Source organism: Macrotis lagotis, chromosome 7, assembly GCF_037893015.1.
Source record: "Macrotis lagotis isolate mMagLag1 chromosome 7, bilby.v1.9.chrom.fasta, whole genome shotgun sequence".
NCBI lineage: Eukaryota > Metazoa > Chordata > Mammalia > Peramelemorphia > Peramelidae > Macrotis > Macrotis lagotis.
Genome location: NC_133664.1, coordinates 53,677,623 through 53,965,980, shown reverse-complemented (window position 1 = coordinate 53,965,980; position 288,358 = coordinate 53,677,623). Strand labels below are relative to the sequence as shown.

At 37.2% G+C, this 288,358-nt stretch overlaps 1 protein-coding gene and 2 non-coding genes across 3 annotated transcripts; 2 read left to right on the top strand and 1 right to left on the bottom strand.

Annotated features, from left to right (window-relative positions):
- The first annotated feature begins 82,984 nt into the window (after nt 1–82,984).
- FAM171A1 (family with sequence similarity 171 member A1) lies at nt 82,985–271,943 on the top strand. Its single transcript, XM_074192920.1, has 8 exons — nt 82,985–83,108; nt 179,544–179,771; nt 190,195–190,287; nt 207,040–207,198; nt 215,984–216,160; nt 263,270–263,386; nt 265,508–265,622; nt 266,414–271,943. Exons 1-8 carry the CDS (start codon nt 83,018–83,020, stop codon nt 268,119–268,121), a joined length of 2,688 nt encoding a protein of 895 aa, XP_074049021.1. The 5' UTR covers nt 82,985–83,017; the 3' UTR covers nt 268,122–271,943.
- TRNAK-CUU (transfer RNA lysine (anticodon CUU)) lies at nt 113,715–113,787 on the top strand. The gene has a single exon. It is a non-coding gene; the product is annotated as a tRNA-Lys (tRNA).
- LOC141494599 (small nucleolar RNA SNORD26) lies at nt 241,082–241,156 on the bottom strand. Its single transcript, XR_012470498.1, has one exon. It is a non-coding gene; the product is annotated as a small nucleolar RNA SNORD26 (small nucleolar RNA).
- Nucleotides 271,944–288,358: the final 16,415 nt, after the last annotated feature.

Genomic DNA, 288,358 nt, shown 5'->3' with positions numbered 1-288,358 from the left:
TAGTGGTCAATTCAGTCAAAGAAACAATGAGGTTGATTTTTGTCCCTCTCTATTATTAATCCATTATCAGACCAAATTGAGTAAGTTGATTAGTAGTTTGAGGTATTGTTTAGATACTTCTTTGAAGGATATGATGATACTAGAGGTTCATCACTCACAACAATGGAGGAGTTCCATCCATTATTTCCAGTTTGAGGGGAAAAAAAGCAAAACTTGGAATGGAATTATCGTCTTCCTCCATAGTCTGTGAGAAGGAGGGGGGAGGAGGAGAAACCTTGTGAAATTGGAAAATCTTTTATCCAAGAGTATGCTGAAACATAAATCCTGCTGATAGTGAGTGATCTGGCTCTGGAAGCAACAGCAGAAACAACAGTTTCTTTTCATTCTGAGGACCATGATTTATCTGCTGAACGTGACCCTGATCTGTGGACTGCCCAAACTTTGTACACCATGAGTCTGTATTCTCACTGAGAAGGACTTTCCTTAAGGTAATGATTCCTTTGGTGATCATTGTCATTCCCGGGTCAGTTTTCTGTGTTCTATGGAAGGTTAAAAAAAATGTGTCTTCTCCCACCCATCTCCTTGAAAACCTGAAGATGATATCTGTGGGCCTGGCAGAAGTTTGCTTCTCCCAGGCCCTGAAGAAGAATGATTAATGTTACAATTTATGGTATGCTTATCACTTATTTCAGCTTCCAGATGACCACTGGCAAATGACTTCATCCTTATCAGGAATGATTCTGGGTTGTTGTCACATTTTTTGGTCTTAGATACCAGGTCCTGGCATGAGAACACAGTCCAACATTTGGAATGAGAAAAACTAACATCCTGAGAACTTCCCTTATTATGATGATCAACTTAAAATGTCTGTTAGGTCGACTCAGTTTTGAAATTTCCATATTTCCCAGAATATATAAAATTTAAACAAGAAGTCTGTAGAATGGAGAAATGACCTGGGTTCTTTTTTGAAAGGCAATCAGAGTTAAGTGACTTACCCAGGGTCACAAACTGGAAGGATCTGAATCTGGATTTAAACTGGAGTCCTCCTGACTCTAGGATGGGTGCTCTATCATATCACCTAACTGCCTCTAGAGATGTTCCTAAAGCACCAGTAATATGGACAAAGGATGAAATTCTTTGAGTTGCCATAAAGTCAAGACATCATGGTGTCATGAGTGGGAAGGCAATCTTAGAAATAGAAAATCCCTTAAAGCACCAACCCTGGAGTCAGGAGAACTTGAGTTCAAATCCAGCCTCAGACACTTAATATTTACTTAGCTGAGTGACCTTGGGCAAGTCACTTAACCCCATTGCTTTACAAAAACCAAAAGAAGAAAAAAGAAAAAGAAATTTAAAGGCCCAGCTTCAAGGCTCTAACTTATACTACTAACTCAGTGTCCATGGCCATATGGGGAAGCACTCTGGTACTAGGTAAACAAAGTTCTTTACAAATATTATCAAATTTTCTTCTCTCAACAACCCCAATGGAGTAACAGAATTCAGAAGACCTGGATTCAAATCCTAGATTTTCCAGTTATTACCTTTGTGAATTTGAATAAGCAACTTAGACTCTCTAAGAGCTGCATTTCCTCATTTGCACTAAGAGACAGTTGGGCTAGACTAGTTGGACTAGATGGTTTCTGAGATTCTTCCAAATCTAAAATTATGATCCCCCAAAATGACAAGCTCTCCATAATTCAAACTACTCTCTAAAACTAGGTGTTAACCGACAGAACTGCTCAGATCTTCATTTGGAGAGAGTATTCCATACAGGGAGTTCCCTATTCCAATGAAGACATGAGTCTGGACAAAAAATAATCATAATGATAGCTCACATTTACTTGGCCCTTTCTGGTTTACCAAGTAATTTTCTTACAACATAATATGAAGTGAGTATTATTATCCAAAGTTAACAAATGGAAAAAATCTCAGAAAGATCAAAAAAAAAAACCTAACCATCATCTGTAAGTGATCAATGGAGCCAGGTTTAAAACCCTCTAATTCTGAATCTAGGGTTTTTTCAAGTACACCAAATTGCCTTCTTATAGAATAACTGACAGCTCTATTGGGGAGTAACATGGTTTCTTAATACCTTTTATCTAGGATAGCTATTTCACACCATGCACAGAGCACCAGCCCTGGAGTCAGAAGGACCTGAGTTCAAATTTGACCTCAAACACTTGAAACATTAGTTGTGTAACCTTAGGCAAGTCACTTAGCTTGATTATCTCACATTTAGGGCCATCTTTAGCTGGCCTGAGTCATATCTGGCCACTGGACCTAGATGGTTCCAGAGGAGAAAATTGACTTTGCAAAGCACCCCCTCATTCCAATCCAATTCACGTACTTGTCATGGAATCATCTCCCTGATGTCATGGTCTTCTTTAAGAACAAAGGACAATGGGGCAGCTAGGTGGCGCAGTAGATAAAGCACCGGCCCTGGAGTCAGGAGTACCTGGGTTCAAATCCAACCTCAGACACTTAATAATTACCTAGCCATGTGTCCTTGGGCAAGCCACTTAACCCCATTGCCTTGAATCTAAATAAAAAAAAAGAGAGAGAGGAAACTGACCATTTTTCAAGTTACTCAGTTTTTACAGAGATTATCTTTATGTCCTTTTTCTTTTCTGTGCTCTCAAAAAAATAATAATCTAACTCTTGGGTTACCCTCTCATATTTTGTTTTTGTGTCTAAGTGGAAGAAAACAACTCTTCCATTTTTAGAAAGATTCGCAATTCTGCCCTCCAGATTTCTAAAGACAAAAGTTGTTCTCCCCACTCAGAATTGAACTTGTTTAGCAGTGGTCCTAGCCAGAACCCTCAGATTCACTAATCATCCCCAGCCCATCCCAGCAGGGACCCAGAGGAATGTGTTATTATAATCACACTGATATATATGTGGACAGAAGCCAACCAGTTTAAACAAAAATTATCATCAAAACCATTCAGAAATAGTTCAGAGGCTGTAGGTAAATAGTTTGTCACCAACTGTTGGCATTGCCTGGAATAATGCTGACAACAACAAAAGAGAAAATTTGGCGATACTAGCAACCTCAGTTACATAGAGGACCAGGATTAATGCTATTGGGAAAACAGAAATAAGGTAAGTGTGGAAAGTAATGAGATTAAGAGAGTTGTTTCTTTTAGGGTTTGTACTTATTAAAAAAACAAACAAACATACCAAATTTATATATCCAAGTGAGAGTTGTCTTTCACAGTAGTCCCCTTGGGAAGCTATACACTTCCTCCAACAATGCTGCCAATGCTCAAAACATTCCTGCAGCCCAGTTCTTAAAATTGCTTCCAGAGACAGTTTATGAACCATGCAAGAGTCAGTCTCATTACTTGATTCCCCTCACTTATTTCACTTCTTTACCCAGCTGCCTTGACCATCTTATTCACAAGTCTAGTTGCAAATGATTTTGGATCATTTCTAGCAATCAAATCTTCCTTCTAAGGATACATTCACAAAAATGTGATAGAAACTTATCATCTGGATAAATGAGATTCTCCTAGGCTTAATTTCATAAAAGTCACACATGATCTCTCACTCTCTCTCTTGTCTTTCTCAAGTTCTTTCATTTTTCTCTTCTCTTTACTATGTCTCTTTTCCCCTCTGTCCACTATCACAATAACGTTACTTCCATCTAGAATTGAAATGAATCAATCTTTTTTTCTATGTTTGAAAATACTTAACCAATTTTTCCATCATCATCATCATCTTTTATTTTCCCATGGTAGCAGTCTCTATAGTTTTAATTGGATATGAAATTATGATTGAACCAATAAAGGTTGAATTTTCTATTTAATGGAAGGACAGCATGATATACAGGATGGAGTAATGGATTTAGAGGCATAGAATGTGTTTGAACCCTGGCACTACCACATATACCTTGGGCAAATAATTTAACCTCTGGTTTCTCATCCACTAGCCAAGGGAATTGGATCATATGGTCTATGTAGCTTCCCTGGCTACCAGTTTCAGCATGGGTTACAAATTCACTCATATTCCTTGACTCATGAGTCATGATGAGAAAATTGGAATAGTCCTGGCTTCCAATCACCACTTCCTGGCTCTCCTTATTCTTCTACAAATCAGTTTCTCTCCTCCTTCAAGGTTCATTCAATTCATATTTATCACCCAATCAAGATTCTAATAGCTCCAAATCACTTTCTTTCCTTTTTCAATAAATTCAGTTCCTTGTTCATAGATTTTCCATCCTCCCCAACTCTTGCTTTCATACTAGAACTTCAACATACATTTTGATATTCCTTTCGATACCATAACCTCTCAATTCCTCAATTTACTCATTTCCCATGACCATTCCTCCTCCGTCTACATCAGTTATACACAGAGATGACCATATACTTGATCTTGCCATCATCCATGTGTTTCATTCCAATATTTATGAACATTGAAATTCCATTATCTCATCACAATCCGTTGGGTTTTCACCTCTTCCTTTACCTGTTCTTTGTTCTTCCTATGATCTCCAATTTCTCCACCCTCAGTACTTTGCCAGACTAATCTTACTTCTTTGGTTAACCAATTCAGCCCTACACTCTTCTCTTCCCCTTGCCTTCTTATCTTATCAAAGTTCTTGCCCTGCCAATCCTCAGGTTTAAATTACCATAACCATCTGCTATGTGCATTCTTTTTAAAAAAAGTTTTGCAAAGCAATGGGGTTAAGTGACTTGCCCAGGGTCACACAGCTAAGTGTTAAGTGTCTAAGGTCAGAGTTGAACTCAGGCCCTCTTGACTCCAGGACTGGTGCTTTATCCACTGCACCACCTACTTTCCCCCTGCTATGTTCATTCTACTCATATGCTGCTGAACAAAGTTGGAGAAAATAATGAAAATATGCTGACAGAACTCACTTAAAAATTTACATTAAACTCAACTATGCCCTCACTAAATCCAGGCAATCCTTTTAATTCTTCCCTATCATTATCTCATTCATCAGAGTAACTTTCAAACCTTTTCATCCTTCCTCAGACTTCCCATGGTTCTTCATCTTCTCATTCTTTCAGCTGAGAACCTTACCTCATATTTCACTGAAAAATTGAGGCCATTTTCAAAAAGATGCCTTTTCTCTGCTCCTTATCTGACATCACTCGGATGCCTTTCATGTTATTCCCTCCTGTACTTATGAGTCACACAATGAGGTAACGCTTCCCTTCTTACCAAAGCAAATCCCAGTGATTCCATTTTATCCCATCTTCTTCAGCAAATTTCTCCCTTTCCTTACTCTCACTTACCTTCAAGCTCTTCCTGTCTATCAGCTGCTTCCTTACTGTTTATAAACTCTCTCATGCCTTCCCTCACCACCAAAAAAAACCCTCATTTGATCCATCAATCCCCACTAACTATGGTCCTATTTCTTTCTTTCTTTTCATGCTCTTTACAAGGCCATGTATACCTTCTTTCCTCTCCCTTTCCTCCCAGTCTCTTCTTAATTCCCTACCATCTGGCTCTCAGAAATTGTTCTTTCTAAAGTCACCAATGAACTCTTCATTGCCAAATCTAGTGGCTTTTTCTCCTTTTTTTGACCTCACTATCCTGATCACCCTCTTCTAGTTAATATTCTTTTCTCTCTAGGTCTTCATGACATGGCATGACCCACTTTCCAGTTCTCCTTGTCCAACCATTCCTCAGTCCCTTTTGTTGCATCTTTCTCCAGGTATTGCCCAATAATCATGAATATCCTCCAAAATTGTATCTTGGGCTTCTCTTTCCTCCCTCCAATTTATTTCACCTGTGATCACATCACTTCCAATAATTTCAGTTATCATCTGTATAAGATAGCTCCCATGTCTATTTTTCTAGCCTTGATCTTTCTGCTGAATCCCAGGGTTGCATCTCCAACTTCATGGGTATTTTAACCATAATATGTCCAAAACTGAACTCATTATCTCTCCCCTCCCTCCACCAAAAAAAAAATATTTTTCTAACTTTCCTATTATTATTAAGGGTACTGCTATCCTCCGAGTCATTCAGGCTATCAATCTTAATGTTATCCTCAACCCTTTACTCTCTCTCTCTCTCCAATCTCCCATTTCCAATTAGTATTTCTTCTATCTTCTTAATATCTCATATATGCCCCCTTCCCTCCTCTGACACTGACCCTATCTTGGTGTAGATCCTCATCACCTCATGCTTTATCTACTGAAATAGCCTGCTGCTAAAGTCTCTCCCTTCTCAAACCTATCCTCCACTCAGCTATCAAATTGATCTTCCTAAACTGCAAGTTTCTCCAGATCACACCCTTATTCAATAAATTCCAATGGCCCTCTCATCGCTCTTGGGTCAAATCTAAAATTCTGTTTGACTTTTAAAACTTTCATAATCTGGCTCTTTCCTACCTTTCCAGTCATACTTTGCTTTACTCTTCTCCATATACTTTGCAATTTAGTGGTATTGGACTCTTGATGGTCCATCTCCCTACTTTGGTCATTTTCACTGGCTGGTCCCCAGGACTGAAATGTTCTCCCTCATTCTCGGTACCTGCTTCCTTGTTTTCCTGGATTCTTTTAAGTCTTCATTAAAATCCTACCTCCTGAAAGGGAATTCAGGGAATCCTGGAAGTATTTGCATGAACTGATGCTGAGCAGGATGAGCAGAACCAGAAGAACATTGTATATCCTAACAGCAACATAGGGGTAATAGTCAGCCTTGACAGACTTGCTCATCTCATCAGTGCAACAAACAGAGACAATTCTGGGCTATCTGTGATGGAGAATACCATCTGTATCCAGAGAAAGAACCATGGAGTTTGAACAAAGACCAAAGACTTACCTTTAATTTTAAAAATTATTATTAAAAAATTATCTTATTATGTAATTTTGCAATCTCTTATGCTTTATATTTCTTCCTTAAGGATATGATTTCTCTCTTATCACATTCTACCTTGATCAATGTATACCATGGAAACATTGTAAAGACTAACAGATTAGGGGCGGCTAGGTGGCACAGTGGATAGAGCACCGGCCTTGGAGTCAGTAGTACCTGAGTTCAAATCCAGCCTCAGACACTTAATAATTACCTAGCTGTGTGGCCTTGGGCAAGCCACTTAACCCCGTTTGCCTTGCAAAAAACTAAAAAAAAAAAAAGATAGAGAGAGACTAACAGACTGCCTTCTGCGGGGGGGGGGGGGGGGGGGGAGGAAGTGAGATTAGGGAAAAATTGTAAAATTCAAAATAAAGAAAGAAAAAAAAAAGAAAACCAAGGACAGAGTCACAGAAAATAAAGTGAATAATTCTGCTTCTTAAAAAAAGTTCTACCTCCTGCAAGATACCTTTCTCTGTACTCTTTAATCTTTTCTTCTGAAATTATCTCCAATTTGCATCTTCTTTGAACATAATTATTTGCATGTTGTGTCCCCCATTAGACTCTGAACTTCTTAAAAACAAGTTCTACCATTTGCCTTTCTTTGAATCCCCAATGCTTAGAATAGTGTCTAATACATGGTAGTTGTTTAATAAATGTTTGCATAGCTAGGTGGCACGGTGGATAGAGCACTGGGCTTGGAACCAGGAAGACCTGAATCCAAATCTGCTCTCAGACATTTACTCACTGTGTGACCCTTGGCAAGTCGCTTAACCCTGTTTACCTCAGTTCCTCATCTGTAAAATAAGCTGGAGAAGAAAATGGCAAATCAATCCAGTATCTCTGCCAAGAAAACCTCCAGTGTGGTCACAAATAGTCAGTCATAACTGAAATGAATAAACACAATATATACTTGCTGACTTGATCTATTTTAACTTTAATGCCTTTCACCCCCTAAATCTATGATCCTATCTATAAAATTGTTCTAAAGCCAAAATCTATGAGCAGAAAACCACAGAGAAGCTTTTGGCTGTAGACTTTAATATAGGAGATTTTTAATATAGGTAAGGCCATATAAAAACAGTTTTGTAAGTGGTAAAACATTCATTTATAACATGAAAATTTTGAGAACCCAAGCTATTTTTCATTTTACCCTTGAATCATCAAAACAGATCAGTGTTTTGCACATGAAAGGCTTTTAATAAATAATTTTTGAATGGCTATAAACCTGAAATCCCATTCTGTAGCACATAGGGGGAAAAAGTGTAAAAACTTAAGTGATATAGCAAAGAATTTTTAGAACTTTCTTTTAGACTTGTTCTATCTTTTCCTCCTAAAAATTCCTTTTCAGTGAATGCTGTGTAGTTCCTAAGAATAGACTGCACACTCCCTAGATGAGAGTTCCTCCTTAGGGAGGGCAGAAACTCCAGGCAAAGGAAGAGAGTTCATAGAATGGGGTTGATCAGTCTAACCCTAGAGTTACTTCTTCCACATCATCTAATTCATCATATGGGAGCAGAAACATCATTCACCATAGGTGGCATACTGCCAAGATTCTGTAGAAAGCTAAGCAAACCAAAACTGTTGTAACATCCAAATCAACCATTTGTGTTGAAAATTACTATGCAGATATTAATTTTTTTTTCTGAAGAAATTTCCCCCAAACACTAATTTAGACAAAACTGTTGCCTCTCTGAAGAGATATCGTGTTAACGTGAAAATACATCATAGATGACAACAAGGAAACAACCCATGGCTCTGGCATGCAGATGTCTGACAGGAAGTAAACAGCCCCACATGCTGTAGAAAAAAAAACTACACCCATCACACAAGGACAATTCCCAGACAGTTGCCTAAAGAGCAGAAAAGCACCAGCATATATTAGAAGAGTAGAGTCTTTTCCAGTGGGATGTGTTTTCATCCACTGATGACTTCATGGAAAGCTCATTGTCTAGACTTGAGGTATCAAATAGGAGTCCACAAGTATAGTCTGAACCAAACCAAAATAGAGTTGGAAAATATTTAACAAAATCAAAGTGCCATCTCTGAGATCCATGAGTGTAGTTTGACCACCCAAGATATGACTCCCCTTTCCCTGCCATGTTGACATTGTTAGTACAAACTGCTCTCATGCTGGTGGAGCAGCAGTAGGATTTGGGGGCTACAACCATCAGGTTAATGTCACTATAAGAGCAACCTATCAATGTAACAGAGATTGCCTCTCCATTTGCCATTAACTTCACCAGAGCCTCCTCTTTGAGTTTGCTCTAACATCACCTAATAATTTTAATGAATAGTTGGAGCAAATGCTGACTCTCTTCATCCTTCTTGAAATAGCATCTAAGGTGCATCCTAATTTATGAAAGAGGTGGACTTTGAAACCCCCCCGTCATAGTTGATTTCCACCTGCCACTAACTGTTCCACCAACACTTTAAATTGAACACATTTCACTATTTCTTCATATGGTATCAATATTCAATGCTCTTGATTTTTCAAAACCTTGACATTATCTTTGACTCATATTTCATAACCAAATGAGTTATCAAGTCTTATCCATTCTACATGCGCGATATCCTTGAATCTGTCCTTTCCTCTTTTCTCTTTCACCCCACCACCCTAAATCAAGTCCCCAGTACTACTCACCCATAATGCAAGTCCTATCACTACCTTGCCAGACTACTTGCTAAATCCACCTTAATACAAGCCCTATTACTGCCCAATTGGAGTTAATATATGGAAAGATAACATGTCTTTCCACATTCACTTTTTAATCCTATTAGCCATTCTTCATATTACTTCCTGAACAACATTTTTTCATTCATAGACCTAGAGGACTATAGCTATCAAGCTAATGCCATAGCAAGCACAATCTCTAGAAGTGACTACAATTGTTCCTCCATTGTCACTTGCTTCAACAGAACCACCCTTCTTGAGTTGCTCCAATATCATCAACTAATTTTAATGAACAATAGGAGTCACTCCTTTGCTAAAAACACAATGCAATAACAAAAAAAATCACTTTCAATGGTTCCTTATTATCTTTTCAATAAAGTTCAAATTTCCTTACCTAGCAATGAATGAATGAAATAAGAAGGTTGGGGTGAGAAGTTAGGCAGATCAAAACAAATTCATTTCTGCTGCCTCTGGAAAAAGAACTCAGAGCCTCCCCTAAGGAGACTAAGGACATATTGATTTTGTTAAATATTTTCCAACTCTATTTTGGTTTGGTTCAGACTATACTTGTGGACTCCTATTTGATACCTCAAGTCTAGACAATGAGCTTTCCATGAAGTCATCAGTGGATGAAAACACATGCCACTGGAAAAGACTCTACTCTTCTAATATTTCCCCTAAGGACAATTGGCCAGCAGAATAATCTTTATTCAAAAGAGTTTGAAATTATATCATTTAATAGACTGAATTTTTATCATATTTTCAAGCTCACAATAACATTGAGGTAACTAATATAAGGGTGATTATTATCTTTGGAGGTGGGGCAAGTATCAAGTGAAATCAGGGGTCACATGGCTAATAACTATCAAAGATGCCCTCTACTGTATTAAGAGGAAACTTCACAATTTGACAAATCTCAGAAACTTGATTACAGAATCATAGACCATAGCTGATCAGAAACTGATTCCTTTATGTGACTTAAAAGACTAGGTCACAATCCTGATTTGTCCCTATGGCACAAGGATAGAAAAGACCAATAGTTTCTAGATGGTCTGATACTCTTGTACCTTGGGTCTTCATTGTATGAAAAGAAGTGGGATTCTACAACTTTACTCCAACTCAAATGTAAGGATGAATTAAAATGGAACATGAATAATGGATATCAAGCCAAAATTCTTGAAAGAATAGCAAACTAGGGGCGGCCAGGTGGCACAGTGGATAGAACACCAGCCCTGGAGTCAGGAGTACCTGGATTCAAATCCAGCCTCAGACACTTAATAATTACCTAGCTGTGTGGCCTTGGGCAAGCCACTCAACCCCATTTGCCCTGGAAAAAAAACAGCAAGGGGCAGCTAGGTGGCGTAATGGATAAAGCACTGGCCCTGGAGTCAGGAGTACCTGGGTTCAAATCCAGCCTCAGACACTTAATAATTACCTAGCTGTGTGGCCTTGGGCAAGCCACTTAACCCTGTTTGCTTTGCAAACACCTAAAAAAAATAACAGACTATTAACAATGGAAAAAAAAAGTTGACTTAGCCTTACCTGATCTAAAATTATATTATAAAGCATCAGTCATCAAAACTGTCTGGTATTGGCTAAGAAATAGAGTGGTGGATCAGTGGAATAGACTAGGTGCAATAGCAGGAAACGATTATAGTAATCTGTTGTTTGATAAACCCAAAGAGTCCATCAATTGGGATAAAAACTCTCTTTGATTAAAAAAAAAACTGTTAGGAAAATTGGAAGTTAATATGGAAGAAACTTAGATTAGACCAACACCTCATACCCTATAACAAGATAAGATCAAAATGGATACAGGATCTAGACATGATAAACAATGTTATAAGCAAACTAGGAGATCAAGGAATAGTTTACCTGTCAGATCTATGGAAAGGGAAGCAGTTTATGACCAAGGAAGAGATGGAAAACACCATTAAAAACAAACTAGATAATTTTGACTACATTAAATTAAAAAGGTTTTTCACAGACCAAACCACTGTAACCAAGATCAAAATAAATGTAGTAAATTGGGAAACAATTTTTGCAACTAGTATTTCTAACAAAGGACTCATTTCTAAAATATACAAAGACCTGAGTCAAATTTTCAAAAACAAAAAAGCCATTCCCCAATTGACAAATGGTCAAAGGATATGCAAAGGCAATTTACAGCTGAGGAAATCAAAGCAATCCATAATCATATGAAAAATTGTTGCAAATCATTACTTATTAGAGAAATGCAAATCAAAGCAACTTTGAGATACCACCTCACACCTCTCAGACTGGCCAATATGACCAGAAAGGACAATGATCAATGCTGGAAGGGATGCAGGAAATCTGGGACACTAATACACTAATACTTTGCTGGTGGTGTTGTGAACTCATTCAACCTTTCTGGAGAGAAATTTGGAATTATGCCCAAAAGACAACAAAAATGTGCATACCCTTTGATTCAGCAATACCACTACTGGGGCTATACGCTGAAGAGATTATGAAAAAGGGTTAAAACATCACCTGTACAAAAATGTTCATAGTAGCTCTGTTTGTGGTGGCAAAGAAATGGAAACTGAGGGAATGTCCACCAACTGGAGAATGGCTTTACAAACTGTGGCATATGTATGTCATGAAACACTATTGTTCTATTAGAAACCAGGAGGGATGGGAATTCAGGGAAGCCCGGAGGGATTTGCATGAACTGATGCTGAGTGGGATGAGCACAACCAGAAGAACATTGTATACCCTAACAGCAACATGGTAGTGATAATCAACCTTAATGGACTTGCTCATGCCAACAGGGAAACCATCAAGCAAAATTTGGGGATATCTGCAATGGAGAATGCCATCTGTTTCCTGAGAAAGAATTGTGGAATTTGAACAAAGACCAAAGATTTTCTATGTACCTTTAATTTAATTTTTTAAAAAGTTGTCTTATTATATAATTCTGCTATATCTCATACTATATGCTTCTTCCTTAAGGATATGATTTCTCTCTCATCATATTCAACTTAGATCAATGAATACTATGGGAATGATGTAATGACTAACAAACTTTCTTCTGTGGGAGGTGGGGGGAGGGAAGCAAGATTGGGGGAAAAATTGTAAAACTCAAAATAAAGAAAACCTTCATAAAATTTTAAAAAATCACATGAAAGGTAGTTTCAAATCACCAATAAAAGGAGGAGTGCAAGTCAAAATAACTCTGAGGATTCAACACACATTCATTAATTTAGCATGGATGAAAAAAAATAATAGCATGGGAATAATTAATGTTGGAAGTGTTGTGGAAATCCAAGTACACTAATATACTATTAGTGGAGCTGCAGACTGGTCAAAGTCTCTTGAAAAAAAAATGTAAAATTAAGAAAGTGACTATATGCCCATTCCTTTTAACCCAGAAATATCACAGCTAGAATGTCAAATACAAAACATTCTACCATATACCAAATTATTTATAGAAACCTCTTGTAGAAGCAAAGAACTAGAAACAAAGTAGATGACCACTTATTGGCAAATGACTAAATAAATTGTGCTACATGCATTACACTAATATAAATATGAAGAATACAGGGAGGCATTAGAAGACTTTTATGAACTAATGCCAAGCATGGGAAGGAAGCAAACTATGCAGTGGTTACTATATAACCACACAGATGAAAAGAATAAATTCAACAAAATTAAAACTGAATGCTGGATAACTATAATGACCACAGATAGCTCAAAAGAGGAATGAATCTTCTGCTCTTCTTTGCAGAGGTAGAGGACAAAAAACTTAAAACAATATATCCAAAGTTTAACTTCATCAATATATTAGTTATTTTTGCTTTTTTGCTAGACTAAGAATGACTTTCTAGGTAAAGAAGGGAAAGGGAGACATTAGGAAATAAGGTGATGTAAAAATAAACAGTATGAACAAATATTTCCCCCTCTCCAAAAACTGGAACATTAAAACCACTATGAATGCTATATCTTCCCTGAATCTTTAACCCCTTCAGATCTTCTGAGTCATAAATACCATTTGTAGTGCAGTATTTTTGCCATGACTCCCCCAGGACTAATTGGACTGGTCTCAAGATCACCCACATCAGCCAATACTTTGATGCTGTTTTATGTAGCTCTGCTCTCAATTAGTGGCACCAGAAAGGTATTTTAATAGCAACAGCCCCTGGTGGATGGATAATCTATTGTTGTTTCAGAAAACTGGCAACCAGCCTCTTAAGACAATAATGCCATAGAAAGTTTATCCTTCTTCACTGCCTTCTTCACTGACCTATATCAACAGGGCATTGCCTTAGTGATACCATATAAATGTAACTGCCAACTTGGAGCAATCTTTCTTTTCCCTAGCTTTGAATGTTTGTTGGTTAACCACTACTCTTTACTGTGCCCCAGATCTTGGGGTTCTAGACACTTACTAGGCTGAGAATATGCTATCAATGTCTTGTCAACAAATCTCAGAGGAATAAAATGTATATTTGACAAATTTTTAAGTTTAATATTCATTATTAACATTTCCATCACTTTATTAAGACTAAAGACAATCACCAAAACAATGAATCAAGCCCTGATTCATTACATTTGGCTAATTTTTAAAAGCATAATTACACTGAAAATTTAATCATCGGCTTTGGTGAGCCAACCCTAACCCTAACTGTGATCTGCAACTATATCTCTTTTCCATCTATCTCCGTTTTTCATCTCCTCATCACTGAGTCACCTCCAGAACCCCTTAGCTCAGATCCAACTCAGTACCCTATTATTCCAAACATTAATTGCACTAAAAGCTCCAAGCCCATTGGCCCTGTCATTTGGGCTAATATGAGATTTAATTAGGAACGTGTTTTATTCACCTGAAGAGGAACTTGTAAGTGAGCTATGGGACATTATCTGTGAATCTCTTTTCATTCTTTCTTGTATTCTAGGAATTTCTATACCCACTAAAAGGAGAGGTATACAGTACTTTGAGCAAATACACAATTTTGACTTTTATAAATATCAAGGTTGACTACAAAGAACATTAAAGAAAGATGCCATCTGCATTCAGAGAAAGAACTGGTAAATAGATGTATAGAATTATTTTATATCTATCTATATATGTGTGTATATATATACAATAATATACATATATATTTATATTAAATGGTGGTCAACTGGGGTGGTGAGGAAAAGAAACAAGGAGAAAAAATTCATTATATGGAAATTTTAAAAATAAATTTATTATATTTGTAAATGGAATAGCAATAATACCTTTTGGCTTCATATGCAATCATTTATATTATACTTTGTTAAATTAAAATTTAATGATATATAAATTGATTATATATATATAAATTAAAAATAAAAATGGTATAGGGGAAAGAGTATAGTGTGAAGAGCAAAAATACCTTAATTTTAGTTTGTGCTCCACACCATCATGTGACCCTGGACAAGTCATTTAACCTATTTGAGCCTTGCTTTTATCATCCAAAAAATAAGATATTTGGGCAACAAGAACTCTCAGGTCCCTTTTTATCGATAACACTTTCCAGTTCTCCAATCATATATTGGCCCTCTTTGCCAGTTTGACTATTTACCTTGAACTGATATCTGAATTCAATTTTTTAAAGGTCACTAGTTGAATTAGTTAAATGTGGTATTATTGATATGATATTAAATACTTGGTTTTGAACAGTTGTTTTGAATAAGTGATAGACGTAATTTCTGAATTTCACTAAATATTGTTTGTTCTACTGTTAGTCAAAAGGAAAGGACAGGAGAGGAGAGAAAGGGAAAAGTTGCATCACCCAACTGCACTGTCCTACAGTTATGCTGATCCGTTTCTTGCCACTGCACCCAGATGACTCTGGAAGAAAAAATGAGGCTAGTGACTTTGCATAGTCCTCCCTCATTTAAATCCAACTCTGGTGCAAGTCATGGCATCACCTTCCTGATATTATGATCCTCTTCAGGAATGAAGGACAAACACTAACAACAACAGCAAGGAAACTAGTAAGAACAGAACAGATGTGCAATTGGCACAGCTTGCTTATTTTGGCCAAGAGTTCCCCAGACACAAAACTTGACATACTATGGCAGCATATTGGGGTAATAACCTGGGGAAACGCTCTCAACTTTTTTATTGCTAAATTATGGGCTCTTGAAAATGGTAAACTGTCCTCAGATCAATTTAGTTTCTAGTAAAAAGAGAGGGGGAAAGTGGAGAATAAGATACTCAGGATTTTCACCTAGGATTTTCACCTTTGATTTAAGTAATATATATATGTATGTATGTATGTATGTATATATATATATGTATATCACAGAAATTAAAGCTTTGATTTTAAAACTACATCATCCCAGAGACTCACTGGGAAGTCTAAGTTTTTTAATTAGCTAATTTGGCTTTCTTTTCTCCCTCTAGAAAAAGAAGAGGGGAGTATGTCAGCTTATGAAAACTTCAGACTGTCTCTAGGTCAAACATATATAGTGAAGTAATAATAAATGAATTTGAGAGGATAAAAATAGCAATGTTAGGGTAATAGTATCTATTAAGGGGCTTGCAAATCTTGGCAGGATCCCTCTGACCTCCCACTCTCCAATTCCACCTGGACTTGTATATATTTAGTTATCCCATACCCCTGGAGTTACTGATGAACTATAACTACCATAGATAAACAGGGATTTACCCCAGGAAACAGACATTTGGGAGTAGGGGGACTTGGTTATTCCCAACAATTCTTATCCCCAAACCTTACCTTACAACCTTCCAATGGTCTAAATGACTGCGGAATACAGCTGTCCTTGGACCACTTTAATACTCTCCCAGATACCACCTTCTCCTGGTTTCCCAGATTGCTTGTCACTACTCAGGTTCCTTGGACTTAGGACAACTTATCTCCTTTTGCAAATCTACCTACAGTTTATCTCCTTCTGCATCCCTTCATCCCAACTCTCTTCGCCCCACCCAGATTTTTTCCCCCAGGTAAGGAAATGCTAGCTATGGTTCCTTCAAACAAAAAAGTAAACCTTCCCCCCAATACACACCTTCCTCTCCCAATCTAACATTTAGTATACCTCTCTGTATATAATAATAACACAGAGACTTAATAAATACTTATTAAAAAGGCTCACTGCCATACTGATACCATTAATGCTTGTATATCCCCCTGGCTTTTCACACTGGTCATCCACCATGTTTAAAATATATTGTTTCCTCTTGCCTGTCTTTGGATTGCTTTATTCCTTCATAAAATCACTCAATATAACCTTCTACATGAAGCCTTTCCTGACTTCCCAATCTGATCATGCCCTTTCTCCCAAACTACCTTCTATTTAACTATTTTGTAATTATTTATATTTATCTTTTTATATTTATTTTATATGCTTATTCAAACAAATGGTCTTCTATGGTAGTAAATGAGCTTTGAAAGCACACAAATTACGTTTTTTTTTTCTGTTGTTTTTCCAAAACCTAGTGGAGGACCTGCAACATAGTGCTTAATAAATACATGTCAATTATTTGATTGATATCATAGGATACTTTGTTCTTTTCCTCCTTTCCCTTGTTCCTTCACTCCCCTTATCGACTCCCATCCTCCTACACAAATGTACACTGTTGTCTCTTTAAGCTCTTTTTTCCGGTGGAAGGGAGGAGACCAATGTCAACCTTAGTATGAAATACATCCCAGTGATCCTATTCCTAGTTAAAAAGTCTGCTTTAAACATTGCCCAGATCACCATCTCCCCATACTCACCAGTGAGGTGGGTGAGTTCACCAAAGGGGGGGGCTGTTGTCTTTCATATGGAGTTTGGCCAAGATGATTGTTGGATTGTGACTTTTTTTCCCCTAGAAATAAGGATGAGAAATTGTGAGTGGAAAAAAATCCTACATACATCCCCAGAGAAAGATAGTCTTTTGACACTTAGTGACAACTAAAGCAAGATTGTATGAGACCTGTCAGGAGGGAGGATTCCTATCCTGCAGATGAAAAGCAGTTCCCTCTGGACAGCAGGAGTGACCTTTCCACCTCTGCCAAGTTGCTGGTTTTTCTTCCTGGGATTCAGTTCTTTATAAATTATCGCCTCCCAGCTCCCTTCCCTCCAACAAAATCCAAACACACATTCACAAAAGTAAGAATAGGTACCATTAGCCAACTGGACAGAGAGCATGCAATTTAATCCAGGGGACATCTTTAAAATAAGTGGTTTTGTTTTTCAAGTGGTTGCGATTTCACTCAAGTATAAACCTTCTAGACGAAGTTTTGCTGAGACCCAGTGGAAAAAAGGCAAAATTTTGACCTTGTGTGGATACAAAAGATGTCACTTTGAGAAAAAGATTGCCAGGATTGTTTTGGAGAAACTTTCCTTGGATCCAGTTATTGGCACTCCAATATGCAAGCACAGTAGGAACTCCTCAGGCCTGAGCCTCAAGAATTGTCCCTCAATTTAGTTAGGATTCCAGATACTACATGAAGTTAAGAATTTAGATGAAGAGAACTTAAGTTAAAAATTCAATAAATTTTATTAGATGTCCATGTATATATATAGAGATGAGATAGAGATAGAGATAGATAGATAGAGATAGAGATAGAGATAGAGATAGAGATAGAGATAGAGATAGAGATAGAGATAGAGAGAGAGAGAGAGAGAGAGATAGAGATAGAGATGAGATAGAGATAGAGATGATAGAGATAGAGATAGAGATAGATAGAGATAGAGATAGAGAGATAGAGATAGAGCTAGAGCTAGAGATAGAGATAGAGATAGAGATAGAGATAGAGATAGAGATAGAGATAGAGATAGAGATAGAGATAGAGATATAAAACCCTGTGGTGACATGAAGACATAAGCAAAATAACTCCTACCCTCTAGTTTCATCTACTAGGGGTTGTACCATGTAAACAATTAAGTCAATGAAGATTACTTTGAGAAAGAGAAAGAATGATAATACATAGGGAAGGATGGGAGAAGAACAGCATCAGAGAAGGCTTTACTAAGGAGGTGCCACCTGAGTCATGCTCTGAAAAAGGAGAATAATTATGAGTAACAGAGGTCAGAAATGTAGTTGAGAGTGAGGACAAATATGATGACTTTCAGATAAGTGTAAGGGCATGTGTGGTGAATTTTCAATGAGTTCCTAGCAAAAGGAACAGCTTTGCCAAGATACAAAGATAGAAGATGGAACATATAGTTCTGGGAACATCTGATAGTTCAATTTGGATAAAACATAGAATCTGGGAAACTGTTAAAAAATGCTAGGAAGAGAAGTTGGAGCCAGATTATAGAGGCCCAAATGAAGAGTTCATATTTGATACAAGACACAATAAGCAACAGCCAAAGATATTTGATATGACAGTATCTGTGTAAAAACAATGTTGTTTCAATTATCTTACTATTTCAGGTAACATTGGCCATTGGGTTTAATCACCCAAACAACTGGGTAATTTTTGAATGGGATCTACTTGCCAAGGAATTCATCTAAATAGCTTCTAATTTGATCATTGTATCTCAAAAATATTATTTGGTTTTGATACAGTATTACAAATGCAAAACTAAACTTTGAATTATATCCAAGTTTCTTGGTATTCTAGATCTTTTGTGTGTGTGTGTGTGTGTGTGTGTGTGTGTGTGTGTGTGTGTGTGTGTATATATGTAAATATTTTCTTAAAATTTCTAAACAAATTTATTTTATTCTTTCTGTATCATTAGATTCATCATGAAACTTCCTATAAAATGAGTTCCTATAAAATGAAATCTTCTTCATTTCAACACTTTTTAATGATACCATAGAGATCATATCAAAAAAAATCATCTTTAAATTGGATCATGTGAATATTCAATAGCTTCACATCCTAATTCAAAATACCTCACATGGGACAGTTTTCATTAGAATGAATCTCCTTTCCCTCCCACCAAAAAAATCTGTGTGAAAATTTGTGGGGGTTTTTCCCCTCAAGCTCTTTTACAACTGAAATTTATTCAGATGTTTCGATGAGTATGACTTTTCCCACAAAACTTAAAGAGATTGGACTGGCCTATGCTTAAAAATTATGAATGGATCATGTTGTATGGTCCCAGATATTTTCTTTATTTCTCGTTTAACTCAAGATACAAATCAAAATAGTTTTAAAGACATGGTTCTAGACATTTCCATTACATATTGACCCTTGGGCAAGTCAATTAACTTCTTTGTGCCTCAGTTTCCTTACCTATAAAATGAGGTTAAATGACATGATTTCTAAGGTCCCTTCTAACTGTAAATTATAGAATCAGGGAATTTCAGAGTTGAAAGGAACCTCAAAAACCATATACCTAAAAGGATTCCTCCCTTTATAACATATATGAAAAATTATCCCCTATTCTTAGAGTTCCTTTCCTTGACCTTGCTACATATCCAGCCATCATCCCATTCTTTTCACATTCAAATCTCAAAAATATTTTCTAGACACACTGATGTTTCACCAATAGTTACTCCTTAAATCTGCAATCTGACTTCTTTCTCCTTTCAACTCAAAGGATATTAATCTCTCCTCTCCCACTACCTCATTAGCTGAGTCCTAAGCAATTTAGGCTTCCCTCAGCTCTCTCTCTTTGTCTCTCTCTCTCTCTCTCTCTCTCTCTCTCTCTCTGTCTGTCTGTCTGTCTATGTCTCAACCAAGGCCACATGAGATCCTCTCCCCACTCTAAGGAATCCTACTCGGGATATACTCTGTAAATCTGCAATATGCATGCAACACACACTGATGGCTCAGGACAAGGGAAGTGATCTCTGTAATCTTGATATTTAGGAATCTTGAGGAAAGAGGACCTGAGAGTAAAGATAACTTTATAGCCAGAATTCAAAATAATTATAGCTATATGTATGGCACACTGAAATCTGAAGACCTGAGTTCAAATCTGTGTGACCATAGGCAGGTTATTGTTTTACATCTCTGGGTTTTGGGTTTCTACACTCATGAAATGAAGGAATAAATTAAATGACATTTAAATCTTGCCTTCCAGTTCTAAATCTAGAATCCTTTGTTTAAATATTTTTCTATTGCTATAATACATGTAAAGCCTAACATAGTTTTCCTGTAAGAGGTGGAATGGCATAGTATGAAAAACCTCGGATTAGTAATTAGAAGACCTGTATGCAACATTCAATAGAATCATAGAATTTCAAAGTTTGAAGGGACCTTAGTGGTCACCAAGTCCAACATCTCTTATAATGTACCAGCATATGGTCACTAGTCTTTATTCCAAAGAGGGGCACTCCAGTACTTTTCAAGAATACCCATTCCAATTTTTGGATATCTCTTATTGTTAATTAAATCAAACTCAACCCACCTCTTTGCAACTTGTCTCCATTGTTCCTGATTCTGCTCCCTCACTCTAAGCAGAATTAAGTTTAATGTTATTTTCATGTGAAAGTGTCTCAAATGGGGCAGCTAGGTGGAGCAGTGGATAGAGCACCAACCCTGGAGTCAGGAGTACATGAGTTCAAATCCAGCCTCAGACACTTAATAATTACCTAACTGTGTGGCCTTGGGCAAGCCACTTAACCCCATTGCCTTGCCAACAAAAAAAAAAAACCTAAAAAAATTTTTTTAAAAAGTGTCTCAAATGCTAGAATACAGTGCAAATACAGTGCACAATAGAAAGAGTCATTTTAGGTCATAAAATGAATCCATGGGACAACCAGAGCTTATTTAACCATATTCTTAAGAGTCCCTTTCCTTGACCTTGCTACAAATTCAGCCATGATCCCATTCTTTTCACATCCAGATCTCAAAAATATAGTCTAGATCCACTGATGTGAACTTTTCTAACTTGGGAGCATCTGATAATATTGGTGTTTCACTAACATTGTTTTCAAGAAGCCCAGGTCATGTGAATTCCACAGTAAGGTATTGTAGGAGGACTTTAATGTCTCAAGGGTCTTAAAGAAGAAGCATCAACCATCAATTCAATTCACTAAACATTTATTAAGTGGCTTCTATATGTTAGGCACTGTAATAAGACAAACAGTCACTGCCCTCAAGGAGCTTACAATCTAGTGTGGAAAGACAATACACAAAAGGAAGATGGAAAGTTTGTGGGAGGAGTACTCCAAACAGGTGTATGATGTTCTGTGGTGTCAGAAAGCAAGCAAAATTGGTAGTGGAAAATGAAAGTTATCATGCCTTTGGAATAATTTAGTCCAAAGTTTGTTATCCTAGATACTAACCCATCTTGAATGACAAGACCAGGGATAGCTGTAGGAAAAATTGTAAAGCTATAAATGTTTGTCATGTATTTTCCCAATTCTCAAGTCATTCTATGAACACCCTTTCCTGACTTCCTGGTATTTAGCCTATCCCAAGCATTTTCCTCTTATCCCATCTCCTCGGGCTATCTTATCTTCTTCCATTTTTGCCCACAGTGAGCTACTTTCTGTTAGTATGCAATCATAGATCTACAAAAGCAGGAGAAACACCTCAAAAATTATCTAATCCAATGTAATTAATGAGCAAACGGAGTCACAGAAAGGTTAAATTTCTGGAACTGCCATATACAAAGACCGTGAACATGTTAATTGAGAAGTTGAAGACCATACATTTGGATATGTGATTTTATTACATGAATATGAAACTATGAAGCTATTACATGAAACAACTACTAAACACAAAAAACATTTTATTTCCATCAAACTGTCCTCTCTACTGAATCAGTTATCTCTATAAATGACAGACAAGGCAATATAAACATGCAGAAGGGCAACAAAGAAAGAGACCAGAGAACAAGGATGTTGTAATATGATCTTGTGGAAATCCTGTCCTTGTGTGTTGACCTCCAATAAGGAGGAGCCCATGAGTTCTTAAGATATATTACTCCTATTCAGTGCTTATAAAGTTTAACAACTAGCTCTTTTGGAGAAAAGTATTGCTCCACAGGTAGATGAGAACCAGCTCAAAATGACTAGAGAAAGTCAATAGTTAAACATTTTACCCCTCAGAAATCAGCAAATGCTACTAATCAGAGCTTGACTTAATTGGTTTCTTGACTATCTAGATATAAGACATATTTTTACATTTGATCTAAAGTATTAGTTTTCTCCATCCTTAGGTCTAGACAATCAACAAAACAAGCAAGCCCTGATTTGCAACTTTGGCTGATTTCTAAAGTTAAATTCTCACACTAAAAATTTAACAGTAGACTTTCTGAAGCCAATTCAAAATGACTCCAACACACCCAAAGATCCCAGTCCACTTTTGTGCAGCTCTATTTGTTAGGAGGTTTCCCTTGAATGAAATACAAAATTATCTCTTTGAGTCCCTACACATTGGTCCAGGTTCTGACTTGTGAAACCAAAGAAAACAAGATAATTCCTTTTCATTGTTAATGAATTTCAAGAAATTCCATTTCATCATCACTATATGATCCCACTTTCCTTCTCTGAGATACCCAAACAATCAAAAGGTTTAACCCTTTCGCTGCTAGAAGAGAATAGTCTTCCTCTAGGCTTCTCTTCAGGCTAACTATCCACAGTTCCTTCAACTCCTTGCAGTTGTTCTCTGAATTCAAACAACTAATTATTTTGACAACAAGCAATTGCCATCCAATTGTGGTAAGGGTCATTAACTCCCACAGTACTTCTTTGCCATTGCCATATAATGGAACCTCATCATATAACAGCTCATTAAGACACAGATTAGGGTAGACTGTGAATCAAATCTTGTTCCTGAAACATAATTAAATACATAAAAAGCCATAAATTATGGTTAGCCTATGAAGAGGGCACATATCTTTCCCCTTAACAGTACACCAAACACATCAAATGGTTACATACCTCAGAGGTATTTTGCTCCACAGGTAGATGAGAACCAGCTCAAAATGACTAGAGAAAGTCAATAGTTAAACATTTTACCCCTCAGAAATCAGCAAATGCTACTAATCAGAGCTTGACTTAATTGGTTTCTTGACTATCTAGATATAAGAAAGTGATGGAGAAAATGTTAATAAATTCAGATTAAATTTTTATTTTTACGGAGACCTGGTTATTAAACATTTACCAATATACCATTGACTACTCCCCAACTCAAGGCTAAGTTTTCCTTGCAAACAGAAAGGTGGTAAGGTTCCCTTTATTACTTTGCTGGCTATAGTATAATTTAAAAGTAAGTTATATATATATATATATATATATATATATATATGTATGTATATAGTTTATTCTTAAGTTCTTAAGTCAATCAGTAAGAAACAAGTCTTCCCCAAAATCATAGTCTTTGTTCCAATCACTATATGATCCCCCTTTCCTTCTCTGAGATACCCAAACAATCAGATTTAGTTATTTTATGCCATTCTTTCATTTAACAAACATTTATTAAACACCTAGTATTTGAAGAGAGCTATTTCTAGGCAATGAAAATTCAACCAAAATTCAAGCTTCAGGAAGAAAGTAGCTAGTAACTGGCAAAACTAGCCTCAGTCTCAATGGTTTGAGATAATGCATTTTGTCACCCTCAATAGGATTTTTAGACAGCAGGACTGCTCTGAGGAAAGTTGGCTCACTCATTTTTGGAGGTTTCTTTAAAGGCAGTTTATTTTTGTTGTATTTATTCTTCAGTCTCCAAATTCAGCCAAATAGCCTGGAAAATCAAAAGGATATCTGGTTTATTTTTAATTAAAGAGAATAATAAAGAAGAAATTCAATTTTCTTGGTTTCCCATCTGAATGCACGGAAAGGGACCAAAAAGAGAATTAATTATAAATGGGGCAGTTAGAGGAGAGGGGAAGGTCAAGAATCAACCAATCCAAAGCAAATGGAAAGTTATCTTTGGCTTATACATTACTAAATGTTTAAATCTGAAAATTCCCATCCAAAATTAACATTGAACATCAGTTAATTTAAAAAAAAGGATGGAGGGAAGGAAAGAGAAGAAATAGAATAGAACATTCATGTTAATAATCTTGGGCACAGTAGATGAGTTCTGTTAATCATCTATAAATATCTGGTTTCCTTCTATCTCAGTTAAAGTTCTATCTTTTGCAAAAAACCTTTTCTAAAATTCCTAGTTGCTAATGCCTTCCTTCTTTCCCCGGGCCCCCAAAAGTTCCCTTTATTTTATTTTGAATAGATCTTGTACTTTTGCTTGTACATATTGAAAGCATATATCCTTAACATCCAGCACAAAGTCTTGTGTATTTGATAAATGCTTTTTTGATTGATTGATTAATTGAATTGGCTAGCAATGAAGTAAAATACAGGATAACCAGGAAAAAAACCATCTTGATCAAACACTAAAGAGAGTTTGAAATTTTCTGTTAGAGTGGTGATAAAATAAGTACACACTATCTGAGAATGAGAAATCTTTCAGGTCTCTCTGGTTCATACCAGTTTGATGTATGAACTTATATAAAAGTATAAATCATCTCTGGGACTCAGTTTTCCAAGTGGAGACTGCAATGAAAATAACCTACTTTATTGAGAAGGAAAGAATGATAAATAAAAGAAATATGGGAAAACACCTGAATATTCTCAAATAAAATCTGCCTCTCAAACACTTTTGAAGACAGTCAATGGGGAGAAAACTCTGATTTACATAAGGTGTTACATTTTAAAATGTTTTGAAACATAATGTTTAGAATAGTAGGCATGGACCTGCTGGGAAGTAGGCAAATGGTCAAGCTTCTCTGCACAATCTCTAGGGAAGTATAATTGTTAGTAAGTTTTGGAGAGAGGCTGAAAAATCAAAAATTGAGAAAGTGAAATAAAGCAAAGTATAGTAGCTCCATCTACTGACCATTGAGGGTTTTTTTAACTTTCAGAATAATAAAACAGTCTTTGGAAACTTCTTATCAATTCATAGTTTTAAAACTGAAAGAAAACCTTGAGATCATCTAAATTCTTCATTTTACATATGAGGAAACTGAGGAAGAACGTGGTTATACTTTGTCCACTGTCACATAGGTTGCTAGTGGCAGAGCTGGTAATGGATCCCTGTCTTCAAATCAAATACTTTTCCATTGTATATTGCTGTTCAATCCCATCATTTTATAGATGAGAAAGCTGAGGTATACAGAGGTTGCCCAATGTCACACAGGTAATAAGTAGCAAAACTGGGAGCAAATCCCTTTGAGTGCAAATCCTATGCCTTTCCATTGTACATGGGGAAGACACTCTTTTTGGGGGGGGCAAATTTGTAAGGCAAATGGGGTTAAGTGGCTTGCCCAAGGCCACACAGCTAGGAAGATGACACTCTTGAACGCTAAGTATTTACCCCAAAAATAAGGAGCAAAGTCATCACAGCAACCCCTTATTCCAGATCCAACATTCTTACATATTGAATTATAACTAAAAGAACCATTAGTAGTCAATTAGTTTATTTCACAGAAAAGGAAACAGGTTCAAAGAAAAGCTAAACAACTTAGATGGAATAAGATTTATCACAGGAAAGCTCCTCAAGAGTTCAATTCATAGCAGAGCCAAGATGGCTACAAAGAAAGGATCGGGTCTTAGGCGCTCTCTCATAAAACTCATAAGCTAAGGACTAACTAAATTTTCAAGAGACAGAACCCACAGAGGGACCCAGTGAGGCTGTTCTCCTACTCAAGGTAACCTGGAAAAGAGCAGAAAGGCTCTGCTTCCCGGGGTCGGAGGGGCGGCCAGCCAGCAGGGAAAGAACTTCAGCCTCCAGGAGGCAGCCCCAGGGCACTGGGAGTCGCAGCTCACAGCAGAAGCAGGGGAAGTCTCCTAAGCTACACCCGGGGGAGCACCGGGCACAAAGTGGGGAAACAGCAGGGGACCTCTGCCAGAGCAAGCACATGGAGCCCAGCCATCAGGGCACACAGCAAGAAACGTGGTCTTTCAGCAGCCCAGATCCAGGAAACAGAAGCAAGCAGAGCCAGTAAGCAGGAGCCTCCAGGGCATGAGCCCATTGGACCTAGGGAGGGGAGTGAAGAGAGAGAGAGACTGCAGAGCTCTGTCCTCTGCCTCTGGAACAGGACTCTGGGGCTCTGACCACATTTAGATCCTGATCACAGTCTAAGGCCCCCCCCATAGAACAGCAGGGCCCCCCCCACCTCAGCCCCATGGCAGAGGGGGGATCATGTGGTCATTCACAGACCAGGAGGGAGGACAGAACCTCACACACTGAGACCCTTGTAGGAGTGTCCCAAAAACTCAGGAAGCACCCCCCAAACAGGCTTAGGCTGGGAAAATGAGCAAGCAGAGAAAAAAGAGGAACACCATTGAGAAATACATTATCTATGATCCCAAGAAGGATCAATATACCCAGTCTGAAGATGAGGAAGTAGAAGCTCCTGCATCTAAAGACTCCAAGAAAAACAGACATTGGGATCAGGCTATGACAGAGCTCAAAAAAAAACCTTTGAAAATCAAATGAGGGAGTTAGAAGAAAAACTGGGAAAAGAAATGAGAGAGATGCAGAAAAAACATGAAAATGAAGTCAGCAGCTTACTTAAAGAAATCCAAAAAAATGATGAAGAAAATAGCATGCTAAAAACCAGCTTAGGTCAAATGGATAAAACAGTTCAAAAAGTTATTGAGGAGAAGAATGCCTTAAAAAGCAAAATTGGCCAGATGAAAAAAGAGATAAGAAAACTCTCTGAGGAAAACAAATCCTTCAGACAAAGAATAGAATTCAGGGAGATTGATGAATTTACCAGAAATCAAGAATCAATACGTCAAAACCAAAAGAATGAAAAATTAGAAGAAAATGTGAAATATCTCATTGAAAAAACAACTGATATGGAAAACAGACTTAGGAAAGATAATTTAAAAATTATTGGAATACCTGAAAGTCATGATCAGGAAAAGAGCCTTGACATCATTTTCAAAGAATTACTACAGGAAAATTGCCCTGATATTCTAGAAGCAGAGGGCAAAATAGAAATGGAGAGAATCCACAGATCCCCCCAAGAAAGCGATCCCAAAAAACCAACCCCTAAGAATATTATAGCCAAGTTCCAGAACTCCCAAGTCAAAGAGAAAATATTACAAGCAGCCAGAAGGACACAGTTCAAATATCGTGGAGCTGCAGTCAGGATCACACAGAACTTAGCAGCAACTATATTGGAAGTTCACAGGGCTTGGAATATAATATACAGGAAGAGTTCAATTCATAGACATTGCTGTTTGACCTTCGTTCTCGGAAGAGGACCATATCAGAAAGGTGATGCCATGACTAACAAGTAAATGGGATTTAAGTGAGAAAAAACTGGGGAAAATCATCAGTCTCACTTTTTCCTTTGGAGCCATCTGGATCCAGTGACCAGAAATGGATCAGAATGACTTCAGATGATCTTGGATGCATTTCACATATGAAAAAGTTGAGGTTCATACAAGTTAAATGATTTGTCCAAGGTCACACTAGTTAGAAAGGGACAAATGGAGACTAGAGTCCATAGTCAGATCCTCAAGACTCTGCATTTTAAAAGGTTTAGAAATTAACCTTAAAATAAAAGCAATAATTGCAAAATTAATTTATTTTCTTCTTTTTAAAATTGGTGAAAAGAAAATATTTTTGTACTTTGTCTTTACTGGGAAAAGTAAATTTTAATATCCAAATTATTCTTTACAAATGACCAAGTCATTTTAATATTGTGTATAAGCTAATTCTTATATTACCAAGTTTCACCATGTGTGCAAACATTGGGTTTTGAAACATGCTACTTCAGGAAAAGAAAGAGACAAAAATTTGACAAACTGAAAGAGTAGAGCCTTATTTAATAACAAGGAATTGTGGACTTTTCAAGGTTTAGATATGAAGCAACTTTCTAGCCTCTAAATGTCTATGATTACAAATTTATGGAATAAATATCCCAACCTGATAAGTGCAGAAATTTCAACAATTTTTTACTGAAGTCATTTGTCCAGTCTCTCTTTAAATAGTACTAGTGATGATAACCTTATCTATTTATAATACAACCATTTAATTTATGGACAACTTTAATTGTTAATAAGTTCTTACTTGAAAAAAAAATTTGCCTGATTAATATTTTTAGAAGGGGGCGGCTAGGTGGCGCAGTGGATAAAGCACTGGCCCTGGAGTCAGCAGTACCTGGGTTCAAAGCATCCAGTCTCAGACAATTACCTAGCTGTGTAGCCTTGGACAAGCCATTTAACCCTGTTTCCCTTGCAAAAACCTAAAAATATATATATATATATTTTAGAAGGAATAGCAAGTTATACTAAATAAATATGCAGTTTCATGTATAATCTTTAGAAACGCTAGTTTTATTACATAAATTAAAATTTAAAAAAAAATACAAGTCCTTACTTAAGATAATATTGCCCTCCTATAACATCCACCTCATGCTCTTCCAAGTGCTACTCTCTGGAGTCCTTCAAGTGGTTGCCTCTTCCCTTTTCAGATTAAGCTTCCACAGTACTGTGACTAATTCTGCATTGAAATGGTTTCTAGCATCTTTATCATTGCAGATATCTCCCCTTTTTAGAATCATCAAATTTAGAGGCGGAAATAACCTCAGTGACTATCCACATCCAAAGACAACTTTCCCAGTTTCTGCTTGAAGACCACCGAGGAAGGAGAACCCACCACTTTTCAAGAAAGTTCCTTCCATTGTCAAGCAGCTCTAAGTATTAGGAAACTTTCCGTAGATCGAGACATTTGCATCATTGGAATTTCCATTTCTGCTTAGCACAGGCCCTTAATAAATATTAGTTGACTGACTGACTACAACTTTGTTCCTAATTTTGTCCTCAGGGGCCAAATGGAGCAAGTCTGTCTCACTCATCTTCATTTGTCCTTCAAATATTTGAACACAGTTTTCACATCTCCCTTTTGGGTTCTTTTCTCCAGGTTAAATCCACCAATTAATTTACATATTATATGAACTCAAAGTCCTTCATTTTGCTAGCTATGTTCCCCTAAACAGGGTCCAATTTATCACTTTCTTTCTTTTTTTTAGGTTTGTTTTTTCTTTTGCAAGGCAAATGGGGTTAAGTGGCTTGCCCAAGGCCACACAGCTAGATAATTATTAAGTGTCTGAGACCAGATTTGAACCCAGGTACTCCTGATTCCAGGGCCGGTGCTTTATCCACTACGCCACCTAGCCGCCCCTATCACTTTCTTTCTTAAACCATTACAATCCCCAGATCTTTTTCAGATAAACTTCCAGACAAATTGTACCCATGTGCCATTTTTCCCTCATGTCTGACTCTCCATGACCCCATTTGGGAATTTCTTGGCAACGATACCTAAGTGGTTTTGCTATTTCCTTCTCCAGCTCACTTTACAACTGAGACAAAGTCATCCAGCTAGTAAACTATTAAGATTTGAACTCAGGAAGATGAGTTTTCTGACTTTTAAGCTCAGTGTTCTATCCATTGTGTCACCTAGCTGTCCCTGTTGTGCCAAATACTTTCATATAAATATTAACAGCCCAGGTACACGTGAGGGAGTTTTCAATTCCCTACTTCACTGAAATCCCCAAAGTAGGAATTTCTCTATCTGGCAGAGCTAGGATATTAAAATTAACTTACCTCACAAATCCATAGTTACAAGGTACAAAGAATGAGCAGACTAAATTGTAAATCAAAGAAAACAAATAAGGTTCACAACAGAGCTCATGAAAAAATAATGATACTTTCTTATGAATATCCTTCCTGGATAAGAAAACCTAGCTTCAGTCCCTTATAGCAATAGTATCATATTTAAATAGAAATGGGTCACTAAACTATGCTTAACAGTCCCTATCAATCACCTTTTGACTTAGAAAACCATGTTATCATTATCTATTTTATGTTTTTATTGAAAAGGTAATTTTGTGGAAATTACATTATGATCTAGCTCTGGCTACATTGGTGTTACAGTGACAATGTGGCCCATAGGTCATGTTTAACATTTATTGCCTACAGTCACGCCTTGGATATTAATTACCCTCCCTTTGAAAATGTTTATTTCTGTGCAAATTAAGAATGACTTTCCAATAGATATAGGGTTCTATTAAGGATTTTCACATCAATGGTTTGATATTTATAGGCACAATTCCTCTGGATGTCTACACAAAGTAATATCTTTGCAAAGTTCATAATTCTCTGCAGCTTCCAAAGAGTGAGGGCTGTCTCTCTGGGTCTTCTCTTTCCATTTGAGTTTCTATGCCATCCTGTGTAATGATATTCTATCTGGAAACTCCAAAATATGAAATCAAGCCTTTGGGTAAAGGTCTCAGTGGAAGTTTGTCACTATTTATCCTGCAGTTCTATATAATGCACAAAAGATGGCAGCCAACACTTGCAATTCTTAACAACTAGCATCCTAATTATCAGGGGCCATTTGGGTGACTGTGGGAGAATCTGAACACCCTTATCATAGCTAGAGATACCTGATATAAGTTCCACCATGTACAAAGTACAATGCTAGACCCTGGGAATACAAAGACAAAAAGAGGCCAATTGGCCTTTTAAAGGGGATACAACATTTATATAGATAAGTGAAATAGGAAATGTCTTTGATGGGGAGAGAACACTAATAGAGGCAATTAGCAAAAACCTCCTTCAAGGAGGAGGTGGCTCCAGAGTTGTACTTTTTGTTATTGTTGTTAAATTTTGAGTTCTAAGTTGTCTCCTGCCCCACCCCACATTGAAGGGGGCCAACATTTTCATATATACATATAGATGTATATATATGTATACACACACACATCTATATACAGGTGAACATATAGCTATATATAACTCTATAGGTATATATGTACATGTGTATTATACACGTGTGTCTCTCTGTATATATTCACACATGTGTGCATTTACATGCAGGCATCCATAGATATAATTATATATTTACATATCCATATAGGTAGGTGTATATGTGTTGTCTATTTTGTATATGCATAGATACACACACAGACAGACTTGAAACTATACAATGCATACTTCCATGAATAGGTTCTTTCTCTAGAGGTAGATAGAATTTTTCTTCTAAGCTCTCTGTCATTGATTTGAACCATCCTCTTATTCAGAATAGCTTAGTCATCCACATTTACTCTTTGTACAATAGCAATGTTATTATACACAATGTTCTCTGATTTTGCTCTCCATTGTTTCATGCAACTCTTTCCATGTCTTTTTTTTCTAAAACCAACCTGCTCATCAATACTTACCACACAGTAGTATTAAATCACAGCCTTGAACTGCACACTAAAGGAGATGATGTCAACAAGGACATATTAAGGCCTTATTTTTCAGGCACTGTCCTAAATGCTGAAGATGCAGAGAAAGGCAAAACCTAGGATCCTACCCTCAGGGAGTTTACATTCTAACAGGGGAGACTATATATAAACAATTAACTAGATACAAGATATATGCAGTAGGGATTAATAGAGGACATTGTATTGGCAATTATGGGGACCCCAAAAGGCCTTCTAGACAAGATAGCTTTTGAGTCAGGGAAAGCAAGAGGTAGAGGTAAATGAGTGGAGTATTCCAGATGTTGGGGATAGCTACTAGAAAAGCAGGGAAATGGGAATTGGAAAGTTCAAAGAAAGCAGGCCAGTGGTCCTGGAACAGAGAGTACATAGAGAAGCCTGGAAATTAGACAAGTCCTGAAGGTAATAAGACATCCAATAGAACTCAGCAAGCAGGGAAATAAAAGTGGTCACACCTACACTTTAGAAACATCACTTTGGCAGCTGAGTGGGAAGGATTGATGTAGGAAGAAATTTGAAGCAGGGAGATTAAATTAGAAAGCTATTATAATAGTGGAGGCAAGAGACTGAACTGCATCTCTCTATGAACGTGTAAGAAGGGAGAAATACATAAGAGATGCTGTGAAGGTACACATGTCAAGGTCTGGCAATGTATTAAATATAAGGAGTGACTTGAGGAGTCCTTCAACTCAATGATCACCTCAATGTAATGACACTGCCTATGTACAAGGTATGTTTGTTTGTTTAAATCAATCTATGGATTGTTAAAAATGTTCAATAGCAGGGGATCAAGTATTCAAGTTTGAATTTATTTTTATCAGCTAGTCAATAAATAGTCATTGACTGTCAAATATTTATGCTGTATCAGACCTTGTGCTATGCACCAGGGATACAAAGAAAGGAAAGGATGGTTCCTACACATGAGGAGCTCACACCGTAATGAAGGAAGATAATGTATAAAAGGAAGTTGAAAAGGATGGAAAGAATGGGAGGATATTGTATATAAGGGGTGGGATGGTGCATGATGAAATCCAGAGGAATATAAGCAAATAGAAAATTAAGAGTTAACTGCCATGGGTACCATCTTGAATGGAGGATCTCATAGGAGTATTTCACTCTTCATCCTCCATCCTCTTCAGTCAGAAGTAGAGAAAGGCACCAGTACAGAGACGAGGTTCTAGGGTTGATGTAGTCGTGAAGGATGATGAAGTTCTAGAAAGCATGGTGAAGTCTAGTTTTTGTTTTTTCATTTTGGTCATGTCTGATTCTTCATCGCTCCATGTAGGGTTTTCTTGGCAAAGATATTAAAGTGGTTTGACAATTCCTCCTCCAAATTCATCTTAGAGATGAGGAAATTGAGGCAAAGAGTGTTTAATGACTTGTCCAGGGTCACAAAGCTATAAATGTCTGGCATGAGATTTGAACTCAGGAAAATGAGCAGTCTATCCACTACCTGCCCTAGCAAAGTCTAGAGGACTTGGATAAAGGCATAAACTGTATCCTCATCAAATTTGCAGATGATGCAAAGCTGAGAGGTTTAATTAACAAAACTGCCTGACTTGTTAGAACACTAAATTGGATACAGCAAGATGAAGTTCAAAGAGGGATAAATGTAAAGTCTTACCTATAAGTTCAAAAAGTCAGCTTCATAAGAACGAGATGATTAAGGTATATTTAGAGAGAGAAGTTGTCTAGAAAAGGTCTGGAGGGGGTTTAGTGAGCTACAAAATTATGACAAGTGAACAGTGTAATGATGTTGCAAAAAGAAACAAACTAATATTAGCTTTTTGCTGAGAGAGGTCATGTTGAGAGATATAACTTTCAGAAAAAAAAAGGTGAGACTCTGGTAGAACTGTGCTCTGCTCAGACCACATCTGGACCTCTTCTGGGCACTTCAGTTCAGAAAGAATACAGATAAACTGGCAGCCATCCAGATAAAGGGGCAACTAGAATGATGATGGACTGAGAGGTCATTAAAGCTCAGTTGAAGGAACAGTAGAGAACAGACTACTCAGTTTGGGGGAATGGGAAGAAATATTAACTGAATCTTCTGTCTCTGAACATATATGTTGTATTCATGAGGAATCAGACAGTCTATTTGACCTCAGAATGCTGACTTAGAAGCAATGAGTGACTACTACAAAGGCCTGAAATAAGGGAAAACTTCTTTAAAATTAGAACAATCAGGAGGCAGCTAGTGGTAGAGCATCAAGCCTAGAGTCAGGAGGACCTGAGTTCAAAATCTGGCCTCAACCATTTAATAATTACCTAGCTGTGTGACCTTGGGCACCTCATTGCCTTGCAAAAAAAGAATTAGAACAATCCAGAAGCAAAATGAGTTAAGCTTAGGAGGTAATGGACTTTTCTCTCATCAGGTACCTTCAAAGAAAAGCTAGATGACTTTTTGGTTGGGTGTCTTTTTGTGGGAATTCTTTTGGGGATTTGAGTTCTACAGGATGAACACTGAGGTCCCTTCCAACTCTGAAATTCGGTGTTTGTATAATTGTTCATTCAAACCCCAGAAGTCTCACTGGGGTCAACTGAATAAAGTTATGCAAATTATAGAGAGCATTGGAAGATAGGGGTGGTGAGGAAGAGAGCAGAGCACTTCTCCAGAATTGATTTGTACTCTGTAGAAAAAACTTTATAGTTACTACACATTAATTTTGGTTTAAACACAATGCCAAGCTAATTTATTTGCTCTAGATCATGTGATCATGTTTTGTAATAAAATTATTCAGTGTGTCAATAACTTTGGGAAAAGTTCAGGCTTTCATTGGGAAATCAAACTTCCTCTGATGGTGGTGGTATTTGGAGAGACAAGCTGAGATCTGAAAAAATTAGAAGGAAATATTTAAGAGTTCTTTCTACGAAGACAAATTCATTTTGAACATGGGGGTTGTCGTTCTTAACCCTTTTAAGCAGCAAAATGGAAAAGAGTCAGCAGAAACTACTTTAAACTGGAATGGAAAGATTATTCTAATGGCAATAAAGGTGGGGACAGCTAGGTGGCATATGGGCCTTGGAGTCAGAACAGATGTGGATTCAAATCCTGACTCAATCATTTTTTTCAACTGGGAAAAACTTTTAGGCTCTATCTCAGTTTTCTTGTCTGTAAAATGGAGAGAGCAACAGTATCCATTTTCCAGGGTTTTTGAGAGGGCTAAATGAGATAACATATATAATGCACTTTGCAACAATACAATTGTTGACTATTGACTATTATCATACAGGTTCCCAAAAATAAGCATAGGAAGCCAACTTCTCTCCATTTATATAAATGAAAATGATTCTTTAAGGACAAAGCAGCTTTAATATGAAGAGTAATGTTATGATCATCAAACTACCAGATGAATCCAGTTTAAGGAGTTAGGTCTTTCTGTTTCAGAGAAACAGGATATGGATGATAACATCCCAATTATAAATTGAGTTTGATGGTGGTCTGGCAACTGTTTGCAAGTACAAGAAAGGATAATGCCAGGGGAACTCCAGGGAGAAACTCAGCCAAATAGGCAAGTGAGAACAGCTCCAGCCAGGATACATTTAGGCATTCTCTAACAAGATATATATTAATTGGGCTGATAGAATGATGAAAAGTTGACAGACTGCTGACTACAAAAAATGGGGGATAAAATGGATGAAAGACTGATTCTATTACTATATAATAAAGGAGTTATTTGACTTATTTTAACAGTCACTAGGAAGGAAGGAAGGAAGGAAGGAAGGAAGGAAGGAAGGAAGGAAGGAAGGAAGGAAGGAAGGAAGGAAAAATGAAGAAAAAGAGAGTGCTCAGGAAGTCAGATTCTTCAATAACTAAGGACACATCCATACTTTTACAAGGTTAAAATGTCATTTAAGAAAACAAAAGAAATTTTAAATGATAGAAATTTTTCCACTATTCCTAATCATTCTCCCTTTGCCCACTAGGAAATAAACACTTAATCATTGAAACTATCTTGCTTGCTTATTTTTGTATACCCAAATCAAGTCAACAAATATTCATATACAAGGCATTATGCTAAACTCTGGGGATACAAAGAAATATTAAAAAAAACCAAAATTTTAAAAAAATTCTTTTTCTCAAGGAGTCCACAGTTTAATAGGTGAGACAACCTACAAAAAAGATATAGACAATGTAAAATGAGAATGGTTTCAGGAGGGGTGGAAGTGAAATCAAGGATAAAGACTTGCAGAAGGTAGGACTTCAGCTGAAACTTGAAAGAAATTTAGTCAAAAATGAGAAGGTAGAATTTTCCAGAGGCAGTCAGTGAAAGCAGCCATCACTTGTCCTCTTGACATGTCTTGCCATTGGACTTTGAAGATTCTGGTGAAGAGAATGAGATTGAAGACTTTAAGCAACTCTGACTCATTTAAATCTAATTCATTTGCAAGTCATTAGTCCTCTTCCAGAATGAAGATGAGCAGCACCAAGCAGTGAAAATACCTGGAGGCTTAACACTTAACAAATTCATTGTCTATTTACCCTAATTCATAGAATCACAGAATTTGAATTGGAAAGGGCCTCTGCAGCCAGTTTGTCCAACCCAATTAGTCTCTGATTATTTTTCTTCCTTCTCACTCCACTCCTACTACCCTCTCCCTTCTCTCTTCAATTTTTGTACTACTGTTTACTAAAAACTACTAGTTTAGAAGGAACCGAGAGGCTGGACAAGACCACTGACCTTCTTTAACACTATAAAAGATCCAGGGGGTTAAGTAGATGGATGATTCTCCATCCACTTTCTCTTCATATCTTGTGATAATGTTTGTCCTTCTCGAAGAAAACCATGCCATCAGGGAGGTGATGCCATGACAAGCATATGAATTGGATTTGAGTAAAGAGGGCTGTGCTAAGTCACCAGCCTCATTTTCTCCTCCAGAGCCTTCTAGGTCCAGTGACCAGATATGAATCAGGATGACTGGAGATGGCCCTGGATGCAGTGCAATCAAGGGTTAATTGACTTGCCCAAGGTCACACAGCTAGTAAATGTCTGAGGCTGGATTTGAAATCAGGTCCTTCTAACTTTGGGGCCAGCACTCTACCCATAGCTGCCATATCATGTATCATAATTCTAGTGATTTTTGACCAACAGTTTTTTTTTTCCCTTGGTTACTAAAGTCATAACCTGCACCCAAAAAAGGCATTTATTAAATATCTGATTTTGTGAAGCACAATGAATATGATTAAAGGGAAATATATAAACCTAATCCCTGCCCTATGGAAATTAAAATCAAAGACAGAGACACTTATTTTAAGAATAATGTTACTAACAATATGCCACTGAAAGCAGATTTGGAACTCATGTTTAATGGATATAACATTCTCAAAGAGGAAATTAAACTAACTAAAAGTAAATCCAGTTAACACCCTAGTTTCTAAAAATGTGCCATCTTTAAATAAATGGAGTATGTTTGGGAAATGAAATGAGACAAGCAGAGGTCTAGTTGGTTAGTACTGATTTTCTAAATCTTTCTGGGATTAGATCATTTATTAAGACACATATGTAACAAACTCCTCTTATTCTTTTCAATAAATCATCAAAATAAGTCTGCTGTAGCCTCAATTGACTCAGAAGATGGAAGTTCAAATATTGACTCTGCTACATCCTAGCTGTGTGACCCCTTAACCTTTGGTGGTCTCAGTTTCCTTGTCTGTGAAAAGAGGAGTAGGGATGTTCTCTAGGGCTAGATTCCAGTTCTAAATTAATAATTGTAGGTGATCTTCTTGTTTTTTAAAGGGGAGAGAAACTGACTGAGAATGAAAAACTATGTCATCTAAGAAACAGGAAAGTTTATTCAAGAAAATAATAGTGAGAGCATTTAGATAGGTTTTATTCTTTGTGAAATTCTTGAGATATCTCACTAATTTAAATCGTTGCAACAACCCTTCAAGGCAGGAACAAAGTTGAAGTGTCAACTCAGGTCTTTCTGACTCCTACTATGCTAACTGCTGGGTCACAAAACACCCTCAAGGGGGAAAGAAGCTTTGGGAGAGAAGGTTATTGGGAGAGGGAGGGGCAGTAGTATGACAACTCTCTTCAAGTGTTTGAAGGATTCTCCTTTGGAAAAGGGATTAGGTTGATTGTTTTGCCCCAAGAGTATCCATGGATAGAGGGTGCTGAAAGACAAACTGTCTCTAGGGAAAAGGAAATTTTTCCCTATAATTTGAGTTATACAAATGTGGGATGGTCTGCCTTGGAAAGTAATAAAGAACATTGTATCTGGAATCAGAAACCATCACTTCAAATTCCACCTCTGTTTTTTACTAGCTTTGTAATCTCACAGATAAAGTGATGGGTCTGAAGTCAGAAGACTCATAGTTCTTAGTTCTACCTGGTTTCAGTCACTTACTAGTAAGTGCCTGACCCTGAGCATGTCATTTCACCTTGTTTGCCTCAGTTTCCTCATCTGTCAAATAAACTAGAGAAGGAAATGGCAAGCCACTCCAGTATCTTTGCCAAGAAAACTCCAAATGGGGTCCTGAAGGGTTGGACGTGATTGAACAACAAGATGTGACCCTGAGCAAACCACTTCCCACCTCCATGGCCTCCATAGAAAGATGGATTGGCTCTGAGGGCTCTCCTGGCTCTAAATCTGAGTCAAACAGAGTCTGTGAGATCCCCTGAAAGGAAGAAGTAGGGAAGATTCTTAGTCCAACTCAATGGCCTCTGGGGAACCTTCCAATACAGAGAGTTGTGATTAAGCAAAGTGATGTAGCACAAATAGACCAAAAATATTAATAAAAACAATGACTCTATGAGCAGTAACCTATTTATTTACACGTCCAGCCTAAGAGCCTCTTCTTTTTTCACTGGGTCAGTGAACGTGGGATTTTATTACTATACTGATCAAGACCAAGGGAGAGAGTAAAGGTTTCTTCAAGCAGAGTCAGTGTCAACTTGGGGGAAATCTCTGCTCTCTGATCATTCTTATCCTGAATCCCCATCCTTGGGGGAGACTCTGAGTTACATGTCTTGTGACCATCACAAGCTCAGATGACCCAAAACTAGTGAGAGGAACTCTGGACTTGGAGTCAGGAGATGGATCCATGGTTCTGGTTTAATTAATAAGTGATTAATAAATCACTTAAACTTAATGCAGTGACCAACCTTGATGCCAGAGGATGAATAATGAGGCATATTACCTTTCTCCTGTCAGAGGTAATAAACTAACTATGCAAGACAAAGCTCATACTTTTTCTGAGATGGCCAGTATGATTATGTCGTCCAATTATGTATATTTGTTAACAAAGATTTTCTTTTTCTTTTTCAGCAGAAAGGAGGAAAGGTGAAAGGGAGGAAAATAGATGTTTGTTATTTTTTAATACAATTTAATTTTAAAAAATAAGTCCCAGCTTCTCTGTGTCTCAGTTCAACTATAAAATGGACATACTTCTCTCACAGCATATTTGATGAAATAATATGAGTTAATGCCTATGAATCCCCCCAACTAAACAGTATTTATTAAGAATTGGCATGCCCTCATCAATATAATAGTAATAACTGGTATATTGTCCTTTAAGGTTTACAAAATGTTTTCTCTCTTTCTTTCTGTTTCTCCCCCCACCCCCGTGTTTGTGTGTGTGTGTGTGTGTGTGTGTGTGTGTGTGTGTGTGTGTGTGTGTGTGTGAAATCTCATTGTATCCTCAAAATAACCATTCTGAGATAAGTGCTATGATCAATCCTCATTTTACAGGCTAGGATTCTAAAACTCATGGATATCAAGTGACTTACTTAGAGTCACTTAGCTATTAAAGAAGTGAGGCTATATTCCAACAACCATCATTCTGATCCCTCACTGTTTATGACTACACACTCTCTTGCCACTGTAATACAAAGCATGGTGGGAAATAAAGGTCCAGGATCTACCTGGAGTTTAATTAAAGAGCCAAAACTAACATATATGAAATAGTAGGCAAAGGAAGGAAACATTATATACCATGGAGTCAAATCATAGTGTAGCTAATGACCAAGTACTGCCCCAGCCCAGGATAGAGAACATCAAAGTATGCTTGAAAAGTAGATAATGCTATAGAGATATGAGTTGTTATTTTATTTTTGGAACTGGATCTGCTATGAATTCATTATCAAAGTAGGGAATTAATCATGTTTTTTATACTATTGTCAGCACCTCATCTTACCCTACAGGTCAACATTATTAACCGTTACCTGAAGAATGTCTTTGTCTCATCCTTCCAACAACCAAAATGGAATAACATGGTTACCTTCTCCTACCCTATCTCCTCCTGACTATCTTACCCAATTTCATAAATACGTCCTAAGTGACTATCTTACCCAATTTCATAAATACGTCCTAAGTGATTACTATATAGAATGCACTGAGCTAGAAAAATCAAAGAAAGAGAGAGGGGAAGGGGGGTAAAAGATGGAAGGGAGGTATGGTTGCTCTGTGCAATCCCATTTGAGGTTTTCTTGGCAGAAGTGCTAGAGCAGTTTACCATTTTCTTCTCCAGATCATTTTATAAATAAAGAAACTGAGGCAAACAGGCACAAATGGTGGAATGCTTTGCCATTTCCTTCTCCAAATCATTTTACAGATAAGGAAACTGAGGCAAATATAGTCCAGCGACTTGCCCAAGGTGCCCTTGCCTTCTCATTGAGTGTAGTATCAGATGTTCTACTTTTAAGAAAGAGGGCTCTGATACTGGGAGAAGTCCTAATGACAAGAATCCTGATGCCCGGACAATTAGTGACTGAGGGCTTATTGTTTTTCTGTTAAAAAGCAAAAAAAAAAAAAAAAAAAAAAAAATGGCCCTGGGCAAGCCCATTTGCCTTGCAAAAAAAAAACCCTAACAAAATAAAAAATAAAAATAAAAGCAAAAAGAACAATGCCTCCACACTTGCTATAAGGTTCAACTTCACTCCTCAGATGTTCAGGCATCCTCTGTACCCCTAAATGATGGCATCTTCTAATATTATCTCCAATTTATTCTTTTTGTTTTTAGGTTTCTACAAGGCCAACAGGGTTAAGTGGCTTGCCCAAGGCCACACAGCTAGGTAATTACTAAGTGTCTGAGACCGGGATTTGAACCCAGGTACTCCTGACTCCAGGGCTGGTGCTTTATCCACTGTGCCACCTAGCCGCCCCTTCCAATTTATTCTTTACATACCTTGTTTGTGTGCAAAGATCTGCCTGTTTTCCACCCCATTAGATTGTCAACTCTTTGAGGATGGGGACTAGTTTCCCCAGTAATTTGCATGGGATCTGGTATACAGCATGTAATAAATGTGTGTTGACTACGGTTGTCTATTCAGTGACATGGGGTATCACTAAAGGCTCCTTGAGGGCTGATGTCATGAATGACAGAATGGCGGGTGACTCCAGAGGAGTACATTCTTTGAGATGGAGCTAAGAGGGGTGGGGTACAAATCAGACAGGGCTGACATCTCTGATCAGAGATGAAAGAGTCAACAATGCTAAAGGACTACAAAAAGCACAAGGCATAGGAAGACTGGGGGAAGGTATTTAGCTTTGACATAAGAGGCTATTGCTGAGGGCGGAGAAGGCAGGGAGGGAGAGGAAAAAGAGGGAGATTAGAATAGGAAGAAATGATCAACAGAGAAAAGTACTGAAAGAGATGGGAGGGGATGAACTCCAGGGTGCTGAAGTGGAGGGAGGAAGGGTTGTTAGCTATCACCTTTTATTCACTTTATTCTACTATTTTATTCATTTTCCTCTTTGGTGACACCTAGATATTAGGAAATCCTTGAGGCCTATAATTTTCTAGACCCCAGAAAGCTAAAAATAATAACCAAGGAACTGAACATCAGAAATCAGTGTAAATTCCTTAGATTGGTATTTTAAAGCCCTACAAAATCATTTCTCACACAATTTCAACTTCATTTACTCTTTGCTTCAGCCAAAACTGCATGTTTCTTATTTCCTCAAATGCTCTACATTTCTCCCACCTCCATGCCCCTCTCTAACTATTGAAATGCTACCCATCTACCATCTCAGTCCCTGGCTCTGGACTTCCCAGAACTCATCTTGGATACCCAGACAGAGGACTCTCCCTTCTTGGCTTTCCCCCTCACCCATTTTCCCAGCAGAACCATCCTGGATGTTCTAAAATGAGAAACCAGCCACCATCACCTGTTGGGGCTTGATTACTCCAATTTCTTGAATGATCTCAGAGCCAACAACTGAATTCCCATGGACATGGAGGATACTAGGTTTTGCCATCTGTCCTGCCAATGCCTACAAAATTCCTCCGTGGCTTACTTTCCTCTGTGTCTTCCAGACCTTACCACTGTTACCTGAATTACTAACATGACCCAGAGCAACTAGGTGGTACAGTGGATAAAGCATTGGGCCTGGAGTCAAGAAGATTCGAGTTCAAATCTAACCTCAGTCATTTATAGCTTGTGAGCCTGGGCAAGTCACTGAACCCTTTTTGCCTCCATTTTCTCATCTGTAAAATGAGAGGAAAATGGAAATGACAAACCACTCTACTATCTTTGCCACGAAAACCCCAAATGAGTCAATGAGAGTCAGACTGACTGAAAAATGACTAAACAACAGTAACAGCATAATCTAAGGACCCCTGGGTCTTGCCATCCTCCTCCTACTGAACCCTTAGAATTTCTAGGACTTTCTATCCTCTCTGAAAGTAAACTTTATTTCAAGAACCTTCTCCCTCAATTCAAGTGTGAGCTCCTTGGGAACGAGGCTGTCTTGATTTTTCTATTTTGACCTTAGTGTTTAGCATAGTGCTTTCATTCATTCATTCATTCATCCTTCAAGATTCAGTTTAAATGCCCCCTCCACCGTGAAGTTTTCCATAGTCTTTCCATTTATTTATCCATTTAACAAATATTTATTAAGAACAAACTATGTAGCAGGCCACACAGCTAGGTCATTATTAAGTGTCTGAGACCAGATTTGAACCCAGGTACTCCTGGCTCCAGGGCTGGTGCTTTAACCACTATACCACCTAGCCACTCCAACATATGATAAATTTAAGGAGGGAGAGGTTATCTTCAGGGGTGGGTGAAGGTCATCAGTGAAAGCTTCCTGGAGAAGGTGACCCCTGAGTTGAATCTGGAAGAAGGTGGGGAAAAAGAAGACAAAGATGAGGAGGAATAAGCCATTTACAGTTAACAGCAAAGTTGGGCAGGGGGAGGGTTTGCAAAAAAATATAATGAGTTAAGTTTCAAACATGTCTATGGGATATCCAATTCAAAATGTCTAAAAGGCAGTTGGAGAGTCAAGGCTGGTGGATTAGGCTAGACAAGAGATCTGAGAGTCATCTACACAGAAATAATGATTGAAATCTTGGGATCTGCTGAGATTGTTTAGAAGTGAAATTAAATGGAGGGAGGAAGATGGGGGATGGGGGATGTCTACTGTAAGTTGACATGTCACAGAGCAAAGGAGACAGGGGAAGGGATATCTAGGTAGGAAGAGATCCAGGAGAGAGCAGTCAACAAAATGCCAAAGACAAAAAGGTGCCAAAAAGAGAATGATCATCAGTGTGAAAAGCTTCAGAAAGATCCAGAAGGATGAGAATTGTGAAAAGACCATTTGATTTGACAGTTATGAGATCATTAATAACTTTGGAGAGAGCGGTTTCAGTTGAGGGATAAGAATGAAAGCCAGAGCGTAAGGAATCAAAAAGAGGCAGAGAGGAAGGGATGTGGAAGCAGCTACTAGAGATAACCTTCTCAAAATGCTAAGCCACAAAAGGGATGCAACTTATAAGATGATAATTAATGAGGCTAGATAGATCAAGTGAGGAGACTTTTAAGCATAAGGGAGATGTGGGCATCTTGGTAGGAAGTAGGGAAACAGTCTAGTAGATAGGAAATAATTGAACTTACATCAAATTGTAGGGATAATAGAGGGGATAACCTACTGAAAAAAGAACATTTATGCATTTAGAGAGGTTTGTCATGGCAAGGAGAAAAGAACTCTCTTCACAGAACAAAGGCTCATGATAGAAGGATGAGTCTTGGCAAGGAAAGATCTTCTATAGAATAAAACGGCAAGAGGACAGTGTGACACATTCAAAAGTTTAAGACCTAGTTTCTGGGTAATTAATTATCATATGAATAATACTAACATCTAATTAATAAAAGGGGTCAAGACACTCTCAAATGCCAAAGACTCCTCATGGAGCCCATTCAACAACTATATGCCCTTGGAAGAGTAGATGTTCCTAAGGGTAGCTAAATCAACTCTGATGGGATAATAAGTAATGAGAGAACAAATATTATAATGAGATGGACTTATTCTCATGAGGGGGGCATCTTGGGGGGGCAGGACTGATCCCAGCCTTGGTCAAAGACACACACCATACGTATGTATATATATATACATATATATATATATATGTATATATATATATGTATGTATATGTATATATATATATATATATATATATATATATATATATATATACCCATATCATCATCCCATCTAGGGGAATTCATTTTTACCCAGACTTGTCTGAATAAAATATAGTGGGCTAGAATCCATCAATTCACATAAACTAAAATTACTTTCCCTTATTAACAGTTCTGAATTTTTCAGTTGGTTCAGTTTCGCCTAAGATTTCATCTCATTATGAGTCCTGAACTTCAAAGGCTGCCTGAATAACCTACAGGGGTTGATTTCTAAATGAGGAAAGCAAGGGAGAAAACCTTAGTCCTAATTCAATAATTAGCTATTAAAATAGGAGAGAAATCATCATTTCTCTCAACAGGCTAGCCAAGCAACTTCACCAGAGGGTCAAGTTGAGGGAGGAAAGAAAGTCTCTAGTACAAGTTCTGGAAAATAACTGAGAGGCAAAGATATTAGAAATCTTAATTATGACAGAAAATAGGACTGAGGGATGCAAGAAAGGAGAGGGGGAAATCAGAACTGACTATGATGAGATAGAGGAGTTCATGAACATAAATGAAGGACACTTATGGGTTATGTTAAATTCAAAAGTATTACCATCTCTGAGTGCAGATAATTATGTTTGTCCTTTGTTCTTAAAGAAGACCGTGCCATCAGGGAGGTGATGCCATGACAAGCAAGTGAATTAGATTGGGGGAGGGGAGGGCTATGCTAAGGCACCAGTTTCACTTTCTTGTCCAGAGCCATCTGGTCCAGTGGCCAGATATGAATCAGGACAACTGGACATGGCCCTGGATGTGAGGCAAGCAGGGTTAAGTGACTTTCCAAGGTTCCACAGTTACTAAATGTCTGAGGTTGGATTTGAACTTCCATCATCCTGACTCCAAGGCCAGTGCTCTATCCACTACGCCACCTAAATGGAGTAGAGTGGAAAAATAGGTAATAGGAAATTAATAAATTGAAGAATTGGGAGGGTTGGATTAGAAGTATCAATAAGTAAGTTATTGTTCCCCAGAAGGAGAGTGGAAGTCAAGGAGAAAAAAGACTGTGAGCCAAGGCAAGCATGGAAGAAAGGATAGTGTCCTGGAGATTGGTAGACAATAGATAATGGGTGTTACCTGTATATTGAATGAACTTCAAAAGAAAGATTGCTGAGTAATTGAAGTAGAGGAATTGACCATTAAATGGATGTAAGAGTGAAGAGTCTTATGATTTAGGCATTTATTTTACTATTCTTTGCATTCTATTTCATGATGCCAAGTCTTTATTTTGCTTCAAGGCTGTTAATTCTTTAAAGACAGAGACTATATATTACCCAAATTTGTGTTTTTCTTCAGTACCTAACAGGTTCTTTGCAGGTAGTATACTCACTCAAGTTTGTTGAATCATGAAAGAGGAAAAAAATGAAAATAAAATTAAAAATTAAAATTTTAAAAATTAAAAGCTAGGTGGCGCAGTAGATAGAGCTGTAAGTTCTACATGTTGTTTTCAAAGCAACCCAGTTTTTCCTGTGCTTTAGGTTGTATTCTCTGCTTTAAATTTTTTTTAGGTTTTTGCAAGGCAAATGGGGTTAAGTGGCTTGCCCAAGGCCACACAGCTAGGTAATCATTAGTGTCTGAGGCCAGATTTGATAAACCAGCTACTCCTGACTCCAGAGATCTAGGACAGCCGTATTTGACAAATTATGGACTATATTATCCCCAATCAGAGGAAGAAAAACAAAACAAAACAAGATACACAGGAAAAAAAACCCCTACTGAATCTGATGAACACTTTATAAAAATTCTCTCTTTCTCTTAATCCTAATTCCTCATGCCAAAAACTACTAATCTGTAAATATGTTTAACAAAATATGTATATAAAAATGCTAACCTGACCATTCCCAACTGACGGTAGGAGGATGGGAAGGGAGGGTGGAGGGAAACTTTGTAACTTGGAAAGATACATGTACAAATGGATGAAAATAAATTTGAAAAAAAATTACTTATTTTCTGAGGGGGGGAGAAGGGATGCAGGAAGGAGAAAAAACTTTTGTAAAAAATGAAAAACTATCTTTAAATGTAGATGAAAAATAAATTAAAATTAAAATTTTTTAAAAAATCATAAATAGATAGATGACAGTCACTTATCCTGTAACAATAAAATGAATAATACCTAGTTTAAAAATATCCCTAACGAACTGAAAACAAGTAAATGAAGTAAAAGAAGTTCTTGATAAAAGCATATGCCTGTCTACAATAATTGTTATTGATTTTATTCCTTTCCCCAGGAGTTCAAATTTGTTGAATTCAACTAGAGGCATAAGTAGAGGACACAGTCACAGTCACTTAAATAATCCTTAAAAAAGTATAGAATCTTCATGCTATTCCTCCTAAACTAGGGAGAAGAATTCAATCAGATGTCATTCAAGGACTCTCAGATTACTAAGGACAAGAAAAGATCAAAGAACAATCATCTAAGTCCAGTTCACCATTCCCCAGGGAAGGCCCTTCAGAACTTGACCTTTTCCCCATCTGTCTATGAAGACATGCCCTGCTAATTCAGAAGACACTGAGAATAAGAGAGCAAAAGAAATGGCCCCCTAGTTCTGTTCCATATATCTCAGTAGATGAGAATTTGTTGGATGATTAGGCACACAGGGCTAGTCAACAATAGCCAAGGATGTGTCTCACCAACTTTGCTGAATTTGACCTTCCTTCCTCCTTTTTTGCTTTATTAGCTCTCTGATTCTCTGACCCTGACCTGGCCAGGTCTTGATCATTTCCACAGGCTGCTGTCTACTCTTGCTGGACAAAATCACCAATTACTGAGACACTTAGAGAAATCTCTAGCTTCCTTTCCTTCCATTCACATCATTATGCCCTCCACCAGTATCACTCAGACATATTTTCTCATTCCATATGATTCTTGAACATATCTTTTTGTAAATGTGCCATGAAGAACTATCTAGTGTGAAAGAGGTCTTCCTTTGGCCTCTTTTCATATAGTGAACATATAATTTTAACAGAGTGTCTATACATTATCTCATGTTCTTACTACATAATCACTCCTATTTGGGGCCATACATGTCCTCAGTGAAGCCCTTTATGTCATTTCTCACAATTAAATCACGATTGGGAATATGCACCATTCTATTTTTATCCACCTTGTTTGTATGTTTGTGTTTTTCCAATCCCTTTTGGTTACTTGGAATTTTGTTCAGTTTGATTCAAATTTGTAATGTACTTATTTTGTGCTAAACTCTGAGGATACAAAATAAGAAAAAGACAAGGGTGAAGCCAAGATGGTGTCATGAGAACAGTCTTTCCTAGGAGCTCTCTCCAAAATATTTCAAAAACTTTAAAATTATGATTCTAAATTTTTGAGACAGAAAGAGAGAGAGAGAGAGAGAGAGAGAGAGAGAGAGAGAGAACCCACAGAATGAGAAAAAGAATCCCTTATCCTCAAAGAGTTTACAATCTAATGGAATAAGATAGTGCACAAAAAGAAACTAAAAAGCAGGGGTGAGGAGGGGTACCAGGGAATATCTGGCCAGGGGAAGGGGAGGATATTTCAAGGAGTCCAAACCAGACAGAGATATTGATGGAAAATGGAGAGCTACCTCTGCCTTTCAAGACCATCACTTTAGAATCACCAGAAAGTTACTGGTGTTAAGAAAATGATCTTTTATAGTAGCGAGCAGTTTGGAGTGATGAAAAACATCATTCAGTTTCCCAAAGGTAATTCTTCCCAATATCATGCTCCTCCTTAAATATGTATGGGTTCATTTTATTGTCCATATGTAAGCCTGTCCTTGGAGTCCATGATACAGTGATCACTCGACAGACTGCCCTCCATCAGGTACACACAAGAACACAGACCATATACTTATTTCTTTCACTTTTTATTTAGACAACCTAAATTTAATCTAGAACACTAGATTTGATGCAAAAGTAGTTAAGATCTGAATTTTAATTCTATATAAGATGTTAACTAACTGACTGACTTTGAACAAGTCACTTAACTTCTCTCCACCTTAGTTTCCTCATCTATAAAATGCTATTAAAAAGCACCCCCATCTCTCAAAGTTGTAGTGAAGAACAAATGAGATAATATTGATTAAATGTTTCTTTGTGGAGTTAGATTTTATTATTGTTGTTTTCTTAGCATGGAGAGTTAGAAAGTTCTTTCTTCACTTATTATAGATTTCACTGAGGAGCTTTCATGAATATTTCAGAACTTAATACAATGAGTACAATGTCATCCATAAAAGGAAAAAACTGGAGAACCTTTGTCAGGTTCTCTTTTGGTTTGGCTCCATGAAGGGTATTTTCCATGGAGTGAGCAACTAGGTGGTACAGTGGATAGAGCACTGGTCTTGGAGTCAGGAGAACAGAAGTTCAAATCCAGTCTCAGACATTTGACAGTTACTAGCTGTGTGACCTAGGACAAGTCACTTACCCTTGATTGCCTCACATCCAGGGTCATCTCCAGTCATCCTGATTCATACCCGGCCACTGGACCCAGATGGTTCTGGAGGAGAAAGTGAGACTGGTGACTTAGCACAGCGCCCCCTCACTCAAATCCAATTCATGTGCTTGTCATGGCATCACCTTCCTGATGTCATGATCTTCTTCCAAAATGAAGGACAAACATCAATCCCCTCTGGACTCTTTCTGCTCACTGAACCCCTACCTCACCCCACTCAAGTCACCTTGCTCCCTGACTGAATAACAATTAGCATCATCTGCATATCTACCATCCAATTTCAGGTCATGGCATTAGTTTTGGAATTTGACAGTCAATGAAATGGAGAAAGTATAGATAAGGATACTACATCACACAACAAGCAAAGCTTTTCTTATAGATTTATAATGAGGAAAGCAATATTTAACTGCTCAGAAAGCATTGAAGTTGGTAACAGCAATGATGGTGCCATTCTCCTTGGCACTAACTCTCCGTACATAATTCTTATAACTCTCATTCTCCTTTCTGCCCCCCTATTAAAATTTCATTCATTGAATTCATCTCATATGTAGCTTTAGTTCTTTCCTTCCCAGAAAATATTTAATGAGCATATAACTGCCTTACAATTCCCTAACTCCCATTCCTTCCATCTTCAGTGATAACCCCCACATACACACACATACAGACACCCTCCTTAAATTTTTGCTTTTGTCTACTTTTTGAGGATAACCACAGCTACAAGATAATTCCAAAGAGCCAATTTCATAGTAAATTCCAAAGTCATCACCCTCACTTTGTGTTACACAGATTAAAACAAACATAGATTGAGTCAAACATCAGACAGAATAGTATCAATTCTTATGGATTGCCCAAAACATGTCTCAACCAAACAAGCCAGATGTCAAGACTAATTAATGCTTCCTAGCCTGCAATTTGTCATGCTTCAGTTCATCAAGGGTTCCATACACTACAAACTGGTGAGACATATTGCAATACCCAAAGGAAACTTATCTGGGCAAACCTAGATAACCTTGTGGAAATTCAAGGAACAGGAAATTAGGAGTTACTGTGATTTTAGCTCTTTGAATCCCTAATGAATTTTTTAAATATGTTCCAGGAAATATGCCAAAAATGATCCTAAAATGTCACTCTAAGAAAACAAAGCATGTGTAGAGACATGGAGTGAGATTTTGGTTCTGCAACTAGGAAAAGAATAACATATGGTGCACAGATAAATACACCAAGTTGTAAACCTTTGCAGAGATCCACTGTGGGCATCACCATCATCATCATCATCATAACTAGCATTGATATAGCACATTAAAGTTTATAAGGTGTTTTACATATGTGATCTCATTTGATTATATATCTTGTATTATGGTTACTTTTGTGAGTTGCCACGGTCACATATTGGACAGAATATTAGTAAAGAGCCTCTGCACCTATCTAGACTGGTTCTGGGAAAGCAGACACAGTGTATCACTGGAATTATAGATTTAACCTTTCTACCATCATTGACTCTCCCAGGGCTTAAACTCTACCATCAGCATATCAACTTTTGGGGGCAGCTAAGTGGCACAGTGGGTAAAGCACTGGCCCTGGAATCAGGAGATCCTGAGCTCAAATCTGGTCTCAGATTTGATATTACCTAGCTGTGTGACCTTAGGCAAGTCACTTAATCTCATTGCCTTGCCAAAAAAAAAGTTTGTCAATGTACCATACTCCTACCAAGCTAAGTTTGGAGGACTTCTTCACCAGCACAGATGGATTGACCACAGATGGGGAATTTTTTTTTAAATTACAATTACTCACTGAAGCATCTGCTAAGGAGAGATGGAAGCACCCACACTGAGGAAATTGGGGCTTTTTTAAGTATCTAAGCATTTTTTTTAACTTGATAATTTGTTGGATCTATGACATCATCATCATCATCACTGAACTGTCATCATCATTAAAACTAAAGTTGAGCTTCAAACACCATAACTGACACTGAGACCACCAATGGCAGTTAAGATTTTTTTAGGTGTTTTTTTGCAAGGCAATGGGGTTAAGGGGCTTGCCCAAGGCCACACAGCTAGGTAATTATTAAGTGTCTGAAGTCATAATTGAACCCAGGTACGCCTGACTCCAGAGCTGGTGCTCTATCCACTGTGCCACCTAGCTGCCCTTTGCAGTTAAGATTTGATGCAAAAGGTATATCTTTAAGGAGATGTTCAGTTATTAGTAAGTTTTTTCTTTTTATTTTATTTCAGGCAATGGAGTTAAGTGACTTGCCCAAGGTCACACATCTAGCCAATTATTAAGTGTCTGAAGTCATATTTGAACTCAGGTCCTCCTGATTCCAGAGCCAGTGGGTTCTATCCACCTAGCTGCCTGATGTTCAGTTATTAAATATGGACAGACAAACACAAATATCCAAGTATGCAAGTGCATTCATTTGTGTCCTTTAAAATAGACTCCTTAAATTTCTTAGTACATTGAGGTGCATACTTCCTCCAAAATGGTACCCTTTGGAAGGCATTTAGGTTTAACCATGACCCGCATAGGCAGTCTATTTAAAATAAAACCAAACAGGACAAATATACAGGAAATACAGCAGCCAGTCTAGGAAAAATGTAAATACTCCACCTCACCTCTTCATGCTTCTCGTTTTCCCAAAGAACAAAACTTGATAAAGAAAATGAATATGAAATCAGTAACCTAACAAAAGTTCACACAAACTGGTCCCCATCCTGGGGTTTGATTCCAAAGGAATCATTTCCTTCCTCTGACCAGAGGTAGGGAACCTTCTTTCCTAGGGTCACACAGCTAGTAAATATCTAAGACTGGTTTTGAACTCAGGTCTTCCTAACTCTAGGCCCACCCCTCCATCCTCTATATTAGAGACTCGAGACCATTGTCCATAAACTTCCCACTCTGGCTATGTGAGAATCACATAGTTATTGCTTTCCAGGGTGGTTGAGAAGTTTACAGATCCATCTACAACACATTAAAGTATCTGATTTCCCACATCCTCTCCAACATTTATAATTTTCCTTTTCTGTTATCTTAGCTAATCTGATAGGTGTACAGTGGTATCCCAGAGTTTTTAAAGTTACATTTCTCTAATTATTATCAATTTAGAGAATTTTTTTCACAATTCTTGGTGGTTTTGATTTCTTCCCCTGAAAATTGCCTATTCATTTCCTTTGATCATTTAGCAATCAGAAAATGTCTTTTTATTTTGCTTATTATTTTATTTTTCTTTTCTATTCTATTTTATTTATAAATTTGACTCAATTCTCTAAATATGTGAGAAATGAGACTTAGAGTTAATTGCTGCAAAGAGTTTTTTCCCAAATTTCCTGCTTTTCTTCTAATTTTGGCCACACTGGTTTTGTTTGTACCAAAATCTTTTTAATTTTATATAAGCAAGGGGCAGCTAGGTGGCATTGGGGCGGCTAGGTGGCATAGTGGATAAAACACCGGCCCTGGAGTCAGGAGTACCTGGGTTTAAATCCGGTCTCAAACACCTAATAATTACCTAGCTGTGTGGCCTTGGGCAAGCCACTTAACCCCATTTGCCTTATAAAAAATTTATATAAGCAAAATTATCCATTTTAAGTTCTCTAAATCTTTTTTTCTTATTCATGAACCCTTCCCTTATCTGTAGATCTATTAGGTAATTTCTTTCGTATACCTCTAATTTGTTTATGATGTCACCCTTCATGTCTAAAAGCATGTACCCATCTGAAGCCTGTTTTTGTATTCAATTTTTTTCTTTAAAAGGTGCCAATTCACACATCCAAACTCCATAAGAGAAGAGCTATGCACATGTTGTTCCAAAGCAATCTTTCTTGCAGATATATCTATCTATCTATAGATAGATAGATAGATATAAGTATATACATATGCTACAGAATCATAGTAACTAACATTTAGGGGAAAAGTATTTATATAGCACCTATTCATAACAAACTTGGGAGATAGTATTATTATCCCCATTTTACAGTTGAGGAAACTGAGATATACCACGGCCCAGGGTCACACAGCTAAGAAATATCTGAAACCAACTTTGAACTCAGGTCTTCTTGAGCCTAGCACTTTACAGTATCACCAGCTGTCTCTATTTATATAGCACTTTCAGTGCTATGGAATTATAACAAATCAGTGCTATCCCAAAGAAGATACATGAGTTCCTGGAACTCCTTTGTTAGAGTTTGGGGAATGGCATGTGGTTGTAGAACAATGGGTGTATCGGGGTTTTTTTTCAATGTATTAATTAGTTTTTCTGATTTTTTTAAAAAGTATTTTCTTCCTTTTTCTTTTAGATAATGCCAAAAACAAAATGTATCAATCAATAACATCTATTTTTAAAATTAGTACTTTCAATTTTGCAAAACAGTCTATGAACATGATCTTATTGAAGCTTCCCAACAATCCTGTGAGATAAAGAAGTACCTCCTTTCTACAGATAAGAAAACAGAGGCAGGAGGGTTGGGGGACTGACTTGCCTAAGCTAGTATGCCTCTGAGGTGGCAGAACTAGAAGCCATGTCTTCTCTCTCTCTCTCTCCCATAAATCATATTCCCCACCTCCTTAAATTCCATTCCCTTCCCTCAGTTTCTTCTCTTTCCATTGAGAAATAGCTATCAAAACCTTAAGAAATTGACAAAAAATGTTGCTTTAACATAGAATTCTACCTTTGATAAAAGGCTTTATTTACAGGAAAACTGATTTAATCGGACTAAGAGTATGTGGGGGGAGGGAGGGGGGAGGGCTAGATAATTCAGTGAATATAAAACACTGATTTTGGAACCAGAAAGATCCATCTTCATGAGTTCAAGTTCAATTCGAGACACTTCCTGCAGTGTCACCTTGGGAAAGTCACTTAACCCTGTTTGTCTCAGATTCTTCAACTGTAAAAATAAGCTCTGGAGAAGAAAATAGTAAACCACTCCCAGTATCTTTGCCAAGAAAACCCCAAATGGAGTCACAAAGAGTGATAATAAGGAGGATTCAGATCCTATACTGGGTTGGCTGATTTAAAGAGTGAATGGAATGAGGAACCATATGTTACCTGGGCTGAAGGTTAGCTTCAATTCAAGAACCTTGTTATTAGATACATATATATATATATATATATATATATATATATATATATATATATATATATATATACACACACACATACACAGGAGCCTTAAGGCTAAGATTGTTAATGTTTTTATTATTTTTTCCCAGCAATAAAAAAGCACAATTTCAAAAACACAATTAGAAGCTCGTTAGTCAAGAAGCCAAGAAACATGTCTACACAATGTTAGCATTCTTGTAGTGGTCACACAATAGGAAGACCCAATAGAGCAAGTGTCCACTATGGTCCTCTTTCATTTGCAAACTTAATAATGTGTTAAGCAGGTTTAAACATGTGACAGTTTGATCAAATTAATTTCCTTAGCATATTCCCTCTTCTTACTTTTTCTGCCAGTGTGGGGATAGCCCATCAGAAATCACAGTATATCAGAATTGTAACCCTGAAATTCTCTTTCTTGGAATCACTTTCATGTTTTTGAAAAGGGTTCCTTTAGGAGATTGTCTGCTAGGCAAAAATGCAGTTTCCTCTTTTTCATCTACACCTCTGACTTTCCCAGAATGAAAAATCTGGGAGCCAACATTCAAAGTCATGGAAATTAGCCATGACCCTCTCCTGTTGCGGAAGGAAGGGATTGGGTTCACTGAGTACAGTGAGGTAGAGTAAGTATCCTGCCTTTCCCCATGAATACAGTTCAAAAGACACAGAGAATAGCAATTCAATGTATGAATTCTTAGTATAGGGAGACCAGGGAGCTAGCATGCAAAGGAGAGTGACTTCTGGATCCAGATAATATGAAGAAGCTCTTTGTTAACAATGAAGTGAGATATTGGAATGGGAGCATCTAAGTAAGAGAATGGCATCTGTGAGTGGCTTTGGGTTTATGAACCTTAAAATGAAGGCATGGTTAATTCATGGCCAGGGACAGAGTATCTCTAACATGAGCTGGTCAAACTATATTTGCCCCTAATTCAATGACATTTAAACTGAAAAAGAAGTGGTAGAGAGAAAACTGCCTCCAGATGAGATTCTTTATCTGAGGTCCATGAACTTGATATGGCGATATATATATATATATATATATATAGATATATATATATATATATATATATATACACATACATATGTATATATATACATACACACACACACACACAAACACTCACAAATAGATGACACAAGGAAGAATAGCATGAAGGACAGTCAGACAAATTATAATTAGAGTTTTGAGATGGGAACATAAAGGTCACGCCCCATAGAAACAGCAATAAATTTAAGGTCCTCATTGGAGATTGGGGCAGCTAGGTGATTCAATGCATGGAATGAGGAATTTTTCTTGAATTCAATTCTGGCTTCAGACATTTACTAGCTGTGTGACCATGGACAAGTCACTTAACCCTGTTTGCCTCAGTTTCCTCATCTGTAAAATGATAATAAAGTTTGTCTTTCATTCTCAAAGAAGACCATGACCTGGTTATCCATGACAAGCACGTAAATTGGATTTGAGTAAGAGGGTGCTGTGCTAAGCCCCCAGACTCACTTTCTCCTCCAGAACCACCTGGGGTGACTAGAGATGAATCAGGATGACTGGAGATGGCCCTAGATGCAAGGCAATCAGGGTCAAGTGACTTGCCCAAAGTCACACAGCTAAGAAGAGTCAAGTATCTGAGGCCAAATTCGAACTCCCTGACTCCAAGGCCACTGAGCTACCTAAATGAGCTAGAGAAGGAAATGACTAACCACTCCGGTACCTTTGTCAAGGAAACCCTAAATGGAACTGGAAAGAATCAGATAAGATTGAAAAACAACTAATCAACAATAATCTTTTACAGGTTGGATTTTGCCAGAAAAAAAATTATAATTCGCTAGATATAAAAAAATAGCAACTGCTACACTGATTATGGTCAAGTGAGCTTCAAGAGTTTCATAAGGAAACTTCCTCTCCCTTTGGGAGAAATTAGTCTCTTTGTCCTAATTATCTTATGTCTTGACAATTGGGTATCCTTTCCTGAAGCAGTAGTTCAAAGATGCTTCTTTCATTCTCTCTTTTCTACTCTGTGTAACAAAGTGTGGTATATAATGGAATGAACCCTAGAAATGGAATAAGAGGCTCTGTCTCTAGATTCTTGCTCCTCAAATTTCATGAGTTCCAGACATGCTCCCTATGTATCCTATGTCTCAGGATACTAGTGGGGCTTGGGGTTCAACAACAAGCATGGGTTTGAAGTCATATCTCTTCTCTACAAATCAGATCCTAAAGGGTCAAATGTTGAGCATTTTCTCACTTTACTTATTAATCCGATATTAAATTGTCTGTTTTCTTTTTTTTCATCTTTTTAATTAGCCACGACGAAGGGTGAGCCACTATTTTTTCACTAGTCAATCAGATACAGGATTGGGATAAATTTTTCCTCTCTCAAAGACTAGTTTCTAGATTCCAGATTTGTCTCTTCCCTTCTTTAGCCTTATTTTAGCCAGGGAACTGGCTGTTTCAGGAAATTTCAAGAAGAATATTGTCCCTTAGAACCCAGCAAAGAAAGAAATAGAGAAGAAAAGTTACCATTTGTTGATGTATCAATATATACACAAAGACAACTTGGTGACACAGCAGGCAGAGCACTAGACCCTGAGTCAAGAAGACCTGAGTTCAAATCCTACTTCAGATACCTGCATCCAGTGACCTTGCACAAATTACCGAATCTCTGTAATCCTTATTTTCCTCATCTATAAAAGAATGGAGTTGTATCTAATGGCCTCTAAGCTCCTTCCCAACTTTAAATCTATGATCCTATGAGAATATGCAGTCTCTAGATCTTGATTAAACTTCCCTAGGGTCAGAAATATATGGACAAATCGACTGCCAATCTTAGTTGCAAATAATAAATACAAACAAAGGTTGTGTTGTTGGTAATTTAAAATTTACTTTCTTCTGTATTCCTCACTGCCCACAACCAAAGACATCAAAGTGATATCTATGTTCTGATGTCAGAAGTATGGGGAAGATGATCAGAGTGTAGACAGCATTGTTTGAACGTGAGGTTCATCTAATATGACTTGTTCTTGTCAAAGTTATGATGGTTCTTTGTAAACGCTTTTCATTCTTTTCACTGGGCAGTGAGATGGCATGGAGGATAGAATAGTACACCTGGAGCTACAAATACCTGAGTTCAAATCTGGTCTGGTCTCAGACTTTTATTAGCTATATAACCCTAGGCAAATTAGTTAGCCTCTGTCTGATTCAGTTTCCTCATCTGTGAAAAGGGAAAAAATAATAGCATCTATTTTCAGGGTTGTTATAAAGAGCAAATGAATAATAATTTTAAAGTACATAGTACAGTGTCTTGCAGATAGTAAATTCCATATAAATGTTAGCTATCATTACTATTATCACCACCACCACCACCATCATCATCATCATCATTAGTGTTCATAAATCATTTTTCTAAAAATCTATTATAGAAAGTCCCCAGTTAACTGACCTATGTATCAGGCTCTGTTTTCCTCACCTTTTTTAAAAATCCTCTAAAATCATGATACTTTTTCCAGTTTCCATGGTCTTTCTAATTATTATCACTGATTTGGCAATTTAGTCAACAAGAATTCATTAAGAACTTTGCATTTTTTTTATCTTTCATGTAAGTAAATGCATAAAAAATTATATCAAGAAATGCAATAGTTACTGGTCTCATTTCATTCCAAAATATAAATTTTCTTTTGTTCTCTTCAGGATCACCACATTCCAACCCAAAAGCTACAGTCTATCCAACTAGGGACCATCTTTGAGGTATAAGGTGCTCTTTCCATTCTCGAAGTCCAATTTCAAAATTCACCTTGAAAGTGATGAGGACAAGAAGGATTTTCCTTCTTCTGTTTTCACCCCATTTCCACAAGAATGAATATTATAGGCTAAGGAGTTTTTCCCAGAGTTTCCTTGTAATAATCTGGAACCCAGAGTCTCTTGTGTGACTTTGCTCTTGGGAGCTCCTTAAACATGATGCTGAAAATCTTTTTCACAGGAAACAGATGGGATTCTCAGTGGGGGAGTAACTGAGCAGCTGTGGGAAACTATCTTCAAGTTGAGGAGGAGAAACTTGATGCAGCCTGGTGCTCCAGTCTAGGGAAACATAAGGCTACCTGTTTCCCTTACTTCCTCTTTTTCCCTGCTTCCTCCCCCACTTCCCTAATCTCAACCAAAAAAAAAAAAAAAAACCAATTATTTTCTTAGTGTAGCAACAGCTCCCTACAATTCTGGAATCCCTCATTATCCAGCCTCATTGTTAGGTGTCTTGATTAAATATAGTCATGTAAACACAACTCAAACCCCCATCTAGTGTAATTTCTGTCAACAAATCATACAGAAACTTAGAAAAGTATTTAATTAGATCAAAATACTCAAATAAATAATGGGGAAAATAAAGCACTGCAACCATCCTCAAATAATTTCCCCACACACAAATGGGAGGAAATTTTCTTATGGACTCCAACACTGGTTGGGTCAAGGGAGTCAAGGGAATATATCTTACAAGACTTGTGTGCTAGCTTAAGGGCATGATAGACATAGAAGGCTATTTATTTATGCTAAACTAGATGTAATTCTGACCAAGGTACTTTATATTATCAAGGTTGAGGGAGGTGGGGAGGACTTAATTGAAGAAGAGGACAATTGACGCATCAAAGTATTTTCATCATTGCATATCTCTATCTTGTAGTGACCTTCTCTATCTCAGTGGTCCTGGGATCTGTCCTTTACAGTTCCCTTGAGGTAGTCCTAGAACTCACTTAGAGTTTGTCATGCTTCTCCATCTCTATAACCATGATTCAGTGAAGAACCTCCCCTATAACATTCCAAAAAGACTCTTTGCTACTTTTTATGCCATCTAATGCTATGGTTTTCTCTTTTTTCTTTAATTGGCAAAAGAGAGGAAAGTGCCATTGTTCATTATGAGAGACTGACCAATATATTTCCATAATTTGTTAGAAAAGACCTCATTTTATCTGGCTGACATACAGAAGGGTTGTTCAGATATCAATTCTAAACTTTTTTTCCCTCTTCAACTTATTACCCCACTTCCCAATCCTGACCATATAAAGCCCTTTAGTTATCATTTTCAGTTGGATTCTTGTTTCAGTCTTTTCTGATTCTTCATGACCCCATTTTGGATTTTCTTGGCAAAGATACTGGAATGGCTTATCATTTTCTTCTCCAGTTCATTTGACAGATGAAGATCCTGAGGCATACAGGAATAAGTGACTTAACCAGGGTCACACAGCTAGTAAGTATCTGAGGCCGGATTTGAACTCAGGAAGACAAACCTTTCTGACTCAACCTAGCACCCTACCTACTATTACATCTAGCTGTCCTTCAGTTGGGATATGCCTATCATGACCCTGGTAGATGGTATTCAGTAAAATTTGATGCTTCAAGGAGATCCTTAACAATATAGAGGTAGCAATGGAAATAGCAACCTTTACTTTGCATTTCTGCCATTATACAAAAGGTTCTTTTCTTCTTTATGCTGTCTCCTCACCAAATGTATATGAGAAAATATCATTCCCTCTTCTTTATGCTTTATTGTTCCTCTCTTGGGAGTATAACAGATCTTGTTTAAATCTCATAAAACTTTCTATTTTTATCCTGTCTCAGAATGATTTTTTTTAAAAAAAATCATAACATCATTTAACATCTTTTGAGGTTGAAATGTTTTCCTTTTGACTCCTCCCACTTTAGTAATAACATGATAAATCTTTTTGCTTGTCCACTCTCAAGTCATATTGAGAATCTAGCTCATATACTCTTCTTCCTAATCTTCATCATCACTATTGGTATTACCATCACCACTACCATTCTCCTTTACTTTTCAAAGCTAGTGCACTGTCATTATCTAATGATCATACCCATTAAATATTATTTAGCACACTAACTGCATTATTAGGAAGTAAACAATTTAATTAATCTTCCATAAAAAGATAAATGAAAGTTACTAGAAATGCTGACACACAGATGTGTTTCCTTTATTCATGACCTTTCCATTACAGATGGACTGTAACCACCATTGAGGATTTTTTTTGTGACTTTCCCCTTTTTGAATAGCAATGTGCTTTTTGGTCTTTATTAAAGCCAAAGCAGCGTTCCCCGTTTTCCTTACTCCTTCCTCTCTGTGCTGATTAGCCCTTCCTTCCTTTGTAATAAGAACTTTATAGACAGGAAAGATGGTGGCTTCCTGTTCCTGTTGAAGTATTTATTATGTTTAATTAACTCCTCAGAGTGGTGATTTCTCTGTTTTTATTAGCCAAAGCAATATAGAGCAAAACTCAGCTGTGGTCTTCCTTTAGCGGCCGTGAAGTTTGGAAAGCCTTGCCAGATCTATGCTGAGGTTTGTGGTATAGGCCCCTGTCCAAAAGAAAAAATGAATGGAGACCACCGACATATTTCCCACAAACCACCCCACAGGTGCTTGTGGGCTTATGAATGATCAAATATTGAGAAGAGAGTCATTCAAATCCCCAAGGTGGAAGTACAAATCGAGGTAAGTAAGCTGCTGCCAGTTTCTTTGCTGTCTTTAAACATTTGATGTTTAAAATAAAAAGAAGACAGCTGTGTTTGTTCTGGAGGCAACATGGTGTGTTGTAAAGTGCTCTGGATTGAGAGTCAGAATACCTGGTTCCAATCCTAAATAAGCTCCTTGCTACCTGTCTGATCATAGGCAAATCCATTGCCCCCTTCTGAGCTCCAGTTTCCATTTTGGCAAAATGAGAGACTTAGACTAGATGATCTCTAGGGTCTCTTCCAGATATAACTCCATGATCCTGTGAATAGATTTTAAAAATTAATAACTGTGGTATCATAGCTGCTAATACTAAGTCCAGAACAGATATGGTCTTTTATTTGAGGAGTGTCTACTCTATGTTGTGCAAATACAATTTTTTGAGAAGATAAGTAGGCATCTCTAGATGGCCCTGTTCCATCTCCTTGTGTCTCTCAAGAGCTTTCCTACATGTAGAATATGTAGAAGTGCTCTCATTGAATCTTATCCAATCTAGCAAATACTTAAGTGGGTACTATGTTAGGTTTTATTGATAGAAAGTCAAAATGAAAAGTAATCCCTACCCTCAGGAAGGTATTCTTCTGACTCTTGGCCTATTTGCAATTGGCAGGATAAAATGCTATTAGGAAATGAAACTCACTCCCAAAGGTGTGCTGGTAAATGTTTAAAAGCTTACTCTCCAGGAAAAAAAAATGAATGTACCCATGACACACTTCTAAGTTTAATCTGCACTATTAACATTTTCTCCATCTCTTCAGTCTAAACAACCAATCATTCCTTGATTTTTAGCATTTATGGATTTTTGAACTATAAATGCTCTCAATGAAAAGTGAACAATCATCTCTCTTGAGTCAGCTAATTCTGGTACATTCATAGGACCACTCCTTCATTGGCAATTTACACGAAGAGAACTTTCTCACACACACCACCCCCCCACCCCAGTCATCCTTCACCTTCAGTCTCTGGAGACCACTCTTGATCATCTGAGCTACTTCTCTGGAGCTTGGGGGTTCTGCCTAGATAGAATGAAACTTGTACAACTTTTTTTAGATTTAAAAATAAGAAAGAGAGGCACTGTGACCTGACCTAGATTAGTCTCTTTCTCATCATTCTTCAAATGGGTCTGTGAACCAGAAATGATTCTTTAGGTTCAATCTGATCCAACTTGCCTCAGATCATATCTCAACTTAGCAATTTCACAATTCCATTTATGACTTCTATTCATATGATTTCTCTGTCACTACCTTTTCTCCTGTTTTTTTCCAATTTCAGTGATGACTTCTTCATTATGGCCTCTTCATGGTGTAATAGAAATATTAGAAATGTTATCTGAAGTCTACAGTTGAGGTCTATGGGTCAGAATGTTGTTATTTTCCTGATTAATTATTCTTCTTAATGTAATCCAATAAGAAGTTGTCTCTCACTTTAAGAGTCTGCTACCAAATCTCTCTATAAGCAAAACCTTACAAAAACAGGGTATTTTTTCCTTTACAAAGAAAACATAAATTTTGTATCTTGATCCCTTGATTATTTTGGCATGAATAAGATTTACATATAAGTTCATATATTAGCAAGTATTTATATATAAGTTTACATCTTTACAAGTATTTGCATATGAATTCATCTCTATGAAAACCTCTTTTAAGGATCATGAAAAGATTTAAAATGTTGATTTTATACACATGCATGAATTTTCTTTATGAATGTACTACAAATTCAGGCTTTTCTCAACCGTTTGTTGTTTTAGAGTTATCAAGAAATTTGTAGGGGCGGCTAGGTGGCACAGTGGATAAAGCACGGGTCCTGGAGTCAGGAGTACCTGGGTTCAAATCCAGTCTCAGACACTTAGTAATTACCTAGCTGTGTGGCCTTGGGCAAGCTACTTAACCCCATTTGCCTTGCAAAAACCTAAAAGAACAAACAAAAAAAAGAAATTTGTACCAATCAATAAACTGATTAGTATTGGAGTACTGATCATATGTGCAAGAAATATAATTTCAAGGAACTTAAAAACTAGGCTCACAGCATCTAGAGTTAAGCCATATTTGAAATTGCATAGCCCATATATAGATAAGGAAACTAAAACCTAGAGTAGTTGTCCCTTGCTTAGCGGCATACAAGTTACTGGAATTTGAACTCAGATCTTCTGAGTCCAGAGCTGATATTCTTGCTATCATAATACACTATCACACTATGCCTATTAATGATTGATAAATATATCTATATATTTATCTATACATATACATGTTTATGTAAGTATACATATATACACTCACATTGAGCAGCACATACAGCTACTTAATACATTTCTTGAAATGTTGATGAGAAAATAACCATTATAGAATGAATTATGGCCAAGAGACTTTGAGGATGAAATGGGATTTGAGCTAGAGCTGGAAGCTAACATTGAGTCGGACTCAGCTACTGTTCAGATAATAAGAGAGGAGAGAAAGGAGGCATTCTAGGTAGGATATCGGTACTACCAAAGAAGCAGGGGATAGTGAGCCAAACCAGTTAAACCAGTCCATTTTGAGAACCATATTCTTGAATAAGGATATCATACTTCTCTGTTATTCTAAGGGAAACAAAGAAAACTGGTATTTTGTTTTGCTTCATATTGGGCAATATGTACATATATGTGTGTGTATATATACATATATATATATGTATATATATATACATATATATAAAATCAAGGAGTGTGACCCAGATAATCTCAATATCTGACTCTTTGGTTCTTGTCCTAAATTCATTTGTATACCAAGGAAAAGGGATCGTGGAATTGGGATTGCTTTTAAAACATCAGTCTCCACTCACCTGAATTTTTTTAGACAGAATTCCAAAAATAGAACACATTTTTTGGGGAAATCATAGTTTAAATAGGAATCTCAAGGACCTTTGGTTCTAGTTATTTGGGACTAATGGTTCTCAATCAGTGGCAGAAATAAATTAATTAAAAAGAAAAGGTTTTGTGTTAGCCTAGGTATTCTGTTGACCTTTATGGATTTCCCAATTAGATATCCTAAGTCTTCAGGCATACACTAAAATATGATCAGCCTGCCCTTGTCAGACACAAATTTTCTAGGCTTTACCGCTTAGAAAATGAAAGCAACTACCCAGCAGATGGTAGCAAAGAGTAGCTCAATTACCACAAAACCCACAGAGATGCCCAGCAGTGGTAGTAGAATTACCAGCAGAAATGAGGAATCAGCATATGATTAAATGGTGGCATCTCTACAGTGCTGAAGGTCTCAGTTGCTTGAATCATGTGTACAAGTGAATTAGTGGAAGATTTTGACTAAAATCAAAACTCTCCAGAGGAAAAATTTTAAAAATTCCTTAACTCAATGGAAATGTTCGTGAAAGAATTAATCATCAAAAGGAGGAAAGTGTAAAAATGACTTATTGGAGAAAAAGAATAGCAGATGGTGAAAAAAAATTTAGTTCAGGATGTTACTGAAATAAAAAGAAAACAGAAGGCAAAATGGGAAAATTCATCTACCTCAAAGATAGACCCTCAAAATAGTTATCTACCTCAAGGATAGAAGAAAAAAATATCTCAAAACAACAAACAGTGTCAGAGTCTTCAAAAGATAAAGGGCCTAGACACTTTATTACAAGAAATAATTGAGACAGGAACCAAGATGGCAGAGTAAAGGCACAGGCTTGGTAAAGGTCTCCCAAATTCCCCTTTAAACAACTATAAAATTATGCTTCAAAATTAATTCTGGAGTGGCAAAACCAACAGAAAGTTGGGGGTGAAATAATTTTCCAGGCCAAGACAACTTAAGAAAGATCTGTCCCACTGAAATGAGAGTGGAACCAATGGAAGGCCTTTGGAGGAATATGTTAGCTATATCATCTTGAGGTTCCAGCCCTCAGATGGTAAAGGAGATCACAAGGAACTCTTTCTTGGTGATGGATGCAGGACCCTGTTGCATTGCCCATATACTGTGAGGAAAAAGACTAGCACTTGTTACCCTTAGTAATACTTCCAATGTAGAAAAGCGTGCTTATGGTCACTCAGCAAGATATAGCACAGGCCAGGAGAGCAATAACTGTACCTTGAAAGATCATACCATCTTGAAAGAACTGAAAAGTTATAAGCCCCCAGATCTAGCTTTGAAAACATAGCACAGGGGCAGCTAGGTGGTGCAATGAATAGATCACTGGCCCTGGAGTAAGAAGGATCTGAGTTCAAATCTGAACTCAGACACTTGATAATTGCCTAGCTGTATGATCTTGGGCAAGTCACTTAACCCCATTGCCTTAATTTTTTTTAAAAAAACAAAACATAGCACAAAATATCTGAATATGGGACAGTGTACCCCAACATCTCAGGCAGAGCTCAACTTTAATGTAAAGTTAAAAGTCAAGAAATAAGAGAAAAATTAGCCAAAAAAAACCCCCACAACAATAAAAAAGAAAGAGCCTGATCATAGAAAGTAACAATGGAAACAAGGAAGATCAACCCCAGACTCAGAAAAAGGCAAAAAAATCAAAGCAACTACATGTAAAACCCCAAAGAAAAATTATTCTATATTATTTTTCTCACTGCAGGGACTTTGAAAATGAACCAGATTCTGATGTTGCCAAGGGAAATGTTTGCATGAGGGTAATAAGCCATAGAGATAATGATAACTAAAGTTGTAATATGACTATACTTCAGAAACATCAAATAGCCTTTTAAGGGATGACCTAGGTAACAAACCAGTATCTACATCATTATTTCTTAGGGGCAAATGGATTCCTTATTCAAAATATCTAATTTGTAAAAAACTTTCAAATCAACAGATTGATCATAAGTTCAAGACTACTCACATTTGGATATATGACACTATTTTTCTCTTCTTTCATTAGAAAATGTCAGATTTTACAACTTTAATTCCAATTCAATGCAACAAACAATGGGCTTACAATATGCTTATAATTTTATGTGAGAATTCAAAGTGACCCAGAGGGAAGTGAATATAAACTTTAAAAATAATAATAATAATAATAATAATAATAATAATAATAATAATTAAGTGAAAAGGTCATAATAAACTGGGGGACGAGGGAAGACTTTGTGTAAGGGCAATATCTGAATTGTGTTTCATATGAAGCCATGGATTAAATGAGAAAAAAAGGTAAAGGAGGGAGTGCATTCTAGAGATGAGAGATGAAAGACATGTATGAGAAGTAGGGAGCAGAGTAGTTGTACTGGAAGAGAAGATGGGGAATAAGGGAATAAGATCTAAAGTTTTTAACAATCTAGATTTAGAGTTTGACAAGTCCTTAGACTTTATTTAGTTTAATCATCTTACTTTGCAGATGGGGAAACTGGGGTCCACAGAGATGAATTGTCTTACCTTTCTCATATAGTAAATGGCAAAGATAGAATTTGAACCAGGTCCACTGAATACAAATTTAGTCTTTCCATTGTGAAAGTAGGGGAATAGTAAGATTTTAGAAGACTTTAATAGCAATTCAAGGACTTTATATGTACTGAGCTACTAGTACCAAATCCTCATAAGCAGTGTGCTCATTATGAGTATGCACAATTGGTGAGCAAAATCTTTTCAAACTACAACTGAGGAAGCATATAAGCATGTAAGTGGCCCCCAAATGTTTGCCTTTGTCTTTCCTATATTTAAGTGAGGAGAGAAGGAATGCTGTAGGCTCTGGATGGGGTGAGAAAGCTACTGTTCCTCCCCCAAATCACCTTAGTGAGAGGTCAGTGAATATAGATTTTTAACTCCAATGCAATAACTGTGTTTTGAAAATGTTTATTTTGAGAAAGCTACTCAATATGGTCAGATCTGTATTTCAGGAATATTAGTTTTGTTGCCTGGAGGGTGAATTGCAGAAGGAAAAAAAACTGGAAGCAGGAAGAATGATTAGTAGTCTTTGTTGTATAAAGTCAAGGCAAAAAGTGATGAAGGCTTGATCCTGAGTGAAGCTATATGATATAAGAAAAGAGTAGGGGATAAGGCAAGAGAAGTTGTGGAGACTGGATTGCTAAAACTTGGTATCTGATTGGAAATCACTAAGAAGTGGTGAGGGGGGGAGGAAGAGTCAAGGTTGACTCAAATTGAGAACCTAGATTACTGGAAGGTTGATGAGCTGTATCAACAGAATTGGGGAAGTTTAGAAGAGGGGTGGGTGAGATAGAATATAATGCAATACATGCGTCCGAGACATCCAAATAGGAATACACAGTAATATGGGAATGAAGTTAAGGAGAGAAATTGGAATATAATATATATATATATATATATATATATATATATATATATATATATATCTGGCAGTCAGTTGTATAAAACTGATCATTGACCTATGGCAGCTTGCATAAATTGACAAAGGAAAGAGTATGAAGAAAGAAGTAAAGAGGGTCCAGAATAGAATTTATGGGAGGTAGACATAATTAATAGACATGAGCAAGTTTTTGGTCCTGCAAAAGAGTGTGAGAATGAGTGGTTGGACAAATAGAGGAAGAAGCAAGAGAAAACAATATTTATGAAGTGTTTAAAGAAAGGATATGGAAATGAAAAGTAATGAAATGGAAATAAAAGTATAGCTAACATTTATATAGGGCTTACCATTTGCTAGTCTTAGTAAATTTTATAATTAAACCAAACACTTTATAATTAAAATAGCATTTGATACTCAAAAAAATAAAAACTCTGTGGGGGTAGATGCTATCTTTGGGGGAGTTTGACTGTGAAACTGAGAAGAGTTATCAGACAACGCTTGTAGATAATATATGGTCAATTGGAGCTTTTTTAAAGAAGGGGAGACCTGGGCGTGACTATCAGTGGCAGAGAAGGAGTCAGAGAGGAAGGATAAATAGGAAAGTAAGACAGAAGATTTTATCAAATGGGCAAAGTCCTAGAGGAGATAGGAAAAATGAGACCAAGACTCAATTAGGGAGAATAGCCTTCACAAGAAGGGAGTGAGAGAGGGGCGTAGAAGAAGTGGGAATATGGGTAGGAAGTGAATATTCCCTCAACAGAAAATGTTGCAGGTGAAAGTTTAAGGGTTTTTTGGTCGGGGGCGGGGTTGTCTCTGTTATTTGAACATCTGGAAATTTTGGAAGTTATTATAAAAGGTATTACTAAAACTTTCTTTTTTCTGCTAGTTTTTGAAATGCAGAAATGATTTAAACATTTATCCTCCTTTTTCCCCAAAGAAGTTTTTGTCTCTTCAGAAGAAAAATGTTCACTTTTCTTTCCTGAAAATACTCAGGGTTATACAAAGCAAACGTATCCAAGTAGATCATTTTCTGACCAAAGAAATATTTTTTCCATTTCATTTGGAGTGTCTCCATGGCCTGTACTGAAATGGAACATGAGCAGAAGTTTGGAGGCGGGATGGGTTTGAAGGGAATATAATGAGTTCCATTATGGAAATATTGAGCTGGAGATGCCTCTTGACCTAGCTGACTTAGAAAATGAGTTTTGCTGGAAGAAGAAATAAGAAAAAGATGGGAAATTTTTGCAGCAGGGAGGGGGGTAGCTAGGTGGCACAGTGGACAGAGGAGACCTGAGTTCAAATCCAGCTTCAGACACTCAACAATTACCTAAGTGTGTGACCTTGGACAAGTCACTTAACCCCATTACTTTAAATAAAGAAAAAAATAATTTTGTAGCATGGAATATTACCACTTTGGCAAGTTGTATACAGATGTGTCATTCTGATGGATCAGTTGATTGAGTTCTCAAAGACATACCTGGCACTTTCCAGTAGTGTGGTTTGGATGGATATATTTGTTTTAACCATCTATTAGTTAGGATTGTATCTTTTTGGAAAAAAACAGTCTGGCAGTTAGCAATTTGAGGACAAAAGTTTTCATTTAAGATCTTTCAGAAAAAAGTCACATAAAACGATGGTTTATGATTGGCATCAGTGGAGGAAGTATCCGCACTGAGAAGGTCTCAACATATCAGAGCATGACCTTAAAGAGAAGGAAGAGGAAATCATCATAATCAGGAAAACTAAAAATGGGCATATGCCTCAAGGTGATCAAAGGCAGAAAGAAAGGTATCATATGGACCTAGATACTGGTAGCTGCATTTTTTGTGATGTAAAAAATTGGAAGCAAAGTGGAAGCCTAGTAACTGAGTAAGGGCTGAACACTTGTGACTTACAAATGCTACAACATATTGATTTACCATAAGAAACAGAAGACACAAGGAATTCAGAGGAATTTGGGAAGACTTGTGAACTGAGGCAGCATAAAGAAAAACAAAGCCAAGAGAATAATGCATGCTACAATAATATAAATGAAAACAATATCAAAAGGCAGTCTAATTCTGATTAATTTAAATGATCAATTTTGAAATTAGGAAATAAGGAAACGAGATCACTTTCCTGTCCTACATAAAGAAACTGAGAAGGGGTGAGACAGGAATAACTATGAGTACGTGCACTCATATCTGGTCATACTCTACACATCCTACTGCTTCTGAACATCTATTGGTCATCTTTCAAATCCCATTGCCCATCACCTACCATTCAGATCCTTACCTCCCTCAACCCTCCCACTCCATAGTCCCTACCAAACACTACCCACTCCTTCCAATAAGCTCTGTGGAATGCTTGTTCCTAAGACAACAAATTTGCCTTCCTTTTAAATCTTTTGTTCTCTCATTCCTTCCATCTTCTAGCACTCACTGAAATCTGGTTCTCCTCTTCACCCACCCTGAGCACATTTTCCAGTACTGACTGCATCTTTTTCTCAATTCACTGGTTAAGATGAGGGAGTTGAAATATTCCTTGATTTCCATTTCCACTTCCTAATTCTATCACTCAAGAACTTTTATTCTTTTGAGAACCAGACAATCCACATCTACCACCCAACCAAAATCCTGACCACTGCTATCTATGAGTTTAGTGTCTGGTCTCAAATAGGGAACTTCAGTTTAGATATCAACCTTCCCTCAAACACCCCCCCAGTCATGAAATTCTTCAAACTACTTTCTTCTCATAACCTATTCTTCCATCCCACCTCAGCCACTCCCAAGGATGGTCATACATTTGGTCCTGTCATTATTCACAAACACACCACTTCTAAATTCAAGAATTCTGAAATCCCCTTAACTGAACTTATTGGCTTTCTGTCTCTCCCTGTGCCCTACTTGAAGTTAGCTCGGTGGCACAGTGGATAGAGCACTGGCCTTGGAGTCAGGAAGACGGGAGTTCAAATCCAGCCTCAGACACTTGACTCCTACTAGCTATGTGACATTGGGCAAGTCACTGAACCCTGATTGCCTCACATCCAGGGCTATCTCCATTTGTCCTGGAGGAGAAAGTGAGGCTGGTGAGTTAGCACAACATCCTCCTCACTCAAATCCGATTCTGTGCTTGTCATGGTATCACCTCCCTGATGTTGTCATCTTCTTCAAAAATGAAGGATAAACATTATTATGCCTCCCTTACCTAAAGCTGTTACACCTCGACCACTCCAGGTCCTCTCATCCCACAACCTTTCAGTTGTCTCCTGGGCCATCACCACTGTGTTAGTCACTCTCTTTTCTTGACCCCTTGGTAAACCAATTTAACTCTGCACTGCTCGGTTTTTTTTTTTTTTGGCAAGGCAGTGGGGTTAAGTGACTTGCCCAAAGTCACACAGCTAGGTAATTATTAAGTGTCTGAGGCCGGATCTGAACTTAGGTCCTCCTGACTCCAGGGCCGGTGCTCTATCCACTGTGCCACCTGGTTGCCTCCACACTGCCCCCTTTTCTTCAATCCCTGGGTCCTCTTATCATTTCAATGACAGTCAGCCAAGCTTGAGCCTAAAATCACTCACGCTATCCTCTGACTTCTGCCTTTGTTCCTACACATATATAACTGAAAAAAAGGTGAAAAAAAATTAAGCAACTATTCTGATTGGGTCCACTACAAATTGTCCTCTATGAATTATTTCCTATTTATTCTGCATAAATTAGTTTATACATATTTGTTTCAACCACTAGATTGGAAGCTCCTTGAGAGCAGTGACCATACTTTGCCTCTTTTCCCATTTTGTGCAAACAAAGATGACTAAATGCTTGCTACTTAAAAGCTTACTTATTAAATACAACAAGCATGCTGCATATGCTGTTAAATGTGGCATCTTTGTCAATTGGTTTTCCTTAAGTGTTTTTCTTTGTTACAAGGCTGGGTTGTAACTGTGAAAGGGAAAAGTAATAAATGGTTTTAAAAAATGGAAGGAAAGGGGCGGCTAGGTGGCGTAGTGGGGGGCGGCTAGGTAGCAGTGGATAAAGCACCGGCCTTGGAGTCAGGAGTACCTGCGTTCAAATCCGGCCTCAGACACTTAATAATTACCTAGCTGTGTGGCCTCGGGCAAGCCACTTAACCCCATTTGCCTTGCAAAAACCTAAAAAAATGGAATGAATCAATAAAGCAAAAAGAAAAAAAAGGAGAGAAATTTATTTTAAAAACAAAACCACTCCTTTACAGTTAGAAAGAAACAGCTCAAGGCAACACTAACACTTTTACTGCTATTTCCTTTCCTGGTCCTCAATCCTCAATTAGCCATGAATCTTTTCTAAAAAATGCTCTGGTCTCCCCTGCTTATTGATTGAGTTCTCCAGGAGAATTGAAACTGTTAACAAAAGGCATTCCCAGAGTCTTTATTATTGTTTTGATGATTATTGTTACTGTTGTCGTTCAGTTGTGTCTGATTCTGTGTGACCCTATGGAACATAACATTCCAGTTCTTTCTTTTTTTGTTTTTTCATTTTTTTAAGGTTATTTTTTTTTTTGCAAGGCAACAGGGTTAAGTGGCTTGTCCGAGGCCACACAGTTAGGTAATTATTAAGTGTCTGAGGCCGGATTTGAACTCAAGTACTCCTGGTTCCAGGACCGGTGCTCTAGCCACCACACCACCTAGCTGACCCTTTTCATTTGTTTTTGTTTTTTTTAGTTTTTTTCAAGGTAAATGGGGTTAAATGGCTTGCCCGAGGCCACACAGCTAGGTAATTATCAAGTGTCTGAAGTCGGATTTGAACTCAGGTACTCCTGACTCCAGAGCTGGTGCTCTATCCACTCTATCCACTGTGTCACCTAGCTGCCCCCTTTTCATTTGTTTTTGCAAAGCAATGGGGTTAAGTGACTTGCCCAATGTCAAATTAGAACTCAGGTCCTCCTGATTCAAGGGCTGGTCCTCTATCACTGCACCACCTAGCTACCCCCATTCCCATTCTATGCCTTTCTGTCCTCCACCACTTCTCAAAATCTGTCTACACTCATGGTTATTCCTTTAATGACTTTATTTCTCCATCTCATCCTCTGTTGACCCCTTTTATTTTTGCTTTTGATCTTTCCTAATATCAGGATCTTTTCCAATGAGTCCTGTCTTCTCAGTAGGTAAAAAAGTATTTAAGTTTCAGCTTCAGAGTTTATCCATAAGAAGTCTTTACTTGTATAATAAATACAGTTTTCTTCTCTTAAGGTCTTTCTATTGTTTAATATGGTGATAGTCCAGTGGATAAGCCAAGGGTTCCCCATGAGAGAAGTTAACTCTTTTCTCGGATTGAGTAGGCTGTCTCAAGTCAAAATTTTTCTAAAAACTATTGCCAGGCTAAGCTCAGATTAAATGCAATGACTAATAATGGTCTCAGAAGATAGATGATGAAACCCTCTTCTCAATAGAGAATAGGGAGACTTACAGGTATGGCATGTGGCATACATTATTAGATGAGGTCTCTGTGTTTGGTTTTATTTAACTTATTATTATCATTATTATTGTATTATATTTTTATTTATTTTATACTTTGGTTATATAATTGTATTATTTTCATTATATTACTATTTTTATTATTTTTATTATTATTATTACAAGGAAGGATTCTATGGAGGAATGAAGTATATCAGGAAATGACTGTGATTAAAAAACAGAAATCATCAACCAAACTTTGAAAATAAAATATATTGGGAGTCTTTCATGGAGCATAATTGGGAATGGATCAGGGCTCTGGTTCCTTCTAGTGGTATAAGTGTACTGACCCCTTGATAAAAGAACATGCTGGGGTTGTATTCAAACAAAGAAGTTTATTCTATATAGACCATTTCTCTTTCTTTATTATATAGTCCACAAAGGGAGAGGCATTTCCTTGTTTAGTGGTAATCACTGTTTACACAGTCACAAGCACAGGGGACCAGAGTAACAACCAAACATTTCTGGTCACACGTGTCCTTCCTTAAGCAACGATCTAGACAAGGGTTCTTAACTTGGTCTCCATGAACTAGATTTCTAAATATTTTGATAACTATGTGTGACTGATGAATTTGATTTTTAGTATTTTGATAATTTAATTTAATTATTTCTTTTATGACCCTATATATTTTATTTTGTGTTTTTAAAAACATTCAGAGGAGGGGCTCTATAACATTAAAACTATTGACTATTAAAAATAAAAGAAGCCTTAATCTAGGTCATATTTGCTCCAAGAAATGACCCTTCCTCAGTCATGTTCCATGGAATAACCCCTCCACTAAAAAGAGGAATGAATAAATGAAAGAAAAAGCTTTTATTGAGCAAGCCCCAAGGATACAAATTCAAAAGCAAAGCCTTCTTTGCTCCCAAGAAACCCATATTCTCCTGAAGGAGATAATGCACTAAAGGCAAATAGTAGTCAAGGAGGGGCTCGGTGGTTTGGAAAGTTAAGGGGAAGATGAGTAGGGCCCCAGAAGAGCAAAATGAAAGGCATTTTCAAGTTGTCTGATTCTACAGTGTTCACTGGAATAAGCTCATTCTCATTCATTGAAATCAATTAATAAAAAAGTATTTACTGAGCATCTCTTATGCCACTAGACTGGTCACTGTGGGAGATACAATGTATTATAAAATATCTCTTATCAGTGTTTGAAATATTATCATTATAAATGCATTCATTTGTCTTAAAAGCATAGTCCATAAAAATTATGTGATCCATGTCAGAGATAACATATTAAACTATCAGTCATTCATCAAATAATATACATTACATCTTCCCTCCTTGATTTGACCTAGCTTAGACTGGGACACCTAGAAAATGAATATTGGTGAGAGGAGATGAAAGTGTGGAACATTATTTTTCGACAAAGCTGTATTCCGAGGTTTCATCTCGAGGGGGAATTGACCCTAAGTTCTAAAAGGCTTTGCTGGGTAGATAGGCTCTGGTACTTTCCAACAGTCTGGAAAGGGTTAGAATAAAGGTTTACACAGGTTATAGCTTCTTGGAGCCACTGGTAAGAAGTAGATCAAAGGTGAATGGGCAGTCCTAAAAAAGGTCTTGGAAGCCCCCACACCAGAGGTAGTAAGTCTTCTCTGAACTCATCCTATACTCAGTACCCTATATCTGATATGTTTACCTCCTTAGTCCTGTTTCATAGAATCACCCTCTTCTTTTAAGACACTGGTCAAGTGCTGACATCTATATGAAGCCTTTTCTGACACTGTTTCCCAACAATTGCTACCCTCTCAGCCAAAATATTTTGCATTTATTTTCATTTATTTTCTTCATACTTATTCTGCATATGTTTCTTTCTGTACTTCATATTTCTTATGTGTTTATTGTCTTTGCATAGTACCTTGATAGTGTTTAATGGATGCTTTTTGACCCATTGACTTCAAGATGCCAAGCTAAGCCCTTACATTCTTCCAATAGTGACATTTTAATCTAAACTTCAACAGTCTCCTGAACAAACAGAGCCAGAAATACTCATGACACACTTCCTTAACTGTAAAAGTCCTTTTTTAAACAAAGTGTGTGTTTACCACTAGGCACTTAAATGGGTAAGCAGAGTCTCCAGAGGTTATTTCAGACAATTAAAATTCCACCAAGTTGGCATCAGCTTCAGGAAAGATTTCAATAGAGGAAATCATCTTTGGCTGAGAAATCACGACCTGAAGCCTCTGAAATCAAGGTCTCTGGAAAACTGCAGACAGGAAAGTTCTTGTGTATGGCATCACTCCTCTTGGCAAGTCCTCTAAAATTAAAATCAAATGCTGCCTCATCAGGCAATTTCCAAGCAATTTCATAAAAGTACAGTCATAACTCAACTTCAGTCAAACAATGTAAAATTTAATGGGGCCCCAGGAAAAGTTCTAGAAAGAATGAGAAGTTTCCCTTCCCTTTGTTACTCAGAACACCCCCTCTCAAGCACAGATTATTATTTTTTTCCTCCTTTAGTTACTGAGTAGGAGTTGAATGTTGGAGCATGAAGAAAGGTACAGGACAATTTTGTGTTCCAGAAAAGGAATAAAAGAAATAATCCTGAGTTCATGATATGCAATTGTATTTATTTCTGTGACTTCATTCCTTAGTAATGGAGCTTTTGAGGCAAAGAGAAAATTCATACAGTGAAAAAATATGGAACAATGGAAAGAATGTTGAATTTGGACCACAAAACCTGGTCTCAAATCCCTGCTCTGCCTCTTACTACCTCTGTAACTTTGAGTGTCTCATGAAACCTCAATTTCCTCATTTGTAAAAAAACAGGGTAGGACCAGTTGACCTCCAAAATCCTAAAATCTATGAATGCTATGGTAAATAAAATAAAGATAAACTTCTTTTCTACTATGTATGGGCAAATATCCATTTTACTTACTGTTTAAGTCCAGAATAAAAATTTAATATGGAAATATCTTTTACATCAAATTGCTTACCATTTTAGGGAATATGGAGGGAAGGAAGAAAGGGAGAAAAATTTAGAGGTCAAAATTTTTTTAAATGAACCTGTTATTGGAAAAAATAAAATGCTATTAAAAGTTTAAATTAATATCATTTGGAATATGATAAAATAAAAAGATAAAAATATAAAATAAACAGAAATAATTTTGAGGGAGCATGTATAATAAAGAGATAAAAAATTAAAATAATAAAAAATAAACAGTTATAGTTCACAGGGAACCTGGGTACTAAAGAGTGCCCAGCCTCACCACTACTCTATTGTGCATCTAGATAAATCATTTCCTCTCTCCAGTTGCAAAATGGGGCCATATTTTTTGACATTGTGTCACATTGATATTATAGAGAGAAGACTGCTCAGAGATCCATAAGAGATATGGATATATATCTCAAAACTATAGATATATATCATAAAAATGAATATATACCATAAATAGATACAAAGTAATAAAAATAACCATAGACTCTCCATTTTGGGGTATGTGACTGAGGAAAATTGACCTGTGACCCAAACATACCTAGGTTACTGAATGCTCTTCACCTTGGAAAGTTCTCAACCTTTAAGGCTACAATTTTTCAGCAGATGTCACCTGCCTGACTTTCATAGGCAAGTGTAATTGTGGTATGGACTAAATTATAGTGTAGTGTAGATTAGGTTATAATGCAGATTTTTAAAAAGGCTTTACTACAATGTCTTTTTAAACCTTAGTTAGAAATAACAAGATTGTTTTTAATGAAGATGATGTTTGTTGGTAGCCGAAAGTAGCCAGGAAGAATGAGGCTTCAGTTGTTTTAGCCATGTCTAACTCTTCATAACTTGCTCCTCTGATGTTAGGGATTATTAAGTCATTTCTTTTTTTTTTTTAATTTTTCAAGGCAATGGGATTAAGTGGCTTGCCCAAGACCATGCAGCTAGGTAATTATTAAGTGTCTGAGGTCGGATTTGAACCCAGGTACTCCTGACTTCCAAGGCCGGTGCTCTATTCACTGTGCCACCTAGCCACCCCTATTAAGTCATTTCTGGGGCTGCTCATTCACCTTTGGTGTCCACCTTTACCCAACTCTCACCTATGCCTCCAAGAAGTTGTAATATACACAGTGGCCATTCCCCAATAACCTGTCTTGGCAGATATACTAAACCAAGTTGAGTGTAACCAAAGGGCCTCAAACCGGTTAATAAATTAAGATACCTAGTCTGAGCTTAGGAAGATTTTCTCAATAGATTGGGTGAATGACAACAATTTTTTTCAAGAACAAATTGTTCATTGTTCCATAAAGGCAGATGAAGCAGGCAACATAGAGTTCTTAGAGTTGTCAGACATAGAAGACTCCAGGGTCATCTACTGCATCCCAGACCATCAATCTCCTGCCACCACTGGACTTTGATGACTCTAGAAAAGAGATTTTGACAGCTTTGTGCAGCTCTACCTTACTTAAATTCAATTCATCCACTAGTCAAGACATCATTCCAAAATGCCACTGGTCCTCTTCAAAAATGAAAGACAAACAGGAGGAGGACAATGGAGCATTTGATGTATACTGGAAATCATCCCTTTTCCCAGTGGTAAAATGTGAAGTAAATCATAAAAACAAGACTTGGAAGAGACCCCAGAGATTCTCTAATCCCCACAATATACATAATGAGAAGGAAGCTAAAACACAGAGAAATGGATGTTGTGAATAAGTAGTCTATAGGTAGTAATTAACACAGTCAGGATTTGAACCCAGATTCCAACTCTAGAGACATACATACTTCCTGAAAAAAATAATGCAGTGGATATCAGGATAGTTCTTTTCTAGGTCTAGCTCTTCCACTTGTTAGCTGTCTGACCTGGGTTGATTGACAAACATTTTGCATTTTCAGTTCCTTATAAGCAACTCAGAAAACTTGACTGACTAAATTATGTTTTATTAAAGAGATGGGTATGGAATGATTAGAAAGGGAAGCAACAGGCATAAATAGTCAGCTTGATTAAATCACGAACAGGTCTTACCAGACTAATTTTCTTTCTGGTTTTTTTTTTGAGAATATGGATAAGTCAATTGACCTTTGGTATAATTTTTGTTTGTTGGGGTTTTTTTTAATTTTTGCAAGGCAATAGGTTAAGTGACTTGCCAAAGGTCACATAGCTAGGTAATGATTAAGTGTCTGAGGTCGAATTTGAACTCAAATCCTCCTGACTCCAGGGCCAGTGTTCTATCCACTACACCACCTAGCTGCCCATTTGGTATAATTTTTAAAAGGAAGGGACTTTTATGACTACAATAATGTGAATGTGAACTAATGTTGACTGGAGAAGAGATGAAGAAAAGAGATGAAGAAAAAGTTCCTTTTATTTTTACAGAGAGTTTAGAGATCACTGATACAGAGTGTTATAAAAATTGTTGGATACAGTCATTGGTTTGGTTGGTTGCTTTTGCTTAATCATTTTTGTAATAAAGAGGGACTTTTTTGAATGGAGGAGATATAACTGGAAAAGATTGTGATGCAAAAACAAAAGTCATCAATAAAATTTTTAAAGTGTTTCTCAAGATTTTGACTCCTGATATTTTCTAATATTGATCTGCCATCTTTCCTGTTTAATTGCTTTTTGAACCTTGAGAATGCCAGTTTTTATTTTATGGTGTATTTCTTAGTAAGTCGCACCACCTGAAAAGTTGGTATACTATATATAGTCTGTGGGCTAGGGTGCAGGGAATCCTGTACATGAATGCAGAGATTCTAGTTTTGAATCCCAGTGCTAACACTTATTAGCTGTGTGCCAATAGGTAAGACTGAGTCTCAGTCTTCCTCTTCACAAGGAAAAAGTCTATATTTGCACGACATATCACAAATTTGTTGTGAGGAAAGTACAATCAACACATATTTCTTTTATATCTTTACAGACACAAAATTATTTGCTAGTTTATAAACATAAAAATGTATCAATTGGTTTGTTCATAAAATTGTTAGGCATATAATAATTGCCATTTTTAATTAAATTGCCATATATTAAAAGGCCATTAAAGGACCATTTTTTAAAGTATCACTTTCAAAAATTGTCTATGTCCTTTTTGAAGAGTGTGCTGGGAGGCAGAGTAAGGTTTTAATAATAGACTAATAAATTTTTGAAATTCACTCTATTGGCAATAGAGAGCCACTGAGGAGTTTTGAGCATAATCATAGTTATATGGTAACATAACCAAGTATATACAGAAGGAAGAATTGAGTGACAGGGCTAGGAATGAGTGACTGAACCTGACAGAGACAAAGGTGACAAAACCTCATGGGAGACTGTCACAACAAATTCAGCTGGATTCTAGTGAAATGCTATATTAGGGTGGTGGTAATGGAGATGGAGAGGAAATGACAGATTCAAAAGAAAGCTTATAGAGTTAAGAACTAATTGGAGATTAAACAACCTCATCTTAAAGAATAAATGAGTTAAAGAACAAAAATCATACAAGTAATCAATAATTCCATTAAGGAGAATGACAAAAAAATAATCAAATATCAAAGCCTGTGATCAAAAGTTGTGATCAGAGAGAAATTTTATCTCTGAATTTTTACATCAATAAAACAGAGGAAGAATAGACTAATGAATTGGGTATGTTTAAAAAAACACTAGAAAAAGAACAAACTAAAAATTCTCAATTAAACACTAAATCTTTCCTCTCTTAACCAAAGGGTTGCTTTTCCAAACATTTGCAGTCTGGAGTTTTCATTAAGAGCTATTTCAGGGACAGCTAGGTGACACAGTAAATAGAGAACCATCCCTGGAGTCAGGAGGACTTGAGTTCAAATCTGACCTCAGACACTTACTAATTACCTAGCTGTGTGAACTTGGGCAAGTCACTTAACCCCATTGCCTTGCAAAACCTAGAAAAAAAATAAGAGCTATTTCAGAATATCCATATATATATATATATATACATATATACATATATATATATATATATATGAATGAGAACATTTCAAAAAGGGAGAGGGTTATTAGAATATTAGAAAGAGATCTTTTTTCTAGTGGAGAGAGAATTTTAGATTGGTCCCTATTGAGTGAGTAGGGAATTTGACTTTTCCCTTGAATGATGCTAGGAAATCAAATAATCAAGTATGTGTATGTTATAAAATGGGCCACAACCAAAAGTTATTACATTCCTAGCATGGAGTAAGACCTTAAATGTTTGTTCAGCAAATAAAATAAACCTTTGATTTTTAGTAAATACATATGTACCCAAGGTGATAAACATCAGCCTTGAATATTAGTGGCTAAATATATGCTGTTTATAAGGATAGGCAGGCAAGACTGATGAAGTTAGGGCAAAGTAACCTTTTCTACAGTATGAATAGGCAAAACCATTTTATTCCATGCCGTCTATCTACCTTAACTTTTAATTACCTTTGGGAACAGTTGCTTAAATGGTCACAGGTTCAGCTATTGTACAATCATTCTTTCTACATTTTTCCACTTCTCCTTTCAGATCAAAATCTAAGATCCTAGTTATAAGTATTTCATATTATTATAATACCACTTTACAGATGAGGAAATTGAGATTTGGAGAGGTTATGTGACTTGCTTTAAGTTGCATAATAAGTTTCAAGTTAGAGGTGGGGAGGAGGAAGAAGGATTTTAACCTGGATCTCTCTTGCTCTTTATATTATATCCTTGTCCCCAAAATGTTCCTCTTTATTCCTGTCTGAGAAGTGTAAAATGAGAAGACACCACCTTTTTCATTATTTCTTTCAAAATTTCTACTGGACCTTAAAAAAAATAGAAGAGATGCTTAGGGGTATATTCTCTCAAGAATAGAATTTCACTTCAGCAAACCCTGTCAAAATTCATTTCTCTCATAAAGTTTTTGAGAAACCAAGAGGTAGATGAGGCAGTGATGACCTGATAGAAGGATTTGTCCTATAGAAATTCTGTGTCAGTTGAGATAGGATAGTCTAATAGTTAGAGTGATGGACTATGGCATAGCAGGAGAACTTAGTTTCAAACTGTACCTCTGATACCTAACTCCCCTGAGCCTCAATTTCCTCATCTGTAAAACAAGTTAGCGGGACCTGTAGTGCGCTTAAGATAGGTAGGCTAAGGATCCAGGAAATATCCACTTTTTGCTTTTATTTCACCACCTAGCTGAGGCTCAACACTGTCCCTCAATGGTACGGGTGAACAATTTTCAATCATTATAGCTTTAGTGATGATAGTAACTAATGTTAGGTGGGTCCCTCCACTGTCTAGTTTTATTGCATTATGCTGCCTTTAGAATTAATCTACTGTAAGTCAACTGGGCAAGGGTCATGCTCCATCCTCTGCCTGCTGAGGTGACTCTAATGAATGCTCTTTCTTAGTTAATAAAATAGTCTCTTCCAGTTCTTAATCTAGGATCCTATGACCCATCCCACTGACCGAGGATTCTTGAAAGAAGGTTGGCTATACGTAGGGCTAATCTAGTTTGTAATAAATTGTTACTACTTTAAATCATGTGAATTGCTCCCAAAGCTTAGAAATGTTAAGTCAGAGGAGCTCCTCCAGTTATTTGTGAAACCTTGGGTAAGTTCTTCACCTTTCTGTGCCTCGATTTCCTTATTTGTAAAATAAAATGGGTGGACTAAATGACTTTTAAGTTCCATTCCCAAGTTTCAGTCTAAGAGTTTAAATCTAGTAACTGTTAGTCTTGGAAATACCTCTTAACAGCTCCATCAAGAGACATTCAGGGATGCATTTAAAGTCCGGTGAAGAAAGGATTAGAAGTAGAATTAGAAATCTATTGCCCATTTTAATTTAACTCCAAGTCTCTAATCTCTCTGGAGGATATTATAAAGGTGCCTAAGGAAATGCAAAACAATCTAGATTAACAGGATGTGTGTGTGTATATGTGGGGGTGTGGGGGGAGAGAGAGAGAGAGAGAGAGAGAGAGAGAGAGAGAGAGAGAGAGAGAGAGAGAGAGACTTGGAAATATGGATGGATTAAGGGTGTACGTGTGTGCATATGATGAACTCTTATGGAAATATGGTGATTAAAATGTGTGTGTGTAAGTGTGAGTGTGATGGACTTATGGAAATATGGTGATTATGGTGAGTGTGTGTAAAATGTACTCTTATGGAAATATGGTGATTAAAGGGTGTGTATGTGTGTATATGTGTGTCATGAACTCTTACAAAAATATGGTGATTAAAGTATGTTGTAGAAGTGTGTGTGATGGACTTATGGAAATATGGTGATTATGATGTGTGTGCTTGTATAAAATGGACTCATAGAAATGTGGTTAAGATGTGTGTGTTTGTGTGTGTGTGTGCATGATGACTTTTGGAAATATGGTGATCAAGGTATTGTGTTGGACTCAGAAATATGGTGGCTATGGTGTGTGTTTATGCATGATGGATGTGTGTGGAAACATGGTGATTAAGGGGTATGTTTGTGTGTGTATGTGTTTGATGGACTCTATTGAAAACAGTGATTAAAGGTCTATATGTGTGTATGATGAACTCTTATGGAAATATAGTGATTAAGGTGTGTGTGGAAGTGTGTGCTGGATTTATGGAAATATGGTGATTATGATGTATGTATGTGCTTGTGTAAGATAGACTCATGGAAATGTGGTGATTAAGGTGTGTGTGCATGTATGATGGATGCTTATGGAAATATGGTGATTAAGGGGTGTGTTTGTGTGTGTATGTATTTGTGTGTGATGAATTCTGTGGGAAATATGATGATTAAGGTCTCTATGTGTGTATGATAAACTCTTAAGGAAATATGATGATTAAAGTGTGTATGTGGTGGACTTATGAAAATATGGTGATTAAAGTGTGTGTAATTGTGTGTGTTTGATGGACTTTTGGAATTATGGTAATTAAGATATTGTGCTTGTGTTGGACTCATGGAAATATGGTGATTAATGTGTGTGTGTGTGTGTGTGCATGCTGGATGCTTATGGAAATAAGATAATTAAGGTGTGTGTGTGTGTATGAGTGTGTGTGTGTATGTTTGATGTACTTTTGGAATTATGGTAATTAAGGTATTGTGCTTATGTTAGACTCATGGAAATATGGTGATTAAGGTGTGTATATGCTGGATGCTTATGGAAATATGGTGATTAAAGGGTGTGTTTGTATGTATGTGCATATGTGTTTGTGTATGATGGATTCTATTGGAAATATGGTGACAATGGGTGTGTGTATGTGTGTGTGAGATGAACTCTTATGGAAATATGGTGATTAAAATGTAAGTGTGAGTATGATGGATTTATGGAAATATGGTGATTGTGGCGAGTGTAAGATGTACTCTTATGAAAATGTGTGTGTCTGTGTGTATGCATAATGGACTTTTGGAATTATGGTGATTAAGGTATTGTGTGTGTGTGTGTGTGTGTGTGTGTGTGTGTGTTGGACTCATGGAAATATGGTGATTAAGGGTTATGTTTGTATGTTGGTGTGTGATGAACTCAGTTGGAAAAATGGTGATTAGGGGTGCGTGTGTGTGTGTCTAATGGACTCTCTTATGGAAATATGGTGATGGGGGTCCGTTTGTGTGCCGGTGTGTATGATGGACTCTGATGGCAATATGACGAATCCCATGTACCACTTCTCAGAAAACCGGTTTCCACTGCATGAACTAAAAACAAATGGCTACAGAGGAGACAAGTGCGACTGAAATCAATACAGCGAAGATCTAAAAACCGGTTCCGGATCCAGGTTGAAACCCGCGGGGGCTGAGCAGAGATGGCAAGCTGGAGCACGGAGGCCCGGAGGCAGGCTTCCCGGCTTCGGGTGCGCCCCGCTCCTTTCCCGGGCTGCTTCCCCCGGCCAAGCGGCCTCCGGCCCGGGTCCGGGTCCTTCTGCCGGGGCCCGCCGGGTCAGGGTCCGGAGCGGCTGGGGGCGCCGGGAGCCCCCCGCGCCCGCTGGCCGGCAGGTGGCGTCCCGAGTCCGGCTCCGGGGCCGGCGGGGCCCGAGGCCGAGCCAAGCCGCGTGCGCGCCCGGAGCGCGGAGCGGGCAGACGCGGGGCAGGAAGGGGTTAAGTGGTCGGCGGCGCCTCCCGGGCCGCGGCGGCGGCGGCAGTGAGCGGCGGCGCGGGGCGCGGGCGGCGGGCGGGCGGGCCCGGGGGATGCGGAGCCGGGGGCCCGCGGCGGCGGCAGGAGGCGGCGGCGGCGGCGCGGGCGGGGGGCCGCGGGGAGCCGGGCCAGGCGGCGGCGGCGCAGGCGGCGGCGGAGGCAGCGTCCCGGGCCCCCGGCGCCCGATGCGGGCGGCCGCCCCAGCCGCAGCCGCAGCCGCCTGCACCCCCGGGGCCTCTGGCCGGCCCGGAGCCCGCGGCCGCGGCGGGCGGCGATGAGCGCGGCGGCGCTGCTGCTGCTCTGGCTGCTGGGCTGCGGCGCCTGGAGAGCCGCGACCAAGACCCTGCGGGAGCCCCGGCCTCAAGGTCGGTGCGGGCCGGGCCGGGGGCCGGGCCGGGGAGGGGGCGCTTTGTGGCGGCGGCGGCGGCGAGGCGGTGGCCGCCCGCAGGGGGAGGGCCGGGGGCTTCATTGTGCCGGGGCCGGGGCGCCCGGGGGCAGATGCTCGGGCGGGGAGGGGGCCGGGGCAGCCAGCTGCTCCGCGGACTGGGTGGGGGGCTGTGCCCGCCCCCAGCGCACCCCCATCCCTTCCCTCGGCTCGGGCGAGGACGCGGGATCTCGGGGTCCTCGCTCCCCCAAAGGTGGCCGGGCCGGGGCGGCCTGGGGCTCTTTTGTTGGGGGCAGGCGCCGGGAAGACCCCCAGCCCGAGCCCCCCAGGGTGCCCCCTTTCTATTTCCTGGGGAGAGCTTCGGCCCCTGCCCCTCCCGGGATCAGCTCTGCTCCCCTCCCGGGCACCCCCCCCCCATTCCCGGCTGCTGCTGCTGCCGTGGGTCCCCCCGCTCTCCTGCACGGAATAAGACGATCTGGCAGCTCGGGGAAGTTTCTAGGGTTTTTCCTTCCCCTGCTCCTGATCTGGCATCTTCTCTGGACCCTTCGTGCCTCCCTGGCAAATGAAAGATTCGGTCACCTTCCTCATCCCCCTCTCCCTTGGGGGGGAGGGGGGAGAGGGAGCCTCTACCAACTTTGAAAATAATTGGCCTTTTGCAATTCTTGCCCGTTTCTGGGTTCAAGGGGTCGCCCCGGCCAAATGACAAGCCCATCTTTTGTTTTTAAGGTCGGGGTTCGTTTGGGGCAATCGGGCTGCGTCCATTTCCCAGCCCTCATTGGGAGGAGGCTCCCCCAGCTCTCCCCCGCTGCCCTTTGAAAAGAAAGTGTGGCTGGTGGCTCTGGCTGGAGCCCTCGGCGAGGGTATGCCCAGCCGAAACCCCTGGGCCCCTTTCAGCCTGGTGAAGCACTTGAACTGGACAGGCCACCCAGTCACCCCTCGTTGTGACTAGGGAGACACCCCCACCCTCGTGATTCCTGCTGGACGGTCACCTTTCTCTGCCTTTCCTGTGTGGGACAGATCTGGGGTGGGGAGGGGGGCTATAGGGAAGGGAGAGGAAAAAGGAGAGAGACAGCTTGAGAGATAGAGAAAGAGAAAAAGAAGAGAGGAGAGACAGAAGTGAGAAGAATGATAAGAAGAGACAAGAGACGAAGAAAGACAGGAGGGAGAAGAAGAAAAGAAGGGAGGAGAGAGAGAGACAGAGAGAGACAGAGAACACTAGAGCACACCAGTTTTATTCAGTATTGCCTGGACTTAATGTCTGAGAGCTTGTCTCTCCAATTTGTCACAGTGAGGCCCTGGGTACAATCTGCTGGTGTTACGTTGTTATTGAAAGTGTATAACAGAGGCTGGCAATCTGAGCATGCTCTGTGGTACTTAGAGCAGCCTTTCATTCTTATCCACAGGTTATCAAATTCGGTTTCCAGTATAAATAGGTTAGGAATGTATGGGTGCAGGTAATTTGTTGGCAGAACAGAGGCTCGTAATTTTAGAGCTGAAAGGAGTCCCAGAGATTATCTAGTTGACCCTATTCAGCTTACAGCTGAGAAAATTGAGGCCAGAGAATGGATGCCAAGTGGCTGGGCCAAGGTTACCCTGATAGCCACAGAGCCCTTTCACTTTAGGTTCTCCAAGCTCAAAAACCCTTCACCCTACACTTGTAATGACAGGACACTGATCTATCAAGGATTCTGTTAACTCTAGCTGTCTTTCATTGTGACTTCATTATTTTTTTAAGGACTGAGACACATTTATACTAATTGATGTTTTAGAAATTGCCCAGGATCCTCCATCTTAAAGGACAAATGACATATTCTCTTTGACATTTGAAAACAAGTGGATGTAGAGGAAACAAATAGGTATATAGTTTATAACAGCTCATTAAAGAATGATGACTGTTTTGTTGTTTTATGAAGAATCCATTGTGAAGTTCATACTGGGTTGAGTCCTAAGAGCACATGTCTGCTTTCCAGGAAACAAATTCCAAATGTAACAAGTGCTCAGTGATGACATGATAATGTAAAGTTCCTTTATAAACAATAACTTTGTAGATCTTTTGTATGTATGAACAGATATATTGGAATCCCAGTGACTGAAAAGATCATGCTAGATAGGAGTGTATTTTCATTTCTGTTTCCCTGCCCTTCTGTATTTAGAATAAATTCTTAAAGAGATGGTTGAACACATCAGTTATACCAGGAACTAGTGTGAAGAATTATGTGGTGGCATGTTAAGCCATATTGTGATTCTTTAAGGAATGGGAAATTTCCAGTTTCTCATCTTTTAGCTTATTCTTAAATATACCAAACAAAGTGAAATGCTGTGATGGTAATAGTAGTATATTTTAATGAAAGGAGCACTAGATTTGGAGTCAGGAAGACAAAGAGTCAAATCCTAGTTCTTCTGATTACCACCTGTCTCATCTTGGTCAATACACTTAACCTTCAATAGCTGTTCATCAGTAAAATGAAAGAATTAAATCAGAGAAATTTCCCAGTTCTAAATTCATGATCTTTAAAAAAAAATTTTAAACTTAATTCTTTTTTTGTTTATTTTATATTATTACAATAATCTTGTGAGAGTAAACAGTAAATCCTCCCCCCCCCAAAAAAAGATGAGAAATCTCAAGAATAGTGAGAGAGAGAAAAAAAAAATGTACTTCAGTCTGTGTTCAGATTCCAATGGTTCTGTCTCTGGGATGAGTTGCCTTCTTTATCATGAGTCAACCAAAGAAGTTGCTTCATTTTTTTCCCTACAGTTGCTATTACTAGCTGTATTTCCTTCCACTCTACTCTTTCCCACCCTCATTTATTCTATTCTCTCTCCTTTCACCCTGTCCCTGTTCAAAAGTGTGTTGTACCTGAGTACCCTCTCCCACATCTTCCCTCTCTTCTGTCACCTATCCCCCTTCCCTCCCCCCATTCCCCCTTATCATATTCCTTTCTTCTCATTTTTTTTCTCTAGGGTAAGATGGATTTCTATACCCTATTAAGTGTGTATGTTATTTCCTCTCTGAGCCATTTCTGATGAGAATGAAGCCTCATTCATTCCCCCTCATCTTTCCCCATTCCACTCCATTGAAACAGCTTTTTCTTGACTCTTATGTGAAATATACTAGCCCCTTCCTCTCTCTTCCTCCCAGTACTTTCCTTTATCACCCATTGACTCCATCTTTTCACTATATTATACCATTATATTTAGCTCCTTCCTGTGCCTTGTCTATATATGCGCCTTCTAACTGCTCTTTTGAATGAGAAAGTTCTTATGAGTTATTGATATCTTCTTCCCCTGCAGGAATACAAACAGTTCAACATCATTAAGTTCCTCATAGTTAGTCCTTCTGGTTTACCCCCTCTATGATTCACCTGAGTCCTGTACATGGAGATCAAACTTTCTGTTCAGCTCTGGTTGTTTCAATAGGAAAGTTTGAAAGTCCCCCATTTCATTGAAAGTCCCTCTCTTCCCCTGAAAGAGGATGTTCAGTTTTGCTGGGTAGTTGATTCTCATTGTAAACCAAGATCTTTTGCCTTCTGGAATAGTTGTTTTTCCAGTGAGATATTTCATATTTTCTTCAATTGGGGGGGGGGATTGTTGGAATGATTTTATTTCTTCCTGATTTCTCATCTTCTGTTAGTTTCATTCTGCATTTGAAGGAGTTATTTTCTTTAGAGAGTTTTTTTTAATCTCAATTTCTAGATGGCCAATTCTGCTTTTTTAAGGCATTCTCCTCATTTGCCTTTTGTGTTGCTTTTTCCATTTGGCCTAAACTGGGTTTTAGCATATTATTTTCTTCAGTATTTTTTTGTATTTCTTTCACTAAGCTACTGATTTGGTTTTCATGATTTATCTGCATCTTTTTCATTTCTCCTCTCAATTTTTCCTCTACCTCTCTTAATTGTTTTCCAGTCTTTTTTGAGCTCATCCACAGCCTACCCATTTTCTATTTCTCTTGGAGGTTTTGGATTCAGAAGCTTCAATTTTGTCATTTTCTGAATCTTCCATGGGACCAAAGTAATTTTCTGTGGTCAGATTCTTCTTTTTCTTTTGTTTGCTCATTTCCTCAGCCTATGACTGATTTACTGCACAAGGCTTTGGGGTCTTTTAGGGACAATCCACAGGGACCTTAATTCCTCCAAGTCTTATGAGAGGCTCTGACAGCTATCTTGTGTGTGTCTGTCGATGACCACAGGCCTTCCCCTCTACCCTGGAGCTGTGAGGAGAGTCCCTGCTCAGCTATGGTGGTATGAGGGCCTAGACTGTAACCTGGATCTGAGTGTGGGCAAATAGCTGAGTCCTGCCCCAGGGAGAGCAGAGAGACCTCTGCAGTCTCCCCCAGCCCTGTTACCGTCTATGTGCTGTGCTCTGGAGGGGCAGGCTGGCTTCCCCTGATTCCTGCTGCAGGTTCTCACCACAGGGCTACTCTGAGTCAGCACTTACTCTGCACTCACTCTGGTGCAACAGAGTTCTCTCACCATCCCCTTCAAGCTGTTCTGGTGATCCCGGAGCTAGGAGGTCTGGAAATCACCCCCTCTGCCATGGACCCAGGTGCCCCCAGGGATCTAGGCACCCAGCCCAACTGCATTGTGCTGAGGCTTTTTCCAATCCCCAGTTTGGTGGAACAGAGTTTCCTGCAGAACTTCTAAGTTGTCTTGGATTGGAAAATTGCATTACTCAGTCTTTCTTTGGGTTCTGCCCCTCTAAATTTTGTCTGGAGTCACAATTTAATGACTTTTGGAGTTTGGGGGTAACAAATGTCTGGGAATTCTTGCCTTCACACCATCATTTTGGCTCCACCCCTCTTGAACTTAAATTTTTAAAAAGAAACAAATTCATTTTAAGTGGGAAAATTGAACCTAGCTTTTTCTGTAATTGAATTGTAATAGTATTGCTTTTATCACTAAAACTAGTGTTTCATTTACAGTTATCATATACTTTTGCTTGAGCTTCCAGAATGTATTGAGAATTTTAATGAAAAGCTATTTAAAGCTACCTTTAAATCTTCAGAAATTCTTGATTCTTTGTGTGTGTGTGTGTGTGTGTGTGTGTGTGTGTGTGTGTGTGTGTGTCCATAAAGAGAGACAGAGACAAAGAAAGACAGAGGTAAGAGTTAGAAAGAGCCAACTGAGATAGGGCCCTGAGACAGAGTCAGAGATGGAAAGATAGATTGATGATGAATGGTTGAGTTAGGTGGGTGGATGGATATCTGGGCTCTTTAGGCATAAAACTACATTATAAGTAGATCCGTACAAACTGATTCTGATCTGACAAAATACAATATAATGTCAAGAAATGTTTTGGCAGAAGTCATTTTGAGAATTATTTATCAGTTTTTGTGATGATAATTCAGTTCGTTGATCCCCAGGTATGATGTTGCTACAGAAATGGAGTCCAATTTTGTTTTATTTTGTGTAGATAGCATAGATTTGGGAAAGAACCTTAGGAGTGCTTTAGTCTAACTTCATGTCATAAAGTCCTATGGCAGTGTCTCCCATATCTCACGATTGATACCAAAGTTCTTCAGACAAAGTGTCTTTGTTTCAGTTCTTCTGACCTCCATGTGAGCACTTGTTTTGTGTGAGTTTTCCATAAAATAGTCTTTTACCTTAAGAGGTGGATTCAAACGAAGTGGCCAACTCCATCAGAGATACACTTTGCAAATAGAATTTGAATGCTTGACAGTTCAGATCAAGAAAGGACCTCACCTAGTCTCATGTTCTAAGGCTTTTTTTCTAGACCTTCTCACTCAAATGCCAAATGCCAAAGTTGGGCATCTTTGAATGTACTTGGATGTGATGTAAAATAGGTTTGTGTATTTGTTCCTGAAAATAGTCATTCTCTGAAGATCACAGAACTAGGTGCCTCTGGAGGAGAGGCCGATAGACTGTACAAATACATACTGGATAATCTTGAAGCCAAACTGTTCAATTTGACAACTGGAGGATCAGAACTAAGTCTTAAGAACTATCGGCAAGATCTGTATGATCTGATTATTTAATGGTGATGTAATTGGAGACAGAATGTACTGACTGCTTTGTCATGTAAGTAAAGTGAGGGAATTACACAAAATCTGGCATTTTGGACTATATTTTGGGATTTTTTCCAAGATCATTCATTCTTAAGCTGAGGTTTGGGCTAGCCAAGTGAACATTGTGGAATCACTTTATAAGCAATGTGTCAAGTAGCTTAAGATGCTGTGGGAATTACCCAGTCTGCTTTATTTGTATTGCAATTGTGTTAGAAATAGCTAACTAAATAAAACACCTGGTATTACACTGTAGGAAGGTGCAAGATTTTGAATTAACAGAGATCTGCTGGGATTCCTTGTCAGTCAGGTGAAAGAATTCCTCCCAGAGAAAGTCAAGGTGTCTGGGAATTTGGAAGCAAAGACCCTTGCATGGTTTTAGGAATTAATTTTGTGTTTTGTTTCCTTCTTTTAGATTGATTTTCTGTAATCAGGGAATCAAATAAAACTAAAAATCATTACTAATTACAAGACCATGTCTTCTAAAGAATAGCCTCTATATAGACATTCAGAGTCAGCATTGACAACCTTGAACTTGTCTTGTGACGGAATTCTCTGTTTCTAAATTTTTGTTATTAGTGAATGAGTATTTGCTTTTCCCCTAGAAGGTGGGAGTACTAATCAAAGGGCAAAATTAAATGACAGTGAGCTTTGGGTTGCCAGAGTATGAACCCACACATATATACATACATTGTCCAAGGAAAATTGGGTAAGTAGTATAATCCAGAGCCTAAAATGGGAGCAAACTTGAACCAAAGATTCATAGATCTAGAAGGAATCTTTTATGATAAAATCTATGATACCTTCATAGATTTAGAACTGGAAGGGATTTTAGAAGCTTATCTAAGCAAATCTGTTCATTTTACAACTGAGGAAATGAAGACCCTGAGAAATCCATCTCTTTATGAGTTTATCCTCCACGTGTAGGATTTTCCTTAGAACCTGTTCTAGACCCTGTTCTCTTCTCCCTCTACAATCTCGCTTGGAATCCTCATCATCTCTATGCAGATGATTCTCAGATCTATTCATCAGCCCAGGTTTCTCCCCTCAGCTTGAGTCCCTACATCACTAATCCCTATTGAAATTTTCAAAATAGATTTCCAGAGATAATTTAAATTCATGTGTTCAAAACCAAACCCATTGTCTTTTCCCCAAAACTTTCCTCTCTTCCAAATTTAGCTGCTCTTTCCTTGTTTGCACACTTTCCTACAAGGCACATTCAGCCACGAAATATTGTCATTTTTACCTTGTAATATCTCATCTCTTATCCATTCTCCTTCATAAGCAGATCAAGCCCTCATCAAGTCTCCCCTAGATTATTATGTATCCTAAATGTTTTTTTGCTTCATCTTTACCCCTTCCAGGCCTTTTTATACTTTGTTTTTGTCCACTTGTGTATTTGTGACTTGGGGACCATACCATCCATAGGGGGGGTTTTGGACAAAAATACTGAAGTGGTTTGCCATTTCCCTCTTTGTGAACACTGCTACTTTATTTTCCTTAAGCACAGATCTGACCATGTTTTATGAAAGGACCACATGCCACACGTGGTGACCTTAGTATCAAGAAAATGTGACTCTAGAAGACAACAGTCCTTGCTATAGTTTTTTTAAGCTAAGCAATTTGTGAATACAGAATCAGCAGCCTTAATTTTTTTTGTAAAGAAAATGTTATCTTTTGATAAAATAGCCACACCATAAGAACAAGTGTTTTTTTCTCTAAAAATTTTACAGTATAACATTCAGTTATGTGTTGTATACAGAGGATGCTTCATAAATGTTGAATAACATAATTGAACAAAGGATATACAAGAATTTTAATCATGCAGTGTAGGTATATTTGTTTTTAATAAAATTGATGAGTTTAAAAAAAGTTCCCTTTTAAAAAGATAATTTCCCCCCATCTTTCCCTGAATTAACTGACTCACCTTTTACATTTAGAATCTTTCTACCACCCTCTATGATTGTCCATCTCCTCTGCTCACTCTTCTTCCTTCTCCTTCTTGCTGAAATGTTCCCCAAGATTCAGTCCTCTTGTTAATTTTTTTCACTTGTAATGTCTAATTGAACTCAAAAGTTTCTTTCAGTTTCATCTTTTCTCTGAATGAATGCCAAGTGTATATAGAACCATGGCATTTCTGAGGAGCTTTGAAGGGGCTTTTAAGATCATGGAGGCCCAGAAAAAGGAGGGGAAGTGGTGATATAATCAAGGTTAGTGAGTTAACTGCTGACCCAAAACTAGGTCTCTTGATAACCAACAAAGGTAGTGTTCTTTTTCTATTACCTGAGTTTCCAGTCAGAGCTAAGTGAGTCTTGTCATCCAAATCAGAATTATCTTCATATTATCTGAGTTTCCAGGCATGCTCTATTTCCTGAATACTGGTTTCTTATCTCTTTAAATCAATGAGATAACTAACAAAGGTCCTCCAGTATTACCTCAAACTTAACCCATACAAAACTTAACTCCATAATCTCTAATCACTGTATCCCACCAGATGATGTCCCATTCTTGACTTCCTTTTTTTTGTCATTGACTTTATCTCTCTTTCCAGACCTCTACAACTCATGTCTGAGTCATCTGAGCACCTGTACTAGGATTGGATCTGATTCTCATGCAAACACTCTATGAGCTAGATTTGAGACCTTGAGCAATTAATAAGAAACACAACTAGTATTTATTAAATGCCTACTATGTACTTAGCACTGGGGATAAAAGAGAAAACAGAGACCTGGCCATCCATTCATTCTATAGAGTAGATTTCTAAGTTTCCTCTCAAATGAAGGGTTTAAGCTGGAAAAAAAAATTATGGTTCCTCCAAACAACATGATTCTGTGATCTTGCTGGTGTTCAGTTGTTTCAGTTATGTCCAACTCTTCACAACCCCATTTGTTGTTTAAGTTTCCTCAATTTACAAATGAGGAAATTGAGGCAAACAGTATAAAGTGACTTGTCCAGAGTCATATAACTAGTAAGTGTCTGAGGCCAGATTTGAACTCATGATGTCTTCCTAACCCCAGACGTGGCCCTCTATCCACTGTGATACTGTGATCTTGAAGTATTCACAAATCTATATCTAGATATATGTGTGTATATTTATAATTTATGTATATATGTTATATTTGTATTTCATACAAATATATTTGTATATATGTTTATACAGGTATGTTGCGTGTGTCCCCAATGCACACACTTAATTGATGAAAGAAATATCTATGTCTTCAGAACTATTAAACATTCCAAACAATATGTCCAAAACAGAGTTATTTCCCCTCCCAAATCCACCCTTCTTCTGGCCTTTCCATTTTCTTTGAAGGGTTCCACCATTCTTTCTTTTGCTCATTTTTTGCAACCTCAGAATCATTTCAGACTCCTCTCTTCCATCTGTTAATTCACATGGTCAGACTCCCCACAACTTTTACCAGACTTCTTCAATAGCTTCCTGGAAAGAGTTGCAGTGGATAGAGCATTAAAACTGAAGATATCATCCCCAGTCTTGGGGCACTCACCAGCTAGGTATCCCTGGGAAAATCACTTGACTTCTTTTGCCTCAATTTCTTCATCTGTAAAATATAGCTAATAATAACACCTCACTTTCATGCTTGTTGTGAAGATAAAATGGAATAATAGTTGTAAAGCATCATGTAAATCTTAAGTGCTATTAGCTAATATTATTATTATTATATATGCTGGGACACCTAAGAAGGCCCAGTAGACCCGAAGTCAGAAAGTTTTATCTTCCTAAATTGAAACTGGCCTCTATGACCCTGAACAAGTCATTTAACCCTGTTTGCCTTAGTTTCTTCATCTGTTAAATGTGCTGGAGAAGGAAAAGACAAGTCACTCCAGTATCTTTACTAAGAAAATCCCAGATGGAGTCACAGAGTCAGACATGACTCCTCTATCATTCTCAGTCAAAAAAGCAATTTTTTTCAAAGCTTATTAGTATTTGGCAAATGTGTTTATTTTCACTGTGGAAAAACTTGCTGAAACCCAGTTAAAGGGATGGAAAAATGAGAGAAATGAGGTCTTGTGTCTAAGATATAGAATAACACAAAATACAGATTAAAAAGTCAAAACTTGGAAATAATTTAGTGGGAGTCCCTTGTCTTTCCATGGGAGAATTTTGTATTGAATAAAGTTCTTTTTATTCTCATCTAGTAAGATATGTGTACTTGATCTTTGATTTCAAAAAATTCTTTTTTATCCCTTCTTTTTTCTCTTCCATAGTTCATTCCTATCCCCTTCCCCCTGCCATTTTTCTCTTGAAACTTAGGCTGGTTTACTCTCTTAGGCAGCCAAGAATCTGGCATAGGTGACTGTAGCTCAGAGCCCTGGAGCTCCAGAGATCTCTCATTTTCAGCCTCCCTTGTTGCTGGGATTACAGGTGTGGGCCATCCCACCTGTCTGCCATCTTTTGTTTCTTAACAGTAGCTGTGGTTGGGTGTGCAAGTAATCTGATATAGGTTATTCATGTACAATCATGTTTAATATAGAAAATGTATATGTTTTAAAATATGAAGCCATATTTTTTATAAGATAATGAAAATACAGAAAATGAAATTCAATAAAATGACATCATCATTTTATTCTTTGAAATACAAATAGGAACTATTGCTTTAAAATCATTTTGATGTTAAGACAAAGCAAGCTCCCTGAAACTTTGTTGTCAAAATAAATGTTATGTGTCTTCAGAAAAGATGTTTTATTTGTTAGTAACTTACTAAAGTTTTTTAATATGTATATACATATGTAAATACATATAAATATATACACACATACATATGTTAGGCTAAAAACAGTTTTCATAAAGTATTGTCTTTTACAGAAATAGATGTCTCCCAGAAGTGCTAGCTTTAGAAAGATAATCATTTTACTTGTAGAATGAGAAGGAATTCGGCCCATCTGTGGAAAGGATATAAAGCAGGATGATGCAGTCTAGACAGTGGGGAGATTCCCTTGGTGATTCAACTGTTCTTTGAAGGTTTTTCACTATCTTAGAAGATCACCTTGCCCTTGCGTGTTTTCCCTAGGAATACATTGTTGAATTTTGGACCTGTCTCAAGAGACATCCTGACACATAAACTGTAAGAGTAGTTATGTTCTTTTAACTGAATTAAACCTACTGCAATTCACATTGATCATTTAACTGACAGATTTATGTTATCTGGAACCTGCCATGAAATATAGGAAAGAAAAAGCATATTGAGGCAACTAGGTAGTACAATTACCTCAGATACTCACTTGCTGTGTGACCCTGGAGAAATAACCTTTTTCTGCCTCATTTTTCTCATCTGTAAAATGAGAAAATGTGTGTGTGTGTGTGTGTGTGTGTGTGTGTGTGTGTGATTGCAAAGCATTGAGTTTTTTAAAAAAATATTATCTAGGGGAAGCTAGGTGGCACAGTGGATAGAGCACAAACCCTGGAGTTAGGAGTATCTGAGTTCAAATCCGGCCTCAGACACTTTATAATTACCTAGCTGTGTGGCCTTGGACAAGCCACTTAACCCCATTGCCTTGTAAAAATGTAAAAAAATGTTATCTAAATTTTAGTTCTCTTGGGAGATTTTACTCATAATGCTATGATTCTGCATTTATTAGTGATATTTTCAAAACTTCTAAGACTAAGTTGTTTATTTTAATAGCCTTAATGGTAGCAAGCTATTATTCCTTGAGGGGGAGTTTTAGTTTAGCAATAGCTAAAAGTAACTCAGAACTCCTACTAGTAAATAAAATGAGTGATCAGAAAGAAGAATTTTGATTTTGGTCAGAAGAACCCACCAAGCTTATGTCATTGTGTTGTCTCAAGAAGGAAGCTAATATTTGTCATTTATGTTGGTCATTTCAGTCATGTTCAACTATGATAGTGGAGTAACTTTCCATTTCCTTCTTTATCTTATTTTGCTGATAAGAAACTGAGGCAAAGAAGATTAAATGACTTGTCCAGGATCACATAGCTAGTAAGTATCTGAGGCCAGATATGAACTCGGGATTTTATGACTCTGGGACAGCTAGGTGGTGAAGTAGATAAGAGTATTTACTACCTCTGGAATCAGGAAGACAGAACAACAGCTTCCTGAATCCAGGCCACCTAGCTAGTATTTGGTTCCTTATTATTTAATTTTCATTACATAGAAATTCTCAAATACTTTACAAGACAAATAGACCTTATGGGATGAGTTCTCAATAAACCATGTTTATGATATCAAAGGAATAAATAGACATTATCTTCATTTGAGATTTTATCATTCAGGCTTTGAAGACTGATGGACTTTATGGTTTTTCATAATGGACTTCAACACTAAGTTTGATGCCAAACTAGAAATAGCGGTTACATAATAATTTCCTAACTGTGAGCTTGGGCAAGTCACTTAATCCCCACTACCTTGTAAAAAAAAAAAGTACATGATCTGGACTTCAGAAAGATACTATTGTTGCTTGAGTTTTCTTTCAGGATTGACTTTAATTTCTTTACCTAAATTTAATTCTTATCATTATTATCATATGGAATTTTCTCTGGGAATAAACCACATCACTGCAACAAGCTTGTTGATTCTGGGTTGTGGGTGGTTACTTTGTCCATCATTATGGACTCCTCTTTATACCTTTCGTGCTGATTGGAAATCCTCTATCTTAGGAAAATCATTTAAAAACTCTTTGATTTCAATGGTAATCATAGAGGAAGGGTGAGGAGAAAAAAGAAATTTACATGATAATTTTGTTATATAATTAAAAGGAATTGCAAGATGTACATAATATATTTGCAATTTCACATGCAATCCTTTTTATTATATTTATCGAGGTGCTTTTTTCCATGAATTAAAAATAAAAATAATTAAAAAGCTCTCTGATCCTTAGTTTCCTTATTTATGAGATGGGGATGATACCTGTATTATGTACCAACTCTTAAAGTCTGTTGCAAGGATCAAATCAGATACTTTTGTAAATCACAATTCTTTTTTTTACAATGATACAACACAATGGGTATTCCATATTACAACAGTTACCATTACAAGATTAATTGACTTATCTTTATTATTTTTTCTTCATCATTCACATTTGCCTTTTTTTTTCTGTATCCAATCTGCTCCCCAATTGAATCTTCCATTGTAACAAAGAAAGATATTTAAGCACACTTCTCTAACCATGGGCCTCATCCTAGTAGCCTCCCCCCCATAATGAGTGTTTTTCATCATCATTTCTCTAGGACTTGAGATGGGTCATTATGTTAGACCAAGTCTGACAACCTTTTAGAGATATATTTATTTACATTACCATAACACTTCTGTATCTTGTTCTTACTGGTCTCAGAGACAGTGGATTCAAGCCCAGGCTGATATTAAATGTTAGCCTCAATTTCCTCATCTTTAAAAGAAGGGTGTTGATCAGCACTCATTGTCCTTTGAGGGTCCTTCTAGCTCCAAATCTGGGTTCCCATGTTTTCCCGATCCTATTTTAACCAGCACATGTTAATATTCCTTTGAATTTCTCATATTTTTAAATTTCTTATGGAGCACTAATATTTCATTACTTCCATAAACCAAATATGCTTTAGTCATTCTTCACCCATCCATTGGCTACTTTTATACAGTTTTTCCTAGAAACACAAAAAACTATTGCTATGATGACTTTTATATATATTATGGGATCTTTCTCTCTTTGATCTCCTTGATCAGATGCCCAGGAATGGGAAAAAGGATGTAATCAGTTTAGTAACATTTTTCAAATAATTCCAAATTGTTTTCTGGATTCACTGGATTAATTTACTATTCTACCACCTGAGAACGAGGAGAACGAGTAATCTGTTTTCATAAAGCAGGCCAGACATTGTTGATTTTCTTTGAAGGGTGTGTGATAAAACCTTAGAAACTTATCTTCAAAGTACTAGGCATACTGAAAATGTTACAACTTGTCCCTGTTCAAATCAATCCTCATTTGCTTCCAAGGGCCACACAAGAAAGCTCTTCTCACTCTTTTTAGTCAAAGCCCTCTTCCAGTCATTACTGCTCCAATTTCTACTTCAAGATACTTCAATTTTTAATTATCCTAACAAGGTAGGGGCTAGAGCCCTGGGCAGGGAAAGATGGACCTAGGCCAGGCAAAGAACCATGTTCAAAAGTCTTCAGTGGGCATCTGTCTCTGAACATCTCAGGAAGAGATAGAGATCAAAGTTGCTCTTTATATTTTTTCAAACATATCATTTACCAATCACAAACAGGTAAAATAGAGGTTATCTCAGGATTTAAGCAGAATAAGCCTAGGGGGAAAAATTAAATATGGACCACAAAATTCACCTAATAATAGCTTTTAGCTAGCAGTTAAATGATTTTGCAAAGTGGCTTCTCATTTGATGTAAGCAGAAAGCTTCATAATTAGAGAAAAAATAGACATCCTATTTCAAAATGGTTTTCTTTATTAATAACAATGGCATGCGAATAGATTTTTAAGATCTGTAAAGCAGTTTATAGACATTATCTCATTTGAGCCTATTATCAACCCTTGGAGTGATCAAAATTAGCATTATCCCCCATTTAATATATGAGGAAGTTGAGGCTCTGTAAGTTTGAGTACTTGCCCAAGATCACATAGTTACTGCTAGAAGCAGAATTTGAGACCAGCATCTCTAAAGATGTCAAATCTAGCAGCATTCCACTTTCTACCACTACCTCCTTTCTGTCTATTGGAGGAAAAGCAAAGGGAAGACAAGGAAAGGAAATCCAGAAGTGGTTTTGAAAATATTATAAGGAATTTGCTTTTCTTTTTTCAATATTTTTAAAAGAGATCCCTATGTGTGTGGAATGCTATATTAGCTTTTAGATGAGGTCATTGTATTATTAATTTTGATTGTTTTATTTTGTTATCAAAGACCTCTCAATAATATGTTGGTAAAGTAGAAACAGACTCACACATAAAACTTTTTTTAAAGGACTATTTTTTAAAAAAAGAAAACAAATGGTACCAGAATGCTTTTTTCTAAATTCATTTATGACTTCAAAAAGTAAAATAATTTCTCCACAAACTGTAAAGTGAACTGAAAAGAAGACCTCAGACATCTAGATTTTGTGGGGGAAGACTGAGGCTTTGTTTCTCCTCAATAGCTTAAAATTGGATACTTGGATTTAACCTAGGAAACTAGAAAGTACCAGGTTGTCTTAGGGTTCACCCAGATCCATCCAGAAAGCTTAGGTCAAGAATGCAAAGAAGATGATATATCAAAGTAGTAAGTTTTACCTTGCCCTTGCTACTCTGGGAAATTGTGATGTTTGGGCATGGGGGAAGAAAGGGAATGCAGAGGAGGAAATTGAAACATGGGGCCCTAATGAAGTTGGGGAATTTTCTGTGTTTTTTTGGTTGATTCTCGTTATCTTTACCCATCAGATATAGTGCCACTAGTTGAGTTGACAATGGGAAAATTCACATACCTGTGGTTATACAGAATTGGCTGCTGGGAGATACCTTGAACTAATTATTAATCAGGTTCTAGTTATCGACCTCCCTGAGTATTTAGAGCTGAAAAGAACCTAGCCTCCTTTGAATAGTTTCATACTATTTGATAACAAGTTACAATGAGAATGTTATTTTCAAAGTAGTATATACATATATATATATATTTATTTAAAATCTCCTCCCCTCAAATTCTGATTGTTTCTTTTATCTGCTACATAACTTAGAATTGATATTTTGTTGTTTTAGTGCAGCATGGCCTGATGAAGTAGGAATTGATGGTTCCAAAATCTATGAAAGTCTATAGCAATCCAGGTAGGAACAAAGAAAAACATTTAAACAAAACCAACAGGAACATGGTGTCTTTGACCATGGATATACTGCATTCCTCTTCCATAGTATATGTTTATATGTGTATATAAACATGTGTGTTTATATAAAATGCATACATATAAACACAGGTAATAGTCATAAATAATACTCTTAGGGGTTTAGAGTGTGTGTGTGAGTATTGTGTGTAAACACAGGTGTTTATATGCAAAACACAAATATAAACACATGTGTTTATATATAGTGCATAACTGTAAATACACACACACTTAGAGGGCTTACAGTTTATATGTATGCATGTGTAGATGTGTGTATATATAAATACAGGTGTGTAATATACAGTATATTCTTTATAAATACATATACTTAGAGGGTTTAGTATATATAAATGTACAATATATAACATACACATGTGTATGCACAAATATACAGAAAGGATTTAGAATGCACACACACACACACACACACACACACACACCCATACCCCTTACTTAGGGGGCTGACCTTGGATTCACGAAGACCAGGATTTTATTTCTGCCTCTGTTGACTCAATTTTCTGGGCTTAGGCTGAATTAATTCTGATCTAGGGGGTAAAAGTAGGTAGATCTAAGTACTTGACTTCATAGTCATAAGTGGCTGGTTGCTTTAGTCTTTCCATTATGCCTGGAGGGCAGTGAAATCTGGTTTCCCAATCTAGGTTGCTATTATTTAATCCTAGTTTTCGGTAAAGTTTTTCTTGCCAAGACATTCAGACTTCACTTTTTGCTGGCTGCCCCAACTTTGCTTGGATTACTCTCCCTGCTCACCTGCTGGCTTCTGTGACTTACTTAAGGACTCATGTCAGATCCTTTCCCCAGTCTGCCAATCCCTTCATCCCTCCCCCCCTCCCCCCTCCCCAGGGCCTTCTATTGAGATCACCTCCCATTTAGATTGGCTTTCTCTTGTAGACCCATCATTGTGCATGTGGTCCACCATTAGATCTAAGCTCATTGAGGGCAGGGACTGTGTTATTGTTTTTCTTTGGAGCCTCAATGCTTTTTCACAATAAACATGTAATAAATGCTTATCAGGAAGAGCCTGTTGATTTTTATCAGATGACTCTCAGTAATCCAAGACGAGTGCTCGGAAAATGAAGGACATTTTCACTGAGATTGGTTGCTGTTTCCTCAGATTTAATTTGCTTCATATCCATGTCATCTTCTCCTCTCCCTCCCTTCACTAAGACTAAGATTGCTGACGAAGTGATTTCTATTAACGGTATCATTCTCTATTCTGTGAGCACTAGGAGGATCAGAATTTAACCCTACCTTGCATAAGAACTAGAAATAGTAGGATGAAAATTTTTATTTCAAACTAAAATATAATATCTTCTTGTAATTATTTATATTGAAAGGGAATCCGCACAGGTAGCAGAAATTAGATAAAAATAATTTTTTAAAATGGTACTCCAGATCCTTCTATTGTTAATCAATGAAGTTCAAAATGTCCACATCATCTTTGATTCATTCTTTTCTCCCCACCCTCATATTTAATTAAACAAATGTTGAATAAATGCCCGCTGTGTCAGAATACCAGGTTAGGCACTGGCAGATGCAGACATTTTATAGCTACAGCCAATTAGTCCTTAAGACCTTGATGATTTCAGCCTCAGGAGGTGTTTCATCTGTCCCTTTGCTGCCGCCACCCAGTTCAGACCCTTGTCTTTTGTCTAGTTTCTTTAATACCTTAATAACTGGTCTCCTGCAGCTTCTGCTCCAATCCATGCTACACCAAACCTGCCAATAAATCTTAAAAGATTTCACTTTAATCACATTGTCTACTTCTCCTAAAACCTTCAGTCATCTCCCATTACCTTTAGGAAAATACCCAAATTCTTTGCCTGGTACTCAAGATCCTTCTCATCTGTTTTTCCACTACAAGAACTCTTCCCACTCCCAACCCAGCAAAATGGAACGAAAAACAAACAGGGGTGGCCAGGTGGTACAGTGGATAGAGCACTGTCCCTGGAGTCAGGAGTACCTGAGTTCAAATCCGGCCTCAGACACTTAATTACCTAGCTGTGTGGCCTTGGGCAAGTCACTTAAACCCATTGCCTTGCAAAAACCTAAAAACAAACAAAAAGGCAACCATAAAAACTATTCTTTCCACTGCTTTCAATTCAATAAACGTTTATTAATAGCCTGCTTTGCATTGGCACTGGGCTAAGCTGCTTGCCCTCAAAGAACTTAAAATTTAACAAGGGAGACAATGAGTAAACAACTAAGTAGTAACGGTACCTTATATGTATTTAAGCATCTAGTAGATCCTCTGCATTTAGTTATATAAATAGAAGTGTAAGAGTCATGAGACAACCCTTTTTTATATTTCATTCTTCTACAAATCTAACTGCAGCCCAGTCCATCTCAGTCTTGGTCTCCAGAACTAACAATGTGGAGGTCTTGGCAAGAGTTCAGAGAAGACCCACAAAGATGATTAAAGGGTTTGAAAATAGGACCCAAGAGGAAAATTAAAGGGAACTCAAGAGTCTAGAAAAGAAAAGAATAAGGAAAATTTTAATGTCATACCCACAATAATCTGTTCTTTGTACAAAGGAATGAAATTTTAATTCATAATATGAAAAACTTGCGATAGACAGTTTCAATGTATTTGTAGCTTTGAAAATGTATTGGCTTTTCTGAAATTTTGCTTAGCTACAGTGAAAAATGAAATTGGAGCAAGTAATGATGAAAGATAGAAAACATTAAGGTTGGAAGAGTTACAAAAAGATATGGAAAATAATACTGTTTATTTAGTTGTGATTTATTTCATTCATTCTGCACAACAGTGCTATACATACACCTCAACAAAGTCAAGGACAGAAAGATCTCTCCCTTTCCTTCTTCTTTCTCTTCCTTCTCCCTACACTACTCTTTTCCCCAGTCACTTTAATGTTACAATCCTATATATTATTTCATTTGGTCCTCATAGTAACTGTGTGAAGATATTATTGTTCTCACTTAAATATGAGGAAGGTGAGACCATGTGAGTTTTAAGGGACTTGCTAGGATCACCCAGCTAGTAACTGAGAAGAATTTGAACTCAGGTCTTCCTGACCTAAAAGTTCAATGTCCATCTAACTCCCTAAATATAGCAAAATAATCAGAGCAGCATATTTTGTAGTAGTGAAGAACTAGAAATAACATGGATGTTCATAGATTGAGGAATAACTAAAGAAAATATAGTACCTGAATGGTCTCGGAGGTGTCCTGTCAAAAAAGAACTATGTACAATATACTCAGAAGTTTTAACTTCATTGTTAATATTTTCTCTGGCACTTTCTTGATTTCCAGTGTTTCAATAGTCATAATGAAAATTTAACAATTGGTTTTAACTAGTCAGTGGGTAGAGAGCCTTCAGCACACTCCTGAGTGTAATACAATATTCCTCTTCCTTTAGAAGGAATATTAAGATTGCAGAGAATTAGGGTTAGACTCAAATGGACTGATGTAGATTGAAGTGAGTTGAACCAGAAAAACAGCACAACCTGGTCCCATTAGTGTGAATAATGAATCCCAGAAAGTGACTGCATTATTCTAATTAGACCATAATTTACATAATTGTAATTTCAAATAGTTGGAATTCAAATAAATGCCACCATTAAAGGGGATTCATTGTTTGCACTAATTGGGACCTAGTTGTTTACACAACAGCTACAGCAGTGTAAAAGGAAAGACTAACAGCAACAACAACAACAAAAAAAAAACACCTGAAAATTGCATAATTAGAATGACCAAATGATTGGAGAAAAATTGAGAAACTGTGTGTCCTTTTCAGACAGGGAACATGGCATTGCTCTATGGTTTATGAATTCATTAGTTGTGCTTTTCCTTTTTAATCTTTGTTACCAGGGTGGCTTGCAAGATGGGGATGCTTATATCGAAAATGATTATGATGTAGAAACAAAAGGGCACCAATAGAAATAAGAATTTTTTAAAATTATAAATGGTGGCATTGTCTCTTTAGAAATACTTCAGGTAATTTTTTTACTTATATAGTTTAAAGCTTTTAAAAAAATTTAGGGCTGTGTTCAAATTATATTTTGACCTTTTGTATAAGCTATTATAGATATGCCTTTTCTAATTTATCATTCTAATGAAGATCTTTTAAAAAGAGCTTCTGATTGAGTGTCCTCAATGTTAAATGTTGACCTTCACCCTTTTTAAAGAAATCTTAAATGTATATAGTTGTTAGAGAGAATAAGTGTTGATGGACTCTTTGGACCTAAGCCAGATTTTTCCAATATGTAAGCCATTCCTTTCCCAAGGCTTCATTAACCCTTCATGTATACCATTGAAAATGCTGAGATAAGTACTTGAAGCAATGTAAATTATGAAATGAAAAGGGTTCATTACATTTTAGATTTACTTGCTTTCTGGAAGTCAAAAAATCAGAATCTATATAAGAATTAAAAATTTTAAGACTACAGCTCCAGAGTTTCAGTCATTGAATGTTACCCACTTTTTACTGGGCCTTTTAGCAGATTTAGGAGACATACATTTTTGGACGCAGCCTATATGGGTATTAGGTTTACTGCACTATTTATATTTGTGATAAGGGATTTTATTTCAAATGGGAGGGGCAGGAGAGAGAGGAAAAAATAAATACTTTTTAATTGAAGGAAATTTATAAAGAAAATATTTTTATGGAGCTCTAAAAGAAATTCTGAAACATTAAGGCATGAGATCATGCCAGATGATCTGATGATTATTAGTTGGTTCAATACTTGAAAAGACCCAAGATCTCTTTGGTAAGTAAAAAAGGAAGGATTTATTCCTTAGGTAAAATTTATATCTCTCCAGGAGACAGTTATTTGATTGAAAGTTGAATCTTTTTTTTATACTCCCCCACTCCCACTTGCATGTCATGTATATATAGATATATGCTATCTGTAGTCATATGTATGTCTGTGAGTGGGTGTGTAGGTATTGGTGGGTGTGGATGAGTGCGTATAGATAGCAAATCTAGACTTCTGATTTTACCCATCCATTTGGTCCTAGATAACTCACTTGAAACTCAATTTCCTCATCTGTAAAATAGACAGTAATAGCACCTATCTCATAGAGTTGTGAGATCAAATGAAATCTCATCTATAGATATTTGTGTGTGTGTGTGTGTGTGTGTGTGTGTGTTTAAATACCACATCAATCTTAGCAGTTATTATTATTATTGGTCTAGGAGCTCTTGGTGTGGAATCTCTATCAAATATAAAATTGTAAATTATTTTCTGGGGTATTAAGAAATTAAACAATGTACACTTACTTTACAGATCATGCTGATTCCAAGGCTAGCTCTCTATTATATTATATTTTTTATAGAACTGTCTATGGATCCAAGGGACAGGGACTTTTGTTCTGCCTAATAGACCATTTGTATATATAACATAATTATTACTTCTGCCTCAAGAGAGGTGTTAGTCCTATAGCCTTTGTTTAGTGTGTGTATATATATATATATATATATATATATATATATATATATGTATATGATTCTAATTAGAAGCATTTAAAATTATTCACTTGAATGTCCTTTCTGTTACCTCTGTCTCTTTCTTGGTTTTATATTTGAATGGATTTAAAAATTTTCTTTGTAGTCTTTTCTTACATGATTGCTCTTAAGATCCATATATATCAATTTTGTCTAATTTTATCATGAGGATGTTGGATATACAAGTAGCGTTTAATGTTTCATTTTTCCAAATCCTGGGGATTATGTGCCATAGGGAATGTTGGTTCATTAAGAATCTTATTTCATGACCCATTAGAAAATCATTTTCCTGTCTAAGGAAACTAGAGCAATTTGATTAATACATTTATATAATCCCAAGTATACCTTTTCCTTTTGTGCGTGTGTGTGTGTGTGTGTGTGTGTGTGTGTGTGTGTGTGTGTGTGTAGATAATATTAAGCTCTGATTTCATGCATCCCTATGACCAGGAACAGCTCACTTAGAAGTTCAGATTCTTAGCATCCAACACAGGGAATTTTGTTTTGTTCTCTATCTGTGGTCACTATTTAAAATCTTCCCATCTCATTGGAAGAAACAGGTCATTGGTTGGTTCTAGCCATGTTTCTGGAGGTGTTTTCTTTAGAGCAGGATCTCTTGGTCTTTGCATGGTTGACAGATCTCGCCTCCCTCTTTGTTGCCATCTGCTATAATTCTTTTATGCCTGTGTGGTAAGGCATATGGGAAAAGGGTTAGAATAGTTAGAATATTCAACTGGTGGGGGGTGGAGGACACAATGTCTTAGCAATCTGGTCCAGTTCACAGCCCATCTGGTGGAGCACAGAAAGCCCCTTCAAAATGTGGCTTTGAAGGGCCATGCTTGACAAGAAGAGACCTGTCCATCATCCTCTGGTTTAAATGTTATTTTTATCATGCTAGAAAATTTATGCTTCTTTGCTCCCAGGTTACAGTGGACAGACTCACTTGACTCACATCTTATATTTGAAAGGTGACACATCAGGTATCTGGGTTTAAAATATAGAAAGTAAAATATCCTTTTTCTGTAGACCCTGGAATATATTCATGCTGGAGAAATTGTAAGTACCATTCTCCTCCCCTCCCCTCCAACAGCTCCCTTTCTAGACCATGCACCCCTTTTGACAAAAAGCAAGCTGTTAAAGTACCCTCCAAACAAATACACATTTAGTGCCATCTTTGAAAATTCACTCTAATGCTCATAGAGAGTATTTAGTTTTTCAAACCAATAAAAAGCCCTTTTGGTCACATTAGTTCCCTTCACTACTCCTCACCCTTTTCACTTCAAAAAAAAATTTCTATACTAAATGAATACATAGACTATGATACTATTTTTCCATAACTGGATTGAAATCAAGTTTACTTCAAATGAAATATGAAACTGATGTGAAGTCTAAATCAATACACATTTAAGGGCTTTCTGAGTGTTAAGTGATTTTGAAATAAGACCTTGCTTGCCTTTTAGATTCCAGGAAAATGGTTTTATATTCACTAGTGAATATTTTTAATTCAGGTAATAATGATAGCTTATTTGTACAACACTTTTAGGCTAACAGACTTTGTTCATGAATAGTCTGTGAGGAGAAGCCAGCAAGCATTAGCTAACTGTTTCCAGGTGATATTCAGAGAATTGATGAGAGAATTTGTTTGGGGTCACACAGATAGTGAATGTTCAATGTTCAAAGGGATGGGAACCCGATCAGAGCTTTGCAACTGAGCACCCTTTCCTCTCCAGTTTGTGTCTCTTGAGATATTTATGGTGTTTCAAATTTCTAATTGCTTAATTTACATATTTAAGTCCTTGGGGTTGGAGATTTGATTGAAGTGACTTTTGAAAGTAGTTTATTCTAACTTTTCACTGTTTAATTTCCCTTTTTCCCTTTCCTTCATACTAAGAGAAGAAAAAGGAAAGGGGGAGAGGTCTAAAGCTCCCATTTCATTTCCATTAGTAAGATTGTTGTACTTCTATGAGATAAAGTCTTTTGAGAATTCATTTCTATAATGTAGGATCATAAATTTAAAGCTGGAAAGAAATTAAGAGGTCATCTCATCCAAAGCCTCATTTTATAGTAAATGAAACTGAGGCCCCGTTTGGTTAAGTGATTTGCCCAGTGTCACTGAAGTAGCAGAATTCTTAGAGAGGCAGGATTTGAACCAAGGTCATCTGGCTCCAAATCAGTAGGATAATCTACTTCCCAGGAATGCCATAGCCTACATAGCACCTGATGAAGCAGTTTGGTGCCTCAGTGAATAGAGCACTACTGGACTTGGAGACAGGGAGATCTCAGGAAGATCTGAGTTCAAATTCAGCTCTAGACATTTATTAACTGTGTTACCCTGAGCAAGTCTCTTAACTTCTGCTGCCTCAGTCAGTTTCTTTATCTATAGAATGAAGATAATAGCAGAGGAGAGGAATAAGATAAAGAGTATTTGAAAAGTACTTTCCAAATCTCAAAACCCCATATACATACATATATACATACATATATATATATCTATATATATGTATATACTAATTATTTGGTGCTGTGACTTGTTGTTGGGGTTTATTGACTGTTACTGTCCTTGACATAAGGCAAGCTATTATTCTAGTAGGAAATAAAAAACTTTTTTTCTATTTATATGAGAATCATGCTTTAGAGTTGAGGGAGTGGACTAAGTGGTCTCTGAGATCCTTTCCAATTTCAACTCTTATCCTATTATCAAAATACAGTGTTTGTTTTCATTATAATTCAGAGAAGAAAATATGATCCTTAGGGTTAGATTGTTAAGTTCCTGAATACTTAGGTAGCTGAACTTAGAGGAATAATATGTTGCTGATTACAGAAATATGTTGGATATAATAAGGTGATTTATAATTATAATTATTTTATAAATGAACTTTGGAGGGGTAAACAGAGTCATGCTAGGACAGTATCCTCCTGTCTGGCATAGAATTCCATATGTAGTCTCACAGCAGAGTTTATATAGGTGAGGACCAGTGGGTGGGGGTTACAAACAGGCAGATTGCTCCTAAATTTAAATAACTTCTAACCAGGCAATCTGCCTCAGAAGAATGTTCCTTTTCTCTCTGAACCACTAAGCAAATAAAGACTGGGGTGGATGACCCTTTGTAAGAGATCCTATGGAAAAGGATTCATGACTCAAGGAAGAAGTTGGATTTGCTGACCCCTGAGATTCCTTCCAACTGAGATTTTACTGTCAGAGGTTGCTGACAACCCATGTCTCTTAGCATTCTAATAAATATACTTTCCACCTCAAAGCCCAACATGTGAATCTAACCAACACCTCTCTCAAACTGTAAGTAAAGAAGAGAAGTGCTTTTCAGTAGAATATCTTGGTTTGTAAAGTGAACCTCCATTTTTATGGAAACTTAAGTGATCTCTCCATTTGCCAGTTCTTCTTCCCTTTCATGCCCCAAAATGCCTTTTGGCAAAGTTTTGCTAACCTTAAAGTATTATATAACCTTTAGCTGTCATCATCAGCATCATTTTCACTTTTGTACACATTGTCTCTTCAGATAAAATGTAAGTTCGTTGAGGGCAGGAACTGTTTCATTTTGTCTTTGTGTGAATAGCTCAGTGCATTGAATGATGGAAAGAAGGAACTGAAGAAAAGTTGTCTTCAACCAAACACCTAGAGAGAAATCTTCTTTTACCAGTGGAATTTCCAATTAGAGCAAGAATTCTGCCTATAGGGGGAGGAGGTAGGTGTATAATGTTTTGTCCATATGGAAATATCTGAGAGTTGTTCCTCACAGTGGGGTTGCTATGGAGGCTTCCAGTAATAGTGACTAGAGTGGGGTACCCCTACTGAGTTTAAATATGTATAGAAAAAAAGACAGCTTTTTTTTTATAAATGGACTTTGGAGGGGAAAATGGAGTCATGCTAGGGCAGTATCCTCCTGTCTAGTATAGAACATCTTTGATTTTTACTAGTGCTGAACAATTTTGTTGCATTTTCCTCAAACTTAATTTCCTTTTCCCCTTGTTATATTCTCTGTTTTATGGCCAGGGGAATAACTTAGCCATAACTTAGCTGAGAATGCTGAGTGCAGTAATAAAGCCCTTGAAAAAAAAGGCCTAGAGCAAAATCACCAGTGGTATTTATAAGCTTTGTAATAAATCTATTTCTCACACCAAGGGGCAGGATGGGCAGGAGGGGGCTTTCATTCCCAACCTGTGACCTGAGTTCCTGTGTCTTGATTTGTCATCCTGTCTCAACTAATTTCAAAGCCTGTTTTGCCTTATTATCCTTCTTGCTTGGTTAATCTTCAACCACCTCCTCCTTGACATCAAAGAAACCTTATTATATCCAACATAACTTTCTCCAGTTCTTCTGTTTCTTCTCCCCCCACCTTCATCTAATGGCTTGCATACCTCTATTTAACATGTGATTTGTTGTCTTTTGTTTTCTTCCTTCCCAACTGCCTCTATCAGTGAAACAAGTTGGCCAAGTGAGCTTGCCTTCCCAAAATGGAAAAGTAGACTGGAAATTCAACCTCAGTAAAGATTTTTTTTTGTTGGGAGAAGGGAGGAAGGAAGGGACTATGAAAATAGTTGCAAATACCCAATTATTCCAAGAGCTCACTCATATGTTTATTAATTTATTTGGGGATAAGTGAATGTGCTGTTCTAGGAACTAAAGGGTGAAACAGAGAAAGAGGAAAGAGGAAGATGCTTTATGCTGGAATTTTTAGTGAAAGAAATCATTCAAAAAATAAACCATTCAGAAATGGATCCTTATGAAATCCTCATTCAAAAAACTACATGTCAGTTCAATGAATGATTGCTTGGAAATAATGAGATGACTAGAAGCTGCTTGATTCTACTTAAGGCTTTCCAGAATTAAAAAAGTGAGATTTTTAGAAAGAACTTTACTACTAGTAGTCTTCTGATATCAAAGAGGACCACACCAACCAACCAAGTGTCTAGGGGTGTGACGTGATCAATTATGTTCATTATATAGTGAGGGGTATGCTGTGCAAAGCATCCTTCTCACTTTTCTTTACCAGAATCGTTCCACCCGTTGGCCTGATTGATAGGAAACAGAACTATTGGAGATGGTCTGACTATTGCAGGAGTCTCTTGGCCTTAAATTGGTTTTGCTTCCTTCTGTACCAGTGAGGTATCGATGCTAGGCAAACACCAGCATGTGAAATTTGGTAAAGGAAAAGAATGTAGACTCCTTGAGGTAAGACTTCACTTTGGTCTTTGTTATCCCTGTGATTGGTATAGTTCTTCATCACTGTTTTTGGATTTGAACTCTTTAATTCAAAAAGACACCATTCATCAGTTGAAACAGAAAAGATATTCCAGAGCTAGTTTGAGATTGTTGAGTAGGGAATCTATATATAAACTATTTTCAGTCTTCCTCCCTGTTTTTCATATGTATCCAATTTAGACCCTTGAATTCTAGGCCATTTATAGCTTTGGCTTTTAACAACTCCTAGATAACTAATGTTCATATCATTCTGTACAATAGATCAAGAGTCTTCTCATTTTGTTTGTAGACTGGGATTTGCTAATGAACCATTATCTGGAGGTAAGGAGGAGGGAATTTAATACTTAGTTCTGTCCAGAGCCAAATATAAATAATTTGCTGGCCTCCTCCCACCCAGTTAGTGTGGGTAATTGAGAGCCCTTCAGAGAGAAGACCAAATACCTTTTAAAGCTAAAATCTGTATGAATAAAGAGGAAATCATTTATTTTATTGGTAAGGGGACCTTATTGAAAGGTTAATTTGGAGTATCAGTAATTCATTGAAATCATCTGGAGTATAACCTCTCAGACTCTTTACATTGATAATCTCCTTACAGTTCATACAGTGCCATTTAATTCAGGAAGCATTTATTGATTACCCTCTTTTTTGTCAGATAGAATAGAATGCCAAAATCTGCAGTCCCTGCCTTCCAAGAGTTTCTATTCTTATTTTCTAAAACTAATCTACTTATCTCTTACCTGCCTACATATCACTCAGCTACCAAAAATAAAGACCATAGTATCTCTTGACACAATGTTTAATTTTTAAGTCTTGAAGGAGAGAGATCATAAAGAATCCAGTAAATGGAGAGAGAATATGAATATGGTCCTTTTACTTTATCTCCAGATTGGTACTGCCTCCACTAGTTCTTCATTCTCTTTAATGTGTGGGATGGAATCTATAATCCCATCCTTCCCCCTGCCCTTATTCCCTGCTCCAGAAGTCTCCTTTCATTTTGAAAAAAGTAATCTTAAAGAGTATGAGCAATCCTTATCCAAAATCTAACTTAAAAAGAGGGAATTAGTTTTTAATGGTGACTAAGTGCTAGCTAAACAAACTCAATACACTCAAAGTTTCATCTGAATAGGGGTAATGGTAGCTCAGCAGGAAGCTTAGCATCATTTCCTTGAGAACATCACTGATTCAGCAATATTAATTGAGCACATATTATGGGAGATGGCACCAAACCCCCAAAGTAATGAATTGTAGTTCAGGGTCAGGTGGGTGAGCATCTAATCAGTCACATTTTTTTTTTATCTAATAACTTCTTTTCCAGGGTAGCAGAAGTTCCCTAGTTCTGATTGACACATCTTGGTCCTGAGCATGGAGCATAACTATTTTTTGTTTTATTTTTGTTTTATTTTTTCTACTTACATGCAAAGATACTTTTCTGCATTCTTCCTTTTATACTTTTGAGTTCCACACTTTTTATCACCATCCCTTCCCCATGGAAGCAATCTTCTGTAGATAGTACAAGTATAATGTGTTTAACATATTTCCATGTTAGTCATGTTGGGAAAGAGGAATTAGAACTAAGAAAAAAAACATAAAAGAAATTTTACAAACTGAATATAATAGAATATGACTGTTTTTAGTCCCAAAGTGTTTATTTTACTATTCTGGTATTTTTAATAACCTGGCCTTATTAATAAAATGATGAATTGACCTAGAAACTATGTCTTTCAAAACTTTTTAATCATCACAGTGAGGTAGCTCAGTGAATAGAGTTGGATCTGGAATCAGGAAGTTGGGCCTGGAATTGGGAAGACCTGAGTTCTAATCTGTCCTCAGACACTCGTTGTATGACCCTGGGCAAGTCACTTAACCTTGTTTACCTCACTTTCTCCATCTGTCAAATGATCTGGAAAAGGAAACAGCAAACCATTCCAGTATCTTTTTAAAGAAAACTTCAATTTGGGACAGAAAGAGTCAGCCATGGTGGAAATGACTGACCAATCACAAGACTAGGAGACAAATAACTAATACCAAATGGAAAATGATACATAGGTAAAGAAAAATTTGAACAAGGTGTTGGGAAAGCTCATAAAAGCAGCAGATTACTTTTGTTTAATTCAGTCCACTGAGGTTGCCAGGAAGAGCAGTAGAGAATGCTGCCAAATACAGTCTTAGAACTTTACTAGCTCTGTGACCTTGAACCAGTTATCTGACTCAGTTTCCTCATCTGTAAAAAGAGGATGATAATAATAGCAACATTTCCTCCATTAGACTGTGAGCTATCTTGAGGGCAGGGACTGGCTTTTGCCTCTTTTTGTATCGCCAGTCTTAGCAGAGTGCCTCATATATAATAGGTGATTACTAAATGTTTGTTCTTTGATGCAGGTGTCTTAGCTTAGAAGCATAAGCAGGAGTAAAAGCTACTTATCTAGTTGCTTTGGGAGGCAAGATTTAAATTCATATTTCTTTTCCTTATTCAATGTCTGATGCTTTTATTGTTTAATCATTGGCCTATTAATACTATATAATAAATGTTTTTCCAGTTTTACCATGATTTTAGAAATACAGTCCAGTTGATGAAGCACCTCATTTTTGTTGAAAAAAAATCACTAAAACATAGGAGACACTTTAATATATCTGTTGTCTAAACAGAAGCATTCATTGATTGAACATTTCATATATTAAAGCAAACTAAAACAGTTTGAGGTTTTTTTAATCTTGAAATATCTGTGCTGAGGAAGAAAAAAAAACCTTTGTAGAGACTTTGCTAGCCAATAGTAATGCATGTTTATATAGTGATAGAAAGTTTACAGAATACAACAACTCTGTTAGACAACCAGGGCAGATGTTAATATTTTCATTTTATAGATGAGAACATTGAGGAAACTCAGAGATTAAGTGATGTGTCATTGTCACACAGTTAATAAATGTTGGAGGCAGTCTTCAAACCTAGATCGCCAATTTTATATGAAGGTAATTTGCACAACATGATACTTTGAAATAACAGGGAAAAAATCCAGAAAGCAGATCAAGGAAAATCTGTTTACAGATGTTAATAAGTTATATCAGAGCATTCAAAAACATGTTAGTTTGGCTTTTTTTGTTTTTAAATTTTTTTCTTGAATTAATTGATACCTTTTGCTTTGACACAGTAAACATTTCCCTACAAACACACAAAAACCATTTTCCAAAGTTCATACCTTAAAACAGTCACCTTTAGATTCCTAACTGAAAGAATGGGGTGAACATTGACTCTCGTGTTTGATTAGATGTGGAGGGAGTGGTGTAAGGAGCCAAGGATGACCTAGAAATTATGGAACTGTTAGTCTTGAGGGATGGTGATGCCCACAGAAAAATTCAGTAGAGGGGAAGTTTGACGAGGAGCGGAGTGAAGAGTTCTACTTTGGACATGCTTAGGTTTCAGATGTCTATGGGATAGTTTTTGGCAATATCCACAAGACAATTGGTGATGTAGACCTGGAGCTCAAGAGAGAGGCTAGGGCTTCATATATAGATCTGGTGATCATTTGCCTAGAGGGGTTAATTAAATTATGGGAGTTGATAAGATCACCAAGTGAGATAGTACAAACTGAAAAGAGGGCCTAGGGTAGAATTTTGGGGACACTGACATGGATGAAGAACCAGCCGAGAAGCCTGGGAAGGAGGAAAAACAAAGTACTGACATGAAAACCTAGAGAGGAGGAATTCTCAAGAAGGAGAATATGAAGGTCAGAAAACCAAAAAAGATGACTGCTTAGCCATAACTTCGTTTTTACTCAATGCAGTTAATTTATTTAACTACTTTCCAGTCTTAGGGACACAAGTGTTTTCCATGCAGCTCTCTGATAACCCAGTGCTTCCATGAATACTTTGTACATCTAGGTCCTTTGTGACTATTAATAAAGTCCTTGAGGTTAGACTCAGAATAGGAATCTTTGATAGAAGGGCACATATACTTTATTAAGTTTTCTTAAGATATCTTGACATATTCATGTTTTATAAAATTCATTTGTGAATTCATCTGTATTGGTGATTTTTTTTTCCTTCAAGAGTTTATGGGGGTTGCCCAGCTAGCTCAGTCGGTAGAGCATGCGACTCTTAATCTCAGGGTCGTGGGTTTGAGCCCCACGTTGGGCGCGCTAAATTCCTTTGGGGGTGGCTTGGTGGCGTAGTGGATAAAGCACGGGCCTTGGAGTCAGGAGTACCTGGGTTCAAATCCGGTCTCAGACACTTAATAATTACCTAGCTGTGTGGCCTTGGGCAAGCCACCTAACCCCATTGCCTTGCAAAAACCTTAAAAAAAAAAAGAGTTTATTTATGACTTGTTCAGTGTTTTTTTCAAATATAGTGTTATTTTAGTATCCTATTTCCTCTTCTCTTAATCTAAGCAATTTGTATTTTGTAAATATCCATCTATTTCACTAAAATTGTCAGGCTTCCTAACACATGATTGGACAAAATAACTTCTAATAATTACTTTAATTTCATATTCATTGGTAATGCATTCTCCCTTTTCCCCTTTGATGCGAGTTGTTTTTAACCAAAGTATGAAATGGCTTATTTTTTCTCATAAAACCAGCTCCTAGTTTTAGTCATTTACCTAATTGTTATTGATTGATTAATTCAATGGTTCTTTTACTTTAAATTTTATTATTCTCTCCTTTAATTATCAGGATTTCCTTTTGGCATCTAATTAGAGATTTTTAAGTTGTTCTTTTTCTATTTTTTTTTAATTGCATGCCCAATTCATCGATCTGCTCTTTCTCTATTTTATTGGGGTAAACATTTAATATATAATTTTTTTTCTCTAAGTATTGCTTTGGTTGCATTCCTTAAATTTTGATGTGTTTTCTCATCGTTATTCTCTTTAATGTAATTATTGATGGTTTCTTTGATATATTCTTTGAACTATCATTTGTATTAGATTAGTTTTCTTTTTTTAAAATTTAAGGCAATGGGGTTAAATGACTTGTCCAAGGTCACACAGCTAGGTGTGCCACCTAGCTGCCCTATCAATTTTTAATCTGGCTTTCTTCGAACCTTTCTTGAATATAATTTTTATTGTATTATGATCTGAAAAGGACATATTTAATATTTATGCTTTTCAGGGTGGCTAGGTGGCACAGTGGATAGAGCACCAGCCCTGGAGTCAGGAGTACCTGAATTCAAATATTTCTGCTTTTCTGTATGTGTTTGTGAGGTTTTTATACCCCAATTCCTGATCATCATTTGTGAAGATACCATGTACAACTGAGAAAAAGATATACTCCTTTTTATTCCCATTCAGTTTTCACCAAGGGTTTATCATATCCAACTTTTCTAAAATTCTACTTATCTCCTTAACTTCTTTCTTATTTGATTTATAAGTAAATTTATTTATCTAGATTTCTCTAACTCTAAAAAGTTTCTTAAACATTAGATATTTTATAGAGGATTTATATAGTTTATGCATTGCTATATACAGCATCTACTTTACTTTTCAAATTGAGTATGAATTTCGATAGAACTGTTTTGGATTACAACTTGAAATCTCTTTATACCAAACATCATATTCTGACTTTTTATTTTTTGCACTTCATGTCTTGATATTCTTGGAAATTTCTTTCTTCAAATGAATTTTGTTGTCACTTTTACTAATTCAATATAGTATGCCTTTGGCAATTTATTTGATTTAGCATGAAATCTATAGATAATTTGAGTAATACTACCATTTTTTTACAATACTTATACAACCCAATGATGAGCATTGTCCTTCAGTCTAATTTCTTAAAGATTTATGTTTCTGTAAGAAATATTACAATCGGGGGGTCGGCTAGGTGGCGCAGTGGATAAAGCACCGGCCTTGGAGTCAGGAGTACCTGGGTTCAAATCCGGTCTCAAACACTTAATAATTACCTAGCTGTGTGGCCTTGCGCAAGCCACTTAACCCCATTTGCCTTGCAAAAACCAAAAAAAAAAAAGAAATTACAATCCCATATTTGTATTGACACATTAATTTCAAGATATTAATATATTTCAGTTTACCAGAAATGAAATTCCCTTTCTCTTGGGTTTTTTTTTTAATAATATACAGAAAACTTGATAATTATATGGATTTATTTTTTATTTTGCTACTTCAGTGAATCTATTCATTGATTTGCTGAATTTCTGTAGTTGGATGTCTTTGGACTTGGGGAAGAACATGGCCTATGTATCATTTTTACATAATGAAATTTATTTTGTATGATTAATATGTTTAATAGTAACTGTTTTTTCCATTTACTTTTTTTGTGATTTAAAACAAATAACTCTCTGTACCATTCTTGTAATTTGCATATTACACTGAATTGTTACTGGAAAACAAAGTCGACTTTGTTCTTTTGATTTTAAAAATAGAGTTTGAATTCTGGGAAATAAAAATACAACATACATCCTTAAATTTCATCTTGCTTTAGTCAGTATATGTTATGTATAAAAAATATTCGTAATTGCTCAATCCATTTCCCCCATTATTTATCAACCCATGTCCCTTCATTTCCACAACTACTATCTTCTTTGACTTCTTTGAAGTCCTCAATTTATTTCACTATGGTGATTCCCTTCCCCCTTCTCTCCCTCTTTTCTCTTCCTTTCTCCACCCTTTCCCCATCATTTTGACATGCTAAAACCAGATTTGTCTTCCTGAAGCTCAGTCTCAATCTGATCATGTTAACCTCCTAACCTCTGTCATGTTATAATCCTTGACTTCCTTCCAAGGGCCGATCAAGTACCACCTCCTAGTGAGACTTCTTGATTTTTCTTAGTTGTTAGTGTTCTGTCTCTTGAAATTCTTTTTCATTACTGCATATTTCATATTACATATTGGGATTCTCTTTATATCACCAGAGTCTTACTCTGGAACTTGTATATATTAAGTGCCTAAACATTTGATCAAGGAAACTGAAAATTGTCTGCATTCTCAAAACCTTCAGTAAAAGACTTGTGCTTTAGGCTAGAAGGAGGAGTTCCCTCACCATAGTGATAAAAATTACTTATCCAACAAAGAGTGTCAATGCATCTTGCTTATTCCCACTCTTTCATTCTTTATTTAAATAGTTTGCCCAATTTAAATGATTAATTGACCATTTTATACCAGAGTAGAAATAGGGAAGTATTGGGATAGGAGTAGTTTTCTGGAAAGGGCACAAGGGAGGTAATATGTATCTGTGGCAGAATTTGAACTTAAGTCTTTCAAACTCCAAGTCCAATACATTCCCTAGCTTCACAAGGAAGTCAGAGTCAAATCAGTGCATTCCAACCAAAGCCATCATACTCTTCTGTTTAAATTTCATTTTCAAGCTGGTTCATCCACTTGGCAAAGTACTGGTGCTTAGTGGGTCTTATACTTTAATCACATTCTAATTATTTTTATTTACAATATATTAATAGAAAGACTATGGCATATTGGAGTCCTGTGTTTAGGGTTAAAAAGACCTGAGTTCTAACCTCTCATACTTGGGTAGGTGAGTGAACCTGCACAAATCACTTAAAATACCTATACTGGGATAACCATATATAGGCATATGTACACACACACACACACACACACACACACACACACACACACACACACACATAACACACAAACAATCTTATTTCCCCTCCTGGATGACAGATTCTTTGACAGCTACCTTCTTGTCTCCCCACAGCCTACGTTAGAGTCCTTTCCACATGCCTATTTCAAGGATCTGTAGTTCCATTGATTTCAGTAACAATCCCTGCCCTGATACAGATAGCACTCCTTCTGAGACTTAGTAGGTAGCCTTTGAGAGTTATTGTGCCCAAAATATTTACTACCCTGAGGTCATCCTTGTGATTACACATAGTAGTAGTTTATTAAATATGAATCAAATGGAAATGAATTGACAAATCATGATGCTGCACCATCTCACTGCAACTTCAGTAAAATTTTTATGAAGAGGGATGGGAAGAATAGCAGGAATTCAAGTACATTGAACAGATGTAGTCCAGATGGATTCCCTAGAGTCCAGTACAAATCCATGAAATAAATAAGACCTTATATTTTGACTCGTAATGATAGCTTGTTTATTTAATTTGGGGGCTGGGTGATGAGATAAGTTCAGTGATTCACCGGGACGTTACTCTTGTACCATACCTTACAACAGAATCCTAAAACCCTTTTAAATCCTTAGGCCCAAAGAAGCTATTTTTTTTCAACCACTTATAGTGGATTAACCTCTAACAGTAAGGAATGCAGTCACCTCTTAACTAGAACACAGACAGGATCCAGAAGTAGTATAATGCTCAACAACAGTTTGACCCTACTGAAATAATGTGGGACACTTAAGTTGATAAGATATTCCTTTTCATGTCCTGGTAAGAAGAAAAAGAGACTCTGGACTGATGCTTAGGGTCATATCAGCTGAGAAGTGGTATTTGGTACAATGGGCTTAAAGTTGAAACATTTGAAAATCCAAATGCTACTTTCTGTATTGATCTTTAGGTCTTTGTTAAATGACGAAATTAGTTTTAAAATTAGCTAACATACACTTAAGAGCTTTGGATGTCTGTTCTGCTCAGTATTATAGAAGGAATCTTAGAAAGTTCCATCTTCAATAGGCCTTTAAGATCATCTGAACTAGAGGTTCTTATTCTTAGGTTCATGGACCCCAAAGATTTCAGGGGTGGACTTGGATAAAACAAATTACACATATTTTCTTGTACTTCTAACTAGAATTTAGCATTTCCTATAATTGTTTGAAAACAGGATTCCGAGAAGGGCTTCATTGGCTTCACAATGTTTCAAGAGGAAAGATTAAGACTCCCTGATCTAGAACCACCTTCTCAGTTTACAGGTATGAATAGTGATGCCCAGAAAGATTAAATAATTAATTTGTTCATAATCCATGGGAGAGCCTGGATAAGAGCAGAGTGGGTTTTCCCCCTTTATTCATTCTTGATGTTCTAGTTTATGACCTTTGAGAGAAAGCGAGGGAGGTAGGAACTAAAAAAATATGAGACAACTCCTTAGAGCATAGATTTCAAACTAGAAAAGTAATCATCAAGACCAATGCCTCCAATGCCCTCACTATGCAGGTGAAGGCCTAGAGTACAAAAGTGGTTTCTTGATGTTCCTTCTAGTTCTAGATAAATGATTCAAAGACAGATTTCAGGCAGTAACCAGAACAGGATCTAAGTCAAAATCAAAATGTAGGGTTCTTTCCACTATAGCATGTTATGACTCCCAGTGCTTTTAGAATCAATTTTAATTTGGGCAGTTCCTGTTATTCCATTTGTGTATTTTCCCAGACCTCTCTTATTTTTCATGTTCCTCTTTCACATGCCTTTGAGGAATGTGTGTGTGTGTACATATATACATATATATGTATATGTGTGTGTGTGTGTGTGTGTGTGTGTGTATACACACACATACATTGATTAGCAAGTATTTAAGGACCAATCACATGCTAGTCAATTGTCCTGGATGCTAGGAGTATAAAGACATAAGAAGAACAATCCTTGCCCTCAAGGAGCTTACATTCTATTGGGGAGACAATTGTACATGTGTAATTAGATATAGAATATACATAAAGTAGTTGGGAGGAAGGCATTAGCAGCTGGAGGGAATTAGAAAATGGGAAATTGTATTTAAGGGACAATAAGAAGGTCAATTTAGCCGAACCACAGTGTGGAAGAAGAAATAGGATGCATAATAAGGCTAGACATATGAGTTAAGAACAAGTTTTGAAGAGATTTGAAATTTGGATACAACTGAACATGACAGTTTAATATAGGTATTCCACCACTTGTGGGACTTGTGATTTGATCCATATGGTTTCTCCATCCTTAGATTGCTTTGACAGAAATCCATTACTCAATAGTCAATCTGATAGAGACTCTTCAGACTTAGCCAGATTTTGAGTCTAAGCTTGTTGAAAATAGGCATAACTTTTTTTTTTATATTTTTTTATTCCCAGTGTTGAATACAGTGTCTGGCAAATAGTAAATGTTTAATAAATGTTTGTTGATTAATTGAAAGGATGGTTTTCCAGTGAGAGTGAAAAAGTTCATTTTAGCTTAGTAAAATATTTGCCAAAACTTGGACTATTTAACCTATATTGAAGACCCTAGGCTTCTTTCCTCTCTAAAATGAGGCACCATTTTAGGTGTATTTTCAAGAGAGGAGATTCCGTAGATAATTATGGAAAAACTTAAAATGGCATAACAATTTGATGTTCTTGGCAGAAATAAAATATAAGAATTATCTGTCAATGTCAATAATAATCTCTGAACATTACATGGTTAAAGGAAACCTGACCTTTCTGCCATTTGTCTTATCTGTTTGTCTGTTCTATAGCCTCCAGAGGAATGAAAACAAGAAAAAAGGTGGTTGGTGTATTTGAGAGAGAGTGGGATATGAGGATGGTGGAATGAATTCTCATAATCTCCATTCATCCAGGACTGATTTACCTATTGAATCTCATCTATTTTTTTTAAAATGGATTTACTGAGCCCATCCATTCATCATAATTGTTGCTTAATAAATGTTTGAATAAAATAATGCTTACTAGGGTAGTCAGATTTATGGAAGAGAATGATAACCTACTTGAAAGAAAAGATTACTCTGAACTAACCAACTGTCTATGAAAACTAAAGTGCAATCTTTATTCTCTTCATTAAGGCAGGAATCTGAAAGGATCCCTACTTGGAAATGTTTCTGTTTGACATTATTTTGTGAGTTTTATAAATTCTGAGAAGTGATAAGGCATTGTTTGACATGCCCTGATATCACTTTGAGAACAAAAAACAAAACATCATTATCATCATAAATGTTAAAACTAATTTAACCTTAGTATTCTCATCCGCAAAATGGAGATAACTACAACTGTAAAACCTGCATCACAGTAGGTGACTCAAATGAGATTTTTTTTTGACTTGCCCAGGTCTCACAGCTAGTAAGTGTCAAGTGTCTGAAATCCTCCTGACTCCAGGACTAGAGTTCTAGCTTCTGTTCCGCCTAGCTAATCCTCCAAATATAATACATATACCAAACTTTAAAGTTCTTAACCTGGTTTCTCTTAATTTGTTTATTTTTTAAAATTTATTTGAATTTGTTTTGATAAATCAATATCAATTATTTATTTAATAATTCTTTGTATTTTATTGTATGAACTTAATAAGATTATTTTGACAGAGATCTGTAGGCTTCACTAAACTGCAAAAGGGACACATTAAATACTTTGTTTTAATTTTTGGTTTGTTTTTTTGCAAGGCAGTGGGGTTAAGTAACTTGCCCAAGATCACACAGCTAGGTAATTATTAAGTATGTGAGGCCTCATTTGTACTGACGTCCTCCTGACTCTAGGGCCAGTATCTATCCACTGTACCACCTAGCTGCCCCAAGGTATATATTTTAAAGGGTAAAGGACTGCACCTGTGATTTCATTAGTAAAGAAAACTTTTAGGGAAGGGAATTCCTTCCACCAATGCAGACAGTGACATCTTATCAGCAGCTTCAGGTTTTAGAATTGCCTTTTGAGGTATGATTAGTCTTGTCCAGGGTCACCCAACCAACCAGTCAAACACAGATCCCTAGTTGAAAGCCCAGCTCTTGATCCAGGATGCCATACAAAAATTCCAGTGGTAAAAAAAATGTCTGTTGTAGTATTTAATACTTCATAGGAAAAAAAATAATTCATAGGCACTTAATAAATGTTGATTGGATTATTAATAACTTGCATTACCCTTTTCCGCCAACCAGAGTCAATCAATAAAGTTTGACAATAATATCTTGTAGATAACCTAATTTCCATAATCAGAGTCAGAACAGATAGATAGTTGGTCCTAGGTATTTTATGACTTATTTGAAAATTTGTGACCTAAGAGGCAGCTAAGTGGTTCAGTGGATAGAGCACCGGCCCTGGACTCAGGAGGACCTGAGTTCAAATCTGGCCTCATTCACTTAATAATTACCTAGCTGTGTGGCCTTGGGCTAGCCACTTAACTCCATTTGTCTTGCAAAAATCTAAAAAAAATTGTGACCTAAAATGTCTGTTAGAACCCAGAACCCAGTTTTTGCTTTGGTTCAGTGGAAGGAATATTGGATTTGAAGTCAGGAAACTTGGTTCAGATTCTGTTTCTTATTAACTGTATCATTGATTAATAATTCTCAGACTATTTTCTCATCTGTAAATTAAAGATTATTTTTGCCTTGTATTCTGCACAGGATCATTGTGAGGAAAGTACTGTATAAACCTTATAAATATGAAATATTATTAATCTAATTTTGGCAATACCTAGGCAACCACAGATTAATCAAACCACCAAATTTTATTCCCACTCAATGTACATATATTTATAAAATATATATATATGCATATCTATATGAGTATACGTGTTTGTATGCATATATTGAGTAATGTATACATGTATCTTGCATATATGTCAGTATTGTTTGAAAAAAGTTCGATAGATTTGTGTAATCTGACAGGTTATGTTTCATAAAGCTGACTTAATAATGTTTCTATGGAATAATCCACTCTATCTTTCTTGTGCTATAATAACTTATCACATGACTGGTCTAAAATATATTTAATATTAAATGTAATGTGTTAGCAGGCATAATTCCTTTTCCTTATTATTTTACAGTGAAATTTCTTGCATTATTTTGTCCAACTATATAATTAATAGCTTCCTGGCATTAATTTAAAACCCTAATTTGAAAAAAAAAGATTTAGCATATTAAAAGTATATTTGACTGCAGTTGGAAGATTTAGAATAGAGGAGAGGAAACAGAAAAGAGATTTTGGTTTTCAAGTCATATATTATTGAACAAGATTAATAAAGTCCCTCACATGCTTCATGGTGTACAGAAACTGAGGCCTTATATCTCACACATTAGCTTGAACTTTTCTGGGGGAGGAGACTGAACTGATGATGGGAACTCTACCCATGCAAAATATGACTGTTTATAATTTATAGTTCTAGAGCATTCTCGGGAGTGTTAAATGACTTGATCAAGGTCATGCAGTATTTAGAGATGGGGCTTAAATCCAGGTCTTGATCTTATGGTTGGATCTCTCAGAATTTTTAACTTGAACTCCAAGAACTTAGATTTCGTTTTCTTTTAAAAAATTTTTATAAATATATATTTATAATATATATATAAATATAAAATATACTTATATATGATGTATAAATATATAATAAAATATATTTTATAAATACATTTATTTATAAAATATATAAGAGAAATCAATTTTATTTATAAAATTCCTCTTATACTCCTATGTAGTTTATTTTATGCATTTAAAAACATTCTAAAAAGGAATCCAAAGACTTTGACAGACTACCAAAGGAACCCATAATGCACTATGGTTAAGAACCATGCTTCCTCTTGACTTGACATTGTAAGCCCTTCATGTTTGAACTTATTTGAATTGCCAACTGCATCTGCTATTACTCACAAGAGAAGAGCAATTAGAGAGGTGAAGGAAATGAAAGGAAGGATGTCTGTAGGGCAGATTCAGAGATTTTGAATATATTGTATGAGGAATTATAATCTCACTCTATAAAATAATGGTGAGTATAGCTAGAGCAAATCTGCGATGCTTAATCAAATCTTCAAAGCATAAAATGTAAGAGCACCAGTTGAAACTTATTAATAAATAAAAGTGTGTGACAAATAGAAGGAATAAGAAGGTTCTCTTTTTCATGCTAGTCTTACTTTAAAGAAATTTTTTTGAGGGGGTTTATTCTGAGCTTGACAAACAACAAGGAACATGAATATTTTCTAGAAGCTTACCTTCTTATTTAAAATTGGGGTTTTTTTGTAGTATGTACTCTCTTTATCACTTCACTTTCAAAGCTATCTGACTTGTTTCCCTCTGAACTTTTCTCTGTGTATTTTCTTTAAATGCTTTATCAATGCTATTTTCTTTTTTCCTTTTAAAAAAATGGAGGGTAGATGAGAAGGTTATCACTATTTTCTCTTGCAATAAGTAAGCATAGTCAAGTAAACAAATTCATGGTATTGACCATGTCTGAAAATCTATTTCATTCTGAACCTGTAGTCCAGCACCACCCCCATCACCCCTGACACACACTCTCTCTCTCTCTCTCTCTCTCTCTCTCTCTCTCTCTCTCTCTCTCTCTCTCTCTCTGTGTGTGTGTGTGTGTGTGTGTGTTTAGGTTGCTTTATCATCAGCATTCTGAGAACATAATCACTGCATCAAGTAGAGTTCTTAGATATGTCAAAACTGTTTTCTTTTTAATGTTTTAGCTATTTCATAAATTGTTCTCATTTTGTTCACCTTACCCTGTCTCAGTTCCTACATACCTTTCCAGGTTTCCTTATTTCCTATGGTGCAGTCATCTCAGTGGTACTTTGGTGTAGTAGATAGAGTAAGTCTTGAAGCCATGAAGAACTAAGTTCAATCCCTTCTCTGACACACTTCTTTGTGATCACGGACATGTTGTTGTGCCCCACCTTAGTTTCCCAAGTACATCTCTAAGACTGTATGTTATAGGGGGTGGCTAGGTGGTGCAGTGAATGGAGTCAGGAGTACCTGAGTTCAAATCCAGTCTCAGACACTTAATAATTACCTAGCTTTGTGGCCTTGGGCAAGCCACTTAACCTCATTGCCTTGCAAAAAAAATCCTTAAAAAAAGGACTGTGTGTTATAGATAAAATGGCATTCTACATTGGTAGAAGGGATTTACTTCTTAGTGCTCTACACAATCCTGTATTGCTGTCCTTTGCAGAGAAGGTGCTGATCTCCTTTGCTAGCAGGATTTTCTCACCTGGGAGTTTCCTATATATTAATAAAATTACCTTAGCCCTAACCATTCCTATATTTATATTTGTCCCCCCAGTTAATGAGCACCCCTTTTATTTTGAGTTCTTTTTTGCTATGCATTGCTATTGTTATTGTATTTGCTATGTATTGCTATGAATACTTTAGTATTCATCATCTAAGATGACCACGACCTTTGGCAAGATGTCCCTTTGTGAAACTATTAAAGATGCAACCTGGACTGAATAAACAATGAGTCAGTATAACAGTTCTTATGTTCTTATAATTGATGCTCAGAATACTGCAAGATCATCAAAGGAAGACTGCGTGACATCAAGTATACTCCGATTTTTAAGGCAGCAATATTAATCACCTGGATATAGCAAGAAAGATATTAGACTTCAGATACTGGATTTGAACTTAGATCATCCTCACTCTAGGGCCAGTGTGGGCTTACTCCCCCATCTCTCTCTCTCTCTCTCTCTCTCTCTCTCTCTCTCTCTCTCTCTCTCTCTCTCTCTCTCTCTCTCTCTCTCCTTCCTCTCCCTCCTTCTGTCTGTCTCTGAGCATCTGTCTTTCTCTTTCTCTAAGTCCTGTGATCTTTTATTCCTCTACCCTCAATGTATTCTAAGACCTGCCACCAGAATATTTTGTCATGTATCCTAGCTCTGTTCATGTTAGTCCCCAACTCAGGACCTTCAACAGCTCCCGATTACTTTCATGATGAAGTCTAACTTCTGAATCTTGCATTCAAGGCCTCCAATTTACCTTAGCAGTTTTAACTCTTCATATGCATCTTCATGCTTTCTAGAGCCAGAGCCAGCTGGACTGCTCCCTCTGAAACTTCCCACACTTTCCAAAATTGCTCACTCTGCTTGGAATTCTCTCCCTCCAATATGGTGTCTGAAAAGCTTTACTCTTAAGATTTCATCCCATCAACAAACTTAACTTCCCCCAAACTTCTCTGCGCTTCCAAAAGACTTTGTCTGTAGCTCCCTCTAGCACTTCTCATGTTCTGCTTTGTATTATGGTGATTCTGGATCTATCTTATCTCCCCAATTAGATCTTAAGCTCCTTGGGGTTAGGAATTAGATGTTACTCAACTTGGCTGGTAGTGATGCTTGTGGAATCGAATCACTAACCTAGGATTTAGGGGTGTTGGGTGGGTGTTTTAAACTTCTTATTTTCTTAATGCCTTATAATTTTTCATTAACTTTTCATTGATAGAGTAGAAGGACTTTGGGCATGAGACAGAACTGATATGAAAAGAGTCAGTACAGATGTTTTTACTCAGAAAGTGATTGGAAGTGCAAAAGCCTATCTTTAACCACAGTTTGGTCTGCCTGTAACTTGTTTATTCCATCTGTTACTGAGCTGTGGCTCTGGTCCTGACAGACCAGAGTATTGATGGGCTGCTGCTGCTTATGTTTTGGTTTATTTTTTTTCCCTCACAGAATCCACTTTTAATGTTCACCATTGTAGCTGACCCTGGGATAGTCACCAGTGGTGGAGGTAGATTTTCTTAATTTGTTAATAGGAAACCTCTTAGCTGGTGGATGTACGTGACCCTGAGCTGTTCTCACTAATTAAAACTAAGCAATAAACTTCAACTGACTGCATGAGAAAGCTACTCATGCACGTCCCTAGGGCTTTCCATAGAGTCAGCCCAAGGTCGAGAGGTACCATTTTCAGAGAGCTTTGAAGCATACTCAGAGGCAGTTGATTGCTAATATATTAAAATTAAAGTTAATGGATTAAGAATGTCAGCAACAGGTATGTTAGCAAAAAACAGTATATCTGATTGTATTCTTTTTTTTAAAAGAGAAGAAATCAAATGAGCCTTTTAAAGAAATATTATTTGAAGCCCAGCAGGAGTACCTGAATTGCATTGAAATAAAAGCCAGATGGATCATTGTCATCTATTTTATGTTCTAATGGCTCCTTATCTAGAGTGGTATTTTCTACTTCCTTTCTGGGTATTAGTTTTGTTTTTTTCTCCCCAGGATGATTGGGAAGTATGGAAATTGACTATGGATAATTTTGAAAACTCCTAAGTCTTACCTAGGTTTCTTTCCTGGTGTGCATAATCTCCATTATCCTTAATGAGGCCAAATTTGATGGAGTGTGAGCCACTTCTCTTGCTATGACTTTGATGCTAGAATCTCAAGAAATGAGAACTGGAAGTAACAAAATGACACTGACATGAGTCATCCACCACATTTCAATCAGTGCAGCATTGGCTGGTGATCAGTCATATTCTATGTGTACTTTTTTTCTTTCAAATAAAACTGAAAGAGGGAATGATTTACTCTTGGTAATCAAAGATATTGTTGTTCAAGAGAGTGATGGTTATAGAATTTTGTACTGATAGGATTGGAATGTCTAAGGATTATATTATTCTATTGCCTTTATCACTTCCTGCTCTCCAAAAAAACCCCACATTTTCCATATTTTAAATTCAAGTGGATTGTATGCCACATTTATATAAGTTAGCTAGCATTTATTAAGCACCTACTATATGATGGGCACTATGCAAAGTTCACACAGAAAGACCAAAGTCTTGATACTATGTTCTCTCCTACATATCTGACCCCCTCCTTTTCCATTTCCTTTGCTGAATTTTCCTCCAGATCATACCCTCTTTCTGTAGGTGTGCCTTAAGGTTGTGTCCTAGGTAGCCCTACTGCCTTCTCTCTATTTTATTTGGTGATCTCATCACCTTCATGAATTTAACTATCTTTTATGCTGATGATTCCCAGTTCTACTTGTCCCACACCAATCTCTCTATTGACTTTCAATCTTGCTTCTTCCATCTGCCTTTCAAACATATCAGACTGGATGTCCATCTATTTAAATGAAATATTTTATTTTTTTCCAATTACATTCCAATTACTTAAATATAATTTTTAGCATTATTTTAAAATAATTCCAACTTCCCTCACATTGAGAAGGCAAGCAATATGTGCAGTCGTGCAAAACGTATTTCCTTAGTACTTAGGTTGTGACACAGGGAAAAAAAACCCCAAATATAGGTTTTTTTTTAAAGGGAGGCTTCAAAATCTAAATTCAAATTCTACCAGTTCTTTCTCTAGAGGTGGACAGTATTTTTCATCCTGAGTACTTTGAAATTGTCTTGGATCATTATATTGCTGAGAATAGCCATTCACAAATGATCATTATATAATATTGCCATTATATATATGTACATACTATTCTGGTTCTTCTCACTTCATTTTGTGTCAGTTGGGGTAAGTCCAGATTTTTCTGAAAGCAATTTGCTCATCATTTCTTATAACATAATAGTGTCATATTGCATTGTATCATATTTAATCTGATAATTTATTCAGCCATTTCTCAATTGATAAGCATTCCCTCAAATTCCAATTCTTTGTTACCACAAAAAGAGCAGTTATAAATATTTTTGTACATATAGTCCTTTTCCTTTTTTTTCAAAAGTTCTTTGGGATACAGACCTATTGCTTGGTCAAAGAATTTTCATGGTTTTATAATCCTTTGGTAATAGTTCCAAATTGTTCAACAGAATGATTTAATCCCTTCACAGTTCTACCAAGCATTTATTAGTGTCTCTATTTTCCCATATCTCCTCCAACATTTGTCATTTTCTTTTTTCTGTCATATTAGTCAACCTATTAGGGTGACTTGCTATGACTTTGATGGGATCTCTGAGCTGTTTTAATTTGTGCTTCTCTAAACAATAGTGACTTTGAGCATTTTTTTTCATGACTATTGATAGTTTTGACTTCCTATCGCCTGTTCATATCTTTTGATATTGATGGAGGAATAACTGGAATTTCTATAAATTTAACATTTACATATATATATATTTGAGAAATGAGACCCTTATTATAGAAAATATAAAAATATTTTCACAGTTACAATTACTGTATTTCCCTTCAGTAGTGGTTTGGGACTCAGCAAAGACTTTATGTCAAAGGTGCTGTTGGAGTTGAATCTTGATCTCAGAAAATACCATGATGTAGCAGTTAGAGGACCCAACCTTAATGTTAAAAAAAAAACCTAAATTCAAGACAGCCCTCCAACACTTCCTAGCTGTTTGACTCTGGACATGTACATTCCCCTTTCATGCTACAGTCAAGTCTACCAAATTGTAGATTGGGGAAAGGCACAAAGATGCTGCCATGCTCTCCTCCCTTTCAAAACTGCAAACTGATTTACATAGTTAGTTCATGATTTTGGACATTTGGAAATATCCTAATGGAGACAAGACTTTTTCCTGTAAACAGTAAGCACCAAAAACTGCAAAAAAAAGACAAATATTTGAACCTTAGCACAGATGAGTGATCCCATATCCATCAAAGACATTAAATATCTGAAGAGAAAGAGAGGTAGATGCTAGCCAAGATGAGTTTGGACTTTGAGTGCTCACTCCCTCAAGGAAATCACAGGTCTGGATGATAGTAAATAAACTGAAGCTGAAAATTTACCATCAAATGTTTGTTTAGTAGCAATTGATGATGTTGGCTTTCAAGCATTACAACTGAATATTTTCCAAGACATAGTAATTTAAAATTAATCAGATGAGTTTACACAGATGCACATCTGAAAAATATGGTGAAATGAAACATTTTCAATGTCATCTTTTTCACAATCTAGAGGACATGATCCAACATGAGAAAACTTGGGGAAAGACATGGAAAGTAAAAGTTCACAATCTCTTTTTAAAAGCACTTGAAAATAAATGAGTCGTTTGAGTCTTGGAAAGCATTTCAATAAACAAACCCTGGTAATGAACCAAATTCGAATCCCTTGGCAGCTGATTTTCATCCAGCTGTATTCCGTTATTGAACATCTGTCAAAGAAAGCAATGCATCATTTGTCCATTTTGAACAATGGCAGAAAGCTGCTTTTAACCCTCAGTGGTATTTTCTACAAGCTCCTAATCTCCACAAAGTTGTTAATATGCAATAAACCAGGCTTTTATCAGTCCAGGAGTGGCTGCTGGAAGTATAAAGAGACTCCAGTTGACATTCATATGAAAGAAATTATAACAATCCAGAGTTTTTATCACTCATTAAAATGGGTAGCATACTGCTCAATCTCATCTTGGTGTGTTAACATAGAGTCAAGAATAATGTGGAATAATATCTAGGGGGCGGAGCCAAGATGGTGACAAGAGAGGATCCTCTCTTAGGTGCTCTCTCAGAAAACTTACAAACTAAGGACTCTAACTAAATTTTCGAGAGACAGAACACACAGAGGGACCCAGTGAGGCAGTTCTCCTACTCAAGGTAACCTGGAAAAGAGCAGAAAGGCTCTGCTCCCCGGGATTGGAGGGGCGGCCTGCCAGGGGTGGCCCACCAGAGCGAAAGAACTTCGGCCTCCCAGAGGCAGCCCCGGGGTGCTGGGAGCTGAGGCTTACAGCAGCAGGGGAGTTTCCTGACCTATGCCTTGGGGAGCACCAGATACAAATTTGGGGAACAGAGGGGGTACCTCTGCCAGAGTGACCACGTGAAGCCCAGCCCTCAGGGAACACAGCAAGCAGTGTGGCCACAGCAACCTAGATCCAGTAAACAGAAGCAGGCAGAGCCGTAAGCAGGAGCCCCCAGGGCATGAGCCCATTGAACCTAGGGAGGGGAATGGAGAGAGACTGCTGAGCTCTGTTCTCTGCCCCTGGAACAGGACTCTGGGGTTCTGACGACATTCAGATCCTGATCGCAGTCTAGGCACCCCCATAGAACAGCAGGGCCCCCCCACCTCAGCCCCATGGCAGAGAGGGGCACTTATGGTCATTCACAGACCAGGAGGGAGGACAGAGGCTCACACACTGAGATCCTTGTGGGAGTGTCTCAAAAGCTCAGGAAGCACCCAAAAAATAGGCTTAGGCTGGGAAAATGAGCAAGCAGAGAAACAAGAGGAACACCATTGAGAAATGTCTTGCCTGTGAGCCCAAGAAGGATCAAAACACTCAGTCTGAAGATGAGGGAGCACAAGCTCCTGCATCTAAAGACTCGAAGAAAAAGAGAAATTGGACTCAGGCTATGATAGAGCTCAAAAAAGACTTTGAAAAACAAATCAGGGAGTTAGAAGAAAAACTGGGAAATGAAGTGAGAGAGATGCAGGAAAAACATGAAAATGAAGTCAGCAGCCTAGTCAAGGAAATCCAAAAAAATGCTGAAGAAAATAGCATCCTAAAAACCAGCTTAGGTCAAATGGATAAAACAGTTCAAAAAGTTATTGAGGAGAAGAATGCTTTAAAAAGCAGAATTGGCCATATGGAAAAAGAGATAAGAAAACTCTCTGAGGAAAACAAATTTTTTCAGACAACAGAACACAGGGAGATTGCTGAATTTACAAGAAATCAGGACTCAATACTTCAAAACCAAAAGAATGAAAAATTAGAAGAAAATGTGAAACATCTCATTGAAAAAACAACTGATATGGAAAACAGATTTAGGAAAGATAATTTAAAAATTATTGGAATACCTGAAAGTCATGATCAGGAAAAGAGCCTTGACATCATTTTCAAAGAATTACAGGAAAATTGCCCTGATATCCTAGAAGCAGAGGGCAAAATAGAAACGGAAAGAATCCACTGATCCCCCTGAGAAAGAAATCCCAAAAAACCAACCCCCAGGAATATTATAGACAAGTTCCAGACTCCCAAGTTCAAGAGAAAATATTACAAGCAGCCAGAAGGACACAATTCAAATACCATGGAGCCGCAATCAGGATCTCACAGCACTTAGCAGTAACTACATTAAAAGCTCGTAGGGCTTGGAATATACTGGAAGGCAAAAGAGCTCAGAATGCAACTGAGAATCAACTACCCAGCAAAACTGAATGTCCTCTTCCAGGGAACAAGATGGACTTTCAATGAACCAGGGGAATTTCAAATGTTCCTGTTGGAATAGCCAGAGCTGAACAGGTTTGATCTTCAAATACAGGACTCAGGTGAAGCATAGAGAATGGAGGAGAGGGGGAAAATATGAGGGACTTAATGATGATGAACTGCATGTATTCCTGTATAGAAAAATGACACTGATAATACTCATATGAACCTTCTCAATTAACAGAGCATGTAGAAGGAGATTCTATAGATGAAGCACAGGAGAAAGCTGAATTTGAATATAAAATATGGTATAAAATGGAGTCAGTAGAAAAAAAGGGAAATGTAATGGGAGAAAGAAAAAGGAGAGGGGGGAATAGGCCAAGATATTTCATATAATAAGATTTTTCTTTATTCCAATGAGATATTGCAATGATATGGAAGAGGGGAAGGCAAGGGGGCATGAGAGAATCTTCGCTCTCATCAGAGGTGGCTAGGAGAGGAAACAGCATATATACTCAATGGGGTATAGACATCTAGACTAAGAAGGAGGGGGGCAGGGGGAAGGGGTGGGGATGTGAACGAAGGAGGAGAGGATGGACCATGGGGGGAGAGTGGTCAGATATAATGCATTTTCTTTTTTACTCCTTGCAAGGGCCTGGGATTGGATGGCCTGTCCGGAACTATAGGGCCAGGTGGATGCTGGGCCTAAGGGGTGGTATGGGGGCTCGGGCCCTCTTGGCCCCAGAGCCAGGGATCTGTCTGCTGCACCACTCAGCTACCCTACAGCATAGTCAGATTGAAAGGAGAGAGAAAAATATAGTACATGGTAGTGGAGAAATATGAAAGCAGGGGCAGCTAGGTGGCACAGTGGATAAAGCACCGGCCTTGGAGTCAGGAGTACCTGCGTTCAAATCCAGTCTCAAACACTTAATAATTACCTAGCTGTGTGGCCTTGGGCAAGCCACTTAACTCCATTTGCCTTGCAAAAACCTAAAAAAAAATACGAAAGGAGGGAGTTGCAATCAGCATTGGCAACGGTGGAAAATATGGAAGTAACTTTTGTGATGGACTTATCATAAAGAATGTGATCCACCCACGACAGAGTGGGTGGTGTTGGAACACAGATTGAAGCACATTTATTGTTTTTATTATTATTATTATTATTTATTTATCATTATTATTATTATTGTTTTGGGGGGGTGCTGGTCAGATGGGTGGCCTGCCTGGGGCCGCGTAGCAGGGTGATCGTTGGGTGTCTGAGGCCGGATTTGGACCTGGGTGCTCCTGGTTCAAGGGCCAGTGCTCTGTCCACCCAGCCACCCCTACTATTATTACTATTTTATTTTATTTTGGATCTTTTTTTTTCTTTTTTATGTTTTTTGCAGGGCAGTGGGGTTGGGCTGGCTTGCATGTCACACAGCTGGGTGATTGTTGGGTGAACAGGGCCGTATGTGGGCTTGGGTGCTCCTGGCTCTAGGGCTGGTGTTCCGTCCACTGCACCACCTGACCATATCTACAATTATTACTATTGTTTTTTTTATTTTAATTTTAATTTTTTTCCTCTCCCTTTTACTTTATCACTCAAATAAGTCTATATTTTTGGGGGGAGGGGTATTTTGTTTACTCTTAAACAAGAATATTTTATTAATGTATAAAAAACATTTGTATAAAATAAGAATAAATAAATATTAAATTTTTAAAAAGTAGTGTGAATGGCATGTTTCCTGGCTACATGAAAAATGACATAAGATGAAAATCAATGTTCTCTTTTGTATACATTTTGCAGAAGAGCTGGGGTAGGCTGAATTAAATAATTCTAAATACTTCATCCTTTGAATGTTTTTTTTAGTAATGCCAACCATATATTAGTATATGTATGTATTGTGACATGAACCAGAGTTACCATGATCTTACTATGTAGTGTGGGGAACCATTTTATTTTTTAAAGCCATCAGTTTTCCCCCCTCTCTTTCTTCATATATTTAATGTCTTTGATAAGGGATTGCTCAGCTGTGTTAGGGCTCAAATATTTGACTTGTTTGCAGTTTTTAGTGCTTACTTTTCATAGGAAAAAGTCTTTCTCCATGAGGACATTTCCATATGTCCAAAATCATGAATTGAATATGTAAATAAATTTGCTGTTTTGGAAGGGAGGAGAGCATGGCAGCATCTTGGTATCTTTCTCCCAACCAAGCCCCTAAGTTGTTTCAAATTCAGATCCTCGGAGGAGGTGATTGAGTGGTTTTTCTTAAACTATGAGCATGAAGAGCATGATAGAAGGGGAAAAAGAGAGCCCATTTTCTAAAATCTCCTGGGATCAAGCAAATAGAAATTCTTAGTAATATGTTCCTTAATTCTGCATGTGGATTATTTCATTTTCTTTTCTTCCCTCCCTCTCTTCCTTCCTTTCTTTCTCCCTGTCTCTTTACTCTTTCTCTCTTTCTCCCTCTTTGCTCTTTCTTTCTTCCCTCCTTCCTTCCTTTCTTCCTATTTTTCTCTTTCCCTCCCCTTCTTTCCTTTCTTCTTTTCTTTTTTATTTGCATTTGGTTTTTTAAGCCAAAAATATTCCTGAATGGAAATAGTAGCAAGTATTTGAAATTTTATTTCATTATTAAACCTCTGCCTTCTTTGTTTCCTATATTTGAAACATTGTACCAGGTGTAAATTCAATTGATTAGCAGTAAGAACTTAGAACTTTCAAAGAAATGCCTTCATAACCTTTTTGAGTCAAGACAGCTAAATGATCAAATAAAAATATATCACTATGATTTTGACAGCAATCCTTGCTTTAATTGCCAAAATCAGCACAGTATCTGCCTACATTACATCACTCTTCATCTGTTTTCCAAATACAGTATCCAGTTATCCTTCAAGTTTGGCCAGCTTTGAAGTTGGCTGAGTTTCCCACTGTATCTTTTAGCCTTTTAGCTTTTGGCCTTAAGTGTGTCAAATGTTACTGTGATAGCAGAGTCTCTGTATTGACTATACATGTTTACAAAAACTATTACTATTTGGAATTATATAAGAATAACATCTCTTCTGCATGATCATAAGATTGGTATAAAAATGATCTCTCTGCTTTTTAGAATTTTTTTCATATTTCTGTTTATGCAAAATAGATTTTTGTTTGCATGGAACAATAAATAGAGAGGAGATTTCTTTAGAAAACATTTTCTCATATATTCTTTACTTTCTGAGTTATTTGGAAATTGATGGTGGAGGAGGGAGAGATCCAGAACATTTCTTTTAATGTATTTGATTTGTGAGAGAAGAGATTATAACATCTCCTGTGCTCAATCATTTCCCCCTATTAATTGGGAAAGGAATTATTGTATTAGTGTTTCTCTTTTCTACTGAGCAGGAGATATATCTAAGGATGAATTTCTAGAAGGCAAAAAATAAATCCATAAAGTAACTCAATATATATCAGTTACAAATTTACTTATTAAAGTAATACAGATCACAGACGCCCAGAACTTGACAAGACCTTAAAATTAGTGAGTTCAACCCCTTTTTTTCATAGATTAGGGGAAGTGACTTGCCTAGGATTGTTCAGGTAGTTCATGGCACAATCAGGATAAGACCTCATCTTCTCATTCCAAATCTATTGTTTTTTCCCCAGTGTTCACTGGACCTCCTAACACCATTTTTGCTAATAATTTGAGTTATAGTACTGCCTCTACCTTCACATATTGCTTCCATGTCAGATTCTGCCTGTGCTTCCTTCTGCAAACATCCTGGAAAACAGAAACCAAATTTGGGATGGAGAGAATTGAAACATGGCTTTTGTTCCCCCTACACTTCTTTCTCCCTTTGTTTCCCTACTGAAGAACACCAGGGAGACTACAGAATTTTTTCTTTCAACTTCTCAGGCTTAGAATCCCTGCTACTTCATCGGGACTTATTTTGGTTTGGGATCCACTGCCCTATTTCACTGTATGTGAGAAAGAAAAAAGCAACACTTCTATCAGAGTATGGACTTGTGAGTGTGAAGCACCAAGTAAACAGTTTTATTTCTTGAATATTTCATTTTGCTCACTTCCAAAAGGATTTGAGGCAGCTTGCAAAATTAAACATGGTATATGAAAGGAGCATTTTTAAAGACAAAAACACAAACAACCAAATAAAAATGCAGAGAAAAGAGGAGACAATATTGTCATGTTAAATATTTCTATGTGTATTAACATATGACAGTATTGTGTATATGCACATACATAAAGAACATTCAAAATCATTTTAGGTGGGGGCAGCTAGGTGGCGCAGTGGATAGAGCACTGGCCCTGGAGTCAGGAGTACCTGAGTTCAAATCAGGCCTAAGACACTTAATAATGACCTAGCTGTGTGGCCTTGGGAAAGACACTTAACCCCGTTTGCCTTGCAAAAACCTAAAAAAGAGAGAGAAAGCCTTTCTTATGTAGGGAGAGATGTTTAAATGGGGCTTTGAAAGAAACTAGGGTTTTTAAGGGGTGAAGGTAAGGAGGGAATGCATTCCAGTCTTTGTAAAGGAATGGAGTTGGGAGAAGAGTTGCTTTGTACCAGCAAAAACACCAGTTAGGCAGAATCATGAGAGTGTAAGCATTACAGTAAGGTACACTTAGTTACCCTTAGGTAAGTTTTGAAGGTCATGAAGTGCCAATCAGTGTTTTAATTTGATCCTGAAGGTAACAAGGAATCACTGGAGTTTTTTGAGCAAGAGAATAAAATGATAATGGTTTTCATTCTGTGAAAATCACTGGCAGCTGTGTTGAGGGCATGAGGTAAGCTCATTATTATGGCTATGCACTGAATTTCATTCTGTTTCCTGGCAGCTAAGGCAAGAGGCTACATCATTTTCATTGTCTGATATAAGAAGGCACATTCATCCCTATGCATCCCTAATTCTCCTATCACTTTTTCCTTACTTTGAATTCTTATACCTCTCAAGGATGCCATCTTCCTTCCATTCTCCCAGATTCTCAACTTTGGTGTCTAGAGTCCTCACTCTCTTTTATCCCATCATTTGCCAAATCTTATCATTTGTCTTTGACACTATCTCTCCTAGACAGCTTCTCTGCAACGCCCACTTCTATTTCCTCTTGCCTTGATTTTTTCAAGAGCTTTCTTCTGGTTCTGCCTGCCAAAAGTCTCTCCCCACTCCAATCTATCCTCGCTTCAGTCTAATGATGTTGCCTCCCCTATTCAGTAAACTTCACTGGCTCCCTCTGACCCCAGGATGGAATATAACAACCTTTGTTTACAGTTGTTCACAACCCAACCCCTTCCTCTCTTTTTAGTCTTCTCTCACATTTCTCCCCATCTAGTTACCCTGTGGCCTAGAGATATGGATCATCTTGCTGTTCCCCATGCATAATGCTCTAACTCCTATTCTTTGCATTGATTTTCCCGTATACCTAAAATGTTCTCCCTCTTCACTACTGCTTCAAGATACCACTCAAATGAGACCTTGATTTTCCCAACTACTTCAGATTTTACTTCCAAGTTATCTTCCATCCTACTCTACTCATAGCTTATGTACCTAGGATTTTATATGTGGTCTTGCCAATTAGCAAAGTAAGATTTTTAAGAGTACAAGAGTTGTTTTGGGTTTTTTTAATATTCTAGATATTTAACATATATTAATAAGTGTTTTTTAATTGATCAATATTATTTCAATTAGTTTTGATTACAGTTTCCTGGTCCTTTTTATCTGTTATCCTTTCTATTCCCTCCCTCCCATGGAGTAGCCATATGTTCTAGGCAGGCAGCTGGCATCGACCCCAGAAAGGGTCACAGTGAGGACATCAGTCTTAATAAGAGAATCTCCCTAAGTATTTTTATCGTCCTTCATCCTGAGAGAAACCCAGAGCCGCAAGTTAGGCTATGGGAGAGGAGGGACCTCTGGTTTCCCTCTTATTATAAGGGACTTTGTCACTGGCATACATCTCTTGTGTGATTCATTATATCCAAAAATACTGTCTTGAGAAAGTTTTTCATCTGGAGCCTCCTTCCAGTAGCTCCCCATGATTTGGGAACTCTCCTTTTCAAATCTTCATCTCTTAGTTAGACCTGGGGCAAAGCTACTGTTCCAACTGCCTTCCCATGTGACTCTATTCAGGGTTTGTTATTGGGGGCCAGGATGCTACCAGCATCATTGGGAACTATTTCTGATCATTTGAAATGCTTGTCCAGGAACCTACCAACTAGTAAGTCTAAATGTAGGTATCCTTTCTCTTTAAGATCTCCTAAGGATGAGGAATCCAAGGGAGTGTCTTACCATGGTTACAGTATTAAGCAAATACACCTTTGCTTTAATCGGTTAGACAAATGTCTTTTTTTTTTAACTTGGCAGATAGAAACTTGTTTGTTCAACTTTGACTTTGAAGTATGTTTGCCAGGCTGTCAGAGTGGAGATGCTGGCTCTTTGTTAGGGTTTTTCAAGGTTTTTCCCCCATCTAAGATCTTACATTCTTCCACTTCATAAAATGCTTCAGATTCAGGGTAGTCCCCCCTTTAGCATCCTTGGGTTTGGTCAGAGGGGGGGAAAGAAGGGCATATTGCCTATAGAAACTCAGGGATGCACATTGTTGATAGGAAATATCTTCCCAGGAAACAGAAATGGCTTTGGAAAAGATACTGAGGTTATGGGCTTGAGATTTCAGAGAGACCTGTCTGGTTTTCCTGCTTGAAGAGGAAGTCAGGAGGGAGTGTTACTTTTATAGTATATGGACTCAGAAGTGGGAACCACCCTTGGGGAAATTCTACCTCACAAAGGTGGGGAGTGGGGGGGAGAGACTTTTTAAAGAAATGAAAGTTCTTTTCTCTCCCTTTCCTTTGATTATATAGTCACACAAATTGTGAAATGGTTTCCTCAGCTAAAATGTCAGCTTCTCTGATTAGATCTGCCACAAGAAACAGGTGAGAGGAACATCCACCAAGGATGTTCACAGCTTCACTTCAAGTATCAGCTTACATTTGACTCTTAACGATGGCTTTGCTCTGTACTGAATTAATGGAGTTCCTATATAGTAAAATGGTCATTAAGTGGTGCAGAATAGAGAATGCTAGGCCTGGAGTCAGGAAGACCAGAGTTTGCATCCTGCTTCAGGCACTTACTAGCTGTGTGATCTTGGCCTAGTTACTTAACCTCTGTCTGCTTAAGATTCCTTATCCACAAAATGAGGTTGATGATAATAATACCTAGTTCCCAAGATTCTTGTTTGGAAGAAATGAGATATTATTTATATAGTGATTTAGAAGCTTTAAAATACTTTTAAATAGTAGCCATAATATTAATTTGTAGTAGGCCTCTGGTTTACAAAATTTGCAAATTTGTAAAAACTTATAAATTCAAATTTATAAAACTGGTCCAATTTGTACATGGGGACTGTAGTAGAACAAAAATTCTTTGAGGGCAGGAACTTATCTCTTTCCAGGCCACATGCCTCTTGGAACAGCTAAAATGTCCTTCTCACCTGCCCAAGAGAGGATTGGGATCTCCTTCCCCTTCCTTTTTCCCTACCTGCTGTCACTGGCACCTCAGAAACATCATTCTTCCTCCTATGACCTGACAGGAAGAACACCCGTCCCCCCAATCTGGCATCAGAAGTTGAAATCCAGAGCCTGTGTTTTCCCTAGAAGCAGTATTGCTTCAGGTTCTTGAATTTTCTAAATATAATTTCATTACATTTGAATTAATGGCTTTTTGTGGGCAATTCTAGGGTCCTAACCACCATTTACAACATTTTTTTCTGAGGGAAAATCCTACCCATTTGCTATTCTGGCTTCCAAACAAACTTGGAGCACAAACCCAGCAGTGTGGTAAGCTCCCTGTGTTTGCTAAGGGAATAAGGGCTCTGTGATGCCCCTATTCATGGAATACTTATTAAATATCTACTATGTTCAGGACATTGTTCTGGGAACTGGGGTAACAGAGACCAAAATAAAAAGTTTTCAAGGAGTTTCCATTCTGCTTCCTGCAATAAGGATGAAACTCTTCTATTTGGTTCTTATAGCATTCTGTGATAAGGAACCACTCAATTGTTTCTCCCATCTACACAATCCATGTTCCCATCGAACTGAACAACTTATGGTTTCCTGAAAATTCTTCTACTTTCTGATCCCTTTGTTTTAACCCACATTGTACCAAAAAGTGGGAATACCTTGATTCCATTTCACCCTCTTCCAGGCCTCTGCCCCTCCTCTTTTCCTTTCAAATATTTACCCATCTTGTCTTGAAAAGGCATAATACAATCACAACCCCTTCTGAGAAGCCTTGCCTAATCTGAGAGGCTTTGTGGCATAGTATAAAGACTGTTGCTCTTAAAGACATAGGTTCAAATCTTGCCTTTGACACAAGCAGACTGTTTGACCCTGAGAAAATTCACTTAATCTTTCTGTGGTCCAGGAAATTCTCTAAGACTATATAAATTATAAAACAAGTACCGATTTTGTTGTTCTTGTTTTTCAGTTCTGCTTCTTCATTTCAGGTTTTCTTGGCAATGTTACTGAAATGGTTTCTCATTTCCTTCTCCAGCTCATTTTACAGATGAGAAAAGTGAGGCAAACAGGGTTAAGTGACATGCCCTCAGTCACCCAGCTAGCAAGTCTCTTGAGGCCAGATTCAAATTTAGGAAAATGAGTCTTCCTGACTCCAGGCACCACCTAACTGTCCATTAAGTCCTGAATTGCTAGAATTTCCTCATAGGATATTCCCTATAATATGAAAATCAAAAGTCTAGAAAATCACAAGTCTAGTCCCATCCTCATCCCATTTCCCCAGGCAGAAGAGGCCTTCATAGATTTATGTTGTAATAAAATCTTTGTGGAACAGTAGAACTAGTAGGAAATGAATTTGATGTTAGGTAATAGAATTCAGATTAGATCAACAGCAAATGATTGATCTCCTGCTCTGTGTGTGGTCTGTCACAGATCAGACAGAACCAAATCAGATTTATTGAAAATGGAGACCTACCTGCCAGTTAACAAGCATGTATTAAGTATATGCTGAGAATATAAAGAAAGACAAAAATCAGTTCCTGCCCTCAAGAATGATTCATTCTAATGGGAGAAACATCCTGCATCAAGGACACATACAGATTAGATGAAGAGGATTGGGGAGGTGAAGGGAGCTACTGGGGCTGACAAGAGTCCCCGGTAGGAGGTGGGAGTGAAAGAAGCCACAGAAGCTGGGGCAGAGGTATGAGGTGAGGCAGCAGAGCATCCTGGTGTTAGGGAACAGTATGGAGATAGGAGATGGAAGAAGGTGTTCAGGGAACTGTGACCAGACCAGATTAGTTGGATTGAGTCATGCTTGGAAGAGAGTAAGGTGGAAGAAGTCTGGATAGGGCTATCCTTTTGGATAGAAGCCAAGTTTCTTACACTAGGAAGGCAGAGTTGAAAGCCCAAATCAAAGAAAGTTTTTCATCATAAGGCAGAGACTGGTTCCTATTTCCTCTGTGAAATGAAAGACGCATTTCTTAAATAGATACTCTTCATTTTGTAGATAATAAAGAATAAAAGGAAAATAACATTCCTGAATCTAAACATAAATCACTTAGGGAGCTGATTGATATTATTGTTCATCAACTGAACTCAAAGCGGTGAAAAATTCATTGTTAAGGATATTTTCTAGCTGAGAAAGGCTGGAAAGTTTACTCCATGGATTTTGCAGAAAGGATTCCTTTTGAGAAAAGGATCTAGATTAGATGGACTATTCTCTGATACAGTACTTGTGTTCACATAGCATAATTGTAAAGTTTATTAATTCAGACCTTCATATTTGAGAAATAAACTGTGCTATGAGATCTAGAGGTGCATCTATGGTAGAAAGAGCTTTGGGCTTGGAGACATGATTGCTGTTGTGCATTTGGTTCATTCATATCCAACCCTTTGTGAACCCACCTGGCAAAGACACTGGAGTGGGTTTGCTATTTTCTTCTCCAGCTCATTTTACAGATGAGGAAACTGAGGCAAACAGCTAAGTGACTTGCCCAGAGTCACTCAGCTAGTAACTGTATAAAGCTAGATTTGAGCTCATGTTTTTCTGATTCCAGGGCTGGAGCTCTATCCACCTAGCTGCCCCTGGAGTTCAGGATACCTGACTTTGAATTTTCTTGCTGCTATTTACTAACAGGGCAGCTGAGTAGCATAGTAGATGGAGCAATGGACATTGAGTCAGGAAGATCTGATGTCTTCTTGCTAAATGTGTGACCCTAGGCAAATCAATGCTGTCTACCTCAGTTTTCTCATCTATAAAATGGAGGTGACAATAATGGTACCCACTGCAAAATGAGATAATTGTACTTTACAAATCTTAAAGCACTTTATAAATGCTAAGAAGCTGTAAATAACTATAATCTCATTGAATCTCTTAATCCAGCTTTACAATGAGGATAATGATACTTATCTGAGTAGTTGTAGGAAAAGTTGCAAAGCTTTTAGAAAGGCAAGAAAGTGAGTCAATAGTTGAAAGAGGGTTTTTGTTATTTTTGAGTGTGTATTTTTTTACTATATGTATTTGCCTTCATCTTTCTGTTCCAGTGAATTTAAATGCCATGCTTAAATTTAAAATATTCTGAAAGACTTTAGGATGACAGGTTGGCATATGCCAACTCACTTTCCTCACTTTATGAATTTCCCCACAAACAAGAATATAGAAAGGCTTCTGTCTTCTGCAAACAAATTGCTTGCTACTCCAGTACAGTGCAAGACAAGCGATTCATTTTTTAGAATTGTAGAAAATTATAATTATATGTATATACATGTATATGTGTGTGTGTGTATACACACATATATTTACACACATACACACATACACACCACTATGGTTGTTGGGGTCAAGGGAAGATGATGTAGGCTTGTCTTAAGGTGACAGGCTAGTCAAGATATGGAGCAATGGCAGTCAGCCTCCAGTGGAAATACACTTATAGCTTTAGACCACAGAATAACCCTCGGCAGATCCAAGCTTAGCTCCCTGTCTGCCTAGGAAGTCTCGGGAGTGGTAGATATTTGAAAAGTTCTAAGAAACTCAGAAAATATTGAATATCATCCTGCACTGCATCTGAAATGTACCCTTCCTCAGATTCTGTACCAGAAGACCTTGTTCTTTCCTCTCTCTCTCCATTGTCCTTTCCATAAGAATTAAACTATCCTGTGTACATGGGTATCCAGAATAATTATGTAGAAGTCTTGATGCTAGATGCTAGACTCATAAAGACAAAGTGAAAATCTAACTCTGTATTCAAGGAACTTTATCTTCAATTTATCTGGGAAATAGGCTTTTGCCAAACTACTTTGTCCATGGAACACTTTAGAACTTGACATGGAATGATTGATTTGGAGTCAGAAAGGACTTTTAGGGGTCACCTAGTTGAACCTCCCAGATGAGGAAATAGTCAAAGAAAGGTGATTGGATGAAGAGTCAGAATTCAAACTTAGAATCTCTGATTTCAGAACCACAGAAATCACTCTGACATAGATTAACAGAATCAAGAAATGCTGGGACCTCAAGGGGATAAGAGACCCCTAAAATAAGGTAACAACAAGGAGGGGACATTTGGGAACAAAAATGAGGGAATTAAGCTTATTTTTGAACCAAGAAATTCAATAAATCAGAAGTAATTTTGCTGAAAAAAATAATTTCAAGTCTAATATTAGAGAAGGAAATATAAACCAAATCAAAAATATGGACCTATACTTTTGGAACACCTATTCATTGCAAAGTACCATCAGAGTTCCATAGAAGAACTCATGGTAATAAATGTGTTGACTTAATTATATTAATGCTTCAAATGTTATTTTTGCCAAGAGAGGTGACATAATGCTCTGAACAGGCTGAGTGGTTCAAATATTAGAAATTTCAGAAATTTTAGTTAAGACAGGTTGGGCAGACTGTTTTGGATAGGTGAGCCTTGAACTTCTCAAATTTTTATCACTCATGGGTCAGTCTATTCTCTACATATGATCAGCCCTGTCCTGAGTCACTGTCTTCTCAGTCTTTAATTTTTAAAAAGTATTGATACATATGATTATGACAAAACCAGTAGTTTCTAATCAGGATCCATAAATAGCAAGATATTGCCTGAAACAACGTAGAAAAACCTAAAGAGTACATATCAATTTCTTCCCCTTTCATAGTTTCCACAACAGAGGGGAAAAAAGAATGGGGTCTTCTCTTCTTCCTATATTTATTTACAAATATATATTTTTTAATTTCTTGTTTAAAAATGATATCTTCTGGGGCGGCTAGGTGTCGTAGTGGAAGGGGTGGCTAGGTGTCGTAGTGGATAAAGCACTGGCCTTGGAGTCAGGAGTACCTGGGTTCAAATCCGGTCTCAAACACTTAATAATTACCTAGCTGTGTGGCCTTGGGCAAGCCACTTAACCCCATTTGCCTTGCAAAAACCTAAAAAAAAAAAAAATAATGCCTTCCCATGGTGGTGGAAAATCAGTCAGCAGATTCAAGATCCCCTGTAGAGAAATTTAGACAGTATTTGCAACAATCAAAAATGATTTCCAATTGTATACATTAAAGATTGTTTGGGTGTGAAAGTTTTAGAGGTGAAGAATTTTTACAGCCATTTGTGAAATTGCTGCACAAAACAGATTTTGCAGAGTCAATTGACCTTAAGAGTAATTTTTTGATTTAAAAACTAAGTATTAGCAGATGTGCTACATATTTACAAGATAGAAGATTGTTTCTTTAGAAGCTTCTCTGTAGTTTTCTTAACTTCTACAATGAGGTAACAATTTTGTTTTCTGGCAAACACTCATCTAAAAGTCCCAAATAAATTCCTGTGTGCTTAGATTATGATGTATTGGGAAATAGGGCCTAAATGAACTTCTCTTGAGATATATGTATAATTTCAACCTAATCAAGGGTCTTGTATACAGACTTAGAGTTTTCTGTACATCTGTTAAAAAAAAATAAAATGGAACTTTAAAGCCGCTACTTAGTACCTTGTAAGCACTGAGGATTCAAAGTCAAAGCTTAGTCCCTGCCCTAAAAGACCTTACATTCTGCTGGGGGAAAAGACTTGTATACTTACAAATATATACATTGGGATAGAAAGAAATATGTTTATTTTTTTATTTTCATATTATCACGAACTTTTTCTGTGTTTATGGAGATAGGATTGTCTATTTGTAATAGTTTACTTGATTATCGTGTGTTACTTAACTGTTTTGCTTGGATTATAAACTTGAAGGTACATACTAGTCTTTTTTAAAATAGCTGCATTTTTTATTACATTCAGTGAGTACCAATAAAAATAAGCATTCAAATAAATTTTTAAAAAGGAGTGTGAATAAAATTCTAGACTCTAAATTAATTTTAAAAGTGTATAGTAATTTTTACAATATTCTAACAAAAGAGCACTTGCCCTTATATCCTTTTTTCTTATTTATAATTTTTTCCAGTTACATGTAAAAACAATTTTTAATACCCATTTTTAAAACTTTGAGTTCCAAATTCTCTTCCTTCCTCTCTCCAGCCCCCCTCATTGAAACGTGTAGTCATGCAAAATATTTTCAAAATAGTCACATTGTAAAAGAAGAAATAGACAAAAAATATCCTCAAGAAAAAAAGGTTTTTAAAAAAGTATGCCTCAATGGGGGTGATGGTCGACTTTAATGGACTTGCTCATTCCGTCAGTGCAACAGTCAGACACAATTTGGGGGTATCTGTGATGGAGAATATCATCTGTATCCAGAGAAAGAATTGTGGAGTTTGAACAAAGACCACAGACTATTATTTTTAATTTTTAAAAAACAGTTTTCTTATTATATAATTTTGCTCTCTTATATTTTATGTTTCTTCCTTAAGGATGTGATTTCTCTCTCATCACATTCAACTTAGATCAATGCATACTATGGAAACAATGTACAAGACTAATAGAATACCTTCTGTGGGGGTGGGGAAGGGAAGCAAGATTAGGAAAAATTGTAAAATTAAAAATAAATAAAATCTTTCTGTAAAAAAAAAGAAAAAAATTTTTAAGTATGCTTCAGTCTGTATTCAGATACCATTAGTTCTTTCTCTGGAGATGGATACATTTTTCATCATTAGTCTTTGAGAATTGGCCTGGAGCACTGTATTGCTGAGAATAGCTAAATCATCATCTGTGGCTCTTTTGGCTTCTTTTCTATGACTCCCCCAAATTTTGTTTCTATTGTCATTGCTATTATTTTTACAGCTGTATTGGGTTTATTGTTATGGTTAGGTATAGTGGATCTATTGGCATTGTGGTTTTCTTCATTTCATCATTTTGTTTCTTGGTTGTTGTTTTGTTTTTTCTTTTGTGCTTTTTTCTTTTTTTATTTCATTTTGAGATGGAGTGTTCCAAATCTCCCAGAGTCTGGAAGTGAATGGTCACTCAGGCAGATTATATGACTGATTGGTCCAAGAGCTTTGACTGGCTCCATTTTCAATCTACATTGGTTATCCCCTTTTAGGTAGCCTAATGTGGAACCCTTGTTCCTGGAAACTCACAGGATTTTGTCAGATTAGTAAGGGTTCTTGATTGGAACTGAAAATTCCTGAGCTCACAGGATCCAGTCTCAGCCTCCCTGGTTGCAGGAATGCCAGACCTTAGTTTTCTTTTTTTTTAAGTTGATCTGATATGACACATTTTTGTTCAACTGGTTTCCAGTTGTTTAGGTTGTTTTCAGATTTCACAATTAAGAATAAAGCTGCTATTCAATTTAATTCAACATGCACATTTATCAAATTTTTACTAGGTGTCAGACATTGTTCTTGAGCACTGGAGATCAAAAGACAAAAATGAAACAATCTTGGCCTTAAAAGAACTCACAGCCTACTGAAGGAAAACAACATATGTACAGATAAACATGTATAGATTATATAAGGAGTGAATTTCAGTGGGAGCATTTCAAAAAGTTCTCCTGCTATGACTACTTTGTATGGATTCATTTTTTTCTTCCTTTTAATACCAATCTTAGACTAATAACAACCTCAGGGTCTAATATTAGGATTGCTGGCTCAGAGGATTTGCATTTCCAATTCTTTTTACTTTAGATTTTCTTAGCCTCCCCACTCCATGTTTTTTCCTGGGCTGGGCAAGTCAGCAATGAATAAGTACTATCTAGGTGATCTGTTTGAGAGATTAGAAAGAAAAGCATCTGTACAGAAAAGGTCTAAATTCAGAGTCTTCTCTGAAGTCTTTATTCTTTCACTCAGAAAGATTCTTCCTCTCCAAGCCATTTCTTTAGGATAAAAAGCTATTTCTGTAATAATGCAATCTTGCATTTATCTAGTTTTTGACAGTTAACCAACACTTTCGTATGAGTGATCCTATTAGAGCCTTGCAGGAAGACTAGAAAGTCTGTAGGGAGGTAGAAAGTCAGTACACATTTTATGGAATCAAATTAGCAAGCATTTATTAATCACCTACTATATGCAGGCACTGTGCCAACTGTTGTCAATATAAAGAAAGGCAAAAGATAGTCCCTATTCTAAGGGAGCTTCATGCAAATAGCTATGTCCAAATAAGACAGAGATAGGAGGAATTGGAGATAACCAGCAGAAAGAAGACCCTAGAATTAGAGGGGATGGGGGGATGGTTTCTTGTAGAAGAAAGTAGAATTTTAGCTGATATTTGAAGGAAGCTCATGGGAGGCAGAGATGAGAAGGAAATTATAGAACCCAGATAATAAGAATGAACAGAGTTGGGAGATCGAGTTTCCTGAAAGAGAAACAATGACGTAACCAAGAAGCAAACCCAGCCATTGGACACCAAATCCAACATTCTTTTTGTTTCTTCATGATTTCTCAAAGGCCAAAACATCATGTGGCCAGTTGACTGAGGCCATTAGAGTATCCTGCCAAAATGAGGCTGAGGTCATGGATTTGGTCCATATGTGTGGGGACAGTTCGCTTTGCTGTTCCCTGGCTGCCAAAACCACTTTTCCCAGGCCAGTCATTTGTCATGAGGAGAAGAAAGTGAGAGTATATGCTGTATGGGTATATGGTGGTAAAACTATCACTGTTGCCCCCAAAATAACTAAAAAATATATACCTTATTGATGGTGGGTCATATATCAAAGACCATTGCGAATATGATCTTCCTAAAGCACAGGTCTGACCATGTCATTCCACTTCCTCAGCAAAATCCAGTGACTCCTCATCACCTTTCATATCAAATCCTTTTCACATGAGGAAATATGGAAATATGTTTGATGTAGTAGTACATGTATGATCTATATCAGATTACTTGCTGTCAAGGGAAAAAGGAAGGGAGGTAGGAAAGTGGGGAGCTCAAAAGTTTAGAAAAAGATGAATGTTGAAAACTATCTTTACATGTAATTGGAAAAAATAAAAAACAAATAAATTAAAACCCTCTGTTTGGCATATTAAAGCTCTTCATAATCTACCCCCACCCTGCCTTCCAATCTTCCTACACCTTCCTTGCTCATGTCCTCTGGGATCCAGGAATGCTGAATTCTCTGCTGTTCTTGAACAAGATATTTCAGCTCCTGTTTCTAGGCATTTTTCCAGGCTGTCCTCCATGCTTAGACTTCTCACACCCTCTTCTCTGCCTTCTTTCAAGTCTCAATTAAAATTCTACTTTTTTGCAGGAAACTTTTCTTGGTCCCACTTAATTCTAGTGTCTTCCTCTGTTGATCTCCTCAATTAATCCTGTCTATAGCTTGTTTATACATAGTTGTTTGCATTTCTCAACTCCATTAGACTATGAGCTCTTGGAAAACAGAGACTGTCTTTTGCCTTTCTTTGTTTTCCAACTCTTAGACCTGGTCCATATTAGGAACTTAATAAATTGACTAAATTGACTAACCGAAAAAATCTTTATTTTGACATTCAAGGACATCTGTAGTTTTAAAAATCTTTTTGTAAGAAAGTCAAGTCAATACCAAAGGTCTCATTGAGTAATGATGGCATGTAATATGTGAATTATTCAAAAGAGAAAATGGTCAGTATTGTGTAATAAAAAGACACATTTGTGAAGTGATCTATGAAGAATAAAAAAAACATTTGAGTAAGGATGATTGGGGAGAATCAGAAATCATATTGTGAGACTGTGTTATGAAAATTTGTGACCCAGAAGGAAATAAATGTGGAGTTATAAAATCAATAAAAAATTTGGTGTGCAAATATAATACAATAGTGAAGGTAGAACATCTGAACATCAACTAGAGCTCTGTCTCTACTAAAAGGCAGTTAGGTGACCCAGTGGATTGAACGTTAGACTTGTAATCAGGAAAATTTAAGTTAAAATCCTACCACACAAAGAATTGGAAACAGGGGATGCCTATCAATTGGGGAATGACTGAACTAATTGTGGTATATGAATGTGATGGAGAACTATTGTTCTGTAAAAAATCATGTGCAGGTGAATTTAAAAAAAAACCTGGAAAGACTTAGATGAACTGATAATGAAGTAAATAGAGTCAGGAGAATACTGTACATATTAACAGCAATATTGTGTAATAATTAACTATGATAGATTTAGCTTGTCTCAGCAGTTTAATGAGCAAAGACAATTCTAAAAGACATGTAATGGATAATGCTATCTATATCCAGAGAAAGAATTATAGAATTTGAATGCAGATCAAAGTATATTATTTTCATTTTATTGTTTTTCTTTCTCATTTTTCACCCTTTGTTCTGATTCTTCTTTTATAACAACTAATATAGAAATATGTTAAACATAGTTTACAAGTATAACCTATATCAGATTATTCATGGACAGGGGGGAGGGAGGAGCTAAAAATCTTACATGAAATGAATGTTGAAAACTATTTTTACATGTAATTGGGAAAAAATAAAATTAAAAGAACTCCTTCCAGAGTTAGTTACTCATTAGGTGACCCTGGCCAAGTCACTTAACATTCATTTGCCTTAGTTCCTTCATCCATAAAATAACATTTACCTCTCAGAGTTGCAATGATAATATTTGTAAAACACTTCTCAACCCTTACATTTATCATATAAATATTATATATTTATAATATATAAATGACTAGCATATAAATGCTAGTTTTTTATTCTTAGCAATAATAAAAGTATTTAATAAATTCATGACTTCCATTAATGGAAATTTGATTCTTGAGAAGGCAGAAGAAACAATGAAGAAAATTGACATTCTGTCCTGATTCTGATCAATAGAGTGAAACTGGCCCTTGAAGGAGCAATCATGGAAAACTCTACAGAAAGTGACTTCTGCATGGTAGAGTTTGGGACAGAGAACAAAAGGGGTGACCAACATAGTCTACCATATTGCTGTTGTGGTGGTGGTTATTGTTACTTGTCCATCATTCTTAAAGAGCCACTTGGCATAGTCACTAGCCTCACTGTGTCCTCCAGAGGCACCTGGATTCAGTGACCAGATATGGATCAGCACAACTGTAAAAATTTGAAATCAGATTTCAAAAAGCATTAGGGAAAGGTAAATAAGTCCCAACCCAAGAGGGACAGGTGCTCTCAAAGAAAATTTTGATAGCAAAAACAAATTCTTCTATCAAAATTTAAGCACATCACCAGTACAGGAAACTCATCAATTAATTTGGATTTCAAAATGGATCTATGAACAGATTACTGAAGATGAATGGAAAAGATAAGCAGGATCTACCCTGAAGCAGGTGATAAAAGATAAGAGTATATTAGGGTAAGAGGAAAATCCAAAGAGATGACTCCATTTGAATAGGTCAAGAATATTGGATGCCTGAGAAAAGGCAAGTCTCCCCAATTCTTAATTAGTTTCTATTTCCTCTTCAAAGCTTAATAATATTCAGAATCAGAAGGATAGTTCTCAGTGATTGAAATCCTGGATAAATGAAAAGATTAAAAAAAAGTCCCTTAACTGATGAATTGAGGCATCAAGATGAGCTCCATCCTAGTGTATGAAAAGAATTGACAGATAAAATTTTTCAATTGCTGTTGATGATCTTTGGAAAAATCATGGAAAAGGAAACTGGAAATGTCAAACTTCTTGATTTAAAAAAAGGAGAAAGTGATGTTTTCTTCAAAGTCTAGATCAGTAAGCTTGATGTGACTAATTCTTGAAAAAATTCTAGGGTGTGTTAATAAATGGATGTTTCATGAGTTCTTGGAAGAAAACTTTCTTCATTTAATAGGTTACGCCACCTGAACCTCCTTTCTTTTTCTCACTTACAGACATTAGACTTATTAGATTAGAAGAATTTTTTAGACAACTATAATTGGATTGCAGCAAAACATTTCACAGAGACTCTTATTTTGTCCTTATGGATAAAGATAAAGAAATATGGAGAAGATACTGCAGTGCATTTGTGATCTTATCATTTCAAGATTTCCCTCTGGCAATGCAAATCACGACCCATCTGCACAGTTCTGGTCAGTGTTCTCCCAGAAATTACTACATTGGGTCCACATTAGGCTGTTGTATAGGAGGTCCTTTTTATTTTCTTCCAGTATCACAAAGGTACTAGTGACATACTTGACCCCTTTAACTATCATTCCTTATGACCAACCTAGTTTCTTTTTCTGTCATATAATTCCATAATAACAGCCTATAATATTCTTTCTTCAAAGTTCCTTTTTGGCTTTAGATTGTAGTATGTTCACTTTTACCCTATATATTTACATTGCTTTCTGTGGGAGAACTCATCTTTAGTCCTTTGCAGGCAGGGTCTTGCTACCATACAGAATATCAATAAAATGTTTTTGGACATCTAGATGTCATAGTGGATAGAGCACCACCCCTGAAGACTGGAGGACCTGAGTTTAGATCCAGCTTCTGACACTTAATTCATTACCTGGTTGTGTGACCTTGGGCAAATCACTTAACCCCGTTGCCCTGCCCCCCCCCCAAAAAAAAGTTTGTATTATATGAAGATTGTTTGAAGTTAGTAAAAGTGCTTTGTTTTCCCCCTTTGTTTTCCCCCAAATAATCTAATCTTTCCTATTTTTAAACTCTGAGGAAAACTGTTACTTAAATTGTTTGTTTTTTTTTTAGATTCATGCTGAAATCTGGACAATAGATATTCTTCATCTATTTGGTCTTTCTTGTGTGGATGAGTTGGACAAATGCCTTTGAATGATTGCATATCTCTTCTAGGAAGCTCTATAATGTTTTGATTTAATTAGCAGTTCATTGGCAAACCAGAATGTCCCAATCCACAGGGAATCCTTCCTTGATTTAGACTTTGTGCTGAATCTCCTTCTTCACAGAGGTGAATACTTTCAGCAATCACACATCTTCATTTTACTCCCTTTCTGATGTTTCTTATGAGAGCTATTGAACTGGATTGTTTCTATTGTTATATGTTCCAAGGAATTTTGAATGACCTGAATATGTAGGTGGGAAGCACTTTGTTGTAAAAGTGGTTTTTAAAACCACTTTTTGTTTCAATGAGACATTTTTTCATAATAAAAAAATAAACACAACAGGATTTTATGTTATCTTTCAGTCACTTAGGAGAAGGACTGGATGTGGTCCATTGTTCACAATTTCTTGTGAAAGTTTATTTCCTACTAATTGAGAATGGCTTCAGTTCGTGTATTATAGGTGATCTATGTAAAGCTTTTGCACATATAGGAGAGTAGGAATATAGATCAGTAGTTATTAATGTTCTTTTATATTTTATTTTATTTTTGGATATTAACAAGGTTTGACACTTTTCCCCACATTTTTGGTATCTTATCTTGCTTCAGGTTAACACTAAATGATGAGTATAAATCAGTGAAGAGGTGATTTGACAATCAGAAATCAACAAAAGAGGGACGGCTAGTTGTCACATTGGATAGAGCACTGACCCTGGAGTTGGAGGACCTGAGTTCAAATCTGCCCTCAGACACTGAATAATTACCTATCTGTGTGACCTTGGACAAGTCACTTATCCCCATTGCCCTGCAAAAACCAAAAAAAAAAGAAAGAAAAATAAATCAACAAAAGTTAAAAAGTCATTATCATCTTGGTGAAATATATGAGGCAGTGTGCTGTAGGAAAGAACATTAAACCTAGAGTGTTCACTATGAGTTCTAATCCTGACTCTGCCACTTATTATTTAAGTGTCCTGGATCTCTCCAAACTTCAGTTTGGAACTAGAACAGATAACCTTTGAGATCCATTACAGCTCTACATCTGTGATCTTATCCAGGTCTCCTGAGCAACATGCCCTGGACTGTATGCTGTTAAATAGTAAAAGATGACATACTTGGAAGGATGTCTGACTTGTAGACTGAGGCATGCAATCCAAAAAGATCTCAATCAACTAGGACAATGGACTTAATCTACTAAGAAATTTAATAGGGACTGATATAAATTTCAAACTAGCATATTAAAAAAATTCAAGTACGGGATAGGGGAAACATCAATAGATGACAATTTTTGTGAAAAATATTAGGGGGGTTTAGTGAATGGCAAAATCGGTAGTGGGACAAAACAACCAAATAAGATTGGTTGCAGTGAGTAACCTGCCATATGCTCTGTGCTATTACAGATCATATCTGGGATAATGTTTCCAATCTTAGAGAACACATTTTAGAAAGAATATTGATGAACTAGAGAGTATCCATGAGAAGTCTGATAAGTTGATGAGGAAACTAGAAAGTTTGGCATGTTTCTTCTATTAGAGAAACTAGGAATATTTATCCTGGAAAAGAGAAGATGGCATTAGGGCTATCTGTAGGTATTTAAATGTTTGTAGTCTAGAAGTGAGATTGAATTGTTCTGTGTTCCTTAGACAACAGAGCAAGGAGCCATGAATGAAACTAAGAGAAGGCTTTGACTCAATGGAAATGTAGCAAGATGACTTACGTTTACACACTCTCATGTTTAGGTAACTTCTCAACTGGCTATTTGACTGGATCTCATGTTTCATTTTATCATTCTGATATCTAAGGAAACCTCAAGGTGTATTTGGCTATTTCATTATTACTAAAATGTCAACATATCTCTTCATCAACTAAGCTTCAAGCCCCGATCAAAAGTTATTTATTGGGGTGGCTAGGTGGTGCAGTGGATAAAGCACCGGCCCTGGAGTCAGGAGTACCTGGGTTCAAATGCGGTCTCAGACACTTAATAATTACCTAGCTGTGTGGCCTTGGGCAAGCCACTTAACCCCATTTGCCTTGCAAAAACCTAAAAAAAAGTTATTTATTTAATAGACTAGAGAAAACTCCTTCCCTCAGGCATAATTTTTCATATTAAAGTCACTTATTTCCTAATATTAAATATCAAAATTACTGAAAATAATATATTAACAATGAAATAATGAGACAAATATTTTAAGCAGTTTAGTTATGAAAAAGAACACAACCATTAACCTCTAATCATTACTAATAATTCCTTCTTACTGATGAAAATATAATTCTACCAATCATGTCACTTAAGGGAACAAGTGAAGTCTCTTCTCAAAAGGCTTCATCCTCTTCACAAGGAAAAAATTATAAAATTATCTCCATCTTCTTTCTCAGTCTCCTGTAGTAACTTTTCAAGGTATCATTTTCCTCACTTCTAAAATGAAAGAGACCAGTATATAAATGCTAGGATTCCTTCTAACTCCAACCCATATTCTTTCTAAGACTACACTGGAGTGGAGGCAGAAGAGGGACACCCAATCAATTAATCAACATTTATTAAGTGCCTACTTTGTTTCTTCTTGAGTGCTGGTACAGTACAGATGTTTGTCATTTGGTACTAGACTCTGTGTTCCATACTGAGAAATATAAAAAGGCATAAGAGATGTCTCTCGCCCTCCAGGAACTTAGAGACAGAATGAACTTTTCAGTCATTTTCTTCCCCAAAGCATGATGACACCAGAAACCTTATCTATTCTTTGTTTCTATCAAGCTAGTATTGCTTATGAGGGTTTAATCTAAAAACTCTGGAAGGAACTGGTTGTTGCTCACTTCATTTTAAGCTCTTTGCTGTGTCCATATTTTTGCCTAGTGGTTTTTTTTTTTTCCGGTCTTCCCTATTTGGGACCTGGCCAGTGTTTCTGCCACTGGAATAGGAAGTGAGTTCCCATTAAAAAACAGCCAAATGGTGCCAGAGACACACACATCTGTGATTTATTTTACACCTGTTACTAAACAGCTGCCTTTTTGAGAGTTAAATGTAACAACATTGCAGTATAAATTAATAGCAAATTATAGCTAACTTCCTCAGACTCCAACTCAGAAAGGGCAATATTAAGATTTTTTTAAATCCACATATTTTCAGTAGAGTTAATAATTAGGTTTGCAGTGAGAGATGGGTATGGATTTGAATTTCAGCGTGGGAGAGAAAAAAATAAATTTCAAGATTATACCACAACACATTGAACCAAAGGTTATAAAAGCAAAAAACATAAATCTGTTTGATTTTAATACAAGTGTTTCATAAACTTGAACTGTGTAGATTCATTATGACAAAAATCACAAGAAAGAAGATTCCTTAGAATGTTTTCCCCTTTTTTTATTAGTGTGAGAAATTTAATTCCTATGATAGGAAGAACTTCCTGATATTCTTAAGAAAAACTTTTTGACTAGGTTTTGTAGATGTCTGTGTTAACCACTGATTGGAACATTTTGGAACTGAAGCAAAACTGGGGCATGTTAGGGCAGCTAGGTGGCACAGTGGATAGAGCACTGGCCCTGGAGTCAGGAGGACCTGAGTTCAAATTCGACCTCGGACACTTAATAATTACCTAGCTATGTGATCTTGGGCAAATCACTTAACCCCACTGCCTTGCAAAAACTAAAAACAAAAAAAAAAAACCTTGAGCACGTCGTGCTAGTTATTTTTTCCCCCTGGCTAAGTAGAGGAACCATAATCATCATGTCTTTCTCGTTTTTTAAAGAATAATTCAATCAGACAGAACAATTAGATAGGGTATTTTTATTTGGAATGTTGATTTGGAAGCTCCAAAAGTATACTATGACGCAGCCTGGCATAGTGGATAGAGAGATTTGACTTGGAATCAGCTCCTGCCTCTAATTCATATTAGTTGGGTGGTCTCAGGCAAGTTATCAAATCTTTCAGTGCCCGAAGCAGCTATATAAAATATTATGTTGTAGATGAATTTGCCAGTCTGCATCAAGTGAAAATTATTTCTATACTGGGACAGCCCTACACTGAAATCATGAATCTGGGCTACACATGTTTGAAACTAAATAATCATTTTTATGATTATTTTGTAACTCAGTGACCAAATATTTTATGCTTCAGAAGCTAACCACTGATGATACAGTAACCATCCTGTCTTCTGAAAGTATCACCCTCTTCCTGGACACCCATACTTGTGCCAACTCGGTGTCATCCTTGACTCCTTGCTCACTCTCCTTAAGTTAAGACTTAATTTCTACCTCCATAGCAACTCTTTCCACCTGCATGGCTGCTACTTTGATGTAGGCTTGCATCATTTTACACCTGGACTATTGAAATAGCCTTCCAGTTGGTCTCCTACTTTCAGTTGACAGAGGGAACTTCCTTTAACTCACATCTTGACGTTCCCCCACAAAAAAATACAGAATCCTGACCCCTTGTTACCTCCAACATAAGATAAAAAAAATCTTCTGTTTAACTTTTTTTTTAATTTGCCTAAGGCAGTAGGGTTAATTGACTTGTCCAAGGTCACACAGCTAGGCAATTATTGTGTATCTGAGGCTGGATTTGAACTCGGGTACTCCTGACTCCAGGGCCTCTATCCACTACACCACCTAGCTGCCCCTTCTGTTTAACTTTTAAAGTTCTGCACAAACTTGCTCCTTCCTACTATTCCAGACATACATTATTCCCCTCTACATGCCCTTCAATCCAATATCCATGGCCTTACTAGTTCTCAGATAAGACACTCCATATTCTAAACTCATGCCTTTGTACTGACTATCCCCCATAGTGGTTCCCTCTTCATTTCTGCCTGTTAGCTTCCATGGTTTCTTTCAGCATTCAGTTCAACTCGAACCTTCTGGGAGAGTCCTTTCCCAGTCCATCCCCACAATTAGTGCCTTCTGTCTAAGATGAGTACCTATTTACATTTAGTCTTTCTTTAGGAATCCATCATCAGTGGAACTTTTGTATCCTACCCATTGTGTCCTGCAAGGAAGTAGTAGTGTTACTATTAGGAGGAGCATCTGAGTCTGACCAAAAATCCCAGAAACTCTTGCACAGCCATACTGGTCCTCCATCTTGTGTTTGAAGACCTCCATGATGGAGGAATCCACAATTCTCTCTAGGTAATCTAATCCAACATGAGGCAGACCTTATTTAGAAAGTTTTTCTTTGCAAGTCTAAATCTCTCTCAGTCCCACCAGTCCTTCTAGTTCAAACTAATATTGATAAAGGTACCTGCAGAAGAGATTGTTTGCTGCCATGGGGAAGGGGGAAGGAAGGAAGAGTGGTAGAAAAATGTGGAGCTCATAAGCTTTCAAGTGAATGAATGCTGAAAATTATGTTTGCATGTAATTAGGGGGGGAAAAAAAAGAAAATGCCTGCAGAAGAAATCTGTACATTAGAGTAACACAATTTTTGAGGCACTTGGAAAAGAATTCAGGATATCTCACAAGGAGAGAGTTACCAGGAAAATGGAAAAATTCATACTATTCTATTTTCTGGGTACCTCCCCAAAAGGTGACAAAGGGAAAATATCAATTTAACCCACATGCCTCTATTTCCATATCTTATAAAATCTTTATTACAGTGGTCTCTGCATACCTCCAAGGAATTCCTAATGAGAATATGACAAAGGAGCAGCAAATCTAAAGGCTTTCCCCCCTCCTGCTAACTATATTTTTATGGTCATATAACCAATGAAGATAAAATAAAAAGCTTTAAGCTTTAACAGCTTAAAATAGGTCTAAGACATTTGGGACACCTTTTATAAGATCCCCACTATTCAGTTTCACAAAGGCTTGTGACTTGATTTAGCAAAATACAGCTTTAAAGTCTTTTCTTAAACAAGAGATATCCTAATTCATATGTTTAAACAATTTAAGATTTTGATATGTAATCCTCCTCAATGAAAATAATAATAATAATAATAATAGCTAGTATTTGTGTAGCAATTGTTTCATGCCAGACACTTTGGTAAGTTGTAACTCATTTCATTTACTCTTCACAACAAGCATGGTGTGTGGGGGGGTGTTATTTTTACTCCTATTTTACAGTTGAGGCACTCTGAATTTAGGCACTCTGAATAAGTGACTTGTCCAGGGTTGCACGGCTAGTAATTGTCTCAGCCCGGAATAAACTCCAATCTTCCTGACTGCAAACCTGACCCTCTATCTTCTGGGTCACCTGGCTTAGAGTTTTCTCCTTAGAACTTTGTTGAGTCATTGCCTTAAGGAAGGATAATAAAGCAAGGAAAACTTATGGTCATTCAACATAGTTATGGATCATGTTATGACCTCATGGTGTCCAAAAAGAAGGTTTTTCTGTTGATAGTGAAGTCTGACAGATTCTATTATTTCTAAGACTTTCAAACATCACCACCCCTGATTAAAATGAAATCCTATTTTAAAGCCCTTAACTAGTGCCTGGTATATAGTAGACAGTTCATAAATGCTTGTCATTCCCCCACCCTGCTTCCTTTTCAGGGTCCATGAGGAGCTCCTCTGATAGAGCAATCCAGGAACTCTCAGCCTTTGTCATAATCTCACCACTACTGGAGGATTGATGAATCAGCCAATGGGGAAGTCTCAAGTGTGGCCAAAGAGCCCAGGGATGCCAATGGGGAGAGAAAAGAGAGACACCACTGAATTCTTCCAGACCACTCCCCAAGGCATGCACTGTGGTCACACAAACATATACTCTCTCCATCTCTCTCTTTCCAAAGAAGGCTCTGAATAATGTAGCCACTCCCTTCCAAACCTACTTGGGGCTGAGCTACTCTCCACCAGCCACCAGATTTACTGGGAGGTTCCATCTTTGTGGCTCCTCTCCCTTCTCTGTCTACCCCTCCTTGCTTCTTCCTCAAGTTCCTAATGGCACTGCAATGCAGCTTAGCTCATCTCTTCACTTGGCCATGCTGCTGACCCTCGTTCACTGCTTCAGGCTTTGCCACAGCCCCCAGCCACGAGCCTGACAGATGCTCCCATTTGTGCGTGCTATTGTGTTGATTGCATTGAGCCCTGGAACACTACAGGGCCTCCTTAGTCATTAAAAAGCCATCAGCCTGGCCATTCTTACTGGAAAAACACATTGCCCTGATTTTAACATTCAGTTGGGCAAACTGCCTATTGAATTAGGCCATCGCTATATGTATCTTGCATGTTTTACATATCATTGAGAGGCAGTGTGGTGTAGTGAATAAACCTGGACTCAAAGGCAGGACAACCTAGGTTCCAGCTCCACTTTTCATATATATTAACTCTACGACCCAGGCTAAATCACTTACCCTTTCAGTGCTCTAAGGCAGAATAGAATAATGGATAATAGAAACAGATCCCCTCCAGGCTGCATGTAGACTTAGAAAATCACAAATTCACATTTTCTCTGTTGTACTGTATTTTTATTTTTTTAATTAAACATTTTCCCAATTATATTTTAATCTGGTTTTGACTACATTTGGGAGTTGACTGCTTGAGTCACCCAGGCCAAGAGTTTGACATTTTAGCTCCAAGCAGTTCTATGTGTCCAGGAGTTGAAGGAAAGGTGCCAATCTGAGGACACTCCCAATCTGGAAGTTTTCTCACCTGAAATTTCCCTATATGGATGAAAAATACAGTTCTTATCCCTTCATGTAACAAATGTGATACTAAATGTCCCAGAAGTAGATAGGAAGAAAAGATTCATTTAGAGCTTACTTGAGAAATTGTATGATGATCTCCACTTGTTTGTTTCCATAAAAAGCAAGGGCTGCTACATGACTAGGAATCATGGTATGCTACCATTTCAGAAGAATCAAAATTGTAGGCAGCTGAGAGTGACCAGAAGAAAGAGTGAGATCAGAGTCTGCTGCCAGGTCCCTTCCTTGCTTAATGGGTTGGCTAAGTCAGCAGTGGGTACCAAAGTCAGCAGTGGGTGCCAAAGTCCGCCTGGTACTATAAAGAGTTTCTTCATCTTCTAGGGATGAACAAAAATACTTACAGCAAGCAGCTTTGGTTTTGGGGAAAATTCACTTCCCTGGAGCTCACTGCAATGCTGTTCCCCCAATTTATGTAGACATCCTTACCTTAGAACACCAATTAATAAAACTTCCTTCACTACTCTCTCAGCCACACCTCCCACCCCCAGTCACCTTGGTGACAGACCAGTCTGCAGATTATGTCTGAGTTCCTTCCTTGATTCTTACTTTTCTCTGCCCCAGCAGGGATTGCCCTATTCCCCTGCCTAGGGATTTCCCTAATTATGGCCTTGTACTGTTCTGCCTTGGGCAGATCCCAGTGTTAAGCATCTGAATTCCTAATCCAGATGGCTTGCAGCTGCACTGTTGGGGAAGGGTACCTGCTGTCCTGTCATTCTCTAAGCTTGGAGCACTGGAGACTATGGAACTGTGACAGCAGTTGGTTCAGACAGCTGAACAGCTAGACAGGCAGCAAGGGGGCATTTGGGAGGGAGGCTACCGGCAGCTGGGAAAAGCAAAAAAGGTCTTGTATGAAGGTGCTTGAACAGAGACATAAAATAAGGCATTCCATGAGATAGATCTAAGGAGGCAGTACATCCCAGACAAGGGAGATAACTAGTACAAAGACAAGGTGGCAGGAGATGGAATTTGGTTTGTGAATAATAGAGAGGAAGCCAATTTGGCTGGACTGGAGAGTGAGGGAAGGAAAGATTTTATAATGGGTCTGGAAAGGGAGTCAGGCTATGAAGGATCTTCAAAGCCAATTACAGCTGTTTCTGTGTGACCCCTAGAATCAGTTAGGAACTACTCAAATTTATTAGGTAGAGGAGTGACATGTTGAAGGAAAATAACAATGGCAACCTTGTGGGGGATCAATTGGAGAGGAGAGAGACATTAGAAATAGTTTTTGAAGCATCTCATCTAGTAGGAAAGGCTGCCTCCTACCTAAGAAATAATGGGAGTTAAGAGCTTTCTCCAGGAGCTTCAGGAATCTTTTTATTTTTTTTTACACTGCTTTGCCCACACACTTGAATCTGAACTAAAAAGCAGATTTTCCAGATTCAAAAGAGAAAAGTGACTGATCAATTATACCATCTGCTTCCAGAACCCAAGTCAGGGTTTGGCATGGTATACCTCAGCTCTGGTAGACTGGTTTCTGGAGGGCTTGGCAGCATCCACTGAGGATAAATTAGCCTGGTGGGACTTACAGAAAGTCACTGGATTCATTGCTTAGCCCAGTTATAGCCTGCTTCCAGCCACATCCTCTAGTTATATTTCTCCTCACTCATAGAACTAATGAATCTGTTCAGTACAGTTGATTTTCAGAAGATTGTCTGCACCAAGATTAGTCATCCAATCATTATGGTATGGGGAGCTCCCTATTTCAGATAGCTCAATCTACTTGGCTAAGCCAGAGACAGCAATTCAGTGAGAATTCTTGCAAATGAAGCAGAAGAAGGGATCTTTGATCGCTCCATCTCCTCAGACATAATTTGGTACTTCTCATTAAAAAAATAATCACAAGGAGATGAGATTGTGCCACATCCATGGAGTCCTAATTGTCATCATCATGTGGATTTGGCATATCCTGTCCTTGATACTCAGTACAATGAACACATTAGCAGGGGCAATGATAATTACCAGATTGAACCTTCCAAATCCATGGAAGATTCCAGTCTGAATATGGAGTAAATGGAAGACGAGTTCCAAACCCTGGCATGACTTTTATAAATAGACTCCTATCTTGTTTATTTTCTTGCAACTAATTTTCCTTGTGTCCTTGAACTAATTTCATTTTCAGACTATCAGGATTCAATTCAGTGAGGTTAAGAGATAATCCATGCCCACAATAAATGAAGAAAAGAAATCAAAAAAAGTTCATAGCTTTAAATAAGTTCAAGTTTCTTTGCCAGATACTTCCTCTTCCTGGTACTGAAATATTATGGAATCAGAATTTGAGAGTCATCCATTACAACTCATAAGTGGTCATCTAGCTTCTGCTTGAAGACCTTTGAGGAAAAGGAGTTCGCTACCTACCAAAGGGGTTCCTTCCATTTTTGACATTGTTAGGAACTTTTTCCTTACAATTTAGACTATATTTTCCTGTGCAACTTTCATTCAGTGTTCTGGCTCTATCTTCTGAAGTCACACAGGACTTAAACATGTCTAGAGTCTTCTCTTCCACAGACCAAAGGTGTACATCTATTTCATTCAACCAGTCATTATCTCATATGCATTTCATCATTATCACTCTTTTCTGTTTATAAATTTCTTTCTTAGTTCATAGAGCCCAAAACTGAACTCAGTACTTCATATGTGACCCAATGAGAACAGTATATAATTTTTGTAAATTTATTTTTATTAAAGATATTATTTGAGTTTTACAATTTTCCCCCAATCTTGCTTCCCTCCCCCCACCCCCACCCCACAGATAGCACTCTGTCAGTCTTTACTTTGTTTTCATGTTGTACCTTGATCCAAATTTGGTGTGATGAGAGAGAAATCATACCCTTAAAGAGAACAGAATTCTCAGAGGTAACAAGATTAGACAATAAGATATCTGGGGGTTTTTTTTCTAAATTAAAGGGAATAGTCCTGGTACTTTGTTCCAACTCCACAGCTCCTTATCTGGATACAGATGGCACTCTCCTTTGCAGACAGCCCAAAATTGTTCCCGATTGTTGCACTGATGGAATGAGCAAGTCCTTCAAGGTTGAACATCACTCCCATGTTGCTGTTAGGGTGTACAGTGTTTTTCTGGTTCTGCTTATCTCACTCAGCATCAGTTCATGCAAATCCCTCCAGGTTTCCGTGAAATCCCGTCCCTCCTGGTTTCTAATAGAACAATAGTGAGAACAGTATACAATTAGATGATCATTTTCCCATTCCTGGAAACTATCCCTCCTCTAATGCAGCCCAAAATGATCCTTACCTTTTTTTTTATCTGCCTCATCACTCACACTTCTAAATCATTTCTGATCCTTTTCATCTGCTGTTTTACCATGCTTTCCCCATCCCAAGCTTATAAAGTTGATTTGGTTAGTAGGTGTGATTAGAACTTCTTTAGTAAGTACAGACTTCATCTTGCTAGTTCTAATCCTATGCTCAAGCTTGTCGATCCTTTTGAATTGTTGACCTTATCATCCATTGTGCTCACTAGCCCTCCTAGCTTTGGATTGTCTGCAAAAATTGATACCATAAGAGATCACTAAAATCTTAGGTGAAAATTGGAGATGGACAAATGTCCTGACATGAATTCTCAAAACTCGTCAATTTGATGTGAATCAGCAGCAAAGTTCGAGAACCAATAATAAAATAAATGGTTTGTGTCTATTTAGAAGAGGAAGTGATGATTGCTGGTGGCTATTACAAGTTCACCAAAAATAAGTCATATCAGTCTAACCTCATTTCCTTTTGTGACAGTAGGTAGACATAACAGGGAAATGTTGTAGACAGAGCATATCTGAATTTCAGCACAGCTTTTAACAAAGTCCTCTAACTTTGTGGGTAAGATAGAGAAATGTGGGTTGACTAAAAGTTTGGTTAAGTGGACCCCAAACTGATTAATTTTGTAAGGAGAAGCCTGATGGAAAGCTATAGGTTCAGGTTTTTGGTCATGTTCTGTTTAAGATGTTTATTAATAATATGGAAGAAGTCATTGAGAATAGGCTTATCATGTTTACAAATACCATGGAACTGGAAAGAATGACTAATTTTTAACTAATTCCTATAATGAAAAGCTGAGATCCACAAAGGTCTCTGCAGGTAGGAAGTGAATATAATAAGATTATATAACATAGGTTAGGAAAAAAATCAATTGTACAGTTATCACTGCAGGGAGAGGGTGTATTTTAATAATAACTTATACATAATATGAAAAACACCTGGGGGATTTTCATGACTGTCAGCTCAGTATGAGCCAATTCTATGGTTGACCTGGTTGCCAGAAAAGATAATGTAATAATATCAGGTGGTGATCATAAGAGTCTAGTATCCAGAACAAAGCAGTGTGGTCCTACTGTCCTCAGCATCTGGAGTATGATCACATTCAGGGCCAGGGATTGTACGTTAAGGATGCTGACAAGCTGGACTCCTTCCAATGGAAGGGAATGCTTGAAAGAAAGGGGGAGGGTAAGCTTAATGAAAAGAAGGCATAGAGAGAGATTTGACACTCTCCTCAGACTGGTAAATGTAGAAGACTAATCAGAGAAGACTCAATTTATCCTCTATGGACCCAGGAGGCAGAAATCAAACCAGTGATTAAAGTGCTGAGCCTGGGAGCCAGGAAGACTCAGGTTCAAATGTTGGCCTCAAATACTTGTGCATTTTTTTGTGTGACACTGAGCAAATCATTTAACTTCTTTCTGCCTCTGTTTCCTCAACTGTAAATTGAGGATAAAAATAGCACCTCCAGAGTTGTGAAGATTAAGTGAGATGATAATTACAACCATCAGTCCAGAATGGTAGCATTAAAGCTTAGTAGGCACTTAGCAAATGATTATTTTTTTCAAAAATAATTGATATTTTTTAAACATCAACTACTGAGTGCAGTAGGTGTTGTGTTGAACTCTGGAAATAAAAAGAGAAAAACATTATGTTCTAATAGTCCTTATGCTAGAGGAAAGTATATTCTATTGGAGGATACAGTATATAACAATTCAGTCAGAATACAAAGTATGTACAGAGTAATTTTTAAAAAGAGAAAGCACTAACAGTTACAAGAAGAACCTTCTTCAGGGGGAAGTGTCCAGATTGTATTTTGAAGGATTCTTTGAGGTAGAGGTGAGAAGAGAGTCAATTCAATTTTAGACATTTTAGTCAAATTTAGACATGTTTCCTTAGACATGGAAGATGCCCCCTTCAAAGACAGGGAAGTGGGAAATGAAGAAATTAGAGGGAGGTCAATTCTATCTGACTATAAGAATTTGCTAATAATTTAAAGCTGCATGAATTGGGAATAGATTGTCTTGTGAGACAGTCTTCATGCAGAGGCTTGCTACTTGCCAGGGATGCCAGAGAGGAATATTACATTAGGAGGCTGAGCTGCATTATTTCAGGGATATCTTCCAAATCATAAGATTCTGATTTCAGCACATGTCCTAAAAATGGTAGGTTGAGAATACTACTTAAATATGTAAAGATTATGTAAAGAGTAGGTACTTTTCATGTTCAGAAATCTATTTTCCCTCCTCCAGATTGAAGCCTTGATTAAGGGAGGAGTCTGTCACATCTTATGGCAAAGTGTAGATTATGACTCAGTTCCCAGAGATAGGGAAAGAAAAAGCACAGAATGACATTCTCATTTCTCAGGGACTCCCACAGCAACATAATCACTTAACGTTAAAAAAAAATCAGTGAGAATATCAAAAATGATTCAAAGAAATATATATAGGTCAAAAACTATAGTTGAAAAATCACAGAAAATACATACAGTAACCCAAGCTTTAATTCAGTTTTAGGCTACACTAAGAATTTGGGGACATTCAGTATTTAAAAGCTGGAGAGAAAAATTCTTGAGAAAAACTCTATATCCGAGTGCATTATTACAATGGGTACTAAGATGGAAGGTGTATGTGAGTGGAGGAAAACTGCTGGGAGTCAGCGGGAAACAAAGATTATGCCAGAATCTGACATATTTGTTGCTGTCAGCATCAAAGAGAGACTGTACACTCCAGCACACTAACTATATTCTTGGTCTTTGCAGAAAAAAAATAAAACATACCACCAAAGTGGACTTTAAAAAATTAAGCACATAGAAGGATTGTCAAACAGTTAGTTCCACTGAGAATTGTCTGAAAGTCATGAAATAGGGGCGGCTAGGTGGCACAGTGGATGGAGCACCAGCCCAAGAGTCAGGAGTACCTGAGTTCAAATCTGGCCTCAGACACTTAATAATTACCTAGCTGTGTGGTCTTGGGCAAGTAACCCCATTGCCTTGCAAACACTAAAAAAATATTAAAAAATCATGAAATATTGGAAGAGTAGCAGTTAGCTGCCGAGTTATTGAATTATATATCTGTCTCTTCATTTCTGGGGTCTTTTCAAGTGCAGTTTAGCTAAAGTGAATATGAGGACATTATGATCTCTGAACAAATGGAATAAACATCAAAATTGAATGTTTCAAGTGTTGTCTGAGTTTGTATAGAGGGGAGGAAAAGAAAGAAAAAGTCAGATGACTGAAAATATGTGCTAATTAAACCACATTGCAAGAAAAAAACTAAATCATTGTCTTTTATAAGATAAAAGAGGGAATTAGAAGCCATTTATTGACATCAATGTGTATCTGCTTATGACTATGTTTGAAGATGCTTGCAGATGACATTTGAAATCTTAATAACCAATAAAATAGAAATAAAATATTGCATCGCAAGATCTTTACTCTGTTGGTAAAATAGTTTAAATAAGCCCTTACTTAATAAATGTTTTAGGAAAGTCAAGGAATTTTTACCATTTGGTTTTAAGACAGTGGTGGGGAACATCCTGCCTGCAGCCTATGAAATCATTTGATCTGGTGTTGCCAGGGCAACCACAGACAGGACTCAAAAATTCAATAAAATCTAGAAGCATTTTAGGGATGAATTAATTAAATGTTTGACCATATATAGCAAGTGAATGATATAATAAGTATCCAAATAAACCTAGGCAAAAAACAAGTTCCCCACTCCTGGTTTAAGGGATAGAGAGTCATGTGTAACTATGTGCTATTGGTGTTAAATTTAGCAAATCACAATATTTAGTGATAAGTATTGTAACATCCTTTTCAGCTGCTTTTCCAATGCTAAACAGAAGTATCAGGAAACGTGGAATGAACTTTTTTCTTTAATCTGTTTGGCCAAAATGGTCTGGCCAAAATGGTCTTACTTTAGAGTGTCTCTTATTACCCACTGTACAATTATTGGGTTTTTATTTATTGGAGTTTTTTTCCCTGAGCACAATGAATTGCTCTGAAAACTGACATCTCTGAAAATTTAAAAAAAAAAGTAAGTTTCTTTAAATCCTAGAACAAGTTCAATAACACCTGAAAACTTGGAGAACCAAAGAGGAACAAAAATAAGGGAAAATAATCCAAAGATTTCATGAGGGAAAAATAGCAGACCTGATACCTTAATTTTTTTCCCATCCAGGATAGAGGTTATGGTTTATTGAACTGGATTTAACAGCAAATTAAAATGGTGTGCTCAAGGGGCAGCTGAAAGTTGTGTTGTAAAAGTCTGATCTTAGAAATGTCTCCAGATCCTTCTAGATGAGAAATAACAAACTAAGAGCTGGACTTCTATATATGCTCTCTGTTACAAGGACTAAGGAGATGCTTTGGAGATTTGGATATAAAATATAAATTGAGTGTAACATTCAGTTTCTGTTAAAGGTATTTTGTTCACTGTAGGACACTAACAGAAAGAACAGTTTGAGATATTGTATGAGAATGAGAAAAGGAAAATAAAAAATAAAATAAAGTAAGACTGGTATAATCTTCCCACCATTTAAATAAATTTTGCTAAATATCTGGATGATGGGGGTGGCTAGGTGGCGTAGTAGATAAAGCACCAGCCTTGGAGTCAGGAGTACCTGGGTTCAAATCCAGTCTCAGACACTTAATAATTACCTAGCTGTGTGGCCTTGGGCAAGCCACTTAACCCCATTTGCCTTGCAAAAATAAAAAAAGACAAAAGACAAAAAAAAAATATCTGGATGATGGAGAGAGTATTTTGCTTAAATTTGTAACCTGCGTGCCAGTCTCATTTCCTCTTGTCTCCATCTTGTATGCCCATTACTGCTTGGCAGTACATCCACCTAAGCCAGCAATTTCAAACAACCTTGTTCCATTTTAAATCTGAATTTGTGGGAGATGGAAAGGAAATGACTAAAAGATGATGTTTGACCAAAAGATAATGTCTAGCTTTCTGCCCACAAAACAGATGCTCTCTGCACTACTGAACATGGGGTAGTCTGTGCCAACATAACTAACCTTGTCTAAGTTTGCACAAAAGGAAAGGGCTACAAGTGAAGAATTCCTATGTTCTTTTCATGGTTCCATGGCTGCATGGTTGGTTTTATTGTGTCTTTGGAAAGGATTTATGTCTTCAGTTTTTATACTTATTCCCATTAAAATTATTAGATCATTAATTTAGAACTGGAAAGAACCTTAAGAAACCACCCAGTCCATCAAGGGATCCGGTAGTTTTTGCACAAACTCACAAATGACAAAAATAATTTCTATCAGTTATGGAATTACAGAGAATGAAGGATCTCCCTTCCTTCAGAGAAGTTCCTGATTTGTAGGAGGGAAAATAGGATCTCCATCATTCTCTTTCTTTCTTTTCTTCTTTTTCCTTTCCTTCTTTCTTTTCTTTTCTTTCTTCCTTCCTCTCTCCCTCCCTTCTTCCCTCTTTTTTTTCTCCTTTCCTAAAATTGTAGTACTACTGCTAATGACCTCCCTCACCTTACTGAACATCATCTTGTGAATGCCTAGCCAGAAAATGACATTCAGAGGTATTTTATGTTACTATTCATACTTCTTGAGGGTGGCTAGGTAGCACAGTGGATAAAGCACCGGCCCTGGAGTCAGGAGTACCTGGGTTCAAATCCGGTCTCAGACACTTAATAATTAACTAGCTGTGTGGCCTTGTGCAAGCCACTTAACCCCATTTGCCTTGCAAAAAAAAAACCTTAAAAAAAATATTCATACTTCTTTATTTGTCCTTGCCTGAATCATAATGGGTATAGAGTGTGTATTAAATATAGTGTCTTATTTTAGTTCCAACTTTCCTTCTAGGTAATGGTGTGAGATTCAGTAAATCACTTAACCTCTCTGCCCCTCAATTTCTTTATCTATAAAAATTTTGAAGTATGAGCTCAGAGAGGTTTTTTTAAATGCTTCCTTGATGTACATATCCACAAGGAGTTGTCCTGCTTAAATACTTTGAGTGCAAGGAATTCACTTCCTCATGAGATATCCCATTCTATTTTCAGACTGTTGAAAAAATTAACAAATGCAAAAACATTTAAGTTCTTTCTTTGTGACAAATGCTAGAAATACAGATATAAAAATGAAAAGTTCATGCCCTCAAGAAGCTTCTAATTCTCACAGGAGACTAAATGGGGAGTCAGAGATGAGTATTTTGGTTTGGAAATTACAGAGATGGCATATGAAGTCACAAAAGAATAAATTAACACACACCTCCCTGAAACAGCAACAGAGTTGATTTGATTTTGGTTCCCGAAATAGAAAAGAGAATGGGAACATGATAGAGGATAGGCAATGACATGGCAACTGGAAATAAGTCTGAGAATGATGTGGGTACAGGTCAAGATGTGAGAGATGTCCCAGATAAAGAGGTCACCAGGTAGTAATCCTGGACATGAAAGGGTTAAGGTCTCTAGGACTTGGTTTCTAGGCTTCATAGGAGCAGCTAGTAGAAGTGAAGTGAATTCTGGCTAGAGCTAGGGTCTAGAATAGATGTAATAAGATACTGACTGAGGAAGCCACCAGTCAGAGCAGTAGGACCCCAGAATGGAACTTCTAATTATTAGAAAGTCCCTCTTTGACTTCTGTGACATCTGTCTCCCAGTTACTTCTGACCTTCAGATAGGACAAAGAGAATCTTGGCCATTCCATCTTCTCTGGAGTTCCACAGTAATCCTTAGGAGCTTAGGAACTTACTTAGGATAATTTGTTGTTTTCCTTCCTAACCTTTTTTCCTATCATCCTCAATAGGAAGATCATTCTCCTTTGATAGAGAAAACTGAACGTTGATTGCTTTCAACTTTGCATTAGCAGCAGTCCATCCTCTCTGAAGAGTGGGCTATCTATCCCTTCATTCTTTTTTTTAGGTTATCCCTTCATTCTTAAACTTAGTTTTAAAAGTATTTGCCTTCTTGACATTATATTAGAAAATTTTGACTTTTGTTTTGATATTTCACTCACTTATAAGTCTTATAAGTCTTTGCTTCCATCATTTATACTTGTCTTTCAGAGAGCTTCTTATGTGGCAACTATAAATCATCTGCTATTTTCTTTTCCCTATTTTCATGATCAGAATTTCATTCCTGAGGGTTTCTTAATTGGTCTTTCTCTTTAGATTCTTAGGCTATGGAATCAAAGTTCTGTTTTCTCAGAACATCTTAAAATATATTTTCTTAAAGTCTGGGGTAAATGTCAGACCATATCCTATGAGGCCATAAAGGAATAAATTGGCACACACCTCCCTGAAACAGTGACAGGGTTGATTTGATTTTGGTTCCATTAAGTAGAGAGAGAAGAGAATTCAATTATAATATTACACCTTTCTTCCAAGGTTTGTCCCACTTTGTTGTTTTTTGTTCAAAATCATATCTCGAAGATCATCTGCCCTTGTCATTTCCTTTATCTACTAAAAGATTTCATTTGTTAGTAAGCACAGCTGGAAAGTATAGAATATTCAGTTTTTAGGAAAAGTACACCTCCAACAAATAATTAGAAAAGTTCTCCTCAACCACTACATTATATCTTACTTTAGGCCATGTTTTATAATCTATGTCCAAAACTAATTATTTCTTTTCAGCATTTGGCCAGGTGAACTATAATATGTGGCACAGCAGAATGCTATGCCTAGAGGAGTCAAGAAAATGCAGTTTCCTGAAAACAAAAAACTGTGCTCAGTCACTTAGTAGCTGGGTGAACTAAGCCAAGTCACTTAACCCTGTTTGCTTCCATTTCTTCATCTGTAAAATTAACTGAAGAAGGAACAACAAACCACTTCAATGTCCTTGCCAAAAAAAAAAAAAATCTAAATGGGGTCATGAAGAGCCAGAAACAACTGAAAAAAATGGCAGAATAACATTAATATATGTCCACAAAGATCTTACATGTGTTTCGCCCTTTTTTGATATTCATTCAAATGGCCTCCATCAGTCTTCTCTCAGTTTATCAGATTTTTACAGAGCTGTTTCTTTTAATAGATGTGCTATCATATCTTCTAGTTACTATTTCTTTTGAACAAGATTGCCATAATCCAAAATTCATCCCACAAAGTATCAGCTATGTCCATGAAGTTATATCTACCTTCTTATGTAGAGATCTCAGGTTCACTCTGACTTGTATGAAATTCATTAGTATAAACTTTGAGGCCATGAGTATTTGTTCATCTCTTGCACTGTTCCTTCCAAAGACTGGGTGGAAGTTGTTCATGGATATTAAGGGATTCATTGGAAAGTTCCCCAAGCAGAGCAATCAAGAATCAGTATCCAAAAGGAACAATGACTCAGGAAAAGACTTGCAGTGTTTGATGTGAGTGTTTAAAGCTGGATTCATTTGATAAGGATAGAGGCTGCTAAACTGAGAAATTAGGGGCACAAAGCAATTTCCAGATCAAAGCTAAACTCAGGACCAGTATCAAATCATTTCTCAAGAAGCAGAGTACAGTGAAATGGTCAGAACAACAGACCAGAGGCTGAGTTTTACGAGTGTTTTATGCAGTTTGCCTTTATCTGTTTCCTGCAATCTGATTGTAACTTCCAGCCTCCTCTCAAGTAGTTAGCAACTGGACAGTGTTACTTTCTAATGGCCAGAAGACATTCTTTCCTGGCTACTTTTTCATATGAATTATTGGATATCTCTGCTGCTATCCTTTGGGACATTTCTTTGCATTCAAACCTTTAATTATTTATTATTTATTATTAAGTCAGAAGTTATTTTATTAGCAGTTCGTTCTTTGACTGGTCCTACTTTGCTTATCAAAACTTGCTGTTACTAACACACACACACACACACACACACACACACACACACACACGCATACATAGACATACACACTCTCCTCTTATAGTGTTTGTTATCTTTTACTATCTCTTACAGTTGTCATTTGTCCCTCCCATATTTTGCCTTTAGCAATAGTTTCCTTTCTCTAGAATGTCTTCCCTTATTCTTTTTGTTAGACTTTTATCCATCTGGTTGTTTTTGTTCAGTTGTGTTGACTCTTTGTGACTCTCTGAACGATAATATGCTAGGATTCTCTAAGTCCATGTCCAAATATACCATCTTGGCAAAGATACTAGAGTGGTTTGTCATTACCTTCTCCAGTGCATCAAGGCAAACAGAGGTTAAATGACTTGCCCTGGGTCACATAGCTAGTTATTATCTGAGGCTGAATTTGAATTCAGGTTTCCTGCCTCCAGGCCCAACACTCTATCTGCTGAGCCATTTAGTTTCATCCCAATGGTCAACTAACAATAGGGATTCCCCAAACTCTATCCTGAGTCCTCTTCTTTTCTCTCTATATTGCTCCATTTGGTAATTTCATCAATTTCCATTGATTCATTTAACCTATCTGTGCTAATGATTCTCATTTATCCACCCCCTAGATTATCTCTTGACCTCCTACTTTCCATTAGACTTTTCACAATGGAAGTCCCAAAGATATCATGAACTCAACCTATTTAAAACTGACCTCATTATCTTTTCTCTTATTTCCCCTCTTCCAAACTTTGCTGTTGCCCTCAAGGATACCTCTAATCTTGAAATTTAAGTGTCATCCTCAGTTCATCACTCTCACCCTCCTAAATCTAATGTCTAATCTAAAAATCTAATCTATTGATTCTTCCATTGAAACATTTCTCTTCTGCTTCCCCTTATCCCTTGTGATTTGCCACTAGCTTAATGTAGACCCTCATTACTCCACTCTTGGCATATTATAATAGCCTGGTGACTACTTGCTCTGCCTCATTTCTCCCCATACAATCAATCTCTACTCATCTGTCAATTTAGTCTTCCTAAAGTACAGGTCTGACCATAGCAGCCTTTCTATCTATCCCTATCCTCCACATTCACTAAAGTCTAGTGACTATCATTTCCAAGATCAAATATAAAATCTTCTATTTGGCATTCAGAGTCATTCATATGAATGAATCCATTCTAAGCTTCTTATATCTTACCCCCATGTACTCTGCAATACAGTGCCATTGATCTCCTTATTTTTATTTGTTTCAGTTTTAGTACCACATTTTAAGAAGGACATTGATAAGCTTAAATAGAATATCCAGAAGAGGGTATCCAGGATTTTGAAGGTCCTAGAAATGTCACAGAGTATTCTTTGAAGAAACGAAGGAAGAAAAATCCAAGGACATAAGACATTTTTTTCAAATATTAAAGGGCATCTTTGACACATGTAAAGATAGTAATTGCAGATTTGAAAAGAGCTTACTGTGTAATGGAGGAAGACTATTCTCAAAATGAAGCTAAAGGAGGGGAGAGGGAAAAATGATACTTCTTTTTAAATCCTCTGAGGAAGAGGTACTTGATGAGGCACTATGATGAGGTGCTACAAAGAGGCAAATGTTGGCTTAATATATGTTTAAAACATACCACTAGCACGTCTATTGATTCACTTAACCCCAAGTGGGGTCCTGTGCCTCTGAACATAGCCAGCACTAGAATTCTTTTGTCTTTTTTTGGAGGTAGTCTGGATTAAGTGATTTATCCAAGGTCATATAGTCAGTAAATATCTGAGGCAGAATTTGAATTCAGGCCCTCCAGACTTCAAAGTCAGTGCTCTATCCACTTAACCACTTAGCTGCTCCAGTACTAGAATGCTAATATGTGTAGCATCTTATATGGGAGGGGTTTTTTGTTTGTTGATTGGTTCAGGTGTGGGTTGGACAGGACAGTCTGAAGGCCCTTGTTAATGATTCTGTGACTGGCTAAATTACATTGTCTTTGTGGGCCTCAGTTTCTTCTTTTGTAAAATGACCTCTTTCTAACCTAATAGTCTGTAAAAAGATCCATGAAATTGTCTTTTCAAGCTATATAGATATAGATCTAAAGAGCCTCAGAGAGGTCAAGAACGTACAAATCAGCAAAGTAGAAATTTGCCTTGGTACCTATAAATAAGAATCTATTTTTAGGATTTGGGCAGATTTCTTAGATTTGGTTAAATGAGTAAGATTCTTATTAACAATTTAAAGACATGAAATAAAAATTGATTGGTCCACTTCTTAGGATTCATTTAGTATCCAGGAAGACATTCAAGTACGGAATCTAGGACATTGAACACAATAGAACTCATTCTTTTCATGGCTAATTTCTGAACTCTATGGCTCTTTCCAAATCCTAGCCTCTTTAGCCTATTTCTCAGCAAGTGATGTGATAGCAGAAAGCTTGTAATACTAAGTATTAGTAAATGTTACATTACCATAAAATTTCATAAATCACCAGGGAACCCTTGTAAAAAGCCACCCACCCACTTGCCCCATAAAAGTCACAATCTCTGAAATGTCTGTAGTTACAAAAAGGGAGTTAATTTACATATCTTCCAGGAGGAGGGATGATTGCTTTCTAATATAGAGATGCACATGTAATTTATTTTCAGGTTTGTAATATGGTGGCATTGATATTTTTAGAATAAATTAACAGAGCTTACTTTGTTCATGTCAAATCCTTAATTTTTGTTGCACTTATTTCCTTTATCATTTGTTTTCCTAACTGTCATTGAATTCTAATTTTCAGCATCATTTTGTTTTCTGTTTTAAATTTCTATGTTTTCATATACATGACTACCTACCAGCAAAGGAGGGGTAAAGGATTCTCTCTAAACCTTCATTTTGGTTTTCTTATTAGAAAGGGATGAATGTTATAAGATTCAATATGATTAAAGTAAGGGTATGATATATTTATTGAGATTCATCATTTTATTCCATTGGATCCATTGTCCTTTTTAATGTGGGTATTTCCATGATGAGAGCAAGTCAACAGAAAAAATACTGCATTTGATGCCAGAAAACAGAAGTTTTAATTCCAATTCTGCTATCTACTTTTTAAGCAACCTTGGGCAAGTTACTTGACCTTTCTCTTCCTCAGTTTCCTCACCTCTGAAAGGACAGGGTTGGATTAGATGATTTATGAATTCCTTTCAAAGTTTATAACCCTTTTTTAACCCCTTAATTGTTGTGTATTGCAAACTATTCTATGAATTCTTGCACATTTTTCCAAGCACCCCAGAATATCTTTTTTAACATGGTAGGGACTTTTCTTTAGGTATTTATTTGTTTTCTATTTGCCACACTATCTACCTGTCTTCTCTCAATTTCCCCATAGGATTGACTCACCTGCCATTTCCAATCAGACATTCTATGGGTGATAGATCTCTTAATTCACTTCCCCAGAAGCCATCCATGGGAATAAGATTGCAGTCTCTTTCCACCCATCATGCATCTCTTCATTTCTTCTAGGTTACCTACAACTTTGATTATCCATTGATCAGGATTCCTAACCATATACCATCCCCAGGAAAACAGTTGAGTTAAAAAGATGGTTTTGTATTGTATTTGGTTTGGAATCTTTTGAAGTATGATGCTACTATTTTTATGTGTAATCCAACCGGCTTTCTTCTTCCTCTTCAATTCTGGACCCAGCTTATTGTCCAACTTGAGAGACTTGTTCATGATTTATGAATGAATGTACTTATTTGATGGACAGAGCATCCATCTGTCTATTTTAGGTCTACACAATAGGCATTATTTCATACATCTAGTTTTTCCTGAATGGAGGATTAAGCTGGTATCTTTTGAGTAATCATCGATCTCCTCAATGAGGCTTAATGTTATCAACATAATGTATTCTACAAAGAAGAATGATCAAATAATCTTTCCATTTGTTGAAAATTCCTCCTCCATTCTCACCCTGTTTGAGAGTGGTTAGTATCTTGGATGAGCATACATTTTCCTGTTTTATGCTTCCCTTGATGCATAAAATATTTAGAACATTATTGAATAGATTTCTCTGTGGTTACATTTATCTAGGAATCAGATATGATCTTAACTTGTGCATAAAAGACCCCTTTTTAAAGTAAAAGCCTTTAAAACTAAATTTTGCTCTACCAAATTGAAGTTTTTCAGGTAATCAACATGCAGTAAACACTGGTAAACTGTATTAGTCAGTTTTCTTATTCTAAAGATATGATTTGCTATAGAAATTCATTTGTAAAAAGTCTTTTTCAAGATGTGATTTTAGAGAATTTAGGGAAGGGAGAATTTAGAAATAATTTAGTCTAGCCCTCTCAGGCTGTCTAGATGAGAAAATGAAGAGGCAACTAGGTTGTACAGTGGATAGAGCATGAGACTCTGGAATAAGGGACACTTTTTTTTCCTGATTTCAAATTTGACTCCAGATGCTTACTAGCTAGATGACCCAGAGCAAGTCACTTAACACCATTTGCTTCAGTTTCCTCATCTATAAAATGAGCTTAAGAAGGAAATGACAAACCACTCCAGTATCTTTGCCAAGAAAATCCCAAATGGTGTCATGAAGAGTTGGACGTGATTAAAAAAAATGACTAAAAAAGTGAAAAAGACTCAATGACCTCTAGCATTCATTCTAACTCTCAGTCTATAGTCCTGTGATTTTACATGCCTTGTTTTTTTTAACATTACTGCTCTGTCTCAAGTCTTATGACTCTAAATCCCATGATTTTGTATCTGCCTCTTACAGCTCCATCTCATATTTTTAAGAGTGCATTCAGTAGAGTACTAGTCAGGAAGATGAATTCTATCTAATCCTGCCTCATATATTTACTAAATGTGACCCTGAGCAAGATCTTTAAATCTCTGTTAGCCTCAGTTTATCTCATCTGGAAAACAAGCATGAAAATACCACCTACCTTACAAGGTTACTAAGAGGAGTCAATCAGGATAATATATGTAAATTGCTTTATGAATATTAAAGCTCTATAAAATATTAGCTATTACATGTAGATCATTTAGTAAGACTTTATAAAGATAAGAAAGTAAGCATATGAATCAATCCTCTTGGTCACCTTTTTTGATCATCTTTGATACTCCCTTTGGTAGTTTCCCTTTTCTAAGCTATTTTATATAAACAGACACCTTCTTGCTCTTGGGATTGCTTACCCCTCAGTATAGATGGCCTGCCATGGAGTTGGTCCAATATACGTGTCCTTCCTAACTTCATTTTCTTAAATGCCATTTCTACTTCCTTTTTTAATTCAGAGAAAACGGAGTTGGAGAAACCTAATGAGGTGTTCTCATCACCATTGATGGTGGAAGGAGATTATGATAGAAACAGTTACAAATCTCTTTCATTTTACTTTTGTTTTTTTTTTGCCCTCGAGTGTTTCATCAAGAATGTCTTTGAGATGTGATCTAGCTCTGCTCATGCCAAGCTTTTGATTAACTTGTTTTCCCAAAGTCCTCTAGTACTTTTAAGTATATTAAGAGGCAGCACTACTCATCCTTCACCATATTTGTTTGTCTGTGGTGTTTTATAACTGAGATATGGACTCAATAGAAATGACCCTACTCTGCCCCTTTTAAACCTGAATGCTGCTGGATCCTGACCTCTACATATCAGCCTCTATATCTTGAAGAAAGACATCAAATGAACTTTTTTAACTTTTAGAGAATTGGAGATTGCAATCATGTACTGCCTATAAGTGGCAGAAAGGGGTGAAAGGCATCAGGTGGACCCTGTAAGAGATGATGGCAGCTCAGTTTTCAAAAAAAATTAAGAAGAGATTCTAAGGCACCTGTGTCTTTATATCTGCTTGATGTGGATGTTGCTTCATTACAATTCTGTACTTCCTCCTTCCTTGAACTTCTTAGACTATTCTGTTTGACTTGTTCTTTATATTCATTTGCTATCTAACTTTTCATTAGATCTATATTTAGAGCTGGAAGAGACATTAGGAGGTCATCAAGTCCAGCCTCATCTTATTTTACGAATAGGTAAACTGGAATCACATAGGTAGTTTCTGAGGCAAGATTTGAATCCATCTCTTCCTAATCTCAAATTTAATCTACTATGCCATGCACCTCTGCTAAAATCATTTGTATTATGGATATTTGAACATGAATTGTTGATCATTAGCAGTGTGATTTAAGTGAAAAAAGAAATGTTCTTAGAGTTAGAACCTGGGCTAGAATCTCACTCAGTTCTCACATTTACTAGCTCTGTGAGAGGGGGCAAATCATTTAAAGTCTCGAGCCACTATTTCCTTGTCTGCAAAATAAAAATAATCACTTATGAAATGCTTTATTTTCCCTTCCTGCTTTCAATCAGGGTTACCTTGAGGTGAGAAAATAACTTTTCTAGCTTCAAAGAGTTATATAAATGTGAGCCCATTTTCAGTTCTTGAGAGACTGTTGGGTTCCATGTCTCAAGGTGTTTGCTTTTGCATATGACCCATAGGGAATTTCAAAGAATAGGAGTAAAAGCTTTCCTTAGGAAAATGTATGAGAGGAAGAAAACATACATGGAATGGTCATGTGATGAGGGAAAGGGATAAAAAAATTGGTTTCCTTGAGATGTCTGGAGATGGTGAAGAAGAAGATGACTATTACTTGGGTGCCCAAATACCTACCCCGCTCCCTTTTTAAAATTTGTATTTCTCGGGGCGGCTAGGTGGCACAGTGGATGAAGCACCAGCCCTGGAGTCAGAAGTACCTGGGTTCAAATCTGGTCTCAGACACTTAATAATTACCTAGCCGTGTGGCCTTGGGCAAGCCACTTAACCCCATTTGCCTTGTAAAAACCTTAAAAAAAATTGTATTTCTTTTTAGAGATTTGGAGCAATCTTTCATATGGATGCTGTTGTATTGTTTCAGTCATGTCTGACTCTCCACAGCACCATTTGGGGTGTTGGCTGGATTTGAACTTATGAGGAAAGTGTTCTTTATTCCCGGCCTCATCCATTGTTGTCTTTATGGCTATTAGTTTGCAGTTCTTATGTTGAGAACCCTTTATTCATTAAAGGCAACTAGTTGACATAGTAAATTGAGTCCCCTGGTTTAGAGTCAGAAAAACCTGAATTCAAATCCAATCTCAGACCTTCCTAGCTTTGTGACCCTGGGCAAGTCATTTAACTCCTGTCTACCTCAGTTTCCTTAAGTGAAAATGGAGATAATAATGCCACTTACCTGCCAGGGTTATTATGAGGATCAAATGAAATGATATTTGTAAAGCATTTAGCATGATATTTACCATATAGGAGACTTTTAATAATTCTTTTCCCTCCCATGTTTTGACCACTTATCTTGGAAAATGGCTCTTGATCACATATTTATATTTGTTTCCTATATATCTTGAATATTATATTTGATGCTAAGATTCCCCCCCCCCAAATTATTGACAGCTTCTCTTCTTATCCTGGTTGCATTGTTTTTTGTTCATGTAAAAGAGTTTTAATTTCATATAATCTGAGCTACTTATTTTATCTTTTGTGATCAACATTTTCTCTTAGATATTTAAGAATTCTCCCCCAATCACTGTCTGATCTTATCCAACTTTTAATATTCAGGCAATATATCCATTTGGAGCCTATTAGGGTATATGGCAAGAATCTATTCTTGTTCTCCAACAGGTTCTTTTCAAACAAAAAATTCATCACTAAGAAATTCACGTTTTCATGTTCCTTGAACACTGAGTAGTTTAGTTCATGTGATTTTTATTCTTTTTTTCTGGTTTATTTTATTAATCTGTTTTTTTTAACCAGTACCAAGGAGTTTTACAGTATAATCTAAGGTCTGAAAGTAAAATTTCCCCTTTATTTCTATAATTTTTCATTCTTTTTCTTGAAATTTTAGACCTTTCATTCCTCCAAAATTAATTTTGTGTTTATTTTGTCAAGCTTTATAAAGCTAGTACTTGATAATCTTGGGTTGTACTGTCTATAAATTTATTTGGTAATAATGCATTTTTATTTTATTTTATTTTATTTAGAAGTTCCCATAATGAATACTATCCCCTATAAGTCCTTTATTTATTTGAGAAATCTCTGCCCTGGAAAACATATTTTAGCTGGTTTTTTTTAGTGTTGTCTTCAAGTTTATTAAAGTCAGGGCCCTGACTCCCTTACATCTTTCCTTACCAAGACTATCAAAGAAAGTGACTTAGAATCTAATAACCTGCTCTGGATCCTTCTGTAGCAGAATGTGTTTTGGCTAATGCTCCTAACCAGGTTTCCCCTGTTGGCAATATATTGGAGGCACTGAAATACCAGCTGGAAAGTACAGCAGATGGTGTGTGGTATACAGACTCTTAAAACGATCACTTTTTCCCCTCTGGCTTTTGGTGGGAGTGGAAAGGGTGATATTAATAAAGAAGATAACTTCTGACAATAAAAGAGACCATGGGAAGGCCATGTTGACTTTGCGGGAAGAAAATTGGCAGAGGGGAAAAGTTGGCAGAGGAAAGGGAAGCTACAGAAGGAAACAATTTACTAGCTTACATTTCCTAGGTTGGTTGCAAAATCTTCTTCCCAGTGTTGTTTTCAACATGGTGTATTATGTCATTATCACCATTCAAGTTTCCTCAAGAATAACACACATGTTTTCTCTTCCAGAAGTGACATTGAAGGTCCACATCAGTGACGCCAGTACCCATCAACCAGTCAACGAAGCCTTCATTGAAATATTTACCAACCAGGTCTCTATTGCTTCTGGAACATCAGGGGCAGATGGGACAGCTTTCATCAAGTTTCAATATCAGTTGGGCAGTCAGCTGATCGTCACGGCCAGTAAGCCTGCATATGTACCAAATTCTGCTCCATGGAAACCTATACGGTTGCCTGGTAAGTACGGTTTCACTTTGTTTTGTTTTGTCGAACATCTAATTTATTGCATTTGAATTCAAAAAGAAAATGACCTCTAATCAACCAATATTTATCCATTCCTATTTACCATGAGTCCCCTGTCCTCCACTAAAGTCCTTTGCTAATTTAAATTTCATCATTGTGTGGAGATGACAGTGGTTTCTCTTGACCCCACCAATAAAATGGAAGTGTTTCAAGAAGAGGTAACTAAGTCTGTGTCCATTGCCTGAGAACCATTCCTGAAAACTGTTTCAACTTGATTTAGAAACTCATCACCAGGTACATCATGAGTAATTAATTTTTTGTGAATTCTCAAAGACCATCTTCTAAATTAACAGAAGGGGATACAATCTGTACTGGTAGAGGGGAATACAAATATTAGTGAAATTACAAATCATTGCCTTCACTGCTTTATATTTGTAGATATCATGTACCCTCAGAAGGAGAAAATTATAAACTGATAACCATACCTGTCATGTATCAGTTATCACTGAACTCAAAACTGCATTTGGGCTATATTTCTTCATCAAAAGACCTTTGAGTACCTTAGCATACTTTATAAATGTTATCTGTTCTTAAGAACAAAAATGAGGTTAAGATTCTTATTTTGCTCAGAAATGAAGTGGTTTTAGAATTGCTACTCCATACCCTTCCTCTGATGATTTTCCCCCATTTTCTATGAAGTCTCCTCTCTGGATTCTTTTTTTTTTTTTTTAGTTTTTTGCAAGGCAAATGGGGTTAAGTGGCTTGCCCAAGGCCACACAGCTAGGTAATTATTAAGTGTCTGAGACCGGATTTGAACCCAGGTACTCCTGACTCCAAGGCCGGTGCTTTATCCACTACACCACCTAGCCGCCCCTTCCTCTCTGGATTCTTACTCTTCCAATCTTATAGAAATCAATTACTTCTAAAATCTCTAATTCCCCTTCTCTGTACAAAGAGACATTCTAAGAGGAACAAATCCCAGATGATGATACTCATTCTAAGGTCCCCATCTGCCACTGCATAGTCTTTCTCTCTCCCCACAAGATTATTATTCAACAGAACCCTCTTCCTTCACTGAATCTGCAATCCCACCCCCCATTTTCTTTCCTTTCCTTTCCCTTCTTGCCCATTCTCTCAATGCCCCACTTCCTCCTGTGAGACTGTAGAACTTGAGGGGCAGCTAGGTGGCGTAGTGGATAAAGCACCGGCCTTGGAGTCAGGAGTACCTGGGTTCAAATCCGGTCTCAGACACTTAATAATTACCTAGCTGTGTGGCCTTGGGCAAAGTCACTTAACCCTATTTGCCTTGCAAAAACTTTAAAAAAAAAAAAGAAAGAGACTATAGAACTTATTTTCCATTCACTGTTTAACATTGACTTAGTATATCAAGGTATATCATACCTATCTTGTTATTCCCCTCTTCCTTTTTATTCCCTCCAATTCAGTGACAATGGCCTCCTTGCTATTACTTGCACAAAATAATCCATCTCTCAACTCCATGCATTTTTCTTTTTTTCTTTTTAAATATTTATTTTTCCCAATTACATCTAAAAACAATTTTTAGTATTTTGGGTTTTTTTTTTAATTTTGAGTTCCCAATTCTCTCCCTTCTTCCTTTCTCTCCCTCCCCCACTAAGAAGACAAGAAATTTGTTATATATTATACAGTCATGTAAAACACTTGCATATTAGCAATGTTGTGAAAGAAAAGAGGTCAAAAAAGAAGAAAGTATTAAATAGTATGCTTTGACCTGCATTCAGATACTTCAGCTCCTCCTCTGGAGATAGATAGCAATTTTCATCATAGTCCTTTGGAATTATCTTAGATCATTGTATTGCTGAGTGGAGCTAAATCATTCATAGTTGCTTATCATACAGTATTGCTATTACTGTGTACAGTGTTCTCCTGGTTCAGTTCATTTCACTTTCCATCAGTTCATATATGTCATTCTATGTTTTTTCCTCTTTTTTTCTTTCTGTTTTTAAGAATATTCTGTTTGCTATTTCTTATAATAAAAATAGTATTCCATCGCAATTATATACCACAGCTTGTTCAACCTTTCCCCAAATTGAACATCCCCTCAATTTTCAATTCTTTGTTACCCCTAAAAAAATTGTTATAAATATTTGTGTTTATATAAGTCCCTTTCCTTTTTTGTTGTTTATCTCTTTGGGAGGCAGACCTAGTAGTGGTGTTGTTAGTTCAAAGGGAATGCATGATTTTATAACCCTTTGGGCAGAGTTCCAAACTGGTCTCCAGAATGGTTGACTCAGATCACAAGTTCACTAAAAATACATTAATGTCTCAGTCTTCTCGTATCCCCTCTAGCATTCCTTATTTTTCTTTTTTGTCATATAAACCAGTTTGTTTGATAGATGGGGATGGTATCTCAGAGTTGGTTTGACTTGCATTTCTCTAATCAATAGTGATTTAGAACATTTTTTCATATGACTATAGATAGCTTTGATTACTTCATCTGAAAACTGCCTCTTCATATCCTTAGACCATTTAGCAATTGGTGAATGACTCTTATTTTTATAAATTTACTCAGTTCTCTATATATTTGAGAAATGAAACTTTATCAAAGAAATTTGCTGTGAAAAAATTTTTTCAATTATGATTACTAACTGTGCATTTTCTTCTATCCTGTTTTCCTCTTTGTTTATACTACTCTCTTTATCCTATCTTTCCTCCCTTTCTATCAACCCCCCCCCCCCTTCTCTTTTCCCTTCCATTCCTACTTTTCCTGTTTGGTAAGATAGCTTTATGGGTATGTTAATCCCTCTATGAGCCAATTCCATTAAGAATAAGGTCCAAGCACTGTGTCTCACCTCCCCCATCTTCCCCTTCACTGTAAATGCTCTTTTACTCCTCTTTTATGTGAGATACTTTATCTCATTCTACCTCTCCCTTCCCCCTTCTCATCCCTTAATTTTATTTTTTTGATATCCTTCTTCATTTTTAACTCATATCTGTCCCCTCTGTCTATGTATACTTCTACCTTCCCTAATAATGATAAAATGCTTAAGAGTTAGAATTATCATCTTCCTATGTAGGAATGTAAACAGTTTAACTTTTTTGAATCCCTTATGATTTCTTTCATGTTTACCTTTTGATGCATCTCTTGAGTCTTTTATTTGAAGGTCAGATTTTCTATTCAGTTCTAGTCTTTTCGGAATGCTTAAAAGTCCTGTATTTCAATAAATATCTATTTTTCCCCCTGAAGGATTTTATATACAGTTTTGCTGTATAAGTATTTCTTGGTTATAATTCTAGCTCCTTTGCCCTCTACAATATCATATTCCAAGTCCTTCAACCCTTTAATTTAGAATCTGCTAAATATTATGCTATCCTGATTGTAGCACCATAGTATTGGAATTATTTCTTTGTGAGTGCTTGTAGTATTTTCTCTTTGATCTTTGATCTCTGGAATTTCATTACAAAATTCCCAGGAGTTTTCATGTAAGGATCTCTTTTTGGAGATTATCAGTGGATTGTTTCAATTTTTATTTTTTTCTCAGGTCCTAGAATATCAGGTCAATTTTCCCTTAATAATTTCTTGAACTATGATATCAAGGTTCCTTTTTTTAAAAAAAAGTCATCATCTTCAGGTAGTCTAATAATACTTAAATAATCCCTTCTTGCTCTATTTTCCAGGTCAGTTTTGTTCCAAAAGGATATTTCACATTTTCTTCCAGTTTTTCATTCTTTTGATTTTTTTATTGTTTCTAGTTGTCTCATAGAATCAATAGCTTGCCTTAGCCCAACTCTAATTTTTAATCAATTTTTTAAATTTAGCTCTTATACCTCCTTTTTTCCATTTTACAAATTGTGTTTTTTATGGAGGTTTTTCCTTAAGTGTATTTTTACGTAACTCTTTCTCCATTTGATCAGTCCTGGTTTTTAAGGCGTTATTCCCTTTAGTGAATTTTTGTATTTCTTTTTCCATTTGTCCTATTCCATTTTTAAGGTATTTTTATTTTATTTTAAAGGTATTATTTTCTTCAGTATTTTCTTCAGTGCCTCCTTTATCAAATTATTAATCTTTTTCCCCCAATTTTCTTAGATTGCTGTTTCTTTTCCCAATTTTTCCTCTACCTCGCTTAATTGATTTTTATAATTACTTTTGAGTTTTTTCCAGAAATTCTTTTTTTAACCTGAGACCAATTCACACTTTTTGTATGAGCCTTTGTACTATCAGCTTTGAGTTTGTGTTTTGGTTTTCCCTCTGACCACAGGAACTTTCTGTGGTCAGGTTATTTTTTTGTCATTTATCCATTTCCCCAGCCTGTTTCTTGACTTTTAATTCTATGTTAAAGTAGGTCTCTGCTCCCAGAGTGGAAAAATAGATAAAGACAGAACTCTGCCTAACTCTTTCTATTACAACAATATGGTGCTAATACCTAAACCAGGAAGAGTTAAAACAGAGAAAGAAAATTATAGACCTATCTCCCTGATGAATATAGATGCAAAAATCTTAAATAAAATCTTACCAAAACATCACTAGAATAATACACTATGACCAAGCAGGATTTATCCCAGGAATGCGGAACTGGTTCAATATTAAGAAAACTATCAGTATAATTAATTATATCAATAGCAAACCTATCAGAAATCATATGATTATATCAATAGATACTGAAAAAGCTTTTTTTATTTGCAAGGCAAATGGGGTTAAGTGGCTTGCCCAAGGCCACACTGCTAGGTAATTATTAAGTGAGGCTGGATTTGAACTTAGGTACTCCCGACTCCAGGGCTGATGCTCTACCCACTGTACCACCTAGATGCCCCCTGAAAAAGCTTTTGACAAAATACAGCACCCATTCCTACTAAAAACGCTATAGAGAGCATAGGAATAAATGGACTGTTCCTTAGAATAATAAACAGTATCTATCTGAAACCATCAACAAGAAAAGAAAGAAGTGAGGTCTAGATAAATGGTCAGAAGATTTATAGGAATCATTTGCTGGAACTAGGTACAAGACTTTACTACATTATCCATACTTGGATCAGGGTCACAGTCCAAGAGCAAGTAAGAGCACTAAAATGCCAGAACTTGGGACCCCAGGGGAGCAGGGACCTGGGTCATACTTACTTACAGGATTGGTTTTATTTCTTAATTCAACAGTTTTCTTGCTTTCAATTTCATTAATTTCTTCTTTAATTTTTAGGAGTTATAATTTGGTATTTAACGGGGGGGGTTAATTCGTTCTTCAATTTTTTTTAGTTGCATATTTGGTTCATTAATTTCTTTCTCTAATTTATTCATACCTCACTTCCGTATGAGCTCTGTCTTTGCCCTTGTCTCCTTGTACTTTGAGAAAATCTTTTAGCAGTCCCTCTTTTGTATTTTGTTGTGATCATTATTTTTATTTTTATTAATTTTTTTATTTTGGTTTTTGCAAGACAATGGGATTAAGTGTCTTGCCCAAGCTAGGTAATTATTAGTCTGAGGCTGAATTTGAACCCAAGTCCTCCTGACTCCAGGACTAGTCCTCTGTCCACTGCCACTGAGCTGCCCTATGTGATCATTATTTTTAACTCACAAGTGTCTTTCTCCTTGTAGATTTAATTTTCCCTTTTTGCTGGGGTAATTAATTTCATTACTTGTCCTTTTTTGGATGCTACTTTTATTTGTCTTTTTTATTTCTATTATCTGGGTTGCTTTAAAGTCAGTCAGTCTTTTTTGTGGAAATGCTTCAAATGCTTCTCTTAGTGAATTTCCAACTTTTTTTCATTGATTCTATCACATCTTCTCTAGCAGAGTGCCTCTTCTATCATCCACCTCTCTCATTTATTGTTGGTATCTCCTTCTCCATTTGCTACTTCTCTGCTTCCTACAAACATGCTCATATCTCTCTAATCCTTCACTCCTCCATAATTGTTACTAAACTCCTTGTAGTCAGATTACAGAGAGGCCAAGAAAGATGGAGATTTAAAAAACATCATTGGATCTGGCAATTAAGAGATCATTGGTAATATTGGAAAGAATGGTTTCAGTGGAATTATGAAATTGAAAGTCAGACAGCAGAGAGTTTAAAAGATAGGGAGAGGCAAAGAAATGGAGACCCTAATTGGAGTCTCAAGGAGGGTCCTCAAGGGAGGTGAGATATAAGGCAATAGCAGAAAAAGAAATGAAGACAAAAAATAATCTTCCCAAGGAGTTTAGTCACACACAAAAAGGAAGAGTAGTTTGAAAGGTAAGCAATCATCTAGAGAGAAGAGAGTTTTAAGAGTAATTTAAAGTCAACATATCCAAAACTATACTTACCTTTCTCCAAAAACCTTCCCTCCACTTCTGAATTTCCTTATTACTGTTGAGATTACCTCTCTCCTCCCAATCCCTCAGCTTGCATTCCTATGCTCATTCTCTTTCACCCTGTCATATCCAGTCTTCTGGGAAGTTTTGTCCATTTTACCTTTGAAACATCTCTGTATATATATGCTACTTTCTTCCCCTGACATTGCTTCCACCTGGTGCAGGGTCTTATCACCTCACACCTATACTAATTATAGCCTGTTGCTGCATCTCCCTGCCTCTTAACTCTCCCTATCACAATCCGTCCTCCTTTCAACTGTCAAATTAATCTTCCTAAAATGTTACAGATTTGATTATATATATACATCTGCCTTCAGTAAAATTCTTTCATTCCTCATAACCTCCAGAATTAAATATAAAATCAGAGTTTGAAATCTAAAGTTCTTAACTTTATCCTCTCTATCCTTTCAGTCTTCTTCTAGTCTGTCCCCACATACTTTGTGATCCAGTGACACTGGCCTCCTTGTGGTTGCTCACACAAGATCCATCTCCTGACTCTATATCTTTTTACTAAATGTTCCTCAAGCCTGGAATTTCCTCCCTCTTCATCACCACCTCCTGGTTTCCCATGTTTCCTACAAGTCCTAGTGAAAAATCCCATCTTAATGTTGGTGCCTTCACTCTTTTGAGTTTCTCTCATTTAGTCTTCATGTTCTTCAGTCATTTTAGTCATGTTTGACTCTTTGGGGTTCCATTTGGGCCTATTTGGGGTTTTCTTGGCAAAGATACTGAAGTAGTTTGCCATTTACTTCTCTAGCTTATTTTGTAGATGAGGAAACTGAGGCAAACAGATTTGAGTGACTTGCCCAGGGTCATATCACTGGTAAGTTTTTGAGGCCAAATTTGAGCTCAATCAGGGTACTCCAAACCAGGCTAAGCCACCTAGATTCCTATCTTGTATTTAATTAATGTTCTTTATTTAGTTTTTATCCTATATCTGTCTGTTCTATCCTTAAATATGTTGTCTCCCTTAACACCAGTTAGAGATGATTTTTATGGGGCTTGGCACAGAGTTTTTCATTGATTCATTCATTGCTGAATTCCAATAAAATAAAAATCCTTAAGGAAAAGTATTGTTACATTTTTGTCTGTGACCACCCTAGTGCCCACCATGGAGTAGGCACTTCAGAAATGCTTTTTGATTGAGTGCATGATGAAGGTCAAGGAACAGGGCTCTAGAGTGAGAACTCTGGAAGGGAACAAGTAGAGGCTGTGGGCAGTCTTGAGGAACTGCTGTGGGTTTCTCCTCCTCTTGTTTCTTTCCTACTTTCTTCTCTTTTCCTTGGCCAGAGTAGAATGAGAAACTAAGGCAAATGTGAGGGAAGGGGGGGGGGGCTTCCACTTCTTTTCTTCTTACCTCTCACTCATCCTATCACTGTGGCTTCTATAGTCCAGAGCAGAATGGGTCAAGGCTTAGGGAAGGGTGGTGGCAACAGACAATGTGTGGCCAAGGTGGCAGCCAACATCTAAAGGGTTCAAGAGAAAGAAGGAAAGGAGGAGAGAAGTTTGCAGTTGGAGGGATAGGGATGCTGCCAGGGTGCTTGTATATAAGGGACATCTGTTATTTGGGAACTGCCAGATGCTTAGAGTCACATTCCCTTTAGTCCTGGCCTCTCAAAGACCTAAAAGAATTTGGTTTTATACTCAGTCATCAAATTGGATTTTGTCTTAAGAGAACAAAATCTCAGCCCTCCATCTTTTTTTTGCCAGAAAATAACTGTGGAAGCAACTCAAGGGAAGCTCCAAGGTGATTTGGGCACCCTGCTCAGCTTGTGGTGGGAAGCCAGTAGCGTGGGCTATTTGCATTGCATTCCCTTTGGGTGCAGTCCTCACAGATGCCAGAAGTAAAAGGAAACTATTTCCCTAATCTCCTTTCTCCAGAGTGAATCAGACAATAGTCACATTACATTTTTTTTTCCCAGCTTGCTCCTTCACAATAGTCAACTCTTTGTTTGGAATATTAACAAGAGCTGCTGGTGCTAAAATGGCTTGATTGAAATTCAATCAGTAACTTACTGTTTGTCATACAGCAAGCATTTAATAAATGCTTGTGGCCTTGCCTATTACACAGATTCATTAGAACTGTAGAATTCACAGCACTTTTCACTATTTGGAATTCCATGTGTCCTTCCTAAAGGGCTGGTTTTCTCTATTTATAATTTTAAAAGAGCTCTTTCCAGCATGTATACCAAAGAAGGCATTCTTTCCTCACTCCATACTTAGCACCAGTCCATAGAGCTTTTCCTTCCTGGGGATAGAAGATGTGGAAGGAGAGACATCATAAAGAGCTTTATCTTTGCCAAAGACAGGGGCAGACTTAGCTAGATCATGTTTTAGGCTGACTGTCTCAGATAGTGTAATCTGAACTTGGAAAACTGTGGTCTGGAATCTGTCTTCAAAGGAAAACTTTCTTCTTTTGTTTAAATTGTTTTTTAAAAAACTCTGAATATGTGGCTCTTCCACATATAGTTGATTTCAATCAGAAATATCTTCTCCCTTTTCAGGGGTCCTTTATTCATTTATGTATATCATATTATTTTTTCCTGGTTTATATGGTATCTCTGAGTTGGACAAGTCAAAGACAAATTTAAAAATACTAGGGTTTTTTTTTAAATTTGTTTCAATAATTAGTATTCCTAAAACTGAAAGAAACAGTAGAAAATAGATTAAGTCCTTCCTTGAGAGATCAGGGAACTCTGAGCCAAAGGGAGAAGAAGTCACTTAAGCCAGAGCACAACCCTACTTAGAGCTTGAACCTAGATCTGCTACCTGGGTTAGCGTTTGTTCCACTGGGCTATATTTACCCATTATGCTTATTATAATGATTTGATGGTTTGTTTGGTCATTGTATAGACACAGTCAGTCTCCAAGTCAAAAGACCAGGGTTCATGGACTTTACCTGATACATCTTAGCTGTAAAATCCTGGGCAAGTCAGTTTACCTCTTCAGGGACTAAGACCATGCATCAGTAGAGGGAGTTTTCAGTAGGAGTTCCTTACGTCAGTGAATTTTCAAGTCCAATTTCCTTCCTCCACTCTCCACCATAAAAAGTACATATGTATATCTATATGATATATCTCTATATATACTAGTTTTTAATGTAAATTTTAAAAATATTAGTAAACTAAAGTTGTACTCTATAATTGGCTTTTTTTAACCGAGAGATGGAACGAGAGAGAGAGAGAGAGAGAGATGTCATACTGTACAAAGACTACTCAGCCACAAAGAAAATGTTCAGTCCAGAATCTCAAGAGGGTCCAGGTACACAACTAAGTGAACTGATTTCAGGTGGTAGAACTTGCATTCAAAGATGAAATGTCCTTTGTCAGGGAAAAAAATCAAATAGTGATGTTGCTGCTCAGTTGTTTAAGACTCTGTGGGTCCTATTTGGGGTTTTCTTGGCAGAGACACCAGAGGGTCATTTCTTTCCCCAGCTCATTTACTATAATAAACTGAGGCATACAGGGTTAAGTGACTTGTCCAGACTCATATTACTAGAAAGTATCTGAGGCCATATTTGAACCCAAGAAGATGAATCTTCCTGATTTCAAGCCCAACACTTTATCCACTGTGCCACCTAGCTGCCCCTCTCCAATTAGTGATGAGAGACCTCTAATATTAGAGAGAAAGAGAGAACTATCTCCTGAGGGTTTCATCTGGGTGTGACTAGGGGGTCTGCCTTTTCCATGTCACTGCTCCTCTGGTCTCTGTGGTTCTCACAGTCAACTTCCTTGGACCTCTTCCTCATCTTTCTCCACTTGAATTCTGGCACACACACACACACACATTTATTTCTTGAGATAACTTCCAAATAGAAGAGCACCAAAAATACTCTGCCATTAGATGGTGAGATTCTTGAAAACAAGAACTATCTTTTACCTTCCTCTGTATCCTCAGCACTCACCATAGTGGTTCACAGGAGTTGCTTAATTAACATTTATTGACAGACCTGTAAGCCTTTGGCAAGTCTAGATTGTATGTCTTTGTATTCTCAGTTCCTATAATATAGTAGGCACTATTAGGCTAATTGACTGACTTCTCTGTGGTTTACTTTAGATGCTAAAATTTAGTCATCTGTCTTTTTTTTTCCTTCCACAGTATTTTCTTCTCTAAGCCTTGGCCTGCTCCCCGAGCGATCGGCTACTCTAATGGTGTATGAAGATGTCGTCCAGATAGTCTCAGGATTTCAAGGTATATTTAGTATTTTAAAGAGGCTGATGGCAACTTGCAAACTCAGCTCAACCTTGCCAGTGGCATGTCATAATGTGTCTGCTGACAGGAAACATCACTAGCTAGAAAGAATATGTTAGACCATTAGATCGTTAGTTGACCTTGAATGAACTTCTTTTAGGCCCAACTGGTTTTTCTAGGGCTTGTGGACCTCTTGACTAGCCTGACTGCTTAAATTCTATCTAAATGTGAAAGGTCCTCTTATTAAAGCTTAGAACTCTAAATGAGGATTTTTATTGCTTACATCATTTAATATCCTTCCCTCTGTTAATCATGCCCGGCTTTTCATATTCTTGTTGTTGTTCAGTCATTTCAGCTATGTCCAACTCTGTGACCCTATTTGGGGTTTTCTTGCAGTTTGTCACTTCATCTCTAAATTATATGCACACATATACATATCAATAGATAACCTTTCATTTTGTATATAGTTGCTTTCATGTTTTTCTCCCTATTAGACTGGAAGCTCCTTGAGGGCAGGGATGGTTTTTTTACCTTTCTTTATATTTCCAGTGATTAGCTAGTATCTGACATGTAGTAGAGACTTTATAAATGCTTGTTGATTGACTGACTTCAGTAAAGAAACACCATTTCCAAGAGTTTCAAAACCTTTTTGACTAAACTCTTATGTTTGCAAATATTTAACCTATCCTATTTCATTCCTTACTTCAGACATGGAAACTAAACTACAGAGCTTAATTGCCTTGTCCTTGTTGCAGGAAATCCTCCCCAAAGGTGGGAGGGGTAAACATATCTCTGATGAGATGAAGGAGGAAGGATACCTCTGAACTGAAGAGTTTTATTTCACATGTACCTTGCAGACAGAGATTAAAAAAGTCACATTTTCTGAATCCTCATTTCCAGTCAAAAGACATTCCATTTTATGTCACATTAGCCAGTGTTGTTATTATTGTGGACATGATTTCTGTTGTTTTATACAGAAAACATCTGGATGTGGCATTGTGCTCCTTCAAATGTGATGAACATTTCTACCACAAATCTTTGTTATCACAGAATGACAAAGTCTCAGAGCTGGAAGGAACCCCAGAGGCTATATAGTCTAACTCCTTTTTAACCCTTTACAATAAGTGATAAAAGGTCATCAAAGTTTGACTTGAAGATCTCCAATGAAAGAGAATCCGTTCACTTCTAAGGCAGATCATTCCCCATTGACAGAACTTCAGTTATTCAAAAATGTTTCCTAAAATTGTTGTTCACAGTTTCCATCCCTTTACCTCTGGTTCTGTTCACTAGGACTAGAATTCTTAACCTAGCATACTTTAAAACACGGATAGATGGATGGGATGGATGGAGGGATGGAGGGATGGAGGGAGGGATGGATGGAGGGATGGATGGGATGGATGGGGGATGGAGGGAGGGATGGATGGAGCAATGGATGGATGGAGGGAGGGATGGATGGAGGGAAGGATGGATGGGATGGATGGATGGAGGGAGGGATGGATGGAGGGATGGATGGGATGGATGGATGGATGGATGGATGGAGGGATGGATGGGATGGATGGATGGAGGGAGGGATGGATGGGGGATGGAGGGATGGATGGATGGATGGAGGGATGGGATGGAGGGATGGTTGGAGGGATGGATGGGATGGATGGATGGAGGGAGGGATGGATGGGATGGATGGAGGGAGGGATGGATGGGATGGATGGATGGATGGATGGATGGATGGAGGGATGGGATGGAGGGATGGATGGGATGGAGGGATGGATGGAGGGATGGATGGAGGGATGGATGGATGGAGGGATGGATGGGATGGAGGGATGGATGGAGGGATGGATGGATGGAGGGAGGGATGGAGGGAGGGATGGATGGAGGGAAGGATGGAGGGATGGATGGATGGATGGGATGGATGGATGGATGGATGGGATGGATGGATGGATGGATGGATGGGATGGATGGAGGGAGGGATGGATGGATGGAGGGATGGATGGAGGGATGGATGGATGGATGGGATGGATGGGATGGATGGGATGGATGGATGGATGGGATGGATGGATGGACAAATAGTTGTCTTGGAATATAGCTGATTTTTTTATAATCCTTTGTACTTTATATCACATTTTTAAAAACATTATTTGGAGAAGGGTTGGCCAGCTTGCCAAAAGGTCCCTGATCTCCCCCCCAAAAAAAAAAGTTGAGGAACCCTCCTCTAGGGTGGAGTAGAGAAGTTTGTTCCTCTTCCCATATGACAGCCCTTCAGATACTTTATGACAATAATCTTAAAGATGAGAGTGAGAGGAAATGATTGAAGGGAGAAGCTCCTGAAGGATGCAGGAGACTTGGGATCATCATCACATAGAGGGGTTAGCCTCAATAAAAAGAAACTACCTTTTCTCAGGAGTGGATGGAGACAGGGAACAAAATAAAAGAGAATATTTTGAGTGAGAAAAGGGAGCCCAATAGAGTAGTGTACAAAGTTCCCTGCTGCTGAGAGGGAGGGGTTTGGGGCTTGAGGAGAAGAAATTTTGGAACTATCTTTATCCACTATGCTTCAGTGATCCACTTCTGCTATTTTTTATTCATCACCAAAAGAGATGGTTTCTCTTGGCAACTGCAATAGAGCATTAGACCTGGAGTGAGGAAGATGTGAATCAAAATCCAGCTTCAGATACTTTCTATCTGTGTGACCCTGGGCAAGTCACTTGACTTTGTTTGTTCATCTGTAAAATGGGGATAATACATCCTAGGATAGTTGTGAAGGATAAAAGATAATATTTGTAAATCACTTTACCAACCTGAAAGTTATTGTTGCTGTTATCTGAGCCTATTAACATGAACTCATCAAGCACAGCAAGATGCTCTCTTAATATGTCCCTGTTCGTCTTGGGCATCAACTTCCAAAGAACCAATTTTGTCCAGCACAAAGATAATAATAATAAATATAATAATGACCGATAATAACAAACGTTAATGTTTCTATAGTACTTATATATCCCAGTCAATATTCTTTGCACCTCCCAGTTATTATCTCATTTGATTCCCACAACAACCCTGGAAGGTAGGTAGCTACTGTTGTTCTCCTCATTTTACAGATGAGAAAACAGAGTGTTGAGTGTCTTGCCGTGGATCACACATCTAGGAAGTGTCTGAGGAAGAATCTGAACTCAGGTCTTCCTGGAGCTCTCTCCACTGTGCCACTGAGATCATTTTCCTTGGCACAGACATCAGAAGCAAAGAAATAGTTGGGTAGCATTGTCTTCTCTCTGTCATTGGTTATCATGAACCCATCTACCCTGCCCCATCTTTGAAACTCCTCTTTTCTCCAGTATAGTTAAAGACAATAATGATACCATTTTCATGGATTGTAGATTTCTTAACTCCTTTTGATTCTTTTTGGATATTATTACTCCTCATGTTATCCTCACACAATGCCAAGCTTTTGTGTTCATTCCCCATCTCCTGCCGTTGCTTCCTCCTTCTGTACCTCTCCTTTCTAGTCTTAGTGGAAGAGTTGCCCGTTTCTTTTTCATTTCTCCCTCTAAATAATTCTCCTCCTCCCCATCACAACTGAATTGTTACCTCTTGAAAGCTTTCTACCCCTTTTTTAAGCCATGGAGTCCTGCCTATTTTTCCTCTGAGTCTTTTAGATTCTCTTCTTCCCAAATCTAGTCTTTATGTCAAACTATGACTAGTTTTCCTCTCAGATTATAGGATGATGAGTTTGCTGCTGCAGAGTTCCTATTTTTTTCATGTCAGGAACTAGTTCATCCCTCTTCTAAATAAAGCACAAGGCTAGTCAGGAAATTGTTAACTGATGTATTTTGGGCAAAGAGAGGGCAGATGTCCAGCTAATTGAAGACCCTGTCCCCTCCCCTCCCCATCCTTACTATCTCACGCCTTCAGGCCTCCAGTGACAACATCACCTTCCTCTTTGCATTTATCTCCACCATGCTTCCCCTCTCTGGGGTTCCTAGATTTCCTCACAGGAGTAGTTTCTTAATTATACAGTGCAACCCTGCCCCCTCTTTTAATTAGCCTGTCTCTTTTGAGGAGGGCATACCTTTTCAGAACTGGACTCATTCCAGTCAGGAAGCTCATCCCATTGTATCTGAGGGATGACAATGCCAGTAAGAGCCAGGCTGCTTCCTGGCTTTGACATGGGCCACCCACATCTCTTTTTCCCTGGATTTTTACATTCTCAGGCCATAGTTATGTACCTCTACAAATGTATGTATATAATATATATACACACACACAAAAACTTACAGAGAAAATTAAGAAATTCCAGGTGAGGACTGAATGGGTTTGGATGGAGAATCAAGAAAGGCTTGGTATGCTAGCCCTGGAGTCAGAAGGGACGTGAGTTCGAATTTGGCTTCAAACACTTGATACTAGCTGTAATAGGGGCAAATCACTTAACTCCATTGCCCTACCAAAAAAAAAAGACTTTGTGTAGGAGGTAACATTTTAGCTGTCTTAAAAAGGGAACCAGGAATTCTGAGAGGTGTAAGTGAGGAAGATCATTGTAGGCATAGAAAAAGAGGACAGCAAATAAGCTACTGACTAAAGTTCAGAGTACATGAGGGAAAGTAATGTGAAATCAGCCTGGGAAGGGAAGCTGGAACCAGATTATGGAAGACTTGAAATGTCCAACAGAGGAGTTTGTACTTTATCCTCAAGGAAAAGGTAGTGATGCCAGATGCGTGCTCATTGTTACCACCCTTTGAAAGGGTGTCCAGAGGATGACTAGTAGAGAGGAGAGGTTGTATGCAGGGATCAGAATCTGGACAGGGAGTGATGCTAACTTGGGCTTGGATGATGACTGTAGGAGTATAGAGAAAAGAATGAATGTAAGCACTGTCTAGAGGAGGAAAGACTTCCATGGAAGACACTGAGGATGCTTCACCTGCAGAACAGAAGACTCAGACATGATGATCATGACCAAGTTCTTAAGGGCTATCATGGAAAAGGGATCAGATTTCTCTAACTGTTCCTAAAGGTGGCAATAAGCATATAAGGTGAGAAGAGGCAAATGAAATGACATTTGTAAAGGCTCTTGCTGGAAAAGCATTCTAATCAAGGGAAAATATGCTGGATTTGGAGTCAGGAGGGAGGGGAGTGTGGGTTTAGTGCTCTACTATTAACTGAGCTATTGTATAACTTATCTGAATGTCTGTTGTATAACTTCTCTGAATATCAGTTTCCTTATCTGTAAAATGAGAGGATTAAACTAGATAACCTCTGAAATTCCTCTAAACCAATGATTCTTTGATTTTAAAACTTAAGGTATTGTGCCAACTATTGCACCCAAGGAACTCTTTGTGGGAAAGGGGAGTTTTGAGCTGGAACTCTAAGGATGGCTAGAACTTGGATAGGCAGAGAATGGAATGGCATTTGAGGTGAAGGAAATACTGTGGGAGTGCTAGGGAAGAATAGGAATAGATATCAAAGGTCTCAAGCTTGAACCAGATCAAAAGATAAAATACAATTAACAAAATAAGTAAAAATATGATACAACATGATGCTAATTTGGGTTTTCCAAGTCAAAATGTCATTCATAGAGATCTCTTCCTATTTGAGTTGACTACCACTGAGGTATGTGGCATAGTCAGATTGCAACATATAGTTCAGATAGGAATATAATTGGCAATGTTTGTGGAGGCAATTTGGGGTTATATTGTAGAGAATCTTGACTACCACAAGCCCAAAGACTCTGGACATTTTCCTGTCAGCATTGGGTAACCAGTGATGGTTTGTGAGCAGTAGAGTAACATTATGGAGCCAGAATTTTAGGAAGATTAATTTTGTGTGCAGAATGGATTGAAAAGAAAAGGAGATCAATCATTTGGGAGACAGCCTGAGTTAAGGATGTGGAAGGGGGGATGTAATGGAACTAGCAGATATGAGATAGATCACAAAGGAAGAGCCGCCAAGACTTGATGACAGATCAGATATGGGCAAACAGGAAGGAGTGAAAGATGACTCAGGTTTCCAGCCTGGCTGACTGGGAGAATGATGCTCCTAATGACAGAAATAGCAGAGTCAAGAGTGCGAGTCGGTTTTCAGAGAGAAGAGTTCACTTTTCAGCATATTAGGTTTCAGATGACTTCAGACCATCCAAATGGAAATGTCTAGCCAGCAGAAGGTGATAGGCAAATAGAGCTTAGAAAACAAGTGGTCCTGAAGATGCAGATTTGTGAGTCATTCACTGAGAGACGAGCATTGAAACCATGAGAATTGATGAACTCTCTGAGCTTGGGAACTGGCCCAGAGCTTAGTCATTAAAATCTCTTTGTCTTAGAACCTTTCAGAGTATTAAGTACATACAGGTCCTGTCTGCTCAGCTGACTTAAAAAAAATTAAACTATTATTAGCCTTTCTGTCTCTGTACTATCAACAAGATTTGGTGAATGTCTTGAAATGAAACAGCACTTCAACATAGGGTTTGGAAATGGCATAAACTCTGAGGGGTCTCTGGTACATTTCTTTGTTTTTCCCAAGTAGAAATCTGAAGCCCACAAAAGTGAAGAGATTTAGTGAAGATTGTACAGATGTGTGCCAGAAAACCCATTGATCAGTTCTTAAGTTTGTCTATTAGTAGCAACTCTATTTCCAGAATCAAAAATAATTCTGTATGACTGCCAGAAAGACACTATTAGTCAGTTACATGAATAAATGATGCTAACCATTTGGATTTTTTCAGACTCCTTAAATTTTTTCAATTTGTTTTATTGATGTTTTTGTTTTTTATATCACCTTAGATTTCCTATCATCTCCCTTTTCCTTCTCTCAAAGACCTATTTCTGATAGCAAAGAATTTCTTTATAAAAAATGAATAAGAGAAAAATTTCAGCAAAATTGATCAAGGCAGAAAATATCTGATTTTTATATGCAGTGTTTTAAACTTGGGATCTTTTTAAACCATAAAAATAATTCTGTAACTTCAACTTCAGTAAATAAAACTCAAAGAGCTAAAAATTTTCCCTAAAATATAAAGGATTATGGTCACCCTTTTCTCATGGGTACATATTGTGATATTCAGGAGTGAGCTGGAACTCTGGGTGAGTTCACCCCTATGCCATCTGTTTAGAAAGCAAATGGAGCTTGCAAATTATGTGGGTCAGGGCATGGTATCCTGTGTATTCACAATTTGGTACCATCAGCTTTGCATTTCTGGGGAAGTGGAGGGAAGATTTTGTAGCCTGCCAGACCACCAGACAGATCCCTGTTAGACTTCCATTTAATAGGTCAGATCAGATCTGTCAGTGCCCATGCCCAGGGGCTGGTTTGACTCAAGTGAATTGTAGCTACAAATAGGCCAACTCCCCAAAGTAAGGGTCATAGAATTATAGATGAAGAGAGATCATTGAGCCCAATGCCCTTATTTTACAAATAACCAACCTAAGATATGGCTATAAGTGACCTGCCTGGGGTCACATAACTAGCAAGATTTGAATTCTGGTCTTCCTGATTCTAAGTCCACAATTCTATCTATTTACACTACTTGATTTCTAGTGGATAGACATATCTTCAGAACATGCATAAGAAGTTCATTGTTTTTGCTTTGTACCTCTCTCTACTTCCAACTTTGAAGATTGAGTGGTAAAATCCCCCATATTTTTATTTAATGAAGCTAATTTCTTTGTGCCACAGGTATTGTCTCTCCTCAACCAGAAAACTTAGTAAAATGAATTAATTTCATAATAAAACTGTTCAAGTATTGCTTGATTGGAAAACCAACAAATAAAAAAATGGCTCCAATTTTTCTGTGTTCTTGAAGAAAAAGAAACATGAAATTTTACATTTAAAGAAATCCTAAATACAAAAACTGTTCCATAGCTGTCTCCCTATAGAATTTTCTTTTGTTCTTCATTGGAAGCATTGTAGTATAGCTGTGGATTTTTTTTTAAATTCCTCACTCTGCACAGGATGCCATTTTTTGTATCCTCAGAATTTAACACTTGGGACCTGGCCCATAGTGATTAATGCTTGACTGTCATATGCTTGAGGCCCCATCTATATCATGTAGTCTCAGGTGCCAACTGTACTGGCACCCAATGCAACAGATGAATATCAAGAGACTGGGATCCTGGCCTCAGCAAATCCCTTTGTCTCTCTGACCCTCCTTGATTTCACCTATAAAATGAAATGCTTAGATTAGAGATTACATAATCTCTAGGATTCCTAGAGGGAAAAAAATCACTTTTAAAAACTTCACAATTCCCTTTCCTAGCCTGTCCCATCAATTTGCTCCTCCTTTTCCCAATTATCAGACAATCATTCATTCTCCCATCCCAGACTTTTTTTTCTCTTCATTCCTGTCTTTCATCTTGTAGCCAATTCACCCTTTTCTCTCCTGCTGATTTAGCATGTCTGGAGCAGCTGAGAAACTGGGACTGTGTGATATCCACCAAATTTCAATGATAAGGCAATCTATTCAGTGTCCAGAATTTAAAATAAAAAATCCAGGAATATCCGGCTCTCTTCAAGTGTTATAAATGGATGTGGGCCAGACAAGGTTGTAATACTCCCTAAGGAGAGAGAATGGAGAGTATCCAAAGGTAGTCTTGGCAGTGATACAGTCGAATTAGTTAGCTGTGGTCAGCCCTGGTAATCACAGGAGCTGGACACCACTTTATTGTTTAATCACCAGAGTTGACTTGCTGTTCACAAAGCTAAGTAGCCACCTTCTGCCCAAGACTGTTTCCATTCCCCACCTAGGATTTAATGTTTGTCCCTTCCTCCAAAAAAGACACGTATGTATTTTATATGTAACTTTAGAGAGGTAGTAAAGTAGACAAAAGAGGTAGTTCTGATACCTATTGCAAAAGGTACTGTCCAGTGTTCTCCAGAGGAGTCAAACTCAATAGGCAGTCAGCAAAACCCCTAATTGAAGCTAGAACCAGATAAAAATGCAATTGGAAAATGCTTAACAAAATCAATAAAAATGCAACACAGCATAGATAATGTTAATTTGTGGTTTTTTGAAGTCAGTGTACACAGACATTACCACTGCTTAGTATGCCTTGTTGGCAATGAGCAGCCCATAGGTAGGCTTTGCTAAATGACAAAAATATTCATAAGATCCTCATAGTCATAGATTAGAGGAGGGCCTCAGACTAACCATCACCCCCCCAATCTTACAGGTGAGGAAACTTAGAGCCAGGAAGGTGGAAAGGGGTCAAAGTCTCACAGCTAAGCATTTGAATCCTGGATTTCTGACTCCAGAGCTAGCCTCATTTCTACATATTCAGTAAATCTTTATTAAAGAGTTACTATATGCCATGCCTTAGGGATCCTAAAAGAGGCAAAAGACAATTCTTACCGTCAAGGAGTTTAGATCTAATATCTTATATAACAGTTTTCAATTGCTTGTAGAAAAAGCATTGTTGAAAAACCCTTTTCACTGAAAAATTCTCTAATTATGTGGCTGAATTTTTGCTCTCATGGCTTAATAAACACGGCTTCTGTTCCTTCTCACAGCTCCATCTTAGCTGTGTTCAGTGACGAGTTCCCATCACAACTCTATTCTTCACTTTAAGGTGTGATCTTGGAAAAGTCACTTCCACTATGTGCCTCTGTTTTTTTCATCATTAAAATGAAAGGATTGGAATAGTTTGTCTCAAAAGACCCTTCCAGCTACAAATCTTATGAAAAAGCTGCACTTTATAGGTTTCTGTCCTTGAGAAGTCTAATCCCAAGCCACTTCTTCTTTGTGTGACTTGTGGTTGCAAACATGTGGATGCTAGAACCACAAACAGTGTTGGAGTGGGGCTTTCCCTGAGGATCCAGAAGCATGCTTCTATTAAACCACACAAGGGAATAAGCCATCCTTGTAATTTGGATAGTTCATTTATTTAGACTATAAAGTCACTGTTTCCCATTTATAACTGGAACCTAGCTGAAAGCAATTTCTTCTTTTTATAATATCTCATTTGTATGCTAACTTTAAAAAAACATACATTATCCATAATTAATTGGCCTACCTCCTGATTTTGATTATGTTTAGCTTCAATTCTCATCCCCCCCAGCCCCAAATAGGGATATAATATTTATAATACTCCATTATTGCACTCTTTTAAAAAGAAGAATTCATTTTAATGGAAAGGTAAATGACCATAAAGCTCAATTTTGGCTGCTTCTACTTATTGGAATTACGATGCTCTATAAAATTTCATAATGAAAAAAAGTCCTTGGAGAGAATTTTAAATTGTTAAATTTATTGTCATTGCTATTATTTAGCATACTCTGCTGTGTCTCATGAGATTTCCATTGTTTTAAGGAGAGGGAAAAGAATTAAAATCCCTTCTTATTCAGCCCCATAAAATTATTTTTAACCTATACCCAGGTCTTTTGTTTAGACAAGGACCCAAATTATGTGTCTGATCTTTAGTGTAGCTCATCAAACCTAGTCCCAGGAAAGGATTCTTTGGGGAGTTGGAGGGGACTGCGATGACAGCTCACTTAAAAGACTTGAGGTGATGTGTGCAAATTCACAGATGATACCTTCTTGTCTAGTTCACCACCATGTTAGTGGTTATAGATTTAAAAGAGTTGAGACTATTAGGGAGGACAGGGGAAGCCATTGTTCATTCCAGTTGTTTAATGCCTCAGTGGAAATTTTGTCTTTTGAAATCTTTATAAGCTTCAACAATAAGTAAATTCTCCAAAGCTAATAGGAATTTTCATTTCTGGGGCAGGAAAAAAATAAAGATTTCTTTTGTATGGGTTTTTGTCCCCCTGCCCATCACACATGCACACAGTTACAGAATACATTTTAAAATGTAATTAAGCCTGATACAATGGAATGAACCTGATCTGAGTATCAAAGACCTACATTCTAGGTCCAGCCCCAGAACTAATTAGGTATTTGACAGATCACTGAATTTCTCAGTTTACGCATCCACAAGTGAATGAAATTATATGGGATGAGCTGGAATCACTATGTTGGTTGTGTCTTACTCGTGACCTCATTTGAGGTTTTCTTGGCAAAGATAGCCAGAAATGGTTTTTCCCCATTTCTTCCTTCATCTCATTTTTACAGTTAAGAAATTAAGGCAAATGGGGTTAAATGACTTCCCCAGGGTCACAAAACTAGTAAGTGACTGAGGCTGGATTTGAACTTATGAAGATTAGTCTACCTGATTCCACATCTAATGCTCTATCTACTGTATCACCTAGCTGCCAAAAATCACCATGAGATCATAGATCTAAAACCTTGATTTTAAGTTGTATAGCAGACACCCAGTAAGAGTAAAAGCAGCATATAAAGGGGCTGGAACCTCAAGGACATTCCATATTTCCAGGAGGTTGCCCTAAAGACCAGGGAATTTTCCCTTGGATGAGATTGATTGACTCTCTCACTGATTCTTTTTCTTATATATTATTCCTAGTGAGTGAGCTCATTCTCTTTGTATATTGTTTGATAAATTTTAATCTTTGGACCTTTACTGGTTTCTATTTGTTATCAACTTGAATAAATGTGTTTATTCACTATTCACAGTGTATGATTTGCTATTCACCATTTGTTCTTTGTTTAACTGATATTTTGGGGGGAAAGGTATCAGATTTTCAGATATAGCTTAGACCATTCCCTCCCTTTTAAGGGATAAGTACTTGAATCTTTTTTTATTTTTTATTCTTTTTTTAGATTTTTGCAAGGCAAACGGGGTTAAGTGGCTTGCCCAAGGCCACACAGCTAGGTAATTATTAAGTGTCTGAGACTGGATTTGAACCCAGGTACTCCTGACTCCAGGGCTGGTGCTTTATCCACTACGCCACCTAGCCGCCCTTGAATGTTATTTTATCTTATTTTTTCAGTTACATGCAAAGTTAGTTTTCAACATTCTTCTTTTTTAAGTTTTTGATTTCTACTTTTTTCTGCCACCCTCCTTTCTCTCCCCCTTCCCATGATGACAAGTAATCTAAAATTATACATGCACAATAATCATGTTTAACATATTTTCATATTAGTCATGTTGTAAAAGAAGAATCAGAACTAAAGGGGGGGAAATTAGAAAAAGAAAAAACATAAAACAAGTTTTAAAAAGTGAAAATATTATACTTTGGTCTGCATTCAGAATCCATAGTTTTTTCCCCTCTGGATGTGGATGGCATTTTCCGTCACAAGTTCTTTGGAATTGTCCTTGATCACTGAACTGCCTAGAATCTTGAACCTTATACTGGGGGGGGGGGTTGGGGGGCAGGGAAATATAGACTTTATTCTAATCTGGCATCCCCTCTATGAAAAGAGCAAAGTGACTGCATTCCTGGCCCCCTCAGGGCAGAAGTGCAGGTCTCCCTTCAGAGAGGGCTTAGTAAGATTGGAAACATATCTATTCATGTTTCACTCTGAGCCTCATTTTGGTGAATCTGTGCAGATATACATGGAACCTGCCTGGAAACATGTGCACATATGCTCTCCTTCAGTCCCTTTAATTTTACAACTGAGGGAGCTAATTCCATATTTGTTGAGTGGCTTTGACACCATCATATGACCTTGGGCAAGTCACTAAAATTCAATGGGCTTGATTTTCCTTATTTGTAAAATAAGTTCACTTGAACTAGGTGACCTCTCAGTTTTCTTCCTGATGTAAATCTGATAGTGATGTAGCTTTTGTCATTCCTCTGAAAAGAATGCTGAGAGAACCTTTCCAAGGGCTTGACAAGTGAACATATCCTCTTCTCATGCTCAATATTTGTCCACCATAGGGATTTTCCCTTTAGCAGTCCTTGGTTTTTCTCTCTAAAGACTTGCTAATTGTTTTCAAACAACTGAGTGGAGTCAGGAAAGGGTGGAAGAACAGAAGGAGATGAGAGTTCATTTTTGTGAATTGTTAGCCCCCCAAAATGTCTTTTTTTTTTCATGAAAACTGGAGGGTTTAGTACAACTCCAAGTTTGCTTTTGTACACTTCCCTCATTCATAGGAAAGATTTCAATTTGTTCTCTGTTTTTGAAAGCAAAAAAAATTTTCACTACTTAACTCCAAAATTAAAATTTTTTGAAGGTTAAATAGAGAGATTGGATAGGAATATGTTTTGAATTGTTTGGTTTTGAGGACAAGTTCTGACTCATCTCCTAAACTTTTGATGAACCTAAAGGGATCTCAGTGTTTTAACCACCCAGGCACATTGTGATAAAGTTAAATAGGAAGAGTAAACTTTAGTAATTCTCTAACCTGTTTGTGCTTCCACTCTGTTCCTGCCAATGTAGCCCATGGGATTAAGGCGGGACCATTAGCATTTGGGTACCAGTACCTCCTATAGTTGTGAATAGTTGAGAATATAACAGAAAAAACATGAGGATTAGAATTAGAAGATATACAGCTGTGAATTCCACCCTCTTTATTTATGAGGGCTTATTCAGTGAACCTCAGTTTCCTCATCTGCAAAATAAGTTGGAGGTCAAATGAGACAATATATGAAGCATTTTACAAAGCTTAAAAGTATTATATAATTATCAATTATAACAATACTTCTGCATACCCTTATTTTCCAAATCAGACCACTTTGGGAAATTTAGTAATCTGAATGCTGAGGTAGATGTAAGAGCATGACTGTTTGTCATTGTAAAGTTCCATTAAACTAAATAAAAGGTTCCATTAAGCTGGCAGATTAGAATCATTTATGAACATTTTTCCCCCAGATATTGGTATTCTGTTAAGTTTCTTTAAGTCACTGCTTTTCTCTCTGTTTAGTAGTCCCCAACCAAGGGTATATGTATAAGAGAGACAGAGACAAAGACACACACACACACACACACACACACACACACACACACAAACACAAACACAAAGATGCAGAGAGAAAGTCAGAAACCATCTTTCTGAACGGGGTTCCCAGCCCAAGCATCTTATTGTGAATTTTTCTTAATGGAATATAAGGTCTCTGGGATAAGTGGTATAAATAGCGTTGACATGGACAGATGTTTAACCCCACTACACACTGCTTTTATTTAGCCTTCTACTTTGGCCTGAAAGAGGACAAGATAAGTCTGTCCTATTACTCTTTTTTTTAAAAGCGCCTTGGGCTTTATTTCCCAAATGTTAGGAATGTTCTCTAAAACTCCCTGGTATATATTTCACACAGCCCTTGCCCTCAGGGTTTATGGAGTGGGTAACACAGACTGTACTGTTTCCACTGAAGTACTTTGGAGGAAAGTGATTCAAACCTCAACAAATTCAGTGTCACTGAAAAGACTCATAGAAGAAATAAATACTTGAGTAGGTTTTTGGGGAGGGGAAACAGAAGCCAATGGTTGATTACGAAATAAAGAGAGACTCAGTCTCAGAAGGCAGTATGGAAAAAAAAAGAAACAAAGGAAACAGGCAACATATGTAGGCAGAGAGAAGGAAGCATAGAAAGGGTGTGGGGGAAGCCGCCAGCTAATTGGGAGGGCAAAGAGCCTTGATGGTGAGTACAAGAAGCTTGAACTTTATACAGACTAAAACTAAAGGGATTTGAAGGGAGCTGCAGAAATTTGATTTTTGTCCTCCGGATTTTGCAAAAAATCTTAGAAGACTCAAAAGGCAGAGTGGAACAAAACCAAGGTTGACCAGTTGACCAAGGTTGACCAAAGTTGTCCAAAATTTTGTAGTGGAATTTCATGAACGCATCAAGTGGGAGTTGACCTATGCTGGTTAAGCTCCCTTAAGATCTAAGATGATGAGGTTTTGTAATTCCTGAATTCAAACTTAGTATAATCCAGATGACTATTTGGAGAAGTGTTAGTTTTGGGGACAGAGGATAGAGAAAGTTCTTTAATGATCTGAGACAGGACTAACATGATGACCTAGTTAATCTTGGTTAATGCTAGCCAGATATTTGAGGACATAGACTTGATTTTAGACTAACTTATGTTCCATGAATCAGAATGCCAGATTTATTCCATACTGAAATTGCCTGGTGGGATTTGACACTTTCCCTGAGGGTGTGGTTAAGGAACCCTGCCCCCAACCCAGAAGTTTAACCTCTAGACCTTACTTCCCCAGCTTTAAGATGTAGACTTTGAGATCAAAGCCTTCTTAGAGTTTTTGATATTCCATGATTCTGTCAGAAGACCACCTAGTTCCTTCCCTTCTTATGTTCATTCTCCTGCCCTTCTCCTGAAGTTATGAGGATCCTCAAGAGCTGGGAAGGACCTTGGGTGGCCAGGTGTAGGGTCATCTAATCCAATTCTGTCATTGTGCAGGTCAAGAAACTGAGGGCTAGAGAGGTAAAGATCATGGCTGTGTCCCAAATGCTTTCTAATCTATCTTCCTCTTTTCTTATCACACTCAGCCCAGCTCAGATTCTACATTTTAGAGCTAAAAGAAAACTCAAAGCCCATCCAACCCACACCTCTCTTTTTACAGATGAGGAAATTGCTATCCTGGAAGATGTAAATGACTTTTTAAAGTCACAAAGATTGTAAGCATTAAAGAAAGAATTGGAATCTCCCACTAGTGCTCTTTACCCTGGACCATTCTTCATCAGAGTTTATCTTTGGCAGGTGCTGAAGCTTCAGAGGGAAACTCAGTGGCACAATGCAATAGATGCTCTGGGCTTGGAATCAGGAAGACTTATCTTAGTGAGTTCAAATCTGGCCTCAGATACTTATCTGTGTGACCCTGGCAAGTCACATAACCTTGTTTGCCCCAGTTTCCTCATCTGTAAAATGAGCTGAAGAAGAAAATGACAAACCTCTCCAAGATCTTTGCCAAGAAAGTCTCAAATGGCATCTTGGAGAATCACACACAATTGAAATGACTCAACATGACAAAGTCTCAGAACATTCATGGGGCAAAAGGAAACAGTCCCTCATTTAATAACACCCACAAATCTAAGGAGGTAATAAAAAAGTACATATTTGAAACCTTTGGTGCCTTCCCAAGAATGACTGGACATATTTGAGTGTGAATTATGAATCTCTAACTTTGCAATATGGTTCTAATCATTTTGAATTATAATAGTGGCAAATTAAGTATTGTTACTTCTAGTTACTGTCATTACAGCATTAGATAAAAACAGGTTAAGGTCTTACAATCAAAGCACCACCTGGAGTAAAGCTAGGGCTACAGATGGTCATCCAAAGTGATTGTTCAACCAGGAGAGCTTTAGTTAAGCTCCATCCTTCTCCTTTAGGGGAAACACATGTGATAAAAGATGCACAGTCTGAAATTTCATCATAAACTTTGTAATATAATCTATTCCAATTAGAATGGGCTTGCTCTCTAGATAGATCTGATGACAAACAGGCACTCTTTCCTAATAATCAGCTAGTAAGTGGCAAGGGTTCTTTTCAGGCAGCATCTCAATTTTTTCTGTTTTTCCAACTTGGCTCAGAATAAACTAGATTTTAATCAGGAGGTTTGTTTAGAATGTTCCTTCTAGTATTAAATCTTGCATAGTTGTTTTTTTTAATAGATCAGTCATCTATTCCATGCATTTGAATACATTTTTAATTTTACTCACATCTATCATCATGTATTTATACAAGAAGAAAATTCACAAATAAAGCCTAGAAAGCATTTTGTTTAAAAAAAAAAAGAAAGAAAAAGCAAATAACATCCTGTGAGAAAACAACCATGACAATGGGCTATTATTTCTAGCCACATAATAGTATGTTGTCACATCTTTGTGTCCGATGATGGGGAAGAGGAATTGGGGGGAGGGGAAGGGAGGTACTGAAACCTTCTAAAAGGCACTGACTTGCTAGTTTCCGTTTTCTAAAAATGGAAGCTGCTCCTTTAATAAGTCATTGGTTCATTTTTGCAGGTGCTCGGCCACAGCCAAGGGTTCACTTCCAGAGACGAGCCCTGAAGCTGCCGGAGAATACCAGCTACAGTGATCTAACTCCCTTTCTCACAGCTTCCAGTGCCCCGGCAGAAGTGGACAGTTTCCCATATTTACGAGGATTAGATGGGAATGGAACAGGTAATTTAAATCTCTTCTCTTCCCTTTCAAACCAAGATTTTCCACATTGGTCCTTGGATATGTTGGGTCATTGTAAACCAGAAAAACTATAGGTTAAAGAGGGGAAAGCTTTCTAGAAATAGGTAGATATTTAAACTGAAAGGAAACAAATTGAAACTCTGCGTTTCAGTGTCTCTTGTCATTTTTTCTTTAGAGACATTTATTGGCTTCCTTTTTATCCATCATTCTATGCTGATTAATACCAAGAACTGAAGAAATAGAATCCATACTATTTGTATAAAAACCTAAACTAATTCAAAGGAATTATTTTTTTATATTTTAAAATATTGAATAAACTAACAGTTTTAAAACTTTTAAAAAACAGAACCTTGAAAACAACTGGAAAAAATAAAATATCAAAATAAATTTTAAAAAAAATTCAGGTTTCTTTACTTCTTTACCTTCTTTCTCCTACTGAAACCTTTATTCCCACTTCCTGGATTATTGTGCTTAAAAGGACCACCTGACTTGATTCAAATATAGTGAAATCCATCCTTACCCATTCAGAAATATGGGAGTGGAAAGGGGGTGTGTTTGTTCTACTTGGGAGAAAAGCAGCCCAAGGTTCTAATGGGTAGTGAGGAATCTATCACCTTTCCTCTTTTTCATTCCTTCTCTCCCTACTACCTTTGCCTTAAATGAGGGGTAATGGTCCTCTAATTGGTCAGTCATTATCTACTACTTAATTTCAAAGACATATGCTGTAGGCTCTCTGGTTGAAGTCCAAGGAACTGAATCGAATCCCTGGTTATAGTTGGCATTCTGACTTACTTCACTTGAAGAGGTCTTTTTTAAGCAGTTTCTTTGTGCCAGCCACTATGCGTACTGTTGAGAATCAGAAAAAAAAAAAGATATAGTTCCTATTTGAGCTGGAGCTGCTCACATTTTGTCTGGGGAGATAAGAAGTGGGTATATATTTGTGCATGTGCACACACATATTTATGCACTTGTATAAGTAAATATTTCTACATACACACACACACACACACACACACACACACATATATGATAAGTTCACAAAATATATACATTGTAGTATTGGATATGAGGGTGGATTGACCAATTGAGAGTGAGGAGTGACTCCAAGATTAAGAAGGGACTCTTAAGATTAAAAACACAAATGATTAGAATGCTGGTAATAGAAGTAGGAAATTTATCAGTAGTGTTTAGGAGGAAAGATAATGAGTTTTGTTTTGAACAAATCCTGGTTCCTAAGTAGGAATCACTAAAGATCATAGGAATTTGAAAGCATTTTCATTGTGAGGAAAAGATGAGAGATTTTTGACCTCAGATCCTATATTGGGGTCTTATATCACATCTTGAACTATCCAGATGCACTTAGTTACTTATTCCTAACTAGTGAACCAAAAGCCCAGAAAATCAGAAAACCTGATTTCTAGATAGCCAGGCAATCAGAGCTTTGGGTTCTTTTTAATTTTCCTCCTTTTTGCCAGGACTGGGAGTAACAGAAAACTCTTTAGACTAGTTAAAATCGAAAAGGGGAATGTTGATTCAGATCCAGTCAGGTGAGTTTTTATAGTTTTCTTTGGATGAAATTTTATTTACCTTCAGGAGAACTAAGTGCAGTTTAGCAAATTATTGCCCCTGTATGTTAAATGAAAACTGAACATGCTTAAAGGAAATTATCGTTGTTTTTTTTTTGGTTCCTTTATTCTCAAAGAAGACCATGCCCTCAGGGAGGTGATGTCATGACAAATATATGGATTGGATTTGGGTGAGTGGGAGCTATGCTAAGCCACCAGCCTCACTTTCTCCACCAGAGCCGTCTGGGTCCAGTGTCCAGATATGAATCAAGATGACTGGAGATGACCCTGAATGTGAGGCAATCAGGGTTAAGTGACTTGCCCAAGGTCACACAGGTAGTATCAAATTCGAACTCCAGTCCTCCTGATTCTTAGGTCACTGCTCTATCCACTGCATCACCTATAATGTAGTATTGGAGATGAGGGTCGATTGGGCAACTAAGAGTGAAGAGTGATTCCAAGATTAAAAAAGTGACTCTTACATCTTGCTTAAAGGAAACTTTTGGATTGAAACCAAGGTGATGTGATGATTTTGTTGCTCTGCTTTTTTTTCTACTCTTTAGGGATACTCCCCTTTTAAAATGTTTCTTTCCTTTTTAATTTTTATTTTATCAATGCCTTTATTACATAGTACTTTGCTGTCAGACATGTGATTGGTCTTGAGGAAGCATGCCACCACAAAATATTCTTTTCTTTCTGACAGTGGGGTTTAGAAGGCAAGACTCTAACTTTATTATAACAAAATTACAAAAAAGTCAGGGAATCATCAAAAATTGTCCTTTAAAAAACAGTATCAATATTATAATACCCTGAACTTAGAGAGATTCCCAAATTACAGCTCATTAATTAGAATTTTTGGATAGGCTTCATTTCCAGTAGTTATTAAATAAATTATGAAATCTAGACAATTGGGAGGAGAAAATAAAGGGAAGCTATTAATTATTTTTTTTAGTTTGCTTTATTTCAGTCTTCTATTATTTGAGAGATGAGAGAGAAAATGTCTTTTGAAGGTTAAATTTAACCCCTGTTTCCTACTAAAATAACTGAGATGCTTACTTGAAAACAATAGTTTTATTTAAAACCTCTACCTGAGAGAGGTATAACTGACTTTTTTCATACATATATGTGTGTGTGTGTGTATGGATGTACATATATGGATATTGATATGCACATACAAACATATATATGTATGTATGTATGTATACACACACACACAGTCACTCTGATTCTTTGTTTTGTATTCCTACAGGTTGGGATTGGGGGAGATGGGGGTGGGGGAAGGACAGAATCGTCTGAGCAAATGTATTGGGGCTCTTAACTACCACTTTTGGTGTAGCCATTGAACTCTGTATTTTATTTGTTCATAGCTTCTCTATTTTGTCACCAAATTTTGAGCCCTTAGCTTGTAAGTTTTATGAGAGAGCGCCTAAGAGAGACAGTCCTCTCATGTCTCCATCTTGGCTCCATCCCCCAGCATTTCTTTCATTTATAATTGTAGGTAGCAAACATATTTGGAAGGGATCCTCAGGTTTGACTCCATGCCCTGCCAGAGGGGTCCAAGACACAAACAAAAGGTTAAGAACTCTGCTATAAAAGAGAGACCAGGGAAGGTACCACCCACATCATCACTTAAAGGGAAGTTCTGTATCTGGAAATTCTCTATTCCATTGAATTCTCAGACTTAAGCCTCATAACAAACCATTCTCTTTGGTGAATGGTTTGTTTGATGGGTTAATTGACATCCCTGTTAGAATATAAGCTCCTGGGCAAGATGGCGACAAGAGAGGATCTTGTCTTAGGCGCTCTCTCATAAAACTTCTAAACTAAGAACTCTAACCAAATTTTCAAGAGACAGAACACACAAAGGGACGCAGTGAGGCAGTTCTACTCAAGGTAACCTGGAAAAGAGCAGAAAGGCTCTGCTCCCCAGGGTTGGAGGGCCAGCCCACCACAGGGGCGGCCAGCCAGAGCAAAAGAATTACAGCCTCCTGGAGGTAGCCCTGGGGCACTGAGAGCCTGGGCTCACAGCAGCAGGGGACTTTGCTGACCTACTCCCCGGGGAGCATCAAGCACAAATTTGGGGAACAGGGGGAGGGAACCTCTGCCAGAGTGAGCATGTGAAGCCCAGCCCTCAGGGCACACAGTGAGCAGCATGGCCAAGGCAGTCCAGATCCAGGAAACAGAAGCAGGTGGAACCTGTAAGCAGGAGCCCCCAGGGCATGAGCCCATTGAACCTAGGAAGGGGAGTGAAGAGAGACACTGCTGAGTCCTGCCCTTGGAACAGGACTCTGGGGTTCTGACCACATTCAAGTCCTGTTCGCAGTCTAGGCCCCCCAATAGAACAGCAGCCTCCCCCCACATCAGCCCCATGTTACTTATGGTCATTCACAGACCAGAAGAGAGGACAGAACCTCACACACTGAGATCCTTGTGGGAGTGTCCCAAAAGCTCAGGAAGCACCCCAAAAACAGGCTTAGACTGGGAAAATGAGCAAACAGAGAAACAAGAGGAACACCATTGAGAAATATTTTGCCTGTGAGCACAAGAAGGATCAAAACACTCAATCTGAAGATGAGTAAGCACAAGCTCCTGCATCTAAAGACTCCAGGAAAAACAGAAATTGGGCTCAGGCTATGACAGAGCTCAAAAAAGACTTTGAAAAACAAATGAGGGAGTTAGAAGAAAACCTGGGAAAAGAAATGAGAGAGATGCAGGAAAAACATGAAAATGAAGTCAGCAGCCTAGTCAAGGAAATCCAAAAAAATGCTGAAGAAAATAGCATGCTAAAAACCAGCTTAGGTCAAATGGATAAAACAGTTCAAAAAGTTATTGAGGAGAAGAATGCTTTAAAAACCAGAATTGGTCTGATGGAAAAAAGAGATAAGAAAGCTCTCTGAGGAAAACAAATCCTTCAAACAAAGAATAGAACTCAAGGAGATCGCTGAATTTATGAGAAATCAGGACTCAGTACTTCAAAAGAATGAAAAATTAGAAGAAAATGTGAAACATCTCATCGAAAAAACATCTGATATGGAAAACAGATTTAGGAAAGATAATTTAAAAATTGTTGGAATACCTGAAAGTCATGATCCGGAAAAGAGCCTTAACATCATTTTCAAAGAATTACTACAGGAAAATTGCCCCAATATCCTAGAATCAGAGGGCAAAATAGAAACGGAGAGAATCCATAGATCCCCCCAAGAAAGAGATCCCAAAAAACGAACCCCCAGGAATATTATAGCCAAGTTCCAGAACTCCCAAGTCAAAGAGAAAATATTACAACCAGCCAGAAGAACACAATTCAAACACCATGGAGCTGCAATCAGGATCTCACGGGATTTAGCAGTAACTACATTAAAAGCTTGTAGGGCTTGGAATATAATATACTGGAAGGCAAAAAAGCTTAGAATGCAACTGAGAATCAACTGCCCAGAAAACTGGATGTCCTCTTCCAGGGAAAAAGATGGACATTCAATGAACCAGGGGAATTTCAAATGTTCCTGTTGGAATGGCCAGAGCTGAACAGAAGGTTTGATCTTCAAATATAGGACTCAGGTGAAGCATGGAGATTGGAGGAGAAGGGGAAAATATGAGGGACTTAATGATGATGAACTGCATGTATTCCTGTATAGAAAAATGACACTGATAATACTCATATGAACCTTCTCAGTTAACAGAGCATGTAGAAGGAGTTTCTATAGATGAAGCACAGGAGAAAGCTGAATTTGAAGATAAAATATGGTGTAAAAATGGAGTCAATAGAAAAAAGGGAAATATAATGGGAGAAAGAAAAAAGGAGAGGGGGGGGAATAGGCCAAGATATTTCATATAATATTTTTCTTTATTCCAATGAGCTATTGCAATGATATGGAAGGGGGGAAGGCAAGGGGGAATGAGGGAATCTTTGCTCTCAGCAGAGGTGGCTAGGAGAGGAAACAACATATATATACTCAATGGAGTATAGACGTAGAGTAAGAAGGAGAAGGGGGTGCAGGGGGAAGGGTTGGGGATGTGAATGAAGGAGGAGAGAATGGACCATGGCGGGAGAGTGGTCAGATATAACACATTTTCTTTTTTACTTCTTGCAAGGGGCTGGGATTGGATAGCCTGTCCAGGACCATAGGGCCAGGTGGATGCTGGGCCTAAGGGGTGGTATGGGGGCTTGGGGCCTCTTGGCCCAAGGGCCAGGGATCTGTCTGCTGCACCACTAAGCTACCGTACAGCAGAGACAGAGTGAAAGGAGAGAGTAAATATAGTACATGGTAGTGAAGAAATATGAAAGGAGGGAGTTGCGATCAGTAATGGCAACAGTGGAAAAATATAGAAGTAACTTTTGTGATGGACTTATTATAAAGAATATGATCCACCCAAGACAGAACTGGTGGTGTTGGAACACATACTGAAGCACATTTTTTATTATTTTTATTTTGGGGGGGGAGGTGCAGGGCAGATGGGGCTGGGTGGCCTGCCTGGGGCCGCATAGCAGGGTGATCGTTGGGTGTCTGAGGCTGGATTTGGACCCGGGTGCTCCTGGCTCTAGGGCCAGTGCTCTGTCCGCCACCCAGCTGCCCCTACTATTATTACTATTTTATTTTAGGTCTTTTTTTTTCTTTTTTTTTTGGTTTTTGCAGGGCAGTGGGGTTGGGGTGGCTTGCATGTCACACAGCTGGGTAATTGTTGGGTGTACGGGGCCAGATATGACCTTGGGTGCTCCTGGCTCCAGGGCTGGTGCTCCATCCACTGCGCCACCTGGCCATACCTACAATTATTACTATTTTTTATTGTAATTTTAATTTTTTTCTCTCCCTTTTACTTTATCACTCAAGTGAATCTATACTTTTTGGGGGAGGGGGTATTTTGTTTACTCTTAAACAATAATATTTTATTAATGTATAAAAAACATTGTACAAAATGAGAATAAATAAATATTAAATAAATAAAAAAATTAAAAAAGAATATAATCTCCTTGAGGGCAGGGACTGTTTCTCTTCTCTCTTTGCATCCCCAGTTTAGCTCAGTGCTTTAACCTCAATAGAAGCTAAATAAAATGCTTGTTGATTAATTGAATGTCATCTAATCTCACTCCCTTCAAGAAAAGTGATTTGCTAGGACCACATGGATAATAAATGCTAGACCCAAGCCCTTGTACTGTTTGTGTTATTGTGCATATTTAGAGGCAGATGGTAAGGAGCCAGTATAGAGTAAATTGGTGGTATAGAGACTAAAAGTGAATGAGGAACAAGGAGGGGTGACTATTGGAGCTGGGTCTTGTAGGAGCCAAGAGGGAAGAAAGGGAGGAAGAATTCAAATAGGATTGGCCTCAGTGAGTGGGAGGCATAACCAATCTTCCTGTGATGCTCTGAATTATTCATAATTACCATTTCTTATGGCATCATGATTATATTTATGTACCACGACTTATTTAGCTATTCTCCAACTAATGGGCACTCACTTTATTTCCATTTCATGGCTATCACAAAAAGTGTTGCTATGAACCATTCTGTTCTATACCTTTGAGTCAAAGGTATGAGATACTATAGCAAATTGTTTTCCAGAGGGGTTGGACTGACATGAATTCATTTTATACCATTTAAATTCAATTCTAACTACATTTATAAGAGACAAACAATGATATGCTTGCAAAAAAAGCTAGTGATCATATATGTTGGTAGAAATCTTTTCACTGTAGTTTCTCTGATGTATTCACAATTGTGGGAGAAAAGATGAGCAATTATGAAATAATGTATTTATTCGCATGTTACATTTCACAGAAGAATGGAATCTAAAGTGGCTTGCTTAATTCTTAAAAGTGTATTAATATTCTATCTCAAAACATCTAATTTGGCTGTAGACTAGAAAATCATTAAAGTTGATTTTTGTGAATGTGTTCTAATGTAGAAAAATGGGTACATTCAGTACATTTGAAAAAGATAAAAAATAACAGGGCCTAAAAGATGTTATAAATGTTTCACTTCAGGGCAGCTAGGTGGCGTAGTGGATAAAGCACCGGCCTTGAAGTGTGGAGTACCTGGGTTCAAATTCGGTCTCAGACACTTAGTCATTACCTAGCTGTGTGGCCTTGGGCAAGCCACTTAACCCCATTTGCCTTGCAAAAAAAAAAAAAATGTTTCACTTCCAAAGTTTCACTACTTTGAGTAGAAATACCATGATTTAGAAATAATTCTTGTTTATTTAAATATTTCTACTAAACTTAATTTAATTTTTAAAGCCCTATTTTTTGCACATGGAGTTCAAGTATAGGACTTAATTTCTGCAAGAATTTGAGAGAGATTTTAGTACTTGTCCAAGGGTAGTAGAAAGCCAATACAATCTTGTCATCCAATTTTGCAGGATATTGATGATGATGATGATGGTGACAGTTAAGAATTAAGAAAACCAGAACTCAAATCCATTCTTAGATACTCACTAGTAATATGACTCTGGGCAACTCACTTAACCTCTGTTTGCCTCAGTTTCCTTATTTTCAAAATGAAGATGACCAGCAAAAGAATAACACATTAACTTACTCTATAAATGCTGACTAGCTACTATTCATATAGTTCCAAAGTGCTTTCCCCTCAACAACCCTGGGAGATAAATAATACAAATATTATTATTGCATTTTTATAAATAAATAATAATAATAATAGTTTGCGTTTATATAAAAGCTCTATATAATACAATCTCATTTGATTCTTATGACTACAGTGTGTAAGAGGTACCATTATTATCCTCATTTTGCAGATGAAACTAAGGTCACTTGGAGAGGTTAAGTAACTTGTCCAAGATCACAAAACCATTAAGTTGTCTGAAGGGGTATTTGAACTGCATCTCTTTTGCTTCCCCAGTTTGTTGCTCTATACTTTCCAGGTTTATACTAGTTGAGCTCTAAAGTCCTTTCTAACTCTCAGAGTCTGTGTGTTACTCTCCCCTATTGGTACTGCATACCCTACATTACTCCATAACTCCCACCCCCATAACTAGAGTTTGTATGGACATAATACAATATGGGGGCAGCTAGGTGGCACAGTGGATAAAGCACCGGCTCTGGAATCAGGAGTACCTGGGTTCAAATCCGACCTCAGACACTTAATAATTACCTAGCTGTGTGGCCTTGGGCAAGCCACTTAACCCCATTTGCCTTGCAAAAACCTAAAAAGAAAAAAAAAAGACATAATACAATATGACTACTTTTTTTTTAGGGAATAGTACCAGGTATGACTTGACTCCTGTTACAGCAGTCAGCGTTCATCTGCTCAGCAGTGATGGAACCCCAGTTGTGGTGGATGGACCCATTTATGTCACAGTTCCTCTGTCCCCCCAAAGCAACCTGAGACATAATGCACACATTACTGCATGGCGATTTGACCAAAAACTTGGTGAGTAATATTTGTATACTGATTTTCTTATGACAGTTCATTTGATTATGATTCCCTTTCTCGATCCAGTTTCCAAAAGCGAATGTTGATTGTTATTCCATTCATATTCTGGTATGTGTGTACATGGATACATACCACATACACACACACATACATACACAACAGAACACACTAATTCCTTTAAATGGGACCCTTCAGACTTGCAATGTCTAAAAATTGGATATCCTACTCTTTATCTTTTTTCTAAAAAAATTCTTAATGAAAGTCAATCTGATATATTAATTATTTGGTATGGAGTTTTTGTTTTTTCTATGGTATATTCTAAAGTCTATTTTTAACCAATAAGAATTTAATTTTTATCCTTCCCTTCCACTGAAAAAAGAAAAGCACAACCTTTATAACATAAGTATAGACAAGTCATACAGATCCCTGGATTGTCCATATCCATGGTTGTATATTTTATTCAACATCCTGAGTCAGTCATCAGTTTCTCAAAAAGTGGGTTTTCCCTGAAAAAGAAAGCAAGTTGGTTGTAAGGATAATTGCATTGGAGGATTTCTACTTTGTTTTATTTTTTAATCCATTAAATTTGTTGAACATGCATTTATCTTGATCTCTCTGTGGCCTGTTACTGCACTGTTTGAATTCTGTACCTTACCTGTCACAAACTGTATCCATTCATTTGTTTGAAATCAGTCATTGGTTAAAATCTTCCACAAATGAAGATTTTGAAAAGATCTTACAAAAGAAAAACTAACCCTTGCATTCTGAATTTTCCCTGAATTTATCAACCTGGAAAGTAGAATCCTAGCTGTTCCTGCTACCTCAGATGGGTATTTTTTTATTTGGTTCCCTTTCAAGATCAGTTAATTTGTAATTCATAAACCATAACTGAAGAAGATTTTTGGACATATTTGATAAAGAATATGTTTGATTACCTAAACTTTAATGGACTAATCTGATTTAAGCATAAATACTAGGGATTTTCCCTATGCATGTTGATTTCTAGGCCCTCTTTAGTTGCTAAGTCCCATTGGGTTCTGTAGTATAAGCAAGTTTAAACTCCCATTTTTAAGGCAAAATAGCTCTATAGCTAAAAGTTGTAGTTCCTAAAAATGTGTTCCTTTTGACCGACACTGAGCACTTTGTTCAAATTTTAGTTCAACTTCAGTGGCTGATCTACTAGTCTATAACACCATGATTCAATTTTGAAATCAAAAGCCCCTATCTTACTGTATTCCTCAGCAGCAACCAATAGCATTCTATATAATTATGCCACCTTTATTGTGCAAGACTGATCTTTGCTAAGTGTGCTAAAACATATTTGATGAAATATTATACTACCATAAACTTTCTGTACTCAACCATGTTTCATGTTTTCCAAAACTTGTATTTTATCAGCTTTATAATAAAATACATCCAAATATCAATAACTAAACTCTAACCCTTCCTCAAACTATTAATTATAGAAACATACTTTTGTATTGATCAAAATTATGTATATATTGTGGTAAATTCTGTTTTCTTTTACTTAACATTCGCCTTTCTCCATTCCTGACTATTTCTCATATTTATCATCTCTATTGGAATATAATCTTTCATTGCATCAGTCTACAGCAGTGTTTAGCCCTTCCTCCAAATCTTGCTTTTTGCTATTATATCTAACACAACTACAAATTGTGTGTCTAATCTGCATTTCCTTTGTATTAATTCATTTGCAGATTACCCCAATGCTATGATTTACTAGGTTAAGTGGTACCATTTTTACAACTCTTTCTGTCTCTATGCCAAATTTTGTTCTTACAAAAAAGCTTTGCTTATTTGCATCACCAACAATAGAGTAGCACTGTTTACCCATGACCCTGCCAATGCTGGACTTCATAATTATTTATTCTTGCTAATTTAATGAGTGTGATGTAGCATCTCACAGTATGTTTTCTTTTGCATTTCTTCAACCATTTTGAGGCTGAGCATATTCCTAGATGTTTATTTACAGTATTTCCCCATTATAATCTTTTGTTCTTATATTTTGACCTCTTATAAAGATGAATGTATTAAATGTATGTATACATTTGTATACATATATATGTGGGTGTTTATACATTTTTATGGTGTGATTCCTGAGTTATAAATTACAGTGGAATTCTAAAAAAAAAAGCTATATAAGACTTTATCTCAGAGCCTAGGAAGAGTACAGGAAGATTTAAAGGCAATCTTAAATGGGAAACACTAAGAGAACTAGTTTGTTACTTATTCATTGTCATAATTTAATAGAATGTGCTTGGATAATTTGTCAGTCTCCTTGAGAACTTCGGGAACTCTAATTCTACCTCCTTCACCCTCCACTGTTCCTATTCCTAGTATCACTGTATCCCTGTCTAACTTGGCCTTTCTTACCTTTACTTTGGATGGAATAGGTTGAAATTTGATAATTAGACTAGAAAGTAGGCAGCATTCTATTTCTTACATTCCTGTGATCACTTTATGTTGTCTAATATGTCATTCCATTAATGAAGCATATTGTATGACTAAAAAGGCAGTAAAGTATAATACAAAGAATGTTAGATTTAGATTCAGATTCTGAGTGATGCTTACTAACTGTGTAAGATTAAAAGACAATTTCTTCAGACCCTCAGGTTCTTTATCTGCAAAATGTGAGAATTGGTCTAAATGATGTCTGAGGTCATTTCTAGCTCTATACCAAAGGGATGATATGTAGCATGATAACTTAAACAAAGTTTACAGAAATGTTTATCATTTTTATTGATCACACACTTTTTAAATAATATCCTTTGATACATCAGTCATGGAAGCAAATAAGTATGAAATGTTATTAAATCTCTAATCTGTTAGAGATGATTCTCCTATGATTGGCCGCATTCTGAATTTCCAGCATTGGAATAACTTCCATCTAGCTGAACCTTCTGCTGGGAATTTCCATTGTATATTTGCTTTATTCTAGTTTAATTAAGGTCTTTTAATGCAGTACTTTGCCATGAAAGTCAGACTGCCAAGTTCCTGTCTTGCTTATTAACTCTAACAGATGATTATGTAGATGTAAAGCAAATCAAAACTTTTGGATGACGCTTTAAAACCAGGTCTAAACATTTAGAGTATATATTTAGAAAATTTTAAATAAAGAGATTTTTCAAAAAAGTACATTTTTGAAATAACATTCCCTGACTTAACAGAAATTCAAGAAAAGTTAGTGTTATAGGCAATGATGATGGTATGTTGGATTTTACTTTGTTTTCCCAGTGATCTCTACATAGAATCCAAAAAATGTCCAATTTGGTGTCTAAAGTGACAGAACTGAGTTAAATCAGGCAATAAAATTCCAGGCATGTTTTTTTACTCAGGCAAGAAAATCAGTAAAGAGTCTCAAAAAACTGAAGTCAGTTTGTGAGAGAACCATTTCTGATTATTTGGAAGCCAGAGTACTATTTTTATATGTACAACTTAAAAAGTAATAGCTTCCTTAATTAAAGACAAAAGGTCTATAACAGTCATTTATTAATTCCCCCAGAATTCTTAATCCAAATGCTTTGGTATAGGGTTTGAATGGTATGTGGCTTGGCTTGGGTAAATTGGAATGATTTGTTTTGAAGAGTTTATGCCAGGAAATAATATATGTTCTGTGTTTCATTGCTCATCTGGGCTTTCCTTCTTCATTCCCCATTAGAAGATATTTCTAGGTCTACCTAGTTTCTTTTGTTTGTTGAAAAAAAGGCAAATTAGGCTTGTTGTAAGGAAAACCTTCCTTACAGTTAGAACTATCCGGATTTGGAATGGGCTATGTGGAAAGGTAATGATTTCCCAGTTCTGGAGGTCTTTCGTTGAATGACAGCTTGTTTCATGTGCTTTGCAAGGATGATGCCCTCCTAAGTTCCTTCTAATTAGAAGATTCTATATGTGTGAAAATCAGCACAATAGTTGTCTATCTTTAGTTTCATTGCATTCATCCCAATCATCTTGGTTATTCAAAGATCATCAACATTTATTTTTGCTAGTCTAGGATGATAACCCCCTTCATCAGGACTGGGTGATTTGAATTTAAGAAAACTAGATATTTTCTTACAGTCTTTCATTTATCTTGGTTTCAGTGTTTGTTTTTAATCTCCAATTAACCATCATGTTCTGGAACTGGGAAGGCCCACTCTAAAGATCATTTTCCTTAATTTTTTTTAAAAGCAAAAGGTGAGGGGCAGCTAGGTGGCACAGTAGATAGAGCACCAGCCCTGGAGTCAGGAGGACCTGAGTTCAAATCCAACCTCAGACACTTAATAATTGTCTAGCTGTGTGACCTTCAACAAATCACTTAACCCCATTGCCTTATAAAAACTTTAAAAAAAGCAAAAAAGGAAATGAATAGTCATTTTTCCCCCTGTAGTCCCATAATTATCCTCCATTCCATTCTAAGATGCAGTTCTGCCATCTTGGTTCTTCCTTTTACTCTCTCATGCTATTTTTAATATACTTTCTGTTGTCTAATACAGTAATTGCAACCCTCAGCTCATTCTACAAGTTTGCCTTCTTAACACATTACCACTCTGTCTTCTTCGATCCCAGTTTTCTGCTATTCCTACCATCTTTTTGTACACTTCTTTCTCTTTCCTAAACTGGTCCAGTGTGACCACATTGATCTCTTTAGACACCTCCTTTTTTCCTTCAATGAAATAATTTGTGATTATATCATCAATCATGTTCTTTCTCATATACTTTACTGACTTGTTTTCCCTTTTAGAAACTTTTTTAGAGACCTTGAAACTAGTAGGCTTAAATCCGTCTTTTTTTCCCTAAAATTTTGAAATCTACTCTTCTAAACTCAGGAAATATACTATACATAGGCTGTCATAACTCTACATAATTGTTTCTAGTTCTATCCCCTGTGCTATGGAAGAGAGATGGAAAGAATGAGGAAATAGGTGGTGAAGTGCATAGAGGACCCAGCCTAGAGTCAGAAAGATCTGAGTTCAAATGAAATACCTGATACTTGCTTAGCTTAGTCATTTGACAAATCACTTACCTGTTTGCCTCAGTTTCCTCAACTATAAAATGAGGATAAGAATAAAACCTACCTGCAAGGGTTATTGTGAGAATCAAATGAAATAATATCAGTAAAGTACTTGGCACATGGTAAAAGCCATATAAATATCAGCAAATATAATTTTTCATCATCTCATGCCTGAATTATTGTACTATCCTATTAGTGGGTTTGCCTGCCTTAAGTTTCTCCCCATCCTGTCCAACCTCTATTTGGCCACCAAAGCAATTTTCCTAAAGTCCTTATTAAGCTTAAATCTTCCTCTTGGGTACTTGCCCAGGTTACTTATGTGTCCTCTTTTGGCCAAGCAAAACAAGTCCAGTCTTATGAAAGCCTTCCAGCTACTTGAAGATTCTTCTCATGTTCCTGTTATCTTCTCTTCTACAAGCTCAACATCCTCTCATTCTGTCAACTTAGCTACCTGATGGTATATTTTTCAATTCTCCCATAAACCTAAATACACTCTAGCTTTTCTTTATTTTTCTTCACTTATGATGCTAAATCAAGTATTACAGAAATAGCTTGGCCAAGAAAGAACAGAATTATCACCTCCTATTTTCTGATCTGACTCTAAATGTCTTTTTTTGGCTCTCAGCTCAAACTGTTGGCTCATATTAAAGAGATAATCTATTAAAATCCTCAAATATTTTCACATGAATATAGCCTAACCACACCTCTACAAACTTGTTTTCATTAAATTGAATTTTTGAGCCTTATTCTAAACTTTACATTTTTCCTCATTAAATTTTAAACATTCAATGTAGCTCATTCTTTTTTATCCTGTTTAGAATCTTTCTGTACATAAGACTTATCATTTAAAATGACAGCTACTATCCAGTTTTGTACCAACTGTTTGATAAACATTTCATCTATGTCATCCATTCAAGTAATTGATAAAAATATTAAATGACCAAGGATAAGTCCTTGTGGCTTTCTACTAACCACATCTTGACAAATTAATGTGGTTCCATTAAATGACTAAAAAAATGCTTGGTCATTTAACCAACTCTGAATTCATCTAACAGTAATATCATCTGGCATTTATCACTGCATATTTTTTCAATGAGTATAACATTGAGAAATTTAACTGAAATCTGACTGAAACTTAACTGAAATCCTTAAAACTCCTTCTAGATTACTCTCCCAATTTGTATCCATATTCACAAATTGGCTTTCCAGAGGATCATATTGCTAACTCAAGTTCTAGAAGTAATTCTTTGGGACTATAAAATTAACACTAGAGATCACAAGACCCTAACAAAAAGCTTCCCTTTAAGAATCAGTCAGTAGACACAATTAGCCCCTAGGAAATGCTTTTACTAGGACAGCATAGTTAAAAAACTGTTGCTACAAAAAATCCCCCTCACATGCTGAGCAAAATGAGCAGAACCAGAAAAACTGTATACTCTAACAGCAACATGGGAGTGGTGATCAACTTTGATGGACTTGCTCATTCCATCAGTGCAACAACCAGGAACAATTTTGGGCTATCTGTGATGGAGAATAACATCTGTATCCAGAGAAAGAGTTTGAACAAAGACCAAAGACTATTACCTTTAATTTAGGGGAAAAAACCCTATTATTTTATGTAATTTTGCTATCTCTTATACTTTATTTTTCTTCCCAAAGGATATGGTTTCTCTCTCATCACATTCAACTTAGATCATTGTATATCATGGAAACAATGTAAAGACTAACAGATTGCTTTCTGGGGGGGAGGGAAGCAATATTAGGGGGAAAATTGTGAAACTCAAAATAAACAAAATCTTTCTTTAAAAAAAATTCCCTTCACCAATCCTGTGGTGCACTCTGTCACAGGAAAAGGCACAGACTATAGGAATAGTAATAAAAGCCTCATATTGAGGTCATGTGTAGCCAAGACAACTCAAACTCTAGAACCACAGAGTTTTGGTTCATTTTTCCTCAGTGTATAGACCTCACAATCCCCAGCTACTCTACTGCTGTGTTTTTTCATAAAGAACAGAGACCCTTAGCCCAAGCCTGGAAGTAATCTCTCCAATTCTCCTCTCTCAGAACTTCAACTACAAGACTTGCTTTCTTCCAGCAGAAGAGCAGAGATTTTCAGTTTTCCTTTTGGCAACTCAGTCTAATTTTAGGGCCAGGTACCCTTTGTGAGGGACCTCACCCTAACCAGCAACCATCCAGTATATTTTCCAGATCTTTATTCTGTCAATAGGCCATAACCAGGAAAGAATGACCATCTGTCCAGTTACCAAAAAGCTCTAGAGCTTAGCATTCCTCACTTTTTTTTTTGCAAGGCAATGGGGTTAAGTGGCTTGGCCAAGGCCACACGGCTAGTTAATTATTAAGTGTCTGAGGCCAGATTTGAACCCAGGTACTCCTGACTCCAGGGCTGGTGCTCTATCCACTGCGCCACCTAGCTGCCCCCCTCACTTTTTCTTTAACTTAATGTTCTATTGCTGTCTATGTGTTAAATGGCTATGTAGAAGAAGTTAGTATCTTGGGGACCAGTTCTTCATCTCTGCTGGTCTGTAATATTCAGATAAGCTGCTCAAATCCTCATAGCCTTAAAAATGATCCATTCCCATCTGAGAAAGGGATTATTCTCTATGAAATACTGTATTTTACTCTCTTTACAATTTGCCCATTAAGAACCACAAATAAGGGGCAGCTAGGTGGCGTAATGGATAGAGCACCAGCCCTGGAGTCAGGAGTACCTGGGTTCAAATCTGGCCTCAGACACTTAATAATTACCTAGCCGTGTGGCCTTGGGCAAGCCACTTAACCCCATTTAGCTTGCAAAAAAAAAAAAAAAAGAACCACAAATGAGCTGAAATCTGAAAGGGACATATTCATTGTATCTGTCTTTAGCATTCTTTTGATTGACCAAATGATTTGATCCCATCAAAATTGTAAATGAGGTTAGTCCCCAAGAACTACTTTTGATAAGACCATGCTAACTTATAATTATTGCTGCTTCCCTTTTTTAAGTGTTTACATACTATTCCCTTAATTACATGGTTTAGAATTTTTCCAGGAATAGAAGTTAAGGTCATAAATATATAGTTTTCAGACTCATGCTTTTTCCATTTTTGGAAAATTGGTCTAGCCTTTGTTCTTCTCCTCTGTAGCATCTCTTCTGCACTGTGAGATCTTTCGAAGATCACCAAAGTGACTCACCAAGCATGTTGGCTTGTTCTTTTGGTATCAGTGGATAAAGATCAACCAGTTCTAGAGGAATGACCTCCTTGGGAGAAGTATGATGCTACATGACTGACGCTTTACTTATTGAGTTTACACCTAGTGTTAACAAACTTTATTTTATCTTGCCCAGTTCATTCTCTTTGGAAGAGGGAAAAATAGAAAGCAAAATGAGATTTGAGCAAGTTACAGTTCTCATTGCCCTCCATTATCATCACCCCATCCACTTCAGCCTCCTTTGAACCATCTCATGCTTTCAATAGATCTAAATAAATCTTTTTTTTAATTCTCAATGACAGTGTACTTAAAAACAAGAAAAAATAACTTGATATACTGGTGAAATCAGTGTTAGAATTCTCACCGCCTACAATACAAAATATTTTAATATTGTACATCTCATATTTGTGGGTGAAAAATGACATGCTAAAAAATTAAGTGGTGCTTATTTAAAAAAAAAAAAGAATGCTGCCATAAAATCTTAGTCATTTTCTTTATTTTCTGGGTTCTGCTCTTTCTTGTGGAATTTAGAGGATTAATTGTTTTTTTAAAATAAAAACCTCTTTATTCAATATCATTGGAGAATATAGCATTCTACATGAGCTATCTTGACTCATTTAGTTTTCTAAGCTACCCCTTAACTGGTTAAAAGTTTTTGTTACCTTATGGGTATTTTATATAATCTTTCTACAACTCATTGCAGAATATTTTAACTTCTTAAGGGAAACAAAATAATTTGAAAGCTAATACAATTTTGAACATTAAAAAAGTATCAAAGAGGAATCACCTTTATGAATCAATCTCCAGTATTACCATCACTTGTAGAATTAAAAGGCTCAGAGTCAGTGTTGGCAGAGTTCTCTTAGAGTAAAAAGTCTGAGATTTACAGATTGGGAACTTAGTGATGTTGTCATCTGCTCTGAGATCATGGTTGGCTTCCCTGGTTAATGCTTCAGGTAATAATAGCTAAAGTGTTAGCTGGGATAGTTTTTTTAAATTCCTTTCATTGCTTTTTATTCCCCTTTATTCTTTGTGGATTTCTAATATTGTTATTGTTAATACATTGTAGGAACTTCATAAATGTTCTCAATATGATTATAATTTAGGAACTTAAGTAGCAGTCCCATTCAAATTATTTCAAAGTAGTTTTACTAGAATTAGAAACCATCATGAAATAAGTACTGTATCTTTGTTAGACTAAGAGACTCAGGGATCCTGATGAAGCAATTTACCATAAATTCCAGCAGATTCATAGTTGGGCACTGCCACCAAGTGATTTCTAAGAGGTATCATGGTGTAATGAATAAAATGTAGTCCTTGAAAATGAGATCAAGAAACCTGAATTCAAACACTGCCTTGCTAACCATGATCACAAACAAATCTCCTTGCCTGTTAGAAATGTAAAATAACTATAATAATATTTTTACTACCCGTCTCATAAAGGTATGAGGGACGTGCTTTGGAAACCTAAAAGTACTACAGAAATGTGCTGTCATTTATATTTCAGCTACATAATATGTTTAAAAGAAGCTTATAATTTAATTGTGTTGGGTATTCCCATGCTTTTTTGACTTTTTAGAATCCCAGGGATCATCAGATCCTCAAATACATGAGTCCACAAGACCCCAGTGCTTTTTCCTGCTAAAGAGTTATGGGCAGGACTACCTCCTTTATTCATAAAGAGTTCTTAATCAGCCATCCCAACTGCTGCATGGTATATCCCAGCTCAGAGCTGACCTCAGTGTTGGTAAATAGCTTGAAGATCTTGGAACAAAAAGCTTTTGCAAACCAGTGGACATTCTTTGTGTACCCACAGTGTGTGGGGGGGAAACCACTGGGCCTTTCAACATACTTCAACATGAATATCACAACCCAGTCAGAAGAGGTAACTTTGAACATAAAAAAGCTACTATTTATTTACCATTCTAAATTATCTGCATCAATGAAAGAGGATAGTGGTTGAATAATCGAAAAGACTGGGAAATCCAAAACAACTGAGAAAGAGCTGAAAACATGCCTCATTTTTCAGCCTTGCCACTTTCCAGTAGCTTAACTCTGGTTGCTATGTCTCTCTAAACTTACTGACTGCTGTAGTCTCTACTGCCCTCAGAAATCATTTGAAATACTTTTTTCTTTTAAAAGTCTTTCTCGATGGCTGACCCAATTTAGCAGTAGGGTGGCACTTGAATTACCTTTGACCACCTACATTTCCTACCTGAATATCAGACCTGATGCTATGTAACTCAGGGGAGGAACTGAAGAGAATGTGAACAGAATAAAAAGCAAAAGACAACCTAGATAATGGCATGAGAATGATTGTAAGAGCAAGACTGGCCTGGTGTAGGTTATAAGAAAGCAAAATTTAAGTCAGAAAGACCTGAGTTCAAATCAGTACTCAGACAATTATTAGCTGTGTTATCCTAGTCAAGTCATTTAACTTATGTTTGCCTCAGTTTCCTTCATTGTAAAATAGAGATAATAATAATAGTAAGTGTTACCTCTGACATTTAAGGATGTATACATAAAGTGAATAAAGAGCTGGACCTAGAATCAGGAAGACCCAAGTTCAAAGGTGATCTCAGAGAATTTCAGGCTGGGTGACCCTGGGCAAGTCATTTAACTCAGTTTCCTCAACTGTAAAATAAGGACCATAATAGCACCTACCTCCTCCCACGGTAATTATAAGGATCAAATGAGTTAATTTCTATACTTATCTGAATATTTGGCACTTAATAAATACACACACACACACACACAGCATCATCTCCTTATCCTCCCTTGTGATCCTGGACAAGGTATTTAATCTTGCTGTTAGACTGAAGACTCTTTATGTTGCCAAGCATGTGCTGATTTCCATGGGTAGGGATCTATCTTGCTGGGAATTACCTAAAGCCATGAGGCTTAAATAGCCAAGATCAAATGATCAAATTCGCCAGCAAGTGCTACCCTGAGTGGCCCAAGAATTGGGCTCACTCCTGCTAGCTCAACCTTCTGTCTCACTGCAGCCACTTCTCCACCAGAGCAGTGTGAAGGGGGCTGCAGTTATTGTTCCCAGGAGTCTTGTCCATCCTAGATGATTTTTTTGTGAAGCAGCTACTCATGATGTTTTATTTAGTTTTTTTGAACAATGAAAATTTAGAGATTTGTGAACACATTATTTCATTACAGACTCCAGTCATGTTCAGTTCAGGAAGGTTTGATCTATGTCACTCATTTTTCCCTATTAGAATATAATAAGTTTCTTGAGATTAAAGATTGTTTCCCTTTTCTCTTTTGTATTGTTGGCACTACCTGGAATGTACTTAGAAAATGCTCCATCAGTTGATTAATTTAGTCACAATTTCATCCAGAACATACAAATTCAAAAACTTTCTGCTTGCTTCTCTTAATATTAGGTAGTACCATAAAGTGCTAAATAATTCAAAACTATTTTCATTTTTTTATTATTATATATTACATTATTATTATTATAGCTGGAATTCAAATAATACTTTAAGGCTTATTAAAATACCTTACATACATTCTCTGAAAAATGACCCCTTGAAATGAATATTATTTCTCTATTATACATATGAGTAAACTGAGACAGACCTGGGCTAAATGGCTTACCCAGGATTACCAGCTAGTTGTCTGAGGGCAGCTTTGAACTCAGGTCTTCTTGACTCTGAGTTCAATATCCTGTGCTTGCATCACCAAGCTACCTTCTAGAGCCCTGCTTTGAGAGTCAGGATTTGCCACTAACTCATCCTTGACCTTACATAAGTGAACTTGATCCCTGAATCTCTCTCTCTCCTCATCTGTAAAATGAGGGGTTTTAACTCACTGCTTTCGCCTCCAACATTGACCCTCTTTATTAGGATTCCATAATTCTAAATTCATCATCTTCGTGCCATATTTGTTCCCCAACAAAATTAGCATTTTTTGTGCCCCTGCTTCTTCTATAATGTGTTTGTGTTAAAACCTTGATTAGAGGTTTTCTTTCCAGCTTGGGGTGGAGAACTGAAGTTTAGGATTTACAGCCCAAGCATCCCTTCCCCCACTGCTGAAAATATACCCAGTCCAAGCAGATTGGAGTCACTGGGCTGCCTGCCAGTAGCAGGGCTAGCTCCCCTCCCAGTTCCTGGATGGAGTTGAGAATACATTCCATTGTGAAAAAGCCAAGTCAATTCCCCTTTGTTAATTGGAAGCAAACAAGCATAGGGATTTTTACCCCTGCGGACAAACTGTCAGCATCTGTGTTGCAAAGCCAAGAAATCCAGATGAATAGAAAAGCAGTAGGCAAACCTGAGAAGCCGGATGCAGGACAGGTGCTGTTTGAATATAAAGCCCTGGACTCCCACACAGACCCCTCTTAATAAAGATCAAGAACCAGAACATCCATGATCCAAAGGCAAGAAGAGCTAAGCATTGAGAGCTTGCAGGCGTATTGCTTGGTTGGTTCATATTTGTGATTAGATAAAAGGCAGAGGCCAAGTCTAACAAAAATAGCCCTTTCCCTTTTTTATTAGAAGAATACAATACTGTTGAACCATGTGGAACCATGACAGGTAGAGCTGCAGTTAATACTGTTTCTATTGGAACTGGATATATCATTTCAGTGATAGAAGGATCTTGTTCTATCAGTGTAGATCAACATATTTTAGACTTGGGTTTGGGGCTTCTGAGAGACTTGAACCAAGGCTCTAAGGGCAGCTCTATCTATTACAGACAAGGATAAGGTGCATTTATTTTCCTTGACTGTGTTACACCTTTAGCTGGCAAAGTAGTATGCACTGTGAATCTATGAACTCCCTAAGGATCTAACATTATCATCATCATTCTCGTGACCATCAATATGGGCTTCAGTTTGTACAAGAAGCAATAGTAATTCACTGGATAGTACTCTGGAACTAGAGTCAAGGAAGACCTGAGTTCAAATCAGTACTCAGACATTTATTAGCCGTGTTATCCTAGTCAAATCATTTAACTTATGTTTGCCTCAGTTTCCTTCATTGGAAAAATGGAGATAATAATGGCCCCTATCTCCCAGGGTTATTATGAGGATTAAATGATTTCATTTATAAAACTGCTTAACATGATATCTAAACATGATAGGTTCTAAAAAAAATGCTTTTCCCACTTCTCTCACATAGTACTTTTAGGTTTGAGGAGTGTTTTATACACATTTGATTCTCATCACAGTCCTGTGAGCCAACTGCTAGGGATAGTTATCATCATTTTACCAAAAACAAACAAACAAAACGAAACTGAGATTCAAAGATGTTAAGAGAGTTGCCCAAGGTCATTCATCTAATAAACACCTGAGACCTCTCTATCTTAGGTCTTCCTAATTTCCAAGGCAAACATTCTGTCCACTGCACCACTCTACTTCTGGAGCAAACTGAGATCTACAGGGCTAAAGGACTCTCCCAAAGCCACACAGCTAATGATTTCTGTCACTACTGTCATTTATTTGTTTCCAAAAGCAAAGTGATAGAACCTGCCCTATGATGCTTTTCTTTTACCTTGCATACAGTTCCCTTTACAGATTTCACAGATTAAAAATACCTTGGAAAATAAAGTTGGATTTTACCTATCACAACAAATGACCTCAAGAATTGACAGATTGGTACTGCACATGTGCCAGCAAGTAGAATTCATTATTTTTTTAAAGTGAGACTACATAGAATCATTGTTTGGGAATCAGAATAGAATTTTCACTGCTAAACAAATATCTTACTGTGGGGAAGTGGGAAAAACCTAGGTCGCATGTTTGAGTCAATATATCTCATGCTTTATTACAGTTTATCAGGAATAGGCTCTCTCTTTGGATGCTATAGAGACTTTCTTGAGAGTATGTATGTGTTCAGGGGTAGCATTTGATAAAACTGGAAAAATTCAGTGAATAAATTGAATGAACAGTTCAACATCAGTTACGTGAGAAGACACAGTTACATTCTGAAAAGCAAATGTTTATCTTCATTGGGTCTCACAAGATTCAAATGATCTTGCTCATCTCTAGTTGATGAGTACACTATAACCAAGGAACCCCAGGCAGTGAGTGAGAATTCCTTCAGCTTGCTTTAGGAGAGGATCAGGTTTACGCTCTTTAAACTGTTAGTTGATGATCAAGTTCCAACAGGATAGGGAACAAGCAGATGGTTATTCTTGCATGTGTAATAGCTTTTCAGACAGCATGTTGCCTTGTTGCCTCTGGGAATGGTCACTTGCTGGTAGAGAACTAGGTCAGTGGGTTTGAAGTCAGAATGCTATTGGGATAGACCTAATTAAAAGAGATAAGGAAGGAAACTACATCTTGCTAAAAGGTACTATAGACAATGAAGTCAAAGTAATGCCATATATATATATATATATATATATATATATATATATATATATATATATATGTATATACATATATATATATACACACACACACACACACACACACACACACACACAAAGTGGTACAGCACCCAAATTCTTTTTTTTTGCAAGGCAGATGGGGTTAAGTGGCTTGCCCAAGGCCACACAGCTAGGTAATTATTAAGTGTCTGAGACCAGATTTGAACCCAGGTACTCCTGACTCCAAGGCCAGTGCTTTATCCACTATGCCACCTAGCTGCCCCATGCACATCATATTGGTTAATACAACAAAGAAAAATGATAAATGGTGGAGAGGATGTAGGGAAAACTGGGACACCAATGCACTATTGGTGGAGTATGAACTGAATTGATCCAACAATTCTGGAGTGCAATTGGAACTATAATTAAAGGGAAATCCAAACTGTGCAAACTCTTTGCTCTAGCAATACCATTTTTAAGTCTGTATCCCAAAGAGATCATAAAAAGACACATTTGCAAAAATATTTTAGCAGTCCTTTTCATGCTGACAGAATATTGAAAATTGAGAGGATGCCCATCAATTGGGGAGTTATTCAACAAGTTGTTGGTATAAGAATATAATAGAATACTATTGAGCAATAAGAAATGATAAACAGGTAGCTTTCAGAAAAACTTGGAAAGACTTAAATGAACTATTGCAAAGTAAAATGAGCAGAACCAGAAAACATGTTATACAATATGAACAAGATTGTGTGATGATCAACTATGAATGTCTCTGTTCTCCTCAACAACACAATGATCCAAGGCAAGAACAAAGGATTCACAAGGTGTTATTCACATCCAGATAAGAAACTGATAGACTCAGAGTGCAAGTCAAAGCATAGTTTTTCAGTGACTTTATTCTTTTTCATGGTTTTTTTTAATGTTTCTTCTTTCACAACTGTGACTAATTTGGAAATATGTTTTATATATTAGATTATAACCTATATCAAATTAACTACCATTTTTGGAAGAGGGCAGGAGAAGGGAAAAAATTTGGAACTAAAAATCTTGTAAAAGTGTACTAAAAATTGTCCTGACATGTAATTGGAGAAAAAATAAAATACTATTAAAAAAAGAAAATAGAAAAGAAATGCTCCATTTGAAAAAAACAAAACAAAAAGAATGCCTGTCTGGAAATTACCAAGAAAGCTAACTCAATAAAGTTCATGGGCTTCCTTGTTTGTAGATTCCTGTTTTAACAATCTTGATTTCTCTAATCACCTGATTTGTATCATCTTATTCTAATTTTCCAAATATAATTAATATCTGTCCACATTTAGAATGAAGCTACATTGTAGGATCCAATTTTAATTGCTCCCACCCCCTTTCCCCTCTCAAAAAAAATAACAAACAAAAAAAGCTACCATGTTGAGGGTGTGTTTCTATAGAAATAGCAGTTATTCAAAACCTGCCTTTTTATCTATCACATTTGGGCATCCATATCATGCATTCAGGAATATTCTGTCATAATTGCACCAGAGTAGATTTGTCTCTGCTTCAACTGTTCAACAATTCTGTTGCTGCTGCCCATATTTAATTAGCCCTTTAGGTAAGTTGTGGCTAGAAGAGCCTTGCCTGTGGAAGATGATTTAAAATGTAGATCACAGCTTTTTTTTTTAATTTCCATGGGGGTGGGTGGAAAATGAGGCATGGTGTTCAGAAATAGAGGCTATGGCTTTTAAGAGAATGCAGCTGGAAATGACTTGTGTGTATATATATATCTTTTTATATACATATATATATATATATATATATAATACCATAAATCTTGTGGATTCAATGTGACATTTGTATACAAAAGGTGCAGTGCCTAAATTAGAGGTGTGAGATGTATTGGATTTTGTATCATAGTGTTGAGTGAGAAAGGAGGGGGTCCTTTGCTTGTGTAATTGGGAGAAGGGTATTTGCATCTATGACATCAGTTAAATGTGTGTGTGTGTATTTTAGATAGGTAGACTGTGTTTCTTTTGTCATTGGAAGCAGTACAAAGGGAAATAAGCAGAGAGACAGTTTTATAATTTAATATAATTCTGATCTATCTATAATTAGAAAAATTACCCAATGTAGAGTTTTTGGTGCTTTCTCCCTAACACATTGAAACATTCCTTAGAAATTTTTTCCTGTGAACATCAGTTATTTCTTCCCTGATATTAAAATTGCCCATAAAATGGTCATTGGTTTAAATCACACAATTATCCCCCCTGCAAGAAAAATGGGGGGGGGGGGCAATTTACCTGTGAAGACAGCAGAGAGAGAGAAAAAAAGATATCAGAAATAACAAGGGAACTCCCAAACTCTATGCATGTATTTCAATAAGAGATGTAATCGGTCCATCAAGAGAGTGCACCCTGCCAAAGAACTCCGATTCCACCTGTCAAATATGATTCATTATTCAAAAGTATCAATTGCTTTTTTTTTTGCCACCACAGGTAAAGTAAAACAGTAGCTGGGGTTCAGCTAACTGTATTTGTCCAAATGGCCCAAGGCCAGGTAACAAAATGCACTCAAGAGTGGGAATAATGAAAATACCCAGTGATCTCAGAACATGGACATTTATTTTTTGGTGTTCCTTGTAGCTTAAAAACAATCTTGAAATATTAATCCATTCCTAAGAATTGTTCAATCCTGGGATGTTTAAGACCAAAAGAAGAGGAATTTTCCTGAAAATAATGACATTATATAAACAATTATAGTTTAATTCAGGTGGGCCCTTTAAAAAATAACAAACACCTTATCTTTACTTTCCCAATATATTACTTTCTGGGCCTAAAACTTCCCAGGTTATTTGGTTGACAAATTCTATGAAAGCTGTTTCACTGGCTTTCTATGATCCTAGAACTTGCAAATTGATATGTTTGGAATATTCAGAGAGAGCATATCTTATTTCACAGTGATCCCTTGGCCCAATTATGGATTGTCCATTTTGTTGGATAATCTGTAGCAAATGTTTAATCCCAATCTGACTTTGGATAAATCACTTTCTGACTCTGAAATTGATTCCTTTAATGAAGGAGAAAGTGTATTATCTCTAAAATCCTTCCTTATTCCAACAGTTTATATTTCTTCCTGCAAATGAGGTGCTTCAGGGTCTTCTTGTCATTATGGCATTGCAGACATCACAGCAATTTTTAAACCCAACCTAAGCATTTATTTTATTGTTAGGAATGTAGATCTCCTGGAGCAGTTAGGTGGCTCCGTGGAAAGAGCATGGCCCTTGAGTCAAAATAATCTGAGTTCAAATCCTGACTCAGACATTTAATAATTTCCTAGCTGCAAAAAAAAACAACCAAAAAAAGACCATAGATCTACTTTTTTTAAAGCTTGTATACATTCAGAATGTAGAAAGGTTATGTATTTGCTTTTTTAACTATTTTTAATTTATCTTTTCCATATAGTCTGAATAATAAAAAAAAGTTACAATATTTTCAATGTAATTGAGTTTATGTTAGTTTTTTTGTTGTTGTTTAGTCAATTTCATTAGTATCTGATTACTCAAGATTCCATTTGGGGTTTTCTTGGCAAATATAACAGAGTGGTTTGCCTTTCCTTCTCTAGTTCATGTTACAGTTGAGGAAACTGAGGCCAAAAGAATTAAGTGATTTGCCTAGAGTCACACAACTAATGAGTCTCCGAGGCCAGATTTAAATTCAGGAAGATGTGTCTTCATGACTTCAGATCTAGCACTCTATCTACTCTACTAGCTGCCCTCTATTTCATACACTTGATTTTTCAAATATATAGACAGATATAATAAATTATAGGCATTATTTTCAAAATCATTCTCCTTGTCTATGCTTCCTTTGAAACTTTCTTCCATTCTCCTACATGCATTTTGAGAAATATTACAATGGCCCTTTGGGGGTATCATTTTTACTGAGGTCTTTACCTCCTCTGGCCCTCTCCCCAAATACTCTAAAGAAATAAAAAAAACCTATAACAAATAAACATAATCAACTAAAATTAATCCACAGAGTGGTCATGTCCAAAACTGTTTCTGTATTTTTTTCCTATGTCAGGAGGTGATGATGACCTTTAGACTTCATCATGAGTCCTCCAGAGCCTTGATTAGTCATTGCTTTGAAAGTTGTTTTTCTTTATAATATGATCTCAAGATAAATTGCCCTGTTGATTCTACTCACTTCACTCTGTGTCGATTCATACCCAGAATTCTCAGGTTCATTGCTAGGTGTGTCATCTGCTCAGCTAGAGTAGCTCCTTGACAGGTGTGGTGTCATGGTTTCTCAGCTGTGTTGAATCACTACACTGGTGAACTGGGTTAAAGGAAGATACTCAACTACTGTGTTTAAAGAAAATCCTGGTTGTTCAATTAAAGGCAAACTCAGGAAATAAACCAAAAGGAGTCTACTGGTACCCCCAAGGCATTGGACAATAACCCCCAAATTCTAACTTTGTTAGTACATATAGCATGTCTAAATATTCATTTGATAAATTCTTTGGAATATCTACTATGTATAAGTCACAGTGTAAGCATTTGAGAGACTATAGATGCAGGGAAGGATAGTGTGATCATATTTATTTATTAATATTGTTAATTAAGCACCTAGTAGGAATAAAGCATAAGACTGGAAAGGCAAGAGGAGGTTAATTTTTGAAGTGCTTTGAATACCAGAGATTTTTGTATGTGATCCCATAAATATTGGGGGGGGGGGACTGTTGGGGAATAACACAGTCTGGTCTGCATTTTAGGGGGGAAAATCACTTTAGTAACTGAATGGAGGATAGATCAGAATAGAGAAAGAGACTTTAGGTGGGCAGGCTATTGGAAAGAATGCAGGAATTCAAATCCCATGATTGGGTGTGAAGTTCAACTCTGCTGTTTATGACCTGTGCATCCTTGGAAAGATCTTTTAACATCTCTGGACCTCAATCTTTCCATCAAAAAAAAAAAAAGGTTGGAGTAGATAGATCACTTTCAGCTCCATAATCAATCTTCCTATGAGCCTTTAAAATACTCTTTGGCTATTGGGAACTTAGGGAGGAAGGTGAGGATCCAAAGATGATTTTAAATAGCATGTTCTCACCAATTTTAATGCCAACCTAAGTAAAATAAGAATATAAATCTGCTTTTTAAAAATTTTACACTGTGGGATCTTTTTATTTTAACATATAGGGAAACGTGAGCTGAAATGTGATCCTTACATTCATTTTGTCTGTTAATCTTCAAAAGGCACATTCTCTGCCTGGTTGTAGTGGGGTTTTTCTCAAGGTCTAATATAAAAGCCTGCTTCTAATACAGACCTCCTAAATTTAGAGCCGAAGAGTACTTCATAGGCCAATAGCAACAGGTAGATATGTAAGTAGAGATAGAGATAGAGATAGATAGATATAGATAGATATACAGAGAGAGAATTTTTAATAATTCATTTCAGCAGGGATTAAATACCCACTATGCCCCAGAGATTAGGGGAGATTCACAGATAAATAAAATATGCCCTCAAAGAAATGGCATCCTAATAAAAATAAAACCACAAAAATTAAGCATTTACCCTAGGAAACATGACAGGGTGAAGGTATGTTACAGACATTTATGAATAGTACAGGAAAAATGAAAATTCACCTTTCTTACTAATTTGACTTTTGTATTTTATACTTATTGTACAAATATTGATGGAACATTCTTAACAGTTTCATAGGATCATAGATTTAAAACTGTCAGGGACTTTAGAGTTCATTTAATTCAATCCCCCCCCCCTCCATTTTAAAAATAAGGAGCTGAGACCTGGAGAGGCAGAAGGACTGGCCCGAAGCACACAGGCATGAAGTGGCAAAGCGAGAATTTGAACTCAGATCCTCTTACTCCAAGCCCCACATTTTCCACTGTATTATTATATTGACTTTCTTCTTGAGCATTTAAATTACATCAGTCACTAGCCTTTTTATATTTTACCCAATGCTTGCAGCTCCTATCTCTGACTGTATAAACCCCATATGTAGCTGTGCATAATATCAATAAGTTTTGTGAAAGATATATAATATATATATATATACATATCCCTTAATAAAGATTTCCAAAGTAATTGTCAATTAGGTGAAAATTAATTTTAGGAATTTATTTGTTTAAAAGCATCCCAAATATATCCAGAGAACATATATAAATGCACTCTGACAATTAAACATGGGTATCATTGCTCATTTTTTCCCTTGATGAAAATTTAATGCAACTCAGGTCTTATGCAGTGAACATAAGGTAGTTGGTTTTAGCAAGTTGTCCTTAATTTGATTCCTGATGAAATCATCCAGGAAACTAACTTGCCCAAAGCTATCAGAATTCAGCCATTTTCTCAGAATACTTGCTCCTTTTTTTGATTGCTTTCAGCAAGAATGATTGGATAATAGACATCAGGAAAACCCATTGCCTTATGATTAATAAGAGCTGTTTACCACTCAAAGATTTCATGGAAAAATTGTTGCTGGGGAGGAAACTAAACTATTAAAAGGAGAAAGCCCCCAATTTAGTTGGAGAGGGGAAGACTGGGGTAAAACAACAAAATAGAATGTCTTCCTCTTTAAGAGATAGGATGGAAAATCTTTGGTAGTAGTATAGTTTTGTGTTTGTTGTTCTTATATTTGAAGTTCTTTTGAGATGACTTCTAGCCTTCATTAATTTTAGTTGATTAAAAATTGAGTTTGAGATTGTTGTTTAAAAGCATACAGATGTTGGCCTGGAAAAGTATCCCAAAGGACCAGATGCAGCAGGATATTATTATGGATTTGAGGTTAGATAACCCCGACCAAATATTTTTTTTTCTCCTTGAGCTTCAGTTTCCCCATCTATAAAATGGAAATATTATAAACTCAAATTGTATACCTTGTGGTATTGTTATCAGAAAAGAGCATTTTAAATTCTAACATGTTATGTTAATCTGAGCTATGAATGGAGTTGTCACATGGACTGGAGTTGAAGATAGAAATACCTCATTGCACTTCACAGATACTGCATGTTTTACAAATTGAAATTTTGAGGCAACCTCCCCCCATCAAGCAGGTTTGTTGGTACCATTTTTCTAATATCATGTGTTTACATCATGTCTCTGTGTCACATTTTAGTATTTCTTGAAATATTTCAAACTTTTTCCATTATTTTTTTATCTGTTATGGTGATCTGTGATCAGTAATCTAGTTGTTACTATAGTAATTATCTTGAGGCACCACAAACCACACCCACATAAGACAGTAAAAATTGATGTTTTGTGTGTGTTCTAACTGTTCCCAACTTGCTGTTATCCTGTGTCTCTCCCTCTGCTCAAGCCTTCTCTATTGCCTGAGACACAACAATATTGAAATAGGCCAATTAATACAATGACTTCTACAGTGACCTCTAAGTGTTCAAGTGAAAGGGAAGAGTCGATACATTTGACAAATTTCATTGTTGTTTTATCTTAAGAAATTTTTACAACCACTTCAACCTTTGGCAACCACCATCCTGATAGGTCAGCAACCATCAACAAGGCAAGACCCTCCACCAGTAAAAAGATTATGACTCATTGAAGGCTCAGATGATGGTTAGCAGTTTTTAGCAGTAAGGTATTTTTAATAAAGTATGCATATATATATAAAATATAATTCTATTGCATATTTAATCAACTAAAATACAGTGTAAACATAATTTTATATGCACAAGAAGCCAAAAAAAATTTATGTGACTCACTTTGTTGAAATATTCACATGATTGCAGAAGTCTGGAACCAAACCTGCAGCATCTCTGAGGTATACCTCTAATTTTAATCTTACAAAGACAGTTTGAGATGAAAGGCAAAGTCTGAAGCTTCCTACCAAGTCTGAGAGCTGTCTATTCACAGTTTGTATGAACGTTGTCTACAAACAGCCAGCCCACAGTTCAGAAACTTTAGGTTGGATTTGGTGATTAAAAATTTTAGGTGGGATTTGGTGGTCTACCCAGATTGATAGCTATCAATAAATGGAGCCAAGGTTCACCATAGAGTAAGTCAAGGAACTGTATCGTTTATCTTGTCAAGTCAAGGGAAAGTTTTTCCCCTTACCTTTGATTTGCCCCCAACCTCCCTGAATATCTGTCATTTGGTATAGAAAAATTGATCTGTGGAATAAGAACAATATCTTTTTTATCTGATTTTTTTTCTTTTTTAAATTTATTTAATTCTATCTCGCTTCCCTCCCCCCAATCCCCTCAGAAGGCAATCTGTTAGGCTTTACTTTGTTTCCATGTTATACAATGATCTAAGTTGAATGTGATGAGAGAGAAATCATATCCTTAAGAAAAAAAAATAAAGTATAAGAGATAGCAAAATTACAAATAAGATAACAGTTTTTTTTTTTTAATTAAAGGTAATAGTCTTTGGTCTTTGTTTAAACTCCACAACTCTTTCTCTGAGAACAATATCTTCTTATGCACATTCTGCTAAAACAGATCAGCCAGGACCAATAGCTACCAGAAAACTGAATGTAGTTCTAATATGTGTCCACTCAATCATATAAGGCAATGCAGGTATCTCTCCCTTTCTGCAGTAGAATCATTTTGCTATTTTAATGAACTAACAATTTCTGCATTGTGGAAACAGTTTCCAACAGTCTATCTGCACGTTCTCATTCTTGTCCATAGCATTCAATACTCAACAGGTGTTCACCCAGTCTGTAAGGAACCCTTCTTCCATTTGGTCTCTGCCATGAGAGTAACAAATATTTTGACCAAATATATTGTGTTATACTTTGTTTTATATTATTATTGTTCATGAATGGTCTTTTTTCAGACTATTTTTGCATTTACTAAGCATCTACTGTGTTTCAATTACTGTGCCAAAGATGTGTATGATATAGGATATGATTGGAGAAAGCCTGGCTACGTTGTCTCGTGCCATTTTCAAAAATGTTCTTTGTGTTATTCTTGTAAAGATTCTATCGTCACATAAAGTAGTGTATAAATATTTGCTGAGTTGAACTTATTTATTATCCCAGAGTTTACAAAAGTGATGATGATCTCACTGTGCTTCCTGTTGACTATAATTAAGCATCCAATTGGAACAAGAGATCATCTTAAAAGTTCTCCTCAAGCAAGGAGATTCCCATGGATGTGTCAAAATCATGCAAAAATAGACTGGTTTTCTTTATTGCTTTTTTTGTAATAATAATGTTCAAGTTTTTCCCAAAGCATTTAAAATCATTCCCCTCTCCTTCATTTTTAAGTAGTTTGAGAATCCATCCCTCAATGTCCCAAAATTAGCTGCCTTGATCATGGGTTTCTTCTGTGTGGACTTGACCTAGTCTAGCTCACTTTTGCGGTCTTTGTTTTCTGTAGTTCCATGTCTATTTTCTCATTCACTACTTCAGGAACTATGACATTAGAGTGCACATGTGGTGGTTCCATGGTTATTGAAGGGAAAGAATAGTTTGTTATAATAATGTTCACAGATTTTTTCCATTTTTCATCTGTTGTTGTCTTCCTTCAAATTTCATACTCTGAGGATCTGGTTTAATTCAATCTCTTGCCAAGTTTTCTGTGAACTTCCCCCCACTCTGCTTCTTGTTTTATGAGATAATTCTTTTTCTTTTCAAGAGAAATAAAAAACTTTATTTGCAAAAAAATCAAGAAAAACTTAATTTTCTTCTGACAGAATGACTGGATACAATGTATAGTGTACTGTGTTCTAGCACAATCTTCTGGTGTTCCAGTTCCTAATTTCCGGACTCAATCCAGGAGGAGATTGATTAAGACTGCCTCCCCTAACTAAAAGTTTCTTTGCCATGTCAAGCACCAGGAAAAGCCAGAGTCACCTGTGTCTTTGGACCAGACTTCCCTGGAGAGTTGTCCTGCTAGCCCATGTCAGATGGTCAGAGCCTGCAAAAAACAGTAAATGGCCTAGCTAATCTCCTTCAGAGTCTTTGAAAAGGACCTTTTCCTTGATGAGCTGCTACTTAAGGAGAGCAAGGAAGCTGTAGTGAACCCATGATCTTCTTAGCCTGGTACAGCAGGACTGGCCAGCAATTCCTTTATTTAGGAGAAAGGTGAAGAGAGCATGGATCAAGAAGGTCGGTGGTCAGTTCAGATCAGGTCACATCCATTGTGCCAGAACCTACAGCCTTGGGCTAAGCTGAAGAACAGTCCAAGGCTTGTGGCATCAGCCTTGGCAGGCAGGGCTGGTCTGGGTGGCATGGTGGGCAGCCTCAACCTGCAGGGCAGAGGGGCCACACTCTGGAGAAGCCGGCGGCCTCCTGGTGTCTCCCCCACCCCCAGTATCACTGAGCTCGGAGTGTGGGGAAGCCTCTCACAGGAAAGGGAACAGACTATCTCACAGGGGAGAACGAGGGCCCCCCAGGCTCCTGGGACCCTGGTCAAGGCTACTCAGGCCATGATGAGCTTTCTCCACTGACCCATCAGAAAGAGAGAATTCAAGTCCAGATCATCCTCATAGTTATGAGATAATTCTAATACTTTTTCTACCCTCTTCCTCTGTGAGGAATGTATTAAAAGAAAAATCTTCAAAACCATAGGATACTTTTGTTTTATATCAAATTATTTAACATATATATATAGTACCTTTTCTGGTCTATGGCAGAGTGAGTGAATTGGCCATTCTGAAAACTAGAGTTTAAAATAGTTAATGATAGGATTACTAATGCAAAATAATTAGATCATGTAAAATTATTACAAATGGCACAAAATAATATGCTACTTTAAAGTATGATCAGTATAACAGAATAAGTAGATGACATTTAAATATCACTTTGTTGCTCATCAGTTATAACATTTAATAAAAAGAATCCCACATAGAATACATTTTAATACTTCAAGGACCTGTTCATGTGCATACTTCTTCCACTTATGGATGCTATAGACTACAACTTCTCTCCTATTAATAGATGGTTCTTGAGAGCTGCTGAAAAATTCTTCACTCTGTGGCCGACTTGAGTGTGAAACTCTCTCATTTTTTCTAGGCTTGTCCTTAGACAAAAGGTGTGTGGTCCATCACCCAGCCTTCCAACTTAGCAGGATCTACCAGCATGTGTATTCTGCTGATGAAGACTCAAGAATCAATCTATCGAATGTTGTTGGCATTATACAAATTATTTCTGGTTCTGGTCATTCTACATCCATTCTCATCAACTGAAACTTATACTTCCCTGAGATCCCTCCCTCTCTCTGATTAGAGAGGATAGAGTATGGACATCAAAGATGTCCCAAGTCCCCCTTTTAGGGGACATACCTAGGACAGCCATCTCAAAATTTTCCATGAATTATACTCTAGATTTCATCCCAAACCCTACACTAGGTACCCTCTCTTCCTTCCTATTCTTTTCCTCCCATTCCCTACTACCATTTTTGTCTGTGTGTGTGTGTGTGTCTGTGTGTGTGTCTGTGTCTTTGTCTTTGTGTCTGTGTCTGTGGGTAGGTGTCGTCTCCCCCATTAGATTATAAGCTCCTTGGCGCAGCTAGGTGGCGCAGTGGATAGAGCACCGGCCCTGGAGTCAGGAATCTCTGAGTTCAAATCCGGCCTCAGACACTTAATAATTACCTAGCTGTGTGGCCTTGGGCAAGCCACTTAACCCCATTTGCCTTGCAAAAACCTAAAAAAATTTTTTTTTAATTTAAAAAAAAGATTTATATAAACTCCTTGAGGCTAGTGACCATCTTTTGTCTCTGATTCTCTAGCATCTAGCACAGTGTCTAATACATAGTAGTCATTTAATGAATGTTTGCTGATTGATTGACAGTCATCATCAGGTTTTCTAACAATTACTGTGACTTTCAAAAACTAATTTGGCTCTCACTGTATATAGATACAACTTTTGCTTCCTTTTTCCGTTTCCTGGAGCATCAATTAAGAATATTTAAGAAATACTTGTGGGGGGAAAAAATCATCTGGCACTTACCAATAACTATTGAATTAAAATTATTAGGATTTCATTAATTATTTTTTTAGTTGGCATTTCCCTGACACTGGTTCATTTCTGTACTATTGATAGAGAAGACATTGGTGACATCTCCAGAAAAGGAATTAAGCTCCTGATGAGATTTATTTGTAGTCCCACCTATTCAAATTCATTGATGCTACTTGGTTCCATAATTTACACAACATAACCAATTAAAAAATGAACATTTAGTTAAAGGTTTAAAGTAGCACTATAAAACATAAGTGCTGTTAAGATGGTTAGACAGCCTTTATTTCAGATCTGACCCTGGATTACATAACATAGCTGAGACTATGAATGCATGTGTGAGACCTATACAAACTACTACCTTTTAGATAATCTTCATTATTTAAGTAATTTAAAATGCATAATTAACAATGTGTTTAGTTTTTACCTACAGGATAACATTTGAAAGCATAATATTTGCTTATTCTTTGGGACCTTCTTGTCTTTTTCCTGTTCTAAAAATACTAAATATTCAAATTTGGAAAGTATTAAAAAAAAAACTTCCTGCTATCCCCCGCCCATCATCACCCCTAACTGCTTATTTGATCTAATTTGCTAGTCTCTGATTTTAAGGTTGATTTGGAAGAGTAGCATTTCTTTCTCTCTCTCTTTTTTGGAAAAAAAATATAAAATGAGTGGCAGCTAGGTGGCACAGTGGATAGAGCACCGGCCTTGGAGTCAGGAGTACCTGGGTTCAAATCCTACTTCAGACACTTAATAATTACCTAGCCATGTGGCCTTGGGCAAGCCACTTAACTCCATTGCCTTGAAAAATCTAATATATATATATATAAAATGAATCATGAATTTATTTTTTCAAATTTTCTCTCACATCATTAGCCTGCAATTTTAATTTTGCTCCTCTGTTTAGGTTTAATTTTTTCCTAATCTGCAGAGGTGCAGCTGCAATGATTGAAGATAATTTTTAAGAGCCAAAGAGCAAGACCATTAAGAGGACTCTAACCTTTCAAAAATCAACAAAAAAGTGTCTTCATATCTTTGATTCCTGCTAACCTTCTATGTATGCATCAATCATCACTTACTCTGAAATTTTACAACTATATTATTTATTTTATTCTGTTTTGCTTGTTTATTCTAGGAAATCATATGGCATTATTGTTTTACTTAGCAGAATTATTTAGGCTGGCTTTAGTTTACTCTGATTTACTATACCTTGACTTCCCAGTCACACATGGGATACTTTTGGAACATCCCATTTTCCACAAGGCTGCAGGCCAAGTCTTCTTTCCAATAAAATGTATTTTTGGAAAACTTAAGTCGTCTTTCAAAGGGAATAATTCTACTTTTAAGGAAATTTTTGAAATCTTCTGAAAGGGGGGTGTTCCACTCCATCAATCCCAATTAATGGAACTTAAAAGATACTTTATATCCTGGTATTATTATCAGGTGAGAATGCCTTAATTATACAGTTACTGAATCAAAGGTGGAATCTAGATACAACTGAGTGAAAACAGATGATTCAATATAGGAAATGTATTGTGATTTCTTAAAGAGAATTAGTTGTGCCCTCTAGAGTTTGGCCTAAGCCATTTAGTTCATAACAATAAGCCACTTTGGAATCTATATTATTCCAAGGAGCCTAATGGTAAAGAACCAATTGAGCCTCTGAGAAGGAATCATTGGATGGTGTAGCAAGAAAATTCATTTCCTTCCCCTTGTGACCATAGAGAGCCAGAAATTTTAGATTTCTAAAGAGAGCAGTAACAGTGTCCTAAGAATATCAGTGGTTGATGGTAACATCTGCATAAGAGCAAGGAACATATTAGATCTATCAAGGAAAAGCAAGTCAAGACTCTACAGTAGCACCAATCTTCTGATCCCAAAGAGGGTTACACACACCAAAGAAAAATTCTGAAAGAACTCCATAAAGAGAGGAAAAGGATTTCTAGATACCATAAGTTGACTTACCTAACCCTTTGGTATATGTACCAAAGAATTTCCCCTGCAATATGGTTGTACTTATGGGAGAGTATGATTCAGATCAGGAAGAGTCAGGATGGGTGGGAGTAAGGGGGAGCAATGGTGTATGTTTTCTTTACCAATAGTAAAAATCACATTAGCTTTCTAAAAATTGACTAAATCTGACTGACTGACTGATAATCAGTAGGGGGGTCCCTAGCCGGGGCTTCTGAGCAACAGCTCCAGATACCACCCCTAAACCTAGAACCCCAAGGAGAGAGGAAATTAGCCAAATCTAGGAGGAAATTAGCCAAAATTAGGGAACTAAGCTGCCAATTCAAGGGGAAATTTGGAGAGTGAGCCCAAAGGAATATTGTGCTAGAATATATTAAAATCAGAATTATCATGAACATGTGATGAAATTTGAAACTTAATCTTACAATAAATAACTGATGGTTTTGTCCTGTTATCTTCTATAATATAGCACTTGGTTATACATATATATATATATATGCTCATTGGAATTTCATATTATATATATATATATATATATGTGTGTATATATATATATATATATATATATATATATATATACACACGCTCATTTGAATTGTCCTCAAATTGTTTCAGGTAAAGAAACTTGTCTCCCCTACTCCTGAGGACAAAATTTTTGTAGTTTCTTAAGACCCTATCACACCATCAGAATGTCTAACCCCTAGTAGGCTATCAGTAGGAACTGAGAAGAGAGTATTTATACCATCTCTTATTTTGCTAAGGGTCACTTTGCATAGTTTATTTGAAGTATAACTATCAGAAAGTTGATGTTAGTTGCATCTTGGGATTCTTAGATCCTTGGGGTAACTGTTGTCCCCCAAAGTATCTTTGGCCCATGTTCTGCGTGTTGAATGAGGACCATTGTTCCAAAGTTCCAGATTGTTCTGTGTTGATTTAAAAAGTAGTCTAACTATATCTCACTTCCCCAGAGACTTTTAGTTCCCTATGTTGTTATTTAGTCATTTTGACCCCATTGTGACCCCATTTGGGATTTTCTTGGCAAAGATACTTGGTTTGCCATTTCTTTCTCTAGCTTATTTTTATAGGGGCATCTAGGTGGCACAGTGCATAGAGCACTGGACGTGGAATCAGGAGGACCTGAATTCAAGTTCAGCCTCAGACACCTAATAATTTCCTAGCTGAGTGACCTTGGGCAAGCCACTTAACCCCATTGCTTGCAAAAAACAAAACAAAAGGAAAAGAAACTGAGGCAGAGTTAAGTGACCAGAGCTAAATGACTTAGTCACACAGTTATTAAATGTCTAAGATCAGATTTGAACTTAGGAAAATGTCATCTGCCTCTAGGTCCAGCACTCTGTCCACTGTGTCCGCCTAGTTGCTCTGTACAAGACTTCCCACAATTTTGAACTTTAGTAGATTATATATGTGTATATATTTATGTATGTATACACACACACAAGATATACTAGGGGAAAAAAGACAACTGTTACTCGCTTAGACCTGCTCCCTATTTATCAAATATTTAAGACTTTTTTTGGTCATCAAATCTAAATGTTAGCTATTGTTGCCCTGTACATGTCGACTAATGGGAAATGTTTAAATTTAGATTTATAAGCTGTGAATGTGTGAGTCCTTTGGTCACTGTTTCCTCTGTCAGTATAAACAGTGCTAATAATATCAACCTTCTTTTCTTGTTACCAAACCTTCAGCAGAGGTATCCCAGCTGCTAAAATACACCCTGGTAAGAGGAATTGTTGCCAGGCAATAGGAATCAAATGAATCTTTATAGATTGAGCTCAAAATAAACATTCTGTCTCTTGTTCTTTCTGTCTTCAGTAAGTTTTCATTGCTATCATTTTTTAACATCTTTGAATGTCCCTTTCCCTAAATGCTTATTTTTCTTATCTGTGTTTTTAAAATAAAAGTTAATTACAGCGGAGATCTCTTTGGTCCTTTTAACCAAGATATTAGATAATATCTTCAGATTTTTGCCTATCAGATTTTTAAAAGTAAACATAAAACCATGGTTATTCTGCCCTTTTGTTTTCTTGTATAATAATGATAATGCTAGTGCAAAGCCTTCAGATGAAAAATCTTATATTATTTGTTGCACATTGAATCTTCCTAGGAGAATAAGCTGGGCATTGGTTTGGGGAGATGCATTTTTCTCAAGTGACATTTTAAAAAGTTATTTCTACTTGAATGAATTTTTATGTTTTTCTGTGTGGTAATGCTCAAATTATATAACTGAAGTGACTTAGAAATTGAAGAAAAGGAAAATGGATATAGGCTCTCATCCCTCTTTTGACACTAACTAGCTGGACTGCTTTTGGTTAAGCCACCCATTCAATCAATCTACAAACATTTAAGTGTCTATTGAGCTAAATCCTGGGAAGATAAACTTATCGGAGCCTCTTATTTTCATCTGTAAAATTAAAGAATCATAAGACCCCCTTCCAACTCTGATATTTTTTTATTTGTTGCTTAAGGAAGTATAGTGCAGAGCAATCTCCTGGGGCTGTCCCATTCTTGAGTCACTTAACTATCCTAAAGCATCTTCTGAGCCTTATAGGATGCTAGGGTCAATTTCTAGATACCACAGACTTAACCTTTTCTTCTAAATAAAATCTTAGGGGGCAGCTAGGTGGCACAATGGATAGCATACCAGCCCTGGAGTTAGGAGGACCTGAGTTCAATCCAATCTCAGACACATAATAATCACCTAGCTGTGTAACCTTGAGCAAGTCACTTAATCCCAATGCCTTGCTGAAAAAAAAAACCTTCTGAAAAGTTAGTTATGAAATAAAATCTTAACAAAATTATAAATCAGTTCAAGTTGAGTCTGGATATCTTCCATCGTTAGTTACAATTGTGACTTTGATTTTAGTGAAGAGGGACCAAATTTATGTTCCTTGAAAGCAGGGACAATTTCATTGCTATCTTTATATTCTTAGCCTAGCCTATAACTAGCCTAATTAGTACTTTAAAAATCCTTGTAGACTGACTGATTGATTCCAAGACTGAGACTCACCAAACACATGAAAACTCACAATGAGCATGGAGACTAATGATCATTTATTATTTTTCAACCTTATAAATCATTTAATAAAAAGTTGGCACATAGCAGGTCCTATATAAATTCTAGCTATTTGTTATCATTATCAATCACCATCATCATCACAATATGACCCTAAGCTGATTTTTATTTATTTAATTGGGTTTACATTTCATAGTCTCTGTTTCTCCCTGCCCAAATATCACAAATATATTTTCTCCCAGACACTTAATACTTACTTAGCTGTGTAACCTTGTACAAGTCACTTAATCCTATTCCTTTGCAAAAATTAAAATTAAAAAAAAAAAATAGGGGCAGCTAGATGGATAGAATACCAGCCCTGGAGTCAGGAGGACCTGAGTCCAAATCCAGATTCAGATACTTAATAATCACCTAGCTGTATGACCTTGGGCAAGTCATTTAACTCCCCTATTGCCTTGTAATTATATATGTGTATATGTGTGTGTGTATACATATAGGTATATAGATATATAAACTGATTTGCTAGGTGAATTTTTTAGGTGGCCTTTTCAGATTTTCATTCACAAACAACTTATTCTTATTTTAGGCACATTTCAAATAAACATAGATATTAGGAGGAGAAAGAGGAGGAAAGGATGCTAAAGTGAAATGTAAAGTCAGCAAAGAGAAGCCCACTGTCCACAGAGGCAGAGAGAAAATATAGACATAAAAGCTCACAGAGCATAACATCTGAGGCCAAAAGAAGCAAAGCTAAATAACACAGCTCAATATTCCCTCTAATTATGTTCATGTTGTTGATTCTGAGTCAACCCAAGTATTAAATTATCTTCATGATAGGTCAAGATGGCAGGAAAAGTCATTTCGGAATTGTCTCCAGCTGCCTATTGGACATCTAAAACTGGATAGCTCTTTGACATCTTAAATTCAACATCTCCAAAACTGAACTCATTATCTTCTCCTCTCAACCTCCCTCCAAACCCTCCACTACTCCTAACTTCCCCATTACTAGAGAGTGCCACATCTTTCCAGTTCCCTAGGCTCCAAACCTTGATATCATGATTGACTCCTCACTCCCGTTAGACCAGTTTGTCTCATTGATGACATTGCCACCATCTTATTGCAGGTCCTTATCAACTTGACTACTGTGGTACCCTACTGGTTGATCTTCCTGCCTCGTCTCACCCCACCCCAAGCCATCCTCCATTCACCTAGCAAGTCAGTCTTCCACAAATTCAAGCCTATGTCAGATCCTCCCCTGTTCCCTTCCCAATCCCCCTTAATGTTTGTGCCTACCCTCTGTTGATTATCTCCAGTTGATTCTTTCTATAGTTTGTCTGAACATAGCTATTTGCATGTTGTCTCCCTGATGCTGTAACTTCCTTGAAAATAGGGAAAGTCTTCTGACTTTCTTTGTATTCCTAGTTATTTAGAAAACTCATCCATATCAGATGACTTAGCTTGATGTGGTATAAAAAGCACTGTATTCAGCCATAAGATCTTACGGGTCATCTAGTTCAACCCCCCCCCCCATTTTTACAAATGAGGAAATTGAGGTCTAGACCAAGTATTAATTACAGAGATAGGTTTTAAACCCAGGATCTCTAGTTCTCTCTATTGAATGAGTCAGAAGACATGGCTTCAATCTCTGCTCTGCTGATTCCACCCTGTGTGACCTTGGTCAAGTAATTTGAATTCTATTAGGATACAGCTTCTTCATCAGTAGTATCTGAGGGTTGGACCAGATAACTTTTAAGCTCTATCCAAGTCTAAATTCTGAGATCCTATAGATTCATTTTGTCATAGCAAATAAATAAAACATTTCTGTGTTCTCTTTAAAGAAATGAAAGGTGGTATGGCATCCTGAAAAGTGGGGTGGACTTTGATTCAGAAAGACCTGAGTTTGATTCTTCCCCTGACACTTAGTAGCACTGTAAAATTGAGTAAATGATATTGTCCTATCTGAACCTCATTTTCATCTCATTCTTACAGGGTTGCTTTTAAGGCACAAGTGGAGATATAGAATAAACTTTATATAAAGCACTTAATAGTGCTTTATACACAATAATAATAGTAATCAATGAGTCCCTAACACATCTATTTCTAAAGTTCTTTCTTAACAGAAGAAACCACACATCACCCACCCTTGTTCCTCAGATTCCCAGAGTTAACAGATGTCCCACCTACCCAGTGAATCTTGGAAACTGGATCAGAGTAAGCTGAGTGTCAACCTCCACTAACCCCTTCCCTCTAGATAGCTATTTGCTGGTTCTATAGCTTGTTGCTGCCTCAGGTGAGTAAGTCACTGTAGGCAAGTGGTGGAAAGAGGAATTTGTTGGGGTTAATAAGGAAAAAAACAGTCACGGGAAGGAGATAGACATGAGGAAGAAACAGAAAGTATCGATCGGTCTCTTATGATCTAAACTCTTATGTATGTCACAAAGGGGACAAAGGAAAAAGAATATTGGACTCAAAAGACAAGAAGTCAGATCTTGGAACTACCATGAACTGTTGGATTAGTTTGATCTCTGGTTTCCCTTCCAGAAAGATTCTGGAACTTTCTGCCTTTGGAGAAGTCACATTTCTTTGCTTGGCTTTGTTTTCCCCCCTCTATGAAATGACTGATTAACTTTTAAAGTCCCTTTTAACTTGAAAATCTATTCGTTTCAATGAAAAGACTGTGGTTGCTAAAGTTTAGTAGACACCTAAGCATCCAGAGGTTATCTCCATGAGCAGACAGGTGTGAAAGCTGAATGAGAACAAGTGAATAGGAAACTAGCTTTCAGATGTTGCTAGGACAGAGAAGTAATCTGAGCCATTGCTTGCTTTTCAGTTCCATCCCTGCAAGCATGATGAGAGGGTGGCCTCTGTTAGTTTCTTGATCTCAACTTAATTATTAAGTAGAGGAGGCTTTACAAGGATTTTATTTGTTCCACTTGAGAGGAGAAGGCAGCTGGACTCAAGTTCCCCCTAGTGAATAAATGGAATGATCTCTTTTGCTGCACACCCTCACTCTGGGTAGTGAAAAATTCTTCATCCTGGAACATTATGATTTCAGTAATGAGAAGCATATGCTTTTAATGCACAATTCATTAATTCCTTTGTTCCCCATAGAGTTGTTTTCTTCTACAAGAGCTTAGAAAGTTTGCAAATGCCTCATCTAGTAACCAGAAGATTCTTATGTACCAAAGCTGGGCAGAGCTTTCTTCTTTGAGTGCATGTGCATTTTACAGATGACTTGTGCCAGAATAAATGATTGTGTCCACTAACTGACTTTCTTCTCTCAAGCCCTAAAGGGTGGGTGCCTTAATTACACTTCCATTAGAACATCACTTCATTCCAACCCTGCCTTCCTTATGACCAAAGGTTGTCTGATCTGATTAGCTCCATGGTTCCACCTTTGGCTTTCCTACATTCTTTCATTATATCCCATCCTGACCTATGATTTCATTACTATAGGGAAACTGCATTGACTTTGATTACCAACTTCTTTATAAATTATAGTCTTAGAGACTTGCTCAGGCCATTAGTAGGTTGTGACTTGCCTATAGTCATAAAGCATCTCCTCTTCTCTCTTTTTCTGTTTTTTCTCTCTCCATCTATGTTTGTATATGTGTATGTATGTATATACACACACACATATACATGTAAAATATCTCAGAGGTAGTTTGACTCTATAACTGGACCTATAAGCCACTGTGCCAATATGGAGATGTAGAAATAGAACACAAAGCAAATATGATTCTAGGGGAAAATCTTCCCCTTGAAGTGGTTCTCAACCTTTTTTTGTGACATACACCCCTCTGCGAATCTGGTGAAACTTTGTTTTTAAATATATGAAATAAAACACAAAGAAAACAAATTATGTTGATTTATGTTCAACAAAAATACTTTTTTAAAAAAATGAAGTTCACAGACCCCAAGTTAAGAACCCTAATTCTAGAGGTTTATAATCTAGATGGGGAAATAAAATAGGTACATATAAAATAGTTGCATAATAATATCAATACTTTAAGGATCCATGAATTCACAATATGGTTACTCTTTCTCCCTGCCCCCTTAATAGACATATTTATGAGCTGCTGTGACAAAATAAATCCAGTTCTGCTTGCTATTCTTCTGGTGATGAGCCTCTCCAAATTTAGCTAGACTGGTCCTTGGGTAAGTAGATAAGTACTTGAAGAATTTCCAGCTTGTTGGGACCTCCAAGAAGTTATACTCTACTGGAAGAGACTTTGAGAATCCAGGGTCCCTTTCACTTTGTGATAGATTATCAGATCAGACATTCTATAAAAAAAATAGTATACACTGTTATATCAGACTCTAATAGATTCCCATGGTAAATTACATGAGTTCAGAGAAAGAGGGTGATCATTGAGGCTAATCCACCAGAGAAGACCTCATGAATAGGAGGACTCTGAAAGGTAAATAGAATTGAGAAAAGGGGACTGGTCAAGAAAACATTCTTGACTGTAGTGGTAGCATAGTGTGAGCAAAGGTACCAGACAGTGCATTCCTGAATTTTAAAGCTGGAAGGGGCCTTAGAAGTTGTCCACCCCAAGGTATATCTCAGCATCATGGATTTAGAGCCATAAGAAACCTTGGTGGCCATCAAATCTAACCTTCTTATTTTGCATGACAAAACTGAGGCACATAGGGAATCTATGTGATTTGCCTAGAGCCACGGGAGCTATTTAGATATACCAAGGCAGGATTTGAACTTGGATCATCTTGATTCCAAATACATCACTCTCCCCATTGTGCTAACTACCCATCCAACAAGGAATCCCTTCTATATTAGCACTGTTCACTGGTTAGCTAATGTTTCATTTTGGGGATATCTTATTTTTTAGGAATTTTCCTTATATTAAACCAAAGTTCAGTTTCCATCCATTTTTATCCTATTTCCCTACATTGTCTTACAGTAATATTCTAAACCCTGATATCATATTATGGTAAAACTTGAATATTTTATTGAAAACAAGCTACATACAGTACTTTAGAATTCTTAACCAAAAGCGAAAGGAGATAAAAAAATACAAAATATAATATTGTTACCAATAAAAATATTATTGAAAATAAAAGATAATTGATTAATTCATTTAATCAACAAAGCATATCCTGAGCATCTACTTTGTTCCAAGCACTATTTTAGTTCAAAAATATACTGAGCAACCAAAATAACATATATGCATGGGGAATGTTATTCTAGTATGAAATTCTAAGTATACTTTCATAATGAATGTTGCATTATTAGATGGTAACAGAAGAAATTTCCTTCTCTTGATGAAGTAGATTCTTTCATCTAAAAACTGAACATGAATGTGACCACTCCCCTCACTCTTAAGGTATTTCTTTTACTCCCAGTTTGCACTATAATATTATGAAAGAATCAAAATGTTCTACTAACTAGATACTTTCCATATAAAAGTTACCATAATTTTAAGGTAGGAATACAATTACATTGTATATTAAATATTGGTCTGCATGCTGGGCAAGCATTTAGTCATGTTAAGTAGATGGTATTTCATTAGACATTTTTAAATTGCATTATTCTTTTAAGTGGTGAAATTGGGGCTAAGGAAATTCAGTCTTCCAAGCATGTGATCTCAGGATACAGTATTTTTTCCAAGAAGCTTTCCTTATGCTCTAGTTGGGAGGATTTACATGCCACAACTTACTTACAGGCAATTTTTTTGGTTTCAATTAAAATAAATTCTGCCATTGTTTCTCAGACACAAGTAGAAATGCTAAAGCAATCACAAAATACACCAAAGGCTATATTTCTCTATGTATCATTTTCATGTATTTTTATAATGAAGTTCTTGAAGAGGATAAACTATTTTTTTAAAACAGGAAGTAGAAAGTGTATAACATCCATCATTCTCAGATCCCTGTGAACTGTAGAAATAATATAAACCCAAGAAAAAGAGAATAGGAAAGTTATTTTAAAGGCATCACATTTTAAAAAAGAAATGGATAAACAGGAGAGCATCGAGAAGAGGATGATTCAGAGAGAGGACCTCAACATCCTGCCATATGAAAACTGGTTGAAGAAAATTAGGATAATTATCCTGGAAAAGCAAATAATAGGATGGGGAATGAGAGGAGGGGAAGATAGCTTACTTGATTTATTTGAATATTCATTCTGTGATACAGGGATTAGACTTGTTTCTGCTTCACCCAAGAAGACAATCAAAGATATAAAATGGTACATTTAAATAAGATGTAAAGAAAACTTACTAATGGAGTTCATCAGAAGTGAAATGGTTATCTCTTTCCAATATAAGGTCCTAGGACTGTGGTCTGTTTTCTTTCTCTCCACTGTGATTGTTAACATTCAATTTTAATTTTGTGGAGACTCCAATATGTCATGATTTGCAATGAAATAATAGTACTGGGAAAATATTGTTGTTTAAAAAATGGTGACCATTTGTTTCAGGAAAGAGTCTTGGGTCATTAAGAGCACAGTCGAATTTCCTTAAAGGCAATGTAGCCCATTCTCTCATTCAATTTTATGCCCAACTCATTGACTGTTCACATTGTCTCTCCCTTGTGCATGCAATTAATGGATCAGCTATATATCTTATCCATCCAGTTGCACATTACAGTCTCCACAAATATTCTTCTTCCACTTAGTTTTTCCTATGTGGATAGTTAAAATAATCAAATCAATCAATCAGCCAATAGCATTTCTTAGGAACTCATTGTGTTATTGGTACTATGCTAAGCACTGGGAATTCTTATTACAAAAGGGAAACTCCCAACCCAAGGAAGAAGTTTACTTATATTTTGATAGGAAAAAAATGATACATTTAAAAAATTAGTAGCTAGGGAAGGCTCTTTTGGCCAGGGAAGTCACAAGGATGATGAGTGGAGTTAATCAATTAACACACTTTTTCCAGAAACAATCACAATGTTGATTTGAGTGCTATTCCTAGAGCAAAAGGAAGAAAGGAGAAAAGAGTGACAGAGGAGGAAGATGGCCAGGATATTGGGGGCACTCATTTAGGAAGCTCTTCAGTCTTCTGAGAATTAGAACAATCACCAAAATGTCATCCATGAAGAGCGTTCTTATGATTGTAGCTATGTAACTCCATTTGCATTCTACCCAGGACCTTCCCCACCAACAGGGTTAAATGTTTTTTGGTAAACCAATATAGTTTTGTTTTATACCTGATTTCATGTGAACAGACAGTTGATCAAAATTCTCTCTGCTCTTGCATCTTACAAGGCATCTTGCACAATTTTCACATACACATAAGAGACAACCTTCTTGGAGAAGTCTTGAAAATAGCATTTTGATCTATAAATCCAATTTTTATAGTCAACAAACAATGATAAGTATACCTGGATGTATTCTGACTGTGCATATTTTAATCTCCTAATTCTAAAGGATCCTGATTTCCTTTCTTTTGCTGCACTAATTTGGGGATGAGTTGTGGGAATAGGCAGTAATTAAAAACCTGTGGTAAATACATCTTTATCATCTCTTTCAGACTGTAAGATTCCTTGGGACATAAAATGTCTGTGCTCTTTATAATCCCCAAATCTCTTCACAGATTTTTTTAACTTCATGTTGAGTAGAATGATAAGATGCTTTTGCAGAACTTAGAAGATAGTTGGGATCCTTTGATCATCTGGAAGCCCTTCTGCCATTTTGAAGATGCACTTTACTAAATGAGAGCTCTTGGAATTTTTGTTGTTATCCCAGTCCTGGGAATAAACCTGTTTTTGTGATTAGTCCCTTTGAGGGAGATGCTTGTGAATCAGTCAAGGCCTGAGATTGTCTGTTGAAGCAAGGGATGATTTTAATTTCTTTGAATCAGCTTTGTTTTGCTGATTCGCCTGAATGCTTTCCTTAATTTGATTCTATAAAGAAGGTGTAAATTGGAACTTCTAGGGGGAAATTTCTTGCAAAATTCCATTAACATAAAGTTCTTCTTGGAGTTTTCTATGTATGACATAAGAATGTTTGTTGTGAAGCTGAGACATATATTGCAGTGGAATTTCTAATTTTTGAAGCAATCAAAGACAGCTAGATGGCACAGTAGACAGAGCAAGACCCAGAATCAGGAAGACCTGAGTTCAGATTTGGCCTTGCACATTTCCCAGCTGTGTAACTCTGAGCAAGTCACAGCTTTCTGTTTGTTTTCTCTTTTTAAATGGGAATGATAAAAAATAACATCTACTTGGTCAAGTTTTTGAGGTAATAATGATAAAATACTTAGCACAGTACCTGATAAAATGTTTATTGATGGATTAATTGAGAGTATCTACTCTGGAAAAACGCAATCATGGGAATCATAAGATTTTAGAATTAGAAGGAAAGAAACCCACTATTCCTAGAATCATCAGATTAGTCATAGCTTCATAGAATCATGGATTTAGAAATAGAAAGGACGTTAAAAGTCAAATCATTCAGCTATCTCCTGAGACCCACAGGGGTGAAAGTGCCTTGTAATAGTGTCACTTCATTGTTGCTAAGCAACTGAACCAGAGTTCAACCCAAATAGTTGGTCTCCAAAACCAGTGTTCAGCCCCCTTCCCCCTCATTTTACTGATGAAGAAACTGAAGTCCAGGGAGAAAAAGTGATCCATGGTTGCCCAGATGGTTAAAGGCAGGGTCTCCAAATCAATATATTGTCCCCTATACCAAGGGTTCTTGACTTGGAGTCCATGAACTTTTTTTTTAGTATTTTGATAACTATTATAGTATTATTTATTTTATCTTTTGGATTTTAAAACATTATTCTTTTAAGGGAGCTATAGGGTTTACCAGATGACTAAAGTAGACCATGACAGAACAAAAGTTAAAGTTCCCTACCCTCGAATGTTGTTTGGAGAATCTTCTTCAATTATTCCTTCTCCAATAAGGCATTTCCTCAGAGAATTGTACACCCTAGTGCACTACTGCCCCCTCCTACCTCCAACCCACTTTGACACCACTGCCAGGTTATCCTTCCTCATACCCCATGGTCATGTCTCTGAACAGAGTCTCCAACTTCACTGTGCTATAGAGCTGAGGAAGTTCATTTTTGCTGACAGTTTCCTATAATCACATCAACTAAACATGAGTCTCAGGACAAATCTGTGTGATCACCCTCTGTACTGGAAGAAAAGTAACTATATAAAGAAATGGATTTCCCATCAGTGCGAATTAGTAGTTGTCTTTCAGTCAACCTCCTTCCCATGGGCTGTGACTTATTATTTTTATATCAATATTAAAATATTCTAGTCAGTAGACATTAAATTTCAACTCTGTGCCAGACATTAAACTGAGAATATAAATAAGAAAAAGAATGTCCCTGTCCTCCAGGGGCTTACAATCTAATGGGGGATGACAGTAGCCCCATTAGTGGTAGAAGCTGAAAAGGTCGGGGAGGGTCTCAGAAGAAGCAAAGAAGCCAATGGTAAATGAAGTTTAATTCTAGTTACTTTTTAATTAAATTTATGCTGCTTTATTGAAATTCTGTAAATATTCCTATGTTGAATCACAGGTTCCTCAATTAAGAAGCAACCTCAAGATTGTATAGCACAACTCTTATCCAATGCATAAATTACCTTATTCCCCATAAGGAGACTAGAAGGGAGAACATGTCTTCTCCCCCCATTAGAATGTAAGCTCATTGAAGGTTAAGACAGTGGACTTTTGACTTTAAATCCCCAGCATCTAGTACAATGTCTGGTATGTATTCTTAATAAATACTTGATGGATTTGATAGCTCAATCAATTTCTTTTGGAACCAAATTCTGGGATCATTTGAGTTATAAAAACTGAGCTGATAAAAGTCTTACATCTTTTGTTTTTTCCTCCATTTCCCTTCAGCATTAAGAATAATGCCTGGGGTAGCTTAGTGACACAGTGGATAGAGTACCAGCCCTGGCTGGAGTCAGGAGGACCTAAGTTCAAATCTGGCCTCGGACATTTAATAATTATTACCCAGCTGTGTGACCTTGAGCAAGTCACTCAACCCCATTGCCTTGCAAAAGCCAAAGAAGAAGAAGAAGAAGAAGAAGAAGAAGAAGAAGGGCCAACACATATAGTAATATAAGATTTACACAAGTTTTGAGGTACAGTTTCACTTTAGCCACAAATGAAATACATGAGGTAGGTCCTCTAGGTGTTTATCATTCCCATTTTATAGAGTAGAGGCCTTGAGGTCCAGAGAAATTAAAAAATAATTTGCCTATTATAGACCTGCCACTTAGTTATTATGAGAGGCAAGATTAAAACCCAGGTCTTCCTGACTTCAAGTCCACCAGTCTGTCCACAACATGGCCACTCTGGAATTGAAGAACTTTGAGGATTAGCTTTGTTTATATTCCCAGCACCTAACTCCAATCATGTAAATAGTAAGCACTTAATAAATGTTTATTGAGTTATTTTATGGAGGGAAAAAACCTCTGGAGACATTTTAAACAGGTAACTCAATGTCCAGCAAACATCAAGACTAGGAGGCTTCCCCTAATCACCCACTAGAGTCCTTTTATATCTCACTTAGTGTTGGCTTCATTTGAGGAGCAGTGAATGAAGAATCTCATTTTGGGGAGATTGAAAACCTACATATTCAAGGTATTTCCAGAGACATAATGATCCTAATGGGATTGGAGAATTTCTATGATAATAAAAATGAGTCTGGGAAAATGCTATGCGCTTAGATGATTGAGGGACATTCTGGTCCCAAAGGAAAGAAAAATGGAAGAAATTTGTTGTGTTCCAAGAAACCTGTCAAATTAGGAAACTTCCTTACCTACTGTAGAAACTGGGTGGGTTTCCCTCTGCTTTTAAAGTATCTGCTATTTCTATTTACTGTGTGTGTGTGTGTGTGTGTGTGTGTCTGTGTGTGTGTGTGTGTGAATATCTGCTATTTCTATTGTGTGTGTGTGTGTGTGTGTGTGTGTGTGTGTGTGTGTGTGTGTGTGTGTGTGTGTGTGTGTTGGGGTTAAGTCACTTGCCCAGGATCTCACTTGCCCAGTGTTAGTAAACTCAGGTCCACTTGAATCCAGGGCAGATGGATGCTCTAGCCACTGTGGCATCTAACTGCTCCTATTTCCATTTAGTTTTTTTAGGTTTTTTTTTCCCAAGTCAATGGGTTTAAGTATCTTGGCCAAGGCCACACAGCTAGGCAATTATTAAGTATCTGAGGCCAGATTCGAACTCAGGTACTCCTGACTCCAGGGTCGGTGCTCTATCCACTGCACCACCTAGCCGCCCCCTCCATTTAGTTTTAACAACATTGTAGATTCAAAATGGTGCTCTTTAGATTTTTATTTTCCTAGAAGTAACTGGGTTACTGTTCCTCAGTGAATGAATCCAAATTGGGAACCTGTCCTTTCCTACTCATTTTAGCAGCCATTGGACTTGTATTCTGCCTCTCCCTACTTTCGTCTCCTTCTCCCTCTTGTGGTCTTGATCCTGAGTCTCAAACTCTCTCTCTCTCTCTCTCTCTCTCTCTCTCTCTCTCTCTCTCTCTCTCTCTCTGTTTCTAAGCACAAGAAATCAGCAATTTGGGAGACTGAACAGGAAAGGCAAAAGAAAATGAAGAGGAAGCTCTTGCAAATTTTAGAGGCATCCCTCTCCTTCCCCTTTTGTTCAACAGCTGGTTAGGACTTGGAGGTGCTTTGCAGTAATTGTCAGCAATGCTAGGAGGCACCTTTTTCTGCAGTCTGCATCTGTTGCCATGGCAACAAGCAGACTTACTGAAGCATCCCAAGAGCTACAGGAAAAATCCAATAGGAGCAGCTAAAGAATAGGTTCTGAAAACGCCAAGGTTGAAAGTTTGAGACCCAGGATCAAGACCACATGACCCCCCTGCTCCGGGGGTTATGCAGGAAGCTATTTTAGGCAGCACTTAACCCTGGGAAATTTATGAAGTTCTTTCAAAAAAGAAACAAAAAATAAAGGTTTGATATGTGTCTTTTGTCTCTGTATCACACTTTCCTTTGTCACGCACAGACATAATCATTTATATATAACACTTTCAATGTTTGCTAAGCACTTAATAAATAACATCTCATTTGATCCCTATAACAACTTAGTAAGATGGGTCCTATTATTAGATTCATTTAATAAATGAGGAAGCTGAGGCTTAGAAAAATGCAATGACTTGCCTTGAACCCAGGCCTTCCTAGTACTCTGCCCACTATAGCCAACCAGCTACCTCCATGATAAAAGCAATTCAACAAAAAATGCACTTGATGTATCACCAGATATGACAGTGTATATAATATTCTTTCCTGGTAGCCCACCAGCAGCAGCTGCTGCCTTAAAGGAGAAGGTATGTTTTAAATATTAATAGATTTTGAGATTTAAGGGGGTTTTGACCAATCATTTGACCCTGTCATTTTACAGCTGAGGAAATTAAAACCCAAAGAAGTTTATTTACTACAGCTCATTCATCTTTTTTTCCCAGAATTTCACTGATTTCTTTATTGGCTCAGACTTAGATGTGATTTTAAACCTTTTCATTTCCATTTTTGTACAGATTAAATACTAATAACTAGCATTTACTAGCACTTCAAGATTTACAAAGCACTTTGCAAAAATTATCTCAAAACAACTCTAGGAGGTAACCACTATTATTACCTGTATTTTACATTGGAGGAAGCTGAGGCAAGCAAATTAAATGATTTACTCAAGGTCACAAGTGAATTTCTGAGGCTGCATTTGAACTCAGGTCTTCTGATCTCTAGGTCCAGCACTACATCCAACTATTCATTTCACTCTGCATTCATTCATTCAAGTGTTTACATATTTTTGAATTCCTCACATTTGTCTTTTCTTACTATAGAATAATATCTGATTACATTAACATACCATAGTTGTCCCTGCCATTTTGATTTCCATTTCCTTGCTACCTTAAAACTTATTCCTGTGGATGTTTTGGTTGACGTTGGATCTTTTTTATCTTTGACTTCTTTGTCAAAGAAGTCTACTAATGGGATCACTGGATCCAAGGGTATGGGCAGTTGAGTGAGAAAATAGAGCTGGGCTCTAGGAGGCTCTTTGGTGGCAGAATACTCAGGGTCAAGGATACCTCTTCATGGCCAGTTACTATAATGGTAGCAAGTGAAGCAGATGTGCCAGGGGTGCTGATGAACTCAATCTGCCCTTTTCTTCAGAGTTCAATGGCACCAGTGCCTCCATAGCTGAGCAGGAGTGGCACCTGAGGGAAAGTAAATTGCTAGCTCCCATTCTGGTTTCATGTGATAAACAACCTTGAACAAAAGATCCTCCTTCAATAGATGCATCCCTTCACAATCAAAAAGCATTTCGAAAATTAGGTTTTGCAGAAATGCTTCTTCAAGTAAAAGCCTACAAAGACTGCAAGGCACAACGATAGGGGAGACACAGGCAAACTTCTTTACAAAAACCAATACTTTATGGTACTTTAAGCTTGGCAAAGCACTGCATGTACTTGATCTCATTGGTTCTTCACAGCAGAGTTGTATTTTACAGGTTCAGGGACACTAGGTCATTAGATTCAAAAGGGACCTTTGAGATCTTCAAGTCCAAAGTCTTTATTTTACCCATCATTATTATTATACAGTAAGTATCAGAGGCAGGTTTGAACCCAGGTCTCTCCTGACTCCAATCTAATGCCTTTTCCACTATACCACACTGCTCAGCACATAATTTGGGAAGTCAAGTGACAAATACAATTTAACTTACTCTATCTACTTCTAATATCTACTTGTGCCCAGGTACCATTTTAAGTTCTAAGGTCACAAACAAAACAATACCTAGCCTCAGGGTGCTTATATTCTTCTAGGAATAGGAATGAAACAACTTGTACACATTCCTTCTCCAATTCATTTTACAGATGAGGAAATAGAGGCAAACAGGGTGATATGACTTGTCTAGGGATACTCAGCTAGTAAGTGTTTGAGGCCGGATTTGAACTCAGAAAAATGTCTTCCTGACTCCAGATATGTCACTCTAGCCAATGCTTCACCTAAGTGCCCCAAAAACAATATATCTGTTGTGTGCCTAGGAACCATATTAAGTTCCAGGGTTGCAAATAGAATGATACTTGCCCTCAAGGTTCTTGTATTCTCCTGGAGGTAGAGAGTTGGGAGTAAAACATGTGCAGTTTCCTCTACCACCATTATATTCAAATGAATTCATGGAGATATAGTTCCCTATGAACCTTATCTATTTTTGTCATATCCTATTTTTTATCACCAGAAGTCTAAGGCTTTGAGTGCATAGTCACATGAAAAATTGCTCTAAATCATTACTTATTAGAGAAAAGCAAATTGAAGCTTCTCTGAAATACCACCTCATACCTCTCAGATTGGCCAATATGACCAGAAAGGATAATGATCACTGTTGGAAGGGTTGTGGGAAATCTGGGACACTATTGCATTGCGGGTAGAGCTGTGAACTCATCCAACCCTTCTGAAGAGCAATTTGGAACTACGCCCAAAGGGCAACAAAAATGTCCATACCCTTTGATCTACTACTGGGTCTATACCCTGAAGAGATGATGAAAAAGGGTTAAAACATCACTTGTACAAAAATATTCATAGCAGCCCTGTTTGTGGTGGCAAAGAATTGGAAATCAAGTAAATGTCCTTCAGCTGGGGAATGGCTTAGCAAACTGTGGTCTATGTATGTCATGGAACACTATTGTTCTATTAGGAACCAGGAGGGATGGGAATTCAGGGAAGCCTGGAGGAATTTGCATGAACTGATGCTGAATGAGATGAGCAGAACCAGAAAAACATTGTACACCCTAACAGCAACATGGGGGTGATGATCAACCTTGATGGACTCACTCATTCCATCAGTGCAACAATCAGGGATAATTTGGGGCTGTCTGCCATGGAGAATACCATCTGTATCCAGAGAAAGAACTGTGGAGTTTGAACAAAGACCAAGGACTATTAACTTTAATTTAGGGGAAAAAACTGATATCTTATTGTCTGATCTTGCTGTCTCTTATACTTTATGTTTCTTCCTTAAGGATATGATTTCTCTTTCATCATATTCAATTTGGATCAGTGTATACCATGGAAACAATGTAAAGACTGGTGAATTGCCTTCTGTGGGGGGTGGGAGGAGGGAATAAGATTAGGGGAAAAATTGTAAAACTCAAAATAAATAAAATCTTAAAAGAAGTCTAAGGCTTTGAAGAAAAAAAAAGCTGGTGTTCTCTTCATTAGAAAGAAAGAACCAAAGATATACAGAAGGTGAAACTAGAAGCCCCTTGCTGTCCAGTACCATAATTTGAACTCTTTAATTATAAAACATGGAAGAAATAATTCTGTAAGAATAGTTTTTATCCACTGAAGTCCTACTGTGGTACCAACTCATAGCATGAAGGTATTTACCCTATTCTTGAAATGTGGGTCCAAGCTCTAAGGGTCCCACCTGTCTTCAAGTCCAAGTACAGAATGTCCATTATCTAGGGACAAATGTGATTCATCACTGGCTTGATCACACATTGATGAATTTCTTAGCCATAGTATCTCTCAAAAGATGGTCTTTAAAGTCAAAAAAAAAGGGCTATGATTTGCATCCTAAGAAAACACAAAAACTTGATGTACTTACTAATGGTACTTTAAAAATGTTTTCTTTTTTAAGAACTGGATTTGATTTTATACATTTGAAATTCTGCTCTGAATTCCACAGGAACGTGGCTGAAAAGTGGCTTAGGTCTCGTACAGCAGGAAGGAAATCAACTAACGTGGACCTACATCGCCCCACAGCTGGGGTACTGGGTGGCAGCCATGTCTCCCCCCAACCCAGGTAAAATGGAATAAAACCCTCTGAATGTCTGTCAATATTCTATGTTCAGGTCTGTTATGTGTGCAGACTGTGCAGGCAGTTTTAGATGACTAAAGAAGTTTTGCCAAATGAATGAATGGGTTGGGGGGGAGAATGACTTATTGGATGTTCCCTATGTTCTAAGAGCTGGAGATACAAACAGAAAGGGCAAGAGTTCTTGAGTTCGGGAAGAAAATTCAGCCCCAGGAAAGGGTCAGAAGTCCTAGGAAGTCAGCTATAGGGTGGGTGGCAATGTCCAAGATAATGTCAAGAATCCCGAATGTGTAGAGGAAATCTTAGCAGTATGTTGGGAGGGCAGGTGGTAAGTGCTAGTGGTGTTCCATTCTCCACCCCACTGTCAATTATGACTTTGAAGATTTCTTTTAATTTAACAAGTTGAATTCTGAAAATAGTACTTAAAAACTCCAGGAAAAACCCATTTTGCACCAATATCATGATGTCACTGGAATAAAAGATTTGCAAAAAGCATTATTTCCTCTCTTTTACTATAACAACTCCTATAAGACATTCTTAGGCAAAAGACAGGAAAGGCACAAAAAGCCATGCTGACTTCCAATTTCTGGAAGAATCACTCAAATCATCTCTCCATCAAATCATGCCACTTATATGAACATGTACTCACCAATTGTCTCCCTCTTTTTTGAAAATGCTGACTTCTGCAATGTCAGTGATGTTTACTGACTCATCCCCTTCCTCCAATTAATATTAGCCTTTAGCACTTAAACAAATCCCAATTAAAAAATAAAACTGTTTCCTCTTTGGAAGAATGTAATTAAAAATTTTGGATTTGTTCTCTTAATTTTTTAATTTTAAAAAAATTAATTTTTTAAAAAATTTACTTAATTTTTAAATTTTAAAAATTTTTTTATTTTTTTATTTTTTAAAAAACTTAATATGAGAAATAAGCAGTAAAATCACATCCCCATAGATTTAGCAGTCAGGATCATCTCAACATGTGAAGGAAGGACTAAACATGTTCTCTTTGACCCCAGGGGGCAGAATCAGGAGCAGTGGGAAAGGCACCAATTCTTAAGTTGTAGGTTTGATGTCAGAAAAAGCTTCCTAACAATTCAAGTGGAAGAGGCTGCCTCAAGAGATGGTAGTTACCCCTGCCCAGAGATCTTCAAACAGATTTGAAAACCACTTATTTTTCACTAGATGGGGATTTCTTATATGTTTGACTGACCAGTTGATTGTTGAAGGCCCTTCCAGATCATAAATTCTATGATAGTCAAACATCTTCATGTCACATGAAGAAACCTGAGTTCAAATAAGAAACAGTAATCTGTGATTTTGATGTATCATTTGAGATTTGACACATAGAGTACAATAAATAATTTTTTTAAAATCCCAACATCAGTTTATTTTTATACATTCAGAATAGGTGATTTATTTTCAGGAGAGAGAGAGAGAGAGAGAGAGAGGGAAGAAATGTTATACCAGGGGTCAAATGAGATAATGTACATTTGGCGTTTTTCTAGTCTTAAAACTCTCCCAGGCATAAGTGTCAATTGTTGTTATCATTATTATATATTAATGTTCTTGTCAAAGTGTCCATAAAGGCCAAGGTATTGCAGATCCTAGTTGCTTCATAAATGTTTATTGAATTGACTTTAGATGGATATAAAGGAAAGTGGGAAGTTAAACTAAAATAATCTTGTAACTTTCCCCCCCATTGATAAAATTAATCACTCCTTAATCTTGAATGTTTTTCTTAACTTTTCAATATTGTGCTCACATAGATTCCATTTCTTTCACTGAAAACCAACTCGTGCCCCTGGACCTGATTGTCTAACATTTAAGAAGTCATCTTTCCAGAGGACTTTTGGGGGACAGGAATAAGGGACAGGATGAGAACAGAGTATTTAAGGGAGAAGGAAGGAACTACAGATATCCCAGAAAGATTACCTGTTTTCCCACTGAGCAAAAAAGTCAAGGGATTTTGCCAGTTCATCTAAAGAATTCTCTCACCTGGTTTCATGGTTCAGGAGAGGCAGGAGCTGCCAAGATCTCTTCCAGATGTCTTCCTTTTTGTTTCAATGTTCTTATGTATTTCTAAAATGCCATTTTCTGACCTTTCAGGTCCTGTTGTAACACAAGACATAACTACATATCACACGATATTTCTTTTGGCCATTTTAGGAGGAATGGCCTTCATTCTTTTGATTTTGCTGTGTCTTCTTTTATATTATTGCAGGTAAAGTTCTGTCACTTTGGCATTTTAATTGAATGTTTCTGTGTAAGAATGTTTTATTTTACCATATAATAAAAGTCTATTCCCCCCACCCCCACTCTTGACACAGTAAGGTGGAGGGGACAGGTTAGGGAGGAAGGCAATGGGAAAGAATATAATCAAAATCATAAGAGATAAGAAAGACAAAAAGCAGGACAAAAAGCACTACAAACAAAGAAATATTCAAATAAATACTGGGGTTAAGGGGAGGGGAGGGGGGAGTATCATTAGACAGTTTTGTTATAGATCAATGGATTGGAAAGGATTTTAAAAATCACCTCTGATCCAAAAATTGATAAGCTATATGACAAGACAATTACTATTTCAGTGTTTTGTGTGCATGTGAATATTTATATGTAGTAATATACACATATGTTATATATATCAAACATCAAAAATATGTGTATGTATAAAATATATATTCCATAGGTATAAATAAAATACCAGTAATATATATATTTTATATATGTAGCATATATCAAAAATTCTTATCTTCAATCACATAGTAACCTTTTTTTATAGTAACTAGATGCTGTATTTATGAATGCTTGACGATAATCTCTTCATAGTATGTACTCTGAACTAAATTAGATTGACTGGGGGAGGGGAACAGAATAGCATTAATAATCTCTGTGTATATAGTTTACTAATTTTGTTGCTTTTTAGAAAGAGAAGTAAGATCTCCATCACAATTTGAAATTGTACTTACAGTAGAAAGCATGTAATTTTTGGTTTGGGATTTTATCTTATTACAGGAGGAAATGTTTAAAACCTCGTCAGCACCATAGAAAACTTCAACTTCCTACAACCTTAGACAGTTCCAAAAAAGATCAGTCAACGTCCATGTCCCACATAAATTTACTCTTTTCCCGACGAGAATCAGAATTTCCTGGCACCCTGTCGGTTGCCAGCCATGGGCGCCCAGATCTGTCAGGGAAAAAGGAACTGATTGGTGGTGTTCATATGGAGATGATGTCTTCTAGTGGAGATGCAGATTTGCACACCCCAATGCTCAAACTTTCATATAGCACCTCACAAGAATTCAGCTCACGAGAGGAACTTCTTTCCCACAAAGAAGAGGATAAAAGCCGAATATCCTTTGAAAATCTGACACCAAGTGGGACCTTAGGAAAGGACTACCATAAATCTGTGGAGGTTTTTCCTTTAAAATCAAGAAAATCTGCAGAAAGAGAAGGCTATGAATCCCCCTTCAAAGATGATTACAGGAGGAGTTATAATGCTATGTTGTCTCAGCCTTTATTTGAAAAGCAAGACAGAGAAATCCAAGCCTCCATTAATCATATTTCTGTAGGAAGCAAACTCACCATTCAGGAACAGATGTACCCTTCATCTTCATCCCCTGAAAAAGAGCAACTGCTAGACCGCAGGCCAACGGAGTGCATGATGTCCCGGTCAGTGGATCATCTCGAAAGGCCGACCTCTTTTCCTCAACCAGGCCAATTGATTTGTTGCAGTTCTGTTGACCAGGTCAATGATAGTGTTTATAGGAAAGTCTTGCCTGCCTTGGTCATCCCCGCTCACTATATGAAATTGCCAGGGGACCATTCCTATGTGAGCCAGCCACTGGTTGTCCCAGCAGACCAGCAACTTGAAATAGAAAGACTTCAGGCAGAGTTTTCCAACCCTCATGCTCAACTCTTCCCTCACCCCCCCACCCAGATGCAATCCCAGCAGCTTTCTTCACAAGCAATATCGCAGCAGCACTTACAAGATGCAGGCTCTCGTGAGTGGAGCCCACAGAATGCTTCCATGTCAGAATCTCTGTCCATCCCCGCATCCCTTAATGATGCAGCTTTGGCTCAAATGAATAGTGAAGTACAGCTACTAACTGAGAAGGCTCTCCTGGAACTAGGGGGTGGGAAGCCTCTTCCCCATCCTCGGGCATGGTTTGTGTCTCTGGATGGAAGATCCAATGCTCACGTTAGACATTCATATATTGATCTCCAAAGAGCTGGAAGGAATGGGAGTAATGATGCCAGTTTAGATTCTGGTGTTGATATGAATGAACCAAAATCTGCCCGAAAAGGGAGAGGAGACCATTTAACCCTTCAACAGGGGCATCCCCCTGTGCAGGAACATCAGAAGAGAGAACAGAGTGTCCCAGACAGCACAGCCTACACACAGCTAGTGTACCTGGAAGACATGGATCAAAGTGGCAGCGAATGTGGAACCACCGTATGTACACCAGAGGACAGTGCCCTGCGATGCCTGTTGGATGGGGCTGGTCGGAGGAGTGGTGCCCAATTGCCTAGCCTGCAGGAGGAAACCATAAAGCGAACTGTGGAAGTCCCACCTGAGCCATTAGCCAGTCCCGAACATGGAAGGTCTGCCCATGAGGAAGACGAAGATGAAGATGATGATGAAGATGACCAAGGAGAAGACAAGAAAAGCCCATGGCAAAAACGAGAAGAAAGACCACTAATGGCTTTTAATATAAAGTGAGCTGTTGCAGACCCACCTTTCTGTGGAGTATAAAATTGCCAAATATTCTTTCTATGGAAGCGCTTACTTGTTTGTGGAAAAGAAAAAAAAACACAATGGCAAATGTAGATGGTGGACTTTGGTTGCATTACTGTTTGCTGTGTAAATGTTAGAAAGGAATTAAAGTTATTACTCAGAAAAAAACTGATTTTAATGGATGTCTCCAGTGAGATGGCTGAAAATAGGTTTTGAATGTTATCCCACATACTTGATACTTATGTTCATCACCAAGGACATTGAGGGGAAAACAAACATGTTATTAGGTATCATGACCTCACTTCTCTCTCAGAATATGGGAATGGTTGGGATTTGTTTTTCATTTCTTGAATCAATTTTATCATGATAATGCTACTGTAAAGCATTTATTAAAAATTCTTCTTTTGGCACTTAGTGTCCAAAGTATGGGTTATCTCCAAGGAAGGCTATGCATTGCTGCTGGTTAGTAAAATTTTGCTTAGGTTATGCTTTGGGGTTTATTTGTTTGTTTTTAATGTTTATTTGTTGGGTTTTCTTTTTACACAACTTAGTTGTAAACATTTTATGCCTTTGTTTTAGACATGTTCGTTTTTAAGTGATTGATTTTAATATCTCCCATCAGGAACTCTTATGAGTTGCATCTCTAAACATTAAAGCCTTTTTATGAAACCAAACTAAATTTGGTGTCAGCTAAGAGTCCCTCGATTCTGGTCCCATGAATTCCAAGTGCCTTTTTTACAGTGACAATAGACGGCCCCTTTTTTTGCTAACTTCTTTAATTGTACTGTCTGAATTTTTATAAATTGATGAAATTATATGCTCTTTTTTTTCTTTAAATTGCATGCTTGCCAAGTGGCCATTTGTGCTGAGCATCTCTCATTTCAGTACAGTGTATTCTCTAGTTATCATGTGTAATGTGGATTCTGTTTAGCTAAGATAGACTATAGGACATTTTAAAGACACCTTTTCCTACCTTTCCCTTTGGCTGGGTGGCCAAGATTATGGTTTCATTGACTTTGTATAGATGGTTACTTAACTCTCGAATCCTGTGGGCTGAGCTTGCTTAACATAGAGTATGAACTGAGCAAGTGGAATGAATGTGTTTAAAAGTATATATTAAGAAAAAAAAACCATATGTACTTACTCTCCAAAAGTGCCAGAATGACTCTTCTGTGCATTCTCTTTAAAGAGCTGCTTGGTTATCCAAAAATGATCATTCAAAAATAAACTCTGGAAAAAAAAAACAACCAATGTTGTGGTTATTTTAATTCGTTGGGAGCCTTGAGATTTTCTAAGCTGTGTGATTTTTCATTTTTTGTGTGTGATAAGAATTAGCCATACTATTTTATTATGGACTCCACCCCACCCCCATGAAGATCAGCCGAAGTCACATAGCATAACATGACATCAAAGGTATCTGAAAGTGATCTGATTTAGTCGGCCATTTCCTAAACATTTATTAAGCACCAATTGTTGGATCGTTTTGGTTGTTTCCTACTCTTTATGAATCCATTTGGGGTTTTCTTAGCAAAGACATTTTCATTCTCCAACTCATTTTACAGATGAGGAAACTGAGGCAACCATAGTTAAATGACTTGCTCAGGGTCAGATAGCTAGTGTTTGAGGTCAGATTTGAACTCAGAAAGATGAGTCTATCTGACTTCTGACTCAGCACTCTATTTGCTGTGCTACCTAGCTTTTTGTAAAGATAGAATTTAAAATTGAATAGATTCCTAGGGAGTTTGAATTTTTTCTAGTAAATTTATTATTTCTTTATTGTAAAACTTTAATTTCTTTAAGAACACAGCTCACATGCAGTTTAATAGTTCTCCAATCAACTGATCTGTTACCTATACAAAACTTAGTTTTGCCATATTGTACATAAGAAATGATAAACTATCACTGCCTAAGATCATGACATTTTATATTTGTGGTTCAGTGTTGGACGACATTGTCACTGTTCCAAGGATGATTGTATTGAAATGAACAGGGCTATCCCAGATTTGTGAAGATGCTCATGAAATCATTAATGAAGATGTTAATATGTAGAACAGATTGTTTGGCAAAAATAAATTCAGCTTGCTATGTTTACTGTAACAGCTCCTTTAAAAAAATCTTTTTAGCCTGAATCCCATAGTGACAGGCAGAATTATGATCAAGCTAACTAAATTTTATAATTTTCTGTTTTGAATATCATGATTAATGTTCTATGTTTAAAAGGAAAACTATTGGGAGGATCCATCACAGTGTTTTTCAGCTAAGTGGATTTGAGCCCAAGGCCAAGTGAGTCCCATGTTATTTGGAAGTGGACATTCTCACTTAGAAATGACAGATAAACTTCTTTCCAACCTAACTAGATTCATAAGCTGCCACCTTAGTTTTAGTTTAATTTTCCCCTCAAAGAATAATCATAGATACAAAAAAATGAATAAGCATAGATTCACAGATTTAGAGCTGTAGGCTCAGAACCATAAAAGTCTGAATCAACACCTTTGTTAACAATAGAGATCACTGAGATTTTTTGAGGTTAAGGGATATGCCCTTGCAGAAATGGGATTTGAATGTGATTCCAAGTTCAATAGAGTTTTATCCTATCCTTTAATCCTTTCCACTACACTAATTCTCCATCATTGTCATTTTTTACAAGGAGAGGAAACTGGAGCTCAGAGGACAAATAAGAGATTTGCCTGAAGTCTCCCAAAGAATAAGTGATAGAGTCAGAAGAATGACTTGAGTCCTCAAACTCCAGAACTAGAACTATGCCATGGACAAAGAGTGAATGGTGCTCCATATCAGGAGTGCTTATCCTTATTTGTGGCCAGAACCTCTTTGACATTCTGGCAAAAATATATGGACTCCTAAATATGGAAAACAAAATACATGGAATTACAAAGAAAACCAATATATTGAAACCTAATATCCAGTTTTTAATAACAAGTTCATGGTACCTAGGTTAAGAACTTATGGTCTGGGGCAACTAGGTGACGCAGTGGATAGAGCACTAGCCCTGAAGTCAGGAGGACCTGAGTTCAAATGTGGCCTCAGACCCTTAATAATTTCCTAGCTGTGTGACCTTGGGCGAATCAGTTAACCCCATTGCCTTGCAAACAAAAACAGGACCTATGGTCTGTGTGATGTGACTTGAGGGGCACTAAAATATTTACTTGTTCCAAAATATCTCTCTACCACCTACACCAATGTCTGAAATTCCTACTGATAATCACACCTTCAGGATAGAGTCCTGAATTTAGAATCAAAAACTCCTGAATTCAGAGCCTGTGCAAGACAATTCACTACCTGTGTGGTTTTAGGAAAGCCATTTACCATCCTTCAGCCTCAGTTTCCTCATCTATAAACTAATAATAGGGGGTTTTGTCCTTCATTTTCAAAGACCACAACATCAGGGAGGGGAGCTGATGCAATGACAAGCACATGAACTGGATTTGAGTGAGGGGGGATGTTGTGCTAAGTCACCGGCCTCACTTTCTCCTCCAGAGCCACCTGGGTCCAGGAACAGATATGAATCAGGACGACTGGAGATGACCCTGGATGTGAGGAAATCAGGGTTAAGTGACTTGCTCAAGGTCACAGCTAGTAAGTGTCAAGTGTCTGAGGCAGGATTCAAACTTCCGTCCTCCTGACTCCAAGATCAGTGCTCTATCCACTGCACCAACTAGCTGCGCTCATCTAAGAATCATATCACTTATCTCACAGTTGTTTTGTTAATTAGTTAATTTATCCAGTTAATAATAGTGAAAATACATATGTACACACACACACACACACACACACACACACACACACACACACATATTTATGTAGTACTACTCTAAATATCATCATTACTATAATTATTAGTATTATTTGGACTAAGTTCTTAATGACTCTCAACAAATACAAATATGTTACCTGGGAAGAAGGGTAACATTAACTATTAGTAGCCACTATCACATTAAGTCAATAAGCATTTATTAGATGCTTACTGTATCCCCATTACTTTGCTAAGTTCTAATTGAATTTATCAAAGCACAGATAAGTATCATTCAACTGGGAAACTTTGGGGACAATGAGGGTGGAAGTCAGGAAAAATCTGAACTACAGCAGTAAAGAGATTTGGTCATCATGCACTGCCTGGGTTCCCCACAAGAGCACAGCTAGAGCCAAAACCAAACTTCACCTTGGGTGCAGTTCCGTCTTTGTAGGGTGGGCCAGTTAAGCACTCCAGCTTGCCATCTTTCTTTCCTCAACCCCAGCCATAAGGTTGGAAGATGAAGGAGACAGTTCATATCAGGAGAAGTAAGGAGGTCCAAGTCATTCTCTTCCTGTAGCAGGGTCTCCTTCGGTATTTGGCCAAGATCAAACGATTCAGAAACATAATGCTGTCTGAAGAAATCAACCCAATGCTGGAGTCATCAGGTTGATGCCATCTAGTGGTGAATTTTCATCACTTCACAAAGGGCTCTTGTTTTTTACCCTTAAAAGAAGGGCCAAGTGAACAGGGGTCTCATTCTAGCAGGGGGAAAACAGATGAGCTAGCTGGTGAACAGAGTGAATGCAATCAATGCCACACACCTTAGTGTGGCAGAGTAATTTCACAAACATCTAAATTGACAGCTAGAAGAGCATCAGGACCAGCAAGAAGAGAAAAATTGATGAATTGTTTTCTAACCCAACGACTGTAAGAAACCTCCTGGATTGGGGCGGCTAGGTGGCATAGTTGATAAAGCACTGGCCTTGGAGTCAGGAGTACCTGGGTTCAAATCCGGTCTCAGACACTTAATAATTACCTAGCTGTGTGGCCTTGGGCAAGCCACTTAATTCCATTTGCCATTTGCCTGGCTAAAAAAAAAAAAAAAAACCTAAAAAAAAAAAGAAACCTCCTGGATGATTGGAGAAGATGAAGCTAAATCTTAATTGGCAAAGAGCTCAGTGTTCTCAATTTGATCCCAAGTTCATCTGGTCCAAGACCCTTGTTTAACAGGTAAGGACAACAAGACCTTGGCCAAAGTCTTATGCTTATATAGCTATGCTTACTGACACAAAAACCCATCTCTTTACACCAATCTCAGTCATTTGCTGTATTTGGTTGAAACTCTTGTAAGACCAACATCCCAGAAGAATTAAAAATTAAAAGTAATCCAAAGAACATTAATTGTCACAAGAAGAAAGAATCGTCTTTACCAAAGATGACTGGCATGCAATTAAATATATGGGAAGGGTTGCTATGAACAAAAAAAGAATTAAGTGAGTCACATAGCAAGAATGGAAAACAATAGAGGCAAGAATATATTGAAATACCCACATATTAAAAGAACAAAAAGATGATCTCCTGTACATGGGTGTTAGAACAGAATAAAAGGGATTGCAATCTACACAGAGGAGTAAAAAACATCCATGATATAGAAATCATGTGTCCTTCCAAGTTTGTGACATATTGTGATAGAACAGGAAAAGGAGGGTGGAAGGAAGGAGCAAAGATGAATAAAACATAGCTCTTAACCTCAAGTAGCATAACAATTAAAGATGTTCCTCAGGTTACCACATTACATTGTATTGTCCTCTATATGTTGCTATATTCTCATTTATATTATTTTCAGTTTGTAAACTAAAGTGGATAAATACTAGTTAAGTAATATAATATGTTAATATTATTGATGTTTATTATTAATACTGAATTTTATCATATAATTAAGTTTCTTAGTTATTAATTATAAATATAAAAAAATAATAATGATAATTGCTTCAGAACAAGGTAAAAATATAGAGTATTGGACAGAGGACTGACCCTGAATTCAATAAAAGAATTTATCAATTAACAAACACTTATTAAACATCAGTCACTGAAAGTTCAAGCCTTACTACTTTAGATATATATATATATTTACTGAGGCTGCAGGCAAGTCTTTAACTTCTAACTGCCCATAGTAACTATAAGTTAGAAGGAAGTAGCCATCTATGTCAGTAAAAGAAACTTGGAACCAAACATCACAATGGTTATAGAAAAAAGTAATTAAAGATTTGTTTTTTCCTAATGATTGGGAAGGCATACTGAAGTACATAAGAAACTACACAATACTTTCCTCTTCCCCCCACCCTCCATTTTTTCTTAATTTTTGTAGGAATCAGTTTTAGGACAAGGCAAATTAACAGCTGTCATATATTCAATATGCTGATTTTTGTGGTCTCTTAGTCTTATGGGGTGAGTCTCAAAGCTTCTTAAATTTTGCTATTTTTTTAACTTTTAGGGGCAGCTAGGTAGCGCAGTGAATAGAGTGCTAGCCCTGGAGTCAGGAGTACCTGAGTTCAAATCCAGCCTCAGACACTTAATAATTACTTAGCTGTGGCCCCATTTGCCTTTCCAAAGCCTAAAAACAAAAAAAACAAAAAATTAACTTTGTTTCCCACATGCAGCCCCCCCCAATATTTTGTGGCCACATTGCTTTTATTAAAAGTAAATTTAAATAAATTTTGTTTTGACAGTTTTCATGATCTTTCTTGATCTCTAGACAAATCTTCAAGTGGAAATCACAAGTATACCTCTTTGAAGGACAACATAAAGATATTACAAACAATTGAAGAAAAAGAGATAGCAAACAACTGGAGAAAAGAATGACAACTCTCAGGTCAAATAAAGTTTTGGTAAGCTAGATCACTGGGAGATAGCTGGATAGAAACACAAACACACTGAAATGTGTACCAAATTTTTTTTTCTAATGTAATTTAAACTTTAAATTTTAGCTTACATATGGAAATAGCTAAGAGTTCAGGCCAATTTGTATATGTTATAGTTTGGGCACGGATCATGTAATCATAGACTGTTAGATGCAGTCCAACCCATTTTTACAGATGGGAAGCCAAAGTCATAGAAAAGTTAAGTGCCATCATTCTATTGGTTATTTCCAATTTGTCCTGTGTAGTTTATTTATATCAAGTTGTTCGAACGTTGTCTTCCCCATTAAGCTGAGAACACCTTGGGAATGGAACTGTCTTACCATTTTTTCTGTAAAAACTTCAAACCCTAGCATTCAGCACAGTATGACCTTAATAAATATTTATTGACTTATGACCCTAGGGGTTATGCAACTAATAGTGGCAGAAGCAGGACTAGACTCTGGATCTCCCCAGCCCATTCTTCAGTCATATTGGATTACACAATGTTGATTGATTATTATGATCATCTCATTTTCAGCCTCCCCCCAGAGTGCTTTGTGCAGTGTTCTCTCTGCACAGTAGAAATTCCAGATGTCTTTCAACTTTCTAAAAAGAAATTTTAAGCATCAGCCCAAATTATAAAATTCCATCATTGATTTCCTCTTTTCTTCCCTAGTAAATGTTTGTTGATTCATTAATAACTTGACAGGATGCCCTATTCTTCCCCCCCTTTTTTTGCAACTTAAAGATTCCCATTAACTCTTTAGAAAGTCAGCTGCATTTAAATTAGATTTTAGGAACATGTTAAAGCCCTCTGGTGCCCTTGTTTACATTGGTCCTCCTGCTGGTTTGCATCACCCTGGACCAAGCATCCACCTCTCACCCTCTGTAGGAGCTGTTTGGCCAAGGGTGGTCCTTAACAGAAAAACTCTGAAAATGTCAGCATAAGCCAGATGAAAGAGTAATTTATTAGACTTGTCTTTATTCTGGATGGCCTCGATATCCCTGTCAGGGCCACTACCTACAAGGCAGGAGCATTAGGAGAGGTGACTGATTTTCCCTAGCAATAACCTTCATAATTTATTCATCACAGACTGCACAGCTAATTGCCTTGTAAAATGTGGCACCTGCCCCTTAATGTCTTAATTAAGCTGCTTGGTAGTATGCTGATGTGCTTGTTGCTTTAGAAATGAGGGTAAGTTGTTCTAGATAATAGATTCCTAATGAATCTCAGAAGTCTTCTAATGCAGTGCCTTCATTTTATACAGGAGGAAACTGAGTCACAGAGAGGATATGTCCCTTGGGCAAGGTTGACTAGGTAATGAGCATCAGAGGCAGGTTTGCACTTGGATAGTCTACACCAAAGCCAGATTTCTTTCTACTTATTTGGACCAAATAGCTGCCTGGACTGTCCATAAATTGTTTCATAGGCATTCTTCTTCATCTACCTTGTTTGGTTTTTTTTTCCCAAAAAAAAAATATGAAAATGGGGCTATTAGGACTTGAGTTCAAATTTGACCTTAAACATTTGCTAGCTGTGTGACCCTGGGAAAGTCACTTAACCCCTATTACCTAAAAAAAAAAACCTATGAAAATACTCTAGAAAAGTTGCCTGAGTGTCAAGATAATTTCACAAGTCACTTCTGTATAGATGTGTGTATATGCAAGTGTGCATGTATACACACATATCTTCAAAAAGAACCTTATTACTCAGAATATAATCAATTAAATGCTGTTGTAAATCCCATAAGGATTTTATTAAAAAGAAAAGTTGTTGTATTCTTACCTATTCCAGAATAGGATCATTGAAAGCACTGTTGTTGTTCAGTCATTTCAGTCATTCTGATTCTTCATGACCCCATTAATCTTTCTTGGCAAAGATATTGGAATAGTTTGCCATTTTCCTCTCCAATTCACTTTACAGATAAGGAAACTGAGGCAAAAAGGTAAAGGGACTTGCCCAGGGTCACACAAGCTAGTCAGTGTCTGAGGCCAGATTAAGATGAGGCTTTCTGGGGGGGGCGGGGGCTAGGTGGCGTAGTGGATAGAGCACCAGCCCTGGAGTCAGGAGGACCTGAGTTCAAATATCAGACACTTAGTAATCGCCTAGCTGTGTGGCCTTGGGCAAGCTACTTAACCCCATTGCCTTGCAAAAAAAACCTTAAAAAAAAAAAGAAAAAAGATGAGGCTTTCTGAATCCAGGTTCTCCATTGCATGATCTCGCCGCACTTAATAAAATAAGATTAGCTGTTTTAAAGCCAATGGATAAATATAAGTTGAACAAAAGTGCTGTCAAAAGACTATTTGATATCTATTCCTTGTTTATTTAGAAAGTTTTACTAGGATACTTAATCTGAAGCTTAATCTGTAAAAGGGGGAAAGCATGAGTGACCTATGGCTAGTTTTGGCCTACATTCCCTTTTTTTATATTCTTCCTTTTGAATTAATTTTCAGGAGATTAGGGGAACTTGCCCAGGCCTTTTCGTTGCCATTTAAGACACTTATTTAGCAGGAACTTGTGCTGGTTAACATGTTTGATTTGAAATGGTCTCAGAAACAATCCCTTGTTAATGTTTCCATGAAAATAAGCCCAACCCTGACCATGGTTTGCTTTAGGCCAATCCAAGTTACTTATGGAATGCTTATCACCAAAGTGAAACCCATGTCACTAAGAGAAGCTGCCCTGAAAACGTGAACTCTAAAACCCTTTCCTAGCTCTGACAATGGATGAATTTCAAGGTTGGGAAGTTTATTTTGTCTTCTAAAACTAGAAAGATGGAAAGCGGTTCAGATACCACAGTCACCCATGATTATTTTATAATGAAAATCCTCTGGAACTAAACTACAACTGTGTGTGAATACCAGATACCTATGTAATGAGTTTATTTCCTTCTCAATTGATTATCAAAAACTCCACAGAATATTGTATTGTAACCAACTAGATGGGGGGGGAGTGGGGAGGAAGATGGGAATAAGTAAAAAAGATAAAACTAGTTCCAAAGTATTAGTTTTCTAAGGAAAAAAAAAACCTTAAGCTAAGTGGTTTCCCTTACTGGAATATAATCTTAAAGGCAGAGATCATTTATTTTTTTTTTAGCTCCCTAATGGCTAGCATAGCACTTGGTACTCAATAAATATTTTGATGTGGGGAGTTTATTCTATCAGTTCAGGATTTCCCCAACATAGTAAAAACAAAGAGTTGCCAAAGAAACGAACAATAATAAATAATAGGACATTCATATAGTGCTTCATGGTCTGCAAAGAGCTTTCCATATAGGTAACAGATTATGAATATAGGGTAATAGAAAACAAATATATATGTCAGTCCTGCAAGAATAGTGTCAGGGATGTTGGAATAAGCTGACATTGATGAGCAAAGCTAAACATAAATATAGCTCATGTCAACTCTAAAGATCTTTATCCCAATTCCCATTTCCACTGATGAATCCAGGACCCCAGGGCTTGGCTAGCTCAGTCTTCCCCCTCCAATTCTAGGAGTAATCCTAATTCAAGTCCTCATAACTGTGCTTCTTCCCAAGATTATTAGTCAATAACCATTTAATCAGACAACCTTGAGTAGTTTTCTAGAAAGGGGTATTTACAAAAGTGGGTGGAATAAGAATAGTCATTATAAAACATACCCCCACACTCCCCAAAAGTAATCTGTGACAGGTCCTCTGTTAAGTAAATACAGAGTCCAGGGAAAGTAGGTACTGAATTATTTAACATTTTTATCTATGGTTTGGATAAAGGCATAAATGCTTTGTAGATGACACAAAGATAAAAAGGGATCATTGGATGATAGAGCCCCAAAGAATCTTGACAGGCCAAAGGACAGGGCTGAACCAATCAAATGAAATTCAATAGGAACAATTGTCTTCTAGTTGGTAGTTCCTCCCCCTTCAGAAAAATAATCAGCTGCATAAATATAAGACAGAGGAGGTTTGAGAGGCAACAACTATTCTGAAAGTGATCTGGGGGTTTTAAAGGACAGCAAGCTCAGTTTGAGACAGCAATGTGATGTGGTTGCCCAAAAAGCTGCATTAGGTTTCCTCGGAGCCCCAACTAAAATTTTATCTAATGTTCAGGAACTTTTCTTGAATCCCCTTTATGCTTTGAATTTATCTCCAATTAACTGTCTATACAGCTTGTTTGCATGTTGTTTCTACCATTAGATTGAGGATAAAGATTGTCTTTTGTGTTTCTTTGTAACCTCAGTACTTACTATATTCCTGCCCATAGCAGGTACTTAATAAATCTTTATTGACTGACTATTAGAAATGACAATGGATTTGGAATAATGGCATCTGGGTTTAGGTTCTATCTCTTGCTCTTTATTAGTTATTTTATATTAGAATGGAAACCCCATTAATGTGGTTTAACAAGAATAGTCATTGACTGCATTAGAAGGGACATAGCTTCTAAGAATAGGGAGGCAATAATCCTACTGTACTCCGCCTTACAATGATCTCCTCTGGAGTGTCACCTTTAGTTTTAGGCACCACAGTTGAAGAGATTAAATCCTGTATATGACCTTGGGCAAGTCATATGACCTCATATTTCTCATCTGGAAAAATAAGAGTGGTCACACTGACCCCACAGTATTGTGAAGAATAAATGAGATAATACATGGAAAGTGCTTTTAAATCCTTAAAATGAAGATATGAAAAGAGAATTGATGTTGGGGATGTCCAGATGACAACCAGGATATTGAAGGGTCTTGAGTTGATGACATATGAGGATCACATCCAATTAGGAGGAAAAGGCTGGGAGAGAATATGATAACTCTGTTCAAACATTTGCTGTGGCAGAGGTGACTTGGACTGTTTGGCTCCAGAGGGCAGAACTTGTAGAAGTTACAAAGAGGCCAGGAAAAAAACATCAGGAAAAATTTCCCAACAACAAGCAGTACAAAAATGAGATGGACTCCCTTGAGAGTTAGTGAAACTCCACTCCCTGGAAGCAGTCAAGCAGAGGGCTGAACAACCTCTTCCTGAACTCCCTTCAACTCTCAAATTCTGTGTTTCAAATTTTTTTTTATTTGATCCCTAAGATAGCTTAGTGCTAATAGTGCTATCATTTTATAGACTGAGAAACTGAACCTCAGTTATGTATTCAGATCTTTCTGTATTAAGCACAAATTGGAAGAATGAAACAATTTTTGCTCATTAATGGGTTTTACATTCTAACATAAAATAACTAATAAAGAGCAAGAGATAGAACCTAAACCCAGATGCCATTATTCCAAATCCATTGTCATTTCTAATAGTCAGTCAATAAAGATTTATTAAGTACCTGCTATGGGCAGGAATATAGTAAGTACTGAGGTTACAAAGAAACACAAAAGACAATCTCTATCCTCAATCTAATGGTAGAAACAACATGCAAACAAGCTGTATAGACAGTTAGTTGGAGATAAATTCAAAGCATAAAGGGGATTCAAGAAAAGTTTCTGTACATTAGATAAGATTTTAGTTGGGGCTCCGAGGAAAACAGAAAAACCAAGAGACAGAGAGTAACCTTACCAGATTGCTTCAAGCCCTAGGCTTTGTAAGTATGGTAACATCACTATACTTGGTTTTTTAATTATTTATTTTTCCAATTATATGTAATTTCCACCATTCATTGTTGTAAAGATTTTTTTCTCCTCCCACCTAGGATAGCGAATGATCTGATATGGATCATACATGTGCAATAATGCTACACGTATTTCCATATTTGGTCACATTGGGAAAGAACCATTAGAATGAAAAGGGAAAACAAGAAGAAGAAAAAGAGCAAAAACAAATTTAAAAAAAGGTGAAAATGGTGTGCTATGATCTGCATTCGAATTCCGTTGTTCTTTCTCTAGGTGTGGATGACGTTTTCAGCTGGAGACTTGAATTGTCTGATTGCATTATTGAAAAGTGCTAAGAGTTAGTTAACATTGCACAATGATGTACATCTTTCTCCAGGTTCTATTCACTTTACTAAGCATCAGTTTATGTAAATCTTTCTGAAGTCTTCCTGCTTGTCATTTCTTATAGAGCAATATGTCCATATACCACAATTCAGCCGTTCCCCAGTGATGGATATCCCCTCAATTTTCAATTCTTTGCTACCACAAAATAAAGCAGCTCTGAATATTCTTGTAGATGCACATCACTATACTTAGAAGGCTTCCTGCACTCCTTCAATGCTGCCTCTTAGAATCCTTTGTCTTCAAGATTTAGCTCAGGTATCTTTTCCTACAGGAAGCCTCTCCTGATCCTTTCTGGTTGCTAGTGCTTTATGATTACTTAAACAACAATGAATTTATACAAGACTTTCATTTATGGTTTTGTTTCTGCAGTGAATCCCCAGCCCTGTGCCTGGAACCATGAGCTAAAAATGATATTTCTCACTATAGAGATCCTTCTTTGGATCAAGAATAGATTGATGGTGGGGCAGCTAGGTGGTACAGTAGATAAAGCAGCAACCCTGGAGTCAGGGGGAACTGAGTTCAAATCCAGCCTCAGATACTTAATAATTATCTAGCTGTGTGACCTTGGGCAAGACACTTAACCCCATTGCCTGGCAAAAACAAACAAACAAAAATAAAAGAATAGATTGATGGAAGGAAAGAATTCCCTTTTTTCTTTGTTGCCTCCTGCTCATTTCATTGCCTCAGCTTCCTTGAAAGTTGAAACCCCTTAGGGACCAACCAAAGAAACACAACTGAAAAGCCAGTACAAAAAGGGCAAATCAACACACCAAGTAGCAAAAAAAAGTAACATAGCTGAACATAGAAGTAGCCCAGTCCAGAAGAGGAGGAGCTTGACCTAAGTCTAACATCAATGCATATCCATCAATGAATTTTATGCAATTTGCTCTGGAGGCATTCCTGTAACCCCTGCTGCCAAGGAGGTGATTCCAGCTGGTAGATCTCTTGTTGCTTCGGAGTTCTAAGCTTTAGTGGACTCAAAAGGTCAGGTGTTTGCACTATGACGTAAGTACAGTAAATCCCTGGAAGTGAAGGATGACTGGGTTGCATAGGGAGGGGTAAATCAGCTCAGATTAGAAACAGAGCAAGTTGGTACCCCATGCTGATTAATAATGTAATCAGAACTGTGTGAGATGTAGTCATGGGAAAAGATTGTTTGAAAAAAAATATAGAGGAAAAGAAATTACATCAAGAACCACAGTTCTGGAATTATGAGTTACTCTTATAAGTATTTGCTCCCTACATATGCACTTCGCCACCTTGGTACTTTAAATTTGAGCTTATTTTCCCTTGTGGATACTGTGCATTGGTGCACAGATTCATATTGCTTCAGATTTAGGAGCAGAATGTTATATTGTAATCATTCTTATTTTTGCCTTCGGATTATTAAAATGTTTTGATTAAGAGTTGTGGGGTTAGCTGACTGATTTGATAAAGGGAAAACACACCAATAGAAGTTCAGAAACTAAAGTATTCAATTTATGAAAGTATCCACCCACCAAAGTTGTCCTTAGAATTCTGGAAGTATTAGTTGTAGCTCTGGACACTCCCTCTGGGAATATTCAACCTACCAATTTTAAATGAAGTTTTGTTGAGTGAGACAATGAAAGAAATTTGTTAAAGCTTATCTTAGGCAAAGCAATGTGGTCACAGGGTCAGCCTATTTCAATAATTCCCATCTGTAAGCCACCAAAGTCATTGAAACAATTCTTGATTTCATTAATCCAAATTCTGCTACTTTTGCTTATGACTTAGATGAGGTTGGTATTAAAAAAAAGTGTGTGTGTGTGCATGTGTGTATATGTGTGTTTGATATATGTATGTATACATTCATATATGTATGCACATGTATATATAAGCATAAAATCTTTGATCTTGAAATTTCCAGTTTCTCTAACCTCACCATTAAAGATTAAAGCATCTTTGATAGCACTTTTGAACCTGAAGTCAAGCTAAGGCTACTCAACTGGGTAGGAAGAAATGTGTTAACTTAGTCATATCGACACAAAGCTCAACTAAGAACAGTAAGGATATTATTAAGAATTAGAGGGTCATCTCCCATCTCTACTGTACATGGACTCTTACTTCTTGGACACAAGTAGTATTGAAACTAAATCCAGGGCAGCTAGATAGTGCAGAGGATAGAGCACCCACCCTGGAGTCAGAAGAACCTGAGTTCAAATGTGGCCTCAGAAACTTAATAATTGCCTGGCTGTATGACCTTGAGCAAGTCACTTAACCCCTTTGCCATAAATTTTTTAAAAAGAAATTAAATCTCTCTATGAAGGTATCACTTTCTAGAGTTCTGTCACCCTTGTTTGATTTGAAGGTGTGAATTCTAACCTCTTTTGGGACTCCTGAACCCCATAGCAAAGGCCCTAGGAGATGCTAAGTAAGATAAGTCACAGCTTTTATGACACTGTCTTAGTAAATGGCTCCACATGATCCAAATGTTCCTGGAAGTGCCATATTATGCTTTTTGAGCATCAGAGAATTAAACAAAGAACAGTTTAATCCTGTGCCATCTATACCGCTGGCTTGTCCAGGGATCAACTCAAGAATGTCCAAGTCTTGCTAGTGGTATTGCTCCTCTTTCCCTTAATATTGAAACTATGGCAAATTTGAATTCTAATCAAATTAATCACTTTCCTTACCAAAGAGAATTAGACTTTCACCAATTACTCAGGCATCCAACCTGGTTTTATGCCATTTTTACAAATGTGAAAACAAAGGCAAAAGATGACTTGACAATTATGAACTTAAAGAGAAATCCCCCTGACTCCCTGAGATGTTCCCTAGCTCAGTGGGCTCATCAAAGTATCTGATATGGATGAGAACATAACCAGTAATTAAAAACTGCCTGAGGGGGCAGCTAGGTGGCACAGTAGATAGAGTACGGGCCCAGAGTCTGGAGTAACTGAGTTCAAATCCAGCCTCAGACACTTAATAATTACCCAGCTGTGTGGCCTTGGGCAAGCCACTTAACCCCATTTGCCTTGCAAATCTCCCACACACAAAAACTTCCTGAGCAAAGACAATAATAGATACAAGCCCTAAAACTGAGAAATAAAGATTAAAGTGTCTTCTAAGAAGTCATTTGAGGATTATGCTTTCAACATAAAAGCCATATTACTCTGAGAAACTCCAAGATGAAACCGGAGATAAGGACAAACAGAAGTTTGAGTGTTTGGGGGTTTTTGTGATTTGGGGGGTTTTTTGGTTTCTTTTTTGCAAGGCAATGGGATTAAGTGATTTGCCCAAGGTCATACAGCTAAGTAAGTATTAAGTGTCTGCAGTCAAATTTGAACTCAGTTCCTCCTGACTCCACTGTGCCTCCTAGCTGCCCCAAACAGAAATTTTCTGAAATATGTAATTAAATAATCTAATGGCTGAATATGAACTAGACTAGAAAGGATCTGAGCATCAGCAAAAAGAACTGGAGGTTTACAACTTCATGATTACTAAACTACATTAAAAGTATAGGTAGGCAGCTAGGTGTTACGATAGATAAAGGACCTGAAGTGAGAAAGATTATCTTCCTGAATTCAAATTTGATCTCATACATTTACTAGTTTTATGATCCTAGGCAAACCACTTAACATTATTTGCCTTTGTTTCTTTGTAAAATGAACTGAAAAAGGAAATGGCAAACTACTCCAGTATCTTTGCCAAGAAAACCTAAATGGGGTCATAGAGAGTTAGTCAAGAATGAACCACAACGAAAGGAATACTGGTGGCATTCCAGATCTTGAAGGTGTCTCTTCTGACTCCACTAAATAAATATATCAGAACAGAATGAATTAATAGATGAAAAAATATATTTTTTATTAATGTGTTTACAAAAACTATGATAAGCCCTGGGAATTACAAATAAAGAGGCAGCTAGGTGGTGCAGTGAATAGAACACTGGCCCTGGAGTCAGGAAGACCTGAGTTCAAATTCGGTCTCAGACACTTAATAATTACCTAGCTGTGTGACCTTGGGCAAGTCATTTAACCCCATTGCCTTGCCAAAAAAAAGATGACTCTAATTAAAGAGGAACAACATATTAAAGTGAGTAGATAGGCAAGCTATCCTAAAGTCCAACTGGAGGTGGGGTAAGGGAAGAGGTAAGGATGGTTAACGAGTCTCCAGGGGTCCTAAGGTTACATTTATAGTTCAGAATATAATGCTGGAGGTCGAAAAATGTCTTTTGAGATCTGGAGGATCTTAGAATTCAGAAACAGGGCAATTGGGAAGACCCAGTGGTCTTCTGGCTCTCCAGAAGGAATACTGTTAGTGCCTCTCATCTCATCTAAGCACTGAGAAAAATCATGTGGCCCAGACTCATTTGGGGCTGTTTAGAGCTGGGGAAGGGCCTGAAGGTAAGGTGGAAAAAACTCCACCCAACTTTTCAAAATTGAAAACCCCAAAATTATAACCATAACTTGGTTTAAAAATCACATGTATAAATTGGAGACATTCTGAATACATGAATCATGCCCAGGTTGATGAGAGATTCACATAAACAAGTAAAAATGCAATTCTCACCCCAAAAAATAAAAATCTATTTTAAATTGATCCCATTTTTTAAAAAAGTTTATTTAAAGATAACTTTGAGGCCACTTGTCCTAGATATGAAAATTACTATTTATGACTTTAATGCATTTACTTTCCAATTAGCCATGTTTTACATGCTGGGATTATCATGCTCTTTTCATTGAAGAACCAACAGTGGAAGATCCACTAAACCTGAACCAGCCCAGGTTTAAGTCAGTGAGGACGGAATATGTGTTTGCACTGATTTTCTGCTAAGTGCTTTTTCTATTTCTCCCTATAGACATTGGGGCTGACAAAATCTTCACTAGAAGGAGACAGGCCCCTCTTTTCACAGAACTCTAAATGACTAATACTACCTGCTTATTGCATTTGTAACTGATTGTAATCACAAGTCACCATGAGAAAACAGGAAATGTCACTTCCCTTCAGGGGAAGAAAGACATTTCTGGGCTCCCCTGCCCAGGGAGAAGTTTTTTTTATGATTTTTTTTTAAAAGACACCAAGAATATCAGTTTTGGACAGGAAGAGAAGTTGTAACAAGAGTGACCAGAGACTCATGAATACTGATCAAAATTATTCTCTAAGACATTCAAAAAAAATTGTTCTTTGTTTCTTATTTTTCGGAAAGATCCAGGATGAATAGTCACTTTATGACTTGTATGCACATAGACCACATAGGTAGGCCTATTGATGAAATAGACCAAAGACACCTCTCCATTTCCAAAAAGAAATTTGATTTAAAGTTTGAATTCTTTATAAAGCTAATTTAGGGGTGGTTAGGTGGCAGTAAATAGAACACTGGGCCCTGGAGTCAGGAGCACCTGAGATCAAATCCGGCCTCAGACACTTAATAATTACCTAGCTGTGTGGCCTTGGGTAAGCCACTTAACCCCATTGCCTTGCAAAAAAAAAAGTTAATTTAAAAGTGTTTAGTGAGCTAATAGGTCAAATTAAAAGGCAATGCCATTAAGTTTTTTTTTTAACTGAATCTGAGACTATCAATTTTCTGTATTAAAAACTCATGAGTTTCCATATTTTTTTAAACCCTGCATCAAACTACTCTGCACTTCTGATTCCAGTCTTTATGGCAATTAACAGGTATCAAACAAGCACAACTGTGTATGACCATGCATGAGTACCACTGGGGGGGTCATTTTGGAAGATCTTTACTGTTACACCAGAGATAGCTTGGACTCAAAAAGACTCAAAGTCCAATGAGGGAAAGACTAAATGGCAAAAAGATAAGGGATCATAAAAGAATAAGACAAACCTAGGAAAATTTCTGGCATTTGGAAGCTAAAAAATCAACAATTTATTACGTACCTCACCTACTATCCACCAGCCACTGTGCTAGACCCTGGGGATACAGATAAAGAAAACTAAACATTATCTTCCTTCCAGGAACTAGTAAAGAGAGAAGGGCACTAGTCACTGTGGATTCAGGGTAGGTTTCATGGAGCAAGTTCTATTTGAGCTGTGTCCTGAAGAAAGTGATTCTGAGAGATAAAGGTGAGTCAAGCTTGGAAGAGAGGGGGGAATCTGAGAGAAAAGAAAATGAATTCTGCCAAAATGTAGATGTTACTGAAACATCCAGTTTAAAATGTCCAATAGAGAGTTGGTGTTGAGGGACTGTAGCTCAAGGGAAAGACAAGGGTTAGACATAGTAATCTAGAAATATGTACATAGAAATTATAAATTCATAGGAGCTGATGAGATCATCAAGAGAAAGAGTAAAGAGAGAGAACCCGAGAAGAGTCATAGAGAACAATCACAATTAGGAAGCAGGATAATGAATGATGAGCAGACAGGAGAGGGAGAGTAGCATCATGATATTCAGAAAAGATATTAATAATAATAAACTAGAATTATTTAGCGCTTTCAGGTTTGCAAAGTCTTTTGCAGATATCTCATTTGATCCTCACACTGATCCTGCAAGGGAGATTCTATTATTATCCTTCTTTGACATTTGAGACAAGCTAAGATTAAACAACTTAACCAAGATCACCTAGCTAGTAAGCATCTGAGGCCAAATTTGAGTTCACGTCTTTCAGACTCTGGGAACAACTCTGTACCATTCAGCATGGTACAGAAGGAGGATGGTCAGTACTTTCAAATGAAGTAGGTCAAGAAGGAATGAGGACTGAGAAAAGTCCATCTGTACCATAAAGATCATTATTAACAGTGAAGGGGCATGTGGTTTAGCAAAGGATGAGATGGAAGCTGGAACAAGTCATGGCCACAAGGAAACTGGACTGTATGGAGGATGATTCAGAGTCTATTTTTGGTACCTCAGCTAGCCAATCCCTAAATTTGGTTTTGTCTTTGACTCCATTTATGTTGACAGAGAGGCATTTAGTGACTACACCTGAAAAATAAAGAATAGAATTAGTAACCTTAACAATTCCTTAGGTTTTACAAATCCCTCTGGCTGTCATTGATTGGCCCAGCATGCTATTCCCTCATCAATGGGGGGCTGAGTTCTATGAGGAAGGCATAATTGAAGCAGCTCAAAGGAAACAGGACATACATAAGACATACACCCACCCCAGGTGGTCACATAGATCATTTGTGCCCAACCTATGGTGGATCATTCTGGATTCATATTGGTCTGAGCAGTCATAGTCAGACACACCGTAATTTGTCTCAAAAATAGTGATGTCATTTTGGTCTTCTTCAGTAACAAAGGACAAGAACCAACCAACCATTGACTGGTCAACAATAGGTCACAGGCCAAACCTCACTCATTGTTTGGGACCTAGTTAGTTCAAAGTGAGTAGCAATTGTTTCCGATTTTCCAGAAACCCTAATGATCTTTCCCTCCCCGATTGAGTTGGGGTTTTTTTTTTTTTTGCCTCATTTCTTACTTAGACTTAATCGTTAAATGGACTTTTACCTCAGTCAAACTGAAACCTTCTAAAGACCTTAACTTAAAAAGGCCAAGGTCTCCCAATGCATCCCAGGCTGAGAAAGTGAGGCTGTGCCTTTACATAGCACCCCCTCATTCAAATCTAATTCACTTGCATGTCATGGCATCACTTCCATAAGATCATGGTCCTTTTCAAGAAGAAAG

Excerpts from the sequence above, each read along its gene's own strand:
- FAM171A1 (XM_074192920.1), top strand. The coding sequence starts at position 83,018 with ATGAGCGCGGCGGCGCTGCTGCTGCTCTGGCTGCTGGGCTGCGGCGCC. Across the intron at positions 190,288-207,039 it reads GATAGTCTCAGGATTTCAAG|GTGCTCGGCCACAGCCAAGG; the intron begins GTATATTTAGTA and ends TCATTTTTGCAG. Across the intron at positions 265,623-266,413 it reads CTTCTTTTATATTATTGCAG|GAGGAAATGTTTAAAACCTC; the intron begins GTAAAGTTCTGT and ends ATCTTATTACAG.